Genomic DNA, 288358 nt, shown 5'->3' with positions numbered 1-288358 from the left:
CCGACCGGGTCCCGCCCGAGGCAGACATGCACGCTTCAGTGAATATCCCGCTCAAAAACACTTTAACCGTTATTGTATTTTTAAAACACTCCTGCCTCATATTAACTCTCAAGTATTATAGAAAATCCCATTTCCGAACACGCATGTAAGGTCTCGCTCACATAAATTTTTACTTTTAATCCAACTCGGCGCTATCGAATAGTCAAATAAAGAAAGGCCACAGATAATGAGATTTGGGGAGATGGTTTGCATAAATATGCCACCACATTTCAACCTCGGCACGGATAAGAGCTGTTAATTGGAACGAGAACCAGGCCATTATCATAATATACCTTCCATCCACTCCCAACGGTTCCCTTGGGGTCTGTTCCGGGGGAGGTCGGATGATATATTTAACCTGGTTGCTTGCTTCCAGGCCTGCTGTATTTACAGGTATGCCAGCTTCATGTTTTCTCACTCGCCGCATTATACAATCTGAGTAATCGAGATGTGGAGATGTGCATGCATGTTTGTTCTTGATAAATGTACAGGGACCTTTGGGAATGATTGCATGCACTTAGATGCCGGAGATATGAAAGAAAACACATATAGTAATGTCCAAAAGTTTTGGCAGCTACAGAACCGTGTCTCGAGCAGTGCAGAGCTTGCTCAGGAACGGCAGCAGGTCGGTGTGAGAGCATCTGCACACACAGTAAGGCCGAGACTTTTGAACAAAGACTTGGTGTCAAGCAAGGCAGCAAAGAAGATAATTATCTCCAAGAAAAACATCAAGGACAGAATGAAATATTGCAGGAAGTACAAGGATTGGACAGCAGAAGACTGGTGTAAAGTTATTTTCTCTGATGAAGGTCCCTTCCGACTGTTTGGGACATCTGGAAAATCGAATGTTCAGAGAAGAAAAGGTGAACGCTACCTTGAGTCCTGTGATGGGCCAACAGTGAAGTATCCTGAGACCATCCATGTGTGGGGTCGCTTTTCAACCAAGGATGTGGGTTCTCTCATAATTCTGCCCCAAAACACTGCCAGGAATAAAGAATAGTCCTGCATGAGCGACCTCTTCCAACGGTCCATGAGCAATTTGGTGATGATCCGTGTCTTTTCCAGCATTATGAAGCACAATGTCTCAAAGCAAGAGTGATAAAGAAGTAGCTTGAAGATCATTACAGTGAAATTTTGGATCGGTGGCCAGGCAACTCCCCAGATCTCAATCCAATAGAGATTGAAAAGGCGAGTTGACAAACAGAGGCCCACAAATTGTGATCAACTCCCAGAACTAATTAGGCATGAATGGATCTCCATCAGTCAGGATTTGGCCCAGAAGCTAATATCCAGCACACCATAGAGAATTGCAGAGGTTATAAAGAACAAAAGTCAACACTGTAAATATTGAGTCATTTTATATATATATATATATATATATATATATATATATATATATATATATATATATATACATTTTTGACAATAAGAGTTTTTAAAACTTATGCTTATATGCTTATCACTGTTTTTCAGTATACCATAGAAAAGTGGAAAAATAATCTACAAATACTAAAGCAGCAAACTTTGCAAACACAAAATTTATGGCACTGAGAAAACGACTGTAGCCTGGCCAAAATAAACTGCTCTGGATTTTATGGATGTAAAAAAAAAAAAAAAACAAACAAAAAAAAAAACATTCACAGATTAAAAGATGCATCAACATGAAGCTAAACAGAAAGAAATCAGCAATCAGATGTCAGAAGAAACGATTCCCTGATTAGAGATTAAGATTACAAACAGATTTACGCATTATTATGTGGAAATCTGTGCTGGGATGCATCAGAGTTTCATAAATGCAAGACCATGAATTTACATCCTAAATGCCTGTTTGATATAGATTCAGTTGATTTTCAGTCGCATGTTTGTTCATCATTTGATATTATAGCTCTCTTAACTCGTAACCTATTGTTATGCAGTTCACGATTTTCACCAATGTTTAATTCCTTGTGACTAAACAAAGGGCGCCAATGTGAGTGTGCACACCAACGAGTAAAATGTGAGGCGTCATTAAAAATGGCTGACCAATGAGATTGGCGCTTTGTGTTTACATGCCTGGTTCTGCTGAAGTTACAGTAAAACACTATTTGTTGGGGCTCAAGCACAAAACGGTCTGGCTGAGCACACATTGATAACTAATGACGAAGAGGAAGTAGGTAGACCAAGAAGATGCATCTAGGCAAAATGAATGTAGAGCTACTGGTTTCATTGGTGTCTGAACACAAAGGGCTTTATAACAAATGCGACAGCAACTACAAAAATCTCGACAAGAGGAAGTTGTTTTGGAGAGGAATTGCAGATCAAATAGGATTTGACGTGTACCTGGGTATTTCTGTTTTTAATTAAGCGCCATCTAATGTCAAGGAGTGAATTTGCACATTCACTCAGCTCATCAACATTGAAAATCGATTGAGAATGAATACGAAAGATGCTTCGAAAAATGTTTGCGATAAGCATGCACAATTATTGTCCCGATGCGTATGAGGCTTAATCAGGCGCTCTATGAAATAATTCGTTGACATTTTATTTAAATATCATTTAAATAAACTCCACCAAGTTTACTACCAACTTAAGCATGTCAATCCAATCAGTAATATTGTTTTGAACATATGAGCATTGAGCAATCATTCTGACTTGCTGCACCCGCGTGGCTTTTAAAGCACTGGCTTTCCATCACATAAATATAAACCGCAGGATTGGCGGGCCTTGCTTCTGTTTGCCCATAGAGGGCATCTTTGGTGTGATTGATCTCTTTTTCATAAATAGTCTCCCTTTCTTTTATTAATTTATTTTTGGTTCATGTTGTTATTATTTTCAAAATCCTGACAGATGTCCAGCTCAGGAAATGAATGAAATAATTTATCTAGAGAGACAGCTGGACCAGTCAGACATTGATTCCTCACAATAAACCATTCTAAACTATAAAACTGGAAGATAAAATAGAGAAATCACTAAATGTCTGTCATGGAACATTTGAACAGGTCCTCTAGAAAGTAACGTCATTTTCAACAGAAAACAATACAATCATCAATGTATAGAAGTCCATTTCTGCAATGAAAACAAATGTGTATATATATATGTATAAACAAACTGTGAAATATATAATTTTAATAAGAATTGAGGAGAAAAACAAAACAAAACAAAAATCTAAATTGCAAGAGGTAATCTCAGAACTATGTGGGGGCAAAGTCTGAATTCTGTGAAACATTTTCAACACAAAAATAAAATAAATTAAAAAAGGTAATTTTCCTTACAATACAAAATAGGTAGATTTTTGAGAAAGTGTCAGGAAAAAGTTATATTATTTTATTCCATGGCATGAATTGCATTCAGTAAGTACTAGGACTAAATTTCTCAAATTTTGTGATTTTTGTAATAGCTGCTTTGTCTTACTCAAAAACATTTTGTCATGTGAAGACATGGCGAAAATGTCAAAATTAACATTAAAAACAGCTAATCTCATTCCTGCATTGAGTAATTGCTAGATTTATCTCCGCTTACTTCCTGTTAATTTTATAATCAGATTATATTAGTTTGTACTTAATGCTTTCTGAAAGATTTGATCTGCTCCCTGTGGCTGGAAACAGCCATCTGACCAGACTATAACTACCAGCTTGGGAGCAAGAACTTGCTAGATTCATATACTGGCTGCAGTGAGCTGCATATGGTGAAGCGCCGACAGCTCAACACATTGCCCTCACAATGTCTTTTTGCAGTGTTTATCATTCAAATAAAACTATTCCTCCTCCATAGATGTTGAAAAAGGTTGGCGGAACTGTGAAATGATCAGTCTAGCTGCAAGACGCACATATTTAAATGCATTGTGGGATTGATGGCGTAAATGAGATGTTTCTAGAAGCCTAGCACACTGCTAGACAGATTTGCTGTTTGCAAACCATTTGTCTTCTATAATGAGACATAAAGTTCTGTCATGAAACTTTAGATGGCGCAGGCTGATAAGTTTAGCTCAATTCATTACAATTACATTATTGTTTACATGATTGTGCTGATTGTTTTATCAGCCAATGAGATTGCTATTCAACATTCAAATATTTAGCTAGTACTTGCTGAAGCAGTTGCACCATACTTCAGAAGCCCCCTACTTCCCCAGCTCCACCTGTATAGAGCTGTACGTTATATATGGGCGTTATTTTATATATGTTATATGTGCAGCAGCAATATTTGTTACATTTCCACAGTGGCATGTTTATGGATGTACACATTAACATTGTCATGTACATTGCCATGCTAAACTCTCTGAGAGTAAAATGTCATTTAAAATCTACGGAGAGTCTCTGACTTCAGCAACTTGATGACCTGTCTAGAAACAAGAAAATTGGGAAGAGCAATGGCGATTTCTTGTAATGTGGCCTAACAGTTACCATGCCATTAGAAGTGATTGAACTACTTGAACTACTAAACCTTAATAACATTAGTCCCATGGTGACTTCATCATTTACATCTTAAGTGTCTCGGCAGACACTTAAAGTGACTTACATGAAGTGCACTAATCAGCTGAATGTCAATTACCATGATAGACTATTGAGAGAATGTGACATGCTAAATGTGGGCCCCAAAAGCCTGTTTATTCATCTGAATGTTTCAAAAGTCAGCACAATTTGAGGAATCATTCATGTCAGTAACAAAAATGATACCTATGTGCAATAGTACTAGAGAACACTAATAACAGTTTCAGGTAGTTTCTAAGAGGGTCTATGTAGTAGCTGATTAACACTCAATGAACTTGGTAGTTTCATTTTGCTCTGCCAAACTTGTTCAGAGATCCACTTACATACTTGTAATAAAAATATGATGGAAAATGCTTTGAATACCATTTTAAATAAATATGAGAATAGGAGTGCAGTGCATAGCAGTGAAGAATTATTCCTCTGTTTCTCTGAGACCATGAGGGATTAGACTCACATATTAAAAATGTCACACCACTGTAAATCTTAACTTTATTGTACCTGGCTACATGATGTGTATATGAGTGTGCTTATGTTATTTATATTTTTTTTACTGCTTCAATGAGCTTTGCAAATACAGGGATACTAATCTACAGTGGCAACATAAAACAGACTAGTTTAGAGGACTCAAATTTGAGGACTCAACCATCAAGGTTACACTTTATTTTAGTGTTCAGTTTTAAACATTTTGCTAACTATAAGTAAATTTGCAACTACCGCTCAACGGAGTACTAGTAGACCGTTAGGTTAGGGTAATTTGACATGTACTTGCAAAATGACTTATAGTTGAATGTCCAAGGTAGAATATCAGAATATCAGTGAAGACTGGAATATGGATACAAGGCACATGGAATATGGACACATTGCAACTATGTAACCTCAGTTTAAAATTAGAGTCAAAGTAACAGTGGAAGCACCAAGGCCATGTTGTGTCTGACCAATTACAGTTTGAATCTGGCACATCTGTGGCTAGTTAGTTCATTTTTTCAAAGCAGATGGAATTAGTAACTCAGGTCCACCATATGGCACTATGTTACTCAGTTTCTAAAGCTTAAATAGATTATAAGCAATCCACACGTTTAGCAAAGGATGCACATCTTTTTCTTGTGTAATAAAGTGGACAGTGAACGTGTGCCATGCTTGTAACATTACAATGTCAGATGGTTGGCATGATTTCACATCTTTGCTGTGTGTGTAAAATTACGAGTGTGAAGAACATTTTTTGTCATTAATGCCAAGGCAAGTAACGCCTCTGCTTCCTTAAAACAGGAGATGAATATAATGTTTGATTCTCCCATCAAAGACAGACAGGCACTTCAAGAATTCAAGTAATTTCTACTAGAGGTTAACCCTATGGAAACCCAGATGCTTTGTCTCGATGTAAATTGAAATACCTAAAGATCCTATGTTCAATAAGATGGAAGAGTTCTGTGGTTCTTTTTACCAACCTGTGCGAGAAAGGTTTATCTACTCCCAGTGCAGCCAAACCAGCAGATCTGATATCAAGCCAGATGTTTGTAAGACTCTCTGACCTTGTCCATGGCATTGCACAGCCTTGCTTGGCTGAACAAGATCCAGATTCTTCCACTGAAATGCAAGGGTGCCCTAACCGTAGCTTTAAGTGGCACCTTCTACTCATTTCAAGGGGAAATCACTACTTATTTTAGGAACAATTCTTGGATAAATGGTATATTAAGATGGCCTGCAAGAAGAAATGGTTTATCTAAAGATCATTGCTCACAGTCCTCCCTAAAGATTTAAAGAGATGACCTTGTGAAAAATGTGTCCCTTCTTCACTATCAATGGTAAAGTAACAGCTTCCATTCATTTATCATCAACTTACTACTTTTAATAGTATATATAAAAAAAAATGGTAACAATGATTTTGATGCAATTGATGCCGTCTCCAGTTGAGATGAACACTAGTGACAGTAAAACAGCAACAATTTTACTACAGTTTTATTCCTATTCAGACAAAAAATCATTACAGGTGCAGATTATCGATTAATATTCTTGATTATTATATACAGTATACATATTTTTTTCACAACTCTTGTACAAACTGTGTTATGATCTCAAAACACATTTTGATGTTTGCATCACACTATAAGCTCATTATGAATGTAATTTCTAACGTGGTAAACTTGCTCGTTAGCACACCTGAGCCCCTTTCACACTGCCATTCCGGCAAATACAGGGGTAAAGTGTACCTGTAATTGTTCCCTGGTTGCTAGATTTGGCACTTTCACACTGCTAGTGTTGACCTGGTATATGTGCGTGCTTTCACACACAACCCTTGAAGATCCTGTAACGACACGTGACATCAGCGCGTGACGTGTAATGTACGAGTCGACAACGCTTGGCACGTTATACTTTCACTGAAGCAAGCAAACGATCTCGGCGTCAGCGCGGAAAGTGAGGAACTAACTGATCTCTGATTCATTACAGTTTGCACATATGTTTTCGCGTTAACGCGCGTCATCACTTCGATACGGAATTAGATCTGGCTTTTGTTCACACAGCGCTCGTTCCGGATCGATTACCGCAATGTTACTAGGTCCCTGACCCGGGTTCACTTCGGTAATCAATTCCGGGACGTGGTTGCTTTCACACAGAAGGCGACCAGGCAATGTTACGGGAATTTTGCCGGTCCGACGTGCAGTGTGAAAGGGGCTCTGGTAAGCCAATGCGAAATGTGCACGAAACAACGCAATATAATTTTTACATAACGCCACAGACATTTTTTTTTTCTTCGCTTTAAAATTTTGCTCTTAAGGCTTTTTTATTTTTATAGCACATTTCATACACAATGGAAGTTCAAAGCGCTTTACGTAAACTGTATTAAGATAATCAGAAAATCTTAAAATAATCTATTTATTTTTATTATTATTTAGAATACTTAAAGTACAATGCTGCAATGGCACTATTGGTTAAATAGGCTTTCAGTGGATTAGTCAAAATGCAACTTGGACTGAAGCAACAAAGCTTTATAAACTGGATGCATGTATATTCCTTTGTTACTGTACATAGCAGCTCTAACCACCAATTAATGCAGCTTCAAATTTAGTCTTAGCCTTAGTCTTTGGGTGTACACCATAACTAGCTGGGTTAGATCAGCAAAATTTGGTCTATAAATCCCTGTGCGGTGATCAATATTGCTTGTGATGTTTTCTCTTTATGCAGCAACACAAACACCAACACTGTCCCAGTCAATTAGTGCACTCTCTGCACAGATGGGTACCTTTATTGCACATTTAAAACTGTAACCATCAATGAGACATTTACAGTCAAAAGATACAATTTTCAATGTGATTACAACGGATTGTTTTCGACTTATCTTCATTTTACCTCCTCCCTAGTCCTCCGTTCGACCCCCAGAACAGCTGGATCAGTAAAAGGACCTCAGGGAAGCCTTCAGACCTTGGCATCGACATGGAATCTGAGATAAAACCTGCTTAAACAAAGACATCAAATGTACATTAAGATGGTCTTAATGGTAGTTCAAAGAAGTCTGCATCAATTAACGGTTGGACTGAAAACATGGCTGGTTTTTATTGTATGTGCTGGGGGTGATGTCAAGGTTTTATACTCTCGAACAGACGCCTCGTAGACCAGGCGGTGTCTCTTTGTATAGGGCTCTATGGACAAGCCAGATGGGTTATGCGGCACGCTGCTGCAGATACAGCCTTCCTGTTGATAGTAAAAGTCCTCAGTGGCATTGCTTGTAAAAGCACAGGGGGTGGAATTATTCCGACAGTTCATTCCTCAAAGGTTGATCACTGCTTGACTTATTATTCTCCAAAAGACATGAAAAACATGTTGGAGGAAAGTTTGCTTAAGGCTGCTGTATTTTTCAAGTTCCCTAATACCTGATAGACCACACAAAAGGTAGATGTCCTGAGAAATAACACTTGTGTCCGTGACAGTCCAAAAGCCTGTAAACTGCAGAAAAGAATATGTGCGTGGTCTGCATGTTAGCCAGTCAGACGGCTTGTGACTCCAATGGTGTGAGTTTGGGGTAGGGACTACCTATTTCCCATTTGAACAATCAAAAAAAAAAAAAATAATTATAATAATTATATTCTGTTAAAATAATGTTCTATATGGTATGAATGTGTGAAGTATGAACATAATATGGACGTGCTACATTCATTATGTTGTCATTGTCATGCGACCATATACCAATGTCATTTCACAGTCATTCGAGAATTCTCTTCTGTGGCCTCATGGGATAGTAACATTCTACGGGATGTGCATTTTCAGATCATTCAGTAAATAGTAAGTCATCCTTACACTTTTCGTCTACTGTCATATACATTGGTTTCACATACAGAATTTTTTTTTTTTATTAATTTTTTTGCCTATATAGTAGGGAATAATGTGATTTTGAAGGATCTGATTCAAGGTTTGCCAATTTGGCCACTTTCTGGTAGACAATGTAACTACACTGACTGCCATTCGAAAATAGCTATGCATTCAAACAAGATAAAACATGACCATTTTTTTCGCATGTTGCTTTTGCACTATGCAACCTACGATGAATGCAAAGATGTACAATTTAATTCGGAACAGAGAGTTTGGACCTTTAGTAAAAAAAAAAAAAAAAAAAAAACTTAAAGTAACTTTTAAAAAAACCATGCTGTCTCAGGAACTTAATTTTTTTCAATGATCCTGGGTTGAAATAAAGTTTAATGAAATGTCTTCAAAATATATCCTTTTGTCAGCAATTCATATTGGCCACTGATAATTACAGATTTGACAGAATAATATATTTTTATTATTTTTATACTGACTTACTAATGAATTTGTTTTATTTTTATTTTTTTCTAATCTACAAAAATCACCCCCAGAGGGACCAACATCTGGCTGGTTAATTATGGCATCATTAAACCATTATATTACGGTAAATGTTTTACCAGTGCCTAATTGTTTAGAGACTTGGGACTACTAACAAATGGGTTTCGCCATGTATATTACAACCCCTTGATTACAGGGGCTAATCCTACAGACTTTAAAGAAATTAATTTAAGTTTGGTAAAAGAACATTTAACACTGAAGGACTTCATTTCCATTTGATTAATTCTCTGTGAAGTCAGAATGCCAAAATGTCCATATGAAAGCTGAAGACCATTAGAACCACAGGACAGAACGTCCAATCATTTTCTTCCATTTTTAAAATTAGGCACATTCTCATTGCAGTTAAATACTTAAATGCTCCATTACACCACAATGATCTAAAATAATGGTCTTTCTGTAACAAAGCCCATCTTTTTAAATAGCTTGCCACAGGCACTGATAATTACAGAGGGTGCTATAGTGACTACTGTCACAATTACATTTGCTACTGAGATAACAGCAGATGCTGGAAACAATGCAAAAAAACAGCTGTGCACCAACTGACCCAAAACTGGGGGCTGACAACACAAAAATAGACATGTCGAGCAATTACAGGCATATGCATTATGCAGTAATATCAGCTTGGTTCATTGCAGTACAGCCAGCGTGATTTACTTGAAGTTCCTAACAGCTGTATTGTACTGAAATTGCTTATCATTCTCAAAAATGCTAAATGGATGAACAACTTAATATGGTGTCCAACTAAAGTCCTATAGGGGATACTTCGTAAGGATCCTGCTTTAAACACTCTACGACCAGTTATTAGTGACAGACTTTTCCATCAACCTGAGCAATTATTGGCTTAAAGCCTGTTTTTCTAGACAAAATGACTCTTTGTGTACCATAAATGTGTAGTGTGTAATTAATTTGATATTAGAATACTTTTTTCTCCACCTATAATCCAGAGAAAACTACAAGTAAGCCAATTTGTTGTTAAACATTGTGGTGTTTTCAAAATATTGCTCTGTTTTCTCTGGTGGGCCTCTTAATCTGCCTGACGACAGCAACACTGGCTCAACCAATGGCTTAAGTTGGGGGGTGTGGCTATGTGTTCATTTGACCAATGGTAGACAGGGAGTGTCTGAGGAAACCTGTTTGCAAACAGTGATTATGTTTGGTACTTACATCTGGTGCTGTTAAATCGATTTGGTCTTGTTGACAGCAAGCACAGCTAATTTTGTACATTTTGAAGTAAGTAAATGGGTTAATTTGGATGTTAATCTAGACTTTAACTTTTCACCTTAGTGTTTCATCTACTTTTACTCCTGTTTCATGCATCCTGTTTGCTGGACAGTTGTATACTGTGTTCCTTCCAACTGATTTGTTATTAATTGCTTTTTGAAGATGCCTTTTTCACCCTTTTTTCTTTCTAAAACCTCGGAGACACAATTTCACACTCTTCTAGCTAGGCGAAAGGGAATACAACTCCCCAAGGCTACTAAAGTTTGAACATATTTCACCACAGATAGGAAGAGTCCACACTTAGTGACACAGTTTCGGCTATAATGATGCTAGCTGCTCTGCGCGCCGCTAACTTTGATGAGAGAATAACAAATAGCTTGGGGAAAAGGCACTTTTCTTGGAAGTTCTTATTTTATAGATTTTAAGTTGTTTATTTGAGTTTCTATGGTTCAACTCGTAGTAAATGTCAGTGAAGTTTAAGATAAAACAAGTGTTGAGGCAACGTGTGCTAATGATTTTAGCATGTAAAATAGCTGTGGAGAACTCAAAGTAATGCACAGCTTTGAGTAGCTTATTATACAGTATGATGGTCAATTAATATTAACAAATTTGATAGTAACAATAGTAGCAAATTGCATTTTTTTTCTGTATTAGTCACTGAAGGGTTTTAAAAACAAGATGTGCTGTTAACATGGTAAATATTGCAATACGAAATGCTTTATTTTCAAACCAATAGAGAGTTGGATAAATTAATACTTTGACAGTCTTGATTAAATTGTATTTTTTAATTAAAGTCTGCTTCACTTATTTTCTTTCTGTCTGCTCTTTCAGATTTCACCGATTACCTCAAAAAAGGTTATTTAATTGGCTCTGTAGCCATGTCTCAACACGGTGCAATATGTTTGCAACATTTTTGGACACTGATTTTCCAGTCCTGTGCCCTGCTGTAATAGCAAAGAGAGCTCGGGTCACTGTGCTGTCAAGCGGACACTTCCAGTGGTGGACGGCAATCCAGGCACTTTGATCGCCTTCCTGTGGTTCTTGTGTCAAAGACGAGAGTGAAGTGGACCCTGAGAGGGGCAACTGATGATGGACGCCACTCGAGAAGTAAAGCAATTGTTGGTATAGCAATGCTTTGCTCTTTCTAGATGTGGACTTAAATGTCTGGTATTTGCTGCTTTCTCCTCCTCTCTTTAAGAAATAGTTCATTCCAAAATGAAAGTTGTGTCGTTATTTACTCACCATCATGTTGTTCCAAATCTGCTTATATATATATATATATATCTTCCTGTAATACATAAAATTAAAGGGTTTAGAGAATCTTTAAAAGATTTATACAAAAATAAATGATACATAAAGCCATACAATAAAAAAAAAGAAAAAAAGAAAAAAAAAACCTTCACTCACCCCCATGTTGCTCCAAAACTTTATTTATTTCCAAGTGGAACACACAGTTTACAATGCTTAGAGAATATGTTATTATTATTATTATTATTATTAATAATAATAAAAATGATAATATACTTTAGAGTGAACCTGTCTGTTAAGCAACAAAAAGAATGGAAAAATATTATAGCATCATGAACGTAATTAATAAAGTCTCTTTATTATCTTGTTTAAAATATAAAAATTGTTTAAAGATGAATATTATGTTTATCTGAATTTCAATATAATATAATATAATATAATATAATATAATATAATATAATATAATATCATATAATATGGATGGACAGAATTATTGTTTTCCAAAAGATGACTCATGACATGACTTTTTATTGCTTTTCTTTAAACTATATATATATATATATATATATATATATATATATATATATATATATATATATATATTTTTTTTTTTTTTTTTCTAAATTTTAAGAGTGCTGAAATTATTATATTATATTATATTATATTATATTATATTATATTATATTATATTATATTATATTATATTATATTATATTATATTATATTATATTATATTATATTATATTATATTATATTATATTATATTATATTATATTATATTGGGAGTATAATAATTATGGCAGCTTGCCAGTCATTTATTTAAGTCCCTTCCAGGATAACAAGTGGATGATTTTGTTAATTAAAAATAAATTTACTCAAGCAGGCTCTGCCACATTTCATGGCGATATAAACAAACATGTCGTTCTGATGACTTAAATGTTCCATAATCTAGTGAAGAATAAAAATATATTACAATAATAAAATCAGGTCGTGCCTAGCTCATGAACATCTGACATTTCATGCTTTGTTTCTCCTTGCTGTTTGGATGAATGTCATTGACATTAAAAGTTATAATCCTGAGACTCAGCAAGCCAGTGAAAGTATTCTTATTTTTATTTTTTATAATCCTCCTCTGATCGTCATTCTGTTGACTGTCTTTTTCTGAGAAAACACACACAAGGAGGTGGAAAGGCTCTCTGCCAGATGCTTTGTTAAATACATGTTACATTCCTATAGAGCTGAGGAGACACCAAGGGTATTTAGAAAGTCACTGGTTTTCGTTGAGGCCTGAAATTAAATTGAGAAACAAAAATGACGGAAGCCGATGGAGTAGAAGAAAAAAGTGTCCTAAATCTGGAGCATGGCATGCGTTCGGCTCAGTCTCTGGAGAAATGGAGTCCATCTGGAATCCAAAACCGCTACCTTAGGACTGTTTTACATTTCTAAGAACCACTTCTCTTTTACACTCCCCCCCAAAAAAACGTATAAACTTTGAATGACAAAGCATATGACCTACATACATCTTCCAGTTTCATATATGTAATTAGCACTCCATTATATTGAAGTTTTTTTTTTTCAGTTATATTATGTAAAACAGGATTTTTCTATTATTCAGTGTAAGCATACTCGAACTAGAACTTGCTAGTAAGGCTTAGTCGAATCTGAGAATGGGTGCAAATGCTTACGTGAAACTACCCGACTGCACGATATGATGAATAAAATCATATTGCTATTATATATATATATATATATATATATATATATATATATATATATATATATATATATATATATATATATATATATAACAGTTGTAAAAATGATAATTGAATTGTACAGTACAACAGGAAAAATTATTATACTTGTGTTTATTATTTTTTTATTTATTAATTTAGTTTTTTAAAAAAGAGCGTCAGATTTGTCCTGCTTGTTTTGTAGGACTGCCCTGTCTTTGACAAATAAATGATTCTAAATTAAAATATATTGTATACTAAAGTAAGCATTATATTTCTGTTATAAATACTATTATAAAATTTTAAATAATAATAATATAAAAAAATATATTATTATTATTATTAAAGCATTGAATAAATGTCTTTATTATTTTTAAATTTAAATAAATTGTAATTATACCATTTTAACAAAAAAACAACAACAATAATAATATTATTATTGTAAAAAATAATTAAATAAATTATTATTAAAACATTAAATTAATTGGTTTATTAATATAATAATAATATTTATTATAAAACAATAAATAAATGGTATTGTAATTATATTATTTTACTGAAAAACAACAACTAAAAATAAATAAGTAAATAAATAAATAAAAGTTCAGTACAACTGTAAAATTACTTTACTAATATGTATTTCTTAATTTTTTCATTTTCAAACATAAAATAATAACTTTTTTTTTGATGGAAAACCAACTTAATTATGTTCATTTATGCAAATGTTTATGGAATAATACATATTCAAATAAATAAATTTGAATAAATTTGAAATAAATGCTTATTTATTTGCCATTATTCCAAAATAATAATTTAATTTAATTTAATTTAATTTAATTTAATCTTTTTTTCCCTGCACATTGGAAGTTAGTGGAGTTCAATGTTGTTTGGTCCCCAGTGTTTTTCGAAAATAACATATTTTGCATATATTTTCCATAATGTCACACAGATTTAAAGTGATTTCAAGGTGATCTGCCCCTTTAATTTAGTACCACTGTTGCTTTTACTCAGTTACCTCCCAACATTTCTGTGCATTATCCCTTACTAATATATCACTTTAACCTGGTTATGGTGACACATCAAGAATGCTGAAACTGAACATTTCCTAATAGTGTTGAGGGGAGAGACCACCTCCCCAGCTCTCTGATGGATAGCCAGTGCTGCTTCAGCACAACTCAGCAAGGAGGCCATCATTTGATGCTTGAACATCAGCCCTAAAGTTCAATCTCTGGATCCTACGGCAGTAATAAAGAGACAGAGTCTTTTCATTTGTTTTTAAAGCAGAATAGTTCTGTGGGGGCTTCAGTGCCCCTCTCGACACAACCGGCACTAAAACTGAAATAATTATGCCCAAAGATAGCACCGTTGATTTGCATTAGTTACTACATTTTAGAGGGTTTTGTTTAGTTTATTAGTTTATATAATGTTTATTTTATACATTTTTATTTCTTCTTCTATTGGAAAAAATAAGTGCGAATGAAGATGCACCTCTAAACATAAATGTCACTGTTAGCGTAAGCAGATCGTACGGAAATGTAAAATGAGATTGTAGGAATTCATACAGATTAGATATCAAGAACAAGACAAGACCACTAGCAGTAGATTGTGTTATTTCATTTCAGTTGATTTTATTATTATTATTATTATTATTAATATTATAAAAAATATATATAAACTTCTAGGAAATACTTTTAGGATTGGATGACTCATCTAAATGTACACATACACAAAGAAATAAAAAAGAGAACTGCTCATATGGTGTAAACTAATGTGTAACAGTATATACGTTTATAATGCGTCTGTCAAGAACCCAAACCACATTAAGAAATCTGACACTGCACTTCAAACGGACTGTAACTTCTGTGGTTTCTCAGAAACAAAATTAAGCCTCATCCTTGAAAGTGAACCATTTTAAGAGAGCCACCATTGATCATAATGCATTAGTCTAAGATGAAACTAATTTGTGTCACTGACTTTCTCATATGTACAGAAAGTTTTGGAGCAGAAAGGAGGTTCATTTCAAGACTGTACGCATTCAGAATTTGCACTGAGGGGAATTTAATGAGAGATGCTGCGGTCACAAAAAAAGAAAAAAGAAAAGCCAATTAAACTCTCGCAGGGCCTTCGGGGAACTTCCAGTAGTTTTATTAATTTTTTTTTTAATTCGCTTTTTGCTGTAATCTCATGAACAGCTGGAGACGTCTGTGTTCACATTAAATTATATTCATGAGACTATTTTGTCAAATATATACTCTGAACATATGTCATATATATTCCTCATCAGTTGATGTCTTATGAAATGAAAAACTCTGCGTTTGTAAGGAACAAATCCATCAAGACGTTTCAGGTGAAAACCTATAAAGGTTGTACAGTATTTAGGCAAGAAACAACAGTTTAAAGTTAAAAACACAATGATGGATTTGATTCTTACAAACATGCAGCTTTTCTCTTTACAAGATGTTAATTACTGTAACTGATGGCGTCTCGTGAGTACAATTTCAGGAAATTTTTATTTATGGGAGAAGTATTCCTTTAAGACTCACATAAACAGTCTCTTTTACGATTGCCTAACCCAACTGCAAGTATTTATTTTAAAGGTATATGATGCAATTTAATTTTTTTCTTTCTCTTTCTCTACACAATGCAATACATAAAACGTATAAGTCATTTGAATCAGTAATTATGTCCCCACTGGATGCAACAAATGCTTTATTTCTAATGGGTTTTATTTGTTTTGTCACAACTGGCTCGATGTACATTATCCTGCTTATTACATGGATACTTTCCATATAAGTAAATAATTAGACAAGAAATACTGATTTGAGTTGAAATATTTGAAAGCAAAGCTTCCTTGAACACAGCAGTTGTGAGCAAGCGGCAAGTTCAAACTAGACGGACATTTAAGGGAGATGGTGGAGTCAAACGACTTATTACACAACATTTCACCACATAAATCATTAAGGCAATAAAAGATTTAAGACAAAAATGTTTTAAAATCTTACCAATTTGTTAGTTACCTTACAATCAATTACAGCGTACAAAACAACATTAGCAAAATGGCAGCAGCTGTGTTTGTATGAAACGAGAGAGTGAGTCCGCAATACCAGGATGACATAATTAAATAATTGTACACCATTTTGAATCAAGTTTTAATATTTTATTAGTTAAACAAATGTGAAACTTCCAACAAGAAAAACTGTTCCTCGTAAGAGTACAGCGCCGACTTCAGTTATCCAGATGAGTATGTGTTATTATCTTTTTCTGGTTGTTATTGAGTTATAACATACCTCGGAATGTTGAAATTGACCAATCAAAATCAAGAATTCCACAGAGCCGTGTAATAAAGAGGGATAACATACCTTGGAATGTCACGACTGACCAATCAGAATCAAGTATTCCACAGAGCCGTGTAATAACGAGGGATAACATACCTTGGAATGTTGCGACTGACCAATCAGAATCAAGTATTCCACAGAGCCATGTAATAACGAGGGATAACATACCTTGGAATGTCGCGACTGACCAATCAGAATCTAGTATTCCACAGAGCCGTGTGATAATGAGGGATAACAAACCTTGGAATGTCGCGACTGACCAATCACAATCAAGTATTCCACAGAGCCGTGTGATAACGAGGGATAACATAGCTTGAAATGTCTCGACTGACTAATCAGAATCTATTATTCCACAGAGCCGTGTAATAACGAGGGATAACAAACCTTGGAATGTCGCGACTGACCAATCAGAATCAAGTATTCCACAGAGCCGTGTGATAACGAGGGATAACATAGCTTGAAATGTCTCGACTGACTAATCAGAATCTATTATTCCACAGAGCCGTGTAATAACGAGGGATAACAAACCTTGGAATGTCGCAACTGACCAATCAGAATCAAGTATTCCACAGAGCCGTGTAATAACGAGGGATAACATAGCTTGGAATGTAGCGACTGACTAATGAGAACCAAGTATTCCACAGAGCCGTGTAATAACGAGGGATAACAAACCTTGGAATGTAGCGACTGACCAATCAGAATCAAGTATTCCACAGAGCCGTGTAATAACGAGGGATAACAAACCTTGGAATGTAGCGACTGACCAATCAGAATCAAGTATTCCACAGAGCCGTGTAATAACGAGGGATAACAAACCTTGGAATGTTGCGACTGACTAATCAGAATCAAGTATTCCACAAAGCCGTGTAATAACAAGGGATAACATAGCTTGGAATGTTGTGACTGACCAATCAGAAACAAATATTCCACTTAGCCGTGTAATAAATGGAAAATAATGTTTTTTTTTTTTTAACCTTAAAACACATAAATACATTTCAGTAAACCAAATACACAAAATAATGTTATTTTTAGCAACATCTTATGACCACTTTAAACATTAATATTACTTGAAAAGATCAGGGTTTTTTTTAATCTCTTTTTTTCATGGATGACCTACCCTTTAATGCTGATCAGTTAGTGCTTCCTTGCGAGTGATTTGCATCTTAAAGAATTGTGTCCTGCCATTTAGGGCAGATATGAGCACTAATCAGTTTGCTAATTAAGCGCATGTCTTGGTTTAATCACACGGGACTACCTTGAATTACCTTCAAGCACTCCTTTAAAAAATTGTCATGTTCAGATAAGGACTGATGGAGGACAAAAGAGAGAGAAAAAAGAGAATTTCTATAGAGAATAGAGAGAGTATTTCCAGTGTGTGGCAACAATACTAAAATATCAGTAACCTCATTTTTCAAATGAAACTTTGCTACAAGACTATAAACTACCTTTCAAAAGTTTGTTGTCTTTTTTATTTTATTTTGTCTTTTATATTCACCAAGGCTGAATTTATTTGATTATAAGTGCAGTAAAAACAACAATATTATGAAATATTATAACAATTTTAAATAACTGTTCTCTATTTTTTTTATTAATGTTTAATTATAATGTATTCCTGTGATGTAAAGCTGAATTTTCAGCCTCATTACTCCAGTCTTCAGTGTCACATGATCCTTTTGCCTGATGGGGATCTTAGCAGGTCATTACTAACTCTGTCATGTTTTACAAATGACTTTTCTCCTTTGACCCACAACAGAGACTTTCGAGGTAATCTATATGAATGAAGGTCTGGATATACAGGCATCACGGGGGACCCTGTTGCAGTTCGGTTGCTAACTCATTAGCAAAGCTACCCTTTTTGCTAGCACACCACCTGCAGGATTACTGTCAGTGATGAATGTTGTTATTGCTTTTTGCTGGGGAACTTGGGCTCTTCTGGTTTGCCTTGCTGAATATAAGTTTTGCCCTATAAACAGGCAGCTTGAGGAGGTGCATGGTTTGACACCGTTTTCATATTCAAGATAAATTGCTTGTTATGGCTCAAAACACTTGTCTCAACAGGATTGTCATGCATGCCTCAACAGGGTTTGTCTTTCTCATGTCATTATCAGCTGTTTAGACTCTCATGCAGGATGGCTTTGGGATGAGAAGTTTCAGTAAATTTAGATTTTTGTGAAAAAAATCTGTGACATATTCTGCTGTGGATCAAAAATGTAGATGTTCAGTTGAATGACAGAGCTTCTCTTTTCCATACAATGAAAACCAACAGAAGCTGTAAACACTAAAAGCACCAACAAACCTTTCCAAGTCTACGTTTAAACAAAACAACACCATTTGTTTCTGAAGTCATAAAATTATTATTATTATTATTATTATTATTACTATACTGTATCTTAAAAAACAATCCTTAATTAATTACTCCCTTTCAAGAAAAAAAACTAAAAGACTCTGGATTTCTCCTTTTTTATGCAAATGAGCTGTTGCTTTGGTTGGTGCTAATCACCCATAAGAGACTGGGTTCCAATTAGGCCTATTAACCAAAGGCCACATTCCCTCTGTGCTGTCCATGTGGACCCTGGGGTCCTGGACAGTGGCCCTGCATGTGTACGGCTGTATGCACTGGGCGTACCAATAGGATTCAGACTAACATGAGATTTGCCCCACAAAAGATTTCTATGTATATTTATCATGTCTGTGAGGTGATTCACTGAATTTGAGTGCATCATTGTAAAGCGCTGTTGCTCAAGACAGAGACGGCAGAAAGCGTCTGTTTTTCTTTATTTTATAAAAGCACAATGTTTTTGTTGAAATTGTGAGTACACAGAAATAAAAGTAGACCTTTTACAGTTTTGAATGATGTATTACTCTTGCCTTTATGAGCAAAAATGACTGCATATTTTAAGTTGTTTCCACTGGTAGAAAAAAAATCAAGTGATCATGCAGACATCTCCATGTCCTGCAGAGATTGCTTCCACTCTCCACACAAAGTTTTGGATACATTTCTGACAGCACACATTTATATAGGATAAGCATTTAAACTAACACAAGTGTTTTATATATCGATTTTATTTTAGGCTAGTCGTGATGATTTGAGAAGGCTAAATTGGCTCCCAAAGCCAGTGTACTGTCACACCAGTGGTGAGAAAGATTTCCACCATGACACTTTGCAACACCAAAAACTTTTCAACCTCCTGTTGATGTCTTTCCCAAAACTCAACTCCCACTGATCCCCCTCATCATTTCAGGTTCCATTCCCGCACTCATTTAATCATCTAACACTTTCTTCTGCCCGATTCACTTGACTTTTTCCCACCTCCTATTTCAAAAGCGAATCCAACTCCAACTCCTACTTCCGCCTGAAACCATCACAAATCCTTCTACCTCATCTCTTCCTCCTGTTCTATTCCAATGTTTGTCCTATTCCGAGAACCACTTGTCTTTTTCTCACCATCTCACAGATACTCGTCTCCCCCTTCCCCTACCATCCCAAAGAGGTTTTCAATACTGGTTTCAAACCTTCACTCTTTGATTCCTAAAACATGATTACTAACCTCTACTCTCCCTTTTAGAACTTCCTGTAATTCTTTTCCTATTCCTCAGGTTTAATTTCCAAACTCATTACATCTAAATATTGCCCCCTCAAACTCTTAATGATATCCGTCCCTCTCCATCCAAGCAACAAGATCACAGATGCTGGCTTTGAACCCAGGCTCTTCTGTTTCGATCCCATAATTACTCACCATTACTCCAGCATCTCTCTCATAGTCCCTCAGATGCAAAAGCCTCCAAGTACATCTGATGTTTTTCTTTAAAATTAGCATTTGTTTCTGGCATTTATGTATAGGTTTCTATGTAAATACTGGTACTTTTTAATGGGTTTAGGCTGGGATTTAGCACTTTCAAAGTGAAAGTACTTGATAAACATATACTATGTTAATTCTGCAACCTATGATAACAAATAAACTTCCATTAGTTATTATTATTATTATTATTATTATTGAGAAAAGAAACACCTTCCCCCAGACAGCCTCCCACAGCTATTCCAATTTGGCTTAGGGTTACTTGTATGTAATTATGCATAATTTATTGTTATTATTATAGTAAGTACATGTAACGTGTAACAAGGACACCTTCAAATACAGTTTTACCCCCTTTTTAATTATTTGTCTTTCTCTTAGTACTCAAATCTAGGGATCTGTGAATTAACAATATTGTATCTTAAATTTACTTGTAGTACAATTCACTGTTATAAAGACACTATAAAGTAGGGGAGTGAATCACCAGAGGCCTCACAATACAATATTGTCACAATACTTGTGGTACGATACAATATTATCGCGATTTTAAATATATTGCGTTATTCTGCGATATATTGCATTATTACAGTGCAACTTGAACTTGTACAAAAAAAGTTGTTCAGACCTTTCAGTAACTGGGGAATTTGAAAGTAAATTACTGTTAAAATTAAATTAAATTAAATTAAATTAATCATGTAGTCTTACATCTAGGGATGCACCAAAATGAAAATTCTGGGCTGAAACAGAAACAAAATTCTGGATGCACTTGGCTGAAAAGCGAAAATGCTGTGTAATAATTATTTATTATTTTATTGAATAATCCAAAGTTATTTTGTAAGACTTTTTAAATTGAACTCAGTTTTAATGATACTGAAAAAAAAGCCAATAAAATAACCACAAGTTTACTGAAAGTAACAATAAAACTGGAGAGAATTTATCAATATTTATTAACAATACACAATAAGGTTCATTAGTTAACATTAGTTAACCACTTTAGCTTATCAAAAGCAGGATGGTTTCACACTTTTGCTTCTAAAACAGTTTTTTCACACCATAACCTTATTATGCGGACTGAACCAAGGGACCATCTTCCATCTGCTTCCAATCCGTCCCCCTGGAAGATCAAAGCCTGGTCCGACTGTACTTTCCAACCCAACAGGACAATCAACAATCTCTGTCTCTTATCGCAGCCTTTGTTCTATTTTGTATAGGCGCCTGTGATGCTTTGCCGAATGTATCTGCCGCCTCCGAAACCTGGAGTCTGGGAGAGAAAAGAGGGGATTGTAGGGTAAGACCACAGTAAAGATTAAAAGCTGAAGCAAACAGCCATTGAAGCCAAAGACGGACAAAGAAGACGCTTGGCAGAGGCTGAAGAAAATCCAGTCTTTCATCAACAGCAATGATGAGGCCAAATGACATTTCTAATGATTGTGCACTTCAAAGTCTTTCCTCTGAGAACAGGGAGCATGACTGCAGAGGAAACTCAAGTAAAGTATATGTCAGACATCTCTATTTGAATTGGTTTCTTTTATATAAAGGATTGTGGGATTTCACCAAAGGAATCCAAACTTTTTCAATAGATTATTTGATGTAGCAAACCTCGCCTTTTATCACGATCAAGTTACGCTTTTAATTAGTAATTAAGAGAGGGGTAATGCTTATTAGCGGTGTTTGCTAAGGCAAGCTACTGATTATTACACATACTTAAGGTTAAAGTTGGCATGAAATTAAACTTTTAAATGCATGTTAGAGATCAGTGAAAATCAATTTTTGTCTGCAGAACTGCTACTCACTGGATATTTTCTATTTTTGGACCATTTTCTGTAAATCCTAGACATGGTTGAATGTGAAGATCCCAATAGATCAGCATTTTTTATATATACAGTATTGTTAAAAATAATAGAAGTACAATGTGACTAACCAGAATAATCAAGGTTTTTCGTATATTTTTTTATTGCTACGTGGCAAACAAGTTACCAGTAGGTTCAGTAGATTCTCAGAAAACAAATGAGACCCAGCATTTATGATATGCACGCTCTTAAGGCTGTGCAATTGGGCGATTAGTTGAATTAGTTGAAAGGGGTGTGTTAAAAAAAATAGCAGTGTGGCATTCAATCACTGAGGTCATCAATTTTGTGAAGAAACAGGTGTGAATCAGGTGGCCCCTATTTAAGGATGAAGCCAAGACTTGTTGAACATGCATTTGAAAGCTGAGGAAAATGGGTCGTTCAAGACATTGTTCAGAAGAACAGCGTACTTTGATTAAAAAGTTGATTAGAGAGGGGAAAACCTATAAAGAGGTGCAAAAAATGATAGGCTGTTCAGCTAAAATGATCTCCAATGCCTTAAAATGGAGAGCAAAACCAGAGAGACGTGGAAGAAAACGGAAGACAACCATCAAAATGGATAGAAGAATAACCAGAATGGCAAAGGCTCAGCCAATGATCACCTCCAGGATGATCAAAGACAGTCTGGAGTTACCTGTAAGTACTGTGACAGTTAGAAGACGTCTGTGTGAAGCTAATCTATTTTCAAGAATCCCCCGCAAAGTCCCTCTGTTAAAAAAAAGGCATGTGCAGAAGAGGTTACAATTTGCCAAAGAACACATCAACTGGCCTAAAGAGAAATGGAGGAACATTTTGTGGACTGATGAGAGTAAAATTGTTCTTTTTGGGTCCAAGGGCCACAGGCAGTTTGTGAGACGACCCCCAAACTCTGAATTCAAGCCACAGTACACAGTGAAGACAGTGAAGCATGGAGGTGCAAGCATCATGATATGGGCATGTTTCTCCTACTATGGTGTTGGGCCTATTTATCGCATACCAGGGATCATGGATCAGTTTGCATATGTTAAAATACTTGAAGAGGTCATGTTGCCCTATGCTGAAGAGGACATGCCCTTGAAATGGTTGTTTCAAGACAATGACCCAAAACACACTAGTAAACGGGCAAAGTCTTGGTTCCAAACCAACAAAATTAATGTTATGGAGTGGCCAGCCCAATCTCCAGACCTTAATCCAATTGAGAACTTGTGGGGTGATATCAAAAATGCTGTTTCTGAAGCAAAACCAAGAAATGTGAATGAATTGTGGAATGTTGTTAAAGAATCATGGAGTGGAATAACAGCTGAGAGGTGCCACAAGTTGGTTGACTCCATGCCACACAGATGTCAAGCAGTTTTAAAAAACTGTGGTCATACAACTAAATATTAGTTTAGTGATTCACAGGATTGCTAAATCCCAGAAAAAAAAAAATGTTTGTACAAAATAGTTTTGAGTTTGTACAGTCAAAGGTAGACACTGCTATTTTTTTGAACACACCCCTTTCAACTAATTGCCCAATTGCACAGCCTTAAGAGCGTGCATATCATGAATGCTGGGTCTTGTTTGTTTTCTGACAATCTACTGAACCTACTGGTAACTTGTTTGCCACGTAGCAATAAAAAATATACTAAAAACCTTGATTATTCTGGTTAGTCACATTGTACTGCTATTATTTTGAACAATACTGTATACTTAGACCAGCACATCTGGAACCAACAGCCACTCAATATTGAAGTCGCTTAAATCACATTCTTCCCTATTCTATTGCTTGGTTTCAACTTCAGCAGATTGTCTTGAACACATATTGCTGCCATGTGATTGGCGTATTAAATACTTGCATTAATAAGCATTTGAAAGGGTGTGTCTAATAAAAGTGGCCAGCAAATGTACAAATTCAAATTGCAAAAAAAAAAAAAAAAAAAAAAATCGAGCTTCCATAGAAATCAAACAAAGAGAAGTGTACATTAAGCTTAAGAATGGCATTAGAGAAAAAGCCAGCTCACTAGGTTTTGGAAAAGAGCCATCAAGTCCATTTAGGAAAAACTGAGAGCAGAATCAATTCGAAACTTCATTATTATCACAGAGAGGTGTGGGATTCTTGGTGTTTGACAGTTAGCGTGGGAACTGTGTTGTCAAAAAAGTCAAATGCGATACCAGCCAATTTAGAAAGAATGCCTCACTAATTATTTGGCAGATCTCAGAAATTATTCAAGACTATTTAAATCTGCATTCCCTCAAGGCTTTTGCAGACATAATTTGTTTCTCATGTTGTTGCTTTTCTGCACAACTTAGTAGTGCCACATGCTTTTAATCGTGGGGTTGGGATTTCAGAGCCTTTATGCTGTAATTGCATGTTTGTTTTTGTCATTTCAAATAGGTCTTTAAGAAAAAATCAGAGGGACAGGTCAGATGACAGAGTTTTTATCCCTGAATTAATTGCTTGTGGAGAGGGAGGATACGTTTAAACAATACAACACCATTTGTTACATAGGAAAGTGTTGAAATGCACTGTGGGATATTGTCTCCTGTGATGCCTGGGCTCAGAGTCAAGCTGAAAACTGGCAAAATGTCTTAGATGGCCATTGAGAAATATGCATCTGCTCATTGCGTTCCGATTGAGAAAGCGAGAATTCATTTATTTGAGTTTCTATTGGAACAACAATTGGCGATAGCGGTGCATCTGTTATGAGTGACCTGATTTGGGTGTTTGTGAGGGGCTGGATTTCATAAAACAAATTTAAAACAAGAAAGAAAGAAAATGTCACATGTATGGTGCTTACATGATCCATTAGGGCAAAATTTCTTTAAACAAGAATGTAGATGCTTTCTTATGCAAATAGTGTAAGCTTTGCAGCAAAGCTAAGGAATGCAACAAGTACTATTATTATTTTTCTGTATTACTATCTGACAGATTTTGGAAATGCAACAACAATAAGAATACATACTTCAAGTTTAACAGTATAAAAGTTCAACTACAGTCAATTTACTATGGAAGCTAGTTGGAAGCTGCCACTGAATAAAAAATGAAACAATCTCAAATGTTATATGTAAACAATTCCTACCTGGTCTCATGGCAAAAACATACATGGGGCACTTTTTTAGCAAGATCCAACATGCGTCCCAAATAGTAAATATCACTGCTGTTTCCAAAATAAATGAACACTAGACTTCAGACACTTTCAGACACTTTTTATTCCTTTTCACACAATTAATTGAAGAATATCATGTTATGACTTCAAAACAATATTAATATACTGAGAGATTTGAAAACTGATGCTTGTGAATGTTGGAATTGCACATTTCCAGCTTCATATCTATGGGTTTTCATAGACGTAGGTTTGTTCGGTAGCTCATGGAGAATGGAGGTGTACTTGATATGCAATAAGGTTTTAATCCTGTTTAACCACGGTTTGACAAAACAGTTTAAAACGGCATATAAGGAAACTGAAATGGCACAGTTGCATCAACAAATGCGTTTTTATATCAGTTTTGCATTTGTTAACACTGTCAGGTAGGTTTAGGGTTGGGTTTGATGTCTGGCATATTTCCAACACGATAGAGCATTAACTTTTAATGACAGTCCCCAGATTTTTGAATTCTGAACAGCCGCAGTACATACCTGAAGCAACATAATAAAAACACAGCAATATGTACCTATATCAACGTAATAAAAATGTGCCAGGGTTCACGTATTAAACCTGTGTTTTATCGCCACTCATTGGTCATTTTTATTTGAAACTGCGGCAAGACGTGCAGTAAGGTACGTAAAAACGGTGCTGCACAAAAAGTACACAGAGGTGAGTATTTCTAGGAGACTCTTGAGATTACATCTCAAAATAAAAAAAAGAGTTTTTCATTCAAATCTAACCCAGGGTTTAAATCTCACAGTTGTGTAAAATACAGCAACAAAAAGAAAACATTTAATCATTGCCTCAATTTTCTAGACTGCATGCACTGCCACTGTAGCATTTTGTTGTGGTACACTGCTAATTGTTGAAGAAAGTAGCTTACTTGGAAAAACTACATTGCTCAGAACAGCTGGACCACTGTCACACTACTGCAAAATGAGGTTAAGTTAGAGTTCCTACTTTTAGTTAGTTACTCCCCAAGACTCCTGGGGACTGGCATCCACAACACATTTGCTGTGTTTCAGCTGGGCAATGCTTACGAAGAATCGATCTGGAGAACAGTCACATCCAACGGTCACAAAAGATGCAGTGACTAAACCTAAAGGCGAGAGTCGGGGTCTTTCTCTTGCATCAGTGCTCATGTGGATCTTCCTCCTCTTCAGTCTGCCTCCACACTGCTGCCACACGACTCACACCTCGTCTTCCTTCCCAGCATCCCGTGGGCTTTCTTTCCTTCAGCTACTTTAATTGAGTGGGTGATATGTGTGACCAGCAGCCAACCAGCTAAAAATCCCCAGTGGGTTCTAGAACCATTACCCTTTCTTGTTTCGACTTGGATTCACTACTTTCCAAAAAATAAAAATCGGAATGCAAGATCCGCCTGTGTTCATTAATCCATCATTTTGGTGCATCTTTATATAGCCTTGATTTATCCACCGAGGAACGGTGGCCAAAAATACAAAGCCATTGTGCTAAAAAATGAAGCATGAAAAAATGTTGATTTTGAATACTGAATAAACACCACTCAGAAGTAGGAGATTGGAGAGTGGTTTGGGATGAAATTGGCTTTCCGTAAATGAAGTTGGACCATATTTGCATTTGGCCCTGTTGTCCGAAGCAGATATAGGATGGTAGAAAACCAGGCAGGGCTCTTGTGAGCATGACTGTTAGAGCAAGCGTCTGTTTAATGTGATTGCCGCCAGATGAGCAGATGGATCTACTGTCGGGAGATGATTCAGATGCCAGTTTTCCAAATACACACTGGTCGAGACCTCGAAAACTCAAATTGAAATATTGTAACAGTGGTTATTTTCAGTCAACATTGAAAAGCAATGTATTTGTCTTAAAGTCATGATTAAATGGAGGTATTGAAAGTCATTTTCTTGAAGGGTAGTGAATGTAGTAAAAAATAAAAATATGTTGTAAAAAATTATAAATGTATTCATGGATGAATTAAATAAGCAATATGATAACACGCATTTAGAAAAATAGCATAACTTTCATTTCATGATGACTGTAAGACTTCAGTGTTCAATTTATATTTTCTTCATTAAATTCACAAACTGACTTTTTAATTTTGATGTACAGCAAAAAACTTTGTCAAAGAGTCAAGTGCACTTAGAACTCCAAATCAACTCCATTGATATTTAAATTGATCCTCTGTTGAGTGCCTGATTAGAAATCCTTCAAAAACACTTTACTATGAATTCTGAATTGCAATTAAATTGAATTGTACTTTATATGACCAATATACCATATCATGCATTTAAACAGTTCTTTTTTTTTAATTACCTTCCACTTTGCAAACTAAATAATTAGTAATCTAGCTTATCATACCACTAGTGGACTGTTATTACATTTTGAATAGTTACATTTAATTGTAAATGACAATGATATTAATTGCGATTTTAAATTTTTAAATTCTCCTAGCATACTACTACCATAGCACAGTGAGCTGTTATTACAACCTTTATTAAGAACTGAATAAAGATTTCTCATTCTTTTTGTCTTTTTTCCCCCATTCATCTACAGTTTCTCACCTTAAGTTACTTCACATTTAGCAAACTAACTTATCAAATCGCTAGCATAGCAAACTGTTAGTATGACTTTAAAAATTTTAAAGTTACATTTTATGACCAAGATATTGATTGTGAGATTAAATATTGCTCATTAGTTTAGTTAACCACTTAGCAAAATAATTTAGCATACTACTTGCATATAGTGAACTGTAATTACAACCTTTTATGTAATTACATACACTTGTATATGGCCGCGATATTAATAGCGATATTACACTTTGCAAGCTTACCATTTAGCAAACTAGATAGCATAACATAGTTATTACATCCTTTTAAATAATTACATTTAATTGTATATGACCAAGATATTATTTGCGAAATTAAACATTTCTTACTCTTTTCTTTTATTTTTGTTAGCTTACATTTTGCATTCATTTAATAAAAAAGCTTAGCATACCACTGACATAACGTATCATGCTTGCTTAGACTATATCCAACCAAAGTTACTTATATATACCCTACACTTATGTGCCTTTCAAGTCATAAATATCATAATTTTGAGTTCTAGGCACATGAATGAAGGTCATATTTCTACAGCAAAATTCTGGTGATGTCTGAAGTTCATTTGCATTCAAAACTGTTTTGAGACTATGTACAGTATACATAAGCGATGACAATTAATGTTCAACATTTAAATTCAGATGTAGTTATTTGGGTTTATTGTTTTTTTCAGGATACTTATGTGTTATGTATCCAATTTGAATGTGTGATGTTGTAATAACGAATATGAGTTTCCCAGATGTACTTGAAGCTTTTGAATATCAATCCTTAAAGCTTTTGATCAAGCATTGCACAATTTCAATTCATCAGATGAACAGATTTATTCCAGAAAACTTTACTCCCCTGTTCCTCTCGTATCACAAGTCTAGTGTAAACCACTTTTATCCTGCTTGTTGGTGATCATTTGGCCTCTTTCACATTTTTTGCTAAATAACACACTACTGGAATAATCGGATCCAGCACAGTTGCGAACAGACAAAAATGTCTTGTTTCTGATGTCTAAAATTGTGTTGCATCTGAAGCAATTATGTTCCTGTAAGCTCACCTTCCTTGGTTTGTCTTGTCAAAGCTTTTATCTCTAAATTGCCTTCGATTTGTGCGGCTTCTTGCAGTCATTAGTTTTATTTCAGTCCTCCCCTGAGTGCCACAGCATGATGCAGCGTCGTTATAATGCACTTTCCTTTGCCACATTTAAATCAATGTCATGAAATCATTTTTGTTTTTAGGCATTCTGAAAGACAACTCGAAACTCGATAAAAAAAAAAAATCAAGCTGTAATTTTTTTATTTAGCATTCATTTTAGCTATTTAAATCCTGTTCATAATTTCGACTTCACATTTAAATTGTTTTCAAATCCTCAGCTGCTGTACATAATGCTATACAATGCTGCCTTCAAGTCATGTTGGAATTATTGTTTTTATGAGATGAGTGCATCGCCGTAATGCTATAATTATGTGGGAAACACTTTTAGCCTCAACTTTACTAGTTGTGGGCGTCTCAATTAACATTAATAAAGCTTTGATGGAGAATAGTGATAAAGCTGGCCAGAAACATTAATCACTTGGCCATTTTATAAGCTGTCAGGCTAATAAACACAAGATTTCCGAATGTTTATGTAGGAACTATGCTAGTACATCATTACAGATTTTTCTTTGCTAGTTCTATCAAGTGCTACAAACAACTTAACAATGCCTTATTATGTTAAAGAGTGGTGTCTACTATAATTACATGCTTATGAAATCCAGTGGTGTCTTTTAAAATAACAACTAACATTAATGAGACATGCTACAAAGCTCTCCGTTCTCCGTTACAGATCTTATTTTCAAGCTTGTGTCCTTTTCTAGCTGGTCCTAACTGGCTAATTTACTTGCTACATTTCTAGGCTAGTCGGCTAACTTACATTGCTATAAAACACAGCTTTACGCAACATAGATTAACTAAGCTTAAACATGCTTTACTGATTAGCCACCATGCTAACAACACACAGCTACCAGCTTTTACAGCAGAAGTGCCAAGATAGCAGCTGTTCATTAGCATAAGTGGCAAAATTAGCTTTGCCTATTGCAATCATAATAACATCTTATTGAATGTCATTGCAAATCACAACACGGCAAGAATTGTGTTGCTCCCAGGAAGCATACAATAAAGTGAACTCCACAGAGATCCACCTAAAGATGACGCATTGTTCCACCGCCTTAATTCTGAAACAACTCGCGGGTAGATGTTCATTACTCTTATTTCTCAGAATATCTTTCTTCAGCAGGAGGGGTGAATTATTAATCATATTTAATTAAGTCAGAGCCGTTTTAATATGGCCTGCTGAAAGCACTCGAAGATTTAATTAAGTGCTGTATTAGCTTAGAGAAGGCATATTGTCCTTCTCTGATGTTCAGATGTTGATTTGCAGAAGGATAAGCCAGAGGATTTAGATAATTAGTCATATTTGTCATGTTCATATTCAACTCACACTCGTCGCACTCATGTTTATCGCAAATTACAGGGTAAAAAGAGGGAAAATATGTAACCCCTGTACAATTCTGTCCCACGCTAAACATCATTTATCATCGTATTCAGATATTAAACACATTAATGACATATTTATTGTTGTATTATTCATCGATCCTATGTTGTTGTGGTTGTTAAAATCCCTGTGAGTCCCTCACAGTAAAAAGAAAATAAATTGCATTCGAAAATATAAAAAAGATGATAAATGTGAATCATTTTAAACACTTTACAATAATACTGTTCCACTGTTATAGTAATACTGTTTATCAAAAACTGTAAAATTGTGTACTTTATTTAGTTTTTTCTTCTTTTTTCTTCTGAACAGTAAAGCTTTCATAGTTTTTGACAAAAATCCTCCAGGTCTTGTTTATTTATTTATATATATTTTTTTCTAGCATCTGCACATTTTAGTTCATTCCCACAAGTACTATATGACATTCTTATCATCTTATTTCTAAGATTTTATCTAACTTTTTTTTTTGCTCTCTCACTGCTTTTGCAAAAGGCACATAAACTTATGCACTGTAAATATGCACATGCAGTAAATGTGCTTTACTGAATGTACAGCAGTGCTCACATCACTGTAAACCAGACTCTCCTAGTTCATTTACCTTGACAGCTCAATAGCTTAAAGAAATCACTCAACACAGAGAGAGGGAATTGTAGGATATGCCGTTGCCCCTTCATCTCGATGTCTTTTAGAATGTGCTACCTGGAAATCTGGCTCTCTCCCACGTACTCTCACACACAGACACCTTGCTGAGGTAAAGGGCATGCTTTTGTGTTTGCAATTTTTTGTTTCAGATCTCAGAGGCTTTTTATCCACCGAGACCTCATGGGCTACACTGAGTTGCCATGACAACCGCTGCTCTAACAGGGTGTTGTTTGCGGGGCTCGGCTCTCGTAACTGGATGTGTTCATGCACCGTAGACGGCACTTAAATCAAACAAACACTATGTGTGAGACCTGGAGGCCAGAGGGTTGTTCGGTATAAATTATAGACATTCCAGCATTGGCACCATGCTGCCGTTCACGCTGCTCTCTGGGTACGGCACATATACATCAGAGCGGAATGCTGTGACTCATATGGTTTGGAAGTGAACTGAATATATGATGTTTTCATAATGTTTGTCACCTGAAATGTGATGAAGGGCTGTCTGAGGCCAAAGTCCCCTGGGATTCAGATGATGTATCCCATAGACAAAATCTGTTTGCAATTGCAAAATGTCTGAGGTGGAAAAGTAATAGCTAGCTAGCTAGCTAGCTTTGTTGTATATCTATCTATCTATATAGCTAGCTAGCTAGATAGATCGATAGATATACGACAAAACACACCATTGTAGAAACACCTCACATCCACAGAATCAGTATTTGTGAACTGATATATTTGCGTCTACATTCTTATTCTCTTGTACTTGTCACACAGTTTTTGATCATCTGCTCCAGAGCAGCTGAGAGACACGCTGACAAGCTTCTAAGAGATGACGCAACTACTGTATAGCGCTCTGCGATTGTATAATGCTTAGCAGACAGGGTCGCTCTCGGTGATGTCTGTGAAGCATAAAATGCTGAAGTCTCGCTTTCATTGTCATCCCAGTATGTCTGCTGTCAAGGATCAAGTCACTATGACTAAAACGCAAAGCAGAACAAGACATTCCACACCACATGACAGCATTCCCGATCGCAATGGAGAAATAGAGTATGTGCGAGATCTCAGACTTTGTGTTGTTTTTTCCATAGCGCTCTTGATTGCGCTGTCAGTGGAGATGGTCATCAAGACTGTCACAACTCCAGTTCTCTGACTCCCTGTGGCGATAGAGACCTTGATCAATGATGTCACTGACTGATGGAGAGCTTGATAGCGGGAACACAAGCCCCGTCACGGGAATAATTGATTGAAGGTGTTTCGCTCTCCACTGTGAGGCAATTAACGAACAAGCTCACACATTAAAAAGAAGTGTGATGTTTGCTCAAAGTACACATTCATATTGAATGCAAGCTCGTGGCTTCACGGTGATGGTAAATGTAAGATCGCCATGGGCTTTACTTTGTTTTGAATAGTGGGCACAGTTGGGGGTGGGATTTGGTTGAGTGGTTATAATATCATGGAAAGGCTTTTGTGAATGCTAATCAGGTTAGCACAAATAATTTAAGATACTTTTTTATTGTTGTTTTGATAAGCCAAAAGTCTATGCAAGGGATTCACAAACTTCCTGATGTTCATGTCGATTAAGTCAGAAAATAAAAAGGTATTTGCATTCTACTTTAAAGATTAGTTTATATGGTGTGTGGGTGGTGTGTGTGGGCGGGGCATAATTAAACTACTGATTAGATAAATGTTTGTTTTTTTGCTTAATTTTTTAATATGTTTTATTTTTGTTATTATTCTGTCAATGGAGGGGAAAGACATACATGTAATATTATTATTAACATCACTGCATTGCACAATAAATATATATATATATATATATATATATATTTTTTTTTTTTTGAGTCAAAATCACAAAATCACCTATCCGGTGAAAACCTTAATAATAAACCCTCCATAGATTTTGACATCAGAAATGAGTCAGATACTACATCTTAGACATCGTATGTGTGATTGTAGCATCATAACCTTCACCAAGCTCCAGCAAAAGTTTCCAGTTTTATTTAATACATGCAATATCTCCAATTCAAAGGCTCTGTCACTGAAGCCAATTACTCCTCCAGAGTACAAACTTCTAAAAGAACTAGATTTGAACACTTTCCACAGAAAATATGAGTGGTGCTTGGCTGCATAGACCTTGCTGATGTGATGCGATCAGGTGTTGTAGGTGATTGCCAGAGGCATTGCTATGTGGTTGCCCGGGTGTTCTAGACTGTTGGGCTTTAGAAGACTTGAAATATAGTGTCCACAGAGGTTAAATAAGCTAGAAATGTCCTTGGTTATTCCTTGTCATTGCACAGGAAGGAGCTTTGTGACAATATGTCAACAATTCTCAGTTGAGAAAATAAGGCATGCAGGCATGATTGAAATAATATTGAATTAAAGTGAAATTCAGCCAAGTATGGTGACCCATACTCAGAATTCGTGCTCTGCATTTAACCCATCCGAAGTGCACACACCCAGAGCAGTGAACACACACATACTGTGAACACACACCTGGAGCAGTGGGCAGCCATTTATTCTGCGGCACCTGGGGAGCAGTTGGGGGTTTCGATGCCTTGCTCAAGGGCACCTAAGTCATGGTGGCCTAAGATTCGAACCCACAACCCTAGGATTAGGAGTCAAACTCTCTAACCACTAGGCCACGACTCCCCACATTAGTATGGTTTTGCTGAAGTTGGCCTTGAACCACAACCCTTAACCTAAACTGACAGGGACGGCTAGTGTAGAACACGGAACGGATGGTTTTGCTTGAGGACAGAATGTCTAACTGAGTCCTTGACATTTTAAGTTAATTCTACATGAAGAACGTCAGTGGTATTTTGAGGGTCCATAACTAAGAACTGTGCAAGAAAATTGTTGAACCAGTGTTGGTAAGTTTAAGCAATGTTCAGACACACTGACCTTTTCTAAAGCGGCAAGTATCTGAAGCGATAAGCTACTACTCTCTCAGGTATACTGTAATGAGGGTTGTGGTGGGAGAAGTCACTTTCCCATGAAGCTCTAGTCTTTATGTCACTGAAGCTGAAGTTGTTTTAAAGAGTCCACTGATTCAAGCTAGCGCTTACTATGTGCATTGTTCTGATTTATGAATATGAAATAAATGTATTCTCAATTCCATATACACTTTTGAAACACTTTTGAAATGTAAAAAAAAATAAAAAAAATAAAAATAAATAAAAGGAGGCATTGTTTCTGAAGGTTTCAAATTATAAAGCAACAAGTAATTGAACATTTTGTGTTTGTCAGATGTGACTACTTTGCTACCCCACCTGTGTGAACTTGGACGAACTTTAACTTCAATTCCTTACTATAAAGCCAAGAGTTCATGGAGGTGCAACATTTAACCTCCGTTCTTATGTTTATGTGTCCCTCCTGGATGTCTGGACATACCTGCAGAATATGGACGAGGTATGCAAAGAGATTTTTTTTCACTCATATTGCTTGAGAGAACATACTGGACATTGTGGTTGACAAAGGTTGAGCCTTTGTCGAGATAAAGTTGAGTATTCTATCTATGCCATGGATAGGCAACATTGCTTCTAGTGTGCCACTGTACTGCAGGATTTAGCTCCAACTCTAAACAAACAGACCTGAACAAGCTGATCTGTAAGCTTGTTAGAGATGCATCGGCACAGTGCAAACCGATCAGCGTATGACATCAAAGTACTGCGAGAGTGATTGGAGAGCAGACAACTCTTTATGCTTTTTAATTGCTGCTGCAGAACTGTGAAGTCATACGGCAGTTTGTCTGCATAGTGCCGGTGCAGCTTCAACATGCCTAATGTCTTCAAGATTACTAAGGCTACAGGCAGGTGAGTTTTTATTTTTTTTATTTTTTCACTGCAGGACAGTGGCACTCCATGACTGGCAATGCCAATCCCTGATCTATGCCAAACTGCATGTACAGGGGTGTCAAGCCCTACTCCTGGAGGACCACCTTCCAGCAGAGTTTAGATCCACCCCAATTAAACACACCTGAACCAGCTTATGAAGGTCTTCAGGCAGGTGCTTGGGGAAAGCTGGAACTAAACTTTCCAGTGCATTGGCCCTGGGGAGGACTGGACACCCCTGATTGAATATGTACTGTATAGACTCAAACCTGTCCTGGGGAGTGTACACCACTGAACAAAATTTATATGTTTTCCTCATCTAACACAACTCAACTCACCAGCTCATTGGTGGAGACTGTGAGACTTAAATTGGGTGTTTCAAATGAGGGAGACATACAAAATGTGCAGTGGTGGAAGTTTAAGGCCATGTCCACATGTACACAGGTTTTTTTTTTTTTTTTTTTAATCTCTGTCCGAATTAAAATGCAAATGAGTTTTTAAAATCTTCACTCTGGCAGGAGTTTTCAAAAAAGTTTGGTTTCAGTGACCTGGTGATTTGTTTGCGTGTGGACCAACAGCCAAACCACAAAGAAAAAGCAGTGGTTTTGAAAATGCCTGCATTCGTGTGGACAGGTCCTAAGTAGCACTGTTGTGTTTTTTACAGTCATGGTCCCTTAAAAAAAAGAAAAAAAAAAGGTTTCTTTTTTTTTTGTACTTCTCTCATCTTGAAATTAATTTTGCTCTCAGTAGGAATGCAATCAAGTAAAGGTTAACAAGTAGTACATTAAACCAAAGAAACCAAAAAAAAAAATGTTAATCATTCATAAGTGATCTTTATATATTGTTGTGTCAAAGATTTGCAAGAGGAGTCTGGATCTTATCCCTAAAACTGTAAAACATCACAAGGAGTGATTGAGCACTGAAGCTGCATACCAATGGCTTTTGTTGAGAAAAACGTTGCTGACAAAGTGAAAAAATTGGTGGTCTGTAAAAATGTCAAGTCAAAATGTTTAAGTAACAACTTCCGCAGTATTTTAAGTTAACTTGAACAGTTTTTGTTGTCTTTAGAATATAAGACAGTGGACATTGAAAAGATAGTGGAACAGCAGTATCAATTTCAGGACATTACCCAGGTTCGAAGGTTCGAATGCATGCATCCTGTTGTGCAGTGATTGTGTTGCAAAAGACTTAACCAACCACTTACATTACTTGAAAATACCATTTTAATTAAAGTTTTCATGTTTAATAAACTTAGGGGGAAGAGCGGGGCTATGCATCATGCGATTAGACCAAGCATGCTCAATAGCTTTCTCTGTTGCTTTCACAACCAAACTTAGCACTGGAAGTTTCTCTGCTGAAATGCTAAGTTGCTCAAACTAAACGGATTAAAGATGTTGACTACATTATTTTTTGTTTCTATATCAAATACTCAAGATTTTAAATGGAGTTTGTTATAGTTATTCATTTCATTCGTTTTACTGTATAATGGGGTCACACATTGGATGAGAAGTTTTTGTCGTGTTAACAGGTAAAATGTAGTTTTGCACTGTTTGTGTTCAAGATGAAGTTGATGAGGTCGAGCTTTAACTTTACATTCTCTTTTGTGATGGTAAAATGTAATGAACCATTAATTGATTAATTAATCATAAAAAGTAATTGATCATAAAGTTAACCAATTAATTGATCACATGATAATATTGTTCCTAAAAATAATGATTTTAGGTATAAATGTATTATTATTATCATTATTTGAGTGGTATTCATTGGTACGATGGCGTTTTTGTGCCACATGAAAAAAAAAATAGATTAAAGTCATAATATTAAGATAATAGTCAAAATTATGAGAATAAATGTGAAATATAAAGATAGTCAAGATAATTTAAGAATAAATTTGTAGCAATTACGAGATTAAATTTCTAATATTTTGAGAGTTGCCTATATTCTAGCCTTCTTGCGGATGCTAATGGCCCGGACTGGGAGCACCGGGATATATTCCAAAGTCTCAGCTTTCAAAATCTGTTAGTTTTATAGCACTGTTAGTTAGTTTTATAGCACAATACAAACAATTTGAATATTACAATAATGTGTTTTTCATGCCGAGCTTGAAAAACACATGACAGAGATATAATAATGACAGATTTTGAAAGCGGAAACTTTGTTTTATGTTAAAAGTACCAAAAGATCAAAGATTGCTATTGGGGGGCTGCCACACTACAAATAACAAATGCAATTGAAGACATGAAATATTATTTCCAAGTATACTGTCCACATGAATATGACACATGGTATGATTTCGTCTTATAATATATTTGTATTGTATTAAAAGGGGTTAAATGAGAGAGCTACGGCGCCCCCCAAAGGAATGTTGTTCCTGTTCAGTCAGACAGGAACAAGATTAAGCAATTCCAACGAAATATTTGTTATTACAAATCTTGTTTTTAATAGACATGCTTATAAATTAACAATTTAACTTTATATATGCAATTATCATATTCATTACATCATTAAGTCGTACTTACATTCACTCTCTGAACTGTTAGCTACAGTACATAAAGTAGTACTGCTTTTTTATACAACTAAATGCTCAATGAAGCAGTTCTCATGTACATATTTTCTGTTTCTGAAATACTTCTTCAAATGTAACCTAAATTCATTTAAACTTAATTGCAAACACCTTGAATTATAACTGTAATACACAGTTATACAACAGTTATTAATATCATGCAGCACAAACGTCTGTTTGTGTAACAAAATATGTGCATATTTACAGACGAACTACATTCATGTTCATATGCACAGATAGTCAACAGTGATAGGTTTTTGGAAACACTGTTTTCACAAGTCTGTTGCGGTTCGTTCAGTTGAATGTGCTGCTAACTCTGACGGTCAGGAAAAACTCGTGCTCGCTGGGCAAAACCGGTGACATTATTCTACTGAATGAAAGCTAAAAGGTTTATCCAAAATGTCGCTAGTTGCTATGTGCTTTGTCTTACGATAAATGTCATTAAAAACTGCAACAGTGGTTCTGTTGTGTGTGCCATGGAGGTCTGAGTGATAGGAGTGCACTTGAAATACAAGGTAGAGGTAGGTCCAGATCAAATTCCCTCCCAGTCTGAATCCGGACCGGAGTCAGGACTTTGAGAAGGGCTGATATAGGCTATACTCTCAAAATATTATAACTTCAATTTCTACTTTTAAAATTTTCGAAACATTTCAACATTATTCTTGTAATATTTTGACTTTATTCTCTTGATATTTCAACTTTATTCTTTTAGTATTTCGACAACTTCAATCGTATATATATATATATATTTTTTTTTTTTTTTTTTTTTTTTTTTTGTGGCACTAAAACCCCACCATACATTGGTTAATTCTGACCATCATACATTTTTTTTTTTTTTAAATCAGTGTTGTTGATGCTGATTGGCAGACATTTATTTTCTGTGTTTGTGATTAAAGGGCTTGTTGGTGTTTTATGTTCAGCTGGAGATATAGAAGAGCTTTTTGTCGTTGTGTTGTGTGTGAGTGGAGTTTGTGCTTAGGTCATGGACTGGTATGTGTAAAGATTGCGTCATATGAAGCTTAAGTGAGCAATACCTTTACTGATGGAGTGACTAATACGCAGCATTGCTAGATAGTAGCTAACTCAAAGAGATTCAATAAACAGAGAAACCCAATTAACACTATTGTTTTTGTGGAATTTCTTTAGGAATTATATAATGAAGAAATATTTCTGAGTGACTAATGCATTTACTATAACTCCTCATGTTGAAATGGTGCCTTCAGCAGACCAATTCATTTGAGCTGTAGTGTAGTATCAATATTGAGTAAGCAAAAAACTGACAATGCATTCTAATGTTTAAAACTTTTTTTTTGTTCGCTGCCTAATAAGAGACAGCTGTAAGTAAATGATTCATAAGCTGATTCCACTTGAAAAAGTAAATGTATTTCTTTCAAAAAGTTACTGCCTGTTTGAGCATTTAGACCAGCACAGCATAGCAACACTGGCTCAGCCAATGGTGTAAATTTGGGGTCATGGGTATCTGTTTCTCCAACTAATAGCAGATGGGTGGATGGCAATTATTATTTTTACAATTCCATTGTGCTGTTGACGCTAGTAGTGCGGAAATTGCATTCGATCTTAATTTGATTGGACATAATGAGACTAATAATTAATTCATTTGGTTTGCTGTTATTGTGAGATAAAACGGTACTTTATGAAATCCAATCAAGTATTAGGCTGTTTTATTCATTATCAGGTCACTCACAAATGTATTCAAATGTCCCTTTATTAAGTGTTGATTATAAATGTACACAGAAAGGTATTAGCATTAAACACTCTTTTTGAAAGCGGTAACATTACGGTATTAAAGTCAAGGGAGCCTTTTAACGAAACAGACCGAATCTACTATAGTATTGCCATTTGCACTGATAGCATGACTTTTTTCACCTTTGAAGCACAATGCCTTTTAAACTAGACCATTCACGTCAAGCTGATAAAACGTGCATAGTGCTTAATGGGGCTAAAATTTATTTTCCTCCCTGTAGATAAACCACATTGTAATAAAAGCTTTTTAATATTTATGATCTGCATTTGGCTGGAAGATCAAGTTGACAAACCACAGTATTGCTCTCACCAAAACCTTAAAACTGGGAAAATATACTGTTTACCCATGAATCATACAGGATTTCAGAGGTGATATGTACATTGAGTCAGACCTTAAAAAAAACTTACTTTGGTCACCTGGCAGCCTGTGTGAACAGTGTTGGTCTGTCGTCCTGCAACCCACTCACAATAACACACTTAGCAACAAATGACCCTTAAATATGCTTGCCGTAGGAGGGAAATGACAACACGACGTCACGAAAGTTACTTCAGCTAATGATACACTAAGATGCTAAGCAATGATTTGTAATCAATCTTAGATCTCCACCAGCTGAGGTTTTCACTCCCACGATAACTGAAAGGTAGAAACAAAGGGAATTTAAAGTAGCCGTAGCTCCTAAGTCAGTATTGTTCACAGTGAAACATCTTATTGTTTGCCATTGTTAACAAAGGAATTGTTCTGTGTTAACAATACAAGGCTTAGTTGGTATCAGAATTCCTGCGTGACTTGGATCCGGGAGGGATTACAGATTTCTCAAACGGTGATCTGAGGGAGCTCACATTACATCATTCCGAGTGTTTTTCAGAATGCTGTGGTGTCTCAGGTTGGCGGGTGCTAAATTGATGTTTAATGGCATTTTTGGATCTCCACCCCTACATTTTTTAACTTTGTGAAATTAAATCTGGACTTCTTTTCCCCCATATGTGCTAAGAGTAGATTAGGAAAATTGATTGGGACATCATGTGATATCGATTGTTGTTTATGCAGTTGCTGTCTGGCATCGATTTCTGGTTTTTTGCTTGGGGTGTAAACAAATTTTGAACCCATTTTCATGGGAATGGAGGAATTCGTCAGTACTTCAAAATGGGATCCTTTTAAGATAATCTCTTGTGTTTTATAAATGCTTGAGGTGATTTCCTTCCAAGTTCCCATGTTTTCCCGTCTACCCTCTAATGCTTTATTTGGTATTCCGAGTGTGTGTGCAAGAGCACAGAAGCCGCTCTGTGGAGGTGACAATTCGTGCATTTCTCAGTTAATTGCTATTTACTCACCCCAGGCTAGCTGGAGTAAACCACAAACTCCCAACACTGTTTCGTTTTCTTGCCTGGCCTTATGCCGTTTCCACGAATTGAATTGTGTTTTAAAATTATGCACTCTAAAATTCAATTACAACATGTTTATCTTTACTTGGGGTATGATGCTATAATCAATTTGAATCGTGAAGCTCCTCAAATGGATGTTGCCAATTGTATTATTGTTTGACAGGCCACACAGTCAGTCTTGGTGCGATATAATTAGGATTTAACAAGAAATTATTCACTTAATCTAAAATCGATTCATCTTTTGGGTGCCATCATGAGATTTCAAAAGACTTCAGATACTTTGATTTTATGTTAAAACGGCTTATAAACTTGAATTGATGTTAAAAATGACATTTCATGGCTCCAATAATCCTTTTTGTTTCTGCTTATGTTTAGCCTTCAGCCATCCAGGGTTTTTACTTCTGAACTAATCAAGAAGTTGGTGTAAGTGTAACAATACTCTACTGCACTTTACATTAGTAAATATTTAACTTAAAATGCTTATATTGTCTTAACTTACTCATCGTTACGTCCCAAATCCATATGACTTCCTTTCTTTTGTGGAAAGCAATGTCCTGGATTTCCATAATGGGGACTGATGATATATGGTGTAGACCATTTTCAGCAAATAACAAATAATATTTTGATCTGTTCGTTACTTGAAATAAACTTGGATTAATGGACATTTCACTATTGTTTTTGTACTTTCGACTACGAGAAAAAAAATATTTTTGAGTTTAAAATCCACTTGCGATAAAATAAGCAATAATATCTCTCACCCTTACATTAAAAAATGTACCGCTAATCCCGGTACCGGCTTTACTGACAAGATGCACATGATCATGTCATTCAATATATTCTCCAGCCCTAACTACATTTCTATTTTACATATTGCATTGTCATTTTTTCAAAATGAATTTTGGCACCCATATGCTTCCATAGTAAATTCCCAAAGGCAAGAGATTTTATTAATGTGCAATAAAAAGAAACTGAACTATCTTGAGACGAGCTCTTTACAAATAACTATACAAAATACACAACGCATTAAAAAACAGCTCCCCTTCAAACTGGTCCAGACAAAACTTACTTTTTATTGAACATTTCGAGAAACTAGCTTTGGGAGCTTCTTAGAATTTGTCTGAAGAAATTTCTCATCTTAAAAGCAACTGAATGCCAGCACAACTCAGAAGGCTTTTACCAACTGCACAGCAACAATACAGAAACACACTAGAAACTGTACAGCAATGCACTATAAACTACTTAAAACATCATATGAACCATAAGCAAAACACTTCTCAAAACACCTTGTGTTGCTGCTATAGGAATGCTATTAACCACTCTAAAGCCCATTACAACGATTTAGCAACCACTCTATAAATGACTAAAAACACATCGACGACATCTATAGCAACAGCAACAGGTGGTGAAACATTTTCATTAGGAAATGTAGATAAAATTTTAATGTACCCGATTCAGGCACATCTCATTTAAATTAGTATGAAGCTAAACTTTAAACAGAAGTCGAGCTGTAAACTTGAAGGCTGAATGTCTTTGCTGCGTCTGTAATAGAGGGGGGGAATCAACAATTCGAGTTATCAAGCTAGATGTGCACCTGGCGTTCGAGCCTGAAGACATTACTGAGTGCTATTCGTGCTAATCAGAGGCTGTACATTTTAGCAGAGACAGCACTGCCGGCCCCGTCTGGGTGAAAAGACAAAGCAAAGCCTTTATCGGAAACAGTGTGAGGGAACATTACTCAGGGAGCGTCGTCGTGGGCTTTCGAGACCAGCACCATCTGCTCCGGTGTCACCGCCGTAGGAAGGATAGGATGAGTCAACTCGCGGCGCAGGCGGGGACACCGCTCCTCAGTAAGAGCCCGCCGAAATGACAGGAGACGCGGGAAAGTGGAGGTGTGCGACGCGCGAAGACGCGCTGTGCTCTCGCGGCCGTGACTGCGGTCGGACTAATGAGGGTGTGCGTTTCTTTTCTCTATGTGAAAGTGACAGGGGTGTTAAAGTGAACCGTAACGTAGGCGTTAGCACACGACCGCCATTAATAATTGTTATGGTTGATACATGTGAAGATGTTGCATTATTCAGTAGTATGAAATAATATGTGGGGGGAAAATCATCGCTGGTTATTTTTTTTATTGCGAGCACTGGATAAATGAATGGCTTTGTCGTGACTTTGACTGTAAATATACATTTATGGATGATATGAACTGCAATTCCTGAAGCTGAAGTAGAAGTTTCTATTTCTCATGCTCAGGTTAAGATAGCAGCTATAGATGAGGTGTACTGTATACCAACTGATTTATAACTGTTGATTAAAGTATGTTGTCAATTATAAGTATATTTATTAGTATCGCTTACAGCATGAAGGTATAATAAATTACTAATAGTGTACTGTGAGTAAAATGCAGGTAAAGTAGAATGTATCCAAGTTTTAATATACTGCTGTAATGTAGTTTTTTTTTTTTTTTTTTTTTTTTTTTTTTACAAGCCAGATGATATATAAAACAAAAAGTTAAAAAAAATGTCATGTGGTGTCAACATCAAGTAAAAAGTGATGGGAGTCACGTGACATACTGCTAAGTACCCATACTCAGAATTCGTGCTCTGCTTTTAACCCATCCAAAGTGCACACACACGTTTGTTTTTTTGTGAAAAGTGGGGATGTCCCATAGGCGTAATGGTTTTTTTACTGTACAAACTGTATTTTCATATCGCCCTTCACCAACCCTACACCTAACCCTAACCCTCACAGGAAACTTTGTGCATTTTTACTTTCTCAAAAAAACTAATTCTGTATGATTTATAAGCGTTTTGAAAAATGGGGACATGTCATTATACAGAGTTGTGTCCTGATATGTCACAAAAACAAGAGCACCTACACACACACACACCATGAACACACAGGCCCCGACTTCCCCTGTAAACAATTGATTTGTAAAGTAAACAATTCATTTGAATAGTGTATCTGTAATCATTAAAAAAAAAAAAAAAAGTATATTTTTTAACGATATTTTAACAGCTATGAAGAATTTTTCATAATTTAACTATTTATTTTATTTATTTTTATTTATTTTATTTATTATATTCTGATGGAACCCATTTACTGCAGAGGATCTATTGGTGAACAAGTGAAGAAATGCTAAATTTCTCCATATCTGTTATGATGTAGATACTCTACAGGCTTCATTGTGGACTCTTGACATTAGCCAGTGGTAACTTACCCAACCACTAGAAACCAACCAGCAACAACCTTTGCAAATTTTGCAAGAGCAAACACACTTTCTGCAGAAACTATTATTTTAGTGTCACAGGTGGTTGTGCTTCAGCCACAGTGGAACATCTTATGAACCTGAGCTGTAATGTCAAAAGTAGATGTCAAATATTCCCTAATTTGACAATTCTATCAACTCCAAGGGCTCATCTCGCATGGCACACATGCATGTAACTGTCTGGGACCAGCATTGCCAAGTGCCCACCAGCCTTTTCTCTTAAAAGTGTGGGTGGAAGCAAACTCAGCTGGCATTGGTGCGTGACTTTGGTAGACTCAGAAACACTGTGATTGCTCATGGAAACAAGCCAGCGCTGTGCCACTATATATAACATGCATCACGATTCAAGACATTAACTATGTCCCATAAGAGTGCTTATTTGCTTTGACACGAGAATAAACCTATGTGTTTGGAAAATAAAAATAAAGAACATTTTGTGCAACTAGAGACTGAAAGGCTAAACGAAGCAGGCTGGCCCTTTGTGGGTGTCTTCCCTACTTTGATACAGTGCCCGGTAATTAGTTTAATTGATTTCCCATGCTCCGTTGTTAAATTTCACCTCTAATAGAGAAAATGAGCGAGAGTAAAGATGGCGCATCAGTCTTGTCTTGTTCCTCTTTGATGGGAATTGGTTTTCATCATTCATTAATTATCAGCCGACTCTTTCAGAGCTTAATTTATGGCTCATTCTCATTTGAAAATGACCTGATAATGACCCGGTTTTGAGTGTATCTCTGAAAGGCTATTCAGAAGTCAGAGGGACATTTTCTAATGTGCAGCCAAAACTAAATAATTAGAGTCAAAAATACATACCACATTGTCTTACTTGATATTTAGATATTATTAAACCAACTAAGTATTTAAAATAAAAAGGAGTAATTGTCTGTCAAATTATTGAAAATCTGATGAAAACCCGAGGTTGCAGTATGATCATGACATGAAGCAGAGAGTGTAGATTCACTTGATAATTCAAAGGGTAAGTGTCAGTTATTCATAATGCCATTGGGGTTACAGAATGCAAATGTATTGTATTTTTTAACGTTACAGTCCTTTTAGAGACTTCCAAAACTGTTGGAATGGAAATGGAAATAAAAATGTTAAATACATTATGTTTACATCTTCATTTCCACATTTTTGCACTTTTCTGTTCTAAAGAAGGGGGAGTCCCAATACTTGTCCATATAGATTATTACAATCATTGGTGTTTGGTGATGAGTTTCTGACTCAAGATCTGCATTTGAACCACCCTAGAGGTGCTCCGCTGGGATAAGGACTTCTTCCACACTTGTTTGTTAGTGACACGAGTACATTCTGTTTTAGAAATCTATACACTTAATGTCATCCGTATTATTTAGGTGATTCAGTTCTATAGGAAGTTAATGTATTAACGTTAAAGAAAATGTGTGATTAAAATACAAGTAACTGTTTTATCTAACTTAGAAGAAGTAATTGTCAGAATGCAATCGTGCTCAGAATTACTGGCCATCTTGGGAAATACATAAGCAAAGAAGGCTGTGAAAATAAATCTGCAATATTTATCCTTTAGATCTTTCATTTAAACTATTCATAATAATCTAACCTTTCATTGACGTAAAAAAAAAAGAAAAGAAAGAAAAAAAGAGGAGAAATCACATTATGAAATGAGTCTGAGTTTTCATGTGTAATGCGTGATGAGTTTGGAGAACACCTGACAAAATATCTGAGAACATTCCTTCTTACAGAATCTCTCCAGATCCTTCAGATTCCCAGCTGCATGTCGGTGCTTCTTCTCTTCATTTCACCCGACTTATTTTCCATAGAGTTCAGGACAGGGAACTAAGATTAACAAGGTGGAACCTTCGTTTTGTGCTCACTAAACTAATTTTGGATTGATTTGGATGTTTGCTTTGAAACATTGTCCTGTTAGAAGATACAGACTTGGCCCATTATGATGCCAGTCAGAGTATGATTTATTGTATTTTTAGTTTTAAAATTATTTTTGCTCTTGCTATTTGCTATCTGAAAAAGATGTTCAGGATCTACTGCAGAAAAATTATCCTCACAACATTAAAGATACAAAAGAATATTTAACCGTGGGAATGCTCCTGTGGATCACTTTAAACACATTCCAAAAAAAGCTATTATCTTACTTTCTTCTGACCTTTGAACCCAGTCCCGTTTGAGGTTCCAGTAGTGTCTGGCAACTGAATATGCTGGAGTGTGTTTTTGGAGAGGAGAGCGGTTCTTGAAACCTTCCTGAACAGCTTATGGAGACTGTTTGATTGATTCATACCCTTAAGACTCAACTATTTTCTGCAATTCTCCTGCTGTGATCCTTGGAGAGTCTTTGGCCACTCAGACTCTCCTCTTCACACAACATGTTTTCACTCCCAACTCATCACATACTGACTCTTGGTCAGGACCCCTTGGTGTCACTTTTTGACTTTGTGATAGCGTAATGTAAATAGCACTACATAGAAAAATAACACCCAGACCTACAGTATATGCAATAATGACAATATTCATGAACATAATCATGGCTCTAAAATTCCCAGTGCCTTTCGCGTCGGCATACTGACGACAGTGGTTTCTTATTTAAAGCAATGGAAGACCCTGCACATTGAAAAATGTTGCGTAAGATCCTGACCAAGCGTCAATATGTGATGAGATGGGAGTGAGAATGTGTTGCCTCACAATGCAATAGGACGATATAGACACACAATCCTCTTTCAGGCAGATTTGTAACATCCCTTGTTAATTTAAACTGCTGAATTGCTGACCTGATGGTGGAAATAGGAATTGTCAATGCTTTAGCTATTTTCTTACAGCTACTCCTTAATTGTAGCCAATGTGTTTTGTAGAAACATACATTCCATAATATGAAAGGGGCATTTTCCATTGTTTCACATTAATGAAAGGTTTGATATTTGGGAATATTCTGAATGAAAGATCAAAAGGATTAACAATGCATATTTTGTTTTTCACAAACTTCTTTGCTAATATTGACCAAGTAGGCCAATAATTATGACCATGACTGTACATTAAGTATTAATGTAATTTTTGCCTTTTTTTTTTACCATTTCGGTATTTGTAATTGCAATGATTTTCTGGAGTTTATGATTTTACTCACATACTTTTTTTTGGGGGGTGATAACTATGGTCTTTCTTAAATCTATACACTAGAAATGTCATCCATATTTAGGTTTATGTAAAGTTAATATTTTAACTTCTAAGAAAGAAGAGAATGAACTGCACTAATAGCAGTAATTATTTATAACTTTTTTGCAAGCAACATAAATGTATCTAAAATAGGGTTCATAACAGCATAGAGTAAACTTTGTGTTTGAATGAGTTTTAATATAATCAATGCCATTTTGAACAGTTTTTGTGTATATATATATATATATATATATATATATATATATATATATATATATATATATATATATATATATATATGGTTTACATAAAATTTGTGTGGATATACAATGACTGACACTTTTGCTAACAAAGCTTGAAGTGTACTTTTTGACTAGCGCATGCATATTTCTGCGTATATACACTGAGACATCCTCTACTGTCAGCTGTGATTTCTTGTACCACTTACTCGTCTATTGTTGCTGCAGGTTTTCTCATTTCCTGCCCTCTCTCTCTCTCTTAATTGAGGTATAAATAATTTCCTCATGTGAGTGATGGGACCCTTTACACGGCTGTAGTCCTAAAGCTAATGGAAAACGTGTCTTTGTTGATGCTGAGAGCTGGATGTTACCGTAGTCAACACGCCCTTTCTTGCTGAAAGAAAGGTAACGTTGTACATCAGAAGAAAAATGCTGCGGTGGTTCATCTCAGGGTTGTCCGTCATTAAGAGGAGAACAGGGAGTGCTGTAGTACATTTTTTCTGTTGCTATTACTTCTAAAAATTTAAAACTTTTCTAAGAACCAAGAACATTAAGATCTCCGAGCACTTAAGATTTTCCTCAGGGTCTCTTTACATTCCTCTCCTCATTAAATTTGATTTTACGTTTATATATTCATATGCTTTCGGTGTGAGGCATCTTCACAGCTAGTTCTTAAAAGAAATCTATGCATCAGTTAGTCACTCTCTGGAAGCTGTCATATGAACAGCTGAAAAGAGCTCTGAATGCCAAACATACAGATAAATCAATACCAGTCCTTCTAATAGCCTCCTCGCGGCCAACAGCATTGTTATGTGGCAGAACACGTTTCCCTGGTTCGATCTTTTGGGTCTTTCTTGGAATGAGTTTGATCCAAAAAGACTTTACTCGACATATACACAAGTTTAAGCCTGATGTGAGCAAGTACAACTCTGTGGTTTTATAGCTGGAGGTAACATTAGCAGAATTTCACAGATATATACAGTCCCAAGTCCATTGTCTATAGCAATTCACACAGAAAAAGCTTTCTGTTGGTCAATGTGGCAAATTTATGTGAACAAATTGAACCCTTAGTTGAATCTGTGTGGGGTTTCGTATAGATTTCCATTAGAATGACTGGATTTCACTTGCAACAATTTGCTGAACAATGCAGTGAATCCATGTGACCAAGTTTAGTCATTGCAAAACCTGCATGGAGCTGTAAATGCCCAATGGAATGACTCCATTTCATCCATGAAAATTTGCTGAACCTGGTAAATCTATAAGACCAATTTCAGATGTTGCAATAATGAGTTTCTACAAGGTTTTGTAGAATCCCATTTGCGAAACTTGCATGGAGATGTAGAATCCCATTGGAATGATTCCATGTGATGTGTTTCAATGCACATTAAGTCAATTATGCTTGATAAGCTGAAAACGCACTTGGTCATGTAAACGTGGTAACCCATTTTCTTTTATCTGAATAAGGTCATAAATGGCTTAAGCATAAATTGGTTGCAACAGGTAGATTTTTGCCTCTTACTCAGATTTCGCATGGCATGTAAACAAAAGATATTGAAGTGCACATGTGTGATACATGACAGAAACTCACCGTTAGTGCAGATTTAAGTGCATCTAGACTGAGCAGATGTCTTGCAGTAAAGAAAAAAGGAAATATATCACAAAAGCAGACTTTTCATGACTCATAAAATAACAAAAATGGTTCAGTCGCAATGGTACTTTTATGACTGCATGAGAGGATAATATACGAGTTGTAAGTTTCCCGACATGTTGCAAGTTTAATTTAACATCACAGCAGACAAACACATGGAATTATTGGAGTCAGATTCACAAATGATTATATTTTGACGTCACTACAGGGAAATGACCTGATTTATTAATGAAGTCATGTAAACGCAGCTTACTTTCGTTGTCAGATTATGTGATGGGCATGTAAACAAGTAAAACTGGTTATTTAAATAAGCTGATATTTGTGAGTTATTAGCTTACTGGTGTGTATGTAAACATGCTCAATATGGCAAATCCATATGACCACATTCAAATGTTGTAAAACCAGCATGTGGATTGTGTGAATTCCTATTGGAATTCCCAGTGGCAGAATCTGCATGAAGAGGGAATTACTTAATGGGTAACTTTTCCAGATATAAATTACATATACAAGCTACTTGTAAGTAGTGGTGTAGCATGACAACTTGCTAACGCAGTTGTTTCGTTGTGTTGCACACAATTCAATAACTAAAGGATCTCAATGTAGCATTAGCATGTAGCATTGCATCTTGTATGTATGCAAATAATTTTTCTAATGAATAAAATGATCAGAATGAAGTTTGAATCCCTCATTATACATCTGTATGTCCAATATATAAAAAAAATCTAACAATACAAGCCTGTTGCTCCCTCTGTTCTTTGCTCTGGTGAGGTCAGCTACTGACCGGCTTCCATCTGCACAGGGGTTAATACTCATTTATGAGAGGGAACAGGCATATGAGTGTCGGCTCAGGAAATCAATGAGCTAGCATGATTGCCATCAACAACGGTGGGCTGAGGGCATCGAGGGAAGATGCCCGCCCTGCTGTGAAGAAGTTATGGTCTGTCCAGTTCATCAGCTTCACTAGGTGAAGCCACAATTCCCTGAAAATGAGAAATTGCAATCTTAACATACAGGTTGTTACGCAAACTCAAAAAAAAGAAAAGAAAAAAACTAGTCCAGCAGACACTGTGATGAAGATGAAACCTGATATTACCACTTCCAAAAAGAGGAAAGGAATACTATCAAAACCTTTAAGTCAAACATGAAACACCTTTCATAGCCCATATTATTACCTCCTTTAATGTCATTTTCAAGAGAAACAAGATATTAAATAAGTAATAAAAACAATAGGGCACAGTATCAGTTTACCCATCAGGAATTGATTGTTTTAGTTACTTTTTATTTTCACTTAGCCTTTAGCTTAGCCAACTATCTTAGCATAATGGTAAATGGCTAAAAAATCATTTAATTACATATTCGCTTGTTAAGTCTGAAGTCACGTAGCAGACTCTATCACGCTCTATCAGTTACCACGAGAAAACAACAAAAGGTGCTAATGTAAACTCACAATGTGATAGAATACTAGCGAAAAAGTTATAATATTAACCTTTAACTCCATACCGAAGTCCCTGATAGCCAGACAATGAAAATATAAATATAAAAAATATATATAAAAATTATTTGTGTTTGGGACGCTGTGAGCACGGAGACTGTAGTCTATACCCTAAGTTTGAAAGCGTTTAACTTAAATTATTAATATGAATAAACAGTGCTCATAAACGGCTGCTGAGGTCATATTCTCAAGTGAAGCGAGTTGAGGCTTGGACACGGAAACAGCGCTTGTTAAGTCATCACTTAACAACCGAATATCAGGGTATTTTAAATTCTATGTTTTTGCTCACTTCTGAAGAGGCTTTAGCAGTCTAAAAGATATTTAGTTTTTTGGAAACATTAACCAATTTTGCATATGGAAGTCAGTTTCCACTAAATAACAATGAATGAATGAATATCTTAATTGTATTATTATTTTTTTTTTTCACAATTCAGATTTCAGGTCTCATAATTTGGTATTTTTCATGCAATTCAGAGGGCAAATGTTACAACTGCGTCTAGAATTTTCAATATATAAACAGAAATTTTAACCTTACAATTCAGTTTTTTTATATTGTTTTATTATTAGCCCCCCCACCCCCCAGAAGTTTATATTTCATAATTATATATTTTATAGTCTATAGTTTGTCATACAATTCTGGCTTTTTTCTCTCTGTAATTCTAAAGGGAAATTACAGAATCTAGAGATGTAAACTCAGAATTTCAAGACAAAAAGTCATAGTTTAACACATTTATTATTTTATCATTTGGTGAAAACAAGCTTCCTTAAGTCTTGGATGATGTAGACTGAAATGAAACTTTGTTTCAGATGTGAAGCAACTTTCATTTAAAGTTACATTATGTAGAAAGTTTACTCTTAATTTTTTTTATTATTATTTTAATGTATTTTTTTGGAATAGCACCACTAAGTTGACTGGAAAAGCTTCAGCACTGCAGAATTTGTTGCCAAGATACAAGAATTCACTAAATATTCATGAATATATGTTTTGGAAATTCAAGGTTATAAGTCAATCAAATAAACAGCTAAAACCCACTGATGCATTTAGTTAAAAAAAAATTAAATAAAAAATACACACACCTAACATCTCCTGAAACCTCTGACAAACATTAACATATGTACTGGCAAACATGACAATAGCTCAAGGAAAGTTGTTATTATCTCAGTGTCATTTGCACACCTGTTGACATTTCCTAGGTTTTACGCACATCATATTACATATTTTGGCCTTGACTGCACAGATACCACCAAACACTGTTCCCATAGAAACCAGGAAAAGGGGTTTTAGGAGGCATTTGCCACTGTAAGAGTTTTGAAATATAACGCTGTTGGGCTTAAGTGTAGTAATGCAAAAACTGGTGTCAAGGTTCATGGTAATCCAAAAACACACAGAAATGCATTTTAAATTAATCAATCTATGAACTCACGTCTGAACTGCAGTCCTGAAACTGCACACATTTGTGTTTGTATTTTCCCATAGCTTGAGTTCATAGTCATACTGCATTAGATATACAATTAGAAGCTAATGGCGTACACTCTGTATATTTGGTCATTTTTGGTAAGATCTTGGTAAATTTGGTCTGTTAATTAGTAGATTTTTATTTTTTTCATTGTAAATTACTTTATATGAGCCAGTTTGAAACTATGAAAGGATGACAACATGGACAAGTTCAGGTTAAGATCTATGAGACATATCCGATCCCCAAAGCTGTAAGTACTGTAAAGACTCAGTTGCTGATGGTTTGATAGAACTTGACATCAAAATTATAGGGTACCTTCACATCATCAAGCCATCAAAAATACACTATGATCTTGCTCAGAGTTACGCTGTGGTCTCACACACTTGGTGTTTCATGAAATATCTTGTTAGATTTGAAGCCCTAAAACCTGAAATAACACCACTGCAAGAGCCATTGATTGGCTTGCGTGATACTCTGGCTGAGCTGGGGAAGCTGCTTTTCCCTTGCCGCAGATGTTTGACTTGCTTTTAGTTTTACAACATATGTTAAGACTTGTAGCATATGTCCTGTTTGAACTGACAGTGAATTTATTGCTGGAGGTCGCCAGGTGCTGTGACTAGTAGGTGTTCTTACAGCTGGACGCGCCAATGTTGGTGCGCTGTGTAACTGACTAAAGCGTTTGAAAATGTTTCAGCAAAAAGTCATGTATTTGCTGAAGCAACCATGCAATTTTAGATAGCTACAGATCTTTGAGGTTTTTTTTTTTTTTATAATGACCCGTATTTCATAAGTACCTCGTACCTGAAATGTCTGAATCGCAAGTGCAAAGCTGTACCAGGTGCGCTAAAGAGCAAGTTTGCTATTTCACAAACTGAATCAATAATCTTTCTCTGTAACAAGATGTTATTTTAAAAGTTATTTTGAAAGGTGTTTTACTGCCACTATGGTTTATTTTGGCTAGAAACTGCTGTGGAATGTATGTAGGTATATTGCTGGAGTTGTATTTTTAGAGCTTATGTAGTAAATTTCTCATTCTTTGTATTTTAGTTAGCTTAATCTTGCAAGCTGACCAGTACCTACACAACCTACACTAACATTTGGTTAGTTTAAATCAGTGTGGGTATAATGCATTACTAAGTAATTAATAATTGTAATTTAATATCCTTTCCCTTAAAAGGTAAAGTAAAGGATACATTTATTTCTCTAATTAATTACACAACAGCATGAAATACTGTAATGACTATATAATTATATTTAAAACTATAGTTAATTTAACATCCAAATTTAGAAAGTAATTAGAAAGTAATTAGTAATAAGTAATGCAAATACTTTTTTTAGAGAACATTTGTATAATAATCTAATTACTCTGTGCAATATGTTTTTAGCTATTAATTAATTACTTATTTAGAGTTTATAACCCAGCATTGGTTGAAATGTGTGTATTTGATTAATCAGGTGTTAGTCTAAGGTGGACTAAACGTAATCAGTCTTCATTGCTCCTCCTGTTAAACTTTTCCTAACTTTCAGTAGCTATATACATTTATATTTAGTAATTTAGCACATTTAGTCATGTAGATTCTGTCACTAATTGTCGCTGTCAACTGACAATTCTCACTGAACCTTAATTAGTTCTGTTCACTTTGTTGCTGCTAGTGTAAAGGAGGCTTAATAAACATTCAAAAGGACATGTTGTGCAATCCCTCTCCAGTGCAACAGTATTGACTTCAGCTCTGGCACCGATCTCATTGTTTGCTTGTTCTTATCGATAGTTGACATTAGTGTTTAGCAGTATCACCTTGTTTTTTTCTTTAGGAACCCAAGACTGAATCCATGCTCCCTTCCTCTCTCCAGTTAATCAGAGAGGGTAGACGCAGTTCAAGCTGAACCACTGTTAAAGGTCAACCTCAGCCGTGGGACTGAGACACAGTTGATTTTGCTGTTTTAATCTGCTGCAGATCAAATGCCACAACATTTGTTAAACTAATAGCTCAGAACAAGATGAAGCACTGCATGGTATCATCAGGGTTTTGTTCAAAAAAGTATCTAACCAGCGTTGGGCATTCACAGAGTGTAACCATATTTAGTAGAAGCTTAGCTAGATAGCAAACTTTTTGAGTAGCTTATTAATTTTTTTGGGCTTGACAGTATGTCTACACCTACACATGTCATGGCAGTTTGTAGCTGTTGTCCATTTTGATGAATTTGTGGTTAATTTTTAAGAATATGTGTCTTAAGATTTGCTCACATTCATTTAATTTAGAGGTTTTTTTGCAAATGTTTTACATCAGTTTACAGCTGATAATTTTAATACTTAATTTTCAGTTAAATTACTAATACGTCAAACTACTGTGGCTACTTTCTTTGAATACATTTTTAACAGCTTACCTAAGCTAATATTTCAAGACATTCTCACTCCCATCTCGTCACATATTGACACTTGACACTTTAAATTATATATTGGGTAATAATATTGCCATTATTGCACATATGTTAGGGTGTGATTTTCAATGTAAACAGTCCCAAAAGTTTTATTTCCATTACATTATTCACACATTTATGAGCATGTAACACAACCATGCCCCTAAACCTACCATTTGTCAATAAAACACAAGATATAACACCCAGATACAAAACCTACCATTTGTCAATAAAACACAAGATATAACACCCAGATACAACTACTATTCCGAGGCAAAACAATTGATTTGTTAGTGGAATAAACGCGATCGCCATATCCATCCACTGTAAACCTGTGTGCACTCTGTGTGCAAATTCAAAAAATGCCGCTAGAAAAAGCCTTACGTCAGCTTTGGTTGTGTAATGCTATTTGGTTCTTGTGTGTCCTGTGAAGGATTGCTCCATGCTATGGGACGGGAGTCTCTTTTTGAATGAGAAGTGAGCATGTTAACTGAGGGCATCAATTTTTAGTGATTGAAACCTTATTTTTTTACTCCTTTCTTCTCATAAAGATATTGTATGGCTTCAGAAGACTCGGAGTGAGAATGTGTTGAATATTTGTAGTAGACTAGGCAAGTAGCTTAGTTAAACCTGCCTGAAAATGAATATAAAGTAGCTACTATAGGGTCACTTCCAAATTAAGCATCTTTATTTCAGTAGACACACTAAATCTTCATGTTTGAAGTTTAAACATTTAAATTTCAAGCAAAACTGTGCAAGGGAATGTTTTTCACTGCACATAATTCCACATTGTGCAGATTACTATTTGAATGTCTGCATTTATCCCACATATCATTTGATATATTATCACAAGGATTGCCTTTTTTTGGGGGGGGGGGGGGGTGTTGAGCTTGACAGTATCTGTACAAACACACTCTCATGGCAATTCATATCCATTTAACCTTTTGGAGAGTTGCTGGCTAATTTATAAGAATTTGTACATTGTCACTCATGTACTTTTAAAGATTTGCTCACATTAATTTGCTGTAGATGTTTTTCCAAATAAATTTGGTATCAAATTACAGCCTAGAGCTTTAATCAATCATTCATAATTAACTCTATGCAACTTTTGTAGATTTTGTAGATATATATATATATATCCAGGTGTGTTCACTTGTCACTGCTGTGTGTGTGCACTTGGATGGTTTAAATGAAGAACACCAATTCTGAGTATTGTTTACCATACTTGGCAAATGTCACAACTTTCTCTTTCACTTTCCAAATTAAGCGGCTTTATTTAGGAAATGTGGCAAATTTGCATGTTTGAAGTTGAACAAACTTAAATCCAATGGAAAATCCAAATGTTACGCCTCACACATCCCTCGCACATCCCTAGGCTCTTGCAATTACAAAATTTCACCCAAGAAACACTGAATATAGAGCACTATTGATTCTTTTTTAGGGGCCTTGAGAGTATCTCTTCCAACATGCTTAGTTTGTAATTTATTTACATGTTGGTTTTACAATTTCTTATGCCCCACTGACAGTGTCAGGTTTAAGTGTGGACTTTCATGTCTACAAAATTATAAATTACCATACAAATCACATTGCACATATTTATACCAAATTGTCACTTTGTAAAATACATTATACTATATCTACCAACATGCTCACATGGCAAAATGTAGCTATTTTTACATGTTGGCGATTTGGTGGTTAATACAGATTTTTGTATTCTTGTAAGATTTGTTTACACCCCAATGATGGTCAGATTTAAAGGCGGACCTTACGGTCTAAAAATTGAAAATTATCGTACAGATCGCAACATACAAAATTCTTACCAAATCACCAACTTGTCAAAATACATTTCCTCATGAAATTGGGTTATTGGTACCTATTCATTTTTTATTGGTTGGGTAAAAAATTTGTAAACATTCTTCATCTTTTTCATCATTTTAGGTTTGGAAAGGGTTTCTTGACGGTAAATAATGACAGTATTTACATTTTATATGTAGGTGTTTGTATCCTTTAATGGGTACGACTTTACCAAGAACAGTTTATGCCCTTTAAGATATTGCAAGTTGTTTATTTTTATTTTCAGAAATGACAGTCTTTGCTGTTAGCTTGTCTCAGATGTAATGCATCCACATCTTAATGCTGAATCCTCCGAGACATAACATGCACGTTAAGCAGTGCTTAGGACAGCAGCTCCATTATTACATTTAAAATACTGACATTTCAGCAGAAGGCCTTTATGTTTACAGTTCTGCTCTTGGCTGAAGCTGGGTTATTGTTCAGAACGCAACATAACCCCACTGCACTCTTCAAATGTCACCTGCAAATTGGTGAGTTCACATGTTAGCAGCCGCATAGCACCTTTCTATGACCTGTATATGTTATATGTGCATGTCTATATGTCGGTAAAGGTCGTAGAACAAGTGTTTGCTTACATTCAGATGAATTTTCAATCACTGAAACACAATAAAACCTGTTTTGCTGGCACAGGGTCTCTGTTGAGTAATAATTTGCAGTCTTTTATTATACCTATGTGGCAATTCGGAAGGAAGCAGATGCACTTATGAATGAACAAATGAATTGCAATTCAAACGAACATAATTGAATTCCAATGTAAAAGGAAAACCTTGCATATCTCAGCAGGTTTCTGTCTAAAAAGCCTTTTTTGTGTGTGTCAAAATGTCGTTTTCTCTCCCAAGAGGTATCTGAAGGGGTTTGTGCCAGCAATACTAAGTACAAATTATACATGCCATCTGTAGCTCACTAGACTGCTTAAATTTTTTTGCATGGCCGCAGACTAATTTGGTGTGTGTTTCTGTCTTGCGAATGTAAATTGTAATGTTTCTCCATTTCAAAGTTTCTGTGATGCAGATTTGGATGGTCTCTGACTCCTTGGATTTAATGACACAGGAAGAACTCAAACAATGGAGTATTTAACAGCAAACAAGGCTAGCTAGTGAGGAGGATATGAAAGTTTTATTATCGTTTCGACTGAAACCAATTTTATTATCCGAAACAGTTGTTCATATTAATGAACAGACTGTTTGTCTCTGTGGCTGGAGTGATGAACAAAATGTATGAATGTAAGAATCGGAAAAACGTCTAGTTTCCCTAAATGGATCTTTAAATCATTTCCAGCGACACATAATGTCCATAACCAACAATCAGTCAGTCCACCTGAATGCAGTGCTTAATTATCTACATTTATATTTATTAATTTAACAGACAATTAAGCAAACAAGCAAAGAGAGTAATCTGGGGAGAACAGCAGCACAATGTCCCAAATGTCAATGCATTTCTACAACGGAAGACTAAATATCATTAATTATTAATTTGCTAAATAAAAAAATAATAAACGCTATTATTACTGATGATGATACTACTTTTTTCTGTAGACTTTTTTTTTTTGTTCTTTTGTTTGTCTGTTTAATTATTTGTAGTTTGGCTGGTATGCGAGCCATTTTTATTTTATTTAAAAAGATATTTGCGCTGCTGTAGCGTCTGGACCAATCAGACACAGTTTTTTGTTATATCTAACAAATACTCCATAACACCCCTCACTCAACAAGCCAACTATGAGGGTCTATGGACCATTCCCCTGAAATGCGGCTAACGCCTCAAAAAGGCAGAGCAGGCCTCTGGTTCCATGGAGGACAAATTTAGGTAACACTGGTTTTATTGCGCTTAAGGAATGCGGGCAGAGCAACTCTCAATTCATTTACCCATAGAAAAGACACACAATTCACAGACAAACCCGTCTTTGACCTTCCTATCACATATCCTCAGGCTACTGTGTATATTATTACTGTTCTTGTATATTGTCTTTTATATTGTGTACTGTTTGATGCATGCTTATGACAGAACCACTCGTTCACCTAACCTTACCTATACCATGTTTGGTCTCTATGAATTTGTCTTCGGATGATTTAATTGAGAGTATAAATTATATGTTTATAACTATGCAAAATATTAGTTTTTTTCACAAGAATCTTTAGTAGTCTTTGCATCAACATCCAATCCAGTTACATATGCAACTGACTAGGTTTGGAGACAGAGAGTCATAAACTTTCACCATTGGTTCTTTGTCTTCCGAGAGCTGTGACCTCCACAGAACTTAAAATGGCCCTCACTTCAGTGGCCCGCCTCGCATTTAGTCTCCTCACTCACCCATCTCTCATCACCTTTCCATCTTCAGGTTGCTAGCTCACACACCTGGCAGGCCTCGACACAGCTCAGTCTGCAGTTCTTTTAGATCAGGAGAGGACGAGGATGCTGAGCTAGAACTCTTCTAAGGACACCCTAAGATTGTACCAGGCTGGGGCCTTGGATTTCAGCTCATGTCTCTCGAGCTCTGCGCTCTTCTCTCTTCAATTTCCACCTGGGAAGAAACTCCCAGTCACCACCGAGTCAGAAATATGTTGGAGTTCATCAAACTTCAAACCAGGAAGAATGTGATCGCATGTCCAAACCCTGAAACCATCAAGACTTTAATAAGAGACCGCATCTGGACACATTTATCAACGACCAAGGCAATGCAAGTATCGTACATTTAACTTGAAGAAACAGAGGTTTAGTCTATTATCTGTAGACCACATTGTAAAATGGCGCTGATGGTTTCACCATTAAAGGTTAATTGTTACTCTAATGGTTAATTTAGTCTTATTTGCCCTTCCCCCATGTGTAAGTGAGTGTACTGCATGTATTTTTGTTTAGATCAGTTATGTGTGTTAGCGTTTAGCTAATAAACTTTAGTGCATAGTTTCAGATTCTGTCACTCCTTCTGATCTAGCTACATGCCTTAATGCATTAATACTGAAGGCAATATATTTTCTGTGGACACTAAAAAATCCTTTCTTTGAGTTGGTATTAACTTACACTAAATGTTCGCGGAATGAACCGATTAGTAGCTGGAAATTGAATTTAGCTATAGTTACTATTGGCAGCTCATATACATAATTGTAATTAAATTTCCCTTTTGAGCTAATTTGCTACAATGCATATTATTGTTGTTATTTATTTTTATAGTAATACTACTAACAATACTAATAATAATAATAGTTATTATATTATTTTTGTTTTGATTATAGCATTGGTTTACAAAATATAATACATTCTGGTTTTTACGCTTTTATAACGCAACAAGGTCTGTGTGTGTTTATATATCTAAGGATTGAATGATTGGATTCATGATTAGATACGTACAATGAATACATTATCAACAAGCAAATAGTTTAATTAATGCAAGACACCAGAGATTAATCTAAGTTTGTCTAATGGTTAGCAGTATCACCAAACTTTCCGTTGTTGATTAATCACAGTGCATTCAGACAATTGTCTTGTATTACATATTATATTATTATATTATATGATTCATTCAATTTTTGCAGAACACGCCCAGTATTTTGTGTGTGTGTGTGTGTGTGTGTGTGTGAGAGAGAAAGAGAGAGAGAAAGAGAGTAACAGATACTTGAATTTATGATGAGATACAAGGAGTTGATATCTTGGTCCATGAGCGTCAGGGAATAAGAACCACTTGAAAGCTTGAGTGTGATTGTATGATATAAAAATGCTTGCTTCTGTTAAAGGACCTTGTGTTTTGCAAAGTGAGGCTCGACTTATCTCAGTAATTCTATCTTTTGCATTACAGATGCTATATAATACAGAAAACATCACAGTGCAGACACTGAAAGCATCTAGCCTCTGATAACCTGACTGAAGAGCAGGCCTTTATTGCTATAGGGGGCAGCATTAAGCCTTTTTCTGTTTGTATAGTTTTAGTCTGATTTATACATTGTTTTAAAGGTTCCATAGAATGCATTGATACAATATTTTAAATTGTTCTCAGATGTCCCCAGAGTGTGTATGCAAAGTTTTGGCTCAAAATACCCCACAGATAATCTTTTACTGCTTCTTGAATTTGCCACTTTTAGGGTATGAGTCAAAACGCACTGTTTATGTGTATGTCCCCTTTAAATGAAAATGAGCTGCTGCTCCTGCCTCCTTTCCAGTGTTGCCAAGTTCGCTGTTTTGCCAAGTAATTTGGCTACTTTAACACTGTTTTCGTGGGTTGCTTTTCATGTCCACGGGAGGGTTCTCAGAAAAGTGCAGAGCTTCAAAAGCCCATGCTCACGGGCGACCTTCGAAAATGAAATGTAACCACCGTGTCCTCAGTGGTCTACGGAGAATCCTATATTCGTTGGTGCATCCCAACACTTTTAATGGCTCTTTGGTGCTGACATTGTATCTCCAGCAGCTACAGTAAGAGAAGAGTAATGGCGGACCGCAGCTTCTCACTCAGGGCTGTGTATATATTAATAGGGCAGAGAGCATCAAAAATGGGCGGGACTTTTACAATCATGTTGTCATAGTCTGGAACTGCTTGTGTCGAGACACTGTTTACGATTTTTTGGTATTATAAAACAATGAGTGATTGGATTTTTACCATTATTGTCAGGGTTCTGTCACATCAGTCTAGTGGTATTCATGGTTTTGTGACAGAGCCCTGATACTCTCCTCATGTCATTGTTTTCATGTGGCTTGCGATTGGTTTGCTGGCCATGTGCTTGTTTTTGTGAGCACATGGCTTTTGTCTTTGTTCCTATGTGCCATGTGCTCTCGTCAATTGTCTTGACCCCACCCATCTTGTTACCTGATTATTGATGTAATTTTCCCCACATGTGTTCCCTCGTTACCCTCCTCATTAGCTCCCTATTTATTGTCCTTGTGTTTGCAGTCTGGTTGCTAGTTCGTCGTCTAATATTTGTCTGTGCACATCGTGTCTTGCCTTGCCTTGCCAGTCAAGTTTTGTCTGTTTTCCCCTACGGGGTAGTTTTTGTTTGTTTATTTTATTATTATTACTATTAAAGAGCCCTTCTCTCTGCATCATTGAGTCCTCGCCTCATCCCTCTACCCAAACCCCTGACAGAACGAACTAGCCAGTATGAGGACTCAGCGGAAGAAGGGATTGCACCGTCCACCAGCCTCCACTCTCTCCAGCCCCCACTACCAGCATATGCTCCAGTTTAAGACTTTGATCTCTCTTCATCAACAAGGGACTGGTGTGAGGGATTTTGCCCTGGAGTTCAGTGGTACTGCAGAGGGATTGGAGTTTAATGATGCGGCCCTCAAGGACCTCTTCAATTATGCCCTTGATGAGCCTCTCAGCTGGTGGAGAATGAGGGGGCTGGACCACCTGTCGTTTGGGGAATTTGTGGAGTTTGTGGCACGTTCCCCAGCTAAGGAGGCTGAAGTGCTGCCTGTGGTGCCCGACAAAGCTGCAGATCCACCTGTGGTGGATGAAGGAGCTGCAGTACCCCCTGAGGCGACTTGCGACACTGCAGAACCCCTAGAGGTGGCCGAAGAGACTGCAGCACCTCACTCTCATAGACGGAAGAGGGGTAAGAAGAGGAATGGCTCTACCCCGCCACTGCCAGAGGAGCCTGATGAGGCTGCAGCGCCCCCCTCTCGGAGACGGAGGAGGAGGAGAAGAAAGGCTTCCTCCATCCCACATGGCCTGGAGGCCATTCAGGAGCCCACTGCTGGCCTGGAGGCCATCCCAGTCATGCCCAAGCTCCTTGCCCTGCCGGCGCCGCCCAAGCTCCTTGCCCTGCCAGCGCCGCCCAAGCTCCCTGCCCTGATGCCGGCTCCGCCCAAGCTCCCTGCCCTGATGCCGGCTCTGCCCTTGATGAGTGCCATGCCAGCTCTGCCCTACCTATCTGTCGGGGTCCCTGTTTGGCTGGAGGCCTCCTGGTCTCTCCGTCTGGTTCCACCCTGCTGGTCTGCCGGGGTTCCTGTTAGGCTGAATCCTCGCTGGTCCATCCCTCCGGCTCCGCCCTGGTGGTCTGCCGGGGTTCCTGTTAGGCTGAATCCTCGCTGGTCCGTCCCTCCGGCTCCGCCCTGGTGGTCTGCCGGGGTTCCTGTTAGGCCAGATCCTCGCTGGTCTGTCCCTCCGGCTCCGCCCTGGTGGTCTGCCGGGGTTCCTGTTAGGCCGGAGCCTCGCTGGTCTGTCCCTCCGGCACCGCCCTGGTGGTCTGCCGGGGTTCCTGTTAGGCCAGATCCTCGCTGGCTCATCTCTCCGGCTCCACCCTGGCCCACTGCTGGGACTCCTGGACTGCCTGAGTCTCCTTGGTTCAACCCTCCCGCCCCACCCTGGTCTCTTTTAATAACTGCTTGGGTTTTCCTGTTGCTTGACTGGGCCCCCTTCCCTCCCTCCCCTATTTTGTCTGTATTTTGATTTCCATGTCGTGTGTTCTGTTGTGTACCGGGTTTGTGTTGCCATGCCTGTGCTGTCTTGTTCCCGTCTTGTTTTTTGGTTTTCCTCGTTAGGGACGCCAGGTGGCGTCCCTTTTGAGGGGGGCTAGTGTCAGGGTTCTGTCACTTCAGTCTAGTGGTATTCATGGTTTTGTGACAGAGCCCTGATACTCTCCTCATGTCATTGTTTTCATGTGGCTTGCGATTGGTTTGCTGGCCATGTGCTTGTTTTTGTGAGCACATGGCTTTTGTCTTTGTTCCTATGTGCCATGTGCTCTCGTCAATTGTCTTGACCCCACCCATCTTGTTACCTGATTATTGATGTAATTTTCCCCACATGTGTTCCCTCGTTACCCTCCTCATTAGCTCCCTATTTATTGTCCTTGTGTTTGCAGTCTGGTTGCTAGTTCGTCGTCTAATATTTGTCTGTGCACATCGTGTCTTGCCTTGCCTTGCCAGTCAAGTTTTGTCTGTTTTCCCCTACGGGGTAGTTTTTGTTTGTTTATTTTATTATTATTACTATTAAAGAGCCCTTCTCTCTGCATCATTGAGTCCTCGCCTCATCCCTCTACCCAAACCCCTGACAATTATAGGCTGTTTTTTTTTCACTCACTGCATACACACAACTGTGTTCAAACACCTTATAAATGTGATTTTTGCATTCTATGGCACCTTTAAGCTGTCAGGACCATGACCAGCGGTTTCCTGTAAGGAGCTTGCACAAATGTTTCCTTCAGCCAGCCAAATTATGCTTTGTCATGATCATTTCCCCCCCCCGGCCAAATAACATCAAGGCAAAACAGCTGGTTGTTGACCTTTCACTGATAGTCTAATTCATCATAAAGATTCTGCAGATTTAGGTTGCTTACCATATTGTGGGCAAATAGTTTGTTTTGGTTGTATAACAATATTCCTACCAATGAATTGGATTTTGGAGTTAATTTTAGAATTTGGGTTAACTGGTTGAGGCTAATGCTTAGACATTGTGAAGCACTAAGCCATGCTAACTACATAGAATATTGGTAAAAATATTATCACCTTCTACCAAAAAAAAAAAAAAAAATACTTCTGCAACATAAAAGTGTTAACATGTTTGCATAGTCTTAAAAACATTAGATTATATTAGATATTAGATTATATTAAAGGGGGGGGGGGGTGGAATGCTCGTTTTCACTCAATATCCTGTTAATCTTTAGTATAGAGTAGTACTGCATCCTTCATAACTCCAAAAAGTCTTTAGTTTTATTTTATTTATAAGAGAAAGATAGTCTGTACCGATTTTTCCCAGAAAAACACGAGCGCCTGGAGGCGTGACGTGTGGGCGGAGCTAAATGATCACGAGCGCGAGTAGGCTTTTGCGTTGAGAGCGTTTGGAAGCTGTGACATTACCGTGAGGAAAAAAAAACATCATCCAAAACAAACCATGGCTAACAGTCAGATTCAGCGTATATTTATGATCCAGAATCAGATCCAGAGGCTGAAATTTAACAAGCGCAGCATCAGCAACGATGTCTCTATGTGGTATGTATTGAAACTGTATATATTTGCTTAGCGGTTTTGGAAAATGTCTAAGTTCCACTTTGTCGTCTTTTTTTTTTTTTTAAGCTATACATGTGGAAAGTGCAGTTTGATGACAACATCGCATGTTGTTTACTTGATGTGCTTACGCGCCGATAGCTAATTTAACAACACAGAGATATTTGAAGCAGTTTTACTCACCGCCTGCGGTTCCAACACACGATCGTGACCCTTTTTCGTTGGGACTGCATTATCCTTAAGAAATAAACGATATGCAAATCCGGCGTCAAACTGGGCCTTGTTTGTAAAACAAGCATCTTCAAAATGCAGGGAACAAACACAAACACTTGCACAACTCCGTTGATGATCTGTAAAAATAAACTCCATCCACTGGTCCCTTAATGCTGTTTTTTCTTTGGTAATCTGTGCAGGGTTGTCTTGCCCTGGCAACCAAAAACACACTTCTTTTGTGACATTTCGCGACGCTCTTGCTTTGATCAGTGAATGTCTCTGCTCTCAGTGCTCTGCTATACGGGAGCGCGCTCTTCCGGGAGAAGTGCCCTCAGGACCCATATAATGAAATTCCGCTCCATCTAACGTCACACAGAGCCATACTCGAAAAAAACTTTCCGAAACTTGTGACAAACCGGAAGAGGTATTTTTGGAACAAAAATACTCCTTCAGACGTACAACTTAATTTTTGAAACTTTGTCCATGTTTAGCATGGGAATCCAACTCTTTAACAGTGTAAAAAACTCAGTATGCATGAAATAGCATTTCACCCCCCCCCCCCCCCCCCCCCTCAAGAATGTAGGTAAAACTGACACCTTAAAGATTTTTATCAGAGGTTTGTATCCAACAGATGCTTTCTAGATGAAGCACTCTTTAACAGGTGTTGCAGACATACTTGTTCTCTCTGGGCACAATATGCTATTCACGTTAGTATCATGTTATGTTAGCATAATGCTAATCTTGCTAAAAACATGTTAGTAACATGTTAAGTATAAACAGCATGCTAGCCATGTTAGCATCTTTATAAACACACTAATATCAAGCTAAAAATAAGATAACCATGTTCATCATGTTAGTATTGTTAAAGAGGTTATCAGAAGCTAAAAGTTTTACAAGTTGTTTGAACTAAAATGTGTGTTGACAGTGTGTGTACACAACAACCCTATTATGATAAAAATCCACCTAGTGTTAGTTGTATTTTTATTTTTTTACTATTAAAATCTTTACCCCTTTCTCAAATCGAGCTGATCCCAGATGCCTATCTTTGTGACGTCACACACAGGCCCCTCCCATGACAGTTTGATTGAAAGTAGCGTTTCAGCACAGACTGGACTGGCGTATTTCTTTAGACCTTCCCTGAGTGAACTGTCTTCAGTCCGTCTTTTATTCCACGTTGGAGCAGATGTAGACAAGAATGACTCCTAAGCAATTTAAATCTATGCTAGCAATGTGCTGATAATTAAGTTCATGTTAACAACATGATAATCAAGTCAGCATTTTCCTGTAAAAAAAATAAATAACAGATGAAATGTGGGAAAAAAGTATCTTCAAAAATATGAAGCAGCTATAATCTGATATGTTTCTTGAGCAAAAAATCAGCATTTTATGAATTCTGAAGGATCAAATGACACTCATTGATGATTTATAACAACATTTTAATTTTAAATTGTTGTAACAGCAAGACTTAGTCAAGCATTGTAGATCAAGTGTGAGCTTTTATTAAAACACATCGTGGTCAAAGCAGGCAAGGTCCATACACCAGCAAAGAGGAATATCCAAGGACATAACAGAATTGTAATCCAGAAACGTGCAATGGCCAGGGCAGGCAGCAAAATGCTCACAAAACACAAGGCAATGTTCAAGGTCAAAATCCAAATGGGCAATCCAAAGTAACAAAACAAGACAAAGAAAACAAGACAATGGCGATGGCAGGGAAAACGATTGGTAGAGTCCGCATCGGCAAAACAATCTTTCGCAAGCACAGGAAGTAACCATAGAGCAAGCATTGGTGCAGCATTGGTAAGCAAAATAGACTAATACAATTTTTTTTTATATCTAAGTTTAAATAATTTAATTTGTAAAGATTATTGTGTGAGATGTCCAAATGACAGGTTTAGAGAAAGAGGAAACTGTTTAAATTTTTAAAGGAATTTTGTTTGAGGACCAACACACAATGTTAATCCACCATATCCTATACTTGACAAAAACAATCCCCAACAGGTTTGTCATGACCGTGTCGACCAAGACCCGTTTGCTAGTGGTCTGTCCAATCTTAAATGCCCTGACATTCAGGTGTCCGTAGGGAAAGGGTAAATACCACAGAGCAAATATTTTATCCGAGGTTGAGCCGGCTGAACTGTACACAGCATTCTCCTGTAACTAGCAGATAGTGATCTCTCTTAGCCTCATGAGGGTTGGGCATCAGACCTTTCATCCCGCAACATTATGCTAAGGGTCACTGCCTCCATCGGCGGTGGGAACCCTGTGAAAGGTGCATTGGGGGTTCTCTAAAGGCTGATGGATGGGTTAGATATCCCACCTTTAAGAATACAATGAACAGAGGCCAGCGAGCTGGTAAAAATTATGCACCAGTGTGTTAGTGGGGACTGTATTGTGTGTGTGTGTGTGTGTGTAAATACATACAGCTGTGGTCAAAGGTTCACATACACACAATGCAAAATGTTACTTAGGGGAGAGCGGGGCACAATATAATACTTTTTGAATTTCACAATTGTCTATCAGATTTGTCTCATTTTAAATGGATACTAAAAACTGAGATGAAATATTTACTTAAGCCGGAAATGCATTTTTACTATGATAAAATATATGTTCATCGATATCATCAAAATACTTTCGAATTTTGTCATACACCCCCTATATAGTATTGATAGGACAACAAGTAAATGCTATATTTTTTTTTTTTTTTTTTTAAGCTAGCATGTGTGGAAATATTTAAACAACGTGTGTTACAACTAAAACTGCATTAGTTTGTGCCCCACACTCCAATGTCTTACAAACATAAGATGGGTCAAACAAAATACAAATTTGTTTATATTATTAGTCAGTGAGTCATTCCACGAAACCGGTACGATTTGGACTTAAACATTTTTAAATTTTTTACCTATATATATTACTTTTCTGAACACACCACAACATTAATAACATATTCAACTTCCAGAAAAACATATTTTCCCACCTCAGGCATCAAGTCCCTATTTATTATTGGTTACTATTTTAAGGTAAGGGCACTATTAATCTTCAACCCCATTATGGACACTATGGGAGATCTCTGAATATGATTATAAAATGTATTTGTAATGAAATCAACATTTTCCTCTTATTCAGATGTCCCTCACACTTAATTCAATAATTGAAAATATAAAAGTTAAATAAAATCTCACTTTTGCAATACTAAAGCCTGAAATTGTAACTTTTTGTGACAGCAACCTCATCATTTTTTACCAAAGTTGTGGTTTAACTTCAGAATTTGAACTAAAATCAGTATTCTTATTATTGCTCTGAATATTTCAGACTGAGTTCAACAAACATTAAATTACTTTTTCATAAACTTAAAAAATAATAATAAAAACTTAAGTGTAACAGGGTTGAGACAAGGGTAACGGTGTTGAAGATGGTAACGGGGTTGAAGAGACAAATACAGTTTAACTTATAAATAGTTGTTTTTTACTCAAATTCACTGTAAGATTTTCTATAAACACTGCATTTCAATATGTTACCAAGAAAGACAACAAATATAAATTACAAATGAACTGAGTTTTATTAACCCGACTGCAGGAAAAACAACAATTACAGCTACATTAGAACATTATAAACTTATTCTAAACTCAATCCGGTTACAACAGTTACAGCTCACCGGTGAAATGTATTAAATCATTCATGAGTTTTGAGTTTTACATTGAGTGAGAGAGAGAGAGAGTGTGTGAGTGTGTGTGTGTGTGTGTGTGCAGGGGTGTAGATTACGCAGGGGATGTGGCGTTCATTTTACAAGTATTTGTCCCTTTTTTCAGGATCAGCTTTTAGGCGTGCACGATACTGCCTATGTCTTCCGCCGCTGTTGTTGGTGGCATCACAGACTCATAGATGTCTGTGTAGATGTTTAAATTGATATCATTAAATAAAAAATTATTTCAGAGCAATTTACTTAACACTGGGGTGTGAAAATCTAGGCAGTAATGTATTAATTCATTTAAATTACTGGATAACGTCAGAACCAAAGAGTTAAAAACACAACCCCATCACAATCTCACAACCCCTTTATGATCAAATAAGTAACGGGGTTGTGATTTTTTTGCTCAAAATGTCCACTGCCCTACATTTAGTGAATGACAGGGGAGCACTTGGCATGCATGATTTTAAGAAATTGTGTATATTGTTGAAATAACAAAGATAATTTTCACAAGTAATAGTTTTCTATCTTTATTTGATGTAACAGGGTTGAGTCGTTACGCTTGACATTAACAATATCACAATATAAATAAGTTATAATTATAAAAGATGGTGGTAACTTGCGTGTGTCTGCTCACAATGTTGGTCAGAAGACTTCAATGATGTCACTTCCTGTTATTGATGCCACATAAGGATCAGTTCATTATTTTTATGGGGGGAGAATGATGTGCGTAACGGGGTTGCGGGGTTACTGAGGGACGGTACTAAATAATGTAATTTTAATGAATAATCATGAACTTACTAAGAAAAAATTCATTAACAGCAAATAAGCACAGATAGATATTTATGGGAAAGGCAAAATGTATGGACTTTTATTTTATTTTATTGTTCATATTCCAAGTACACTTTCATAGAAGGCCACGAGGGACATGACAAAATAGGTGGTGTCAACTGAAAAAAACAAGATAATTTCTAATATAAAGATAAAATGTATATCATGTTTTCAAACTTTATTAAAGGAGACATTTCAATTGATACAAAAAACTTTTACAAATAGATTTTGGTGACCCAATAGATAAAATACACTTGAAAAGGTCAGAGGGACTCCAATCGTACCGGTTTCGTGGAATGACTCCAGTACTGTCCTGAATACTATTAGATAAAATATGTTTATATAGTCCACAAGACAAAATAATATATATATTTTTTCAAATGCCCCATTAAAAAAGTTTACATACACTTGATTCTTAAAACTGAGTGTTGTTACCTAGATGATCCACATATTTGCAAATTGTGTGTTGAAAACTTTAGACCATAATTGTATATTCAGCGCTGCTAATATACAAAAAAAAAAACAATGCATTTTGCTTATACCCACCCTAGTGAAATATAATTATACTAAAATGTATTTGAAATCTGTTTATTGCATGCTAAGTAGTATACTACAAATACATTTACATATTTATGTACTTAATAACACTTTTGTATACTAAACTGGCATACTTAAAATCTGCTAAATTCTAACAACTAATTTCGCTCTTTGCATTTTAGTTATGTCGAAGTAGTGTTGAAGTCCAACTAAAGAAATACTCAAGTATATATGATTGTGCTGAAGTGAAACTATTGCAAGTATACTTTACTTTAAATACTGTATCTTGCATTTAAGGACCAATATTATTCAAAGGTCATACAGTCCTCATCAATAGTGACATTAAAACACATTTTAAAGTGTAATATTAAGAAATGTGCATTGAGCACAAGTGATGCTCCAAATAAAGTTTTATTATAATTTTATTAACATAATTACTGACATATCACTCAAGATCGATAATTGAAATTATAATAGATGTGAAATCGAGCGCAGCGTCAGTTCAGTCAGGCCACGGAGGCAAGGCTGTGAACAGCTGATGCGGTCAGCTGCCAATCGCTCCAATCACCACATCTCTCCTATTAGACACGGGACATATATATACGTGCCACTACTGCTCGGTAAGTATGCTCAACGACTCGCAACCCTCCCTCCCCATTATATGCATGAGCACATTACTGCGCACCTTCTGGCTGTTGTCTTGTTTGTTTCAGATCACTAAGGCTTCCAAAAATCTTAGCTGGCATGGACCTCATTGCGGAGAGACACCCATCTTTATAATCAGGCTACAGGATAGACGTACCACTGCCACATCTACATGATTATCACCGTTTGCTTTAAAGACTTTATTAAAAGTCTTAATTATTATGTATTTCTAAATTCATGGTTCCGGGGGGTTAATGTTAAAGCTCTTGTATGTTCAATTATTCTGGGAGCAAGAACCCCCATAAGGAACCATACCGCCAAAGATAAATTGTGTTCAATAAACTCAAGTAAACTTGCCAAAGTGGTTCCTGTCTGAACTATACTTAATCTGAAATAAAGATATTTTAAATATTAATTAAATATTTAAGCTCTATGTACGGTACTTAACTTTTCTTACGTAGTAAACGTGCTGGGTAGCGCACCCAGTACAGAATTTTTATTTCAATATTGAATGCACAATTTCATCAAACATGGCTCATGATAAAGCTAAAAGACTTAAACAAAGTTAAAATGAAATGATTAAATAGCTTTATCACGTTTGCTATGTTAACACTATCAGATTTTAATTGCAGAGTAGGTGGTATGTTAATTTCAAACACGACATTTCCGAACTGCCGCAATATGTACATTAGCCAGCGTAATAAAATGTCTCCATATTCAACTTAATCTGTTTTGAAGAAAAATGAGCGTGCTTTTAGCGCTACTCGCTGTATATATATATATATATATATATATATATATATATATATATATATATATATATATCTATATATATATATATATATATATATATATATATATATAGATATATATATATATGTATGTATGTGGGAAAAAAAAAAACATGAAATCATCTTTAAAAATTAGAAAGACTAAATATTATCATAAATTCTGCAAGTTTTTTTTTGCACCGAAATCTAAGCATTTTCCATACCCATTAACCTTGTTTCAGAACATTGTAATTTTTTAAACAATTAGCTACAATTATCATTGAGAGTGAGAGCTGAAATAAAGTGGAGTACTCTATACTTTATTCATAAAGTGAAATGGAGCATATTTTTCCATTTTACTTCATTTTAATCTGCATAATTTATTTTAAACCCATATTAATATTTGGAAATGCAACAGCCATTAACCTGTTTTTAAGGCAAGTTTTTTTTTTTTTTTTTTTTACCATAACCTATCATTTAGAGAGGTTTGTGAAACCCACCTCGCACAGACATAATGAATATAAATGAACCATAATGATCATGTAAAATATGCCTCATACAAATAACGGTGGCATATTGCAGTGCTTTAAGATCTCAGTGATTCTGCAATGTGCGAATTCTGGATGATATGTGACTGTCTGTATATACTGTAAAAGCACAAGAGCTATTGGATGTTGCAGTTTTTCAATGCATTTCAGCTCCTGGATGCACATCATTTATGATATTTAGGAACTGCAGGAGAATACATACAGTTAGACATAAAACACATGGTCTTGGTAAGCATATGCTCTGGTAGGAAATGAATAATGTAGATTTGCACACATACAGTCATGAATATTCCACATATTCGCACAGATATTGATGGTACATTGAATGTACGTCAGTTTTTACAGAGGAACAGATTTCATAATCAAGGCGGTCGCAGTCTCGGTGCATTCACTGTACAGCCACGTGAATCACTTGATCAAATCTGCGTCCCCAGTTCTTGACTCGATAATGGGATATCGAAGGTCTAATCCGATTGAGGGTGATCCATCAATGTCAGCGTCAGACACAGGACGCTGCACTTATTTGAATGGACGGCAGGTTTCCAAGCAAGCCTCGTAGGCCTCAATTTGGTTTGTGGATAAATAAATAAACACAACAGCGCTTGTCTGGAAAAGAACAGCTTGTCGAACAGCTGGTGCCAATGAGTAGAATCACAAAAGCATGTAACTGCTGCATAACGGAAAAAATGGTAAATACTCTTTGCTTTCCTAAAACCAACTCCCTCTTGTGCCAGTGTAGAAATTCACACCTAGCTTGGATAAAGCTTATTAGAAACCATGAAAAGTCATCAGTTTTGTCAATATGAGTTATGTCTTTTAGCTTTGAGGTCATAATGCTAACGTATTCTATTTTGATATGTATTAATATTTTGAGTTATCTTGTATTTTTAGGTATTAAATTGTAGTACTTTACACTAATTTATTTATTTTAAATATTTATATTTTACTTATCATAATTTATTTCATATTTATTTAATATATAAATTGTTTTAATCATTACTTCATATTACGTATTTCATATTAGTTAGATTTTTTTTTCCATGTAATGCATTTTATGTCAGCTTTACTTCAGTTAATTAAAATAAATATTCATAATATTTTACTTATATTTTAATATGAACTATATTAATACTGTAGTCAAAATGCATGTGGGTATGACTGTTCTGATATCATAATAAACAAAACAAAAGTGTCAAATACATTTTGAAGAATATTTTAAAGAGAAATTCCTTGAAGAAGAAACAAAGATAATTTGGTATCTTTCTTTCTTTTTATTTTTAGATAAGTCCAGATTTGATGGATTACTCAAAAAAAAAAAAATCTTTGCCAGCCAAATATATGTCATATGGTGCAACCAACACGCAGAAAAAAAGGATAATTTATCATAACGATTAGAATATCATAAGATAAACAAGGTAAATTTCAATATGTCTCATAAAATATCTGATACACGTATGTCACGCTTTTAATGACAAAGCAAGATTAGTTCAGGCTGTAAAATGTCATGTGGTGCGACCTGGCACAAATGCAATTTTTTTTTTTTTTTTTTTGTATTTTATGTATTACATTTAATATACATGCATTTGAAAATAATAATTAAAATGTGCATACCCACATGTGCAATACTCAATAATAACTGCTTTTTAGTAATACCAGATTACTTTCCTAAGTGGTATAAAACTTTTCCCAAAGAGTAGGTTTAAAAAAAAAAAATGTTATTATTTATCATTTCAAAAATGATTATCGACACCCCATGTTAATTCCAATATGCACGCCACTGATTGACGTCTGTATGTCATTATCCAGTCAGAGTAGATCATTGTTAAACCCGCCCCCACGAGAGGTCTTTGTCAAAACACCAAACGAAAAAAAATAAAAAATGAAAAACTGCGAAACGTAAGCGTAATCTGTGGCAATGCATTCAGAATCCACGATTAAAAAAAGTTACATTTAGCTTCATGAAGTTTAGTTCATTTTTATTGAAGCAAATGTAATTCCATAGTCTTTAAACATCAGCATTGGCTAAACCTCGCAAACCACTTATGAGTTTAACATTTCATGCAGGTTCACAAGCATTTTTTCCACACAAAGTAATGAAATGCATGTTGGAGTTCAAGGCCAGGCTATTTACCTGCTGCCCAGCGGTGGAATTGTGCTTAATTACTCTAACACTGATGAACAGCAGCTATTCTCGTATAGATGCTATCGTATTGTTCAATTACTCTCTGCTCGCATCCAAATGCATCACTCTGATGCCTGATTTTGCCAAAACCACCCACATAAACAACCTCACCGGCCCCTCTGGGAAGATTGCGGGGGGACTCAAAAGCTCATGCACGAGGAACACAGATTTGGGGATTTTCTTCATAGATACAGGCAAAGAAAAGAGTTGGCGATTGGTAACTAGATCACGCTTTTCAATCAGGGATGAGAAGGCAAGTGTTAGTGGTGTATTATGACAGTCCGGACAGATGAGATTACAGTGGCTCATAGGCGCCACTCGCCAAATCTCACTAGATAAGCACGGGCTGTTCACAGTTAATGGGAAAGGAATGGACAATTAAAGCACTATTAAAGCAGTACTTAAAGTGTGAATATGGAGTGATGAGCAACCCAACCCAACAGCAACCCAAATATATTTGTTTATGCTGGTATTTGCGATTTATTCATATTTATTTAGACTTTATGTATCTTTTCAACGTTAAGACGATGTAAAAGTTAGATTAGTGTGAGGGGAAAAAAGTAACGCACACGAATGGCAATATGGAAACGCTAAAAATTAAAACACAGATAACATAATACACAATTTTCGTAAGAGACATAAAAATCAGGTTCCAGGTATTTCATGGATGAAATTACAGGTGCCATCATGCATGTTGAATATCCTCACTTCATTCATTCTTGAGGTCTGTTACATCACATGCGGTTTAGTTGGATTTTAATGATGGTGTTTTTGAAAGGCTTTCTGCAGTCTGATCTGACATCTACTCTTTACTGTGAGTAACCTGCAACCATTAACCCCACTTTCTCCATCACACTTCCAGGAGAAAAGCTTTTGTTTGATGTGCTCATGAATGATTTATATCTCTAAAGTTCTTCCTTTTAACAAGATGATGTGGGCTGTTAGGCCGGCTTTATTTTCCAGCGACCAGATTTGCCGTTAAGCATCCTCCGGAGAACGTCAACCTCTTTTGAAATGGATTACTGAAATATTCAGCATTTTGCTCATGTGTCACTTGTTTCCAGCAGTTCTGAAATATTAATACACACTATTTTGTACAATAATATTGATAGGTAAAACAATGTGTTTTATCCCATCTTTTTATCTCTGACACAAATTATTAAGGATTTTACAGCATTTGAACAAATTGTTTATTTCTAAAACGATCTTTAAACAAAATAATAAGGTTATTTAGTATAGCCAACTTATAACATGCACCAGTCAGGGTTGCCAGGTTATCACAGCAAAACCTGCCCAATTGCCACTCAAAACTAGCCCAATAGCTTTTCAATGGGAATCACCTAGTAAAAATCTTGTTTCGGGGATAAATACACAGTTTTTGGCGGGGTTCCCCTTTTAAAAGTTGCATTCCGAGGGCTGAATATCACATTATTGGGGCTTCCACCCTGGGACATGAAAAACATCCCGTGCAAAGAGTGTTAAAAAGGAGCCCAATTCTGCGGGAAAACCGTAGACTTGACAACACCGACTCCAATGCGCTGACTTTTATTTTGAAGCGGTTCAAACGAACGATTCTCTAAATGAATCGGTCTTTGCGCTACTTAACACGGGACAAATCATTTAGGTGAGTGCGTTTTCATTATTACCTCAGTTCCCATCGCTGGACAGCTGTTCTCACACCTGTCATGAACACGAATAGAGCTGAATTATATGACGCACTTTATTTTTACTTTAAGAGTGGGCACAACTTCCAGTGTCTGCTGTTTCTATTTGTTTTAGCGGTACATTTGTTTGTTTTTTAAGTAGTTTTAATTTTAAAGTCATAGTTAAATGTACATCGATATTGCTTTTTTGTGACTAAAAGGCATCCGAAAGTAATCAGATTACACTACTTTCATATTGTGGTACTTGGATTACTTTATGTTACAGAATACTTTTTTGATGAAGTAATTTGTAACTGTAACAAAATACCTTTTAATTCGGTAAGTAACCCTCACGACCCTGAATGTGATATTAAAATAGTTACACTTCTTGCTGCTTTTGTAGTTATTTGCCTATGGACTGTGTCAGATTATAAATCTCAAAGTCCCGCAATTACACATGAAATAACTTGCTTCCACTTGGAAATTAAGGTGGATGTTTACATGATTTCAGGCTATTTAGCTTTTCAGCATTCAAAGTTAGATTCTGCTTTTGGGACTCTGTTTATAGCATGATGAGCCATGATTGAACGAAGGCCAAATGTTACACAAAGCTTATATAAAAGCCACTGATAATACTAATTGCTTTGATATTTTTATACTAGGATTTGAGGTGTGCAGCCAGAAATGTTATTATGAGCTTTAATAATTTAATTTCTTATATATATATCTTGTGAATTGGATTACTGAAATGCCTGTGGTGTAGTTTAATAAAGCCATGAAGCAGAATTGTGGCACTGAGAACCATATCCAAAGTTAACCCCAAATTAAAATGCAGTATTTTACTTAATTCATATTTAAACATCTTTTTTTCTGTAGATGTTTGAAGAATCTTAATGTAACGATGGCAGCTGTGGAATCAATACTTAAATACAGTAGATCATTATTTATTGTTTTACAGATCTCGCTCTCAACAGTCTATGAAACGTATTTCAGGCCCAAGAAGCCATGTTGCTTCCACAAAACGCCATTTGTGACGGTTTTTAAATCATTTTTACTGAATGTATGAAATAAACAATGAAGTCAATTCACGGCCATTCACTGCTTTATCTGCCACACGTGCAGGGGGCCTGCTAATGGACTGTGTTTGGCATAAAAGAGGGCTGTCCTTGTTTTGGGATTGGGTTTGTGGAGGGTTTCCCCAGGTCCTCATCAGCAGCAGCAGGACATGAATTGGTTACTTGCTGTTTCCTGTCAGTGGCTGAGCTGTGTTAAAGAGGTCTAAAGTGATGAATGATTCCACACTGGCCAGTAAAAGCAATCTTTCTCATCCAGTGCTTATTAAACTGGGAGGCCGGCATGTTTGTCTCGCGGGTGAAACTGTCTGTCCAGGAAAATGCAGTTCATTGAGACTCTGAGCATGTGCTGCCAGATGAACTGCAAGACTTCTGGCTCTCCTCGACTAATATTGATATGAGCAATTATTTGGGAATTTGAACACTTAATAGAGGTTTATCTTCTAATTAATTTGATAACATGGTTTGGTTTTGAATCAACTGAAAACCCTAATTAATTTAATGTCAGATTTTATTGGGGTAGTTTAAGCTTAATTGCTTTAACTGTCATGGGAGGAAAAACTGAGGCAAATTGAAACAAGAAGTTTTTCCTTTTCAAATTAGTTTCACATAATGTTGTATGGTAGAATTCAAGTACCTTTATCTGAATGAATTCATAAATATTTGTAATGATTTTTGATATATATATGTATTTATATATGTGTGTGTATGTGTGTTACTGCATTCAATAAAATACATTTAAATTTATTTAATGTAGTGACATTCGTCCTGTAAGTTTATTTATTTATTTAGAGACATAAATAATTAGGCGTTAAAAATGGATTAAAAAAAAAAAATCTAATTAATTACAAGATTTACAACCATTTAACTTGTCATATGTACATCTGAATTATGCATTTATGTGTTTTTCTATTAAATAAATAAATAAATAAATAATCATCATGTTCGTACTCTTAGTAAAGCTCTTTTAAACACATGAATAAATAAATACAGAAACTGTGGTTGTTTTATATATGCATTTTATAAATGATCAAATGGAATTAAAAAAAAAATGAAAGCAATGAGCACACTGGAAAAAAAATACAAAATTATTGTGTATTTAATTAATATTTAATTTACTTATTATAATTTATTATTTTATTATTTCTATGTATTTAATCTTTTGTTTTTGTTTGTTTGTTTGCTTGCTAATCACTTGGATCAAAATGACAATGCTCACTCAAACTTAAAAAAAAAAAAATAATAATAATAATTGTATATATTAATATGGGATGATTGGAACATAAAAATGTACCAGTATAAATTAAATTATTATTATTATTATTATTAAGAGCAATGACATTTGTTCATTAAACATGAGCAAAACAGGACAAATACTTGGGGTGCTTTTTTTCAGCTGCAGTTCGATTAAACTTCACAAAGCTCATCCGGTGCTTTTTTACTTGAACTCATTTGTCCAAAAAAAAAAAAAAAAACGCCCTGATGAACAGAATTGAGCTCAGGCTGCTCGAGGAAGACAGCGGTGCTTTGGCTCTCAATGTCCCCATTTCTCTCCTAAGACACTTTTGGCTCGCTCTGTGCTATCTAACAATACTCGAAGAACTAAATTATCCTGTTACAGTTGTGAGCAATGGGGTGCCGCTGGAGCGCCGCCAGCAAACGAACTAGCTAATAAATAGAGATGGGGCCTGGCAGAGTTGTGATGGGGACCTTAAAACAGGTTTTCTTGATTAATTATGCTAATACATTACGCTGTAGTTAACTGTCATGACGCTGATCAGACGTCTCCTCATTCACGTTGATAACTGTTTAATTAAATTAGCACTTGAGGAGAATCTCTAGTCCAAACAGCCTCTGGGTCACGGTTATGGATGTATTTTCTACCACAGTGATGATAAATGTTCGAGTTGGATACCGATACCTGCGGGAAGTGTCAATATGTAATTTTATCCAGGCGCATGTCATTTGTATTAGCATGCTAATCTTGAAGGATGGCGGTCGTTATTGTTTTCTACGGTTTTGCATAATTTCCAAACAGATGATCTTAAGGTGGCAGTAATATGACATCTGCGGCTATAGATCACGCTCTGCTATCATCGACGTGTGGAGCTTATTGATAATATAAGGTGAGGAATAATTCATTACGGCTTTATAAATGTCTGTGTATGTCACTGTACTATGAATAAATGAAATCCATATCTTACAGGGAGTTTGTGATTATAGGCTTTTTGGATTCAAGTCACATGCATTTTTAAGTCTTGTAAGTATTAAGGCAGCATGCTTTTGCTAGAAGTGTACACTATGATGTCTCTGTTGAAAGATAATGCAATGCATTATCCTTAAGGAGGAAGGAGTTGACTGCAAATTGTCCTTTTTATATTGTGTGGCCATTACGGAGAACTGTTTTCATCTGTTTATATGTTGTCACGTATGTAGAAGCAGTTAAATTATGGCCATTTACAGCTTTTGTATCTGATGTCGGTTTTCTTTATCTATTTTTCATTATTAGTTGGGTTTGCTAAAGCATCACTGTTGATGTTCTTCATACTTGGGTGTTAGTTCACCCAAAAATGAAATGCTGTCATCGTTTTCTCGTCCTCCTGTTGTTCCAACTCTGTAAGAATTTTTATCGTGTGCTCAACACAAAAGAAGATATTCTGAAGAATGTTATTATCCAAACAGTTGGTGGCCATTGACTTCCATTGGCGTTTTATTTATTTATTTATTTGTTTTTTTTCACTTATGGATGCTAATGTCTGCTGTCAACTGATTACTAACTCTCTTTAGATTATAAGGGTCAGCTGTGGCCAAATGGTTAGAGAGTTGGACTTGTAACCCAAAGGTCATAGGTTCGAATCCCAGTTGTAGGTCGGGGGAGTGAACATTGCTTTCTTCCACCCTTAAAACCCATGACTGAAGTGTCCTTGAGCAAGGCACTGAACCCTCAGTTGCTGGATATATAGTTGCCCACTGCTCTGGGTGTGTGTGTTCACTGCTGTGTGTGTGCACTTGGATGGGTTACATGCAGAGCACCAATTCCAAATATGGGCTACCATACTTGGCAAATGTCACAACTTTCTTTTTCATATCTTGTGAATATATATCTATTATGCTAGGGTTAAGCAATAAATTGATTATTTTTGGCATTAAACTTGAAATTATATATATATTATCTATTTTATTTTATATTTATATTGTATTTATTTTACTTTATAATATTATTCCTTCATTCATTCATTCATTTTTTTGCAAAACACACCATGTCTTAAGTTTTAAGTGAGTTTTTCAAAAGTGAGATTTACACATCATCTGAAAGCTGAATAAAGCTTTCCTTTGATGGTTTATTAGGATCGGAAAATATTTGACTGAAATGCAACTATTTGAAAAAAAAAAAAAAATCTAAATATTGAGAAAATCCCTTTTAAAGTTGTCCAAATGAAGTTCTTAGCAATGCATATTACTAATCAAAAATTAAGTTTTGGAATATTCACAGTAGGAAATTTACTAAATATCTTTTGCAAATAATTTTGTGTCAGTACTAGGAGTGTGCGATATTGACAAAATATATCTCAATATTTTCTGGGGTTTGTTTTTGGAGACTGCCATAGTTCTGGATTGAGACTGTCTCAGTTTGCTCAGTTTCTTCATGTTATTCCAGACAGACTGGATGATGATCAGATCAGATCTCTGTGTGGAGAACTGGCTGCTGTCAAACTCCTTGTGCAAACAAAAATCTCACTGGATTATTACATTTAATGGCAAAAATATTGTTTGGAAATGTAAACTGATATTTACTACTGACACACTACAGCAAAAAAAAAAAAAAAAAAATAGAAATCTGACTTAAAACCAAATTTTTTGTTGGTGAAAATACTAGTGGCCTAATACCTTTGCACAGTAATGTATATATACATACATTTATGATCACTGTAATATATATATATATATATATATATATATATATATAACCAATAAGTCATGGCAACATGTGTTCCATTATCTCATCAATTTAATTAAACCAATTTTAAATTGATTATGCAAATTATAAATGGTTCAGCTAATGTTTTAAAGGCAGTTTAATATAAAGTTGAAATTGACTTGTACAATCAAAACTATTTCCTTAAAGGGGTCATATGATGCTGCTAAAAATAACATTATTTTTTTGTATTTGGTGTAATGAAATGTTTATGCATTTTAAGGTTTATATAAAAAAAGCACTTTATTTTCCCACATACTGCACATTATTGTTTCTCCTCTATGCCCCGGCTTCTGAAATGTGTCGATTTTCACAAGGCTCATTTCACTGAAATGCAAGGTGTTCTGTGATTTGGCAGCTTTCCGGTGTGTTGTGATTGGCTGAATGTCCCAAGCGTGACACGGAAATATTACAACTCTTAACATATTGTGAACCCTTGTCCGACGAGTCAAAAACATAAAACCCATTATAAAGGTGATATAAACATGATTTCTAGTTGTGTTTTCTTTCAGAAGGCAAAAACAAAGTAGTTTTGCTTTCTCAACGAAACAGCATCACACACCATGGCCTTGAGTCAGAGGCCTAGAGTGAGCCGCGGTCGGCTTGAGTGAGCAGAGGCGGGCGGCTTGAGAACGGTGCAGCAGGCAGATTCTACGAAGGAGCGTACCTTGGTCTTGCAGCATCCACATGTGACGACCCCGGGCCGGACGCTGCCTCGTTCACGGTTAAAGCCGATTCAGCGATCCACAGTGCAAAGTTGATGTATTCCCTCAGTGACCAGCACGGATCAGCTCCAGTCATGACAAAGTGGATATCGTCCTCTTTTAGAAGGCCAAACAAAGTTGTTTGCTTTCACAGTGAACATTCTTTCTTTGCGTGAACATCTGGGCAGCGTTATGAAAATCTTCCCACGTACTAACGTAGATATGTCAGGGCATGTTAGAATGAGCCGTTTCAGGGGAGCGTGGATGAGTGTTAACTTTCATGAAGAATATCTCTTTGGATTTGAGACTTTATTCTTTGCAACTTCACAGATCTTCTTTATTCACCAAGAGCTTGTAACACTCCAAAGTGAAAGGAAAATTTGTAATTGCATCAAATGACCGCTTTAAATGTAAGTGTCACGTGTTGGTATGCAAAACAAATGCACAAAGGAGTATGCAATAATCAAAAGAGTTCTTTTAATAATACACAGGAGAGAATGGGCACAACCAACACAAATCCAAATGATAGCAGACAAAGGAATCAGGGGAGAACACAGGACTTATAAACAGTCAACGTAATCAAGAAGAACAGAAATAGGTGTGGATCTAATTAATGAAAAACCATGGAAACAAACAAGGCAGGAGAATGGAAACACAGAAAACTAAACCAAAACAGATCGTACATGTCACAGTTTCCCCTCTACCGGAACAGTGCGTCCTCGCTCTGACAAAAATAGTCCAAAAGAGGAGGAGGGGGGGGGGGGGGGGGGTAGATATTTTATCTCCAAATAGATGGAGAGTGGAGCCTGGAGTCTGGAGAAAGAGGCGCCTATTGGAGATCCAGAGGCCAGCCAGGATAGTGTCCCATGGTGGATGACGCCGGTGGATTAGGAGCCCAGGATGGAGCAGAGCAGCTGCAGAACCAGGATAACACAGAAGATCTGGAGGCCCAAGGTGGAGCAGAAGGCTCAGACGATCGAGGCGGCGGTGGGGCTCTGAAGCCAGACGGAAGGAGCAGCCTGATAGAGTCAGAGGGACGGAGTGATGAGGCAAAGCCAGAGAGGTGGAGTCTTGAGTCAGCGGATGGTCGATGACTGACCAAAGCAGAGCCAGAGGGATGAGGGAGCTTGGCGGAGGTGGTGGGATGACGGGGCCATGGTGGAGATGAGGGAGCTAGAAGCCAAGGCGGGGCCGATGGGTCAAAGGACCAAGGTGGAGTCCAGGACTCGAAGGCTGGAAGCGGAGACAGGGGATCCTCAAGCCAAGGTGGAGCGGAGCTGGAGACTAGGAAGTCCCGAAGTGGATCAGAGCACCCAGATGGTGCTGACTGAGGGTGAGCTGAGGGACTGACAGGCACCAGCGGAGATGGAGCTGAGAAACTGTCTGTTTTAAGAGGAGGTGGGAGAGAGAGGCTGGGGAGAACACACGAGGGCTTGAGCTGGGCGGAATTAGCGGAGACGCTGGAGAACTAGGAATTACCTCCCCAAATCAGTCTTTTAAATCCATTTAAAAAAATGTCCATTAGTTCCTCCATATGATTCCCAGAAACCAGATACACCTCACCCTCAGTCGCAGGGGTGTGGGCGGGGCTTTCCTCCAAATCCTCAATCTCCACTAGTGTTCCCACGGAGCACAGTGTTGCCAGCTCACACACCTGGTTAGTCGCTCACTCGAGTCCTAGCTCCGGGGCAATGATTGGCTCTGTCGCTTTAAATGGTGCTGGCTCTTTAATCATGGCAGACTCAAGCTCTGCGGCTGTGGTGGGCTCTGGTATTTGCTCCGTGCAGCGTGATGACGGCTGGCTGGTCTCTGGTTCTGGAGAAGGGCTGGAGATATCCTCCTCAGCGGTGTGCAAAACAGAGCACGACAAAGGAGTATAATCAAAAGAGTTCTTTTAATAATCCACAGGTGAGAATTGGCACAACCAACACAAATCCAAATGATAGCAGACAAAGGAATCAGGAGAACACAGGACTTATAAACAGTGAAAGTAATCAAGAAGAACAGAAACAGGTGTAGAGATAAATCAAAAACCATGGAAACAACAAGGCAGGAGAAAGGAAACACAGAAAACTAAACCAAAACAGATCATACATGTGACTAAGAAAGCAAATGAACTTTTTAAGTTGAAGTTGGTGAACATTTTACAGTATAGCCATTTGAACAAGACACAACACAACCTCTCAACCCCCCAGTCCCTCCCCATATTATATTGTACAAAATAAATATATTACTAGCCCTTTTCTAGGCTTTTATCATAATTTATTTACAAACGTCAAATCTATAGTTTTTGATCATATTAACATTTAAATGAAAGTGTTGAAAACTTAAGTGTTGAATTCTGAATACAGCCGTCTGAAAGACAGTGGTTATTAAAATAACAAAGACACCAGACATCAGGAAGGTTAAACAAACAGCAACAACTCATTAATTCTATTTATCATTAAGTCTAATAAATGTCACACAATCAATGAACTGCAGTGTTTTACTTGAAGTTTTGTTTCCAAGAGACTTGGTTTCAGACGATGTCTGTGAAATGTTTTTCTTCAAGCAAATTCATTACAATATTCATAACCTTCTAGAAGCAAAGCAATATATAATCATAGACAATAGGGAATGTAAGGTTAATGTGGGTGAATTCATGAACACTGAATCTATGTCTCTCACTAAAGTGAACTTGACTGCTTCACCGAACAAATCAATATGAATCTGAAGACTGTCTCATGTCTTTGACTGGCGAGACACAGTTGATCAACAACACTACTGAATTTCATAAAATAATCTGCATGAGTCATGTTTCTGCACGCTTGTCCCTTTTGGAAATAAACTTTTTGCCTCAGTCTCTGCCACACATTCACAGATCTACAAAATGAAGTTTGCGTTGACTGAACCTTGTCAAATTGTCTTTTGAGGACACACCGTCCCCAGAGGTGTGCTTAATATGACAAAACCATTCCTTGCTGATGTGCTCAAAGATGAAATGATACAACCCGATCTTATAGGAAAATGTAAGCGTTTAGCTGTTTAAGATAGCTGTTTCATATGAATTTGATTTGATTCATAAAAAAAGAAGAAAAGAAAAGAAAAGAAAAAAAGCATGAAGTTCCACCACAAATCCCACCCATAAATATAACCATCAGTGGAGCATATGATTGTTTGAAAACATATAAAGGAGATTAAATTTAGTTAGCCATTCTTTGTTAATCTTTTACGAATTGCCATGCCTATTTCCACCATGGAATAATTGGAGTTTATTTCGCAATTCAGAGTTTTTTTCTTATTTATTTATTTTTTACTATTTGTTGAGGGGGAGAAAAAATGAATTGTGAGATACTAACTTTCAATTCTGAGAGAAAAAAAAAAAAAAAAACAATTGTGATATTAATTCATATAAGTTTACATCCCTCATTTCTGAATTTATGTTTCCCTTTTCTGACCTTTTCCCTCTGAATTCTGTCAACATCTTGCAATTTTTTTAATTAATTTTTAGCAATAACAAAATAAATATAGACCAACCCAAAATGTAAGAGAGAGAGAGAGAGAGAGAGAGAGAGAGAGAGAGAGAGAGAGAGAGAGAGAGAATAACAGTATATGCTTTATTTAAGAACCATTTAAAACACTTTCTATAAGCCAGTTTTCACCATGGAATAAAATAAATAAATATTAATAATAGTAAGTGTGTCATTGTCACATTTCACAATTTTTTTCTTAGAATTGTGAATTTTATCTCACAATTCTGACATAAATCACAATGGGCAAAATGTGAGGATTAAGGTTTCGGGGTGGTCTGTAGTATTTCAGTTCTACATTTTAGTGTTGTTGTTCTCATCAATGGTAATTCTTAAAAAAAAAATGTATTTATCTTTTAAAGCATCCCAGGTAAATGTATAACGATTCCTCCATGATGAATGTATTTATACTATAAGCCTAATTCCAATAACGTGGGAACTATGTCTGGACCCGATGTCCTCAATAGGATAGTGAAACACCGAAATAATGTCTTAATGACAATGTAAAAAAGATAATACTTGTCTGAGGGTTTGGTTTAGGGAATAGAACATCACTTGCCTTAGCATAATTTCTCAATTTAAAACAGTATATATCAGTGGAACTTCCCCATCATAATAGAACAGCAAAAGTGTGTGCTAGAGAGAGAGAGAGAGAGAGAGAGAGCATCACTAATGTGGCGGTAAAATCATGAATTGATGTTGACAGAATTCATTTCCTGTCAGCCCCAGTCGCTGCATTCAACAGGAAAAACAATGCGAGTCTCTCGAGCTGGAACATATTCCATATTAACCCACATCAGTGAAATAATGTCGTGAAAACAGGTGTAAGAATGAAGAGTTGATCCAAATATGGTTAAATGTTTGAGAAGCCTTTCTTTCTCTGTTACAGAGAATGCTGTGGTGAAAATCTTCACCTTAAACCCGCATTCAACTGCGCTTTGGAACCGAGAAACTTAGTGAGACCTCCATTAATCGCTGAGTTTAATGACTATATCGCGTTATGATTCGCCTCACATGCAGGGACGTATTTTCTTTGAGGGCTGACCAGGATGAGTAACACGACATCGATCGTGCGTTGAGTCATTTGACAAATCCACATTTGATTCTGGGTGGAGAGAGAGGGAGAGAGAACGAGAGGAGGAGACACGCGGGCTTCCTTGTCTCTTGTGAGGATTTTCGCACCAAAAGACGTATCACCGCCTGAGCTTGCGTTCTTTCTCTCAGATGTAACAAGCACCTGCTCCGAGGAAGGAAGAAGAAGAAGAAGAAGGAGGGGAAAAAAGCCTCCTCCGAAGTCCGTGATGGGAGGATGTTACGGATATCTCACCTGACATCGATTCTCTGCAACATTTTTCTCTGACCGTTCCACGCGACGCGTCATTCTGAGGGAAAACTTTTTTGCCGCCTTAATTTTTTTAAATGTAAAATCCGTTAAAACTCAGCAGCGCTGGTTTCATAGTGGCGCTATGACATCAGCGTGGATCGGACGCGTTTTAGTCAAATATCGCTGCACTTTAATGCGTTTTGCGTGTGTTTGATTTAAGGACAAATCATAGAAAGGTACTGTACGCATTTGACTTTGTTCTTCTGTCTTTTTTCTTTGTTGTAAAAAAAATATATATAATAATGAGTTAAAAATTGCAGAATTTCTAAGCAACAAGCGGCGCCATACAATGCGCACTTCCCCAAGGAATAACGCATCATTATTGCGCGGTGTTTTTTGAGAAAACCTCAACGTATTCAACAGCAACCGTACTTTGAAAGGCTCTATGGTCGTTATTGAGGTCGCGTCTGTTTTTGTTTACCTATAAATACTGTGAAAAGTGCCTTTTTCTCTTCCCCGACGACAAGGAGACATGGCTTGCTTTCCATGGCGGGTATTTTGGATCATTCAAGCGCTAGTGGATGTGACACTTTCGCAGGAAATATATGCTCCCCATTCCATCAGAATTGAGGGGGATTTGACCCTGGGTGGCCTTTTCCCGGTCCATGCCCGCGGGGTCTCCGGGGAACCGTGTGGAGATATCAAAAAGGAGAACGGGATTCACAGGTTGGAGGCGATGCTTTATGCACTGGACCAAATCAACAGCGACGACGAGCTTTTGCCCAACATCACTTTAGGCGCTCGGGTTTTGGACACATGCTCGCGAGACACGTACGCGCTGGAGCAGTCGCTTACTTTTGTGCAGGCTCTCATACAGAAAGACACGTCGGATGTGAGGTGCACGAACGGAGAGCCCCCGGTGTTCGTCAAACCCGAGAAGGTGGTCGGAGTCATAGGGGCTTCGGCGAGTTCAGTGTCCATCATGGTCGCGAATATACTGCGACTGTTCCAGGTGAGTCTGAGCGCGAGACCCAACTGTAGCCTATCACATGTGCTGGAATGAGTCCCTGCGTCACGGTTTCGTGTCGTTTCACCCCGTATGATTACATGACAGCTGATTTATGAGAACAGATCATGCCTCGAGACGCCGCATAAAACAGCACCGCACAATGACGACTGTTTATGCATTGAAAAGTATGTTGTTTTTGCAATCAGTAGTGTAACCTAAACAGGTTGTTAGTCATAATCAATGAATCGATCAAGCATCGACTCCTCACACCTGCAGAGTGGCTTTTCAACAGGGTTTATTTCTTTGTCTCTCTATCTTTTAAAAATTTCAAAGTTCTTTATTGATATTGTTTGATGCATCTATTCTATTCTATAATAATAAATAATAGTACATGTTTTATATATATATATATATATATATATATATATATTTGCATCATAATAATATTACACATTAGATTTTTTTTCATGAATTCCATTAATGCCATATACTATAATAATAATAATTATATAACAAAATATAACGACACAAATATTATGAATTTCCTCTCTCTATTTCTCTGTGTTCTTCCCTCCTGCTGTTGCTCCGAACAGGCTTGATTTTAAAATGTTACAATGAAGTGAACAGGATTGCTCATTCAAATGAAATTGTGAATTAAGATTCAGCTTTCTAGAGGGAGATTAAACGGCTAGGCTCTGCATTGGGTTATCCACCCGGCTAGTTCATGTCTGCATTGCAATAAATAGTTAATTTTGTTTTCTCTGTTCCCACAACATTGGGAAATTACAGTCAGATTATCTCCAAAGCATGTGTTTTTCTCAGATACAACGTGAGCTGAGAGAACATGTAAAAGATCTGAAAACAAATGATTTGGAATGTAAAATTAATTGAGAGTATGCACAAACCCAAGTATAATTAATCAGAATCTATTCTTGTAGGGCGTACATTAACTATTTGCAGTAACCAAAAATGTAAGTGCATCCAAATTTGGCACATGAAGAGATAATTGTATCCTGACCCTTGGTTCTGAAGTGTGTGATTACTGATACAGCAATTAAAACGGTAACAGTCTATACAGTTGCCTGTAATGATGGGAGAGGATTATTCAGCCTTATCTATGTTCTGCATCAGAGATAAACAGGGCTAATGACATCCCACCGGTCTACTAGGATGATTCCAACCTCATTCTTCTCAAGAATTTTTATCATTTTTTTATTTTTTTTGCTCTATTAACCAAGGTTCTCCTTTGGTCTTACACGCAAGAGAAAAGGTAGTTTAAAATCTCTTAAACTTACATTTATTTGGTGAAACTTAATGGGGTCTTGTGACGTTGATAAAAAGAACATAATTTTTTTGTATTTGATGTAATTAATGCATTTATGTGGTTTAAGGTTTAAAAAGAAACACTTTATTTTATTATTATTTATTTATTTATTTTATTTATTTATTATTTTTCACATAATGTACATTATTTTTGCTCCTCTATGCCTCGCCTTTCTGAAATGCGCTGATTGTTACAAAGCTCATCGCTCTGAAAAGCAAGATGGGCTCTGATTGGCCAGCTATCCAGTGCATTGTTATTGGCCAAATACCTCAAGCGTGTGACAGAACTGTTACACCCCTTACCAAACTGTGATTCAGTGTCAAATCTTTGGAATTGAGACTTTAGTCTTTGCAACTTTACATATCTTCTTTAAGCAACCAATAAATTACAATCACAACATATGAGCTCTTTAAAGAAATGTTCCAGGTTCAGTTCAAGGTCTATTTGTGGACCATCATAAATTACTACAGAAGTAAGTGATAATCTTGCTTGTTGTAGGGCACTTACAATGGAAGTAAATGGGTCAACACTAAAGATGTTACATCTAATGCAATTCAATAATTAACTAAATATTAAACCATAAAGAATAGTAGTTCCACTACTACATACAAATAAATAAATACATTACTCAGAAATGGTCAGTAGATTCCATTAATTACAATGAAATGGCAAGAAAAACATTGAGTTAATCATGCTATTTTGAAATGAAAATACTAAAATAGTCTACTATAGTATAGTAATTTTGTTTAGAAAATCTTTTATTTACTGTACATAAGTTACTGTACTGTAAAATACAATTTATTTAACATTAATACAAGAAACAAGTGCACTTTCCAGCTGAATTCAATTGTAGCAACCAGATATGTTATAATAACTATGATTTTTTTTTTTCCTTTAGTAATTCTGCCAGAATTTTCCCAAATCAGTTACTGCTCAAATTGTACATTGGTGTCAGATGCTTTAACAATTTGTTTACCACCATTTATATATTAATCTATTTTGCATGATCTTTACTATAATTAAAAGCCTTAACTGTTTAATGAAATGGAAAATTGCGACATTATTCACATCAAACATCTGTTTAGCACTTTATTGTGAGTTTACATTAAATATTCACAACCATATTCAGTTTTGACAAAAGTTTCTCTGTGCACTACAATACATAGATTAAATGGCTGTGTTTTTGCATTAATAATTTTACAGTGATAGACATGAGCTGCAAGCACTCGCATGCGAAACTGCAATATTTATGTCACTTTTCTTCAGCTTTCTACCACACAGCTAATGGCTAGATCTCAAAGATCTCTTCTAAGAGCTTGACTTTTTGCCCTACATGGAGTATTTAGAAAATATTTATGAAAATACACCCGTACACATGGGATGTAATGCCAGCCAGCCTGTGTCACAGACCCTCGGTCGTGAGCATTAAGAAACAAATTTAAAGCCCATGTTATGGCCAGCTAGCCACCTGCATCCTTTCAGAAAACTGTTTGCTTATTTCCCTATGGCCTCGCACTTGCTCTGAATCTCTGACTATTTTTATGTGCTCCAGGGCTGGGATCTCACAAAGCATCCCAGATGGCCACAAGCTCTTTCCGAACGCGATGAGAGTTGATGTGAGGAGGGCAATGCTCTCTGACACAATTCATGAGGCATACAAGCAATTTTTACATTCTCCACCTCAACACATTTTGACTCAAAACACTTGCGAGGCCCCAAATTCCATTCGGTTGTGGCAGAGCTCGTGATATTTCATTACTTTAGCATTTCACTGTTTATTTTTTTAGTGGGGAAGTGAGGGGAAGTACAAAGCAGGGCATGGCTTGCAATTGTACCTCAAGTCAAAGGTGTCTGGGTTTGGAGTCAACGTAAAATTGATATAGAAACCATTTAATTTAAATTACTGGTCTTATTGTGGGAAAGCCTGGCACACCTCAGAGAGAGAGAGAAAAAAAAGTAATTGTGAGATAATATACAGTAATCTTCAGATTTTGAGTATGAAGCATTTTATGTAAAATTATAAGTTCAAAAGTTCCACTCTGATATTTAAACTTACATTGTAAAATATGAGATAAAAGTCAGATTTACTAGAAACAAAACTGGAATAGTGAGAGACACAATAATAGATGTAAAGTGAAATTGTGAGATATTAAGTTAAAACCTGTAATAGAATCGTTGAACTTTGAATCCTCTCTGACGTTTAAATTCAAATTTTGAGATATAAGGAGAAATGTTGTGATACTGGAAGTCACAAATTGTATAATGGCATCATCAGACTTCAAATGTGAGACATCTTCCATTAAATTAAGAGATACAAAGATTTGTGAGAATTGTGAGATATAAAGTTGTATTTATCAGAAACAAAACTCACATTGTGAAGTATAGATACATTTTGAGATAAAAAGTGAAAAATTGCACAATAGCATCTTCAAACTGGATTTACATCGAATTATGAGATTAAAAGTTCCACTGTGAAATTTAAACATTAATTGATATAAAGTTTAGTTTTGAAATATTAAGTCATATATCTTAGAAACACAACTACAATTGCAACTGATAAAGATATATTCTGAAATCAATTTGAAAATTGTGCAATTGAACATATAGAATTGGAAGCATCTTCCATCAAATTATGAGATTCAGGCTAACAGTTTTTTATCTAACATGTGTTCCCTGGGAATCAAACCCATAACCTTTTGCCATGCTAAGACAATGCTCTACCACTGAGCCACAGGAGCACTATATATTTAGGGATAAAGTTACATTGTGAGATATAGCTGTATTTCATGTTGACGTGAATATAATTATAGTCATATCTGAAATCCAAAGCAGTGCTATTTTGATTGGTCCAATTCAGTAACACCAGTGTTTTGCCATTAAAATGGGATGCTTCTTGTCGTAACTATTCTCCATAGTCTGTAATTGACTATTGATTTCTGATGTGTCGCTGGTTTTCTGGCCCAAAAGATTTGCTGCCTTGAGCTCTAGTAAATACAGTATATGTTTGCTATCACTCACTCATAGGCCACCAACATGAAAGTGACAACAGCCACAGTGACAGAAGTCTAAAAATATCAGATCTGTGGGACTCATTTCTCACAGAAGCCATAACCTACAAACCCAGGAATTCCTCAGTACAGATTTTTACTTTATATATATATATATATATATATATATATATTATCTAATCATGAGAAGCAGGCATAAAATCCTATGCTCTTCCTAACATTACTGTTATTATTAGTGGTTAACGGTGGGTAACACTGTCCATAACAACATGAAGGAATTTAAATACCTTGTACAGTATATCAATATGGTAGTCAAGTAGTACCATTTGATACCATCAAGGTATTTCCACAGTAACAAAAAGCTTGATATTTTTCCACAGAAAGAGCTTTTTATTGCTTTAGATCATCAACAGATACGAAACACTTTATGAAAACAGTATTTTGGAGTTTAGACCACCCACTAATCTTGTTGGGACAACAGTGCCAGAGGATGCAAGGCCGGGCATGGCGGTGCACGCTGATGGAAGATTCGGCGCACCTGGAGGTCATTCTGCTCTGATAACCTCTTCGCTCTCCTCTTTTTATCAGCCGTCTCCATCCTGTGGCTTCTGATTGGCTACTCCTCCCTTCAAGGTTGGCTTCTTTTCAGCGTGAGAAATCCCAGCCTACTTATCAATATTGGCAGCGTTTGTACTCCTGAGACTGCCAGAAACCTGACTGCAGCTTTTCCAAATCGCACATTTTTGTTATGTAACATGAAATTTGGTGTATTGGAAAATTGACTTCAAAAGAGTCATTTAATATTTTAGGAAATGAGTTTGATAAATGATACTGATAGTTAATATTACGTTGACTGAAGTTAGAAGGCGTTACCTGGAAATCTGTTTCCAAATGATCTTTTATTCTTAGTTGGGCTCATTTTAACACAAGAATAATTGATTTGATCATACATATAATCACATAAACATGGAGTATTATATATATATATATATATATATATATATATATATATTTATATATATATATATATATATATATATATATATATATATATATATATATGGACAAAATAAGTAAATAGTTAGTAAAATTTACAAGCTAAAACTAGAACTGCCCAAAAAACTAACATAATAATGAAACAAAGACAACAAAGAATGAAACCAAACGAACAAACAAAAACGGGGCAAAAAAAAAAAAAAAAAAAAAAACCTTCCAAAAGGGAAATCAATAACAACAATACAAAAACAATAGATTAAATAAATAAATAAACTTATCAAATCTAGTTTTTAGGTTTGTGTGTTTCTCTCTCCCACTCCCTATTTTTGTTGTTGTTGTTGTTGTTTGTTTTTTTAACTAGATTTTTAACTACACTCTCTACTGAGAAAAAAGTATTATAGTCACTAAATATGTCTTTGTTGTCCTCTAAAGCTGATTTAAATGTATTTTGGATCATTAGATATGACATGGTGCCTTGGAAGCAGGTCTAAAACCAGGTGTCTTCATACACAGATGTACCGATTCCATTCATGCTGGAAAATTGTGATACCATAGATTTCGTCAACATGTCCCACGAGGCAGGTGTATTTAAATGCGGCATCTCATCATCCATTCCGCTAATCTTAATTCCAAACTTCATAATCACATTAATTTGCTATATTGCCAGTTGAGGATGAGCTTTAAGTTACTTCCAGCGCCGTCTCTTATCTCCTGTTCAATGCCTGTCTGTGAAGTTGCTCAGCATGAAGCCTGAAAAAATCCTCAGTTGATGTCATAAAGCACGTCTGCCATTGGCTCGTCTCGGAGCTCGTTAAATGAGAGAGTCCCGCTGGGCGAGCTGCCATAAATCATTATGAGCATGGATCTTTTTTTCTCATTTAGAAAGCGTCAATGATATACATACTAGTAATTAATGAAATAATTTCTTCTCTCCAATCAATAGATACTTCAGCTCCCTGCAGACTTCGTTGACATTTATCACATTGAGTGCGACTGATTAATTTGTATTGCCATTACCTCAACATGAGAAGGAATAATTTGTTGGAATGATCTATCGCTCTCACATCAGAAGACGATAGAATGCTAACCAAAAGTACTCGAGTGATGGTTATTTAGTGGAGAGATCACTTGAGATTGTCGCAGGCAGGTTAGCTGTTGGTAATAAATTGTTCTTTGCTTCACCGTGAGGTTACTGTCGATTTTCAAGTGTCACATTAATGTAGGGGGTTTGCGCTCTGAGTGTGACATTGAACTCTTTTAGTAGTGTGAAGTAAGGATGTAGTGCTTTCACTATTGTGAGTAGATTTTCAGACTTGCTTTATTGTTGGAAAAAATATATATATAATTTTCATTTATAGACTTTATTTACAACTGTGTTTGAAAATGTATGGTCCAATGTTCAATCAAAGTTATGTAGGGCCTAAATAAGAAAAAAAAAAAAAAAAAAAAAAACTAAAAAAAAAAATCTTAAAAACATTTGACACAATGTGTCACAACTAATCTTGAATATGTCACTGTTGCAACACACAAATATTTTGGCCCCTTTGTTTTATTTTACCCATTTGTTATGGCTTTGTTTTGTATTGTTTTGACTTTTATTTTTATCATCTTGTTTTGACTTTTTTTTTTCATCCCTGTTCAAATTTGTTTAGGCTCATTTTGGTCTATTTTGTTTTATCAGTTTGTTTTGGCTAGTTTTTGTTTCATTTTATCCATTTGATGACTTTGTTTTGTGCCATTTTTTTGTTCCACAAAGAGATACAGCTGAAAGGAAATTTGTCGATAAACTTTTTCAATAAATCAGATTTATAGCACACAAAGCTATTGTGTGCTATATTCCATTACTTACGGAATACGTACAAGACTTACGGACTACTCTTCTGGTGCTATATGTGTCCTGGTAACAGTATGCTTTTTATGGAACAGGTGATCTTATGTAGTATTCTGCTGAAGCCATACAGTTTTGAAATGGGTGAGCAATTGGTTGAGTCAGTCTTTTTATTAGTAAATAGTTGTGTAGCCCCAATAGGGCCTTCATGTTCCAGCAAACAAGAATGGCAGGTCTCACAGCCTTATTTCATAGAGTGCATGGGGGATTTGCTGTAGTAGAGACCTTCAAAACATCAACTAACCATGTCTTTTCTCGTGTAAGTTCAGTTTGAATCAAAACATGTAGCAAAAACAATTCTGAGATAAAGGTTTTAAGACAAGCATAGGTGCAATGCAGACAGAGATAGTGTACTGTGCTGTACACTTTTATGATTTCAACATTCTCCAGTCTTAAAAAAACAAACAAACAAAAAAAACAAGTTATTTATTGACATCCATGGATCCATGAAGAACCTACAATATCCACACAACCATTCCATTCCACAAACATATTCTTTATAAGGGAAGAAGGTTCCTCAAGCTATGAAAAAAAATATATTTTAAGATTGGTTCACTAAAGGATTCTTTGAGGAACCAAAAAATGGTTCTTATATGACATTGGTACAAAAAAAAAATATATATTTTTTAGAGTGTATGAGGATTATTTATTCCATTCAAAACGATTATTTTGATGATGGTACTAATTACAGAAGAAGAACATGAGGTGTTCACTCAGCGGATCACTCGAGGGACTTTCTTGGATCAGCAAGTTTCATTCGACTTGCACACAACCTTGTCAGCTAGTGGAAGTAGGCCTCTTTGAGAGTTACCCGTCTGTGCAGCGGCAAAGATTCACTTCAAGGCACGCTTGGAGGAAATGTCTTGCATGGTTTCCCATAAGCTGTTTGCTCCCAATGTCTACTGACCAGAAACGATGAGAAAATATCTCAAACATACCCATTTTGTTTAGATGTAACAGCTTAGTTGGCTTTTACAATGTAGTGCAATCCAATGATTTGATTTGCGTTAATTCACTATCATTTTCCCTCAGAAATGTGCATTTAATGTTGACCACTGGTGCATTTCTAAAGCTTTCTCATGAGTTAAACCACTTTACTGTAAACATAACACCATACCTGCTGCTTCTTTTCTTCTAGTAAAGGAGCCCTCGACTCTCTGACAGATGAGCTGAAGTTTAATTACGGTGCAGGATGATCCGTTTTGGCAGAAGGGATGTGAGGGTTGGCTGCAGCTTTAAGAGGGTTCTAATTATGTCCCACATTCAGATCAAGCGGTAATTAATTTAGCCCTGTCAAAACCGAAAAGACAATTATAAACAAATGGATTACCCATCACAAAGACAGCTATGTGCAGAATAGCTAAAACATCTCAACTTTCTCATAAAAGAAGAAGCGTCGAGCCAAGGTTTTGAGAATGAGATATTTAATTTAGACGATTCATGGACAGCATCTCTCACCCCATGAAGATTTAATTATTTATTTGCCTTCACTATTGAAACCATACTGAGGGCGTACTCTCATAAATAACATCTTTGTTTACATACTAAATATTTAAATTTATTCATTTAATGTGAATGCATAGTATTCCCCTTGATATATATGTATTGTTTTACCCAGTCTCAATCCAAAGAAGCATAAAATGCAGATTATCCGGGGGCTCGTCCGGGATTTGAACTTGCTTATAACATGCTAAATGTCTTCAATGACAGTTAAATGTCTCAGGGTTGGTATTATAAATTAGACTAAAATAGTATCTTGTTTATGGGCATCGTCTGACAAATTCATCGGTTGTCGTCATTGAGGCTTCAATTTGACTGGATTTGCACAATGAGACTGATGTTATATGACTTGATGGCGCCTCGCTTCTCCAACATTGTCTTAAAGAATTACCCAAATGTCCTCTTTTATCTTTGAAACATTGTAAATAGGACAGCTCGCCATCTTATACCATGTCTGGAATGGGAAGGGGGTTGTGATTATTCATTTATTTTTGCATCTACCATCAATAAAACACAAGATATGGAATTTCCTTTGAAGGAAAATAGAATGAAGCGAGCATTTAGCTTTACTGAATAATCAGCTTATGGTTTGAGAAGCTCTTTGTGGCAATTTATATTCAACCCCAGTCAAATCTTTAAGGTTAACAACAGACTTGAGCGAAGGACTAATTCAGCTTTACAACCCCACAGGAAATATGTTGAAAAGTTTTCAGCTGGCACCATTCAAAGCAGGATGTTTAACTGGGCTTAAAGGGGATAATTTGATTTACATTCTTTATTTCTAACAGAGTGTAACATATTTCCTTTTGTATTATTGGATTTTTCAGAGTGCTCTTGGGTCTACTGTTCCGGAAGTACTGAGATTTATTTTTTCAACTTCTCATTGATCTCATTAACTTCAAGATTATAATATAGGTTCAGTATTTCATACTGTACTTTTAAAACCCACTTGAATTGATAATGGGATTTATTATATGGAAAAGTTTGTTGAAAGTGTTGATATATATATATATATATTTGGTAGTAATGGATACACTTTTCGATAATCCAACTTGGACATTCTACTAACTATAGATACTTTTGCAACTACATGTCAACTCTCATTCGAGTATTAGTATACTGTTAGGTTATGGTTTGGCTTTGTGTAGTTCGTTATAGAATTTGGTTTAGAAGAACAAGGTGACACATGCTTGCTCAGTTACTTATAGGTAGTAGAATGTGTGTTGGAGACTATCTAAATAATGTCATAGCATATATTTAGCAGAAAGTCTACCAATACTCATGAATGCTAGTTAACATTTAGTTGCAAAGTTACTTACAGTCAGCAAAATTATTTAAAGTGGACTATCAATTGTGTGTGTTCATAAAGAATAAAGCACTATCAGGTGTGTAGAACAAAAGGGAGAAATCTTTAGTCCAACAAGTCGCTGAATTTGTCCGCACAATTACAAATTGTTGAAAGCTGATCCTAATCATTGAGGGAAAATTTTCATGCCAGTATTTTCCCTTTAAAATGTAGGGGGCTTAAAAAAATAAAAATAAATAAAAAACAACAACATGCAAGATGAACAGGCCTGACAAACCACAATCACTCTGTATGATATGTCAATGATTATTGATGGCCTTTTTGATCTCTGGACTCAAGGGACTAAAATTAGATTTGAATATACAGGAAAACTTATTATTTTTGGAGGTTAAGTTGGCTTTTTTCTACTTAAAATCACTATATATGTTCTGGGCTTAAAAATCATCCTTGTTAGAACACACTGTGAAAAAGTCTCATAAACTGACTTACAGCAGACTAGGGCTGAAACGATTCCTCGAGTAACTCGAGTAAATCGATTACAAAAAATGATCGAGGCAAATTCCTCTGCCTCGAAGCCTCTTTTAATTTATTTTAAATCTCACGTCAGGTTCTTTCGCAATGATTGTTTTAATGTGACACAACGCGTTTACGTCACCCACAAAGCGGAAGGAGACACAAGCGCTGCGTCAGAGATCGCGTACTGCAAGGAGTCAGCAGTGTTTTGATTCGAGGGTGCGGGTAAACGTAAAGAGAACGTCGTGGTGTGTGTCCATTGCAAGTTAGAGCTGTCATACCACAACTAGGGCCCTATGATTTCCGCGATGCAGAAAATGCGGAGGGAATCGCGGAATCCAGTCATAAAAACGGAATTTACAGTTTAACGCGGAATGGCACGGAATTTGCCAAATTTTGAATGAATTAATAAAAAATACGTCATTGCACCTACATCAAATCACGATATGGAGTAATATCTGTAAATATTAAGCCGGAACAGTCTATTTAAATATGAATCCTGCATGTTCTGCGTGTCACTGTTAATGAATGGAGCAGAAGCGCGTCTTCATTCATTAAACACACTGAAGCGCGCGTGATGCTCCGGTGAATTCAGCGTTTTTCCTCTCACTAAATAAGGACGTGAACACATGAACAACATCTCCAGAACTGCTCTGACAGTCACTTCATGAGCATTTGACCGTTTGATTTGAGTAAAACTAATATCACATCACATACACAGAACTGTACGTTAAGGTACGTCAATCCGTCAAAATAAAAGTCCGGTTAAAGACTATTGTTCAGCAGAATGTACATGGCCTACTACTAAAAAAAAAAAAAATCAATTTTTTAAAGGTTTAATCACGCAACATTTCTTCCATGTTTTATGTTTTTATAGTGAATCCCCTTTGTTTACCAAAAGGTTAAGTTTGCTTAATTTTTAATAATTAAAAGATAAATTAAATTAATGTTGTATGTGTTTAATGTTTAATGAGCATCTCAGAAAATGCTTTATTTAAAACCCCAACTGAATGGCATGTAAATGCACTTAATTCATCTGTCAACTTTATTGTCATTGTTCACAGTTAAAGTACAGACAGAGAAACAATGGGTAATAATTAAATGTTTATTTTTGATGTATGCATTGCATTCTATGCATTTAAAATATAAAAATGTTTTTTTTTTCTAAAAAAGGAAACTTAGTTGTTCATTTTAAGAGACCCAGGAGTCTTATTTTCTCTTGCATAATTAATATTGCACTTTAATTAAGCAAAAACACATTTTATCCGATTACTCGATTAATCGATGTAATTTTTGGTAGAATACTCGATTACTAAAATATTCGATAGCTACAGCCCTACAGCAGACCACGTTTCAAGGACCTGGGATGAGCATAAAATGTACTATCAAAATAAAGTGTTACCATACTAAGTTGTATGACCTGAATAAAATGGACCTCTCAATAATAAAAATATAGAGTTTAGCATAAAATGTTTTTTTTTTTTTTTTGTGCAGAGCTACCAACTGCTGACATGAGGCTGTGGCAATATGTGTAATCTGTCTTTTCTTATATACTTGACTGATGGTTAGAGAGAGAGACAGAAGAAAAAGATTTTAGAGCTAAAAAGACATTGAAGAAAATGGGTGGAATCAAAGAACACATAATTTGTTTGTCACTCTTAATGTTATGCCGTAGAAGGTGCCACATTAGATTTATTGGAGAAATGCTAGATTAATCTTTTCTTGATATTTTGCATTTAAATGGAACAGAAAACAGACTTTGGTTTTGGTTCAAAATTTAGTGAGCTTTGTGCTGCCTACATGGCACAACCTAAATACAGAGTTCTGCCATAGATAGGTCTAACTCAATCTGATGTAATGACATCATCACATGGCACAGCTGATTGGTTCTCTCCTGTATTGGTAGCCAATAAGCTCACTGCTCAACATTCAAATATATGACTAGAGCCTGAGGTAGCAGTGCAGCTTGCTTTAGAAACCCTCCACCTTCCCCAGCACCACCTGTATAGATCTGCTATGAGGTGATTCATGTATGCTATGGGTTTATTTCATGTGTGTTATAATTACTGCAGCAATATTCTTACATATTCACAACAGCATGTTGTAGATGTATTGGCTGTAGCAAGTCTTGGTACTTTCTTTGCTGCAGCAGCAGCGTAGCAGATCTATTCTGCCAAGACCAAATACATTAACATTGTCATGTACCATGACAGAACTGAAATGAACTCTTATGAGTGGTCAGTATGTGTTCACACTACATAGAAATCAGCTCTTTGTGCCCTTACAAATAACAAATAGTGTTTGTCATGTGAAGATGACTTGGTTTGAATTTGATTTGAGTAGAATTTGGTGTTAACTTCTTGCTAAGCTAACAATATGATACTTTTTTTAAGCATATATACACACAATGTAATTAATTTATATTCATTATTAATTATATACAATTTTATTTTCTTAGAGAACATAACCTCAGAAATGATTGTACCTTTTGGAAGAAACTTTATGTCGGGAGTGTTCCTGTGATGCCTAAAATGCTGCCTACGTTGGAAGAGTGCTAGTATTTTACTACATCAGATGTTATTGTGCCCAAATAAAGGACAATTGTAAAGGGAAAAACGACTTCCTTTTTTCCAGTATGTGTTTAAAACTCCCCGTTCCCTGTTGAAAATATGCTTGGAAATGTTTTGAATAATAATAAAAAATGTGTTGCGTGACCCGTGAAAGAACTGTACTTAAAACTTTAAGTTTTTAGGATTTAGGATTACAGCGAACTGGAATAATGGGTATGGCATTTTCAGGTCACTTGCTAAATAACAGTCTCCCGCTTTTACCTCCGCAGCCCTGCGTCTATCCATCCCACCCGTCTTCCATCCATAGCCACAAACTATTACACAGTCTACAACCTAATCTGCAGCAGCACCTTGTCTGAAACAATCGACATTATTGTTTGCTCCTCACAGTTGGCTCGGTAGGTTGGTGTTATTCAGTCTCTAGCGTAGCCCAGGGTGGCAGTTTTGCTGGCGAAGAGTGAACGGTGCTCTTGTCTGACATATATGTCCAAAGGCGAAGAAGCCAAGTGGAAAGTTGGGATGTGAGAGGCCAATGCTGGTACCAGCAGACAAGAGCGGTGCTCTAGGTGTTCTTGGATTTGGGTTGTCCAGCAGAAATGTGTAATCTGAATGGGCACCTTACGTTGGCAGTGCAGAAGAGTTCTGGAGAACATTGTGGTCTGTCCAAACAGACCCTCGAGCATCAACATAGCATGTCTCTTGCATTTCACTTGTAATTTTTTACAGCATATTGTGACGCTCACTCCAACCAACCTTAGAGGAGAGATTTTGAAGGCAGTGAATGAACTAAAAAAAAAAACACATGCCAATACAAGTAAATGTGCCTTGAAGTCAATATGAAAAAGCCTTCAAAAGCTGTCACCATGGGAGTAATCTTTTAAAAGGTACATCTTTGCACTTTATTTACCATTAAAAGATAACTTTAGTGCATTAATTAGTATGTAAGTACTTTAAAACTAGCTAAATAATAGCTAGTAATATGCAATATTGGTACATATTAGTACCTTTTACATATAACGGGATTTCCAGGTAAAAAGGATGAAAATAGCACCATTTTATACACATATATTATTATTATTATTATTTGTCAGTTTAAAATATTTTAAAAGTAAATTAGGTTCAAGTAGATGTTTCATTAGGAATAATAATAATAATAAAAAAAAAAAAAACACTGTTTACTGTGATGGCAATGGTAACATGTAATGCTATTCAGATATTATAGACCTCCTGGGTGACTTCACCTAAAAATACTAAAGTTGTTTCAGAAATGGTGCAATGCGTTTGTTATAATGAGTACTGGGATATGTTTAAAGGAAGCAGTTAGTATTATTTTTCATTTCATGCTGAGTTTAAATATGTAATACAGTTTTGTTATATTACACCGACTCATTTGTGCAGAGCTTATCTGCATTATTTAAGGTAGACTGGTTCAAATAGCCACTTGTCGGTAGTTGTAACCATTAAGACTTGACGCTAGCGGGTGAAATTAAGACCTCATGGATTCAGTAACCCATGTAAAAAATGGGTCACTTTTTAAATACTATTCGAATTGAATTTTATTAGTGTCTGTAGAAGCTTATTAGCATCTGTTGCTATTATACCAGGTTCTTTGCACAAGGGTTGTGTATATCTACATCAAACTTTCAAAGTCCCGTTGACTGACACACTCAATCCTCTTGAACACTGCAGCTCTGGCGGTCATAAGGGGTAAGTGGCAAGTGATTGTCCCCAAGTACTTTTTGTTTATATGAATACAACAGTTGACTGAGCTGCCACGTTAGCCTTCTTGACCTGTGCTTGAGAAATGAAGCCTCTTTAAGAAGAGGCTACCATTTTCTCTCCTCAGCGTTTGCTGGGAGAACTGTTCTGGCCGCTCATCTTGACCCGGACTGATTGGGATGCTTGACCGGGCGTGTGATTGGTTGGGGTCTCGGGGAGTTCGTCGAGGGCTAATGATGAGGGTTCATGGAATCATCTACATTATGTCAGGGCATATCGCGGAGCTGCAGGCAGAGTCTAATGACCAGCGGTCCAGATAGGAACTGCAGTGATGGGAATCACTTGCTCAATTTGTAGCAAATTCTGGAGAGCGCTGAATCATGGATTATGTACAGCTACATGAACAGCCAGTGAAACCTTTGCATTTTGGAGGAAATCTGGCTGAGATTGGAAGTCATTCTTCACTAAGAATGAATTGTTTTAGCGCCTGATTCACAAACACGAATACAACAGACGCAACCCATGACGTTTCATGGTGAAACAGCTTGAGTCTGTCCACACTGAAAATGTTGAATGTGTTGACTTCAGATACAGTAAAATCACTGAATAACTACAGTATGTAACCAACTTTGCCAATGGAAATCAATTAGAGGGAATGAATTACCACAATTTAACCACAATTTTTTTCTAAAATGAGAGAACAACTTAGCAAAACATGGGCATGATTTAGTAAAAAAAGAGAATAATAATAAAAAAAAATGTAGCTATGATTTTCGTAAATTAGGGAGCAAATCAGTACAACATGGCTATGATTTACTAAAACGAAGGAAGAGATTAGAACAATGTGGTCACGATTTACTGAAGCAAGGAAACGAATAGTTCAACATGGCTATGATTTACTATAATTAGAGAATAAATTAATATAACGTGGCCATGATTTATGTAAATGAGGCAACAAAGTAGTACAACGTAGACATTGTTTACCAAAACTAGGTAACAAACTAGTACAACGTAGCAACTATTTGCTTCAGTGAAGTAATAAATGAGTACAAAGTGGCCACTATTTACTAAATCTAGTGAACACATTAGTACAACGCGGCCATGATTTAGTACAACTAGGGAAGAATTGAAACAACAGGGATGCGGGTTACGAAAATGAGGGAACAAATTAGTACAACATGGCTACAATTTACTATAACAAAGGAATTAATCAATACAACGTGGCCATGATTTACGTAAATGGGTGAATAAATTAGCACAACGTGGCCACAATTTACTAAAAGAAGGGAAGAAATTAGTAAGATGATTACTAAAACGATGAAACAATCACCACAATTTGCTAAAATGATGGAACATAAGTTGTACTTTTTGTATCCATGATAACTACACTAGTCAGCATTCGAAGTATATCAAAACTTTCATCAAAGTTGTCGCAAAACCAAAACAATACCTAATGTTGTCCTAGGATAACTTTGATAAACTTTTTTGATCCACTTTATTTGATCCAAATATTGACTACTATACAGTATATTTTGTCTCTATGTCATGTGCAGTGCTGTGCTACAACATCACAATCAGCTTTTACAATAATGCTCAAAACATATTTAAACAAATAAAAAATAAACTGATCACACGTGTAATATTTCTAAGTAAAACCTTTTTTATTTCAGCTAGATATGGATAATTAGGTGGCTGGAGTAGCTCTGTAGCATCAAGATTTTGAAGAATTTCTCCTTTTACGTTGAACTGAGAAAAATGGTACATGGAATTGGGAACAACATGGGGTAGAGTAAATAATGACAGAAACTTCTTTCTTTTTTGTCTTTTTTTTCGGGTGAACTATTCCTTTTAAAATCCATAATGTAATATGTTTGATGAAAAACACAATCTTCTCTCTTAATGAGACTACTCAGCGGAGTGAGGCATACATTTCTCATTTTCCAAAAGTAAAATACTTGACAACCTAGTTCTGTGCTCAGACATTTCAGCTGCGCTGTAAATCTGGTGCCCGAGTCTGAGGGTAATTGTGCCAGAACATGTTACCATGGTAATATTGTACCTAGGGAAGTGGATGACTCTGTGCAATGATTTGAAGTTGCGACAACATGGCACAGTTAATCGCAGTCAATGAGGGACATCGTTTATTTTAGATGTAAAGTGGATTTCAAACGCACACCTGGGTTTTCATTTGGCTGTGGTGTTGTTGCAAAACACCATGTTGCTTCATATTTGGGTGATTGCTTTTGACAATCCAGTGGTTGCTTTTACACTAATGCTTTATTTTTTCCCATACTTTTACTACCATGTTTTGCATTTGCAATGCATTTTGTGAAGATTTAACCCTTGTGTCATGCCTTCAGTGTGACTGTACAATTTTCATAGTCATGAAAATAAAGAAAACTCTTTGAAAGAGAAGGTGTGTCCAAACTTTTGGTCTGTCTGTAATTATATATATATATATATATATATATATATATATATATATATATATATATATATATATATATATATATATATATATATAAATTATGTTAATAATTCAAATAATTTATAAGTAACACACTAAACTGAATATGACATTTTGAAGTAGGAAGACTTATAGTATTTTAATAGAGTACATTTTATAGCTCCGAAAAAAAGAAGAAAAAGACATTTACATTGCTACCAAAACAACACACTCATTTTAAAAAGGACAAGAGATTTTCTTTAAAAATGGCAGTGGTGTTGTGTACAATTGATCTTTAGTTTTTTTTTTTATACTCCATGTTATAATTTATATAGACCTCACAGAAATAATCTCTAATTATATAATATATAATAGGAAATGTTCGAAAAATCCTCCTATTTTCTCCTTCATCTGCATTACATCTTTAGACAGGGTCTAGTCTGGATGAATATTGCTTTGACAAGAACATGGCATCCCACCCACTGATTCAAGAGTGTTGGGTTTCCTCCATTACCATGAGTGGATGGCATTACCATGAGTGGTTTTCCCTGCTGTAACTCCATCGATCACAGGAAGTCCATTTCAATTCAGAGGATAATGCGTTTGAGAGTCTAACCAGTCTATTGTGTTTCTGGTATGAAAGTAGGGCATCACGTAGATGTAAGAGTCTCTATTAAAGTATAAAGAGAATGAAAAATCTGCTTTGGGAATTGCAATATCTTTGAAATTCTGGATAAAATGCTGTACAGTAAGGTGCAAACGTCTGAAACCACTAGTGTTTTGCATTTTTTTTTTTTTTTTTACACATTTGAGTACATTTTTTTTTTGGAAAACTTAAGATAGCGTGAACTAAAACTGATGATACTCCGCATGCTTGAGAATGTTCCAATTTCTAAAAAAATTTCCTAAACATGTTTGTTGATTTCCCTTAAGCCCCCAGTGTGCACATTGGACCCGGAAAATTGTATATATATATTGGGATGAGCACTGTGTGAACAAAAGCCAGATCTGATGCCATGTCGTAGTGATGACGCACGTTATCGCGCAGCTCTTTTACCGGCTGTTTTGAAGGAAGATCAACGTTCGCGACAAAAAAATATGTTCAAACTGTAATGAAGCAGAGATCAGTTTGTTCCTCACTTTCCACACTGACGCGGAGATCATTCGCCTTCAGCTTCAGTGAAAGTAGTACGTGCCTAACGTTTCGACTCGTACATTAAACGTCATGCCCTGATGTCACGTGTCATTACGGGACCTTTATGGGTTGTGTTTGAAAGCACGCACATATCCCGGGACATCACTGGCAGTGTGAAAGTGCAAAATCTAGCGACCCCGGAACAACTGCTGAAACACTTTACCCGTGTATTTGCCGGAATCGCAGTGTGAAATAGGCTTTATTTAAACAGAATCCCAGATTTTCATTGTGTTCTCAAACATTTCAACCCCCCTGTATATTTGCGTCAGCTCTGTAGCAACTTTGTATGACCCAGTTGGAACAACATATACGAACTCACTGCCTGTTCTCTGTAGCGGATCTTAATAGCTTCTGGGACTAGTAGCCTTAGGCCATTCCGTCCCTTGTTGCCCAAAGTTCCTGGTCAGGGGGGTCAGCCAGTCAAGCAAAATTTCTCCTTGGCAAAGCTACTGATGTTCTACTTAGCATTTGCAATGACGCTGCAGTGCCAGTGAACCAAGAATTTGTACACCTCAGTGTAGGTAGGACACAATATACCTACAAAGTCTGAACAAAGTCATGTAAGTTGTCCACCTCCTAAAGATGCTCTTAATATTAAATGCCAGAGCCTCTTGAAGAGCAAACCCTGAATCCATTTTAGAGCTTTTAGCTAAAGCACACATTAAAACATTTTATTTATGTTTTTGCCATTTTAACTAGTTACTTGCCATGAAAATAGTCAAGGAAACCCACATGGTGGCAAAACAGCAACCAACAAACCAGTATCTTACATGATGGTTAAAGAAACATATTGTTTGAAGCAAATTGGGTATAAGAAGTTGTTAAAAAATGTCCTACAAATATCAATAAAACCATGGGTAACTCATAATGCTATTATTAGTGTTTTTATGATTGCGCATTACTGCCCTCTAGTTTACTGGAGCCTAAGTCTTTGCATCCTTGACTATTCACAAGTAAAGAAGGGTGTTGGTAAAAATGAAATATCCAATCTGCAGCTTTCTGTCACTTTCTAGTCACAGAATTGTAGTGTACACTAGATTTTGCACAGGGCCCTTCCCATCCTTCTGGAGTCCTATATAACATCCTCTCTTGCTGCAACTCAATTAATCTGCCACTCAGTTGGCTACAGTTTTTATTTCCTGTCTGCATTACAAGTTACAGACTTGTTAATATGTCACTGTAAATGTTTCGCATTGTGATAATTGATCTATGATCTTATTGCGACCCTTCTGAACAAGTGCCAGCCATTTCTCTGCTTTTTACAACCTTTGCCTCTTAATGTAAATAACACAAGCGATCGTGAGCCAGTGCTTTCCCCTTGCTGTTCATTTTTATTTTTCCTCTTGTCCTTGGATGGCTTTTTTGTTCAGATCCTGGTTTATAATTTGTGACATTGTAAAATTAGCATTTCTACAAACCCAACCCCTGCACTTTTCATCTCTCCATAAATTTTGAATATGAATTACCTGCCCTTTTGCCTTTTTATGCAGTAGTTACTTATTTGCACATCCTGGCATTATAAGAAAACATTTATTTTTATTAGTTCTCTGTTCTTTTGTCTTGTTTCACTACACAATTTCTTTCATGAATCAATTATGGATTAGTATCTGTTTCGTAAACTGTCAGACAGTCATAGTCTGGTCTGATTATTGTCACAAAGTCTCCTTTGAGGATTTTGAGTTATAAATTAGGCATAAATGAAGATCTAATATCTGAATATACACACAGAAAGTCAGACTGAGGTCAAGTATTCTCTACAGAGTTACTTGTTCAGAACATTCAAGTCCCAAGTCTTGTTCGTCTCTTTGGTCCCAAACTGCTGTCAGCATTCATAACTGTCTGCATTTACAATAGTGAACAAACATTTCTGGTAAGAAATCTCAATGTATTGAACTGTTTGTGTGTTATTCAGGTGCAGAGCTGTTATATGCTGTTTGAATACCAGTCAACACTGGAACACATGTATTTATGTATGAGGATTTATAGAGCGCTTTAATTTCACACAGAGATACAGCTCAACCAGGAGATAGACAAATTTGTGTTCGCATTGTGGAAAGTACACTGCACTTCATGGAAATTAGACCAAGAGAGGATTTTTCCCAAGTGATGCTTCATATATTTGTGATGCACAGCAAAATATATTATGCAGATTTCACTATCAAATTTGGAGGCCCTGTTCTGCCTAACATAGCACGATCCCCAAAGCATTCATGCATGTAAATGCTACTCAGAAGAGGCACTGAATTCTTTCCCAACTGCTAACAACCATCTATCCCTATGCTCAATTGGACATGGCTACTTGTCATTTGGCAAACATATTTATTTATGGCTTTTTTGGTCATTTTTGGTTACAATTTCATTTTTACAATTATATAATTAAGTTTAATAGAGTACAGTTTGATCATTCTGCTAAGTATCTTCTTTTGTGTTTCACTGGCAACTCAAATAACGTTGTAATGCTGTGTAAATTGACTTTTTCTTATTTATTTTTTAATGAACTGTTTCTTCTGTTTATTATTAGGAGACCACTCATCTCAAAATATCAAATTTTGTCACTGAAAAATTGCAAAATGATTTGACAACAGCCTTAGCAGACATGTAATTTTAAATATTATTATCAACAAAGACTGCAACAATCCCATGTCTAAACAGACTGCCAACGTAGCAATTTAGCCATGACAGGCTGTTTATTTACTCATATTGCCACGGTCTTCATTAATGGAAACCTGAAATTTGTGTCAAGAGCCTTTACATTTTCTTTAAGACTTCAATATCTTTTTTTGTGTAACTTTGTAATTGCTTGTCACTCATTGTCTTGCTTGCTTATTGGCATTGTGTGATTCAGAATTAAGAGAATGATGTTTTTTGTGCTTGTTAGTTTGCTCAGCAGTTAATTGGAGTGTCACATCTTGTGTTGTATTACAAGATGGGACTCTTGTGCCACTTTTCATTTAACCAATGGCTGACATCCATGCTGGTTGATGGCGAAAAGGTACTATTCTGTATTCACAACCTGTCTGTTTGTGTTAAAAGAGGAACAGTCGCCAGAGGTGGAAAAAGGGCATAAATGCGGAATCATTGACCTATTTGTGCTGCTCCTTTTGATCATGTAATTAATAGTTGTGTGAAATGGTGTTCACAACCCGTTATACCTCTGTAATGTGATGTATCAATGAGAAATTTGGATTGTAAAAATGGTTACCATTATGAAACCAAGTGGTTGAATGGAGTTGAAAAATAAGAGGAACTGGTCAAAAATTACATGTCATTTCTTCTGTATGACATGCATTGTTCATAAGACCAGGAACGAACACATAGAATATTTCATTTTGAAATACTCACTATTTTTTAATTAATATGTATTTTAAAGATTACATTGTTGCATGCAACTCTTTTTTTTTTAAATTTGATTTAAATTAGAATTTAAAATTAAACCATTTTGAAATGTTGGCTAAGCAACATTCCAACAAGTTGTTAGCTAAGCAACATGTTAAAATGCTTACTTAAATTGTGTGCTAGCTTAGTAAAGTGCTGACATGTTGTTAGCTTACTAGCATACTAACAAGTTATCTTGTCAGCATGCTTCTAACCTAACAATTTACAGTATCTTGCTGTTAAGATAATAAATTGTTTGCATGCTGCTAAGCTAACAACATCTTAGCACCATTGCATTGGAGAACCTCAAAAAAATTAAAGAAAAACTAGAAAATAAGAACATAACCAGAAAAAAAAAAAAATCTAATCAAGTTTAATAGTTTTTCCGTTTTTAAACCCTGGTTAGCATGTCGTTAAATTAAAACATGTTAGCACATTAACATAGTTTTAGCATGTTGCTAAGCTAAAACATGTTACCATATTTGAATTCCAATAATGAAAATATTCACATATTTACACATGTATAAGTTAAAAATAGATTTGTTAAACTATTGCTAAATAAGCAGTGTGGTAACTTAGCATAAGAACATGCTAACACATTGCTGTTGTTTACATGTGTTGACGTGATTAGCTTAAAAATTTGTTAACATGCTAATGTGTTGTTAGCTTATCAACATACTCACATGTTGTTTGTTTGTAATATACAAGCTAATATATTACAATACACTAATACATGGGTTCTAATGATTGTATTTAAACATTTATGAGGCAAGCACTTCCATGTGCTTCAGTTCTTCTTTAATAGAGAGCTGTGGTGGAACTACATTCCAACAAGATGCAAATGTGCGTTCAGCTAACCTCAAATTTCAACAAAGCCCTGAGATGTACCGTCAGTCGGGCAGGTTAATCCATCGTCAGCCTGAAGCAAAATGAAGTCTGATCATTCTCGTTTCTGATGATGTCAGCTGCACCAAACCCTTTGTGTCTTTCTACACCCCTAGCCTAAAAAAAAAAAAAAAAAACCTCACAGCTTTATTCTCTTATATAAAATATTAATGCTGAAATGTGCTCATCTTTGTCTTTCATATAGTGTGGTATGACTTTTTTCAAGGTCTCTATGACCTCCATGCAAATATAAATGGCTCTGGGGAATTATTGTATTGCATAGTTATTGTGTTCTTAATATTTTTGGTTTTATTTTCCCAGTAAAATATCTAGAAATTCTAAAACTCTCAATATCTGCTTGAGAATAAAAAAATAAGATAACTCTTTTTTTTTTCAGAGAATTTAAATTAATGAATCGCTTATTTTTATTATCCCACTGACACAATTTTTTTTTCTTCTGAATATACAAGAAGTTGTAACAACCCTAATTCCCAAGACTGAAACTTTCCATACTTCCCAGCACAAATTCACCAACTTCACCTCTGTCTCTTGACCCGGCATCAAGCATTAACCTAATTACACTCGAATCAATGGATGCATTACTGAGTGAATACGTAGCAATTACACCTCAATTACTGGAGAAGCCAGTTTCCATCTGCGTATAGTGATGGACAAATCTTTAATTAGTACAAATAGAGACATAATGTGGGGTGTGACCTGTAGCCACAACCTTTATCCATGACTTTTGCTGCAAGTATGCATGCAATGCTTTTCCCAACAGCGAGGAGTGATCAACAGCTTCAAAGATTTCCCAAAATACTTTGCAATTACACATAAGTCCCTAGAACTTTTAATCAAACTGCTATGTCACCGTTAATTGCGGTGTTTTTGCATCAGTATGTTTAATTCCCCGAGGCCAAGACAGAGTTTCACAACAAAACCTCTAATTTTAATGTAATAAATCTTCACATAATTTGGTCCTCAAGGTGGTGAGTTAATGTTTCATGTGTGTTAAGCTGAAGGGTGTATGTACAGAATCAAGGTATTAGAGTAAAACCAATGAAAGCAGTACTGATGAAGACGTACATTTCAACAACATTAAACTGGCAAGACAGCATAATCATTTTGTAAATTCATTATTTACATGCCACAATAACCACTTTGCTACTCTCCTGGCTCTCGGGGTGTCTGGTTTTCTTTCATTTACATTAACTTTTTTGCATTTGGAAGATGTTTTCTATAAAAAAGTGACTTTACATTCAAGGTATGCAAATATCAGCCACTTTTTTTTGTTTGTTTAACTCCTTTAAATGTTAACAGTTATCATGTAGCAATGTAATTCTGAATTTCACACAGTCTTATCTTACAGAAGATGGCTGTTTCATACAGTTGACCTTTTGAAAGATACGGTACCAAACTGTTTCAGATTGTATCGTAATGTAAAATGGGACTGGGTCAGCTCTTCATCGTTCACACACAATGGCATTTCGCTTCACACGCACTACAGCAAAGGGCCTTAAACCACATGCTATTCTAGAAGGAAAAACTATGCTTGTAGGCTGGGTCCATGACATTTTCAGAGAGTGTGTAATGAGCTCATTACAGCTCTGAGACTTGAAGGAACACAAGTACTGGAGTCTGGGACATCTGCGTAACATTGAAGTCCTCAAATGAGGTGAGCTGAGAAAGAAGCTGTCACAGCGCCCCAGTTTTCTAGTTGTGGTTCTGCCTCTTGGCGTCTGATATATTTCCCTACAAAGCCGATCTTGTATTTGGCCTTTAACTGAGTCATCTCTTTTCCTGACAAATTACAGGATGAAGGCTTCATCTGGCATTCATTAAGATGAAGTTCTGAAGCCAAACCAAAAAGAGGAGTACGAGAGGATTTGTGTTGTGGATGGGTTTCCTGTCAGCCGTCATTGTCGAGAAACACAGTCAGGTTTTAAAATTAGCACGGCGGCAGCTTGCGAGGTTCTCCTGCTGCCAAAAAAAGAAAGATGACTTGTTTTATTCGAGAAATACACTTGTAAGTGTTGAGGATTTTACCTCAGGAAAGATGTCACCGGGAGGTGAAGTCACACCAATTCCAAAGAAGCAGTGGAACTGTGAAAACTATAAGCGCTTGAAACAGCGGCTCCAAAACTTTCTGAAGATCCATCGAAATGTTGTTTACATTAACTAGGTTGTGCTACTTGCTCAGAAAGGCATCAGTATCATTATGGTTCATTGTTTGTCCACAATCCTAGCCCTAAGTATGAGCAGCAGTGATGCTTTTCTTAGCAAGCCCCGCTAATTAACCCAGATTTCATGAGCTTGCACATCGTAACAACAGCCTGAGTTATGCCTCGTCTGTTTTATCAGCAACACTGACTAATTGTGTCTGTGTACAAGGGTAGAAATCTCCTGATCTCTCCAGCCATGCTGGCGCTATCATTATCAGCTGATGTTCAAGTTCTAAAGCTCTGCTGTGGCCTGATAATGAGCAAGATATAAGAAGACACTATACAGTACATATCGCAAGGCGTTTCAGTGGAGCAGTTTACAAGGGAACCCAATCGATGGCCTCATTTTATCTTTGCAGGTTTTGCAGCGCGTAGGCCAGGATTAACCAACGGCATCACAGTGAGAATGCGAACGTTAGGAGATTTTACTTTTGAAGTGTGCTGTTGGGTAGATGCGGCAGTACTGTGCACTGATCCCTAAGCAGGAAACGTAGCGGTGGAGAAGGCCATTGAAATTCTGCCGGAGGGAGTTGAGCTCTGAAAACACGCAGCTCTTCTTATGCAAGGAAGGAGAAACCGAGGAGGAAAACAAACACTGGTGGTAATGGAGAAAAACAAAGAGAGGTTATATCTGTAATCCAAATAGATACTGGTGTGAAGCTTTTGGATCATTTATAAACATTTGAATATGTGTATTGATGCTTACATTTCAGGGGTGGAAGGTAAAGCCAAAAATATGTAATGTAGTACATCTCTACCATTGTACTCTATATGCCTCATCATATATACATTATTGATTTTAAAACTATGGATTTGTTTAAGAACAAAAGTAGTGTCTCTATTAGATGTGAATATACTGTAAAAGTAAAAAATAAGAGGGGTCAGCTTGTTTTTTGTAATCCTGTCTCATGAGAAATATTATTTTGTTGTTGCAATGGTTCAAACAGTGTCAGAGGGATATTTCATTGTTTATCAAAGCTTTTCTTTCCTATGTCAGGAGACTTTGTTTTAGACATTTCTTCTAAAATGAAAAGACACCAATCCATTCAAGTCAAATGATGTACAGTAATGATTTGAGGTATACAAATAATGTAGATTACATAGCTCAGATCATTTGGAAATTTGATATTTCTATTAATATTGAGATCTATGCATGCTAAAAGCAGATGCTGGTATATTGATAGATCTGAGTGCAGTTTTAAACTCTTCTGAAACTCTACAGCAGGAAAGTCTAATCCTGCCCCTGGAGGGCTAATGTCCTGCAGAGTTTAGCATCAACCTGCTCCAGACCCCTATTCCTGGATATTTATAGTGAGCTTGCGGAGCTTGATTAGCTGGGTCAGGTGTGCTTAATTGGAGTTGAAGATAAACTATGCAGGATTGGACACCCCTGTTCTACAGGAAGGGACAGGTTGAAAATATAGGTGAAAGAGGTCGCACTGAGTCAAACTTCCATTGAGGACCATTTAGTCAAGTCTGAAGGGGGAAAATGAGGAAATCTAGAGGCCAAAATATCATAGCTACTTTTTTGGACCAGTAAGAAATAATCTAGAGCAGTGGTTCTCAAACCTGTCCTGGAGGACCCATAGCCCTTCATCTGGGACAACCAAAAGTCATGTGGTTTACTTCAGGCCCTCTCCTAAATGGCACCCTAAACCTTTGCGGTCAAATAGCACCCAAAGCAAGTTTAGAAAATTCCAGTTAAGTACAGTATGTTCGAGTTGGTTGGAGTTGGAGTTTGGACTCATAAGAAAACAAAATGGTGTAGTGGTGTAGCAATGCCTAAAAGCTTAGGTTTAGCCCTAATTAAACACACCTGAAACAGCTAATTAAGGTTTTTCAGCAACACTAGAAACATTAAGGAAGGTTTTGTGGGGTTAAACTCTGCAGGAAACTAGTCCTCTAGGAGCAAGACTGGACAACCCTGGCATAAGCTCATTTAACACTAAATATTCAAACATGAGATCCAAACATGAGAGAAACTGCATGGTACGCAAGTCATCTGAACAGGCAGAAGTAGCTCTCGTCTGGTGAGTTGTGACATACGGTTAAGGGCAGCAGTGCTGAAACAAAGCGAAATTGTAATAATTAGTGCTGCACACAATATAATTACGTGTAGCACGGGTGCTCGGTCCTCTACTTAAATAACTACTTTCCTGTAGAGTTCAGTTCCAACTGTGCTTGAACACCTATTTTTAGAATAGCACGGTGTTGTCCAATCCTGTGGTCTTGAAGGTCCACTTTCCTGCAGAGTTTAGCTTCAACTCCAAATAAACTCTACTGAAACAGCTAATCAAGGTCTTCATGGTTACCAGACTTCCATGCTGATGCTTTGGAGCTAAACTAAACGTGTGTGTGTGTGTGTTTGTGTGTATGTGTTTATGTCATGGCCAGAAGTTTTGGCACTGACAGATTTTGTGTTTTTTTCTAAGATTGCTGCTGCAGTATTTTTTCTACATGTTTCTATGGTATACTGAAAAACATCATATGTTTTAAAGGCTTTCATTGGCTAACAAATGAATCAATATTTAGGGTTGACCCTTACTATAATATTACAAAAATAAAATGGCGCAAATATGACTAAAAACAAGTGACTTTTTGTAATACTTTCCAACAGCGACACCCGCAAGTAAAGTTATAGCAGAGGTATGCCTCCCTAAGATCCATTGACTTTCTACAGACACACCAAAGCGTGCCGTGACTTTCCTGGAGGCTCACTGAGATGAATGGGGAGAAATCACATTAGAGGAGGCAATGTCTCCATCGTGCTATAATTGGATATGATCGGCTATGGTTTGATGTGATTGGTTCGTGTGATCAATCTTGCATCTTGTTTTCATGCAAGCTCTTGGTCTGAATAAAGAAAATAATGGCGTTATTGACTATTTATGAACTAAGTAAACAACTCTCCGGTTTAGATGCCACTACTTCATGTCACATCAAAATATAACTTGAAATGGTCTGAACACATGATGACTTTGTCAGTTTTTAGTGAGCATTCAGCATGATGGAATGTCTTTGGCAGTGTTTACAGAGCTTTTATGACGATGACCTGAAATAAGTTGACTATTAAAAAGAAAAGCTAAACATACGTTCACTAATAATAATGATAGAAAAAAAAAATATTGGTAACATTTTGCAATAAGATGTCATTTAATGAGTTAATTAACATTTATTACAGTATTTATTAATCTTTGTTTACATTAGTTAATACATATACAGTAACTAAATACAGTTGTGCATTGTTAGTTCACAGTGCATAAACTGATGTTAACAAACACAACTTTTGATTTTAATAGTGCATTAGTCAATGTTGTAGAAGTAGGCTATTGTTTGTTTTTAGTTCATGTTAACTAAATTAAAATGTATGCATTTAGCAGACGCTTTTATCCAAAGCGACTTACAATGCATTCAGGCTATCAATTTTTACATATCATGTGTTCCCGGGGAAATCGAACCCCCAACCTTGCGCTTGCTTGCTAGCTACCACATAGAGACGTCCTGTTGTAGTCGTTGATGCTGCTGCTCTCATTCAGTTTCAGCCTCTGGATCTGATTCTGGATCATAAATATATGGCTGAATCTGACTGTTAGCCATGGTTTGTTTTGGATGATGTTTTTTTTTCCTCACGGTAATGTCACAGCTTCCAAATGCTCTCAACGCAAAAGCCTACTCGCGCTCGTGATTCTTTAGCTCCGCCCACACGTCACTATTTTTCTCTCATAAATATAATAAAACTAAAGACTTTTTGGAGATATGAAGGATGCAGTACTACTCTATAGGTACTCAAGATTAACAGGAGATTGAGTGAAAATTAACATTTCTTTAACATTAACAGTTTTTTTTTTAGCTGATGAAATTACTAGTGTTAATAATTTTGGCCACATATACTGTATCTTCTCAGATGACTGTAATCACCAGGTTTGAGGAGGTTAGTTGACGTTATCCTAACCTTTTTTTCAATATTACTGGCAGTGCTGGAATTCTACATCAATCCTACACAGGTCCCCCAGTCCCATGAAATGCCATTTCAGAGGCACATTTACATTCAGATGAGGCCCTACTTATTCGCCACATCAAGAGTCCAATATCCAGCCCTTGTGAAATTTATTGGCCGTCTTCTTGCTAGATCAAATGCATGTGGCGGCTCAGAGTGCCTGCTTTTCGTATTGCCAAACTTGGTGGCAAAAGCCAAATCAAAGAGACCTCACTGACCCCAAGGGGCCAAGAGTATCTTGCTCCACCTAATCATGCACTCTTGTAAGACATTAATACGACACTTCAGTCAGAATCCAAATCTTATCTTCTAACCGATGCTACTTAGTGGTAGTACAAACAAACTGGAACACTGTGATCATTGACAAATTGAATGTATAAGCACAAACTGTTTGATGTTACACACAAGAGGCGAACAAATGGATTGTTAATCACCACAAGCTTAAAAAAAAGTGAAGTAAACGTCACTTATCTTCTGCTTAGCATTTCTCTGTTACCTCTCTTGTTTGTGGAGCATGGTTCATTAGTTTAATGACGGTTACACAGATGGCGACTTCACCCCCTGGGGGTCAGAGCATGTTCTCTTCCCAGCCAGTGACCTGGCATCCAGGACCAAGCCCCCAGCAAACAGAATTACAGAGCGCTATTATTGGCAATGACTTATTCATACAGATTGATCGGTCACACAATAATCAATAATACACCATATGCTTTTTTTAATGATTCAAATGTGTTCCAGTTTGTTTGAGCATTGTTTTATTGCTCAAAATGTGTCAAATAAATGTGTAGTTTATAGTAAAGTATATAAATCATTTAAAAATATATATATATTTTATGTGTGTGTGTGTGTGTGTGTGTGTGTTTGAAATAATTTTTACATGTCTGGCATCTGATTGCAGATTTGGTATATTAGTACTTTGGCATTTTATTTGTTTATTTCTTTCTTTGCAAAGACAATAATACCACATAATAGGGTAACGTATTATGTCATAAAAGGTTGTGAGCTATATCAGAGCCCTTAATAATAATAATAATAATAATAATAATAATAATAATAATAATAATAATAATGCCTATTTTTTTAACAGATTTAATTAAACATATACAAACCACTCAAATAGCATTACTTGATCGACATTATAATAATACGAATTTTGGGGTAAACATTCCTAAATGTCATGGAAGTAATTTCACAGCACAGTGCATAGAAACTTAGTATTATGAATGTCAACATAGCATGTTCTACTATTAAGACTGCAGCAGTTCATTCGGAAATACACTTAATACAATTAGTTTACAGGAGACACATTAACCAGATGGTGTAAGGTGCAAAACTCAAAGATGAGGTTAAAAAGGTGGTTGGTTGAGTGTTTAACCTCGGAGAACTGCAATTGTGTGGGTCAAATGCTCCAAATTTGTGTAATACACCGTAATGACCCAAATGCTACAGTCCATTTGCTCAGTATGCACTGTAAAAAAAAAAAAAAAAAAACAATCTGTAAAATGTACAGTAGTGGTTGCCAGAATTTTACAATAAAAATATGCTAGCTACATTTTAGGTATAACGTTTTAACTTAAATTTACAGTTAAATACCATAATTTCATTAACTGATATAATGTTAATATACCAACCTATTGAAGTATTGAAATCTGTTTTTTATCCTTTGTAATGTACAAATAACCACCAAATGCAGTTAGTGATGAGTCACATGACGAATCAAAGCCTATCACAAGCAGCTTTTAAATATTAAAATATAAAAGGTGCAGTGTCATTCACACAAACACTAAACACCATCACGGTAACAGACATGAAACTGAAAAAAAAAAAAACAACATTAATTTAACCACATTACGTGCAATATACAATCCTAATGTAGAAAACTGAAAAGAAAAAACTAAGAAAAACATAGTAAAAAAAATAAAAGAATTTAAATGGGAATGTCAATTTACGGTTATTTACTGTAAATTCTATTTTACATGTAATGTCCATTACAGTATTTCACCATATACATTAAGGGATTTTACCATTTACTGTAGCATTTTATTTATATATTTATTTTTACTGAGTAATGCACTTTGCTGCAAAAAAAACAACACAAACACTTAAAGGCCCTCATTTATCAAGAGTGCTTAGAAAAGGATCTATATTTTGTTCTATGAATGAAATTTAGAATTTAAGTACAAAAATAAATCTTTATTTCTCAAACGTGTGCACACAGATCTTACGCACATGAGTAAGTATTCATTGTTGATAAATCCCACATGTTCATAAGCACCATGCTCATTCACGTTCATGGTCATTTGCAATCAGAAACGCCTCCAATGAACCATTTATGGTGACATCACCTCCCTTTGTTATCACGTGACTATATATGTCCTCACCGAAGTCATAGCAAAGAAATCGGCACCGACTGAGAAGCCATTACGTGCTCTCATTAACAGATTAGCGTGCTTTTTATTTGCCAAATCTTCCAGCAAAGTGAGATCAACCATGACCATATAGCAACATTTCAACTCGACTTCCCAACTGCTTTTCATAGCTTTTCACACTAATTGTACAAACGTTTAGCTTAAAGTGTGAAATTATGAGTATTTGCAATTAAAGGACAGGACACATGCAGCAGCACTTTATTTTTGTAGTATCGCAATTCAGCCACTATATTCTCTGTGTAAGCATGCTTACAGTACTTATATTTACACATTCCTACATAAGTACATAAGTTGGTAGATCTCACACTTTGCATGAAACTGTTCTTACACACACATCTGTGTGTAAGCACTGTTGATAAATGAGGGCCCAGGTTACTACATCGACTTTAAGGCTGAAGCTACAGGACAAGGTGGATAAACTGAACCCAGTGCTTTGGTAACTCGTACATCGCTATGCCTCATAGCACTAATGTTCCCCTCTGGGTCTGTAGGGAAGGGATTGTGTTTGTCTGTCTTATCTTTTTCCATGCTACGCCTTTTCAGGGGAGTGCAGGCAGTGATGATCTCCTAACTGCGGCGCTATTATGAAATCATATCATGTCATCAATAACGTGTCAGTCTTGCCAGGGTTGCTGCCATTCGTGCTTTCAGATGGAATCAACAGATGCAGATAATGTTCATACTGTGCATTATTCAGCTGTTTATTTATATTTTCAACCTCATTTTGTTTGCAGTACATTGGCAGGGAGGGTCAAAAACAATAAAACCAGCTGGAGGCCCGAATAAGCAGCACCTTTGGGTACAAACTGCAGAACTGGAATATGACACATATAATGCTAAGGATATCATTAAGGCTTTACGTTTATGCTTCATAATGCAATCATATCCTTAGGTAAAATGTGTGGTTTATAGGGCAATACAATTTCATGCTAACTGACTTCAAAATCAGAATCGCCAAAGGTGCATTCAGACTTCGGTAATACTGCTATATAACAATACTGATAGGAAGAATTGGCTCGTTTTGGATTCATGAATGTGGGTTTGTACAGAATTGGCCGTAGCCTACAGGATGCTGAATAAGAATGTGACTGACAGGAAGAGAGATTGACTAAATTGTGGTTCAAAGAAGTTTCATAAAACACATTTTATGAGGAAACAATTTTAATTATATATTTAATTCCTAATATTGTTTTTTAATGCTAATATTAAACATATGCTGGTGTTATACCACTGTGCCGATCTATTGTTGATTCCCCAACACTGCTTTATCGTTTATTCTATGTACAGGTGCACTCCATTTTGTTGATTATTTACTGATGAAACAGATTTTCATTTTGGAGTGTGATGGCGTGCCGTGTTTGTCTTAAAATACATCGCTATGACTACAGTTTGTTCTCGGTGGTCAGTCTTGACAGCATCCTGAGCTCCTCATGGTTCAGTGATGGCAGAAGAATTCCTGGCAGGAAGTCTGTCCTTCTCATTTCTCCCCATCTCAGAGTGCCACTCCTTTTCTCTGTATATTTCTCCATTATTGTATCACACATTTGAGAGTTTGGTTCCAGAATGTGTACCCACAGAAGGAAAAAAAGTGCTGTTTTGGAGGTTTTTGCATGGCTAGCTTGAGTTAGTAGTACGTGTCTGGTGAATACTGACGCAGGCAGGCATCTCTGCAGTCTCTGGCTAACAACCACTGAATGTGTCATGTGGCTGCTGGCAGGAGGTTCCGGAATTATCTGGCATTGGTTAGCCGAGCGTTATCATAGCGGAGTTGCTTTGGAAACAATACTGGGTTCTTTTATTAGAATAAGTAGATAAAGTTTAATCTCACAGAAAACCTGTCCAGGTCTGTATAACTTCATGCTGAGTGTTAAAAAACACTAGTATTAGTGCTAAGCAACTATACTGCTATTAGTAGTGCACTAATGCTAGTGCTAGAATACATACACTAGTGTTATACTAGTAGTAATGCTAGACATACCTAAAAGAATGTTTTGCTAATCAACTAGGCTAGTACTAGTACTACAAAAAATGCTAGTTTTAGAATAATATTCTGACACTAGCACTGCACTAGTATGAGTGCTAAACAACTATACTGGTAATAGTACTGTGCTAGTGCTAGAAACATGCTGATACTTATAAAATAAAAGAACTAGTATTAATACAAGACAGCTATACTGGTAATATACTACTGTGCTAATGTTTGAATAATATACAGATACTAATGCTGTAAAAATATACTTATACTACCACTGTTCTAGTATTAATGCTAGACAACTGTACTGGTACTAATAAAGCACTAATGCTGGTGATAATGTGAATAATATAATACAATGTAATATAATGTAGGATAATATAATTAGGGCTGGTTAGCTATACATTTATCTAATTAATTACATAATGTGGTGATTAATTAATCTAATTAATTGCATGTCAGATTTTGAGAAATTATTCTGAAAAGATCATTTAAAGTCATTGTTGTGCAAATCATTATTTATTCATAGTTTCATTTATTCATTCGTTTGGTTTGTTCAAATGGCGGATTCATTCAGGAGTGAAGTAAATGGTCGTTTATGAATGGTTCATTGAATCATTAGGCTTGTTTGACTTGAAGCGGGTCATCACCATCAGACTGACCGGTGTGTGACATCAAAGAACCGCAAGAGCTTAGAGAGCAGACAACTCCTTGTGCTTTTGAATAGCTCTCGCGGTACTTTGAGTTCAAACACCGATTGGTCTGTGCAGCTTAAAACCACTTAAAAGCCAACGCATATGCCAATGGTTCAACGCACAAAACGGTTCACCAAATTCATTCAAAAAATGGATGAAGAAATGAAATGCCACTGTGGGTTGCTCGGAGATGAACAGTTCTGATTTGTCTTTATATTTTGGTTGGCAAAATTGACAAAAACGGGCAACATTGTGTCTAAAATAACACAATATTAACTTCTTAATGTACACTCACCTAAAGGATTAGGAACACCATACTAATACTGTTTTTGACCCCCTTTTGCCTTCAGAACTGCCTTAATTCTACGTGGCATTGATTCAACAAGGTGCTGAAAGCATTCTTTAGAAATGTTGGCCCATATTGATAGGATTTCATCTTGCAGTTGATGGAGATCTGTGGGATGCACATCCATGGCAGTAGCCATCAGAGGATGGGTAAATGGTGGTCATAAAGGGATGGACATGGTCAGAAACAATGCTCAGGTAGGTCATGGCATTTAAACGATGCCCAATTGCCTGCACAGTGGTAACAAGGAACGATGGATCCATGCTCTCATTCTGTTCATGCCGAATTCTGACTCTACAATCTGAATGTCTCAACAGAAATCAAGACTCATCAGACCAGACAACATTTTTCCAGTCTTCAACGGTCCAATTTTGGTGAACTCATGCAAATTGTAGTATCTTTTTCCAATTTGTAGTGGAGATGAGTGGTACCCGGTGGGGTCTTCTGCTGTTGTAGCCCATCCGCCTCAAGGTTGTATGTGTTGTGGCTTCACAAGTGCTTTGCTGCATACCTCGGTTGTATCGAGTGGTTATTTCAGTCAAAGTTGCTCTTCTATCAGCTTGAATCAGTCGGCCCATTCTCCTCTGACCTCTAGCATCAACAGGACTGCCGCATACTGGATGTTTTTCCCTTTTCACACCATTCTTTGTAAACCCTAGAAATGGTTGTGCGTGAAAATCCCAGTAACTGAGCAGATTGTGAAATACTCAGACCGGCCCGTATGGCACCAACAACCATGCCACGCTCAAAATTGCTTAAATCACCTTTCTTTCCCATTCTGACATTCAGTTTAGAGTTCAGGAGATTGTCTTGACCAGGACCATGCCCCTAAATGTATTGAAGCAACTCTCATGTGATTGGTTGATTAGATAATTGCATTAATGATAAATTGAACAGGTGTTCCTAATAATCCTTTAGGTGAGTGTATAAGATGAGTATCACATTTGCCCTCATGTGATATTGCACTTAGTCTAATTCCCGTGTGATATTTCTTAACTATGTGATGTAAATATGAGAGAAAATTTCAATCTTGAATCTTAGAGACAATTTTTTAGGCTCCATCACTCATATCAGTCATCAATCAACTGTATTAAATGGCAGATGATCCACATAGGTCTGGTGCAGGGCAAGTGCGTTAAATGCGATAATAATTTGAACACATACATTTTCTCCATAATTAATCAATCTAATTAACGCATTAAGTTACCATCCCTAAATATGATATAAAAGACTAGTACTAGTGCTGAATCGTTGTAGTGATACTTCTACTATATTAATTCTGCTAAGGCAAAATACTACTGTAGATGCTATGTAACTACACCCATAAAACAGTAGTACTGTACTGATATTTGTGTTAAACCATTATAATGATAGTACTATTGTAGTACTAATATTGGTCCACCATATCAAAACTAGTACTTTACTAATATTAGAAAAAATACCTACTGATATTTGTACTGCACTAATACTACTGCAAGTGCTATACAACTATATCCACTGAACCAGTATTAGTGCTAGATAGGGCTGCACGATTAATCGAATGCTATTGTCATGCGCATTTTGTTAGTAAAGCTGGTTCCTGTAATCAGCAGTAAATCATCACCTGCTTTCAGATGGAGCAGCATTTACTACAAAGAGCCACAATTCACTGACAAGTTACGCAAAAAAAAATAGATTTTATTGCACGATTATGAAATCTTTCACGATAATGACAGCTGTTTGCATAGATTCTCAGTGAACTATGGCTCTAAGTAGTAAATGTTGTTCCATCTGAGAGCACGTGAAAATGACACATTTAATAATCTGTTTTTACACCAAATTCACTTCATAACATCAGTCGAGTGTTTAAAATAAATCTTTCTGATAGATGATGTGACTTCTTACACAGAATAAGACACGCAACATATTTCATAGTATTCTAAGCGGTGATAACGGCACTTTATTGTTATTATTTTATATTAAAATAAAGTATATTTACAAGAAGAACTCAGATAAACCATATATTGTTGTAGTGGTGTGTTTATTAGTCACGTTGAATCAATTCTGTTTTATTCAGTTGCAGTGATTTTCTTGGGTTTCTTCTACAGGGCATATTTGGATTTTCAGTGTGAGAATGCCCTCTGGCCTTCGGATTGACATTTACTGCTGATCACATAACCGTGCTTCTCTGAAAGATACGCATGAAAATCGCAGCTTCTGTTGATTCACAATGTCGATTGTATTTCAGTTAATCGTGCAGCCCTATTGCTAGTCAACTATGTTCTGCAGTAATATACTAATAGTAATATTAATACTGCTGCTGGATCACTATAATGACAATTCTATTATATAATAATAATAATATTAATACTAGTAAGGTAATAATACTAGTGCTATACTACTATACATATACTAGCACTACACTAATGCTAATGCAAGAATAGCATAGCTACTGATATTAGTATTGTACTAATGCAAGTGCTAGAACAGTGTAATAATACTAGTAGGGTGATAATACGTGTGGTATACTAATATACCAATTTTAACACTGCAGTAATGCTACTGCTAGAATATTATAGCTGGCTGGTATTCGTACTGTACTAGTTTGTACTAGTTACTAGTTTTCTAGTACTAATACAAGTGCTAGAACACTATAACAATACTTCTACTAAATTGGGGCAGGGATTATTTTTCTATACAACTATACTTATACAAACATTGCATCACAGGGCTCCTTTCACGAGCCATACTCGCAGCGCGATGCAACAATGCACACTGAAATTTGCTATTTAGGAAATTTGCTCTCGGTCTTGCTCTAAGCGCTGCATGGCCACAGGGAATCCTCGCTGCAGGGGCGTCTTCAACGGTGGTGAGCAGAGCTAGATCTTCTGATAGTGGTCTTTTACCACTGTACTGGTACTAAATTAGTACTAATACTAATGCTAGTCCACTACGCTCATACTAGAAATTCTAAAATTATGAAAGTCACTAATGACTTAATTTAGTTTATGCAATATATAATAGCCTTTATTTAATAATTTATTTTTTTGTTATTAAATATAGACATTTTCTTGATAGGCTTTGTGTGCCTTAAAACTATTTTACAATTTTCATCTTTATAATATCATCGTAATTAGCAGCAGGACTGTCTGTGAGACTTACTATTCACAATAGTGTAGAAATAAACTAGTTTACCCACTTCATGTGTATTTAAACTCACGAACAGAACATTAAATTGAAATAAAACTAAATGTCTTCTGCATCAATGTCATTCACAGTCCGATGAGAGCATGCAGGCTCAGTAATTAGCCTGAGCTGGAAAATATATTCCTCTCCGGAGTTTTACCACCTACTGCAGGATGGCCGGGCTCAGTGACAGGACCAGCTGTCTCTCTCTCCACTGGCAATAGAAATGTGTCCCTCTCAGAGAGAAACAGCCTGTCTGTTATCAAAGTTTTGCCCTCCATCAGATTCAGACTTTTAATTTAGCAGTGCTACTTTACAGTCACTCCACAGTACATCTTTACATGAATGTGAAGAAAATTGGAAACTGAGACTATAACTATGTGTCAATTGCATTTATGACAATGTTGTGGGTTCAACTGTATTCAGAAAGCCAAGAATTAAGACTCTCACTGGGCTTATTATAAAAAGTATTGTATTTTTAATACATAAAATAACTGTTACTTACCGTGTCCATAATTGGACTATAATTACCTTGAACCTAGTTACAATTGACCAAATGTAACATTTCATTCAAAAATTTTCAAAAAAAGAAGATAGACATTTGTTTCTAATGACATTTACACCAAGTAAATATTTTACTCATATTTATAAAATACAATTAATATTGAAAATACATGAAAACTAATTGCAAGATGATCACCATCAGGTTAAAATGACTAAATGTTCAAGCTAAAATTAATACTGAACACATACGAATAAAAACTAATTCTAAATATTAATAAATACTATATTTATTTTTGTTATTTCTGCAAGTGTATATTTTTGTACATAGCAATAATACTCTATTTAGTCTTGTCTGTAGAGAAGCATTAAAATAAGATTTAATTGGTACTTCGTACATGGTTCTAATGACAGTAACCAACTATGAGTGAATTTAGCACTGACAATAAAACTAATTGGAAAAATAAATACATTAATATAGTAATATATTATAAATTACTTAAATATTTAGGTAGTTACTTTTCCCGGCCTGATCTTGCAAGCTTTACACTCGTTTTGAAGAGGTGTCAACAGGTTTAATCTTACACACTGTCATACAGGGATCCTCAAATCTAGCCCAGAAGATCCACTTTCCCACAGTGTTTAGCTCTAACCCTAATCAAACACACCGGAGCATGCTAATCAATGTCTTCAGGATCGTTAGAAAATCACAGGTAGTTGAGTTTGATCAGGGTTGGAGCTAAACTCTGCAACGCATTGGCCCTCCAGGACAAGATTTGAGGGACCCTGCTGTAATATGACAGTAGAACTTACAACACTGTGATCCAATTACATAGTTGTCCTGTGGGTAAGAGGTTTAGCTTCATCGATGCTCGCCAGATGAGACTCAGGTATTGCACTCACTGGCCTCATGAGCTCAAAGGCATTTTTCTTTTCACTCGAAAGGGTAAAGACGGACACATCAGCCCTTACCCAATTCCACAGTCCCTCTACCCCAGGGAATGACGCTCCATTTCAATGGCACACTTCTCTGTCCCAAATTAATTACAACAAAATGTAGTTCGGTGGATATTGTGTGGCATCTACTATCAACCCACAACTGCAGCTTGAGGCTGATTTGTTTGCAGGCCTCTGCAGGGTATAGTTGCAGCACACACAAGATGAAAGAGTCAAGGATTCTGTTTGAAGCGAACGGCCTGCACTGCATTCAGATGCGATTTGGCTGCTGAAGCCAGTTTATGAGAAAGAAAACAGGAAATGTTTCATTTAGGACTTCCTGTAAGCGGGAAATCAAAGTATGTTTTTTTTTACAAATTGAGAAAATCTACGGAAATTGCATTCATAAGCTAGTTTATTTCCTTAAGTTGATGCATTTAGGTTTTTTTTATAAAAAAAGAACCCAGTAACTAATGGGTGCGTTTACTAAAATTTTATGGTATCAAGTTTGTGATATACTCATACTCTACAAAATGTAAGAGTTTCACAGATATAGTATCAGGATCCAAAAAATCCTTTAAACCTCTCTGCACAAACAACTGCAACATTCATGTTTGTGGGTCTGGTGCTTTGGGTTTTCAGGATCTTTGTAGTTGAAGCTTTGTCTGTGCATGAGTATGTATGTTAGGGATGGGATGGGCGATTTATTTTAAGCCACAATGCATTCCTGGTTCACAGATTGCAAAACAAGGAACAAAGCAAACTAACTAGAAATAGTCATTTGCATGGTCCTGGAATCCCCAGCTGATAAAATACAGAGTAAGCCATTCTTACCTGCTAAATGGAACAGGATCTCAATTTGAAAAAGTCGGCAAGAGATATTTTAAGCCGTATTCTCTTGTTTGTAACGGCGGTGCTGTTTTTAAAAGCTTTGGGATTTAGATGCTCTACTTGGTGCCAATTACTATTACTGTGCCTGGTTGCATACATTTGGTACAAAAAGACTATTACAACTCTAAATGTGGACACAACATAAAGCTTATTGCTTATTTAACAGTTCCCTACATAAATACTGTTAAATGGGCCACAGTATCCCGAAATTTCTACAATGGCTTAAGTTGTAGTTTTGTTTTTCATGGCCATTTCCCACTGTCTCTCTGATACTTGCTGTGCCTACACCAGAAGCAACAATTTTCCGCAGCGCTTGAGGCGGTTTCTACTGGAATTGTCAATGCTTAAAGTTTGAGGATTCAGCAGCAGAGCAGTGGGTGAAAACTTTTTTTATCTGACTAGATTTTTAACCGAAGTCCATGTGGTTATAAAAGAAAAAATAGGAAGTTGGACTTTGCCCTCAGACTGCAATTGAATGAATTAACTTGCCCTCTGACATTTTGTTTTGTTTTTTTAGAGGACAGACAAAACCATGTCATGTGCAACATAAAAGATTAAAAATGACTATGTCGCAATATAAAATAATAATAAAATAAAGACTATAATAAACATCGCTCACACAAATTCAATTGGTTAAAAAAAATGGATTCGAGACAGACATGAAAAGGTGGATTTGGACCCAACACTACCAAAATAATTGACTCTGGAATGAATGAATTGCCTAAATATCTATTGAATAAATGGTTATTAATCAGGCTACACATACAGGGATTTTCTAGTCTTACAGTTAGAAAATGTCTACAAAGTGCACCTGTACATCCAACACATTTTCAATGTTGTTGTGCCAAAAAAGATTTTAACATTTTCTACCAACCATGCCCAATTTATCCTCAGTTTTTCTGAAATGTCAATGAACTGTGACTAATCATGCTTCCTAATTGCAAAATAAATCCATAATTAATACCTGGATATACTGTGAAAATTGAATTAGCTCCCAGTAAACAAATGCTGTGAGCTAGTAAACAACGTTTTAGTGGGAAATGTACGTTTTCCTCATGCAGTAGGATCTGAGCGTGTTTGTGTAGGGCTCAGCAGTGGTATTAGGATATGGTGTATGGAGTTTGCTCAGTTTATGTGGTTTTGGTTTCTAGCAGTGGGAGTCTTTGATGTTTGAAAGTGAATGGTTGTTTGAGGTTTTATAGGCTAGTCTGGCTTGGAGGCTTTTCATGATCAAGTTGTCACAAAATTCAAGAACATGCTGCTGTAGTTAAGACTATCCAGTATATAACTACATAACCAGCATATTATTCTTACTGGAGCATTTAAGAGGAGTTTACATATTTATTATTGTTATTTTTATTAAGTAGTACGAGGACAACGTCCCTACTATCAGTACCTGACAGACAGTTGTTCTGAAAAACCACAACATTCCAGTGATAACCCTAAAACTCTATATGCAGCAAAAGTGAATCTGTTCTCTAGGCACTGTTGTTTAGCCAATCAGAGAAATTTGAGGCGTCAGTCATTTTGAGTGTTCGGGTTTTGCTGATAGTGGATTTTCCATGTCTTTAAAGGATTTTTTTGGAGAGGAAGTTAAGCCTGGCCAAGTTGTGTGAAAGTTAGCAAAACGGCTAACATATCTTATGGCACATTGCTTACTTGACAAAAACACACACAGTAGCACTGTTGTAGCTTGTTGTACTGTGGCCTTTAATTAGGGAAATATTCATACCTTTCTTTTAGACCTAATTGTTAATCTTTTTCCCCTGTGGCACCGTTCGATATCCACATCCACAATGGACTCTTTATTACAAGATGTAGGGGTTGAGACACTCTTTTAGTCTCTCTGTTGGTGAGACAAAGGATTATTCTTTAGGATGCTGTTAAACAATGACGGTTTTCTCCAAATTTACTTGCGGATCTCTTTGCTGGTTTCCCAAGACGTGTAGAACAGACAAATTAAACCACCTGATTAAACTGAAATAATCTACTCCACGACAGCACACTCATGTGATAAATCATGCCATTCGAGTGAGCTTTGTAGGATTAACTCCCTGTAAGAGAGTTAGTGCAACAACGTTAACCTTAGCAAAGGCCGGAAAATAAATTCTTTAGGTCTTCCAGAGGGTCGACTGAATGTCTACTCTAAGCATTCTTCAGCTAAATTATTTTCACTGTAGTGATTATTGACATTGTTTCGCTCCCCTCTATTTCACCCCAGGGAATGCCATGCGCCATTGTCCATGGCGAATAAAACGTGTCAAGGAATTGAAACCGCACTGCTATTCTTTCAGCCAACAATCAGCAGCAAGCGTGAAAGAATGAGCACTTGTAATGAAATCAGTGATTTGCTGCACCTCCATGCAGCGGGTCAGACTGATTAAAATCCGCCGCCAATAAGAACCAGGCAAATGAACTTCACATCAACGGCACTCACCGCATACTAATTTGATTTCCCCAGCTTGACTCTTTCGGGGTCCTTGTGTCACATTTTAGAACATTAGAGATGCCAGCATGTGGCATGTTACTTACGTTCGTTGTTTTAATCCAAGATTTGTTGACATACACATTTGTCAGAGACCTGAGTCACGAGGCACAGCTGCGGTACATGATGGTCAAGGCTGTTCTCTTCCCCCAGCCTTTAGAAGTCCAAGTGTTCCTCTGTGATTTATCTAGTCCTTCTAATTAAGGGTAAAGAGTTGAGCTGGCTTGGGATTGAAGCGATTAAAGTTCAGGCGTATGCAGGTAATCCCCGGCTTTCAGTGGGGTCTGTTTGTCGGCCTCAGGCCAGTTGGTACATTTCTTGTGTGAAATAGTGTTAATTTCGTCAGACGAGACAAGACAAAAATATGTTCGTAAAAAAAAAAAAAAAAGTGAATGTGTCTCCTAAATCAGAAATTGAAAACCAGACACGTTTAACATTTGCATTCAACAAAAATCAACAAATTTTGTCTGGAAATTTACTCAATCCCAAAAACATTTACACAACCTCAAGTCATTCCAACCAGTATAAATTATTCCACTGAATATAAAATGAGGAGTTCTGAAGAAGGTTCCTGCTACACTTTTTTCATACAATGAAAGTATATATCCTGTCAAGCTGTAAAAAATCACTGGAAAGACTAACGCGACCATTTGTCAAAATGACAAAGAACTGACCAATGTTCTTTCATACTCACCGGAAGAAAGTCACAAGTTTGGAACGAAATTGCATCTAATCCTCATCTCTGTAAAGTTACAAATTCATCCTTCTAATGGTGCTACTCCAAAAGTTCTCAACCTCCATAAAAGTTAATGTCACCAGCTCTGCTCATGTTGGGTGGAAAATGGAGTTGGAGAAAATGTCACTGGAAATGCCATTCACCATGTCACGCGTCCAATGCTGTAGACTAGGTCTGCAGTGATTCTCCATTTCACTCAGGTAGAAGCACTCCACCTCCGATCAATGCCGGGTCAGTCCATTGTCAAATACCTCGTCTGTTTCTTTTTATGAGCACTGTCAACAGACCTGACCTTTCGAGTGGATGCAAAAAATGACCCCCAGCGTTCATAAGGCAGATCTATTATCCTGAAACTCATCTGTCTTTGGCCCAGGCAGAGCATTCCAGGGTCATGACCACATTACGCACTGGCAGGTGGAAAAAAAAAACCCTTCAGGTTGTTTTGAACGCCAAATGTTGACTTATGAGGATGTGTGTTTGGATGTGTGACAACCCTGGAGAGGTGTTTACTAGCTCGCAAGGAAGCTATAGATAAAATTGATAGCAATACTAAATAAAAAAAGACAAAATTATGGTGTAAAGGGATGCTGCTCAGCTTCTGGTGGCTTGGTCCAGACATTTATTTGAAGAAGCTACTCTCAATATGGTTCTTCAAATACAGATAGCGCAGCACCTTTATTTATGGACTGAGTACTTTCAGAGGGGTTTGATCGTAATTCAAAAAGGAGAATCACACTAGAAGATAAGCACGGAGTGTGAGGCGCAAGATGGTATGAAGCTATTTAGGTGCGATAATAAGACTCAAGTGTCTTGAAAACAAAATGGATTTTGTAGACGCAAGCCTGCTTTGGCATAAATTGAGTAAACAGAATGTGCAATCTTGGCCCTGTCTTTTTTCCTCGTTTGGGAGGGACAATTGAAGCAAAATGCATCAGTTAAACATGCCTCCAAGTTTCTCAGTCCCAGAATTATCTTATCGTCACACTGGCAATCCAGCTTTAGGCACCAATTTTTACCGTGACACAAGTAATCACTTCAGAATGAGAAGGCCGCAAGATTCCACAAAATTCTCCGGGCTCTGTTTGTGTGGCTGAATAAAAGACACCTTCACCTGACGGATAGCCTGACAGGACACCTTATTCTTACACCTCCTGACTTGACACAAGACAGGCCCCTGGATTCTGTGGACACAGTATCCGCCACCTTCAGATCAGTCACACTGATAGACAAGATAATGGAGTCCGATAATGGGGCGCCATCCCTAAGCCGAACAATGTTCATCACAGCCCTTCCTGTCATCCACACAGACGCATAAATACACAGTTGACAGCTTACAAGGGCTAAGGCTACGATCCAGGGCCTTGATATTATTTGTGTGTCTGTGAGAGACAAGACTGTGAGAGAAAGATGGAGGACCTTGGAAGGGTTTTGCTTTCAAAAACTGTAGGCCTCACTTCAAGCTGGTTTTGAGATCGGTTCCTTCTGACTCCTCAAGGTACGGCTATAGACAAATCTTGCTGTAGGCGAAAGAAACCATCTGTGAGAGCCAATATAGTTGCATGCCAGGAGAAAGAATTAGCAAAGAAACTGACAGCTTGCAAAATAGTTTTTAGGGAAACCCATTGTTCAATACAGCACCGACCTTTCAATGCAATGATAAGGGATTCTGGTTTCAAAGTTGTTTTCATCTTATGTATCAATAAATACGCTGGTGTTTTTCTCTAAAAAGCGCACAGTTCTCACGTCCACCCCCATGTTTCTGTCCCTTATATGTTTTTCTACTTGCCAAATGATTTAATGGAAAAGCTTAGCACACCATTAAATCAAGCAAGATCAAAAGGCTAATTGAAAAAAACAGCGTTTGGCTAAAATTTGTTAGCTGTCGAGCAGGAAGCCCTCTTCAGAGGAGGGAATTAACTTTGAGAAGAATTAATCTGGCCCGACTTGGTCAAAGATCAAGTAATCCCAGACCTGTGTCAAATGGAGAAAAAGCATGAAGAAAATTGCAAAGAAAACCCTGAGCGCAAGTTAAGTCAAACTCATTTAGATGTTTTCAAAGGATATGTTCAGTTTCTTAGATGCCCACTGGAGCATTGACCTTTAGAATGGTGTTTGTGTCTACTAGTAGCTATATAGTGCTACTAGTAGCTGATTTAACTGAATATTAGCAAAGTCACCTTTTTAACAAAGTTCCTTGATCCATAATCATTATGAATCGCCAGTTCATTTTCTCAATCCACCCACCAGTTGCAAGTCTGTTTAGTTTTTGTTTCCCCTCTCCAAGTGTCCCATTGACTTTTCCATATAAAGTCTTTCGTATTGTTATGTTGTGTTTTTCCCCCAGATATGTATTTGAAAAATATAAGAAAATATAATGTTTTCTTTTTGTTCACTAGACTTTTGAGGGTCATTTCAAGGTTACTTTACTGTATTTACTGAGTAAACCGAGAAAAATGTCACATGAAGCCTGGGCACAACGTGCTTTTGCATGCCTTGATAATAAATAAACAGTGAATTGCTCAGAATTTGAGTGCAAGACGCAACAGAGATGTGACAAAGCATCTGTCAGAAAATAGAAAACATGCCTGGGCTTTGGTGGATAATACGGGATATTGTTAGCTTGCTACCGAGAGCTGCCACAGATTAGTTTATCTGAAATTGTGTGAAGACATTTACATATTCAGGTCCCCCTTAATACTAAAATTTGACTCAAAGCAAGTGTTATTGAACACGCTGGAAAATAGCCTGAATTTGTTGGCCGTCATTAATGATCATCTGGGGTCTGTTGCCTCAGCCAAGGACATTTTCATAACTTCATAACAAGCTTTGTTCCAAGATATAGTTCATCATTTTCGAGAGGTTGAATCATCAAATTTCAGAGTTGAAGTCATCCTTAACTGTACATTAGAAAGAGATGGGAGTATATGCGTTGTGATTTTATTCTAAACGATGTTAAGTGATCGTTTTAGTGTTTGTGTAAATTCTCAGCATGACCTCTTCTGAGGTGAATGACTTAAATGCGGCACTTGCGATTTCATTACGTAACTGAAAAAACGATGAGTATATTATGCAGCTTGTCCAAGATGATAAATGTGACGCTGTGGCTTGCACCGACAGCTGGTGGGTGATATGCAAGTATATTTCTGTTTGTTTCTGATATCTGCCGAACACCAAATTTGATTATGCTTTAGCAAAACTGAAGCAGATTGGTCTTTCTGCTTTACCATATAGTCAGGCACGATTAAAGTTGGGTGACATTACTAAAAATATAGATACTGTATTTTGATTGGATTTAATATGTTTCAGTATTAATGGAATTTCTGTTATTATTATTATTATTATTATTATTTATTTATTTATTTATTTTATTTTTTTTTTCAACTGGAAGAATCATCATTTTAATCTGTGTTGTCAATAAGATTTTACATTTGTGTAAACATGGAGATACAGGTCTAATTTTTGCATCAGCTTAAATGGGTTTAAATTTTATTTTATTTTACATTTGTATGTGAAAATAATTGTCATGTTTTGTTAAGTAAACATTTTGGTGACACACTAACCTTTACATATAATGCATTATAAATACAAATGCATCTATTTTGCTGTAATGCACATTCGCATGTTCTTCCTTTCTCTATATATATTATACTATTATTTATTATAATGTATTTATTCAGTGTTACACCTTTAGGAAGTATAATGCTTTAAAACATGTAACAAACGGCCAATTTCACGTCACAAGGAATCTGCAATTTTTTTAATTAATTTTTACTTTGTTTACAATACATTTTGAATGATATTCGAAGTAATATGTTAATAATGTTATGCATTATATCTTTCCATAAATAATTGTAACCATAATTTTCTTTAATATATGCATTATACATAAGGATTTCAAGTCAAATTGCTACCAACTTTTGTATTACCAAAAATTTCAATCCAGCTCAACATTGAACACACAAATTACAGTGACACTCAAAAACCTTACATTTAAGAAAAAATACATTGTGGTCAAGTTTTTAGGAAAAAAAAAAATCCATAGTGTTACTAGAATCACTTGTGCCAGTAGAGAGATCCAAAATCAGCAAAGCCTTGTCTCAATTTCCACTTGATTTAAGTTTCATTTCAAAAACCCACAGAAGTCCAGCATTCATATTTTGACTGTGTCAAAAAGACAGCCGGAAGATACAATTGCCTATGAAAGTTTGAGTAATTGACATTCAATACGGAATCACAGCAGGAAATACTCCATCATTTTCCATTATAAGAGCTGACGGAAATAAAAATTGGGCCAACTCAGTTTAGCAACCACAGCGACAGTGAATCTAACCGCCTTCTTTTCACCTGGTTTCAGATTCCGCAGATCAGCTACGCCTCCACCGCTCCAGAGCTGAGTGATGACCGTCGATACGATTTCTTCTCTCGTGTCGTACCTCCTGACTCCTTCCAGGCGCAAGCCATGGTGGACATAGTGAAACTGATGGGGTGGAACTACGTGTCTACAGTGGCCTCGGAGGGAAGCTACGGTGAGAAAGGAGTCGAGGCCTTCATGCAGATTTCCAGAGAAGCGGGTGAGTCAGACAAAACAATAAACAAGAAGTCTTTGAAGATAAAGTCCTGAAAAACTCAAAGAAGTCAGTGCATAAGTAAACAGAAATGTTGTTAAGACTTATTTTGGTTGTACTAATAACAACTCGTCAGTTTCGTCAGTGTTTACAGATTATATTTTTTAAAAACAAGTTTTATTCACTGAGAAATATTTGAAATGCTTAGCTCATTCATCTCTACAATACAAAGTTGATTGCTTGAGATGGCTTCAACCCATCAATTTGCAGTGTTTCCCCAAACAAGTAGCTCACCTCTCAAGTAAATGAATATGTAAATAACACAATTGTCTCTTAACGGTGGGGATGTTTTGTCTCTGAGACACTTTTCACACAAATGTCTTGCAAAACAATGTGTGATGTGCCCTAAGGAAAGAAGATTAATTCAAGATGTCTCCTTCATTATTGGGTGAAGCCAATTACTGAAACTAGGGCACCTTTTAAGGCACAAATTAGACGGTAAAGTGTAGCCTGACATGAAGAGTAATTGTAGTTACTTAATGGTATGTCAGCAAAATAACCTCATGATTGTTTCATGCTCCTTAAAAAAGTGTCAGAAGTTTGTAGGGACGGTCAATTTGTAAACAAACCATTATGTTGCATTTTTTTTTTTTTTATGAATCGATTGAATCTTTCCTCATGTTTGGCAGGATCTGTAATCAGTAGAATTGAAACAGACCAAGCAGTTTTCAACTCGCAGAATCATTGCACTGAGATTAAATTCCTAATGTTTGGTTACCTTAAAAACAACAAATCAAAAAACATTGAAGTGGTTCTTTAAAACAATTCAATCGACTTTTCAAAATGAGTTGTATTGAAGTCACCATGAAACGGAAATTGTGATTGTCTTTTCTTCTCTGCTGTGATGGCATCTGAAATGAGAGGCCATACTTGATTTCCTCCTTCGGGAATCGATTGGATTGTTGAAAGCTGGGGCATTGCTAACAAAAAGGAGGTAGATCTCAATACCAGTTTGCAGTTAGTTGTGGTGGATTTCTCTCCACTGGATTCACTGCCAACACCCAAGCATGAATAAATGTTTCATGACGATCAACGGCATAAAATATGCACGTACGAGAGAGAAAGAAAGAGAGAGAAATTGCGAGAGAGGAAGAGAGAGAGACCTGCCTGAATGACTGATATATAATTTATTTTTCTGCATGTCGTGTGGAGCGCCATACAATTCACATTGTGCAAAGTTATACAAAATCAACACCTCAATAAATACATTCATATTCCTGTGAGATTGAGCTGGAGGGAAGATTAAGCAAGTTGAAATGTTTTGGCTAAATCAATCCTGCAATTATTAAAAATAATTACAATAAAAAAAACAGCATTTTGAGTGTGAAGTGCCTCAGGTGCTAGAGGGAAAGACTTATGATATGTGCTAAGGCTTCCCAAAGAGACTTTGGCGCAGAGGTTCAGTATGTTGGCAAAAACAACAGTGCTCAGAGCTGTTTGGCAGCATCTTTCACTGTGGTTACTTTATGGCCATAAATTTAGGCGGATAATGAATGTTCTTTTACTGTACATATACTGATAGGGACACTGAGCATCATTCATGGAACACAACAGAAGAAACGGTGTTATAACCTGCTATGTCAAATAAGAATTTTGAATTCAAAATCCAAAATGTTATATAGAAATCTGCGAGTAGCTATCTTTATATTGTAGACGCTTGCATATGGATTCTCTCTGTATTTAAAGAGGCTTTTGAGTGCTCAGCGAATTCTGTTAATTGGGCTTACTGTCCAATTTAGCAGGGAGGTGGAATATATCTCTTCTGTCAGAGCGTTGGAGCTCAGATTAGCAACATTTCTCGCTTCATCACGAGTCTTTTATCACTTCTTCTCTTTTTTTTTGTGAGTATTTTTGCAGACTTTATTTTGAAATGAAACCAAACGAAACACCTACATCCACACCTACCTTCAGGTATTTGTCATCTTCTCTTCGCATGCCAGATTTGTCAACCACCCCGGCTTGTTCATTAATTTTTATTTATGAAGTGATTTACAGTCCACTCAGGATTTGAAAAGAGGAGACAGTTATTAATGATCCTAATTTGCGTATTTGATTATCCTGTATGAGTGGCAGCTCGCACTGTTTATCACTCTTGTTGCTTTGGCGCGCAAGTGGCACAGCGCTTATCCTGTGGGAGACGATGGAAATGCTTTTTCATATGGTTGAGAACCCAGCAGTGTGTGATGTTGAATGTCTTTGACTTCATTATCCTCAGCTACAGTATGTTTGTATGCATGTGCATAACTGCTGACATTAAGACTTTAACGTGCTACATTTAATTCAGATTAAACATGCTCACTGAACTTCTGTCCAGTAGAGGAGAAGATGCACCTGAGAGCATTTCCAAAAAAGATGCATGTTGAATGCCCTCGGGATGCTGTAATGAGGGTTGCAGTGGTCTGCATCCATTGCTGCAGTCTTCATGTAAGAAATTAACAGCTGTTTGAAAGACTAATCATGAATACAAATCAATGAAGATTAATGAAATTAAACACCACCCTTTGTCATTGTTGAAGATCATTTTAGTTTGGAAAATGGCACATTATGGATTTAAAATGGGTTGGAAATGCTTTTTCAAATTTGTATTTATTTATTTATTGCAGTTGCTATGTTGCTCTGAGTAGATGCTAGGGAGTTCTGGGTGATTGCTAAGGCGATGCTAGCTGCAGGGTGTTATTAGATTGAATTAGAAGATTATTAGAAGTTGTTTTGAGTTGCAGTTAACACATTGCACAGTTGCTAAAAGTGTGTGCATACCAAACGGAAACAGAATATTCGGTTTGCGTTATCGCTCTAGATTACTTGCGGGATGTTTTTGTTTGTCACTAAAAATATTACATCATGAAATGCTCTCTTCTATTTTCTGGTACAAATGGACAAGACAATAAGCTCTTCAATGATTGTGCTGACAACGTGTCATGCTAATTTTTCAACTGCACAGTAGACGCGATTGAAGCGTATATATTACCCAGTGTGAATTCACATCTATTCTTGTCTTTGCTTTGTGAGATTTATCAAATTGGTGTGGTAGTAAGTTATGTCTGGGCGGCTGCTAATGCATTTTTAGCTGCAAGAGTTTGTTACGAGATTAAGATTTTCTGAGTATTGCTAGAATATTACTTTAAAGTTGATAAGTTGTCGTGGTTGTCAACACTGAGACGTAGTTGCCAAGGTGGTCCTCTTTGAATGTCATTTTGGATTAAACTCTTACATTATGGAATTAAAATAGGTTGTGAATGCTTTTGTTGTTCTGAGTTGTTGCTGGGCGTTCTGGTGGTTGCTAAGGCACTGCTAGCTGCCGGGTGTTGTTATAAGTCTGCTAAGATGTTCTGAGTGGTTGTTGGGATCTATGTTGTTCTGAGTGCACTAATGTATGGTTGTTATGGTGTCATGACTGATTGTTAGCATTTTGCTATGTTGTTGCTAGGGTGTTGTGGGGGGTTACTAAGGCATTGCTACAAGCAGGGAGTGTTACAAGATTAAAATGTTCTGAGTGTTTCTTAAAGGCTTACTCCACCCATTCTTTTTTTAAATTTGTCATTAATCACTTACCCCCTTGTCATTCCAAACTTGTAAAAGCTTTGTTCGTCTTCGGAACACAATATAAGATAATTTGGATGAATACAGATAGCACACGCTCTGTGCTGTTTGCTTTCAAACCAAAGAGTTAATACAAGTAAAAATCGTGTCCTTGTGGCGCAGCTGATACACTAGCGTACGCCGCCTGCGTACAGCTCAGATGCTTCATAACGTTACGAAAAAATCACTGATGGCAGACTATTCTTACGATGCTTTTCATACTTTCCCCTTACCTTGACACTGTTATTTACTTGGCAGTCATTGGGACAAGCTTACCGGTTTTTATCCAAAATATCTTAAATTGTGATCCAAAGACGAACAAAGCTTTTACAGGTTTGGAATGACATCGGGGTAAGTAAATAATGACAAAATATTCATTGTGGGATGGAGTATCTCTTTAAGATCTTGCTTTGCAGTTGTTCTGAGTGGATGACAGTGCACTGATGTGCATTTGTTAGGGTGTTCTGTGTGATTGTTTTTTATATACATTTTGATATGGGGTTGCTAAGGAGTTGTGAGTAGTAGCTAAGGCAATGCAATCTGCATGGTGTTGCTACAAGATTGTTAGGTCTTCCGAGTGGTTGTTAGAATGTTGCTGTGCAGTTGCTAAAGTGTTCTGCTTGTTACATTTGTTTTCCAGGAAATTGTGGATTGTTGCTAGCAGCAGATTGTTGTTAAAAGATGGTTAAGATGTTATGAGCGCTTGCTAGGATGTTGCTCTGAAGTTGCTAAGGTGTTCCGTTTAATTTGTGGTTTCTAGGGTGTGGTTGGTGGTTGCTAAGGCATTTCTAGCTGCAGGGTGTTTTCATAAGATTGCTAAGATATTCTGAGTGTTGTTAGCACACCAATGTGCAGTTTCTAAGGAATTATGTTGCTAGGATATTCTGAGCGGTTGCTGGCATTTTGCTATTGGATTTGGGGTGTATGCCAAGGCATATGTTAATAACCTTAAGATTTTTTTAAGCTTATTAAATATTGTATGCAGATTAATTTATTAATTTTATAATTTTCTAGAATATTGTAATGACACTAATATAATTTTACCTTTTTATTTATTTTTTTCAAGATGAATTTTAGTCTTTTGTTATTTTAAATGTTCATGTTTGGAATGATATTGTACCGATATTTTCACAATAATTTCTAGAGTTTTTATTTATTTATTTAGCTTTTTCACAGCTGACATCGAGTGATCACGCATTTTCACATTTTGCACATCACCTTGTACTTAACGTTGTCTAGATTTTGTCCATAGATTTTGTGAGCATCCAATAAAATTCAGGACATCCCAAGGGCTAACCTGTCTTTAATCCTGCAGAGAAGTGACTTCAAGTGTTGTCTGATCCCTCATCAAAATTTCAACACATCCTGCCGAGGATGTGATTTGGTTTAGAGTAGTTAGAGTGTTCAGATGGTCTTACCCAAATAAACACACTCATGCCTGAGATGAGGGCAGCCAAGGAGAAAACGGATTGATTCATATTAAATGGGAGTTTGTTTGTCAAACGGCTTTTTGTGGTTTGGATGTAATCAAGCTCTCTGAGATTGTAGAGGTGTAACTGGAACTCTTCTACTATAAAAGTTTAATTTGGTCAGCTAAAACTCTTTGCATCTCTTGCTAATTTCATAGGTTCCAGAAATGGTTTTTAAAGATTAAAATAAGACTACTCAAAACTGAACGCTATGATGTTAGTGTTATGTACTTTTGAGTGGTTGATATTGTGGTTGATATTGTTTCAACATGCAGTTACTAGGTAGTTCTAGGTTGTTGCTATGACATTACTAGGTGCAGGTCATTGCTATTGTTGTCTAAATGGTTTTGGCTATATTGCTGTGGAGTTGCTAAAATATTTTGATAGATTGTTAGCATTTTGCTATGTGGGTTCTAGGTGATTGCGAAGGTTGATAAAGTCTTCTAAGCGGCTGAAAGGATGTTGGTATGCAGTTGTTAAGGTGCTTTGAGCATTTGTTTATATGATGCTTCTTTAGTTGGTTGTTAATACATTATTGTACAGTTTCTATGAAGTTCTTAGTAGTTACTAAGGTGTCACTGCTCTCAGTGTTTGCTAACACATTACTTTTCAGTTTTTAAGATGCTCTGATTCGTTGCTAGTGATTTCTGAGTGGTTGCTTAGGCAATTCACAATGCAGGTGTTGCTACAGTATGAGGTTGCTAAGGTGTTCTTAGTGGTGGTTAAGGCATTGCTGCGCAGTTGCTGAGTTTGTGAAGTTGTCAAGTTTGTACGATTTTCTGCGTTGATAGGGCATTGCTAGCTGTAGGATGTTGTTTTATGGTTAAGATGTTCTGAGTGGTTGTTAGGATGTTGCTCTGAAGTTACTAAGGTGTTCTGTTTGCTTTGGTTCCTAGGGTGGTGTTGGTGGTTGCTAAGGCATTTCTAGCTGCAGGGTGTTGTCATAAGATTGCTAAAATATTCTAAGTGTTGTTAGCACACCAATGTAGGGTGTTCTGAGCTGTTTTAGGATGTTGCTGTTCAATTTCTAACATGTAATGGGTTTTTTGCTAAGTGATTGTCAGGATGTTGCTATAAAGATGCTAATATGTTTTGAGTGGTTGTTAATATTTTACTGTGTGGTTGCTTGGGAGTTCTGGGTGGTTGCTAAGATCGCTAGCTGCAAGGGTGTTTCAGTGAGGTTGCTAAGATGTTCAGAGTGGTTGTCAACATTTTGCTATGAGGTTGTTGGAGGAGTTCTGGGTGGTTGCGAAGCCATTTTATAATTTTAGAAAGTACTAGTTGTACTGAATGATTTTTAGGATGTTGCTGTACAGTTGATAAGGTATTTTGACTTTTTTTGTAATGTGGCTGCTGGGGTGTTCTGGGTGGTTGCTTAGCCATTGCGTCGCTATGAGGTTACTAAGGTGTTCTAAGTAGTTATTATCATAATGTTGCTATGTGGCTGCTAGGATATTCTTTGTGGTTGATATGACATTGCTAGGTGCAGGATCTAGGTATGAGATAGCGTTTACAGCTAAGAGATGCACATAGAGAAATTCAGAGAGTGAGTGTGACTTTACCATTCACCTGTCTGCCCAAAGCATTATACAGGCAGTGAGAGGCTAACATGATTCCTACTTTCTTGCACATTATAGATCAGCTCAGGGAACAAAGGGAAAGAAATTGGGCTATTTGAATTGCTCTATCATCATCATCCATGTCTTGCAATTCCTTTGAAGGCTTAGCACGATAATATCCAAATTGCAGCTGTGAAAACAATCAGCTGTCCAGACTCAGTAGAATCGGGTCAGAACCTTTGATCCTTCAACTGTGGTGTCACAGACAATGTTTTCATCAGTATTACGGATTATAGGCAAAGTGAACATGCAGAAGCTCTGGAGATGATAAGATTCTGCTTGAAGTCACTTCTCAATCAGTGACTTCAAAAAGGCAGTATTTTTGTATCATTTCAGTGCTTTTGGGACATCCAGGATTGGGTCACTCTGAAAGAAACAAAGGTTATATGTTTTAAAACATTGTGTGCTAATACAGCTTAGCAACATGCTAATGACAAACTCTAGTGGAATCGATCTTGGTTACATTTATGCATTTGGAAGATGCTTTTATATGAAGCAACTTACATTTGCATTAACATTTGATCAGTTGATGCATTAGTTGGGAGTCAAACCCATTATCGTGTGTTTGCTGGCGCCATATATTCTGTTTGAGTTCCCAGAACAAATCTCCCATGCAAACATGTTGCTTATGGAGAGCATTCCAAATCTGTCACCTTACTAGGCAGCTGCCTATGTAGGCAGTGAAGCAGCTCTCTATGTTTTCGAACAGAGTAATTATCTCTGGCTGTATCAGTGTAAATATGCCATCCAGGAAGCACAGCATCTCATTTGGCAAGACCGCTGTCACATAATGACTACAATAGTGAAAGTGTTGACAGAAATTCAGACCGTGGACTAAACATTAATGAGGTGGGTGTACATTTAAGTGTTGGTGCTACACTGTCACTTCTGCTAGCATGAATTGTGGTATCGTATTCTTTTAGATGTGAATTAAACATCTGCGGGGTCCTTTGTAATGTTACGAGCGGCATTAAAATGATCCAAGATCGTTACAAGAATAACATTGCTTTCATTATTGGCTTATTTTAAAACAAATAAAACCGAATGCAAACTTGAAGTTGTTTACACCTCTGCAAGACCCAGATGAAAACATGAACCATACCTTCTCCCTGAAATATATCGTTATACCAAACCACTGTCAACGTAGGCAGCTCTGACATGTCTTCTATCCCTGGAGTATACTGGAGTAATATTTTGTGGATCTCAGATGTCAGAAAAAACATCCTAGTTTCTTAACTTTTTCTTCTCTGCAGCCGCAGGATCTTGGAAAACCTGAACACCTGGTGATAAATGCTTCTGGCCTCCAGTTCTTTGAATCTTAATTGTTGCTAAATGACAAGTTTTATTCTTTGCCTGCAGATATGTCTTCGTGAAATGTGATCTATATTTGTTGATATTTGGCTTAATAATTAACTTGGGAACTCATTAGTGTGGATGTCACTATCCTGGATTACATTTAAGAGATGGACTAAGTGGACCAAGATTGAAAAAGTTCCCTGCTTGGAATGAATCAATTCAACTATTAGTGTCAACCCCAGTGGAAGTGGTCGTCACTTTAATTTCACAGTTGTCTTGCCTTAAATTCTCCCTGGAAAGTGGTAGGTTTGGTTCCTCTCAATCTCCCACGAACCACCGAGAGTTGCAAACTAGGACATGAAAGTGCACTGCTGTGAATTAGACCCTGGAAAGACCTCGCTGTTCCTCAGTGCATCTATAGACAGTTGCCCTTCGTTTCTGGGTTGTAATCGCTTGGTTGATTTCAGGCTTAAGTCTCATAATAGCACTGGATCATAGGATAGTAGAGGCAGATGGCTATTAGCTAGTCAGTCACTTAGACTCGGCTTGGACTCAGGTAACAATTTAGTGCCCTGTAGTCTTGAGTTGAATGGGGAAAGCTGTTATTAAGATGTCTCTCCCCCTGTTCTTCTCAGGCAGTGAACACAGCGCCAACATATCAACGAGAGCTTTTCACACAGCGAAGCCTTTTGCCAATACATTATTCATCCCCCTTCCAGAACTCTACCCTTCACCATCAGCACCAGTGGCCCACAAATCGTACATGCAGGGAATTCTGTGCCACTATGCCCTATTTTGTGAGCCAGTGCACTGGAAGCTGAAATGGCGGAAAAAGAGAGAAGGATCCTCTGGGAACGAACTGATATTTTTTACCCCCATTCTATCTTTGAAAAAGAAAGCAGAGCCTCAAATAGTGATGGAGTAATGACATGCGACTCAACTTTTGCCGAAATTGTCACACGAGCACAGTGATCAATAGGTGTTCGGTTAAGGGCTTGTTTGATGGCTGCAAACTGAACGGTTGATTAATGAGTAACGTTGCATTACAATGCAATTGACCTGCAGACAAGACGCAGGTCAGAGTTTGTGCAGTGAGGTTTTTTGCCAATCGTAGCTTGTAAATTACCATCCTACTGTTCTTTCACATTAGTGAGCCATCACTATAGGGGTTTGCAATATGAGCAAAATCTTATATCGTGGTATGAGTCATTTTATATCATGGTAATGAGATCTATGCATCAAGATTTTTGGTGCAGAACATCTGCAGTTCTGTTCCAAAACCTACTAAGCTCTTTACGTAGGCAGCATGTTAGGATTGGCTCCCCTAAGATACTCAAAGGTAGATTTGCATGTGTATTGTGTAAAAAGGAAATACAATCATGAAAAAAATCTGTGAAAACAATTAAGTGCAGAAGTCAGGCTTTAGAAGTAAAAATCCCATTAATTTTCTCCACAGGGGAACTGATTATTTATTTAATTATTATTATTATTATTATTTAAAGAAGGCAGACCTACTGTGCACTACAATGTTGTTCGCTGATGGCATATGCTTCTGTTGAAGCCCTCAGCCAACATTATTCCAAATTATTTTTAACAAGCATGTTTAACAGTGGAATTCCTGGTGGAAAAAATACTTTACCCATGATTCTGCTAATAAATATCCACCAATCAGTGAGTAGCAGCTCCCTTTGCTCTCAAACTGATTAAAGATTTATATACATGCATATTTTGCAATAAAAGCAGAATATATAAAACATCCCATAGCCAGCTGGTTTTGTATTTTATAAATGTCTAAAAAAATACTATTGCGAAAAGACGTTGTTTCAATTAACTGAAGTTATGTGACTAAAACTGGCATGTTTCCATTGGGCATATTTTCAATTGGTTTAATCTGAAAGGTAATGGAAACACAGTTATACTCCACATTTATTCCATGAATTGTCAATGTGTTAATCATCAACTCATGACTTTATTATGCAACATAGTTTGTTTACGATAAATCTTCATGACAGCAAAACAGCTGCAATCCACTTCCATCCCTTTGAACATTAAACTACGAGCCGTACATCGAAAACAAGCCACCCGGCATGGGTTTAAAGAGGCGTAACTCATTTTACTCAGGTGCTTTTCATTGAAGTTGCAAATGTATTCAGGAACACTGCACAGCATACTGGAATACCTGTGGCCTGGGGAAGTGCTTTAAATGACAGGTTACACAGTACAGCCCAGGCTGATCTCCACGACTTTAAAACCCAGATACACTGCTGGAACAGAGAAACCGCAAATCCTACATTAACACCACAAGCTGAGTCCCGAAGTCAAGCTTCAGTCTCGCTGGCTTCCTCAAACTGAATTTTTAAAATATGAGCAATGTGCCACGGGAGTTTCCCCAGTATCCAGTTGCCTTTTTTTCCCTCCACAGTCTGCTTTTAATCCACAGATACATTAGTTGATGAGAGTTCAATTATAAGCAGTTTATATTTTCTTCTTGTATACAGACCTTTTATTTTTGTCAAGAGCCAGTCTTTTGAAATCCAATTTGAGCCTAAAACTCTTATATTTTTATAAGTATTTTTAAAACATGTTTTTCTTTGCTTCCATGACTAAAGAGCATTGGTGTTACAAAATTGTTACTCAGCGTTCAGTGTTGAAAATCATTTTGACCGAAGTCTTTTCCATTCTAAAATCCTCTGTCTGCTTTCTGACTTGGGAAAACCAAGTGATTTAGCTCCATTTGAAGCTTTTTACTGAAAGCATGTTGTTTCAGTTGAGTATTAATAGCGTTGTAGAGTAATGGCGCAGTCCAAAACAGATTAGCTCTGAATAATTCAGAAGCAGCAAAAGAGACCACATTTCCTTTTAGCATTCTATGCTAGCTTACAAGGCAACAATCCCATGAGATCAAGCCTTCCCCAAGTTTAGCGAGTCGAGATGTTGTGCGCAATGTTAATGCAACGCATTAATGCAATGCATGTTTTATTGTAGATTTTTATTTTATTTTTTTAAATGGCTGTTCTTGTTTTTCAAATACAAATTGTTAAAAACAGATGCAAAGTTGTTTGTTCCATCACTAATGCAATATCATTGGTTCATGTGTATTTTTTATTTTTTTGGATTGTGAAATGAAAAAAATGTCAGGAAACGAAACGCTCTTTCACTGCACTGCGCTTATGTTCATTGACAGTTCATACAAAATTGATGGGATTTGTGTAAACAGCATGCAAATATCATGTAGTGCATACAGTATGCAAATAATTATACCACTTATTAGAACACAGTATATACTTAAAAATAAAGAACACACTTCTATAATGTGATATAGTCAAACTTGTATGGTAGTATATAGGGTGAAACATGAATGTATTCATCAGTAATTTATTGAATTATTAAAGGGGTAGTTCACTCAAAACTACAAATTTAATAAATAATACAAAATGTTAATTTTTATAAATTATTCACACAAAGACAAATCAGGGCTTTACGGTGTGAGTGATTCATTTGCATATATAATAGTTATTTGAATATTTTTTGCCCTATATTCACATTATATGATACAGTTTGTACAGTTCAACGCAGAATTGTTTAAAAATGTCATGCAATAAATAAAACCATTTTGCTTCTAAATGTCTCATTTAGTTACTTTATTAGGGTAAAACACATTGATTTATTAGCATTTTTCCCCTACAATTTTTATTACTTATTAAAAATAATAATAATAAATAAAAATAAAAATAGCATTGGAGCACATGCTCCTTGGGGGAAAAACAAGCACCAAGCCATGACAGAGCATTAGCATTATGAAATTAAATATGATTTATTTTTAATTTGTGTCATTTTAAATTCAAGCTCAAATGCATTCTTAAATTCTTTACTGTAACTGTCTTCATAGTTGTAAAGTGATGCAAGTGTTGATAGATGGTTGATCTGAATATGTATAAATTGACCCTCTGTCTCTAGGACATCAACAGCCAATCACTTCAATTTATGGATGTACTCCAACAGGAAACCAGCCCCCTCCATCCATTAGAGAGCAGTTCTCACTTTTCTCTCAGTCCATTACTGGGTAATGGATGGCCGAAGTGCCTCTCTTACTTGCAATGCTCTTGTCTCTAAACTTTCACTTCATCAAGCAATGTGGATTCCTCAGTTGGATTCCCTTCGAAAAGACCTGTAAAAGAGGCTGTAAAATAGATTAGCCTGTCAGACGTTCTTAAGGACAGATCTATGAGCTCCTAATGGCACTGATGTCAGGGTGCATGCTGGGAGACGGGAAGAAACAGTGCCTTTCAAGGCGATATTTATTGCTCTAAAGCCGTAATCGTAATGGCATATTAAAAGTAACAAAAGTGCTGCTAAAATGCAAGGCTTGAAAGGGTTGTGCATTGCAAAAAATGCTTTCTCCTAATCCCCATTTTCCCATTACAAATTATCTAAATGGCTTTAAAACAATATTAAGTGTAGTTCTGTTCAAATGCACTGCACTGTTAATTGTTGACATACTGTAAACTTAATTCAAAATATATTATTTGATGTTTATACTGGAAAATGGCACAAAATTCTGATTAAAAAGATTTTTGCAGTGTTTAGGGTTTAGGTTTGCTCTAAAAACAAGCTCTTTTTATGCATGGATTGGTAGAGGGTTATTTTTTTTTTCGGTTTTTAAGCTGCAGTATCAACAATGGAATATATATTTGCTATTATTAGTTCTTAGCAGTCTAGTAGACTTTTTTTTTTTTTTTTCATTGTGAAGTGTTCACTGCTGCTTCTCACGTATGGGATTTGACCTTTCCAGCTCTCCCCGGAGTCCCTCAAGCTGTGTGGGTAGTCAGAGATTTTGTGCCCTAACAAATGGAAATATGGCCGGTAGAATATTAATTTAAAGTGCTCGAGGGTGGGTGAGCTGCTTGAAAGACTGCTTGAGGTCTTGCCTCACAAAGGCAAGATTAAGCAGGCTAAGAACATATGTCCAGCTTTTACTTTCCTGAGGTTTGTTGTGTTCAGACAAGCCTTTGGTTTAGCAGGAATGGGGTGTTTGGATGTTTATTGACTTCGCTTTCGGTTAAAACTTGGAAGAAAAATGACACATGTAGCACTTTGAGATCAACATTTAAATGGATCAAATTTACTTTAATGCGGGTTCCTGTTATTGTAAACAGTTCACTAGTGAAGATTTTTCAACTTACTCTATCTCTAGAGCCCTACCTTTCAATCATCTGCCCATTTTTTTACAATTACAACCAATTCCTGATTGATATATCAGGGCCTACCATACCTGTTTTCTGTTAAAATCCAATTTTATTTGGAAATATGTCACTTTGGGGAAGTAAGTTGGTCTGCAAAATGCAAAATGTTGTAGAAAAAATTCCCCTGTTTGTTTTGAGACCCTATTCCAGATTGATACCATTTTTATATACATCAGTATGGTTTGTTGCTTGGATTGCAAGAAAAATGTCACCAAACGGCTCTATGGGAGAAGTACGAAAGGTCAGAAGTTTGACCCACAGCTGTCTTTTGGTTTGGTGCTGACGGGATGGTTGGGAACCGTGTGTGTCAGATGTGCTGATGGTCTTTTCTTCATACGTTCATTGATGGATGAGATTTCGAAGAAGTTTTTTGGCATCTGTCAGCGGTTGCAAAGTTACTGACAGTTTCTATATTTCCAGCTTTGATTTCTGCAGAAATGCCCAGTACAGCAGGCCAGGGGTCCTCAAAGATTGAAATAGCAAAGACTTAAATTTTTCAGTGTTACAGTTTTAATAAAAAAAATAAAAGATATATGGTGCTAGAGGTATTTCTTGAACTTCAAATATTTTTTTTATACAAATCTACCCTGCTAAATTAAAAATCCCCCCCAAAAATCCAAAGCTAAACATGACTTTGCACGTGCACTTGTGTGTACTTTGAACCTAAAAAGGTGTTTTTAAAAATAGTATTTTAGATAATGTAAAATTTATCAATTATAGAAATGAAATAAAAAAGACACTTATAAAATGTTTATATTACAAAGTGCAATTTGTAATATAGGCAAACTAAATCTATTACTTAAAGTACATTTTAAATATTTTTAATAATATTTTCTTATAATTTAATGAAGTACACATATTTCGATGTGTCGACTAACATACTAAAGCACATGTACTGCAAAGCATTTGATTAACATGTTAACTCATATATATATATATATATATATATATATATATATATATATATATATATATATATATATATATATATATATATATACGTGTATTATTTGATATTTCATTTAAAGTTAATATATTTTACACATACATAGTGTGTTATGTAATAAATACTCTTAAGTATTTTAAAGTGTGCTACTTTTTTATAAAGGTGCGTTGGTGTACATAATTTTTTTTTTAAAGGGAAGAATGGAGGAGACCCATTTTAAACCTTATCAGCTGGTCTCATGAATATTAATTGAGTGCTATAACATACTGTACGCCCATCTCATCTGCTGCAAGGGAAGAAGTAGGAGTAGGATTAGGCCTTACCTTTTTGGCCATTCATTTCACTGCTGATGCAACCGGTTGGCCTTTTGCTTGCTCTTAAATTCCCTGCTCATTTTTGCAGCACAAGCAAACAAAACAGAACTTATGCCGCGTCTCCACCGGAATTACTCAGAACATTTGTACCAGGGACTTTTTCCCCAGGAACTTTTTTTTCCCCCCCAGACCTGTTGCTTTCTGCATTTCCACCGCGGTCTAAAGTACAGTGAAGATTAGGCAAATAGACTGGTGACGTAGATCTGCTCACGTTTCTCAAAACAAAAGTACGCTGATTTTGGACTTGCATCCTCAGTAGTCCGGTAAATCTGCAAACAGCAGTGTACTTGATAACATCAGTCAGCTCGCCTTGGCTACTTTTCCTCACTGTATATTTACATTAAACAAAATAGGATATCAAATACCACTGCCTCTTTTTGTTTTTCATTTAAAAATAATAACAACAGCAGAAATGTAAATAGTTCAGTGTCAAGTTACTTCATGGATTTCATACATCAGCTTTGCCTCTAACTTGACAAGGGGCTTAGTCAACCACGGACACAGGAATCATCTCAAAAATGGCTTTTACTTTCAATAAAGTTGTTACAATCTTGATTTGCAATCTGTTGATTTCATTCATATCATGACAGATGAATTTTGTTTGCAGTTAGATTAGTCTTGAAACAATCATTCCTTTAGCAGAAAGCTCTAGTTTTCAAATTAGGTTGATAACCTTTAAAGAAGAAGAAAGAAAAATAATACAATTCCTAATTACAACCAACCATTAACACAATATGCACCTTTAACAGACTTTTAAATTCATATATGAATCGTACACACTCTAATGCAGCCTTTTTTTTCTAATTTTAACATATAGATAAATTGAATACAGATCAAAGATTAGCTGTTAGATTTACCCAAAACTAACTTTATCTTATGTTTAACCACTAAAGAGACATCAGAGCCAGCAGCACACATCAGAAGGTCTAGCCGATGTGAGGCTGCTCTCGGCAGATACATGAGGACTGAGCTCCCGCTGATCGCGTGGAGCTCACCGTCTCGGAGATCGGCAAAACACATTTTTAAATAGGAGCTGTCTTTATAAATAAACCCCAGATTTGAGTTTTAAACAACTACATTCTCGCCTGAAATACTTTTACAATTACATTTCATGACACAATAACATTAATAAAATGGTGGTTGAACTCAACCAATGCTGCGTGAACTCAACCAATCAGGATGTTTTAGCGCCCAAGTCCTGCCCCCGAAAGTTCCGCCTCGCCAGCAGGGACTTTCTGAGGGGCATTTTTTTTAACCGGAACTTTATTTTCGATCCTGGTTCCTGTGATGGAAACACCAGTACCAGGCCAAAGTCCCTAGTTCCTGGGTAAAGTTCCTGCGGTGGAAATGCAGCATTAGCCTCTAAATCTTTTGCATCACAGTTCTGGTTATGGATATGCTTTACCACATTCCCAGTCTTCCTTTGTTGGTTGTGTGTTTTTGTCATCTGCATTTTTTGACACAATGGGCATTTCAATTATGCATCCTGTGTGAACAGGCAGTTGCATCACTCTTGAGGAGAAACACCTATAGCATTAAAAATTGAAAGTGAAGGCAAAAGTTGGGGAGTGAACCCAGCGTAAACAAAGTAAATAAGCCACCAAGCTCCTGAGGGAGCAAACGTGTGAGGTAGGTTCAAAGAGGGGTTCCTTCTCAACTTAAAAGCCATATTTCTACTCCACTTCAAAGCTGTGCTTTGTCCCGGTGAAAGCCGTGTTTAGTCTATGCCTTTTTGTTTTATTGTGCTGAAGCAACAAGAGTGACAAAACACAAAATAAAACATTAAGCAGATCAATCCAGAGAGACCCAAACACAGTCACTCACGCTTTTGAAAAGCACTGAGCCATGTCAGATAGCTTAACACAGATGTCTGAAAACATGCACGGGAATGTTTTTGTGTGAATTTCAAAGAGATTGCCAAATGAAATGTAATTGGGTAATTCAAACGGGATGGGGCGGAGCACACATTGCAGAAAAACTGTCACTGTGGGCTGAAAATGAATGAGATATCAGTGACTCATTCTGAGATTTGGAGCATGAAATTGAAGGTGCGCATAGGCTGTGTAGCAATTTGATTTAAAAACAGTACAGTATATCTGGTAATCTTGTATCAATAAAATTAATTATATCTTAGCAAGTAACATAATTAATGGTACTTGCTAAGATATTATTGCTCATACTTAGGATTGTTCATATTAGTATCAGCTGTCAGTCTATAACTCCATTAAGTTACTGATCTTGTATGAATTATTACAACATTTGATCAGACCAGACTGACGTTAATGTGTTGTAAGGACATGAATTATTCCTTGTGATGGTTCACAAAATTTCACAAATATTATGAGTTTTAATTTCAACAATAACAACAAAACAATGGAAGAACTGAATATAGTAACCAAAAAAACAATTTCTTGTTAACAGTTTGTTACTTAATGTTTCTTATTATTATTATCATGCTATTTTCTAGAACTTTCTGATTAAAAACATTTTTTTTTTCGCTCTCTCAGTGCAGCATGTTCTATGCAGCATATCAATTTTTTTACAAATAAAGAAATAAATGAATAAAAAAGTGCTGTAGAAAATTCGCTCCGGGCTTATAAGCAATGCAAATTATAAATATAAATTATCATTTATGTCTAAAGAAACTAGTCATTACCGAATAAATTCTCTAAGCATTTTTATTTTAACATTCATTTAATATTCCTTTTCGACACTACACCGTCCGGTTGATTCTTGAAACTGGAAATTATCAGGTTTGGATGTATCCTCTGACGAATGTTCTTGATTATTTTTGTGATCGTCCCAGGAAGCCCATGACCCGAGATTATGATGCGTGCTGTTCTCTAGACCAGCTGTATTGTTAAGAGAGATTTACAGCAGCAGCCGGCCGACCTTGGAGATGGTGTCTGAGTCACAGGTCCTGAGGACGGAGCAGAGAATAAAACTGGAGTGCTTCCAGTAGCTCAGCGTCAGGGGAGAATGGCATGAAAGGGATGCAGAGGTGAATGTCAGCTGCTGCTCAGTGCCAGGATGTGCTTGGAATGTTGCCCTTGATGAGATCACTGCAAAAAAATCATTTTCTAATCAGCATTTTTGTCTTGTTTCCCAGTAAAATATCGAAACACTTTTAAACTGGTAAATTTGGAAATAAGATTTATTATCAAAGAGCATCTTGAGTAAAATAAAGTTAAAAGTAGATTTTTCCAGCACTACACATTTATTTTATTTATATATTTATTTATTTTTGCTTAACCTATAAAAATAATTTATCCCGCTATTTGTCAAGGAGACATGATGAAATAATTTTACATAGTATATTTTGTTCTAACAGGCTTAATATTTTATACAATTAAAAATTACATTTCAGCATAACCGTGATTTTAAACATGTAATTGAGGTAAAGTTCCCTTTAACTGTGAAAAAATCACTATAATTCAAAATTGTCCAGTGATTTTTATATACATTATTCATGTTTCTTTTTTACATTTTATTTGATTTATTTATTTATATAGCTTTTCTCCCAATAAATGGCACATTTGAAGTAACACTTTTATTTTAATAATCTAAGTAACTTTTTTATTTATTTTATTTTTTTTATTATATATACTATTTTGTTGGATGAAGAATAAAAAAATCCCTGGATGTTCTTCATGGAATTTCTGACCTTGACTTTTAAGATTATCACTTTTTAGCATCTTAATTTGAGCATTTGAAATTAAATATATCTTTCCAAAACGCATAAAGCATAATGTGTGTATGATCCAATGCTCACTTTATTACAACCCAGATATAATTCACGTTCAGCTAGCAGCAATATGAAAATGTAATTAAAGCCATATTTCATGATTAGTACTTTTGCACATCCATTTTATTGCGCTTAAAGTAAGTAACACCAGTTGGGAGGAGTGGATGGATCCCTCCATTTTCGGTCAGTTTGTCAAACTGTAAGTTTGAAAATGACTTACTTAACCCAAATTGGCAGCAATGGTCCCTACAATCTACTTAGACTTTAAAAAGCCAAGGCCTGTACACTGTCAGAGATGAATTACAAAAAATGGCAAATGTTTGAGGCAGTGAGGGTCATGTTGGGACTGATTAGTAGTTACAATCTTACCGCGACTGAGCCGGAGGGGTTCAGAAACCAACTGCAAACTGATCGAAGAAGTGCACAGTGGGAGAATGACACAAATCACTGCCTACGTCAGTTCATCCAGTCTTCAGACTTGCAATCCAGAGCACTGTCCAACCCCTTCCCCGTCACTCAGAGCTCAAATAACAAACATGTCAGTCGAAAGGGCACAAACGGCGTAGCCTGGCATGACAGAATAATAACTAGAGCACAGTTGGCTTTCATCTGCACCAACAAAACACTTCCTTCCTTACGGCTCTCTTTTTGATCTTCTATACACGAGGCTGCGTTGACACTGGTGATTAGTCAATGAAATTCGTTTAGGTAAAAAAATCATAAGCAGCATGTAACATGCAAACACGATTGTTGTTATATCTGCCGATGTCTTTCAACACTCTACAAAAATAAAGGGTATTGTTTTCACAGGATTGTCATAAAAGAACCATTTTGGTTTCCCCAACTAACCTTTCAGTGAACAGTTCTTAAAGGTGCCATCTGTAATGTTTGGCAAAAAAAATCAAGTCATACTCCACATTCCATACCAGATGGGGGCAGTATGCCTCAATAAAGTGAATTGGTCTACTCTAGAGTAACAAACGAGAAACGGCATAGTCTCTATGCTCCGCCCCTACTTTCACAACAACACTACAGCCATAGCTGAAGCCTAACTGTGCGTTCACACCGCCGGCGTCTAGAGCGTCAAAAATCGCTCTTGCCGCTCTGCTCACGACGCTGCAGAAAGATTTGTGAGCGCTCAGATGCTCTAACGTAGATCGAATGCTTATTTTGTATTTAAAGCGGCCGCAAAGCAAACAAGCTTGTTGATCTCGTGCAGACTAACCACAAGGAGTTATAACCTCATTAAATATTGTTGTGGACGAAATATTAGGATCCTTTACTTAAAATGAACAATCTCAGACACCTTGGTCCACGTATCACTTTTAATTTATTTTTTTATGTCCCTGTAGGCAAACAGGGACACATCATAGATTAATACAAACGCTAAACAGCAATAATCAACCTGTCCTTTATTCTGCTTGGGAACTAATGTGCCAACTCTCAAGCATTCACCGTGAGACAAACGCAGTTGACTCTTTTCACACGCTTTCACGCCACACATCAATTTTTTCACGCACAGAAAAACCACGAAGCAAAGAGGACACGGAGACCAACAGACTAGACAGAGCAGGTTAGTTATGATACATAGGGCTGTGCAAAAAATCGAATGCGATTTTCATGCACCTCTCATCAGTAAAGACGCTCCTGTAATTAGAAGTATATTTCCAGCATGTGCATTCAGATCAGGGTTGCCAGGTTTTCACAACAAACCCTGCCCAGTTGCTTCTTAAAACTAGTCCAAAACTAGCCCAATCGCGTTTCCGGGAGGTTTCCCGATAAAAATTGCTTCCCGGGGTTAAAATATAAATTTTTGGGAAGGGTTTCCCTGGTAAAATTAGCATTTTAGGGGCTAAATATCACGTTATTGGTATGGGGATTGCTTCAAACCGCGGACATGAAAAACAACCGCAGACTTGGCAACACTGCTTCAGGTGGAGCGGCAGTAACTGCACAGAGCCTTAGTCTACCGACAACTAACACAAAATCGCTTTCAAAATCGACAAAGAATCGCCTGCGATTTTAACATCGATGTTGTGTAGATTGTCAGTGAATTACGGCTCCTTGTAGTAAATGCCAACCAGTGTTGCCAAGTCTGTGGTGGTTGTTTTTCATGTCCGCTGGTCACAACGACCCCAATACAAATAACGTGATATTTAGCCCCTAAAATGCGAATTATACCAAGGCAACCCTGCTAAAAAAACTATATTTTAAACCCGGGAAGCAATGTTTTATCGGGGAACCTTCTGGAAGCGAGATTGGGCTAGTTTTGAGAAGCAACTGGGCAGAATTTGTTGTGAAAACCTGGCAATCCTGATCTGAACACACGTACTGGAGATATACTCCTAATTACAGGAGCATCTTTACTGATGAAATGTACATGAGTAAAGACATGCACAGCCCTATATAATAAAATGGGTAACGTTAAGTTATAGCTAGCTAATTATCAAACGCAGCTACGGTTAGCCATCGCTAACATTAGCACGTTTATCGAACAGCCTTCGATACATTTCTATGTTATAACTTCCCGAAAACAAATACACAAACATATAAAACAAACTTCTAGCGAAATACTAACAGCATCTAATTGCAAGTTCGGAGTCAAACCTCATTTCTTTCAGGTCCATCAGTTGTCTCCAGCGATTAAAAGCAGTGCAGATGTTTACTCTGGTATTCTTATCGGATTTGATTTGTGATTCAGAGCGCGGTTGTTTCCCTGTAGCGGGTGTTGGTCTTTTGCCAAGGGCTTCAGCGATCATTCCGCTCTCTTCTCTGAACTGAAAGTAGTGGGCTGTACTTTCCACACGATTGACATCAGGTTCAGGTACGCCCTGCGAGTTATTCGTGTATTCGTTGCAGGTTGGCTGGTGGTTATGTTGTCCGCATACCGCCTCCCACGGCCGAAACTGGTATTACAACACCTGCCGGGCCGGGGCTAGTAATGCTAATGCTAATTAAGGTTGATATCTCTGCAGCACTATAACTTGACATTTTTTTAATGACATCATCGCCTTTATTTCTTCTCATTCTTTTGATGCGTGTAGGTCATGTTATGGATATTTTTACCTCAATTTCTGCATATGGCACCTTTAAAGGAACCATTTTTTTCTTGGTATGGAGAACATTTTTGGAATCGGATGCAAATTTTCTTTAAAAAATCTTTTGGGGAAATGGAAAGGTTACAGACTCTTATAGACCAATATTCTTTGTTTATATTGATGGTTCCGTTAACTCTTTCCCCGCAAAACATGGAATTTTCTGTTATTCATGTGACAATGCTTCCCAATCAAACATGGATTTTTTTCTGGATTTCAATTTTTTGACTGTTATATGATTGTTGGTGCTATTATGCCTCTGCTGAGTTTAGAATCACTCGATCAAAAGCACAGGCGAGGACGACCAAGAAACTAGCAATCTTTCATAGCAATATGAATATGATCCAAATGTAATATTTGATTAAAAAATATTATCATCTTTTTGTTAAAAATATGTATATATTTTATTATTATTATTATTATTAAACTTACCTACATTCAAATGTTGATTAAAAAAAAAAGCTTGAAGCTAGAATAAAACAATTTTTGTTTTTGTTGTTGTTTAAAAGTAGAGGGTATGTTCTTTATTTTGACGTATTGCATGTTCAGATATTCATCCCAAAAAATATTCTGAGGGCCGTGACATTTTAGTATAAAAAAATCACCAAAAACGCTGGCGGTGGCTGGCAACATTTTCTAAAACGCTGGTGGGGAAAGAGTTAAGAATCTTTAATGATGCTGTAGAATAACCTTTAATGATGCTATAGAAGAACCATTTTTGGTTACCAAAATAATCTTTCTGTGAACAGCTTTCCCCTTTTTTTTTCCCCTCAGTGTAAATAATATTTAATTAAATCTAAATAACCTTTTTGACTATACAGACCCTGGATGTTAAAGGATTAGTTCACTTCCAGAATAAATATTTCCTGGTCATTTATGAGGGCTGTCCTTTTACTAAAGATTGTTCTGGTCAGCTAGTATTTGTTCATTATAAGCAGTAGTCAACTAATCGCATGTTTATTAATAAACCATTTAAATCATATACAGAGCCTTTAATTGCCTTCATAGCCTAATATGCACACCTTATAAGTTTGCCACGGCACATCGGCAGAAGTAATGATTATGAATGTGTCAGGGGAAAACAGTAAGGTTACATTTAACATTTTAATAATTAATTGATAAACTAGTGCATTTTTGTTTTAAGAGATGAAGTTGGCGACACTAATTCATCATTTCTGCAGTAGTGATGTGCCTATGAGCATGTTAAGGATTATAGAATCTGACAATATTTGTTTCCTATTTGAATTGGTTCATTTCAAAGAAGACATTTTGATCTCTATATATTCTCTCTCTCTCTCTCTCTCTCTCTCTCTCTCTCTCTCTCTCTCTCTCTCTATATATATATATATATATATATATATATATATATATATATATATATATATATAAAATTGTATTTTTATTTATTATTTTTTTTTTCTGTGACTGTAATGCAAATATATACACAGAGTTTTGTGGTCAAGTTCACAGAGACCGAGACGGCTGAAGGTGCATCCTTTTTGCTTTCATTATTTTACAAAAACACAATTTTTTGTTGTTATTGTGAGTATTGTGAGTCTTTACAGATTCAAAAGATGAATTATATGTATTTTAAGAGCAAGTGAGCACATTGGCACCTCCACGCTACTGTTTATTTATTTTTATTTTTTGCTCCTAATGAAGTCCACTATACTGAGAAAAATCCAGCAATATTTTCATATAAAACACTTTTTGCCTGGAGAACCTATGGTTTCATATCGTCATGTGACCACGATAATATTGAGACATTTTTGCTATTGCGATATCACGATATCGATCCCTAGTAGCAAGACATTGAAGAAACCTTTTGAGAATGAAACATAGATTAAAGCTTTAGAAACGTAGAGGACAGTTTAGAGTGGATTCCATTTAACAACATTGAGAACTGCCAGTGAAAAGAGCTGCATTTATGTCGGAGGAGAATATGAGAGTGTCCTAAAATGCCTAAGAAACCAAAGACAAAAGCAATGTGAAGTGGACATATGATATAAACATGCTTTTATTGAGGGATTGCAGCAGCAGCAAAGTGAGCCTTGTTGATTCGCTGACTGAAAGCTTGCTCACGGATGGGATCCAGGGAGATTTTACAACTGTCACCGGAGGAATTTCAGGGATGCAGGTGAAATATTAATGCGCGTTTCCCTCGCTATCTGCTAAACAAACAGTGGCTCTCTGAGGGATGCTTTATCAGAGAGCCAAATCCAAAATACTGATTAGAATTGGTTTGGTTCTAAATGTTAGTTTTTATGTGACTTTCAATTGTAATATTTATAGCACTTATGTGGCATTTTTAAAATATACCATCAACTTAGTATCAAAGTACGTGTATTTTTGATTTCCCTAGAATATAATAGGCTCTAGTAATTGACATTTTTGTCAGGTGAGATTCCCAGAAGTGAGACTTTTTATTATTTTTCCACTGGCTTAAGATGCAAGACAGAAAGAGTGCAATTTAAGATAATGGTTTCTTGCAATGACATGCCTGCCATTCTTATAAGCGAGCTTTAGAAATTTTGACGAACTTGGGTGACGGGGTGTGCAGTCTTGTTATCTGTCTTTCCTAGAGGCAAAATTAGCTCTTGTTTTATCAAACAAATATGGCTTTTTGTTACAGTTCATTATCTGTTCTGACTCCCAGTTGAATAGCTGAGATAGTATTGGGTGTTTGTCACATAACTCATGGAGAATGTAGAAAATGTCATGGATTTTGGAAATCGGAATGATATACAAAGCTTTTCCACCATAAAGACATCCATCCATTTGCCAGCTACATAAGAGAAACAGGCTACATCAAATTTGTGTGTGCAAATTGGACATTTCATCATCTTTTCAGTGGTCTCCTCTACATTGTTGATCTTTCAAAGTAACACAGACACTTCTGAATAACAGGAGTAAATAGCAACGCTTGCATTGTTACTCATTTGATTGATCTTGATTTCTGCTAAATTTGTTGCATTGCCAAAAGCCATGATAATTTATAACATTAGAAATTGCAGACTCTTGTTTAAGTTGAATGACTTTTGTTTATTTATTTGCATGGTGTTTGTATATTCATTTGGCTCCTGTAAACTTGGTAATGGCAAAAACAACATAAAGATAAGTATATTAGTCAGTACATCAGGACTGTAAGGATAAAATTCAATTCAATGTCTGTTTTCCTTTAAAGAGCCACACAGATGGGAAATCAAAAATTACCTGTATTACAGTGTATGATGTAGCTGTCCATCAGTGTAAACAATGTGCAAAGTAATTAAACCAAAAAGTACACGATTTATAAAGTTATTGGCTTCTAAAGTAAGGAGTCGACTCTGAATCGCTGAAACGATTCGTTATAGATTTCAAATCTTTTGCCCATCTCTATGTACGTCACTAGGAACACTTTGCATAATAATCTCCGCCTACCGTCTTGAGAGAAACGGAACTCTGACCTGCCCCACCCCCCCACACAGACGCTCTGGTTGGTGTGATAGCATCATGTCGAGGAGACCGTGTGTTTTTAATTGTAAAGGCAAGTTTGTTTTATTTCACTGCCAAAGAATGAAGATCAGAAGAAACAATGGCTAAAATTCATTTTTACCACAATGACAGAGCAGTTCAACAAATCCCTTTTGTTGTGTTCACAACATTTCACTGATGACTGCTTTTCTAATCTCGGTAAGTACAAGGTGGGATTTTCAAAGCGTTTGGCCATAAAAGAGGGTTCATTACCAACTTTATTTAGACCAAAATGCATCTCCGAATCACAACGCGAAGTATGATTATGAAGTTATGTGTCTGTTTTCTCCCGAGCGTCTTATCAGTATGTGTGCTGTCTGCAGCCTTTCTCTGCACTGATCTTCATTTACAAACACATCATTAAAATGAAGTGTAACAAGTGCTGCTAACAGATATTCTGTGATAAAGTAATCAATATGAAAACAAGGCGATGTCTGTTTTTCACGTCTCCCTTCGTTATATCTAATGTGACCACGCCCCCGTGCTGAACGCGCTATTCATATTCAAACTGAAGCGCGCGGCTTGAATATGCTCACACAGAAGAAAAAGCAGCGAGACTGTTCAAGTTTTTTATTTTACTGTTTGCTTCACGATGAGAGGAATAAGACATAATTCACCCCAAAAAGATGCTAACGCATTGTTTACTATGACGTTGTGTGCGGAACAACCAATCAAAACTATGTCTGTTGACCAATCAGAACACAGTATGCTACCGAAAGGTGGGGTTTAAGGAAACTGAATCTTTTGAACAGCTTCGCGCAAACCATTTGGGGATCTCTGAGAATTGAGTTAATTTTAAAATGATATTTTGACAAAATGACAATGTTTTTTTTACATTTAAACCTATTGTACAGGACTTATAAACAGTGATAGGAAGCTTAGAATTTTCATCTTACTGGCTCTTTAACGATAGCATGACTATAATTGTGAATAATGGAGTCCAAACAGCTGATGAAAACATCACAGTAATCCACTCCAGTCCACCAGTTAACATTAGGGGTGTAACGGTATGCAAAAATCATGGTTCGATACGTACCTCGGTTTTAAAGTCACAGTTCGGTTCATTTTCGGTACAGTAAGGGAAAGAAACGCAAACATTAAACTGCAGGTTGTTTATAACTATACACTTTTTTTTTACAATTTGTTTACACTTTTTTATACTTTTTAATAAAATAACCAAACTCAATAACTCAAACCAATATCATATAATAAAATATAATGAAAAATATAAATAAATAACTAGGATTACAGTGCAGCATTACCAATCCCAGCTTGTAGGCCTGCTCATATTTAAAAAATATAACTTTTCCAAAGTGTAAAGTGCAGCATCAACAGTTTCAGTTTTTAGATCTGTTCAGATTTCGTTGTAGTGTTGGCCCGATCGGAATTAAGAGCAAAGGTCTGTTTAGATGCCAACGGGAGCTGCGTTTGAATTACAATCGTTTTTTTTTTTTTTTTTTTCTAGTTGTAGTGATTTTCACACTCGCGTGATGCCTTTTGAAAACCTTGGTTGGTGACACACTGGCATATTGCACCTGTCAAACATAGTCTATTTTGCCGTTGATACTGTTGACGGTGTCCTTTATCAGTAGGCTTTATATTTATGCTAAACATAAAGTATAGATATTGTTGTCATGAAGACAAGATCCTGGTCTGTTGGCGGCCTAACTCTATGTCACCTACAGCTGCAGCAGCGCACCAACGCCGCGTCAGGCACGATTCTGGTGTGTAAGACACAGAAAACGTAAAGCAACTGACACGCAGCAGTACACCACGCATCCAGTGTGTCAACGGCCTTCGAATCAGCTGCAGGGTGGGATTTGCGCTGAACGCGGAGACTTCCGCCACTTAATATGTTCGTTTGGAAACAGGAAAATGTACCTATTGTTCCACATACCAAATATTGCATTCGGTCATTCGGTACACATGTGCACCATACCGAAAGCCCTGTACCGAAAGAATTCGGTACGAATACACGTACCGTTACACCCCTGGTTAACCGCTTGTGAAGTTAAAAGCTTTTTTTGAATGTTTGTATGCAACAAATTCACAGTTCCAGTGAAATAGTTGTCTTGTCTGAATAAGGGGAGAGATATGCACAGATCAAGTACCTTAGACAAGCAAAAACAGTCCGAAAGTGTTTTAAACAAAATATGTCAGTGGATTTTGATGTGTGATAACAGAAAAAGATGTACTTATTGTGATAAGAATTACTGCATTATGTTATTGCAATTATATTTTGATCAGAAATTATTTTAAAATGTCTTAAAAACATGCAGATTTTCCCTTCACAAGATGTTAATTGATGGACTAGTGCTTGATCTGTGCATATTTCTCACCTTAATCAGACAAGGCAACTTTTTCACTGGAAAAAGTCTTAATAATTGATTTGTTTCATACAAACATGCAGCTTTTCACTTCACAAGACATTAACTGATGGACTGGTGTGCATTATTGTGGTGTTTTTACCAGCTGTTTGGATTCTCATTCTGATGGCACCCATTCCCTGCAGAGGATTGGTGAGCAAGTAATGTAATGATACATTTCTCCAAATCTGATGAAGAACCAAACTCATCTACATATTGGACAACCTGAGGCTGTGTAAAGTTTTTAAAAAATGTTCATTTTTGTCTGAACTATCCCTTTAATGGTCTTAACTCATTAGTGTTCTTAAAAATCAATGTTAAGAAAAGACCAAACTTCGCAAAAATCACTTTTACTTTCATTTCAAAGATATATAATTTCCCCCTTTTGTGCAAACTACCACTACTCTGCGTTTCTATCAAATAACCCCATGCACCTTGATGCGAGCTGCCTCAACGAAGATAGATTGGCCTGATGATCATGTCTGACATTGTTCCAGTGTGTAAATATATGTAGTTTGCAAAGTCTACAGACTATGTCGTAACAAATTGCCTTTGTTGAGGCACAGTTTGCTCACAACTGTTTTCTAGGTCAGCACGGTGAATGGAAAGTCTAGACCGTGTATTACCGAACAAAGCCAGAGCATCACAAAGTTTTGAGAGAAGAACTGAAGAGGATAATTTGCGCCGGTAGTGATGAAGATACCAGAGCCGCAACCTCTTAAGATGCAAGACAAGAGCATGATGAAAGATCTTGGTTTCTCTGCCCGCAGCCTCACAATGATTCGTCTTTGTTACATATTCAATAGAGATTAATTGCTGGCCCATGCAAACAACTTTCCCCCAAAGCCACAAATCAACATAACACACTACTCAAGGCCATCTAAGATGATGTGATATCTTGATTGGTTACGCCATCTTACCAATATACACAAATGAGAAACAGTAGGGCCGTCTTATTGGATTCGTGCCAGCTCATACCGCGGATACTGAGTTTTTTGTAAGCCTGTATGATGGAGAGCGTTGAGCGGCACACAGAATTGCCCTGCAATTTTAATTACAACCTTGAAGTTGCGAGTTAGCTACCGTGGCCGGATCACTCAAGCTTGCCAGAGTTTAGCCTGTATCTCAAGGCTGACCTTGTAAGTTCTGACAGTCTGTATGTAATTTTTAGATATAGCAGGCCTGGGATGAAGTCGTATTTCAGGCCATTGCTCTGGCCGGGGAATAGACACGAATTAACTTAAAAATGATTACCTAGATCAATATTTTGTCTTTCATAATACTGATAGATTTTAGCCGTTCATCCTTGGAGTGCCGTCAGCAGGGTAAGGTGCCAAGATGGGCAATAACTAGAGTTCTTTATGAGAACGGTGTCTAATACCCTCAAAGCGCACACATTCCTTTATGTATAACCTCGCGCAAACAGCTGCCGGTGGTCTTTTAATTGATGAAGCACAGCTCAATTCACAAGTGTTTTCAGTAAGAAAATAGAATTAGAGTTACATTATAACTATGATTAAGAAGATGATTTGGAGCTATGCGTATTTATCATATGAGATTCATACAAATCATACAGATTTGGAAAAAGTGTTGGATTAAGAATGTTAGTTATTAGGTGGCCTTTAAGTATGTTTACTACACTACGAGTTACCAACAAAAAGGTCTCAGGTTACACATGTAACCATGGTTCCCTGAGCAGGGAACGAGACACTGCGTCCTCTAGGGGGCGCTATGGGGGACACCTTGTAGTGACCCGTGTCTGAAGCATACTTTGAAAAAACATTAACTTGTTGGCCGGCGAAAGGCCAGAATCATGGCAAACACTAAGTACCAACTCTACCATTTCCATGGGAGTTGCCCCCTCCATGAAATTATCCCTTACGGCCAAAGTACTAAGCTATAAACCCAATTTTTATTTGTTAGGGCCTCGAGCCCCGGGGTAGAGAAAGAAAAGAGACAGATGAGAGCGGAGCTCACCCCCTCAAGGACACCTCGCGCGTGCTCTTCACCGAAACAAGACAAGCAAAGACTGTGTGTGGTGTGTGCTGTCATCAGGTGTCAAATAAGGCAGACATGGATGTACACTCTGTCTAAACGCCTTGCTAGTGGATGCTATGATGAACAGAAAAACAATTGCTTAACGTGGTCGTTTTCTCAGATGTACGCTTAAAACAAAACAGTCAGTGAAGACGAAGAAGAGGATGATGTGTTCTCTTGGCGCTGATTTATAGTCATGCCGGTAATGACGTCAGAGGCTGTCGCCGGCCAACAAGTTGGTGTTTTTTCAAAGTATGCTTCAGACACGGGTCATGACGAGTGGTTCCCCATAGCACCCCCTAAAGGACGCAGTTCGAAGTTCCCTTGAAAGGGAACTAGCTACTTACAAAAAGATAGGAGCAAAGTCTTACCAATATATAATTATGCAATTGTTTATTTATTCAGAGCCTTATTTTTCTGGCTCCAAACAAAGGGTGGGTTGAAAGATAATGGTAAGTTGCCCATATGGTACACTTTAACATACTTTTAAATATGGAAATAACGTACTTTAAAAGTATGTAAAAGTTCTTAATTGTAAACTGAAAGTATTTTTTTATTAATTGTTTGTTAACTGAAAATAAATAACAATATATTGTATTTACGTATTTATAATGCAATTAATTATAAATGATTAGTTATCATCATCTAATCATTTGTAAATGATTTATAACTTAATTTATAAAACAGACACAAAAAAAATTAATATTAGTGATATTAATATATCACTTACTAATCATTTAGGAATGCATAGTCATGCTTTGTAAATGATTAGTTCATCATTAACTAATTACTTATTAATAACTTACAACTGAACATTATTATAAAGTGTTTTTAATCTCATTTTATAATTGTAATCTAATACTTTACATGTGCTTCATTATGTTAGCACATCAAAACAAATGTACTTCTTTAAAGGGTGAAAAAAAATTTACTTTGAAAACCTGACATTATTACGAAGTGCAGTTTTTAAAGATGCATTTAAGTGAATTAAGAAATATGGCCTTCTGTTCCAACAATATTATATTATTTGCAGTCGTATTTATTTATTTATTTATTTAAATTAAGCATAATTATTTTTCACAAGGTATCATTTGGCCATTATAAAATTTATTTTTATTTTTAATTTAATAAATTTCTCTGTTTTCATTTTTTTTGTGAGAAATGTTTAGATTGTGACCTAACTCAGTAACACAATTATTAATTGTATTAAAGTAAACAAATCTGCCTTAAAAAAATCATTAAGGTATTTATTTGATTAATTTGTATCAATTTGCATAGAATTTGGTCGGATGCAGATAATTTGACATCAACGACAAAAATGCTTCTACTGTTTATTTATTTACTAAAATCACTGTGCAAGATTGTATGATTAGTTGCATATTTATTAGCATTAAGCATTGTTTTCCAATGCTTTATGTAATCACATACTGCAGCCAGGCCCGTCGTCAAGGGCAGTGCCCCCCCAAATGACTTTTTTTGCCCCTCTAAACGTAACGCACAGAACAATTAACCAAACTTGCATTACTGTGCATTCACACCGCCTGCGTCGATAGCGTCAAAGTGAACGGAAGTCGTTCATTTTCAATGTAAACCAGCGGCGAGGAGCGGCGCGGCGCGACTTGGCCTTTGAGAGCGTCGAGCAGAGTTTAAATCAAGGCAACTTTATGGTAATGAGCTATGACGTGGTTGGGCAGCAACTAATCGGAACGTAGAAGTCAACCGCTTGAGAGGATTCCAGAGGACGCAGCTCCGATCACATTAGTTCCCAAGCAAAATAGAGGACAGGTTGATTACTGCTGTTTCGCGTTTGCAGTAGTCTATGATGTGTCCCTGTTTGCGTACAGGGACATAAAAAAATAATTAAAAGTGATACGTGGACCAAGGTGTCTGAGATCGTTCATTTTAAGTAAAGGATCTTAAAGGAGGGGTGAAATGCTCTTTTTCACTCAATATCCTGTTAATCTTGAGTACATATAGAGTAGTACTGCATCCTTCATAAATCCAGAAAGTCTTTAGTTTTATTATATTCATAAGAGAAAGATAGTCTGTACCGATTTTTGCCGGAAAAACACGACCGACTGGAGGCGTGACGTGTGGGCGGAGCTAAAGAATCACGAGCGCGAATAGGCTTTTGCGTTGAGAGCATGTGGAAGCTGTGACATTACCGTGAGGGAAAACCCATCATCCAAAACAAACCATGGCTTACAGTCAGATTCAGCCGTTTATTTATGATCCAGAATCAGATCCAGAGGCTGAAACTGAACGAAAGCAGCAGCAGCAACGACTCGCTCCGAGCGGGGCTCGAACCCGGGTCTCCGGCATGGGAGGGGACGCACTAACAAGGAGGCAGAGATATTTGAAGCAGTTTTACTCACCGCCTCCGGTTCCAACACACGATCGTGACCCTTTTTCCTGTAAAAATAAACTCCATCCACTGGTCCCTTAATGCTGTTTTTTTTTTTTTTTTTGGTAATCTGTGCAGGGTTGTCTTGCCCTGGCAACCAAAAACACACTTCTTTTGTGACTTTTCGTGACGCTCTCGCTCTGATCAGTGAAATGTCTGTGCTGCTCAGCCTCGCTATACGGGAGCGCGCGCTTTTCCGGCAGAAGTGCGTCAGGACCCATATAAGGAAATTCCGCTCCATCTAACGTCACACAGAGCCATACGCGAAAAAAACTTTCCGAAACTTGTGACAAACCGGAAGGAGTATTTTGGGAACAAAAATACTCCTTCAAATGTACAACTTAATTTTTTAAACTTTGTCCATGTTTAGCATGGGAATCCAACTCTTTAACAGTGTAAAAAACTCAGTATGCATGAAATAGCATTTCACCCCCCTTTAATATTTCTTCCACAACAACATTTAATGAGATCAACTTATAACGTTACCCTCCTTGTGGTTAGTCTGCAGAAGACCAACAAGTCTGTTTTTTAATACAAAATAAGCATTCGGTCTACGTCAGAGCGTCTGAGCACTCACGAATCTTTCTGCAGCGTCGTGAGCAGAACGGTAAAAGCGATTTTTGACGCTCCCGACGCCGCCGGTGTGAGCGCGCAGTTAGACGATTGATATTGAATGTTATTGATTTAGATAATTGCAATAATAATATTGTTTCAGCAGAACTTGGCTCACAGGAACAGTAATCACTACAACGGTAACACTAGAAATGCATGACACATTACCTTCAGAAATGATTCAGACGATTCATTATTCAACGCATTATTACACAGAACATTATTTTAAATTTAATTATATTCATAAATGACTGTTAAAACATCCCAAAACAGCAACCAAACCTTGCAAAGACCTACCTCATTAATTATTCAAATACAACAGCCAATGGCAAGTCTCCAGCAGCAGACTTTTCAATATGTTATTTTTGTGTTAGTAGTTTTATTAATTCAAATTACAATATGCAGTTTGTGTGTAAGTAGTATATGTATATGTATATATAAATCATGCAATTCATTTAGTTAAGCATACAGTATTGTATTGTTTATTCGCAATTCCTTTGCGCAGCTGAGCTGCGCGTTGCATGCGATCTCAGAATAAATTTTTGGCGGTTTTGGAAATGTTAAGAGACAATAAACAGAGACGTTGAGATCAAACGGTGAAGTATTTTATTTGAATAATTCAACAAAACAAGACTATTGTGGTCTATTTTAGTTATAGCCTAATATGGGTTTATGTTATGGTCTGTCTCAGATCATTAAAAAAAGTGTGCCCCCCTATGAAAATTAAATGCCCCCCCATTTGGTTTGTTCTGGCGACGGCCCTGACTGCAGCCTCCATCATCTCAATGCTTTTTAAAGAGAGAAAGAGAGAGAGAGAGATCATTTGTTTTCTTTTTTCTGTAGGTTCATGTCCATGCAATTTTACAATTTCTCATGACTTTAAATGTCAGCCGATAGCATTAAGCATTGTTTAAGTGTTTCTGAGTGGAAACTGGCCATAGCTGAGATTAATTGGATCAAGGCACACCGTAACACAACCACGAAGAGCCTGAAATAAGAGAAATGTCAGTGCGGACCGGACCGCAGCGATACGATCAGTGGGAAATGGGCTTTTTGAGGGATTAGAGTGAGATCAATGTGTGTAAGTGAAATCCAGTTGCTCGCTCTCCAGCCTCATTCATGAAGCAGATTAGCTCTCATTTTTGAGGCTTAATCTCCTCAATTTACTACTATCACACAGATATGCTTATTAACTCTGTCAGTCGTCCATCTCACACTATATAGCATTTATATGCTGGATTATGTTGCTCACAGATTAATTAAAAAAACACTTTCTCCTTGATCCATTGGAAGAACATTAAGTGGATAGTTCACCCCAAATTTTCACCTTTTACTCACATTGATGTTGTTTTCAGCTTGTATGACAATTTTCATTCATTCATTCATTCATTCATTAATGTGTTGTTTAGTTTGTTTATTAAAGTCAACAGGGACTATAAAATGCACTGAAAATAAATAAATAAAACATTTTTTACAAGAACAAATGTGGAAACATTCTTAAATAATTTAAATTTAATTTAATTTAATTTAATTTAATCTAATTTTGATATTAAGTCTGATTTACCTAAAATGTGTATCAGAATTGAGTTAATGCAGTGTGACCTGAAAGAGTCTTAATTCAAAGGAAAATGTATTATTTTTCATACTTCATTAGCAGATTTTTCCCCTTGCATTAATTCAAAGCTCATTTCATTTTCATTCAAGATACTTGTCTTCTTTACTGCAAAAATGTATCAAAATGCATTAAGCATAATTTAGATTTTTTTTTTTTTTTTACCCCATTAGCATTTTTATTATTGCTGCTGTTTGAGCAAAAACTCATTAATTCTGTAAAATGCATCAGAATTATGTCGTAAGAAAAATGTAAATAATCTGCCAATGTGGTCATAAAAAAATAAACTAATTGTCAAGTGTTGGTTTCCGTTTAGTTGCTGCTGTTTAGTTAATCTTCAATCATTTAGATCACCTGTTCCTGGTTTTTAGTTATCCTCATGACCTGTATGCCCTATTTGAGTTTGAGCCCATTCTGTTCTCCCTTGTCCTTGATTTGTTTATTTGAATGGTCTACGTGTGTTTGTTTATTAAAGATTATGTTATCTCCACTACTTCATGTGCTTTTTTTCTAAAACCATGACTGCCTGATGGAATCCAGGACATAAATACAGACAATGATGATGGCTGAGGACAAGCTGTGGGGTTTACGGCAGGCTGGTTGGAGGTTGGAGCAGTATGTGTAGGATTTCCTTGAGCTTGTTTACCAGCTGGCACGCCGCCGTCCTTGGTGTGTGCTTTCAGCTGGGACTGGACGATGAGACGATCCGCTGCGATCTTCCAGTACGAAATTATCCCTGATCGAGCTGGTTAATCTCATCCTATTCTTAACTGGTTCTGATTTCTAAGTGAAGGAATTTTTTCAGTCTCGTCATCCAGCCCCCACATACCGCACCAACGGCTCCAATCCTCACCCCAGAATCCGCTCTGGAAAGCTGTCCTTCTTCTCTGCTCGTCCTGTCCAGCCATTCTTCATCTCCAGAGCGACTCCTTGTAAGCACATTCCAGAGCACCCTCCAGTGCTTGAACCTCCGGAGCTACCTCCAGTGCCCGCTCTTTCAAAGTGCCCTCAAGAGCCCGCTCCTCCTGAGTGGCCCCCCAGATTTCCTAGTTGTCCTCATTACATATTTTATTGGGGTAGACAGATTCCAGAGGCCAAGCTGGCTAAGGCCACGGAAGACCACCCGAGTCTCCTGATCCACCATGGCCTCCCGAGTCTCCTGATCCACCATGGCCTCCTGAGTCTCCTGATCCACCATGGCCTCTCGAGTCTCCTGAACCACAATGGATTCCCAAGTCTCCTGATCCGCCGTGGCCTCCCTAGTCTCCTGATCCATGATGACTTCCCAAGTCTCCTGATCCACCCTTGGCTTCCCGAGTCTCCTGATCCACAGTGACCTCCTGAGTCTCTTGATCCGCCATGGCTTCCTGAGTCTCTTGATCCGCCTTGGCTTCCTTAGTCTCCTGATCCACAATGGCTTCCCCTAGTCTCCTGATCCACCATAGCCTCCCTAGTCTCCTGATCCACAATGGCTTCCCCTAGTCTCCTGATCCACCATAGCCTCCCTAGTCTCCTGATCCACAATGGCTTCCCCTAGTCTCCTGATCCACAATGGCTTCCCCTAGTCTCCTGATCCACCAAAGCCTCCCTAGTCTCCTGATCCACAATGGCTTCCCCTAGTCTCCTGATCCACCATGGCTTCCCGAGTCTCCTGATCCACAGTGACCTCCTGAGTCTCTTGATCCGCCATGGCTTCCTGAGTCTCCTGATCCACCATGGCCTCCCTAGTCTCCTGATCCACGATGACTTCCCAAGTCTCCTGATCCACCATGGCTTCCCGAGTCTCCTGATCCACAGTGACCTCCCGAGTCTCTTGATCTGCCGTTACCTCCCGAGTCTCTTTATCCGCCTTGGCTTCCTTAGTCTCCTGATCCACAATGGCTTCCCCTAGTCTCCTGATCCACCATAGCCTCCCTAGTCTCCTGATCCACGATGACTTCCCAAGTCTCCTGATCCACCATGGCTTCCCGAGTCTCCTGATCCACAGTGACCTCCCGAGTCTCTTGATCTGCCGTTACCTCCCGAGTCTCTTTATCCGCCTTGGCTTCCTTAGTCTCCTGATCCACAATGGTTTCCCCTAGTCTCCTGATCCATCATGGCTTCTTGAGTCTCCTGATCCACCATGGCCTCCCGAGTCTCCTGATCCACAATGGCTTTCCGAGTATCCTAATCTGCCATGGCCTCTTGAGTCTCCTGATCTGCGATGACAACCCAAACTGCCTGTTCCACCCCTGAAGGCTCTCCACCCTGTTCCTGTCCTGCAACAGCCGTCAGGGTGCCTGCCCCCAGGGGGCGATATCAGCCAAGTAATTGTTTCCCATTTAGTTCAAGTTTGCACCTGTTTAGTTAATCTTCGTTCACTTAGATCACCTGTTCCTGGTTTTTAGTTTTCCACATCACCTGTCTGCCCCTTAGTATCTGCGCTATTTGAGTTTGAGCTCATTCTGTTAACCCTTTTCTTTGATAAATTTTTATTTGAATGGTCTAGGTGTGTTTGTTTATTAAAATATTACATGATCTCCACTCCTTGTTAGTGCGCCTTTTTCTAAAACAACGACCGTCTGACACTAATTCATATCCTTTTGATGATAAGATTATTTTTCTTACACTTATAGATATTTTCTCTTAATTCAGGCCAAAAACTCAATAAATTGTGATAAGTTAAAGTATGATTATGCTTAACATTTCAAAAGGAAAATGCAATTATAATTTTTTTTCTTATCCCTTTTATAATTTTTTTCAACTTGTTTTCTAAAAAATATATCAAAATTAAATACGTTTAAGTTCAAAACAAGAGCAAATATCTGCCCACATGGTCATAAAAACAAAAGAAGGAAAAAATGCAAAGTCTTGTTTTATGATTAAGTTAATGTAATTTTATATAACAGTGTTTAGTTATTTGAACTAGAAAACAAAAAAAAACAAAAAAAATTCCTGAGTACGGTGCTCATCATCTCAGCGGTGAAACCACCTGCTTCCGAGCGTCTGATTGCATGTTGATGCCAGTTGTGGTTTTGCTGTTTGATTTAAACAGTGCTCTCCACATTCATGTAGCATAAATTACCCCTTAATGACGGGAAGTGTCTCGAATCTCAAAAATGTATTTTTCTGAGTGTCTCTGATGGCTGTTGAAGCACCGTGATGAAAAGACGAGGCATCAACAATCTCCAAAGAACCAATTACCAGAAACTCTTCATCAAAACGCTGTTCTCAGAGCGTCGACATGCGTGATTTAGGCTTTAGTGTGGCGGTTTGGAACGAATCTGGAAATATGTTGATGTAAACTCATTTGTCTTACATTTTATGTGAGGAAAGAACAGAAAACAGCACTGGAAAGTTGTAAATCAAGCATTTGTAGGTCACTCCAATTTGCCATGTTGGGAGAAATAAAGCACCATCGCATTTTGCGATGTAGGCCAAGAAAAAGCTGATATAAACAAGCCACAACCACCGAACGCATATATAGTAGATAAATGATTCACAATTACAAGTGTTTCCATTTTTAATAGGTTGAGAATGGGGTTGAAGTTGTCATGGTTTTACTCCAGTAATTATTTCTCAGAGTACATTTTTTTTTTTTTGGGAGAAGAATAAAAACTCCAAAAAAGTCCAATATGATATAACAATAATTTATGAAACCGCTAAAAAATTTAATAGGCAACATGCAGAAATATTGTTTTGGACTGCATTAAAACTAAAAACTTAAAAAAGTAAATGTAAGTAGATTTAATCTACATAAGTTGTATTATTATATTTATGTATTTTTAATTACATTTTTATTTTAAATTAACTTTTTTATTGTCCTATTCAAATAAAAATATTAGTTTTAATGTATTATTATTATTATTATTATTATTTCTACTACTACTACTACAATGATTTAATATGTTTTAATATTAATAAGATCTTATTTGATATTTGTAATTTATTTTAACATTTTAATTTACAAATGTATTTCATATTTAAATGATAATTTCCCAATCAAGATATTTTTCTTGGAGATTTGTGTAGTTAGTATATGATCTCTACGTTTGTTTTTGTTTCACTTTTCAATTTGTTAAATGTAAAATACTTTGAGTAAACATGGATGAAAGCAAGAGTTCTTTGAGAAAGTGATTATGTCTCGTGGTTTGTCCTGGATAGCGCTGGTCATTTCAGATGATGCAATTTGAGGAACCAGATCCAGGTCAGGTCACTGCAGTCTGTTAGTGATTGTCTCCAGCAGCGAAGAGTGACATCCGGCTTTATGGACACGAATAGTACTGGCCTTGAGAAATGTCAGAGTCCTGCTACTAAAACTGGTTTTACTTGATCAGATCTCTTCACTTTTATCTCTTTGAGCGTGTCCTGTCAGCAGCACTTAAATTTAAGGTGAGCTCTGAGCTGAAAGCATGCAGTGTTTAAAAACGAATATTAGTCCTGTAACCCAATGCAGCTGTACTGGTTTATTCAGTAATGTTAGACAGTTAACCATTACAGATGTTAAATATGTAAAATTATTATTATTATTTAGAAATGTCTCGAAGTTCTTAACCGTTAAAAATATATTAAAATAAAAAAATAAAACAGCAATACACAAGATAACACCGTTCAATACATGATTAATAGTATGAACTACTACTACTACTACTACTACTACTACTACTAATAAATTAATTATTATTATTAATAACAATGATTTATCATTACTATTATGTTATACAATAATAATAATAATAATAATAATAATAATAATTATTATTATTATTATTATTGTTGTTGTTACAATAGCATTTTTTGCATATTTTTGTTTAGTTTTCATGTATTATGTGTTTTGTTTTTTTGTTATTTTAGTACTTCAGCTTTCACTTATTTCAGTTAATTGGCGAAGCAACATTTTTAAGTTTAACATTAATAATAATAATAATAATAATAATAATAATAATAATAATAATAATAATAATAATAATAATAATAATAATATATTCTTCTTCCAACTAGGGCTGTGTTTCACACATTTTACCATGTTTATAACATTTCAAAGTATTCTACAGTTTTCCCCCTCAGCATCAGCTCAGAAACGCACAGCTTTTGAAAAGCCAGGGTTACGTGATCAAATGTAGAGCTTGAATGAACTGTACTGTACATCACTTTAAATTCAAGCATCTGCCACATGTACATACGAATAAAGGCATTTGAAATCAGGTCTCAATAGAGTTTATGTTATGGTAACAGGAATTTGAGTTAAGAAACTGTCCATAGGTATATTTTAAGACTGAAATTAGTGACGGAGATCTGCAGTGGTTTAACAATGATACATACCAACACACTTCAAAGTATCTGGACTCAGAAGAAAGCAAGCATTGGTGAACAGTGTTTTACAAAAGACAAAGAGCACCGTAAACAATGGCTGGATTACATTTCAAAGATTTCATGGCGTGCTGTATAGGGAAAATACAGTCTGTATCCGCTTTGGTGAATCATGCCGCATACATTGTCAGCATGTATTGTGTATTTTTTTCGAGGCGTGTTGGGATTGAATCCCATGGCTAAGAGGGATTTAATTATAATTGGTGTCTGCAGGGCCTGTCCATGTCAATTTACAGTGACTCCTGCCATTTGGTGACATGCTTCTGGAAGATCCTAATTGGTCAGTTAACATTAGTTGACAGATCAATTAAATCGCATTAACTCAACTCGAAAGGCCGGAAAGATTCCGATTTTGGACTTCCTTTCATGGTGTAGCCGTTTAATCTGATGGTACAGTACAGCAGGAAATGACAAGTTATCAAAATCTAACTGACTTTAGTGCAGTATAACTCATTTCTATACTGTTTTCATCTGAATTTGGTTTTCCAGATTGAATTTGTTACACGTGTCAAATTGCTGAATTTGTAAAATGGTCAATTGTTCTAATGAATCAGTCACTGAATCTGTCAGCTTCACTGTTCTTTCTAATGATTCACATAAACTGATTTGCAAAAACAAAGATTAAGAAATATTTTAGCTGAGTTAAATGTTATAAATTGATTGATGTAATCTAATGAGTTAAAAATGCATAAAAATTGTAAAGAAACATACCAAAAGACCACTAAAGTCTGATTCATGTATGATTCATATGAACTTCTGGTCAAAAAGAATCCTGTCATCCCAAGTTACTTTGTTCGAATGATTCCAATGAATCTGTTAGTGTCATTATCCTTACTCATGTTTCTTATAAACTGATTTGCAAAACGAATATAGATAAATCATATTTTAAAATAGAAGAATCTCAATTATAATTTCCAGTCTGGATTAACGCAAAGTTATAAATTATAAAGGTAGGAAAATAGTAAACAAAGAGCTGATTGAAAAGAATCATACCCCAAAATGAGAAAAGTCCAACACTACCAATTCTTACGTGTTTTACGAGGTGGCTAATTAGTCTAAATTTATATGACCTCAAACATACGATTTTGTACGTTTGGTCTAGACCCCCGTGACTGGTAGGTTTAGGGGTGGTGTTAGGAGTAGGTTTCAAATGAATTGCGTAACTCATAAAATATGAACAATTTATTGAAAATCGTATGAATTTGTATGATTGAGGTCACACAAATTTTGTATGAATTAGTCACCTCTTAAAATATGTATGAATTGCCATCTGATTGGGCTGAAAATTCTGATTCATGAACAAATGACTCATGTGAGGAGGTCAAAAAGAATAATATACTCCTTACATGATTCTACAAACTCTACTTTGAATCATCCTGATGAATCACTCAATGAATCTATCAGTGACAATATGATTATTTTTTTAAGGTTCACACAACCTGATGTGCAAAACAGAAAAAATAAATCCTACTTTGTAATAAAGAAATCTTTTTTACCTGACTTTACCTGAAGTAAATGTAAAGTAATAAGTTAAAAAGGCGGGAAAATGCTGAATGAAAAGAAACATACTGCAAGACTGTTTCAATGACTCCATTATATTTGCTTCTGCTTTTTCATATACTCTTGAGTTAGCCTGTTCGAATCAAACCAACGAATCAGCCACTGATGTTGTTTCGTGATTTTCATGAACTGATCTACAAAGCGTTTGGAATACAAAAGTGAATTTAGTGAGCAAAACTGTACAGTGCATTGGAAACCTAGATAGTGTTAGCATTTGAGCATGTGTTTTCACATTTGTGTGTCAAAGCGCATTTGAATCGCAATGAACAACCCCTATTCTGACATTCATTCTGCTCTGTGGGATTTGTCTATCTCAGAATGGCAGCACAGTATGAGCTTCCCCAGTGAACATTCCCAATAATGGGGAAAATTCCCATGGCTAAGTACAATGTGCAGTGAACGGGAACACAAGAGTGCGGCTGTGGGATTTCAGTGAGACAAACAGGGAGTAATGCCAAGTTCAGCGCCTCTCTTTCCAGAGCAGCCAGCATAGTGAAGCAACAGCCATGGGTTTATGTCGTATGTCTGTCCTTTTTTATCACATTTCCGATCTTCTGATGCCACGCTCAGAAAAGCGACTCTCCAGAGTAGCGGGCATTGACTCAGATATCGACGCTGGTCGTCTAATAAATCAACAGAGAGATTTGGAGTCTTCATCAACCTGCAAACTATAAAAAGATGAAGTTGTATTTCACTTTCGTTAACATCTTTACTAAACAGCGTGCAATTGTGACGTTCCTAAGCAGAGCGATCCTGTCTATCATGTTGACTATTCATATTTAAACGGTGAATGTCTTGAAAATGGTTGGTAAGAAAGAGTGACATATTCCATTTCTGTCTGATTCAAAACCTGCAGAACTGTTGATGGATTTTGACAAATCCTAACACTTTTTCTTGGCAGGGCTGTTCCTATGTGATATTCATCATATTTGTGGGAAATAAATTCCTCTAGGTCAGGGGTCTTAAATAGACATTGGCCCAATTCTTGTGTCATTCTGGAAAGGTTGGTTTATGGTTATAAAAATAGTATGTAATAACCAATAGAGGATGTTCTGTGTAGGTTATATTTAGGCTGTCAAAAAAAAATTACTCCTTTCAATGTTCTATGAAGGTTACTTTAGAATTATAGAAATACAACCTAAAAATCAACATCAGAGAGTTTTAAGTTGTCAATAAACAATAAAAAATAAAATTTATACATTCTGGAAAGGTTAGTGTCTGATTAGATAGATAATAGGTTCTCTTTAGGTAAAAAAAAAAAAAACACCTTAAGCAACACTTTTTATACATCATCTGTAGGTTTTCACAAAAACCTCCCAACAATATTCTGGAAAGATTAGTTTTTATTTCCAAAAACAACTGAATGGGAACTGTATGGCAACCTTAGAGAAAAGTTCTTTGTTTTTGTTTTTTCACCGGCTTCACTCATGGGTCTCTTTCTGTTCTTTCTGTAGGTGGAATCTGCATCGCTCAGTCCCTGAAGATCCCTCACGACCACAAGCCGGCTGATTTTGACAAGATTATCCGACAGCTCCTGGAGACCCATCTTGCCCGGGCGGTCATTATTTTTGCTTACGACGACGACATTCGGTAAGCTGTTGACAGGAGAGAAAGAGGAAACGGAAATCGCAAGACAGAGCTAGAGAAAATTTAATTTTCAATCAATTAATTGCTCCCTTTCGAGCTCCAAAAATAACAACATAGAAAGTTCTCGATGACAACAAGTCAATACTCTACTGGCCTGAAAGCTATTACTTAGATAAAACTCAAGGGTGCACTTCATGGCTTTATATCTTGTTTGCTGGATAAGCTCAGCCGCTTGGGGTATTGATTAATGTCATCAACATGTCATCATTCAAGCAGACCCATTGAAAATTGCTTTTTTTGTATTTCATACACTATAACGATTCAATCTGGATGCTATTACAATCGCGAGCCCACATCTCCAGTGCTGTTAAAGAGTCACAAAGGGCTTCGAAGTCACAGTAATGGTTTTCTGTGTGGGAATGTTCGCAGGGGGATCCTTAACGCCAGCAAAAGAGCCGATCAAGTGGGTCATTTCCTGTGGATCGGGTCTGATAGCTGGGGAGCCAAGAACAGCCCTATTCAAGGCCTCGAGGACGCCGCCATCGGTGCCGTCACCATCCTGCCAAAAAGAGACTCTATTGAGGGTAAGATTGATCGGTTTTGGAAATGTTTATGCTGATGATTTTTAGGGAACATCAAGTGTTTTGTGACTTTAACTGGCTTCATGCGGGTTCAGTGATTCAGATGATGGGGTGCTAAGACTTATTCTTCAAGCGTCAAATTTATTGACGCTCTTTTAAGAAGCTGTGCTGTACATTTAGAGATGTTTCATCAACAACAGGCTCTTTGTGTTGATTTTAATTATTATTTTTACTTCCGTTTTTGCTATAAACTACCATTTTTTTTGAAGAAGTACTGAGTAAATTACAGAGTGAAATTGATGTATATACACCACTGGATATTTTAGATCAAAACAAACAAACTGTGTAAGTGTGTGTTCATTCCATAGCTTTTTGCTTCGCACAAGCAAAGTTCGTTTGCCGCTTGCAGTGTATTCCTGTTCAGAGTTGAATGGATGGAAGGAATGTTGCTCTAATAATAGAAAACCATCTCACTGGTGTCTTCGAAACTGTGTCACGTTTGATAGTGATGGCGCCTGGTGCGCATGGAGACCGAACCTAGCACAACGGTGTCCGAAGGCTTCTGAGCCGATTCGTTTTGTTCACTGGAGATTGTGAACCCAGCCAGAGGCCTGGACACAGACTGACCCAGCTGGCACGCTTCTCCATCCAGCCCTGCCATGGGCTTCATCCAAGTGCCAGATTAATAAATGAAAGGCCCTGTGGTGTTATATTTTGTAGCGGACATAAACTAATGATATAAAGAGCCCTGTGGATGAAGGGGGCATGTATGGTGCAAAAAGAGAGATGGATTCTCTGTGGAGAGAAGGCCTTGAGGTCTTACACTCTCCATGACAAGGAAGCTTCCTGTTGTTGTCGCATTAAAGGACTTATTCAGCCATAAATGAAAGCTCTGTTATCTGTTTTAATGTTTCAAAATATCTGTTTCTTTTGTGGCATTAGTTCAAATTCACTGGTGTCATATTTTATTTTAGCACAACTGTGAATAATTTGTGAGGTTATTGGCAAATAATAGGTTCACGTCATGTCACTTCAGTGTTGCTTTGTATAATGGTATACTGTAAAAACATTTTTTTTTTTTTCAATGAAATAAAAAAAAATGGAAATGTTTTGCAATATAATAATAATAATAATAATAATAATATAGCAGTAAAACTTGAACTAAGGGTAAAATAAAAGCTAATAAAAGCTAAAACTAAATTCTATTTTAGTACTGATGATTATTTTTATGAGATTTCATATAAGCTAAAGTTTAAAAATTCAAGTTATTGTATTTTTTATGTTTTTCTTTACTTTTAGTTTTTATTTCCAGTGATTTACTGTATTTTAGTACTTTAATCTAAACTAAACTAAACGTTGCCTTATCAGATAGCTGAAGTAACTTTTATTATTAACAAAATTTTATTATTTTATTTTATTGTTTTATTAATCTTTTAATATATTTAATTATATAATTACAGTTAATGTTACTTTTATTTCAAGTAAAGTTTTATTTTTTATTTTCCTGTGTAGTTATATCTAACAACAATAACCCTTTTCAAAATATTAACAATAGTATATAAATAATACACAAATAACCCTGGTATCATTTGGTCTTTTTGATGTGTATTTTGCCTTTATATGAGGAGCATGCATATCCTATATTTTTATTTTTATTTTTATTTATTTTTCATGACCTGACCAAATGATGACAGAATGTACATTCTGAGTGAAATATTTCACATACATGCATAAAAACCCTAAAGCAGAGTTTGAATGGGAGACCAGATATGTTTGAACATAATTGCTTAAATAATTTTTTTTTCTGCAAATAAAAAAATAATAATACAAAAAAATCAACAATTTCCACCTTCCTGTGTGTCTAAACAACTGGTTTTTCATTCCAGAAAATGTTATCCTCGATAATTTCATATTTACATCTTCACTCCTCCCACCAGTTAATCTGTGCGATGCAACGCTGCAAATCTAAATCGTGTCACACAGTGCAATGCATTTTCCAGGTATCCACGGGGTTATGATAGCATCTCTCAGCTTGCGCTTGCTTGCACTGTTTGCCATTTGCTGATAAGTGCGTCGAGCAGTGCTTTGCCGGGTCGAGCAATTGCCCCTGCATTTCACAGCACTGATGGAACAATTTGAAAGGCACTCGTCAGGGAAAGCATCACACTTACAGTTTTATTGTGCTTTTTGAAAAAGACCTATGAAAACAATTGAATGTAGTATCGCCATGAGCTGCAGTCATATAGGGATGTTGTCTTTCCACAGGCACCTCGCGAGAAACTCCCTTTTCGTTTAACTTTCCCTTTTTGAAGTCAAACGATGTTGCCTTTCTGGATCGACATGAAGCTGGAAGCAATTCAGATGGGTGTCTTTGATCTAATGTGTGTGAGTGTTGGTGTACAGATACACAACCTGATGATCTGAAGTGTCTTGTTTTTATTTATGGACTCAGTAGACTAAACATGCCACCCTGACAAAACAATCTGTGATTTAACTAGACCTACTTCTAAAATGTATATTTTGGCAGTTGCTTTTAACTTTGCCATGTTCTGACAACAAAAAAATAGCTAGGTTTGTAATACAAAGACTTCAAGACCAAGAAGAAGCTTCTGCCAACCGGTTGCATCAGCAGTGGATTGAACGAATGTACAAATGATAAGCGGTAATCCTCCTATAGCTAACACCCACTTAACTGCCTTTCAGCAAATCACTACTGGGCGAAAGTTACATCATCTGTTTAATATTCATGAGCCAAGCTGGTTTAAAATGTGTCCCCACTTTTTTTGAGTTTGGGAAAATGAATGTATATCATTTATTCAGTTCATATATAAACAAAAAATATATGTAAAATATGTAAATATAACTTTTTTTTTTTTTTTTTTTTTGTTAATCGAAATAAAGGTAATAAATAGTAGAATAAAATATTAGATGATGATAACTTCAACTTTAAAAACTTCAGTTAAAACTTAAAATTGAAATAAAATAAGTATGTTACTTAAGTACAAAAATTACTAGAACAACATGTTAAAATGTGACCAATCACGGAAAGTAGGGACACAAGTCGGTTCTGGGGCATTTTGAGTTATTCACAGATTCTGAAAGTGTAGTCTCCAAGCTTTCCAATGATGTGTAACACATGGAAATCTGATAATATTTGGAGAAGCTGTGGCCATTTGAAGGTAGGTACTCAAAAAAGCTGACGTATAGCAACGATAGACACAACGGGAAAAATCGGACCGCATACTATTAATAATAAAGGAGAATGTGCATTGTAAATATCAGTAATTTATCTTTTTTTACTTTTATAAAAATGATTTAGAGGCTGAAATATGTGAGTTTTATCTTTTTATAAAAAATCTTTAATCTTTCAAATGTAGCCATCATTTTTAATGTTATTATTTTAATGTTTATGTAAACAAAAAGTACATATTGATGCTAATTTTATTTGTTATTTGCTGGTTTTCTACATAAAACTTGGTGAATTGATTTCATTGTGTAGCATTAGGACTTTTTTAACAGAATTCTGTGACAACTGATGAGCTATGAGCTAGCTAATAAAAATAGGTAGATATGGGAAGGTCTAAACATGGACTAAACATGAGATAATGTGTACGTGTTCTTAGAATGAACACAAAATGACAAACTTTGATGTTTATGGAAACTCACCCCATACGAAACAAAAGTATTCTCGCAGATCTACAGCCGGCCAGAGCGCTGCATATTAAGTAGCCACGCGTCCCTCGGAGGGCGGGGGCAATAACAAAAGAAACAAAAGCCGGCTTATCCAGAATGGAAATACAGACAGACAATGAAATGCCCCTACTGCGTGCTAGAATCTCCGACAAACAACCTGATTTCAACCTCAAAATGTACACTTTTAAATATACCAATACTGCTATCTCAAACACGGAGAGGCTTCTTTGTGGTATCAACTAACAGATTCTGCAAAAAAACGAAAATCACCAATTTTGAAAAAAAACCCCGCTTCTTTCTCATTTTGCTCGAAAGTTGTGCTGCCGACTTGTGTCACTGGTTTCCGTGACGGGTCACAAATGAAAACAGAACACAAGTAAAGCGGTTTAAAAAAAAAATAATGATACAATAAGTTACAATAAATTAATAATTAGTATTAATATTTATAATAAATCCCCAATAGACTGTTACTGAAGCTTCTCCTCCTAGCTGACAAATTTAAGAAAGGCTTTTTGGGTCAATTTGTGTTCTGTCATAGAGAAATATGATCGAATTACTGTATGGATAAATTATTATAAATATGCCATTGCTAAAGTATTCGAATATTTTAAAGTCATTTGCTATTTAGTTTCTACAATGATATTACGGACATTATTCAAAAGGAATTGCTAATTGTTTTTGGAATTGCATTTTCAAGTTGTGGACGCATAAAATGTGACATAATCCAAATGCAAATTGCGCATTACCATTTGCATTTTCGTTTAAGAGAACGCACAGTGTCTGCCAAATTTAAAATGGAAATGCAAAGTCCCTTTGCAGTTGTGTTTCCCATATCTTACGAGTTATGAAGACATAAATACTGATGATGCTGTTCGTCAAGGCCACAAACTCATTTAACCTGTCCAAAACCAAATGGCTTAAAAGGAAATCTGTAACGTATGAACTGTCGTCAACTTGCTGCGCGAGTGTCAAAATGTCCTCCACAATTTCACCAATTACTTCCATTTTTCAAAACATTCCTCAAAATCGTCTATTAATAATTGTTTATTACTGTCGACTGTGAGTGACTTCACTTCCCAATGCAAACACGCCCAATAAAATGGCCCCACCCCTGTCACTTGATTGACAGGTTTCCGTGTAGATGTTGGAAATTCAAATACAAAAGGAATTGCGATTCCATTTGAGATTTGGCAGTTTACATGCACAGTGCAGAGAAAGTGAAAAGGCAAATGTGGTAATTAATTTTGCTATTTGAATATAACCGACTCATATTCTAGCTTGTAAGATATGGGAAACACAATTGCAAACGGACTTTGCATTTCCATTTTTAATTTGGCAGACACTGTGCGTTCGTTTAAACAAAAATGCAAATGGTAATGAACGATTTGCATTTGTGTTTGGATTATGTCACATTTAATGCATTCACAAATTGAAAATGCAATTGCAAATACAATAGTGGGGTTGGGGGGGTCAGAAAGTACTAAACGTTTTACAAACGATAACAAAGAAACATCAAGTAACGCACTTAACATTAAATTTTGAAGTAGAAAAACTGAAATAGTATTTTCTTGCAACTTTGAAATATCTTTTATTACAGTGTAGGGTGTAAGTAGCTGGATGCCCAAATCATTACCCCCAAGTAGTAATAATGATTCTTGCCTGTAAGGAAACACTACCAATATTTCACACCCTTTGGTCCTCAGATAGAAGCAAACTATTATGAACCTTGAAACCTTGTTTTTAATCCATCCTCACAAAATTAAGAAAAGTCAAACACCTTGAGGCCTTTCAAACCCCAAACAAAACTTGAGGGTGAAATTAATTTCTCATCTTTACTTGAATTATTAGGAAACCATCCCGGGCTAAAAGAGCCCATAGCTGTGTGGTGCAATAGCTACTCGTTCACCAGTCAGGTAACCCGTGCTGAAATCTAGCTGGCAGACTGTCAGGAAAGATATCTCTTCAGGAACAGCCCAAGCGCTCCAATGTGATGAGCACTTAGGGAATGGCCTAGAGATGCTAGAGTGTGATGCAAGGATAATCATAGGAATGTCAGTCCTGCCGTATAGCTACTAGACTATAAAATACTTTTAAAGATGAGTTTTTTCATTTGCAACAGCTGAAGCGTGCTGTTAAACCAATGGTTCTTAACTGGGGTTTTGCGTCAGAACCCAAAATTACCTAGTGAACCTACACATTGGAAATCTGTAACCTGTATTTAATGTAGTCTGGTGTCGTATTTTCTTTTTCCATGCAAGGCTTTATCCACAGTTTTTCACACAACCTTCAACATCTTGCTACTTTTGCTAGCTTCTACCAAATGAACGAGAAAATGAATGGATTAAATAGCTTGGAGTTTGAGAGGAACCTTTGACATTTATAAGACATCTGAAATGTTTGCTTCTTACTTTATAAGTGTGCATGGAAAAAATACATATAACCACAAATTAAGAATTTGCTTCCACAACTTAATTATTTGTGGCCATGTGTTATGGCTGTATTAACTTGTTTGCTCATTTTGCTTAAATCATGGTAAGTTGCACTAATTCATTGCCTTGTTGTGGCCACATTGTATTAGTTCCACTGTTTTAGTTAAATCATGACAATGCTGTACTAATCTGTTCATTGTTTTATTAAATCATGGTCAAATAGCATAAATTGGTTTCATTATCTAAAGACGGGCGTACATGGTGCAAATTCGGATGGTGGGAAGATCTTGTTCTTTAATTTTAGTAAATCATGGTTACGTTTCATGAATTTGTTCCATTGTTTTAGTAAATTTGTTGTCGGGTTTCAATAATTTGTTGCTTTGTTAGAGTAAATTGTGGCTACATTTCACTATTTTGTTTAATAATTTCAGTAAATTCAATCCCTCATTTTAATAAATTGTGGTTGCACTAATTTGTTGCCTTTTTTAGTAAATTATGATAACGTTGCACTAATTTGTTCCATCATTTTAGTAAAAAGTTGTCATGTTTCTTTAATTCAATCCGTAGTTATAATAAATTGTGGTCACTTTACACTAATTCGTTTCTTCACTTTAGTAAATTGTGGCCATGTTTCACTAATTTGTTAACCTGTTTTAGTAAATTGTGGCCATGTTTCACTAATTTGTTTACCTGTTTTAGTAAATTGTGGTCATGTTTCACTAATTTCATTACTTTTTTTCAGTAAATTGTAGCTAAGTTTCACTAAATGGTTCCCTTGTTTTACTAAACACGGCAATGTTTCACTCATTTGGTTCTTTGTTATAAATAATGGTTACGTTTCACTGATTTGTTCCATTGTTTTAGTAAATCATCACAATTAACCAATTTGTTACCTTGTTTTAATACATTTGTGATCACGTTTATCTATTTTATTCCCTTATTTTATCTTAGCTTATTTTATCTTTATCTTAGCTTATCTTGGCCATGTTTCACTAATTTGTTATGTCATAGTAAATCATGGAAATGTTGTTCATTTGAGGAAATGTTGTAGTTAAATGGGCCATTATTTTTCAATACAACTAAAGAACTAAGTAAATTGTCTCCACATTGGAGTAATTAGTCACGGAAACAATTTCTGAATAAGATTGTCAGGTTAGCATGTGTATTTATTAGAGCAAACTTGTAAAGAGTCATTGAATCGTGACTCACCAATCTAAAATCACCTGAAACAAAACTAACTTCTCCAAACTTCAAACGTTCTCCACCTGCTGTTACTCGGACGTTAGCATATGAGCTAGCAGGAATCTGACATTCTTGGCCCAGTCTGTAATTGGATCAAACTGTGCACAAAGCGGTTCCTCTCTGCCTTATCATGTGGCATTTCAGTCTCTTGGTTTAGTTTTAATTTGGCCATTAGGCTCACAGCTGGTGGCCAGGCCTCTGCTGTGACCTCCGACTGGGTTTGTTTGTTTGGGTGCTTATTGTGTTATGTAGTAGATGGCTCTCTAACAGTAAGGGGCCTGGAATTGTCTCTCCAGGATTTCTGATTATGACCCTAAACTCACATTGACAACCCTTTCACCATCACCACCATTACAAGAGCGAGATTGAAAGGATTGGGTCCATTGGCGATTATGCTTGCTTTGATGGGAACACTTAACTCATATTGACTAATGGTGTGGATTTTGTGATTCTTGTGTTGTAAAATTACATATTGAAGCAGGAATTTTGGGTGGGATTTATTGATTGGCTCCTCTCCTTTTTTGAATAGCCAATAGCATTTAGTTTACATCACAGCTGTGAACTTTAATTTGCTATGCCATTCTAAAACTCAACGTTTCTCATCAAATCTCATTACATTCAGTTAGGAATAACATGATTCATATTTTCAACCCAAAGTGGCCATAAACTGTATTTCAGGAAGAAATAAAGTTGAGTAGTATATAGATGTGATAGTAATTATTTTTTTTTAAATAACTTTTTTTTTTAATCTTTCTGAATAAAAGTAAATCTTACACAGTTGATTTCAGTGTATCTGCTAAATAATAACATTGTCAACTTTTAGAACAACACTTGCATAACAACTAAAAATGGCATGGATCGAAAAGCCACAGGATTCAAACTGATTTTTTATGGGGTCTTTAGCCACAAGAGGTCAACAACAGTTATGGCACAATGAGAGATATGGGACTGTGTTATTTTCTGACCCAGTTATATTGTATTATATAAGTTAAATCTACTGCAGGGCTGTTAAGTGTTACATCTCAGGGTGATGTATTTTATATATTTTCAGCTGAAACTGAATAATTAAGAGCGTTGAGGTTTCAATAATTCATGTCGAAAACCAGTTTTGCTCTAAAGCAAATGAGCAGTGATAAACAAGTATTTGCTATGAAGATAAATAAACATACAAATAAAGTTTTGTTTTTGACATCAATTCAACACAAGCTTTTTTTTTTTTTTATGTATCACGTACAACAAAATCACAATTAAGCATGCAAAAATATTTGTTTTAATATGCTTGTATTATTTTTATTATTATTATTATTATTATTATTATTATTATTATTATTATTATTAACAATGCAAAAGTAACACTTTGTACCAATTTCACGCATCCTTGCTAAAAAAACAAACAAAAACAAATTAATAATAAATCATAAATATATTTTTTAGTAAATATATAATGTAAATTAATTAATTAATAATAAAAAACACTGACCCAACATTTTTTAATCATTGTATATTTAGTATATTCAAGTTTTATTTTTTTATTTTAATTTTATTTTATTTTATTTTATTAGCAGGCTGCAAAAAAAAAAAAAAAAAAAAGTTTAAATGGATTCTCCAAGTTAAGTGATTTAGGATTTCATTACAGAAGTTTAATACTTAGAACAAACCTTAATCAAAATGTGTGAGGAGCATCAATATCCCAGTTCTTTCCAAGCACTAATAAAAAAGTGATAAAACAAAGTAGAAATGTAGATTGCAGCATTGACATGTTTGGTTTAATGGCCTGTTTCTGAATATAACAATAAAATAATGGAAGCATTCAACATTTCCTTCACAGCTGGATGAATCAGTGCTGAACAGAACATTTTAGCCTTTAAAGAAAAGTCAGTCTTTCATACTTGTTTTCAGATTAACTACGTATATTAATATAAACTTATTATTATTATATATATTTTTTTTCTTTTGTGAATGACACCATTCAAATGATTTGGTAAGCAAGCAGTTTTCCAAGAAAACAGAAGCTTATTTCCTTATTTTTCTCATTTGTCTGACAAAAACTGCCACTGAAATTATGCAGGCATGATGCTCATCTAAATTATTATCTGTTTTCTCACCACCTCCCCCAAAGACTTGTTTTAGCAGAATCGATCTGAAGTTGTCAACCCCCATCTGTCTGGAGCTCAATACAGAGATGGAGACAAATTGCGAGTGCGTTAGCCGCTTGCGCTCCGCAACAACGTTATATCAGCCGCTCGGAGACACTCGAAGCAGAGTGACAGCTTGGAGTGTGATGCTTGTTGATTTGGAGATCAGTTCGGTTTGCCTTTTCCCCCAACAGGCTCTGAGCAACGTTTAACCTCAGCCGTCCATAAAATCAGAGCAAGAGGCGAAGATCCAGCGTGGCACTCGAGACGCGGGCACTTTATTTGACGCATCGTCAGCACTAGCGATTGTCACCTGAGGTTTCTTGCATGGCTCGATGCCACAAGTTAGGATCTCTGGCTGGAACGGGTTTTCTTGAGGCCTTGGGATGTCTAAAAACTTGTGTGTAATGTTTTATAAAGCGGTTGAGGATGGGTGAGGGAAAGCTTCTCATTTGCTTGCAGGGTTCCCATGACAATGGATTGGCCGTGGGTTGTGAAGTCAGGAGGAAACGGCGTAGGCCTGCCTGAATTAATCTTCTGTGGCGATGCCTGTTGAAAAGCTGGAAAGACACATGCGACTGCCTACATGCGCTTTAAAGGAACGCATGCTGGTCTTCAGTCTTTTCGGTTTAAATGTGTGGCCTCGGGAGGAATATATATATATATATTCATAATTTTTTCAGATATGTATAGTTCCTACATAGATGTGCTAGTTTGTGTCACGATTGATCTACGGTCTCTCTTTCCATAAATGATCTATTTCCAGAAACGTAACATTTTGATCACCTTATTGTGGCTTATTTATGTATAAACAAAAACTAATTTCTGCAATTAACATACTAGTTTTTATGTTTTGCATTGTTCTTTAACAGATAAGGCCTATTAAATGTTTACAATTATGCCGCAGATTTTACGGTAATATTCAATGGCTATATATTCGCAAAGATTAATGTAAAAATCTCGCCTTTATTCAGAGAATTTAGGAAGATACATAATGAATGTGATGCTACACTTTAATGGAAGATTGCAAACTGTTTCCCCATCATTTTTTCGTGTCTAGTGTTTTATTGAATGACTTCATGTCAAATCTAATCCTGCCTATGGCTTTTGCCTAATATACATTATAGTGCGTTCAAAAGTCTTATTTGAGATGTATTGTTAATATTCATAAAACGGTGACATAATTGGATTTCAAGGTCAGTTCCTGAATCGCACCACGGAGGAGGTTCACGGACTGCCTGCTAATTCCTCCGCAAACAGTGCAGCTGCCGAAGGCTTTAAACAAAAGGTGAAGCTCTGAGCTTTGTCCTCCAGACACGGAGAAAATGACACCGACAGGCCTTTGGGAGTTTTCTTTGTGTACAAGGCTTGTGTACAAATAAGCTGCAATTAGCAGAATTTATGAGCGAGCATGCAAACCTGCTGAGGATCCGTTTCTGAGTTGACTACGCCCGTGGAGTGATGTGTAGAGCACATTTGGTCGAGGTCATCTGACAAATAAACCGAAAACATGCATCAATCAGCCTAAGGAATCATTTAGATGTTAAGGCTACAGAACATAAACTGCAAAGTTTTTGAGCTCAGGCCAGTATGTTGTAGTGATTAAGAAAGCTGTGGTTTATTCATAAAACATGAGCAGAACAAATCTAATTGTAATTTGTCCATAAAATCATTTACGATGCAAAGTGTTATGTTAGAATGGTTTTATGAACTACTTGCAATTCGATCTGCTTGGCTTCCTGATCATGTTCCACCTGACTCTTTCAGCATTATATGTCCTTTGTAAACAAAACAAATGTCTGATAAATGTTTACATTGTTTACATGTAACCATTTTACATGGTTAACAAGATAAACAAGTTTTACAACCTATTTCCTATTCACAAACACAGAAATCCATTCCTTTCATTGCTTTTTTTCATGTGGTCGATACAAACTATTCTTGCATCCGTTGTAGTGTAGCTGTCGTTCTTAGGCTACTTGTGGCACTCATGCGGGAATTGTGGGTTCGAATCTGGCTTGCAACAGTCCACTGTTGTATTCTGTCTTCTCATTCTTCTTTTCCTCTTTCAAAAGAATTAATTTGTGTAATTATCATTAGTGTGAACTTTATTGCATTCATTAGCATTAAATGTATTAAATAGCCACACAAATCATTCATAAAGGCTTGTTTGCTATATAAGAAAGAATTCATGCTATATAATATACACCGAGGCGTTTGTTTTGCTAATGTTTCATGAGAAAAGCTCACTATGTGCGAAGAGAGAGGAGCCACAGTCTAGCAGTTACTGCACACTAGTGATGCTCATATGGGAAAAGTGAGTTCGAATCTGGCTCGCAACTGATTTCCAGATAAAGAACATTCCCATTCTCTCTTTGCATACTCTGTCCTTGATGAACTGAAGAAATAACTAGATCATTTATTTGTAGCTTTGTAGAGCATTGCTTTAAATTGGCTCACTAATCATTCATAATATCGTTCTTATTTCTGTTGTTTGCACAAGAATTCATGCAATAAATGCAGACATTTGTTTAGCTCATGTGTCGTGAAAGAGGCTCACTGTGTGTACTGAGTTAGTACACGACCTAGCAGTTGCTGCATGTTCTTGGTGCTCGATTGGGAAAAGTGGGCTGGAATCGGAGTTCTGAGTTCTTGTCTACTGAAAGTTGAATGTGGAAAGATATTTCATCAGCTAAACAATCGATATGTTGTTAAACAACAGCACAATCCACTGAACACCCTGTACTTCTGTCCTTCACAGCTTCGTTATCATTCCTGTAAAAAATTAGAAATGGCGCTACCCTGACTGAAGTCAATAGGTGCTTCAAAAAAGTTTTGTGGTGTACAGTAAGTGACTTGCTTGCTCTAGCAGCCTTTTGAGTATATTGGACAAATCTCGATTCACCAGATCACAGGAGAAGTGACTGACTTCACCACCAGACTCCAGCCCTCAACATGCCGACTCAGGGCATGCATCTTGGGAGCCGCAGATAGACTGAATGCTTACTCCGACTCGAGAGTATGCAATGCCCAAGAGTGCATTAAACACTTCGGCTGCATTTGTTGACTGGCTTAGGGCAGCTCTGCTGTAGCAGCTTAATGATAACACCTTATCTCTTTCTTAACACTTATTTTCTAGTGGGCAAGACGGACCCGGACTCACTTCGTTTGCAGTCTGCCTAGTGGAAGAAAACAAAGTTTAAATGAGCTATGTCTATGTAAGGTTCGCCGATGCCTGTGGCAAAATTAAATGTTCTGCTGACCTTTGTCCTTGTAGCTACACAGTGGATGAAAGCCTCATTACGCCACAAACCTATTTAGATGAGGCATGTTATTAGCCTTGATGGCAAACAACAAGGACAGACTCAAAAGACTCTTCAGGATCCGGATTGATAAATGTTATTGTTTGTCTGCTGATGGCAAACTGTCTGATTAAATGCTAAGCTGCCTCGTGCTGAGAATGTCAAGTAAGGATGCTAATGATTTTCTAAGGGATGCAGAACTTTTGCCACACAAAAGTTTGGACCAAGACCGATCAGGCAACAATAGTAACTTCTCTAAACAAAAATGTTCATATGCTATACCTGAGATTTCATTGCGCATAGAATCTGGTTAAACTAGTTACTAGTTAAACTTGCATACTAGCGTCACGTTAGAAAGAAGAGGAAGAAAGTGAATCAAGCTAACAAGCAACATTCTCAGCACAATTTCTAACATTGTCAAAGTTCTCTCAAAGTTATGGACAAATGTTATTTTCAGCGATGAAAAAATACCAGATGTTCTTTCAATGATGTTAGTAGAATGTTTGTTCAAAGTTATGTGATCTTTTATTATGTTCTCAAAACATTAGCACAAAGACATCAGTGCTGGTAAATGTTGGTAATTGAGCAGGCCCTGGTAGTCACTGACCTTCACAATACTTTTTTCATACAATGGAATTCAATTGCTACCGGCAACTATTTAGTTACCAACATTCTTTAACCTATCTTCTTTTGTGTTTTATTGTGTGAAATGCACAAATGAGATTGTACAAATTCATAGAACTTCACCACCAATTAATTAAAACATGAAATGGTTATTAATTGCCATTCAAATATGTTGGAAATGCCAACAAACTTGGCAAATGTTTGTCCATTATCATTACATATTGTGTTTATGGGTATATTTACATTTATGCATTTGGAAGATGCTTTTTACCAGTATGTGTGTTACCTGGGAAGCGAACCCACAACCTTTTGCGCTGCTAATGGAATGCTCTACCACTAAGCCACAGGATCTGGCTAGATGTATCTGGGTAGATGTACAGTAGTCTACATCTACTGGGTAGTACTGGGTAGATGTAGCTTGTTTTATTTTATTTTTTGGTAGCGTATCAATAGTCAAGACAATGGAACGTTGCTTTTCAGGTAATGTTACAGATTATCTGATGCTATCTCTAATGAAGGTATGTTTTTCTTTTCAGGTTTCGACACCTACTTCATTTCACGCACGCTGGAGAACAACAGGAGAAACGTCTGGTTCGCCGAGTTCTGGGAGGAGAACTTCAATTGCAAGCTCATGAGTTCCTCCAAGAAAGAAGACACTAGCAGAAAGTGCACAGGTAAAGTGTAACAGCTAAATTTTATATAATGTTATGACATTTTTTTTATTTTATTTTTATATTTTACTGGGAGTTGATGATATATGCCACCTTTACTGAAAACCTAGCTGAAAAAGCTGGTAACCGTACAGTCCTTTGATACTTGGTAACTGCTCTAAGTTGATCTTTAGCACAATAAGCAACAATAAGCCAACTAATAGCTGGTCATACAGTACTTGTTTAAGGTGGTCAAACTGGTTCACGGTAACTGGTTGTCTACCTAATGGCCAGCTTGGACCAGTTAATAACCAGCTTAAACCAGCTAGCAACCAAATATAGTGTTCATAAATGAAGAAACCAGCTTTAGCTGGGTTTTTCAGCAGGGAATTATAAACATGCCAGTCTATGGCAGACACTTGCTGCAGTTATTGAAAAAAATATGAAAGTTATCACAGGTTCCCTAGGTTTTTTTTTCTTTTTTTGGCTAAACCTGAAGAACCGTCAGGCTCATTGACTCCAGCTTATTAGCCCTGTGTTTCTGAATACAAAGCACATTCTCTACTGTAACAGAGCTCTCAATTACATTAGCTTCCCTCAGCTCATCATGGCTAGTTCAGGCTGACAGGTTCCCAATTCCCAGTCAGCTACAAGACAGAGTACACGTGCATCAACAAAAATTTGGGAATATTCATAACCGAATACCATAAGCATCCATTCAAGGTTGTTTTCCTCTCTTATCTTTAATATTTTCGGTGAAGCTTTGGAAACAATAATCCAGGATTGAGTAGAACATTATAGTTTTAAGCAATGATATGCATAATTACTGAAGTACTATTTCTAAGTCATGAAATTATTTTGAAATTTTGTATGCTCGTATTTTGCCTTGTAGCCTGTGGTGAAGTCAATAAAAGCACAAGGGGTAAACACTCTAGAGTATCGAGAGTAATTAATGTGGGAATCAATACTATTGACTACGTGCTAACAAAATAAAAAGCAAGACCAAGAAATTGTTACCCAGAATTGTTCCGTACTGTATAATCTGTCCGTTCACATTTCTCTGATGAATATGATGCTTGTCCAGAGATATTTATTGATATTTGAACCAAATGGTGACTACCCAGTTATTTGACTAATGACATCCACAACTTTCACTTAGGAAAACAGAGGACTGCGTACAGCAGCTAGTTTTGCTTCAGGATAGATTTTACAGCGATGACCCCAATGCTCTACCAAAACTCTTTATTGCACAAAATTGAATTTAACTTATTTGATGCTCTCGGCAGCTAATAATTCACTACATAAAACACCAAAGAGCAAGGTGGTCTAGCAGCTCTAAAAAGCTTAGCCATAATAGTCTACCAAGTCAAAATGAGGTCCACTAGATGGTACTTGATGTTTTCAGCTATTTAAACCACAACGGACCAACATACATCAGGTAGAAACTATGTGACTGCCGCCTACACCTTATATCAAGTTGGTAGTAACATAGCACCAGGCTCAGACGGACTGCCGGCTCGCCCACAGATCGCCCACAGTCTGTTCGCAAACCGTCTGATGCACATCGCACAAAGATGGCAAGAACGGACTGAAAAACTCTAGCCTAGTCTTGTTTTTTAGTGTGCAGGTTAAAGTCATTTGGTGATTTCGATGGAGGGGAAAACAACCAAAAAAATTTGTGTGTATATATATATATATATATATATATATATATATATATATATATATATATATATATATATATATATATATATATATATATATATATTTATATAAACAATTTTTTTTTCATCAACTAAACAGCATATAAAAACATAATTATTTTTATTTTTTTCTGTCTCAACCTTTCTTTGCTGAGTGGTCAGTGTTTGCCTGAAATAAGTTGAACTACAAGAAGCAACTTACCCATCTTTTCGCATTTCAAATAAAATCTGCCCAATGACGGATCTTAAAAAAAAATCAAATTTCTTGCATGTTTCATTGGCATTCACACAGCAGCAAAATACAGTTGATATTCCTATTTTTTTTTACTATAAACATGTTTGTACATTCATTCCCTAATGCAACCATGAACCACACATTTGTCTTGTTTTTTTAATAAAACAAAAACATCTTTAAAACAAGATTTTTACTTTAAAGTGTCATGTTTATAACTAGCATTTATAACTAAAATGCTAAAGATATAGTTTTTAAAATTGTCCACATCACAACTATTTCAATATCGGTACACATAGCGGAACAATATCCTTGGAATCATTTTCAGTGCACACTTATAATAGTTGTGTGGATGAAGCATCACTAAATGTTATTTATTTATTTATTTTTTTTCATTTGTGATTCTGATAATGCACCCAGATAGAGATACAAGCAGTAGTCATTCGAAAGTCGTAGATCCAGACACTGTTTTTTACCAGTTCTCTGTGAGACGTGTCCATTGAGAAATCTCATTTATTGAGTTCCCTGTCTTCTCCGTGAGACTCTGGACAACGAGGTGAGACTCAAGAACTGGAGGTGGCGGCAGTTTCTGTCAGCGACAGCTGGCAACGACAGACTACATCGCCCGGAGACGGCGTCGGTGTGAGGGCCAATTTACAGACATCAAGGGCCCGAGTATGTGATGAGAGCGAAAGCACATGGTGTCGTCTCTGGAACAACAGTGTGCGCTGGGGGGCAAAGGAGAGTCAGGTCTGATGGATGACATGGGAGAGGCGAGAGAGGAGTTGGCTGTTGTCCAGGATCAAGATTGTCCAGGAGAAGATGCAATTAAAGAGGGCTGGATTGCAAAGTCACTGTGAATTTGTAATCAATTTTGGGTTTCTCTGACGTGCTCCTGCACACAGGTCATTGCGTGTGTGGCACGATCGCCACCATTAAAAAGAAGTAATGAGATTGTTAGTAGCTATAGTCTTAACTGTCAGTTTTCGGTGTCTTGTGCCAAAATGCAGCAAGACACCAAATGCACAGTATTTTTAATCTAAATTCAAACTAAATGCCTTTTAAAACAAGATATTTTAAAACTGAAAACCAACATTTAGAATTGTTTTCTGGAGAAGATTATTTATACTCTAATGTGATGCTATCGTGTGAGCCTGTCCTCCAACAAAAAACGACTATATAGGTCGTTTGTGCAAGCATTTATTACAACCTATATTTACGTTTTAAAGTTAAGCACCCTCTAGCAGGTGTAAAAATAATGACAGTATCGCGTAGCGTCTGTCGTCATGAATTGACGTAAAACATCATTACCAATCAAAACGCATGTTTATTTAAATGCAATGTGTGGGCGTTTTACACCGATCTCACAGTATTTCCTACATATTTTACTACTGTAGGTGGCTTATTCGTTCGAATGACCACACCTAACCCCACCCCTAAACCTAACCCTCACAGAAATCATGCTAAATTATGATTTATTGAGCATATACATTTTCGTGCACGTCTGTTCCCTGGGATCGAACCCATGATAGCATGATTACATATCAAGGTATAACGCAATAATCTACTAACTGAGCTTCACGAAATGCAAACCAGAGTGCAAATAAAAGAATACAAAACATTAATATGAAAACGACCTTTTGCCGATAGGGGCGCAATTGTAGTATATGCTCTGATGGGTCGTATTTCAGGGATTTGGACAAACGACCTATACAAGTGTATTGGTTGGAGGACAGATCGTTATTACATAAAAATCAGTCATCGATTAACAATTTCTGCAAACAAAAGTGTTGCATAATAGGGTCTTGACATGAATATGATTATATTTAGCTGGTCATGTTATCACAGCATTGCAGACTAGATCAGGATACCTGTGCTGTAAAAATAACATCTTTTAATAAAATATGTCATTGGGCCACTGATATGACTTCAAAATTCACTTTAACATACATTCTTTTGAAACATATTTAAAGTTACTTTTTATTACTATTTTAGTGAATATACATGGACCTCAATAAATTCAGCTAGAAAACAAATACAAACAATTCTTAATATATTATTAATATCTGCAGTTTTGCTTCTTGTGTAAATGTCTTATGTTTAAATACTTTTTTCTGCAATACCCTTTAAGAAAATCATTGCTGTGCAGTTTTTCCTCATTCCTCTCTCTTTCGGGATGACATCGGGAATATGTTTAAAGCCCTTTTTCGGAGCGAAGAGCCAGAGTTCAGTGTCCTCTGGGCACTGAAGGGTTTGAATTTATTCTCACAGTGGCACTTCATGAAAATGACAGCTTCTCAGTCCCCTCACAAAAGAAAACATAAACGGAAAATTGCCTGCGGAATTGCTGTTATTATAGGAATTTTCAATAGAAATGTTCAGAGAGAGTGATACGCTTGTGTTTTTGCAGCTTTTTACTAAATTATCCTTATGTGCCCTCGTACAGCTCTGGATTCTGCGTGTGAACCAGTGTTATGTTAGTGTCATTGATATAGATTGTGTTCATATTTTGAATTGGGTCTTGTTTTTATATTTTTATAAGTCGTTTTCATAATTCGGTTTCATTTTAGCCATTTTTATTAGTTCATTATAGTTTGTTAGTCTGTCTATATCGCTAAAAGAAATCAAATAAAATTTGTCATCCAATCAGATGGAGTGATTGTAATAGTTTTGTCCTTGTTCTTTGTGCGAGTCTCAGTTTATTGTATCGGTAACAAAAAAGCGCTTCTTGTGTAGGATGCTCTGCTCTGAGGAAACAGGGACACCCTGATTCGTTCCTTTCCATTTTTGACCTCTTTCAGCAGGCGCCAATCAGCCCACAGACATCTATTCACCATAATTACATGCTGTGTTTATCTATGTAGCACATGCTCCAGGATCACTTCCATTTTCAGTGGCTGGTTTTGCAGAATTATAGCTTGATAATAATGAGAGTGACAGCCATTGCCTAGCACATCAGACACAAGAAAACGCCCATACATCCATCGATCCATCCATTTATATCAGGCTTTATTGTTCTGGCTTGACAAGATCAAAGCAGAATGATCAAGCCTTCACATGTTTGCTGGTTTATTATTTACACCTGCAAGCACTGGGACTTTGAAAGCTCTGCAATGATGTTCTGGTTCAGTTCAGTCCACCAGTAGTGTCACGATTTCTTGTTTAGGGAGGGACGCAGTACCTTTTAAAACTTTTATCCCCTACTTAAGCAGAATCAAGCTGGCTAATTATCTCTGAAATGCCTAATAGGTATTTTGGAGATCAAACAGAATCTTTGTGCGAGGAGTGGTGGATGGCGAGGCGCTCTGTTTGCGCTCATGAATGGCTGTATCGGTTTGTTTTAGAATAAAGGATTGTGGGTAGAGTTGCCTCAGGCTGGCGCCACAGTGGGTCCACATCTCTCAATTATCTCTCACACGGAGAACTAAAAATGGCCGCTTTCTTTTTGCAGTTTGCAGACGCAGACTCGGGGGGCAAACACACGGGATGCATCTTTGCATTCCAAAACAGCTTGAATGCAACAGAATCCCAGCTAGCAGGAACATTCTCAGAACTCCGGCTTCAAAGAACATTCAAAAGTAATGTTCCCACAATATTTGAAAAATGATCAAATTGAATTTGCTCCCCAAGGAGTACACACACAAAAATGAACATCTATGAAAATTTACTCACCCTAAGGTAATTCAAGATGTAGATTAGTTTATTCATCAGAACATTTTGAAAATAAATAAATTATATATATATATATATATATATATATATATATATATATATATATATATATATATATATATATATATATATATATATATATATATATATATATATATATATCATTAACTAACTTAATGCTACTGTGATATGTTTGGACTTTCATTCTGATGGCACCCATCCACTGGTGAGCAAGTAATGTAAAGCTAAATTTTGAAATTTATACCTAAATATATTTTAATGGGAACCTTATAAAAAAAAAAAAGAATAATTATATATTTTTTTAAAAATTCTTAGGACAGTTTTGTTAGCACAAATATTCCTTTTAACTACTTTTAGCATTGCACTCTGTATTAAAATAACACGTTCAGGACATGAATCTTATGAATAAATAAAAATAAAATAAATAAAACATTGTTCACATTTTATGGTTAATTTGTAAACATATATTTCAGTTTTTACATGTATGTTAAAATGTGATTCTTATGGCGTGAAAGGCTGAATGTTTAACTGTTTGCATATGCAAGCTTTTGCACCAAAACTAAGAATATTTTGGGCTTTAATAAAGGCAAATTATGAATGTTCTTATGAAATGACATGACATGAAATGTGACATTTACAAGTTCATGATACTTTAGAGCTTAGGTTCATAAGGTTTGTTAGTATGAGGTTTGTTTTATTCTGCATTAACACCTGGCCTGTTTTCATCAAAAAAAAGAAAAAAAAAGAAAGAAAGAGACAGACAGACACAGATAATAAATTTGCAGTTCAAATAACATATGGCTGATACGGATTAGGTGAAACCCGTGCACACAAGTTGGAAACCGGCACTTCAATTATCACAAACATCTGGCAAGATCTATGTTCCACGATAGAGTTTGTTCTTATCACTTAGACAAGAGAATCACATACATTAAAATGGCTTTTTGTGTTTGTTGTTGTTGTTTTTTAAGAAAGATCCATCAGAGAAAATATCTAAAAGAGTACAGTATATATATATTTTTTAATGTAACCCTAGGTGAAAATTTTCTGAAAATTAACTCACCTTCAGGATATCCAACATGTACAGTGTTGGTGGCTATTTTTCGTCTTTGGAACAGATTTGGAGAAATTTAGCATTACGTCACTTGCTCACCGATGGATCCTCTGCAGTGAATGGGTGCCGTCAAAATGTGAGACCAAATAGCTGATAAAAACATCACAATAATCCACAAGTAATCCACATCACTTCAGTCCAGCAATTAACATCACGTGAAGTGAAAAACTGCATATTTATAAGCAACAAATCCATCATTAAGGGATTTCTACTTTAATCTGTCACTTCAAGGCGAACTCCATCAAGCTTCACAGGATGTTAACTGATGGACTGGAGTGGTGTGGATTACTTGTGAATTATTGTGAGGTTTTTATCAGCTATTCGATCTCACATTTTGACGGCACCCATTCACTGCAGTGGATCCATTGGTGAGCAAGTGATGCTACATTTCTCCAAATCCGTTCCAGTGAATAAACAAACTCATCCATTGAAGGCAAGCACATTTTGAGCTATTTTTTTTTCATTTATGGGTGTACTGTTACATTCAAACTTTTGCAGTCAATTTTTTCTTAAGCATCTTTTACATGTTAATTTTTACCTAGCTGTAATGGTAAACCGTTTCCTGTGATAATCACAGCATTTTATGGCAATTCAGGACTGGTCAATACAAAGCAGAGGATTGCTGATGAAAAATCAGGGATATACTAGAGACAGACAATTTTCTAAAAAGCTTCTGCGCTCGGTACGGTTTTCAGTCAATAATGGCGGCTAGGTGTAATTGTGAAACATTGTTCAGCAAGATATCGGTCACCGTAATAGCAGCTTATTATTTTCTAATGGTCACTGTGACCTTCTGCGTGTCCGGACCTCTGGCAGAATGGGGTTTTTGTCACTGCCTGAGATCATTGAGGTCTATTGATCTGAATCCCTCAATGCTTTCGGCTGACCCTGACAAGATGACAGACATAACTCTTTAATTTGATGCCATCGGGATGTTGAGAAAGTGTAGAACCTCTTTAACAAGCAAATCCATCTTGACACAGGGGTTAGGGCACATGTTTGCAATCTCATTTATAAGGGAATCCCAGGTTTGGTTTGGTTTCCATTTATACCATGGAGGTCTAGTTAGCCGTTAGCATCGCAACACCTCAGTGAATAACTATTTAAAGTCAAAGGCAGCTGAAATGAAAAAAAAGTTATTTTTTCCAAGCTAGTTTTTCTGTTTTGTCAGGCACTCCGTTCCTTCCTCATAGGACTAGGGTCATTTATGATTAAGCTGTCTCCAAAATACACATATTTGAGTTAGCCATGGTTGATGGGACAGGAAAGGCAACTAAGCCAGCTGTAGTATATTTAATGAAAGCCGTTATAGAGGGAAGACAGACTATAAGAGCGTCCCTGAGGAACCAGGACTGGCATCTAAGGGTGGGTGTCAGATCTGGACGACAGCAGAGCTAATTGGAGAGAAATTGCTAAGAATATTGCATTGACTCCATTGCCGTCCCATGAGATCCTCCACCGCTGGATCGAGTAATAGCGGGTCATAATAAAACTGCCACGGCTTTTCCTCACAGTTTAAGATGAGGCTAAAGTCTGACCACTGTCATTATTAAGACATTTTTAACTAAAGGTACACTTAGCCCTCAGTCAGCTCGGATGATTTTGTGTGTGTGTGTGTGGAATAAATTTTCCATCAACACCTAACAAATGATCATGACTCAGTGACATTTCTGAAGAGAAAAGGCATTTAGTCGAAAATTTCCTATGGATTTGTCACTACAATGACTCTATTAATCTATGTCTGTTAGCGCTGGGGCTAATCTACGTGATAATGTATTCCTAACCATCGACATATTTCACTTTTAGAAGATGTATTCTTTTAAAAATGACCCTTCTGGGAAAACAAAGCATAAATATTGACGACTCTTCTAGCGGGAGACAATTTGTTTGTCCAATTAAATGCGAATGTGGCTAGCAGTCGGCCATCGTGTCGTTGGCCAGGCGTTATTCAGCCTTGCATCTGTTTTAGAAAAAGAAAACTAATCATACACTATGCCTCATCCAACTTCCTGTTTCAGAAGGAAATGTGTCAACACTTAAATGGTAGCTTTTAGTCTAATAGCTAATTGCAAAAAAAGTAGTTAGCTATACCACAAGCTACGAACAAAACTAGCTTAAATCGCTACAGCATGGCTGTTTAAAAGATTAAATAACAATGTAACTTCATTAATTTTTATTAATTTATTTGTAATAATCTGCCTGTGAGCCAAAACTGCGAATGAATCTCTTTAAACCGCTGAAGTTGAAGATAGCAAAACTGTGACATCAGAGACCGAGGTAAGATAAGCACCTAGAGTTTCAGGCATTACTCTTCACAGCGTTAAAGATAGCGCCCAAAACCTGCCAAGATTTGACAAATGAAAGATTGTTCCTAAAGTGTGCGATGGCTTCAAATGTTTTTGTTGTTTTGTTGCTCTATCTCACATATTTCTTCAAAAGCTTCCAGATTTGAGGATGTTTCTTTGTGTTTATGCTCTCCTACGAGAGCATTTAGGCACATGTCTCGCTACAAAGTCTTTGCTCTGTTTTGACTTGTTCTTGTGTTTCTTGCGTCTTCCAGGGCAAGAGCGAATCGGAACAGACTCCAAATACGAACAGGAAGGGAAGGTGCAGTTTGTGATAGACGCGGTGTATGCCATGGCTCACGCCCTGCACAACATGCAGAAGGACCTTTGTCCCGACCAGTCCGGGATTTGTGGGGAGATGGAGCACGCTGGTGGCAAGAAGCTTCTCAAGTACATCCGATCAGTCAGCTTCAACGGTGAGTCCACCGAAGCTCACAACATCAGATAAATGCCATATTGATTTATATTAATTTGGAAACAATTAATTTAAAGGTGATGTTATTACAGTGTAATTACGCAAAAACTACTGAGTAATAGTAATTAACTACAACTACTTACTATTTAGGATTTGGGTTTGGTTTAGGGTTAGATGGTTGTGATTATGCATAATTTATCGTTATAAGTATAGCAAGTTCATGTAATTATGTAATATTCAAATAAATAAATTCAAAAATAATGTTCCTGTGGCTCAGTGGTAGAGCACTACATTAGCAATGCAAAAGGTTGTTGGTTCAATTCCCAGGGAACACGCGTACTGAAAAAATAATAATAATAAAGCGAATGCGTAAATGTAAAAAAATATATATACAAATAAAATTCCTAGATACAGTGACTGAGTACAGAGTTAAGCATGTTTTATTTTTTTTCAATAAGAAGGTAAAAAAGAATAATAATAAAAAAAATGTTTGAAAAATTTTGAATTAATTGCTTTTTGATATTTGAAAAGCTTTTGTCTGCCAAATTACTTGTGGTGCGACCTTAAAATAAATAAATGAATGAATGAATAAATAAATAAGTGATGTCATAGAGAGGACACTTGTATACCTTCATAATAAAATATGAATAATTGTACCTTTTATGGCATAAAATGGTTTTACAATGTCATGTGGTGCGATTTATACATGCTACTATTCTGTAATATGTTATTTACCCATTTAATTTAATACCTTGAAAAAAAAAAAAAAAAAAAAAAAAAAAAAAATATATATATATATATATATATATATATATATATATATATATATATATATATATATATATATATATATATATATAATGATAAATTATAAAAAAATATTTATAAGAAATAATTAAGATTTGTGTGAATATGAATGTGTGTGTTTTCTAATATATATAATTTTCCCTCTATACCGAAAAACAATGGTGATTACATAATTTCACTCAGAAATTGCTAGTAAATTTCACAAATAATTGGCAAGAAAATGAAATGGCAAGTAACACGTAGAATTAAGCATGAAATTTCAAAGCAGATTTTATTTTGTTTTTTTTATAGTGTATTTTGACAGACTTTACAGACTGGTTTGGACAATACTGAGTAGGTTTCTTCTGTTCCAGTGGACACACACAGCATACATTCATTCCTCTTTGAAGCATCCTTTGTTGCTGATCCTTGCGTGGGACTCCAACTTTCTAAATACTTTATATATCACATATCCCAAACCTGCCTTTGTGTTGGACCTTTGAAATGGGAATCTTCCAAGAAGAAAGGAAATCTCTCATTAATGCATCCTAATGAAGTGAAACTTGTGTAGTCCTGCACCAGGGCACTGTTAGATCAAAGTGCAACTGCACCTTTGATGTCTGTGTGATTATGAGAAAATACTATTTGGGGTAAATATATGATCTAACTTAAGGCGTAGTGAATGATACTCCAAACAGAATCTGCAAAATACTTGGTTTTAATTACTAGTATACAAAGACAGGTGGCTAAATGCTAATGAAGAAATCTGCAAGAATTGTATGCCACCAAACAACATTAATTATATATTTATTTATTTTAAGAATAACACTAAAATGAAAAATTTAAAAAAACAAAACAAAAAAAAAAACAATTACTTTTAAGTTAATATTAACATTAAGTTATTTTTATTATAATAAAATGTTTTACAAGTTGTATCGTTTCACTATTCTAGGAACTGTAAGCAATTCATTTTATTAACAATTTGTGCAACTTTGAAGTTTGTTTGTTTAAAAAGTTTGTTTTATGAACCTATAGAATTATATGAATTTATAGTTTTTTTATTTTTATTTTGTAAGGATATGCTTACATTTTCATGAAGCATGTACCTAATATTACACAGATCACTCTGCACAGAAATGCCAAACAACAGCATATTATCTTTTGTAGATAATAACAAGCTTTTGATCTAATGTTTACCATTGCTGAAAAGTCTTTAATGATGAGCACCCAATTCAATCCATGGCATAAAAACAAAAAAGAACATGGAAACATCTTGAAATAATATTATTTCTGCTGTCGCTAATTTGTTTTCTGTAGTGTTCTTATAAAGTTAAAAGCCACGTTTAAACATCATATGCCAGTTTATGGAAATGCATTGAAGCTAGTTAATAACAAGAAGAACCGGGAACACATGATAGGTAAAAATTGATAGCCTGAATGCACTGTAAGTCGCTTTGGATAAAAGCGTCTGCTAAATGCATAAATTAAAATGTAATAAATTTAAGAAGAAAAAATGAGTTGCTGTGCTTCAGGGCTGTAAAAAAAAAAAAAAAAAAAAAAAAAAAAAAAAAAAAAAAAGATTGTTTTTTTTCTTTTATCTGATGATCAGTATTAAATAATTTATTGCTAATTGCGAGTAAGGGAACTAATTAAATATTTACTTTGAAATTATATATCAATTTATTTAGCATAAACCTGTACATTTGGTTTATAAATAAATTGATTTATACAGTATCATAAATATAAATATGTAAATGTAAATATGCATCTTAAGATTAATAATAATGATAATAATAATGTAAGAAATTCTATATATTCGCCTTTTCAGACAAAATTTGGTCACACTTTATTTTAAAGGTGTTTGTCACAAGTTACATGTTCTTATTATTATAATAACAATAAATTATGCATAACTACATGCAAGTAAACCTAAGGCAAACCCTAATTGTAATCCAAATCCTAATTATATAATAAGTATGCATAGTTAATTAATATTACTCAGTACTTAAATGTATAACTACTCTCTAACCAGGACGCCTTAAAATAAAGTGTAACCCAAAAATTTCATCTTGATAATGTGATTTTAAATAAAACATTTTATTTATTTAGTTTAAGCTAAATGAAAGCATTTTGATCTTTGCTGCCCATTTGATATTGTTTCCTGTAGCACACTAATACTTGTAGGGCATTTATAATTTATGAGCATTGCATACACTATAAGAAAACCTTCCCTCTGGCATGCATATATAATTCATATTCATATTCTGAATGTATATGCATGCATGACGTAGTTTATTTTGAAATCCAGTGTTCAACTGTTGACTTGACAGTTAGAGCATTTATGTATGCATGTTTTGCATATATAAGCATTTAGACATATACATTGATTTGAATCAATCTAAATGTTTAGATTCCCAGTATAAAGTAAAGTTGAGTTTAAGGTTTTATAAACTCTACATTAATTAAAATCGTACATGATTAGAAGTTCCTAAAATCTACTTACTTAAAATTTCTTTTTTTTTTATTTCTTTTTTTTTTTAAGTGAAAGATACTGAAATACTGATCTTATTCAAACAATAAGAGCTATTAATATAATAGCCAGTTTAACCAAGCTGGCATATAAAATGTTCAAAATTAGTCTTTCATAATAAAGAAAATAATTGTAAAAGTTTTCAGTTCTTGAAACTTAATAAATATATAGTTGGAATTATATTTTTGCAGGCTAATACTGTGAAAAAAATACATTTCATTAAATTAAAGTAGATACTGCTGGAAGTGAATGTCATACATCGAACCTGTTTATCTAGAGCTGCACTTATTAATGAAATAGTGCAGTCCTGTTTTTGTCTGCTGGTTATTTGTGCTTGTTATCCCTTGTGATGAAAGGATGTTTCACAGACACAGGGAAGGGTGGGATACTGCTTGAAGTTGGGCGACGGAGGTTTCTGACGTTTTTTCAAAGAGTTGAAAAACTGTTTCCTCCAGCAAGAACATGAGAAGAAAAAAAAAATCTTTGCATACTAATAATTAATATACTTAAGAAGGTCATGTCCAAATCTAATAACTACAATTACTGTAGATAACTGTAGATAATAAATAACAATTACTGTATAATATTGAGATTGGAAATCTCTGTCTACTAGCTTAGAAGTTGAACAGGTGAATTGACTGTTGTGATGTGACGTAACTGGAACATTTTGCCACAGGGTTTTTAGAGACATGTATGAGGTTGTTAAAATGAAAGCCCATTTCCATCACGGAATGAATGGATAGATGAATCGATGAATCAATCAATCAATCCTTACATAGATAGGTAGGTAAATGTGACCTTTTATCTCACAATTCTGACTTTTTTTCTTGCAATCCTAAATGTATATTGCAAATATATATATATATATATATATATATATATATATATATATATATATATATATATATAATAGTGTGAGATTATAAGAATATTGTGAGTTAAACTTGAGAGATATAAACGTGGAATTCTGAAAGAGAGAGAAAAAATACAGAACTGTAAAAAACAAACACACACAAAAAAAAGAGATAAAAAAAAAAAAAACTTCTGAATTCCGTATGTAAACTTGGAATTCAGAGAAATTCAGAGATGTAAACTCAAAATGTAAAAAAAAAAAAAAAAAGTTATAATTGCAAACTTGGAATTCAGGGAGAAAATCCAAATTGTGAGATCTAGGGCCCTATTTTAACGATGTAAGCGTGTGGTCTAAAGCTCAAGGCGCAGGTGAACTTAGGGAGTGTCCAAATCCACTTTTGCTAGTTTATCGACGGGAAAAATGGTCAGCACGCCCGGCGCATGGTCTAAAAGGGTTGTCCCTATTCTTTTAATGAGCATGGGTATGTTTTGGACTTAAAGTGTAACAAACCAATCATAATCTCATCTTCCATTACCTTTAAGAGCCAGCTGGGCTCACGCTATGGCAGATTCACTATTTAAATGGTGGAATTTGCAAGAGCAAGGACTGATCGCATCTCCAGAGAGGAAACAGAGCTGCTCATTTGTGAGCCAATAGTTAGCCTAATTCTGATGCATGCAATGACTATCCATTATAACATGTAGGCAGTTTTATATTTATGCAGCCTACACAATAATAATCCTTTATATATATGAACAAACCTCATTGTCGGACCAGCATGCTCATGGGCACACAAATTGGTGCTAATGCATTTGCTATTTAAACAATGTGGTGGCAGACGTGAAAAAAATAACTGCGTCATACTGAAACTAGCAAAAAATATTGTGCCTGCATTGTGCCTGATGCCGCTTTGCACCAGGTTTATGAAAGGGCCACTAAAACAATAAAAAGAGATTTAAAAAAGAGAGAGTCAGAATTCCAAGACGCAAACTTGAAATTAAAAAAAAAATTAAAAATTCTGAATTCTTAGATGTAAACTCATAATTCAGATTTTTTTTTTTTTTTACAAAAATCTGAGGAAAAAGTTTACATTTTATCTCACAATTCAGATTATTTTAAATATGTGGTGGAAATGGGCTTCCATAGCAAAATGAAATAAATATGATAAAACACAACACCTGGTATACATAAAAGCATTTATAGTAGGACTGGTAAGCGATTACATTTTTTAAAATCTAATTAATTACATGATGTGGTGATTAATTAATTAATTGCACGTCAAATTTGCAGAAATTATTCTGAAAAGATCATTTAAAGTCATTGTTGTGCAAAGCATCAAACCGAGATTACAAAAAGTAGGTTAAGCAAGAAATATTTTGTTTGATAAAATGTATTACAAACACTCCTTTGGACCATGTGAGTAAATTAGGACAGAATTGTGATTTTTGGTTGAGTGAGCTATAATCATTTATTTTCTTAATTTTATTATCATGACTATGGAAATATTAAATTATTTATTTAATGAAATAATGCTCTAAATAATAAACTAAAACTGGCAGTAGGTGGTGGTCTTAAAGATTAAGTCATCGAGTCATTTATTCATTCGTTTAATTCGTTCAAATTATTCATTCAGGAGTGAAGTAAATGGTTGTTTATGAATGGTTCATTGAATCATTAAGTTTGTTCAACTTGAAGCGGGTCATCACCATCAGACCAATCAGTGTGTGACATTAAAGAACTGCTTTAGAGAGCAGACGACTCCTTGTGCTTTTCAATCACTCTCGCAGTACTTAAAAAATTAAAAATTTAAAACCGGTGTTTTGCCCCATATCTTGAATCTTAGAGACATATTCTAGGCTCCATCACTCAGTAATTTGTTGCTCTGCCTCATATTAGTTATCAATCGACTGTGTGAAATGACAGATGATACACAGAGGTCTGGGGCGGGGCAAGTGCGTTAAATGCGTTAATAATTTTAACACGTTATATTCACGCTATTTTTCTCCATAATTAATTAATCGAAATGTCGCGTTAAATGACCAGCCCTAATTTATAGTAAAAACAACAGCAAAAACCTTTTTTAATGTTTTTCCAGCAGCGCAGTGTCCCGGAAGACTCTTGTTAATTCAGTGTGAAGTAGAAGGCTGTTATTTGTGATATTCAGCAGGTTTTCCAGGCCCTCATCTGCGCTTTAAATGTTTCTAGCGTGCCATTGTTCTTTATCTCTGCAGGTCTCCTGTAGCTTCCAGTGTCTTCATTCTCCCCACAGTCTATTAGTAGAATAAGAGATTTCTCTCTTTTTCCCATGATGCCCTCTTAACTAAACATGGACAAACCAAATAAGCCTGAACAGGCAGCGGGTGACACCAATGTGACTGAATAATGAAGGGACTAAGAAACACTCAAGCGGGTTTTTGTCCACCCATGTTGCTCAAAGTAACGCAACCGTCAATCTTTTGTATTTGTGCTGAATCTCTCCTTAATTACTTTCACTGCCACTTTCTTCCCTTCTTTCTTCAAGCCTGAGGTAGTTTTAAAAGAAACTACTTTGGATGTGGATTACATTCAGAAGGATGCAGTATTTGGATGTGTAGATAGATCGGAGGGTTTTAAGGGTCGCTGATGTTCAGCTTTATGTACGGATGTGCAAATGTATTATTGAATACACAAACACTAAACATTTTTGTGTTCACATTATTTTGATGTATAAAGTCAAAAGTGTCAGATTGGTTCAACTGATATATTGCAATGCTAATCAAAAGTATCAATTTCTTGAAAACAACTCAACAGTTTGGCAACTGTTATGAAAAAAACTAAAACAATATGCCAAGATGAACTGCTGTCATCCAATCACATAGTTGGGCCATGATTGCAAAACGATTCTTGATGAATGTCAATTTACACTCTGCCTGATGCTTGATTTATATGATTTGTCAAGTTTATGCATTCTATACAGAATGACTCATAATTGGACTTTCCAATTATACATTTTTGATTTGATTCAGGAAACAACTCTTCCGTGGTTGAGATCTCAAAAACAGGAATAATAATAATAAGATGATTTAATAAGATGATTTTAATGATTTATATAAAACCGGCTGCACAACAGCGACGATCTTCCCTTTCAAGGGAACGTTTCTCATATCAAAAGAAGCACTACTGATAGCTACCCTGCTCAAGCCATGAGTCCCAGTGTAATAAGTGTGATGAGGACGTGTCAGCGGTCCACAGCGAGCGGCTGGCGTTTCATCTGTGCTCCAGAAAGCCACACTGTTGATTGTGTTTTGTCAGATTTGTGATCGTGAGTGCCAGGCCCTGCAGGTAAAGCTCTTCAAACAATCGGATGGCGCTGAATGTCAGTCTCCGCTGTTGGCCTGAGGGGCACACGTTGTTTGTATTTCTGTCACAACCAAACTAACTTTTGTCTCCGCGCGGAGTGGAAATGCAAACAATGGGGTCTTGTTGTCTGCAAGGCATGTCAGGGCGTTTTGTTTCATGATGTATGATTGATACACAGTGTGTTCGTCTGACAGTGTTTCTAAGTCTGAGCCTGTCTTTCGTAGGGAGCGCCAAGACGTCCGTCACATTCAACCGGAACGGCGACGCACCGGGACGGTACGCTCTTTTCCAGTACCAGATGAACAACAACAACACTCCCGCGTATAAAGTTATAGGACAGTGGACAGAAACTCTCCAACTCAATGTGAGTACATGTTGTCTGCAAAAGTGTCCTCATCAGATAATGGGGTTCAGATTAATTCATCAAACTTTGGCTGTGATTTTGGCGAATTTCAGAAAAGTAAGTTAATAAGATATTCATTCATTCATTCAGTCACTTCACAAACATTTTACACCATATATATATATATATATATATATATATATATATATATATATATATATATTTTTTTTTTTTTTTTTTAATCTAGTTTAATTTTTTTAGGCTATTCATGCATGCATTTATTTAATATTAATTGATTTACTTTCCTTAAATTAAATAGGTTTTGTATTATTTGTTTCCATTCATTTATATTCCTTAAATGTAATACAATATATATAATTTATAATTTTAAGAAAGATAAGTTTCATTCATTCATTCATATTTCTTAAATTTTATATAATTGATATAATTGATATTTTTAAGAAAGATAAGTTTCATTCTTTCATTCATTGTTCCACACAAATGTTTTTTTGTCTCCATATTTTATCTAGTTTTTTTTCTTTCATTCATTCATTAATTAATTCCTTCATTCATTCATTCGCTTTCCTTATTTTTTTTTTCTTTTGTTTCAGAAAAATAAGTGATTGATTATTAATTATTATTCATTGTTAATGAATTATTCATTGTTCACTTTAAAAATAAATTTTTTCACACACACACACACACACACACACACACAAATACATACACTCTCTCTCTCTCTCTCTCTCTCTCTCTCTCACACACACACACACACACTCTCTCTCACAGACACACACACACACACACACACTCATCCCATAGGCGTAATGGTTTTTATACTGTACAAACTGTATTTTCTATTGCCCTACACCAACCCTACCCCTAACCCTCACAGTAAACTTTGTGCATTTTTACTTTCTCAAAAAAACTAATTCTGTATGATTTATAAGCGTTTTGAAAAATGGGGACATGGGTTATTTCTTTTTCTGCATTATTTATGTATTATTTCTTCATCCCTTATTACTGTGCATATTATAATTCTTACTTACTCTACATAATATACAGTATATGTGTATGGTTTCGTTTTAGTTATTTTAATTCTGATGGTTCGGCAAGCTCTCTCTACACCCAGCAGTTGGGCACAGCCAAGCATGGCAGTTAAACATAATATAATTTAGTCCAGATAATTGCTAGGGACATTTAAAAGATTCATCTTAATAGCCAGAGCTTCATAAGACCATAACCTCTGATTGAACCATAGATTATATGTTAACGTATATGAGAAACCCTTCCCCCGGGGAGTACAGGTTATTAGATGTTCATTAATAATATCAGCAATCTGCTCATGTCTGTGCATGCTGGGATTATTGAGCATGCACACAGCAGCAGTAATAAACAAAGTTCAATTCAAATATAACAACATCAAGTTCTTCTCATATGCAGTCTGATTATTAAGTCTCACTGTCAGTATTACTGTAAATCTATCTTGCACTCTGTGAGTTTGGGAGCCCTTACATCTGTTACAAGTCAGGTAACTTGCTATAACTTAAGGCCCGCTCTCACCAAGAACGATAACTATAAAGATAACGATATTAGCGTCCACACTAGCGAACGATATTGTCTGTTTATTATAAGTGCACGTGCGTCTGTCGCTTTAAATTCTTGAGCTCGTTACAGCAGCATGGATTCTGATTGGCTGTCAGTGTTTGTATCGTTCAGCTGGAGAAAAATCGTTTTGAAAATAATTCCAACGATAGCGTTTCTCTGTGCCTTTATCATTATAGTTGTAGTGTGGACTTGTTAGCGTTATCATTATGTATCGTTATCTTTATTTTTATCTTTATAGTTATCGTGCTTGGTGTGAACAGGCCTTTAGGATGGAAAAATAAAGCTAGAAAGACTAGCAGAGAACAACATGGCCGTTCTGTTCATCAGAAACAATAAGATAAGGGATCACCACCGTTGCTCCTGGAGAGCTACTGTCATGTAGGCTTCAGTTCAACCTGCTCCTCCACAGCTGCCTGTCATTATCAGTCAACCCGTGCAGGGTCCAGACCTTTATGAGCTGGTTCAGGTGTGTTTGATTGGGGTTTGAGATGTAATCTGCAGGACAGAGTTGGAGACCACTGAACTAGACCACTATAGTATTTTGTTTGTGTGTCAGTGTGTAGACTAGTATTCTGTGTGATGTGGTTGTATATGAATTATCAATAGGGAGAGCCTTTACACTGGTCTATATATATATATATATATATATATATATATATATATATATATATATATATATATATATATATATATATATATATTATTTTGTAAGGTACTCAACATGGCTAGATAATTTTTTTGTGTGAGTGTGTGTGTGTGTGTTTGGTTGCTCGGTTTTGTTTTTTGTTATTATTATTTATGTTGCTTTGTTTTTGTTGGTTTTTGTGTTTGATGTTGTGTTTTGTATTTTATTTTATTTTTTAACTCTTTGCCCGCCAAAGACAAGTTTTTACAGCGTTTTGTGTTTTCACTGTTATACACTCAGGGGCGCTGTTACACATCTTCTGAATGAGTAAAAAACCTCAAGAATAAAAAAAAAATAAAATAAAAACACACATGAACAGGATGGAGAAATGAGCAAGCTCTTATATAAACAGATGCATATGAAGAATAATGCATTCAACAGGAATAGACAGCATATAAATGAAAACGGCATTATGTTACGGAGTAAAATGTTGATCCAGGAAGTGGTACATGTCTGTGCAAGCTTTCGAGGTATTGATGGAAGTTATTTACTGGATTTATGCTTTGATAGTTGTACTGAATATTATCCAGATGTAGGTTTTGATAAACTTTTTAACTTGTTGCTCAAAATTCTTCCTATATTCAAATGTTGATTTAAAAAAAAAAAAAAAAAAAAAAACTTTAAGCTGAAATACAAGTTTTGTTGTTGTTGTTTAAAAGTCGAGGCTCTGATCTTTATTTTGGTGTATTTCATATTCAAATATTCATACAGCAAAATATACTTGAGGTCATCAAATTTGAGTGCAGATCATTAGAATTGCTGGAAGTGGTGGCAACTAAAAAAAAAAAAAAAATGCTGGCGGGTAAAGTGTTAATTTGTGTTTGGTTGTTTTATTTCGTTTTATTGTTAGGAATTATTTTGTGTTTGATATTTAGTATTTTGTGTGTGTATGTTTCTTGTGTTTGGTTGTTTTATCTTTATTACTATTATTATTATTTTTTTTATTATTATTATTATTTTTTTTTTGTGTTGCTTTGCTTTAAGTTTGTGTGGCTTGTTTTTGTGTGTGTATGTGTACCATGAGTGTGTGATTTTGGTTGTCTCCTTGCTGTCGCTGTTGAAGTGAGCATACAATTAATTTAGCTTGTGAAAGGTTTATTTCATCCAAAAATGAAAATGTTGTCATTAATGACTCACCCTCATGTCGTTCCAAACCCGTGAGACCTCCGTTTATCTTCAGAACACAGTTTAAGATATTTTAGATTGAGTCCGAGAGCTCTCAGTCCCTCCATTGAAGCTGTGTGTATGGTATACTGTCCATGTCCAGAAAGGTAAGAAAAACATCATCAAAGTAGTCCATGTGACATCAGAGGGTCGGTTAGAATTTGGTGAAACATTGAAAATACATTTTGGTCCAAAAATAGCAAAATATACGACTTTATTCAGCATTGTCTTCTCTTCCGTGTCTGTTGTGAGTGCGTTCACAGCACTGCAGTCTAGTGATGTCTGGTTCACGAACGAATAATTAGATTTAACCGGTTCTTCTTGAACCAGTTCGCTTCCCCGCTGTTATATATATCTCGACGCCGCCTGCAAGCACTTCTGCCCGAACGGGTGGAGTGTGTAGCCTCGGGTGTTCTGGAAATCCCAGGGATGAGTTGAAGATTGGTGATAAAACTGTTGGAAAAGTGTTTATTTTAATTAGATCTACCGGACCTATCCATATAAAAAAACGACTGTAAAGACTAGATACCTTTGCAATATGTAATCTTAAATAACATTTAAATAAATTGCCTTTTTTTAATGCAGATTATTCACCGGATTGTCACTTAGTTGGACATGTGTGGCCTTGAATGCCATAGCTAGCCTGTTCAATCATTCGCAATTAAATCCATATCCTACTTTTTCTTGTAACCCGATAAAATCAATCTTTGGTGATGAACGTCATCGGAGAGGATTAATCCACAACCATTCTGACCATTATTCCTGCTTGCTGGCGTTCAAATCAATCCATAAGTCGTTCTTTTAGGTTAGGCTATATTTAATATAAGTCAATATAAAAGCAATTATGCTATGTCTAGCATTATTTTACGTTACAAAGCATAGTAAATAAATTGGTATCCATGGCATCCACTAGCATTTTATTACTTCTAGTCTGCTTGATACGATCAAAAAAAAAAAAAAAAAAAAAAAAAAATATATATATATATATATATATATATATATATATATATATATATATATATATATATATATATATATAAATGCAATGCACAATGCAAGGGCAGAACACATTAACTTCAAAATAGGGGTAAAAATTAAGTTTAAGCTCACAATATTTTAATGTAGATCATTTTTATTACTAAAACATCTCATTTTAAAATTTCTGGTCTCCTATCTATAATTAATTTGGCTGGACAAGTAAAAAAAAGTAAAGTTTTTTCTTAGTTTTACACTCTAGTGAGCTAATTAAGATATTTTGCCTTTGTGGGGCAGATCAGTGTTATTGACTTTGTTCACATGGTCTTTACACATTTATTTTATAGCTATTTTAAATAGTTGTGTTTGATATTTCATTTTTTACATTGATTTACATGAGAATTAAAGCATTTAGTATTGCCATGTCTGCTCTTGTTGTAGGTAAACAATCATTTGTCATGATCATAATCATTTGAGAGTTTCATTATTAATTATTCTAATAATGCTAGGAAAGGAATTTTCTCATTCACAACAGCACAATGTAATTCCCTGACATCTGGTTGTAATTCATCCAAAAGTTTGATCGCTCTTTTATTACCATGAAGGCAAAGAATAATTGTATTTGTTGTGGAAAGTATGCATCTCATCATATGTACTTAATATTTGTCAGGCTGTGTTTTCGATTGGCCTCAATAACGTTGTAAATGGATTTGTCTTGCATTGTGGGAATCCTTTTTATGCTCAGCCTGCGAGAAGTGGTATTATTAGAGGAGAGAAGAAGGGAGAAAGTGAGTATGAGAATGCTGTCCACTTGTGATTCACATCTTCCAGCCTGTGTTGAGTCACAGATGAGGAGTCTGACTGAGCCGTCTCCAAAGATCGCCTACGGCTCCTGCGGCAAATGTCATTTACGCCTCAACCCCCGTCCTCGGCCTTTCACAGAGGGGAAATCGAGGAAACAGTGAGAGAGTGCCGCAAACCATCCTACAGGGATTTCTTGTCTTTTTTTCATCACTGCTTCCCATAATTCCTCGAAAAAACTGCTGATCGTACAAGAATTGTGGAATATATGTAGATTAGTTTCAGCAAAACGACCTAAAATATTCTTCAAATCAGAACAAGTCACAGTACAACCAAAAATAAAACATTTCGAAGCATAAATTTGCAAAACAAACATTTTTAGGTCACGTTCTTTTCCCTTTATTTTTGTCAACATTTTGTCACAGCTTTTGACCAGATGAAATCTTTAGAATCGGTTGGAATTTATCAGATTGGTTAAAAATCACACAATTTATCGTCATGCTTTGTTTCCATCCTGTAAATATAGTGACGCCTGCTATTTTTAAGGTGGCAAGAACTACTGTGCCTCTTTTAGTCATTCGTTCGACTATTTTATTTTGTACTTTCTTGCATTAGCATGTGTTAGCTTTTAGTGTGGTATACTTTGGGAAATGTTTCTGAAATCAAGACAAGATAGCATATATATATATATATATATATATATATATATATATATATATATATGTATGTATGTATATATATATATATATATGTATGTATATGTGTGTGTCAATTTGTGAAGGCATGGAAATTTAAAGACAATTGCATTCTTAACATTACAACAAAGAATGCTATCGTGGCTGTTAGCATAAACTGTTTCTACGGTCAGTTTCCTCTATTTATCATGGTGAAGGGCAACAGTGTGAAGATGATATGCTAAACAAGTGTGTATTTCTACATTTAGATTTGGTTTAATGACATTTGAAGGTAACTCTATCACCCTCTAGAGTACTGAGGCTTAACAATGACACAATAACAATAATCACAAATAAGGATTGGTCTCTATTGGATTGTGGGTATTTTAAATGTGAAAGGAACATTTAGGCTTATTTTAGGTGTATTTGATATTCTCTTTATGCTCATTATGCTCACAAAAGCATCTCAGATTGGCACATTTTAGCCATTAGCATGCTATACTGTGAGGATGTTTCCAAAATTGAGAATAAACAATATGAATTTTCCATAAATGTTTAAAAATTGGCTTAAGTGTGGACATTTTGAGTTGTAAGCTGCATTCTTAGCATTTCCACAAGGAATGACCGTTGCATAAACCATTAGCATAAACCGTCTGCTTCTGTGGTAAATTGCCTCTGCTGTCATGGTGGATGGCAACATATTCCTGTATCTTTGGTGTGTATTCTGTATTTCTGTAGTGGTTTAATGACATTTGACGGTAACTATCGCCCCTAGAGTACTGAGGCTTGTTAGATGTCACAGTAACTCCACTGAATCACAGGTTACAATACTTTTCCAAAGATCATGGGTATTTTAAATCCGACCATAACTTCTGTGGCTCTTTTAGTCTTACAAAGTATTGCATCGCTCCTTCTCATTTTATCATGCCGAAAAAAAACGAACAAAAAAAAACAAACCTTAAGACAGCAGCATGCTTTAGCTATTAGCATGATGTAAAGTGGGACTGTTTAAAATATAAATTCTACTTGTTAAAGTGACAGAAAACATTCTGAATTATCCATAAATGTTTTTTCACGTTTGGTAAAGGGTGGGAATTTTGCAATAGTTGCAATTTTTTTGCGTTGTCGCAAGGAATACGATAAGAGCCTTTAGCATAAACCGTCTGCTTTTGTCATAGCAGATAGAAATAGTGTTGTTGTTTTTTTTGTTCATTTGTTTGTTTTTCACACATTCTGTGTATTTCTACACATTTACATTTAATTGAACAATATTCAAAGGCAACTTTATCGCCCCCTTGAGTACTGAAGCTTGTTAGCGCCACAATAGCTCCTCTGAGTCACAGACGAGAATCCGTCTCTCCAAGGATCGCCTACGTCTTCCAAAGCAAATGTCATTTATGCCTCATCCTCAGCTCTCCCCACAGAGAGCATTGAAGAAACAAAGAGAAAGTCCCTCTAACGGTCCTGCAGGGCCGGAGCTGCAGGGAATCAGCGGCTCTCCTCACTGTTGTCTCGCAGCAAAGGCGTCCTTGCTTTTGGCATCATTTCGGAAAGTGTCAAGTGATGTTTTTTCCTCACTTTCTGGGCACTTTCAGATGGCCATGAAAGGTCATGTTGCAATGAGCTGTACTGGGAACGCTGATACTGAATGCACACCTACTGACTCTTATCGGATGCTAGCAGGAGACAACAGCAGGTTGTTGGGTTTATCCTTCTTCCTTAGTGGGCCTGCGATAAAAGCCCAAGTTGAATCCATTCCCAGAATCACACTGCAGTTGGTTATTATTGAATTCATAAGGATGTGCTGTGGAAAAGAGCTCTAATGTGTTTTTCTTTTTTTTGCTTGCTGCAGAGGAATTAATATTTAATGACATTATGCAATCTTGATTTGCCTAGGATTTACATTTTCGTAAAAAGCTCTGAATTTTAAAACAGGATGCTGGCTTGCTTCTGCAAACAGCTTTGGTGCATCACAGTTTTTACGTCAAGGAACTTTCTACCTGCGGATTGGCACACAGCTTATTCTTTTCGGTTCTCAAGATTTCTTGACGTAACGAGTCAGTGAGGGCAGAAATAAGCTACAAATGAGCAGATCCCATTCCTATACCTTCGTGTGACATGTTTCCACCAACTTGTCTGCTGCGTGACATGAAATACTCACAGCTGCTTGGAGGATGTTGGGTCATGAGCCAAATGTTGGACCAATGAGATTTGACTGTGGGCGGGGCTTGACTGTTGATCTTGCTAAGTGTGGCACTGATGAGTCAGATGAAAGGCGTCGTGAAAAGTCACACAGACGCTTCCAGAGATGTTGACCTTTGGGAGCTGGTCGCACATCCTTCAATTAATAAAATGTCTTTTTTTAGGTTTTATAGACATTTTCATGTGCAGAACCAGCTAAATTCACGTCTTTCAGTATTTCAGCAAAAAACAAACAAACAAATAAAAAAAGTTTGTGTTAATTTAAGCTAGCATCTTGGCCCCACTTCATATTAGGTGTCTTTAATTAATATGTACTATCAAAATAATGAATTGCTAGGTACAGTGTATCTGTTGTGTTGATGATGAATTGATGCTATTGAGGTGGGATAGGTTAAGGTTAGGGACAGATATGGTGATTTGTTTAGGGGTTTAGGTGCGAGTTAATCCTAACCGAAATCATTAACTACATGCAAGTATTTTTTTTATCTTTTTTTCATATTAATGCAAAACATGCATGCATGCAATAAGTGCATTATATCTATTGATTAGTTTAGATGTAAGTATATGGTATTTGAAGACAGATAATATAAAGTAGGTCCAATATTTCTATAAATGGTTATTCTGGAATTTTACTTCTGTCTTCTTCTACTAAAGTCAGTCATTTAACTGTGATAGATCTTTTGAGAAATCTTTGATATTGGTTTCTGATTGAGCGTCTTTGATATGATTCATGCAATTTTATCAAGCAGGACTTTTTTTTTTTTTTTTAAAGTGAGATAAAATATCGCAGAATTTTCATTTTTACTTCATAATACTTTTTGATGTGTTTGTTCAAGGAACTTTTCTTATTTATATACACTACTGTTAAGAAGTGCAGGGTTTGTTAGTTTAGCTTTTTTTTAAGAAAAAATAAAGAATGAAAATAATACTTTTGTTGAGCAAAGGTGACAGCAAATATGTTTAACGTTTCAAAATATTTCAATTATAAGACTGATTTCTGATTTTGAAGACTGGAGTAATGATGTTGAAAATTCAGCTTTTTTTATCAGAAAATATTTTATATATTAAAGTATGTTGCAATACAAAACAGTTATTTCAAATTGTAATAACATTTCACAATATTGCTGCTTTTACTGTAATTTTCATCAAATAAATGCAGCCTACTTTTAAAAACATAAAAAAAATCTTACAGACATCAATGTTTTGAATGCTATTGTATATTATAATACTTTAATGGAAAGAACAAAACAAAAAACGTAGACTTATGTTAAACAATAAATATAGACATGGTAAGACATGGCAAGATCATGGTCACTTGTAATAATGTTATAGAAGAAAACTAATAACATTTAAAGTTGAATATTTTATGTAGTATGGAGACACTGCTGGGTATATATTTAAACTTGCTAACGCCAAGCTAGCCACGATGAAATGTCTGCTACATCCCCACAACTCTTCGTCGAGTTGATTGTGTGCCAGAATAGCGGATTGATGCATTCACTGCCAAACCTTCGTCACAATAGACTGAATAAGGGCCGGCAATCCAAGATGAAAACATGGGAAACAAAGGCTTGGTAGACTTCATTCAGTTCACACTAAATTAATGGACGGTATTTACACAAATTGAACATCAAGCGTGACATATAAAGGAGCATTGTTTGAAAACAAAACCGCTCACCCATTCTTCATTTTTAATTAGCTTATCATTGGATACTTTCCCTAATACCAACAGGGTATAATTATGCACTTCCCCGGAGTTTCAAACTTTGATTAGTCTGGGAGAATTGAGCCTATAGCCGATGAGCTAATTATGTCTGTCTCGGGGACAGAGCAAGTGCGTCTTCTGTCACTTGAGGGATTACGCTTGCACTTTATTGGGCCGTGAGTCACCCTGAATATCTTTTGCCATCACATTTTTTTTCCCCCATTGTCTTCTAATAGTTATGTCGTCTAAATCAGTCGGTCATCATTGCAAATTAAACCTGGCAGGGTGAAAGCTAAAAGCATTGCATTACTCTGTCTGCACTTTATGCTGCTCATTATATGGCTGCTTAGAATTTTTTATACGTGTATGCCTAGGCCAATTATACAATTTTAATTTTACCTAAGATATATCTGACTTTAATATTCCAGTTATTTAGGTCTGGCTCATTTAAAGGCTAAAATTATGTAGTCAAGTAGTCTATATATGTTATAAATATTTCAAAAACACTTTTGTCATGTGGTGCAAAAACAAACATATGAAAATAAATTGTATCATAGGGAGAACCCGTGTGGACACTCATAACCATCCATGATGTAAGTTTGTCTTATGACTTGATGGTTACACCACAGGACATTTTGAATTAATAAATTAAAAAGTTTGATGGACACTTTTATATATATATATATATATATATATATATATATATATATATATATATATATATATATATATATATATTTTATTTTTATTTTTATTTTTATTTTTTTTTACGTTTATTTTTAGTTTTTAACATTCATAACATTTGTTTATAAAAGTTTACCTTTTACCCTTTTTCACAGTATTATGATAGGCTATTCTTAATTTACAAAAGGAAAAATAAAAACACTGTATGTAACGACATCTTTTTTAATGGTTACACCATATGATATATATAGTTTTTTTAGTTTTTTTTTTTTACTTTTTTGCATAATTTTTTATTTACTGTTTTTGTTTTGTTATGGTTACTTCACATGACATTGAATGAAGACTTTTCATTAAATTTTATAAACTTTTTTTTTTTAAAACCTCATTCATATTTTTCTTTAAAAATAAATAATAATAATATAACCATAATAATATTAATATTTAATGAATACTGATTTGGTTGTACCACATGGCATTTTAAAACTCTAATAAACGTATTTTTGTAATTACTTTTGTAAAAATATGATACAATATGCTTTATATGGTTAAAACTATAGTTTTACTATAGATTATAGATATAGAACTATCAATATACCTTTATCTTGCTGTTGTTAACACCACAGATGTTCTTGTCAAAACTTTTGGTTGAATAAAATATCAGTTTGTTAAATTAGCTTTAGCCCTCAGTGTCTAACAACAACTGCAGCCTCCTAGCAAAAAGCAGATGAGCGTCTGTGCATTTAAAATGTTGCCTCCAGCGTTCAAAACCCAAACCAGCATGAGCCGAGAAAGAATGAAAGATGCTAATTCTTGTTTCATAACTGGATCCATTAAGCTTGTACTCATTAAGCAAAAGAACAGAGATTCATGGAGAAACTATCATAAGGCATTTTCATAGTCACACCCCTTCAATCATGCCATGTTGCGCTAATATGCTCTGCATATTTATTCAGTTGCACCCGCGTGTCGAGGGACCTGCTAAAAGAGGGGTCTTCCTCCACGGTAGTTAATTATCGTAGCAAGCACTTGAACGAGGACGCTCTGGAGCGTATGCGAGGTGTCAGATCAAATGTGCAATGCGAACTGACAAGAAGGCAGTGTTGAGAAAGCACCGTGTGACAAGCCAGAGACAATTACCGCAGCTGACTTTTTTAGCGCACTCATAACAACGCCAACTATCGCCACGCCTCTCATTAGCACAACCAGAGTAATTAGCATTGTCACAATGCTCCCCAAACGAATATGCTTCCTGTTTATCACAGAGTGTGTTGAGGAAGAGGAGGTGTGCTGAAGAAGAACTGAAGAAACCAACCACAATGAACGATAAATGAAAATACATGAAATATCAATTATCCATAGAAACGGGACAATTAATCTCTGGTTACACCACATGACATTTTTGAGTAAATACACTAAAACGTTTAATTAAAATTGTTTTATATATAAATATATATAAATTTAAAATGTTAAAATTTCATTACATTTCATTAAAACATACTGTACATTATCAGTGTTTTATTTACTGTGTTTTATACTTTTTATTTATTGTTTGATTGATTGATTGATTTTTGTGTTTTTGAGTGATTGCTCATTACTACTTCGTTAAACTGCATGACATCTTTTATCTATAGACCCATTAAATTAATATAAATTAAAATGCTAAAAAATATGCTTTTCAAAACATCCTTGATGAACCATCTTTAATTATGTTTGATTACTTGATGGTTATACCACATTAAATTTCGAGACATTCAATTAAAATTGATTAAAACGTTTAAACGTTTTTACACATCCATGATGTTTTGTTGAAAAACATCATTTATAACTTTACCATTTAAAATATTTATGAATGTAATAAATAGGGCCGGGACTTTAACGCGTTAATTGAGATTAATTAATTACACAAAAAATTACGCGTTAACTAAGATTAATTAATTACAGAAAAAAAAAATTCCCGCATTTTTAATAACGTATTTTTGCACCGCGGAACATTTCTCACTGGATTTGTTCCGGCGGACCGATTGTACTGAAGCACCAACTAGCGTTCGCTCCACATATCACCGCAGCAGCACATCGAGCCTCAAGTATCACCTCAACGCAAAACATATAGCAGCTAGCATGGACTTTACACTTTATGTTGAACTATATATTATTTTGTTGGTGCAACAGTTTATGTTGAACTCTTTACTGTTTTGGCCAAGGTTATTGAGAGTTGGACTTAGTATGTTATGGCCTCTGAAGCAACAGAGAGATGTTTTCTAATAGTCAGGGTTTCCAATGTTCTGAATGTAATTGACAGTATTGTGTTTTACTTAAAAAAACTCTTTACAGAAGGTTCCAGCACCTATAAGCTTCCTGAATTTCTGAAATGTACTATTTCTAAATTGTTTCTAAATATGCTATTGATACACTTCATGGCAAAAATTGCACTGGTCTGCTAGACTTGGTTGAACAAAAATAAACAATATATTTTTGCTTAAGCTTAAGTATTCAGTCATTAATCAATGGTATACTATAAATCCATGTGAAAAAAAATTACTTCTCACTGTTCTCGGGTCAAATATTTATCTGCGATTAAAATGCGATTAATTTCGATTAATTAATTACAAAGCCTCTAATTAATTAGATTATTTTTTTTAATCGAGTCCCGGCCCTAGTAATAAACAATTTAAATATTTAATAACTATTTCTTATTATTTGATGGTCACACCACATGGCATTTATAGAGTCATTAAATATATGAAAAAAAAAAAAATCCATAATGTCTGTTTGTAAAACACTATTTTACAATGTATATTTAATAAATTATTTATTGATCAATGATTATTTGCACCTTTATCTGTAAAGTCATCAACTGTGAACTTTGATTAAAATTTTCTAAAACACAAATAAAATAACAATTATATATATATATATATATATATATATATATATATATATATATATATATATATATATATATAATTTTTATGTTTATTTATTTATTTTTGTCTATGATTACACAGTAAAATAAAATAAAATAAGAATAAAAAATAAATAAGTTTTTCAACACATCCACTTTGTATGTATAGACAAGAAGGAAGTTTTGCGAAACTGCGGACAGTTTTGAGTATTCATAATGACACCAAGTATGGCCATGCCTCTCATTAGCACAACTGGGCTAACGTAATTAGCTTTGTCACACCGCTTCCCACTCTCAAACGAATCTGCATCACATTTATCGCTGAGTGTGTTGAAGAGGAGGTGAGCTGATGAACAACTGAAGAAACCAACCATACCGAAGGCTAAAGAGTTACATCTCGTTCGGTATCCATAGCAACAGGGCTGTTAAATTCATTAGGATTTGCCACACTGCGCTTAATTACGAGCAATAGGAGAGAGTACAGCCCCCAAAGTCCATGAAGGCAGGTCGGAAAATTGCTTTGGGTGGGGAGCAGATATCAAGCTAATTACTCTCGCCCCTTCCACCCCAGATGTGCGAACATTAGCGCAACGCTAACATCGCTAGTTCACCACGTGGAATAAATAGATGAGCCCCATTTGTTTCCAGAATCGACGGCTGTCTGAATCGCACAGAGTCAAAGTTGCAAACCTTGACCACAAATGTGCCGCAGTGGACGCGTTTATGCATGCAGTGTATGAGTGGAGGAAAGAGAAAGAAAGCAAGCCAGAGAGCTTTAATTCTTGGTTTCTAAGCAACTAGAGAGACTGCTTGGCACCTTGCGGAAAACACTCTGAAACCTCTATTGTGTGTGTGTTACTTCACACAATATCTCAATGGCTGGAGAGGAGACGGTTTGTTTGGAGCTGCAATTGTTGACTTTTTAAAAGATTTTTTGACTGTGAGATTGCAGTGGTATTTTAAAGAGGAAAAGGATTTGGTGATCCACAATACAAATAGTTGTAATTTATACTTCTGTTATGGTTTAATAAACCTTCCTAGTTGACAGTTTCATCCGTAACTGACAGTATGTAACATGGTACAATGATACCTCTGATCATTCAGCCCAAATATTCCCACAGAGTTGCAATCAAGCATGTGAGCCACATCTAGAGATTGGAATGCATTAGAAAGCACATACTGTAGCAACACAATGCAAACTACTGTAAACACCTTGAAAAATGCAGTGCATTGTTGTAGCAATTGTTGAGGTTGCCTTTGCAATGTGGTGGTGAGTATTGCATGGGCAAGTTTTGTTATTCTTTTCCTTCTTATTCACCTGGCCCAAACTTTGCCACATTTATTTATTTTGAATGCCAAATAGGCGCATATTACTAATGTACTCTTTAAATAACAAAACAGTATATATTAAGCCATTGACTTAAGGCCATGTCTTTGTTGGTCAGTGATGAAATCTATTTCAGTTGCCTCAAAATACCAATGCCTCAACAATGCACATGAGCACGCCTCGTCAGACCAGCACGCCCATGGGTGCACAAATGGGCGCAAATGCATTTGCTATTTAAAAAACATGGCGCAGGATGTAAAAAGTGGCTGTGTCGGGCTGAAACTAGCAAAAAACACATGCTTTGCACCGGGTGTATGATAGGGCCCTTAGGGATATTTATCAAATAGTAAATCACCACATTTGTAGAAAATACTTTTTACTATGAACATGTCCTCTCACATGCATTTAGGGTGTAAGGAAAATGCTATTTGTTACTTGATGGTTAAATCAGTCCATTGAAGAAAGGCTGTTTATGGGCAAAAACCACTGTTTTCTTTAGCAAATGTTCAGATTTTGTTAATGTAATGCCAAATCATTCTGTCTTACTGTGTGCACTCGGCAAGTGTATTAGATGTCAAGGTTGCATGATTTTTCCCCCCACTTCAGCAGTGAATGCACCCAGTTATTGCATGTCATTCACATATTTATTTTATATTATTATTTACCTGTCTGTTTTGCGGGATGTTCTCTGCCGGGCAAACATTAAATCTGCCTTTCACCCTCAGGCTAATGTTATTTAAGTTGTCACCCCACCTATGACGCCGGCCTGCCCACCGACATGATTTATTGACAAGTGTGCTTGACACACAATTTAAATGCAGGGAAGGAAAGCAAAGGCCTGGTTGGGCCCGATAAGAGAAGGAGGCTCTGGGAATAATGAGGGTCCTTCTTCACCTCCTCGCTGCATGGCTAAATACACTCCGGACCAGCTTTCCATTCGGCCACGGCACTCCTGGCACAGTGGGACATGAACCGAGATATTCGGCCAAGCATGAAAAGGACGAGAATTTGAGAACAGAACAACAGCCATGGGACAAAACACTGCAGTTCTAAAGGTCACACACAACCTGATACCTCAATGGAAGTGTGTTTAACTGCAGATGTGCTGAACACAGTGTGTTTAGATTGTGCATTTATTATGGTGCTAATGATTTTTGATGTGAAGGTCATTTAGGATGTGTTTGTCAGTGCAGATATACTGTAGTTCAGTAATTAATTTACTCACCTACAAGTCGTTCCAATCCCAAACAACTATTCCTATTGTCATATTATTGTTGTATTATTGTTATCGTAGTTAATCACATTGTTATGCAGAAAAAAAATTAATAAAATCAAAAGTAGCATATTGTGCACTTTATTGTTCATTTAAAATTAGGCCTTCTGCTATTTAAAAAAAAAAAAGTGTAATAACATTTTGGTTTTCAAACATTTTAACCCTCTGGAGTCGATTAACGTGTATAAGCGTTATGAGTCATTTTCTCCTGATAACCTCGAAAAGAACTTAAATTACACTTGCAGTTTTGATCGTACAGATAAGAGCAATACATCAATCGAATCTGTAAAGGTTTTTTTTTTTTTTTTTTTTTTTTTACTTTGTGCACTTATAAAATAAAGATAACAAACAAGGTGCGCTGTCTGCAGCCTTTTTCTGCGCTGATCTTCATTTACAAACACGTCATTAAAATGAACTGTAACTCCGTGAATACTCAACGAAGAGACATGAGAATCTATAGAAAATAGATCTATAGAAAGCTTGACATGTCTACTTTTAAACTAAAGAAGTGCCGCCGAAAACAGATATTCTGTAAAAAAAGTAATTCATATGAAAACAGCGGGATGTCCGTCTCCCTTCATTATCTTCTAATGTGACCACGCTCCCGCGCTGAACGCTCTATTCAGATTCTAATGTTTCAAACTGAAGCATGCGGCTTGAATACGCCCACACAACAGAAGACAACGCAGAGAGACTGTTCTTCAGGTTCTTTTTATTTTACTGTTTGCATCGCGATGAGAGGAATAAGACATAATTCACCCCAAAAAGATGTAATTTGGATTTCCTCAGAAAAAAAGAGCGCTTTATTCAGCAGAGATCATAAACATGAGTAAGTCTCTTTATTTATATATATATATATATATATATCGGATGTAATAAGCGATGTACAAAGAACAGACCCTGACCAGAGTAGCAACAGTGGATCAACCAATAGCATACGTTTTGGGCGTGGCTATTTGTATGCCTGACCAATGAAAGATGGGGAAGTGTTTACAAACAGGAAACCAGTTTATAAACAATCATTCTTTATCTCCGTTTGGTGGCACACGCTTCAGATCTGCTGAAATGTGTCTTTGTTAACTCAAATTCTATGGTAGTCAACAAATGCTCAGCTAAATTGGTTCAGGGACAAAAACGCTGAGTGTCTGTCCCTGCTAGATTGAAGCCTGGCAGGTTTTTTCCTCATCTTGTACCTTCTAAGTAGTTTACATTTAAAATGTGTGGTGAGACAGCTAATCAGTAAAATCTGGGAACCTCGTGTTGTTTGCGCTTCGAAAAAGCAGAGGCAATCTGTCGCTGAGGGACAAGTAATTGACTTCTGTTGTACCAGTGTCAGGACTGCTGTAGTTAGTTTGAGTTTCTCAATCTCTCAGCCGACAATTTCCCAATGACCCTAAATGGCCTTCCTTCATGACTGCTTGCTAGCCACTAATCCCCAATGCTCGCTGTACTGTGGGCTATGATAGCAGAAGATACTAGATCTGATTCGCCCAGAGGTAGAGTTGCTCTTTAAAGTGAACTGTAGCTCGAAAAATTAAGTGTGGGGATTTGGCTTGTTCACTCGTAACTTTGTTTTGGACCTTTCTTGAACAAGAAAGGAGGCCTAGATTAAAGAACTCAAGCTAGCGGAAAAATTAATTACCAGTTGTCAGAATAAGTTGGAAGCTGAGGTTTAAAAAGTGCTTCAAACTCGGGTTGAGGGTTGTAATGTATTCCTAGTTCTGCTTTGAGTCAGGTTGTTTGACTGGAAAACAGCTTTAATGATAATGCTACATCTTTTGGCAAAAAATAAAAATAAAAGATAAAAAAAACATCTCCTCTCTGCTAGACTGCTAGCTTGATGGCTCAAAGTTTTTCAGCTGTGAACTTATTTATTGTTGCACTTTCCGATTAGTTTTATTTTTGAACACTACTTTTGAATTTACATTTCAGTTTACTTCCAGAGGGTCTTTACACAACACCATTTTCAACTAAATCCAGAAAACACTTTTGACCATTTATTTACATGACAACGGCATTTTCTTTAGATTAAGAAAATTTGTTTTAATTATTGTTATTCTTTTTTTGTTGTTGTTATTATTTAGTTCAGAAGTTATTTAGTTATTCATTTTAGCTCTAAGTTAAAGTGTTTGTTCACCCAAAAAGGAATATTCTGTCATTAATTACGCTGTTCCAAACCCTTTGTTTATCTTCGAAACACAGATTAAGATATTTTAATGAAATCGGAGAGCTTTCTGACCCTGCATGGACAGCAAAACAATGTTTTATGGCCCAGTTAGGTTATGATACTGTTGTAAATGGGAGTCAAAGCCTGACCTGGAAGAGAATAAATCATTGAATGAAAAGTTATTTTAGTTTAGTTTGTTTCCCATAGGCGTAATGGTTTTTATACTGTACAAACTGTATATTCTATGGCCCTCATTCTGTATGATTTAAGCGTTTTGAAAAATGGGAACATGGGTTATGTCCTCAAAAGTCACCCTCTCCTTGTAACACCTGTGTCATACCCATGTCATTATACAGAGTTGTGTCCTGATATGTCACAAAAACAAGACCACACACACATACACACACACGCAAACTTAAAGGGTTAGTTCACCCAAAAATGAAAATTAGGCTGTTTCACTCACCCCCGAGTCATCCTAGGTGTGTATGACTTTCGTCTTTCAGATGAATCCGTCAGAGTTATATAAAAAAAACTGTCTTTGTTCTTTCAAGCTCTATCATTACATTCAGAGGGTGTTGCAGTGCTTCAGTCCAAAAGAAGTTAAATAAAAAGTGACCATCTATTAAGCAAGATTAAGGTGATAATTATGTTTTAAATATGGATACGTTTCTTACAAAAATGCATCGATTCTCTACAGGAGGCCTTTGTTCACCCACCGGAGCCATGTGAGACACTTTTCTTTTCATGGATGGTCAATTTTTATTTCACTTCTTTTGGACTGAAGCAATGCAACACCCGCTGACTACAAGGTAGCACTTGGAAGAGGCAGAAATGTTTAATATAACTCCGACTGGATTCATCTGAAAGAAGAAAGACATATACACTTAGGATGCCTCTGGATTAGAAAACACAGTCTAATTTGAACTAACACTTTAAGTATTCACAGCCTTTGCTCAACTTTGTGAAGCACCTTTGGCACCAATTACATCCTCAATTTTTTTTTTTTTTACGATGCGACAAGCTTTGATCTTACTCATTTGGCAAGTATCTGCCATTCTTCTCCTCATCTCTTCACCTCTCAAGCTCTGCCAGGTTGGATGGGGGCAGATGCACACTTTCAGGTTTCTCCAGAAATATTTGATTGGGTTCAAGCCCAGGCTGTGGCTGGGCCACTAAAGGACATTCACAGAGTTATCTATAAGCCACTCTTGCTGTGTGATTAAGTTCAATGAGCATTACTTCTAATCTGACGAGTCCCTCAGTTCCTGCCACTGAAAAACAGCCCCATGGCATTAGGCTGTTCCCAGCACACTTTACTTTTGGGATGGTACTCTGCAGGTGCAACGTGATGCTTAGAATTGAGGTTAGGATCAGTTATAGGCACGGTTTTGACCAATGTTCAAAGCATCCCTCAAACCATAACAGTTATCGAAACAGTATTTTTGAAATCATATGACTTGGCCTGATGATATGCACTTCAAAGCATGATTCAAAACCGTTTGCTTTGATTAGCTAGCTTCATCACTAGCTTCAGTTTGCATTTCAAAACATATCTGTAGCTTTGTGTTTTAGTTTGCTTTCCATTAACTCTGATTTGTTTCACCATCTGTTTTCATGTAAGTTTTAGTTTATATGAAAACCGTGTCTCGGAGGAGTGTGTGGTATCGTCCTGTAGACGACACGGCTGAGGGAGTAATTCTCAGGTTCTTTTCTCAAATGTGACATCATCTGAGCGAACGCGCTTCAATAATTTAAAGCAGCACTGCTGTCTCTGTTCCATCAGAGAGATATTTGGTGTTCTGGGTAAATAATTGATTCTGCTCCGACTGTTGCTCCTGGCAAGCCGATCCCATGAGGACGTGGATGTGTGCGTTTCTCATCTTTGCATGGATTATGCTTTAGCATCTGATATCATGCTAGCTTGATTAATGGAGCTAATGAAAATGAGCAGAGGTTTAAGACTTGTTAAAGCGTGGATATTTGTGCATATTCATTGCACACATGTCCATGTATGTGCCAGAAAGCCTTGGAAATAAATTTGAATTGCAGTAAAAAAAAGAATTATTGAATTATAGATTAAATTGTTCGTTTTTATTAAGATTCAGTATGAATTACCCATAAACACCGTAAGCTTACTAGGTTTTGAAATGTAGCAAAAAAGGCAGCATCCTTATAGTCATGTAAGTCATGTAAGATTTAATACGTTGCTAAGTGTGACATTCTAAGACCGTCCCAAATTGAACCCTAAACCCTTGTGGTTTTCCTCTGTATCCACACTTTTCATGATGTAATGCTGCTTTGACTGTTGGGTGGAAGTCTGCCGTGGAGCTCGCTGAAGTGTGTATCAAGAATGCATAGCAGCCGCAAAGTGGGCACCCACGAGCACCCTTCAGAAAGCTCACATGAATAAATGGAACACCATATATGGTCTTGTGGACTTGACTGACACACTGAAAGACTAATATTACATTAGTACAACTCAAATATGCCATTTGGAACATGGCCTAAAATGTGTAAAAAAAATAAAAAAAATAATACAAATAAAAAAGAAAACATAAGGCATACACAGTTATTGGGTAAACTAGTTTGTAATCACACCTAACTATTGTGTAAACATTTCAATTATACACTTTTTTGTGTGTGTATGCTTTCATTTTTAGTTTTGTTTGTAGTTTAGCTTTGTTGTTTTTCAACCTTTTTTTTCTTTTTGTTTTGTGTTTGGTGTGTTTTGTTTTTGCGTTTTTGTTTAGTTTTTCTAATTGTGTCTTTTTTATCATTATTTTTGCCTTTTTTGTCTTTTATCTTTTATTTTAGTTTTCATGGATATGTTTTTTTTTTTTTTTTTTTTGCTATTTGCTTTCCATGCTGGAAGAACATTTCTTAGTCATTTTTGTTTCTCATTTTGTAGATAAAAATGGAGCCATTTCTTAAAATTAATAAAGGAGGGAGGATCACTACATAGCTGCACGAGAGAGTTGGATAGCAAACGATAACAAGAAAGGAGATAAGATGGTACAAGGAATTTCAAATAAGATTCAGAGACCATGAACAAGAAAAAAAGTCCTCTCATTCTTTCATGTGCCTTTCCACCGCGACCCCCAGATGGGATTCAGTCGCTAAATTAACTGTGCTGTCTTTCTGCCTTTGTTTGGGAGGCAGAATGCTGGCCGTGTTCAATCAGCCGGCCTCCAGAGTGCGTCACCTGGATTGATGTGGCTTTTCATTGTGGCATCTCCAGGTGTCAGTCCAGCATTCACAGTGTTGCCACGGAAATAGCGAAATGCTCTGCGGTCCTGAAAGCAAACACGACCCAATAATAGCCAGGTGTAATAGAATGATTCCCCGGCATTAATTGTCTCTAGCTGTCCTCTGAAGAAGCCATCGATACCCAGGTTTTTGGAGATAGCTTTTGTTTTTGGTCGAACTATCCCTGATTTTTTTGCAGGGATTTATTTTGCATTGCATAAACATTTAGATCAGTGGTTCCCAAACCTGGTCCTGGAGGCACTGCATGTTTTGTATGTCTCCTTAATCAAACACACCTGATTCAGGTCATCAGCTCATTAGTAGAGACTCCAAGACCTGAAACTGGCATGTCAGAGACAGGAGACATGCAAAATGTGCAGTGTTGGGGTGCCTCTAGGACCAGGGTTGGGAACCACTGATTTAGATCACATTGCTTCCTCAAAGGGCTGGTCCATCCAAAAAGGCTTTACTTTTACATTTTGCAGATATTTTTTATCCAAAGTGACTTACAATTGGGGAATATGGTAGGTAGACAACCAAAATGCCTATAACCGTGAGGGTTAATTTAAAAACATTGTAGGCTGCAGTAAAATGCATCAAAAAAAAAAAAAAAAAAAAAAATTAAAAATAAAAAAATTCTGTATGTTGTATTGAGGGGTTTTCATTACAACCTACAGGCTAAAGTTTTTTAACTAAAAATCCTTACCTTTCTCTGACTCACACCATAAAAAGAAATAAAATGAAAACTTGATGAATCAAGATTAATAGGCTAAAACTGCAACATGAAAAATGGCTAAAAAACATAGCATATTGACTTGAATTCCATTATCCTGTGAAAAATAAAATGATTGAACAGGTGTTTTATTGTTGAGTGTTATAGACAAGGCCTAGTTCTAACACATATTTTGTCACTACAGTCACGTTAATGTCACAAATGAAAGGGTTGAAACTTAGATTTAATAAAATTTGCTGGTGTACTAGAATTCAGAAAGTCACATATACTTATTCGTTATCTGGCCCTTTTTAACACATTTATTCACTATATACAGAGCCCATGGCATGCCAAATATTATGTCCATTAATTAAGAAATGTATCACTTTTTATTGTTCCTCTTTATTACTTAAATGTTTTAAAATAATAATTTAATAGTTTTTAATACAACAATACAACTTAAAACAATAAAACAGCCCCTGATTCACAGCATTCATTTCCAGACACAGAAATCAGGTAGAGCCCTGCACGGTCCTCAATCCTAAGCCCTATAGCTGACCCTTGGCCAACAGCAGTACCTTCAGCCTGAGTCCGACCGGAGCCTGTCTTTTTTCTCCCTTTCTCTCGCTTCCTAATTACACAGCTACAGTTGATCATGTAAATCACGGAACTGTAAATGGTCTACCATACTTTTTTGTTGTGCACTCACGGTGTCAAGTAAGCATTGTGCTTTTGTAAAATATAGAAAACTAAACGGATGTGCTTTTTGCCATCTGTGTCTCCATGAACAGGGACCAATGGAGCTTGGGCTGAAATACTGGGCTATAAAATCAGGTGCAGTTTAGCTTTGCAGTATCTGAATGTGATGGTTTACTGTATAGTCACAGTTAGCTACAGAATACATGCAAGATTGAACCCATGAAGGGCTTATAATGACAGAAAGATGTAAGACCGTAAGATGTTAAACTGTCCTGAGACTTCATGTAGGCCTAATCATTTTTACTTTCATTATTGGGCAATTCCAGCATTACAGAATGATATTCGCTGTCAAAACTTGAAATATAAATTCCCACAGAATGTATTAATTACCAATATATTGAACTATAACTTTATATTTTTCTAAATCCCTGAAAATAGAGTCCAGACCTCAGAAAAGTATCTATGAACGTGTTTTAGATTTTATAAATGACAAAAAAATAAACCAGTTTTTGTGAGACAACATATTTATAGACTTTCTGTGATTTACAATGGACAAACCAGAATCAACAATATCTGCAGAATGGAGAAGGGTTGACCATTCCCAAAACATAAAATATACATTTTATTTCAGTTTTCGTTTTTTGTGTTTTAGAGGAAAAAACTATGTTTAGGATGTGCCATCTCTCCGTTATGGACTGTTCTGAAAACAAAATGTGTGCAAACGCGTATAAAATGCTTTAAAAACTTTATCAAAGAAGTTTTGAGAGGGTATTTAATAGGACTGCCCCCTACTTAAGATATTTCTAGTTACTAGAACTTGTTCATTTAATTCATTATTCAACCAATTGCATGTTTATATTAAATAAACATTTATAATCTATAATGAGCCTTTTCACGGTGCTGACTCTCATCTCCACAGTACTGGACGCGCCTTTAGAGAAATACGGTCTTCATACAGATTACATAATCAGGGAGTATTTGCTTTTGTTTGGAATTGGTTCATTTAAAAGTAGACATTTTAAGCTTTCTGTATATTTCTCATGTATGTTAGGTACCCAAATTCAGGAAAAAAAAATTAAGTGATCATGCGGGCGCCTCCCTGTAATGCATGCACATTAAAACATTTTCTGCACAAATGCTTGAATATGCATAGTAATAGAGCACATTTATTTTAGCTTAACACTGCAGTATGGTATCTGCAATAAAATAAATCTTCACAAGTCTACATCAGACAGATGCTGTTATAACCTTCTAAATTGAAGCTTATTAAAGGTTTTAAAATGATCTAACGAGCGACACCACTCCAATTCGATGATCATCAGTGTTCATGATCAAGATTAAACAGATGAGGCAGTCATAAACTTGTTTTAATGACTCTCATAAACTTGTTTTAATAAATCACTTATGCATTAAGTAATAAAGACAAAAATCAAATTAAGTAAATATTTTTGTACAAATAATTAGCCTATAAAATGCTGATAGCATAAGATAAATAGGATTAAGATTGCAGTTTAAATTTTGCATATGCATAACAAAGTAAATATTTTTATCAACCCCACATTACATCTCTTGAGCGTTGCACTCCAACAACCAAATCTTGCACTGCATGAATAGCGCAGATAGCGACACAATTAAGCTATGTGAAACACATAAAAGGTTTAAAAAATATAATTCTGATGATGAACATTATGACATTTAAAAGAGCTTTGATGGTGTGTCCTTCATTACACCTGTGCATTTCTGAGCCGCACAGCACATGCAGACTTGAGCAATTTCTAAAATATTATGAAATGGAAAACCTAAAACAGATCACAGCAGTATAGAGAAAATTGTTGACAGGTTTAATTTATGAGCTTCTTGTTTTAGTTAGGCCTAAATAATGGGACGAACTCATCTTTTTCCCACCTAGTTCTCTGTCAAAATAAAGGAATTAAGATATAAATTCAAAATGTATTTATGACAAATATTAAGTAATGTGAGAATACTGACATTTAGCATATACATTTATGTATAGGCTACCACTTTTAATGTTCTGATGCCAAAGTAAACAACCATTTCTGTAAGGTAATATAACACATTTCATATTATATAAATAGTGCTGTGCTCCTGTTAAATGTTTATGGCTCGTTGATTTATCCTGTTTGGATTTGTTCTAAATGAGAATAGACATGACTTTATAAGTACTACATTTCATCTGTGAATATAAAATATTTGAACTATAGTGTTTTTCTTTTATTTTCTGCCGACTGTTGCCATCAAATGTGACACAACGGAGAGGCAAAGCTGACGGTTATTTGTTAAAATGCATTTTGAAGCATTTACTTGATAACTTGTGGTTAAAGTGCCATTCAGCATTCAAAATCTGCAAAATGCACACTCTGGTTGTCCACCTACTTTATATAAAGTGATTCTTCTTAAAGAGGGAAATAGATACAGAAAGTGCTCGTAATAGCAAGTTTAAGGCATTTGTTCAAATCTTTTATTATTATTATTATTATTTGGAATGATCGTCAAAAGAGATGAGTTTTCAGCTATTGCTGGAAAATTGTCAGTTAGTCAGCATCGCTCACTAGTGGATCTCAGATTTCGGGAGGGGATGAAGTTTCATAATAGTGAGTGGAAGCAGGGAAGTGCTGAGCCTATCACTATCTTGAACTTGATGCGAGCTACAACCAGTAGCCAGTGCCAGGAGATAAAAAGAGGTGTAAAATGGGCTCTTTTGTGCTGCTGCATTCTGAATCATTTGTAGAGGTTTGATTGTGCTTGATGGAAGTCCAACCAGAAGATCATTGCAGTAGTCTAGTCTAGAACTGACAAGAGGCTGGGCATGAAGTTGTTAAGCATGCTCTGTTAGAAAGGGCCTGATCTTTCTGATGTTGTGCATTGCAAACCTGCATGGGGTAATTGTAGAAGAACCAAGCTGGATGGTGAAATCATACAGTAGAGCTGGAATGGCAGGGAAAACAAGAAGCTCAGTCCTTGCCAGGTTGAGCTTTAGGTGATGTTCTTTCATCCATTGCAAGATGTCCGCCAGGCAGCCTGAGATCCTTGCAGCTACCATTGGATCTGGTTTAAAAGGAGAGATAGAACTGTGTGTCATCAGCATAGCAATTGTAGGAGAAGCCGTGTGCCTGTATGATGGGACACAGTGATCTAGTGTATATAGAGAAAAGGAGGGGTCCAAGAACTGATCCCTGTGGAACCCCAGTGACCAGTTGATGTGCTTTTGATACCCCCAGTCCTCTGTGAAAGACCTACCAGTGAGTTAGGATTCAAACCAGTGAAGTGGAATCGCTGTGATGCCCAGGGATGAAAGGGCGGACAGGAGAATCTGATGATTGACAGTGTCAAAAAGCAGCAGACAGATCCAGCAGAATTAGAACTGAAGATTTAGAATCATCTTTTGCAATCTGCACGCTTTCCGTGACTGACAGTAAATCGGTCTCAGTTGAATGGCCACCTGACTGGCTAGCATCCAGTTTGTTGTTCCATGAAAGAAGCAATGATACTTGGTTGAAAACAACTTGTTTGAGGGTTTTCGCTATGAATGGAAGGAGAGAGACAGGTCCATAGCTATCTGTACATGAAGTGTTTAATGTAGGTTTTTTGAGCAGTGGGGTTACCCGAGCATGCTTGAATGCAGTGGGGAAAGTGCCTGTGAGGAGAGATGTGTTGATGATGTGTTTAAGTGCTGGTAAAAGTGTATGAGAGATTGCCTGGAGGAGGTGTGAGGGGATTAGGTCTAGAGGGCATGTTGTAGGATAGCTGGAGAGGAGTTCTGATACTTGTGCCTCAGTGAGGGGCCAGAAGAAGAAGAAGATGGGAGCTTTAGCAGTGGGTTTGGTTGGTTTGAAGTGCTGTTTGTATGGGGCTGAGAATTGACTACTGATTGTTCTGGTTTTGTCTGTGAAGAATGTGGTAAAATGATCAGCTGCTATAGAAGTGGTGGGAGGTGGTTGGGGGGACAGAGGACTGAATTGAATGTTTTGAAGAGATTACGTTTGTCTGGAGCGCTGTTGATCTTGTAGTAGAAGTATTAAGATTTGGCAGTATAAACTTCAGCAGAGAAAGATGAAAGCAATGACTGATTCATACTCAGGTCAGACTTTGTGAAAGCAAATGCTGATTTATTTCTCCACTAAATCCAAACCTGCAATCATTGTGAAGTTTTAAGAGATTAAAACTTGTTGTTCTTCAGTGCTCTTTTATTATGTGATGTGATTTATTCACGCATTCCAAAAAGTGGCATTTCCCACATTTCTCTCACCACCTTCTTATTGCCTGTTTTCAATGAAATGTGGCGTCTCCATGGTGATTGTTGCCAAGAAGGGCTAAAAGAAATCATTGGTAATCACGCTGCAATCAGCAATGTTTGAATGAAAGGCATGAAATTCAAAGTGCATATTAACGGAGGTATAAGGGAGTGGACGGATAGCAATAAGCAGGCTCAAAATAATGAAATTATATTTTCTTCCCTATGATCACACTTAAAAGCATTTACGCCCTTTCATGGGTCCACATAATTAACTTGGTAATGTAAAAAACAGCGGCATGTTGGTTGTGTTGCTCTTAAACTATTTCTTTTAAAATTGCAATATAGATTCTTGAATACTTCAAAGCTTTACATGCCTTTGAAATACACAACCAGTCAAATATATTTTAAAAGACTAAGTGACATTGACACACAGTCATGAGAGCCTGCAAAGATCCTCTCTGATGTAATTTCCTGTTTTATTTGTTTGTGTGTGTGTGTGTGTGTGTGAGAGAGAGAGAGGGGGGGGGAGTTATGTGTATGTGTTCTTGTTTTGTGTTCTTTGCTTTTATAGTGCTGTTTTGGTTTGCGTGTTGTATTTTTGTTCTGTTGCTCTGTTGTATTTTTTTGTTTTGCAGTGCTTTGTTTGTTGTTGTGGGTATTTGTTTTATTTTGTTGTCATGTTTTGTTTTGTGTTCTATTTTGTTGTTTTTAGTGTGTTTTTGTTTTATTTTGTTGTTTACTTGTTTTGTATTTGTTGTTGTTGTTTTTTATTTTGTTTTGGGTTGTTTTTGTTTCGGTTTGATTTAGTTTTTTTGTATTGTTTTGTTGTTAGATGTGTTTTGTGTTGTTTTTGTTATATTTTATTGTTTTGTGATGATTTGTTTATTGTTTTGTTATTATATGATTGTTGTATATTATACTTTTTTGTGTCATGTTGTTTTTTTGGCTTTTCGTTCTTTGTATTGTATAATTGTATAAGTTTCTAGTATTTTGATTTAGTTGGTTTTGTGTTCCTTGTGTGTTTCTTAATGTTGGTCAAATGAGATGAAATAATGACATTATATTAGCTGTGAAGCAGTTTATATATATATATATATATATATATATATATATATATATATATATATATATATATATATATATATATATATATATATATATATATTTTTTTTTTTTTTTTTTTTTTTTAAGATTTATTTTCATTCATTTAACTGCCAATTATTTTTCCCTTTACCCACCAAAAAAAAAAAAAAAAAACACATAAAAAACTTCAAATTCAATTTAAATTCAGAAATGTCAAATCAATGAATTTCATTTATGTATTTTTGTAAAAATATATCAGAGTGAAAAAATGTCATTGTCATCAACCTAAATGCTTATTTGTGTCCATTTCTTTGTAGATCGATGAGATGCAGTGGCCCAACGGTGAGATGGAAATTCCCAGCTCGGTCTGCAGTCTGCCCTGTAAGACGGGTGAACGCAAGAAGATGGTGAAAGGCATGCCGTGCTGCTGGCACTGTGAGCCCTGCGACGGCTACCAGTACCAGTATGACGAGACGTCCTGCAAACTCTGTACTTACAATATGCGTCCCAACGGCAACCGGACAGGATGCCAGCCCATCCCGATCGTCAAGTTGGAGTGGCATTCACCCTGGGCTGTCATTCCAGTCTTCTTGGCTATGCTCGGCATCATTGCCACCATCTTTGTTATGGCAACATTCATCCGCTACAACGACACCCCAATCGTACGAGCATCTGGGAGGGAGCTCAGCTATGTTCTGCTGACAGGGATATTCCTGTGTTATATCATCACGTTTGTAATGATCGCCACTCCGGACATTGCCGTTTGCTCCTTCAGGCGAATCTTCCTTGGGTTAGGAATGTGTATTAGCTACGCAGCGCTCCTCACGAAGACCAATCGAATTTACCGCATCTTCGAGGAAGGGAAGAAGTCAGTAAGTCCGCCGAAACTGATCAGCCCGACGTCTCAGTTAGCCATCACGTCCAGCCTCATCTCCGTCCAGCTCTTAGGGGTCCTCATATGGTTCGGAGTGGATCCTCCAAACACCATAATCGATTACGACGAGCAGAAGACCATAAACCCCGACAAGGCCCGAGGGGTTCTCAAGTGTGACATTACGGACCTTCAGATCATTTGCTCTCTAGGATACAGCATCTTGCTGATGGTAACATGTACGGTTTACGCCATCAAGACACGAGGCGTTCCAGAAAACTTCAACGAAGCCAAACCCATCGGCTTCACCATGTACACCACCTGCATTGTGTGGCTTGCTTTCATTCCCATTTTCTTTGGGACGGCACAATCTGCGGAAAAGGTAATGTTAGTCTTATTACTTTATACAGACAGACATTTTGAAAAATGTTGCAGCTTTTCCAAACAATGACAATGAAATGGCTCTGAAATGGTTGCCTCCCAAACTGTAATGTAATAAATTAGTGGTGTTAAGTAGTGTAGCCGTAACATGGCACAGTGATATCATGCAGGCCCTGAAAATAGTTCGGAGATTGGCTGAATCAACTTTAAAAAATGGTAAAAGTCAATTTATTAACTCTGAGGGAGTTGGAGAATGAGCCTATTTACAAAAAAATGTAGAGTGTTCCTTTAAGTGCAGGTTACTTGAATGCATTTAGTTTAATAACTTTCTCTGCTTAATCATTGAGATAATTTGTTTAAACTTAGTAAGGTTCACAAACGTATTTAAAACAAGCTAATTTCACTTAATTTTATTAGTAAGATCATCAGTTATGTTTTACAGTACATTTGTGATAGTTATTTTGAGCAAATTCTTTTATTTTAAGTGTACATTCCAGTTGATCCAGTTCGCAAATCAGATATGTTTACTAATATTATTTTGTATATGTAATATTTTATTTTATTTTATTGATTGATTTTTACTTAACTGTTCGTTGCTGAGGTAGCATTTCCTTTTTTGAGCTTGTTACCTAAATAAATCATTAATTAAAACACAGTATTTGCTAAACCCAAATTTGACAGAGATGTTGTAGGATCTGTTATCAGACATCAAATAAAATTACACTTTATTTATTTTTGTTTAGTTGCGTTTTGTTTTGTATTGACATTTAGTTTAAAATTGTTGTTTTTGTTTTGAGTATGTTGTGTTTTTTGTTGTTGTTGTTTGTACATTTTTTTTATTTTTTTTTTTTTATCTTCAGTCTTAGTTTTTGTTGCTTGCATGTTTCTGAATGTTGGTTGACCCAGGTTACAAAGTTAATTTGTTTTTACTTTAATTTAATTTCATTATTATTTTTTACATACAATGAAGCAGTTTAGTTAAAATTTTTAATATTTAATATATATTTATACACACACAACTCCCATCTGTCAGCCAGTGGAATCACTTTCTGAGTGGGATTAAATCTTGCAAGTGAAGGAAAAATGAACTCTTTTATTTGTAGGCACCTTTTTCTTCATGAAAACCTGATTTGTGTCTTTTTAGTCTAGGCAATTGAAAGCGTATTGGTCTAAGTATCACCCTTTCTTTTCATTTACTTTTGCCCTTTTTTGGGGTGTGAATATTTTACCCTCTATAATTCCCTTCAAGGCAGCTAAGAGTCTAACCCTCCGCATGCATGGTTTTCCACTCAATTTCAAATCCATTTGCAGGCTGATGTTGCCGTAATGGCTCTATTTTGTAATACCTGTTTGCAAGCTGCAGGCAATCTAGACTCCAGCTTTTGTACCTCTAAGATCATCCATTTTTCATCCCTTCCTGAAGAAATGAAAAATTATATTTCATCACAGGGAGAGGGTTGCCATCTCAAGGAACGGAAGGGCAAATAGGTATTAATAGCACGGTTAAGGATCAGAATCAATGTCCCACAACAATCTTTTAAAAGACATTTCATTAGCATAAGGACATCTGCTCATTATCTGCATACGAGACGAATGGCTCAGCTTTTTTCTGCTCAGTGCCGGTACTGAAAAGCAATTATCTAAATAATAGAGCAAGCTGATTTGAGCATGTACCATCGCCAGATACCATGATGGGTTCTGACACCAAAACATTTATATTTATTAGGAACTTTTAATTAAGTTTCTAAGAAAACAGTGGATGTTGTTTTATGCCTTGGTAAAAATGCTATGGAGCACAACAGTCAGCTTTTGGAAGTCCCATTCATTCGTTCCAGGGAAACTTGTTAGCAGTTACGTTCAAGCCTTTAAATACAGAAGTGCCTTCAGCTACCACAGATTGTGTGCTTCTGTAGGAGCCCCAAGTCATTGTGATTTAATTTGTTTTACAAAAATAAAATAAAAAAATTAATTGTGCAATTGATAATTCCCCAATGAGGAAATATATTGCCTACTATCCCTAAAGAAAATTCACCAATCAGCAGTGTTGTTTTAGTAGTATTAATATAGAGTTATGTTTAATAGTATTATATAAACAATATTTTTTTTTTTTTTTTTTTTTTTCAGTTTCAGCAATTGTGTGTGCATTTGTCAATTTTATTATTTTGAAATATTTCCATTCAGTTTCTTATTTCCGCTTCAGTAATTTCAGTACTTTAAGGCCTTCTCCAAACTGAGACGGCGTTTATAGTCAAGGAAATTGAGCTTTTTGAAAACGCTTTTCAAAGGGGATCAATTTGAAAATGCCGTTTTCGTGTTGTAGTTAGGACTGTGAAAACGGAGGCTTTTGAAAACGATGATGCATTTTATGTCATGTGACGCGTATTATACCAATAGATATCGTGTTTATAATGGTTTTGTGCATCTTATGTGCTATGCACTTTCACACTATTGCTACAGATGAGTAACTTTGAACACTCTTCATATCACAGTCCTGCAAAGCTGAAAGCAAATTTCCTCACAATTTATATCTGCGGTAAAAAATGGGGGCAGTTGAGGTTTTAGATCAGACGTACAATCTGTGTGTGCGACCTTGAAGTGTCAGTAAATGTTGGGTTTTCGTAAATAAAATAATCGTGCCAGAAGAAATGCATAAAAACGTCTCATTTCTGTTCTGTGTGTACCATCTGCAATAAGCTTTTTTTAGGCTTTGTGCATGCGCAGAAGCAAATTTAACGTTTTCTGATGTTCCAATGTGGATGAGACAAAGTTTGCAAAATGCTTGTAAATGCTAGTGTGGACGGAGATCATTTTAAATTTACATTGTTGCATCTGGATTAATGTAGACGTAGCCTAACTTAGACCTATTCAGTAAAGCAACTTTTCTAGTTTACATCATGCTCATTTTTATTTCAAGTTTTTTCAAGTTTTTCTTCTAATATTTCTATTTCGTTATGCTTCATCTTCATTCCTGTTAATGAAAACCATTTTAAATAGTTTGCAGTTTAACAATGACAGCAATTAAATCAAATAAGTCAAGTTATCAAGGAAATTGTAAAACTAATTCATTGTAAATTCATAATAACATTCAGTATAAATAATATTTTATTTATTATTTTATACTCAAAATTAAAAGGATCATATGACGATGCTAAAAAATTACATTATTATGTTTATTTGGTGTAATGCAATGTTTTTACGCGGTTTAAGGTTACCATACCATACATTAGTGTTGGTCATCGTTTTAAAAAGCTAGGTGTGCTTGGATTGGACAGCTATCCAATGCATTGTGATTGGCTGAGTACCTCATGTGTGTGACAGAAATATTACGCCCCTTAACATATTTGGAAACACTCAACATCTCTGCAACATGGCGGCCGCGGCAACAGTTAAAACTTGCATCTTCTTTCTTTTAATAAACGTTTGGGCGATGCTTTTCAAGTCTTCCAACACAGTGATGTAGATATGTATATGTAGATAGGTAGTTATATTATGTTTTAACATTTATTTTAGAATAGTACCCTTTATTATTACTTTTAAAGTTGTAACGTTATTTGTAATGCTTTTTTGAGTTAAATAGTTTGTAAAATGTAAACATTTTAAAAGTCTAGTTTTTTCTAATAAATCATCTCTGAGTTAGTTAGTTTGGCTTTTTATTATTTATTTTTGTATAAGCAGAAAATGTATAAAAATAAAATAAAATACTGGCGGAGCCAAGGCCATGCTCACTGCAGCTGCATTAGATTCTCCCTGTCACCAAAACAATGAACCATTTCATTACATTTTTCCTCATCTTTCTATTCACGACTCTCATTATGTTTAACCCCATGCGAGGATGCTGCTTTTCAAATGCAAATGAAAGCAGGAAATGGTGTGCCGGAATCCGTACGTGTTATGGAAAGAAGAGATTCCCGTAACTGTTACCTGAACCCGGCCGGAGGACACCGGAGATGATGGACAGTCCTGAGAGGCAAACAGCAGCTCATTAGAGGGAAGAAGCGGCCTCATCTGCGCCAGAGCCTACAGGCTTATGAAAGCCCGATGTCAGCTGAGAGGAACTGTGACGCGCTGGCCTTTGCTGCTTGCCATTACTTACCTGGCGAGAGTCGCGTGGAATACAAATGAAGCTTCCGCTCTGACAGAGATGCTGTGAACTGTGGTTTTATGCGCACATGTGTGAGCGCGGGAAAGTGGCGCGAAAGACTTGCAAGTACAAAGCGAAGTGAGTTTTTACAGAAGGGAGTCTTTCAGATCTCAGCTAAATGAAAATAATGGCTTGTTCAGCTGCTTGAGCATACAGGTGCTGTGTTCGCGACTGTAGTGGAAATAAGGCACTTAGGATTGTTTGCAAGCCGGTCTACATCTTAACAATGACAGGACGGATCTGTGTGATGCTCAAATGCAAGAAGAGGTAGTATAGCATTATATCATATATATATATTTTAGTCCATGTTTAGATCAATTGACCCCCCCCCCCCCCCACACCACCACCACCACCACCACCACCAGCATCAACTTCTCTCTAAAATGGCATCAGTGTGTTTCTCCGCTCTGAGTGATAGTTTGCTTTCTGCACACAATGCAAAAAAAAAGAAAAAAAGAAAATGGTCTCTGCTCAAGGCTTTTCTAATAGCCTACATATGACGAATTCACACCACAGTAATCTTTAAAAAATATCTAGCGTGGACAAAATGATCTTATTGAGCAGCGTGGAAGCGCAGCTGAACTGCTCACATCAACTTTACTGTGCTTTTATGGTATATTATGGCACTTTTTTTGTGCAGACATCAGATTGGATTCTTATAATTCTGTCTGTATAGCATGGCGATACAAAAAGCATGGTGAATCACATGGAGGACTTTGAAAAGAGAAATTTAGAATAAGAAATTTGAATTAATTTACAAAACGAGGCCTGTGACTGTTCAAATTTTAATAAATATTATTGTAATACAGTGAAGAAAATCCAGGTTTTTTTTTTTTTTTTTTTGTACAGCAAATACCACCATAATTAGCATTTTACATTTTATTTTACTAAATAACTATACATAAATTTAAATATATTAAAATGTAATTTAATTTAAAAAAAAATAACTGGAGGAAATTTACAAAACTTAGTTGGTGTACTAATATCACAATGTAAAATAAATAAATAAATAAATATGTTTATAAATATATAAAAACATTGTTATTATATTATTTTTATATATATATATATATATATATATATATATATATATATATATATATATATATATATATATATATATATATATATATTATTATTATTATTATTATTATTATTATTATTATTATTGATATCAATAGAAGTAAAAATTTGTAGTTGTTGGATACGATTTTAACATTTTACAGGCATTTGAATTATTTAATTGAAAATATAATCAGTGTTTAAATTGGCTTAATTGTCGTAATATGAAAAAAAAAAATGTTGCATATTAAAAAATTTAAAACATTTATTTATTTTTGTTATATGAATGACATTACTGTAAGTTAAAATTGGATATAGACCACTGCATAAGTCACTTTATGCCCACCACTATATCTCAGTAACATAATCCTCTGAAGCAAACTCATCCAAGTCTTCTTCAAACAAACCCGGACTTTCTTCCATTGAAAATTCTCCCTTCAAGTCACACAGACTGTGGCAGTTTTGAAGCCGGCCAGCTTTTTCTGCAGTCTGTTGATTTTATGCTAACATCTGTACTGCTGGAGGCCTTTCCAGGTTGGATACAAGGTCTGAAAAGCGATATGTATCTGCTCCATTTTTTGTGAAGAAAAACTACTGACAACAAAAGGGATATCTGCTTCCATCGATGGTAGACTAAAATGAAATGATTTTAAATCAAAATTACTATTGATAAAAAAAAAAAAAAACATACTAGTAATGCGTTTGGATGATGAAAAATGAATAAAGAATTGATCCTAAATCACATTTAGCAACAAAGGTCAGTTAAGAAGCATGAATTGATTACTTTTCCATAATCTAGTGATGTGGAATAAACTGCTGGTGTTGAGTGTAGCACAAAGGCCTTGATTCAATCCATAATTACCATATACAGGTATCTGCTTATGTAAGATTCAGTTGCATATTGGATTACTGAGGTGAAGTCTTGGTCATTTGTAGTGGACTCGAGTACCATATGGATGAATATTCAATGATGAGGAGAGCTATCTCATGAATATTCAATAAGGTTGCGTTTTTGCTCCAGTGAAATATCTGTGGGCATTGTGATTTGCTATAGACAGCATCGGTTCATGCTGATGGGGACTGACACTGGGTGTTTCCTGATCATTTGCTGCAGTATGCAAAGTAAGGAGTCAAGGTCTGGAAGGGCAAATCAAAAGCCAAGCTCAAAATCCAAATTGGCCGGCACGTCCACAAAAACACATCCCCTTCCCTCTCTCTTGATGAAGAGATATGATGTTTTCAATGCTAATGGCCAAGGATGTAAATAGTCAACATTTCTTTCCTTGCAAACACTTACTGTGAATACGGCGAGAGATGCAAATCAACAAAGAACAGACTTCACATTAAGAAAATGTGAATCTTGTAGGGTCAAACTGTGAGCTGTCTTATTTTCTGTTCATTTTATATAAAGGTTCCTTTTCTGCACCACAATTTGGGTCTAAACACGGTTTTTAATCCTGTATTTAATTTTGTGTTGATTGTAAGCACAATACTTTCTTTTTATTGCCAATTTCTGTTAGAAAACTGTAATTGGACTATAATGAGACTGAATTGAACACCTCTCAGCTCCTCAAATTATCCAGACAGGGTAATTACAAAGTAATCATACTCATTCTGGTAAACCGGATACCAAGGAGTCCAAAAAAAAACAAACAAACAGAAAAAACCTTGTACCGTTTCCCAGTTTTTCCAAGTTTGCCTAGTTTTTAATCATGATTATTATTATTATTTATTTTTTCGCCTGATTTTTTTTTACAATTAAATATTAATAGAAAAAAAAACATAGATAGAAAAACTGATAGAAAAAGAAAAATAGACTAAACATTAAATTAAATGCAAAATTTTGAAGTAGAAAAATTTAATATGTATTCTCTTGTAAAACGTACTCCAAAAATGGAATGCCTAATTTACTTCTTCATTTTTTCTTCTTCTTTTTCTTATAAATAATAAAAAAACGACATAAGCTTTTTCATGAGCTTTTCACGAGTTCCCAGTAATTCTAAAGATTTTTCTTAATTTCAGAAGCTGTGCGAAGGCAAGGTTGGTGTTATATAGATCTTCCTGCCTTGATATGTCATTCTCTGTTGTTGTATAACAGCCAATGAGCTTCAGTCAATCCGGAGCACATGTGAATCCAAATAGCACACAGATTTACCGTTAAAAACGTGACCTGCTGGTCAAATTACAGCCGTGTTCTGCCTGATGTAGCATTACTGTTTATTAACCCTCTTGCTTTCTCTTTCCGCCCTTGTTTTCTCCATGACACCTTGAGCCCAGATGCTTTTTTTTTTACATGAGACTAATAGGCTGGCTATATTTGACCATGCCATTAATCATAGCAGTGGCCAGGGATCCTGTCAGTGGGTCCCAGGCTCTAAATGGTAAATTATCTTATCTCTCTGCAGGCTAACCAAACAGAAGGGATATTTATAGATTCTCTCCTGGACAGGTATGATGTTTTACATAACCCAATAAAACGGGCTGTCTGTGATAGATATTAAAAGTTAAATATATAAATATAAAAGCTAGAGCAGCGTGACGTACATTTATAAGATGGGGATTGCATAAATGTTGCAAAGCACCCACATGTCGAAAGCTGATTAGTATTCAACATAGACTGTGGCTGTTTGCAAGTAAATATGAATGTACCACACATATATTTGAAATAATGTGTGCCTACAACCTCTACAAATAGTTGTTGCCATTGAATTTAAATGAAATGCTCAATGTTTCAACAATATATATATATATATATATATATATATATATATATATATATATATATATATATATATATATATATATTTTTTTTTTTTTTTTTTTAAATAAAACAGTTTCATGATTTTGCTGCATGACAATGCAATTACGAAGAATGATGGAAACGTTTTACAATTTTTGTTTTTGTTGGAATATTTCAATATTAGTTTTATTATTATTGGTTTTGTTGGAATATTTTAACATGCTGCTAAGAAAAAAAAATGTTTTCAGAGTTTTTGTTTTCATTGGAACATTTCAGTGGGATTACGAAATCTTTTCTTTTTTCTTTGAAAGTCTTTTGTAATTTTAGTTTTTGTTCGAATATTTCAACACATTTTTGTTTGTTTTAGAAAACAGTTTGCGCAGATTAAAAATATATTTTCAGATCCAGTCTCAGTTACTCATGGCATTCCACAGGGGTCAGTGCTGGGTCCACTTTTATTCATCATTTATATTCTACCTCTTGGTCGTATTTTTTGTTCCTATGTCCTTACGCTAATGACACACAAGTGTACATTTCTACAAGACCTAATGTTTCTCATACCCCTCCTTATTTTACTAAATGTCTCCAGGATATTAGTATTTGGATGACTAATATATATTTTTTTAATTAAATACCAATAAGACAGAAGCCCTCCTTGTTGGTTCTAGGTCTGTCATATATAAAACTCAATCCTTTACTTTTTTTATTGATAATTGTTCAGTTAATTTTTCTGCCCAGGTGAAAAGTCTTGGAGTTATACTGAATGGTTTGCTTTCGTTTGGTTCCCATATCAGTAATATTTCACATTCTGCATTCTGCATTCATTTAGATCTTCTGCATCTGTATACTCCTTTGTGCTCTTTGAGATCATCATCTGCACATTTATTGTCTGTCCCAAACTTCTAGATGAGTTTCTTTGGTGGTATGGCTCTTAGTTGTGCAGCGCCGAAGCTATGGAACTCTTTACCTTAGCACATTCGCCAGCTGGATTCTATTTCTCATTTTAAAGTTCAGATAAAAATGTATTTGTTTAGAATTGCTTTTAATGATTTTATATATATATATGTTATAATGATTGCATTTTCTGTTTAGTTTTATTGTACGGTGTCTTTGAGTGTCTTGAAAGGCACCTATAAATAAAATGTATTATTATTATTATTATTATTATTATTAATCTTGATTTTTGCTTTTTTGAAGGTCAAGTTGTGTCTTCCAATATTAAGAAAAAAAAAAAAAAAAAAAAAAAAAAAAAAAAAAAAAAAATATATATATATATATATATATATATATATATATATATATATTGGATCATGTACTGTAAACTGGTGAACCAGGAACATGGATAAGTCTCTTAAATTTTGTGTCGATTTTATACATAATAGTTTTAGTTTATTGCCAGTTTAAGTTAGAAAACTGTAATTGGACTATAATGAGAATGAATTAAACACCTCAAATCAAATTATCCAGACATGGTAATTAGAAAGTAATCCTAGTGAACCGGCATCAAAAACACACTCATTGCTGTACTATTGCTGAGGTTGTGGTTTCCCTCTTGGGGCCAGTGGAATGAATCGGTCTGGGTGCAATATGATGACTCAAGAAAAACAAATTCCATCTGTGGCTACTTTTGGAACAAGAACAAAAATTTAGGATGTTATGTAGCTCTCGCCAGAGACAGAATGCAATGAATATGCTGTAAACAGTCTGTTAAGGACTAAGTGTTGGCTTAAATGACAGTTTTGTCAGAGAGTGTCAGCTGTGCTTGAGGTTGCCAGTGGCACAAGTATATTGTGCTTTGCGGAGAGTTGTCTGAAATGGCACATTTGCATTTATATGCATAAAAACAGAGCGTCCATGGCATGCAACAGTGTCTCTTTTGTCATACCAGAGATTTTTCAATCAGTGCTACAGAGACACTTATTTGTAGATGACAATTAGAGTCAATTTGATGTTGAGTGTCATTTGAATCATAGTTGCAATTAACCAACAAGTTCAGTTGTTTACAAAGTGTGTTGCAAAAAAATTAAAACCTATTTAGTCTAGTTTAATGGACCACCCTGTATGGGTTTAGATTTGGTACTCATCATGTTTCAATATCTACTGTCACATTTTATGCTATTTTTATATTCAGACATTTGTTTGTTTGTTTGCTTTCTTGCTTACTTTTATTCTTATGTTCTTCAACTTCAGACAGTTTTTGTCCTACTATTTATTTCTATTTTTTTGTTTGTTTCCTTCAACTTCTGGCACTTTTAAGTCCCGTTGGTTTGTTTGTTTATCATGCAAACAGATCCTTTTATATTGCAGTGGCCGGATTGTTTGTTTGTTTGTCATGTTATATTCTTCAAATTCAGACACTATATTGTTCCATTGGTTGGACTGATGTTTGTTTTATTATTAAAATTTGACATCCAAGTTGTTTATTTATTTATGTACTATTTGTTTGTTTGTTTGCTTTGTTGCTTATACTGCTTTGTGCACTTGGAGACAAAAATGCAATTGAAGAGCTTGAGATAACATAAGCCATGAAGTGTATGAAGAAAACTAAATCTAAAGTTTAAAGGATAGATATTACTGTTAAATAACATTTTTACTGTGTGTTATTTAATATCATGCTAAAATTACCAAATTAAAAACAAAATGTAAAAAATGTTATGTAAGTGTTTATTTGGCTACACACAATGCTATAATGAAATTTGTCTCATAGATACAGTCAGTCATTCATTTTAATTAAAAAATAAAATAAAAATTCAGCAGTTGAGGTGTGGTAGAATTGAAAGTGCACTGCAAACTTTCATTACTTTAAGGAAAAAAACGAATAATAAAGGGCCTTGAAACGTGTCCTTTTGCGTCACAAAGCGGCTGTTAAAACCTTTTCCTTGCATTTCATAAAATGCATTGTTACCCCTGCTTTGCACAAGGAACATCTGAAATGTAAACAATCTGTGTTATTTGCGCGCCGGCGTCTTCAGGCAAGCGGTGAAGCTAAGCAGCTAAGTTTAATGGGGCGTCCCCCAGGGCTCTGTGTCTGTCACTTTCCGTTGAGCATGCGGTAATGGGAGTCTCATGCTTTCCCTTACTAAAAATGACTAAAACCTTGCCGGTATCACACCTGTGAATTGCATACTGTGTATTGCTGGTCTGTTCTTAAGGGTTTGCCGTGCAGGTACAACACTCTGTGACACTGCAGTAGAAGAGAGATCGTTCATGCTTGTCAATCTGGCTATTTCATATGAGCGTCTCTATGGCAACAGCGCCACTGGGGGAGGATGAAGGGAAATTTATGAATGTTTGATATTTACTGGAGGTTTGATGGTGGGCAGATAAGTATTACATGAAACTGAGGAGCAGTTCAATTGAAATGAGTCTGAGTTGTTTACTTACCATCATAGAGCTCTTTGAATAGATGGATGTGATTCACCACCCCAAAAATGTATGTTTTTCATGGCACGCCGTCTCTGCATGTTCCCATGTATTTTCGGTTTTTAAAAACAGAGCTCGGTCTTTGACTCTGTGAAATTCTGAGAGGGCCTTAGAGAGTGTCTCTGCTGGAGCGTGACCCAAATTCATTAGCTGCATGTTGCCTCCATCAGCTTCCTCGCTCGCGAGCGTGTTTAAAGCAAAAGCGGTTAAAACCTGACTTTAAAGGAATCTGCCTGTATGTACAGTGCTTGAAGAAACCTCATACAGTATCAGCTTTTATTTTATGCAAATAAATGCACAGATTAGTCTTTTTTTTTTTACCCCTTAGTTCTTTTGTTTTGAACCCTTGTAGTTCCTGTAGCTCGACTGTTAACCCTCTGGAGTCTAAGGGTATTTTTGGGGCCTTGAGAAGTTTTGTCATGCCCTGACATTTGTGTTTTTTTCAGTTTCTTATAAATATCTAAATGGGTAAAGTCTAATATCACTGTAATCAGCACAAACTGGGCTATAATAATATGTGAAATGCATGCATGTACATGATTGTATTTTTGAGAAAAAAAATGTTATGCATGGTTAGTGAAAAACTAAAAATGTTAAATCACTTGAATAAGGCAATAAAACACATACATAAAATTGGTTGCCGGAAAAGTTGAGAACTGGAGCTTGTAGCCTAGAATTTTTCTTTCTGAATGATGTGAAAATCATCTTGTTTACTCATTCACAGAAAACAATATATTGATTTAAATTTTCTAAAACACTTTTTGTTGGTAAAAGTCATATGCGAGTAGGCATCAACTATCATGAATATCATTGTGATTTACACCTGAGAAGACAAAGGCCTGCATAATGAGCTGCATAATGAGCCTCTCATTCAACTGTGCCACTCTGAGGGAGGACTTACAAGAAAGAATGTGAGAACAAAATAAAAGTATATAATTTTATGTTTGTAGTTTATTAAGAATATATTTAATTATCCCACAACATAATTTAATATCCACTTGGGGGAGCAGTTAAACAGTTTATTAGGGACAATCAAAGCTGACTTTCAAATTTTTTGGCATCCTTTCTCTAGTCACACAATCCTTCAGAAATCCTTTTAACAATCTTATTTTCTACCAAATAAACCCCATTTATTATCATCATCATTATTATTATTATTATTATTATTAATGTTGAAAAGAGCTGATAATATTTTCAGGTTTTTTTAGGGGGAATAAATCGAAAGAACTGCATTGTTTTTACATTTGTTAGAGTTATCTCTATTTGTCACATTTATATTATATACATCAAGCTTTTGAATGGTATAGTATTGTATATTGTTATTGAAACTTCATAATGTTTCACTTGATTATACATTTAGTCAGGAATTATAGTTTGGAAAAAGTATTTGGAAAAAGTCTAACTAGTAAAATGTTTACACGTTATGTGAAAACTAGTACAAATAAATAAAAAGAGACTTACTCATGTTCATGATCTCTGCTGAATAAAGTGCTTCATTCATTTTTCTGAGGAAATCCATTTCTCAAATCCTCAACCACATCACATCTTTTTGGGGTGAATTATGTCTTAGTCCTCTCATCGCGAAGCAAACAGTAAAATAAAATAAAAACTTGAAGAATAGTCTGGCTGCTTTTTCTTCTGTGTGGGCGTATTCAAGCCGCGCGCTTCAGTTTGAATCTGAATAGCGCGTTAAGCGCGGGGGCGTGGTCACATTAGATATAATGAGCGGAGATATGAAAAACAGACATTGCGTTGTTTTCATATGGATTACTTTATCTCAGAATATTTGTTTTCGGCAGCACTTGTTTAGTTTAAAAGTAGACATTCCAGGCTTTCTATAGATATCTCTCTCATGTCTCTTCGTTGAGTATTCATGGAGTTACAGTTCATTTTAATGAAATGTTTGTACATGACGATCAGCGGAGACAAAGACTGTAGACAGCGCACCTTGTTTGTTATCTTTATTTTATAAGTGCACAAAGGTTTTTTGTTATTATGTCTGTATCCAAAAAAAACTAGACCCTTTACAGATTCGATTGATGTATTGCTCTTATCTGTACGATTAAAACTGAGAGTGTAATTTAAGTTCTTTTCGGGGTTATCAGGTGAAAATGACTCAAAACGCATATATGCGTTAATCGACTCGAAAGGGTTAAAGCTATTATGTTAGCAGTAGCAATTCCCAAGGAACTTGTGTAGCGACAAAACTTTAAAAGCCAATGTGTAAAGCAAATGTCACTGGTTGAGGAGTAAATAACTAAAAGTTATTTACTAATGTAACCTACAGTGGCTTAGATGTTTTTAAAATTGCATAGCTTTTCCAGTAACTGCTTTTCTGACAAACTAGTGCTGTAGCGCAACACAATCAATTATTATTTTTTTCTGAATACATTCACTCAGTACTGGCCTTTCCATTAGGGACACCTTGCTTTTACCGGGTTGGCTTCAAAACTGTCTAAATCTTCACGTCATTGATTCAACAAGCTTCTGGAAACATTCTTCAGAGATTTTGGTCCATATTGACATAACAGCATCACGGAGTTGCAGATTTGTTGGCTGCACATCCATGATGAATTCACAACCTTCATATCTTCTTAAAGTTAGGATAGCCTTGAAATAAGTAAGAATTTATTGGGTTACAACATAAGCCACATTTAATAAATAGTATTTAAATGGCGTGTATGAGTTTTCTTAAGTGACAGCGATGACTGATAATGTCTAATGTCAAAATTTAGTAACGACTCTACAGAAACGAGTCAAATAGGGCACTCGTTTTTATTGCCCAATTCCAATTTGGTTACTATATCCAATTTTTTGATGACCAGTTTACATCATCTGTTAAATGCGAACCATATCCGGTTATATGCATGTTGACTATACACCCAATGTAGATGCACTCACCCAGAAACAGGGATGCCAGGTCTGCGAAACAAAACTATTCTAATCGCTAATCAAAAACTAGCGCAGTTATGCTTTTCCTTCTTCCAAATCACATTCCGGAGAACCCACCCACATACTAAAGAACAACCCACAACAACAGTATAAAAGTCGCCCAATTCCTTGGGAAAACAGTGGCAACAGTGCTGGGAGCATCCACCGGAGTCGACATCCTCAAATTTGCCATCTTTTTTTTTTTTCAGTATCACGGCAGTCGAATTGGTTCATTTCACGGTTTTGACGGGAATATCTAATCTGTCTGCTTACATGGTAGACTCACATGCACGTATACGATTCCTATCAGATTTATTTCCACATACAGTTTGAATGAGCCTTTAAAGATGTTCATGGGTCATATCAGATATGTGCCACGTGGGAGAAAAATAAAATTGGAATTGGGTCACTTGAACCATGTAATGTAAATGCGGCCACACTCACATAAAATCATATTTGTTAGTAGCTTTTAGTATTTATTTTTTCAAAAGGGTGGCTCACCTAACGACAAGCTTGCAGTTTTGTAAAGCTAGTTTCAAAGCAGCACTGGACTAAACATCAATGTGCAGTGCCTTTTTAAGATCATGCGACACAGTTGCAAGCGTACCCTGTGCTCATAAAACACAGAACCGCTGCTCGCTCCCAAGAAAACATCAAGGGGGAATGGAGCAAAGCGAGAGGAGCTCGGATTTCAGGTTGATCTCTCTTCCTTTGTGTCTGCCTTTCTTTTGTCCTCTTGAAGTGGCCTAGTTCCCCAACCTGCCCCAGTGAAACACGGCACTGTGCAGGGAAACACAGCAACTGAAGGGTTCAGACACCGAGTCTTTAGCTCAAGGAGGCCTTGGGGGTGTTTTTCATCAGATGCTGTGAAGCAGGACACCAGCGCACAGATTAGACATATCGCTGATGGACTCTTGTGTGGGATTTCACTGATGAAGGGTGAGACTGTGGCGTTTGGGTTCAGTAAAGCTCTTGCGGGATGATGCCGCATGCAAGGCGAGTGATGACAGGCCACATTCCAGTCTGATTCTTGTACTTGGAAGCAGTTGGAAACAACAGCACAAGATGGATATTGTGTTTAAAGTTGGCAAGACCACAGTTTGTCTTAGTGGTGCTCGCTTGGGTTAGGGATGTAAAAATAGGCAAACAAACATTGAGGTTACTTCAACAATTATTATTAACAGTAATAATATGTTCTATAAATATTATTTAATACATGCCCATAATATATTATTAGTAGTATAAAAAATAAATATATAACTGTCTGTCTGTCTGTCTATCTGCTTGTATGTGTTTTTTTTATATAATAATAATAATAATAATAATAATAATAATAATAATAATAATAATCCCAGCTATTTTTTTTAAATCTAATAATATTTTGCTAGTGTTCTGAAAACATTATTTCTTGTTTGGTTTTTAAATAGATTAATAATAATAATAATAATAATAATAATAATAATAATAATAATAATAACAGCTTGAAAAATATTCTAAGAATGTTTTGCTAATGTTATGAAAACATTATTTCTAAATGTTCTCAGTACAATCAAAACATACTTTTATAAATGTTTTTTTTTTCATCAACATTAGAGAAAACATTACACAAGCATCATTTTACAAACATTGTGGGACTAAAACTTTGAGGGGAAAATACATTTGAATGTTTATTGAAACTTATGAAATAAATATTAGTTATTATGTAAAAAAAAAACAAAAAAAAACACAGTAGACAAACTAAAATGTTTCAGAAAAATGTTCAATAAATTATGTATAAATAAATAATACATGGTATTTGTTCTAACTTTTTGATAACGTTATTAAAGACCAAATAACTTTGAATGACCATTCTGTGAACATTATATTTATATGATATTAAAGAATGTTTGTTCTTTGCCAGAACCTTGCCAGAATGTTCCATGTTTGCTGGGATACTACTATTAGTATTTATATTATAGGTAGCACTTTAATATAGGAACAATTCTCACTAGTTGCTTATTAGTATGCATTTTTACTAGCATACTGGCTGTTTGGTAGTACTTATAAAGAACATATTCTACATCCCTAATCAATAGCTAAACTTGCTACCTTACCTTAATAACTATTAATAAGCAGTAATTAGGAGTGAGAGGCAAGAATTGTAGTTAATAGTGAGAACATGACTTTAAAATATAGTGTAAACATATTAAAATGTACAGATATGTTTCATTCAGTTATTAGCTGGAACTCAAAAAAAGTGTGGATTAGTAATGAAAGTTTGTTGGTCAAAAAGTGTGGGATCCATAACTTTATAGCTGCATTGTGATCACGCCACCTTCGAAATGGCAAGCATCGCTCACATTTTCTGAAGAGACTGCAAAAATGTAGTTTTAATGAGAGTAGCTTTATGTGATATAAGACGCAAGACTGTTATAAGTACTCTTGTCTCAAAATATACAAGGAAATGATGCGGCTGGCTTTCAGCGGCTGTCTGGTGCTTTCAACGTTTTTCAGAAAGTCCAGTGTTTTATTGTGTCTTTGGTCTGAAGTGGGTGACGTGCCGTGAAATGTACCACTCCGGCAACTCTCAAGGCTGGAGTGGATGAAATCACCCCGGACTCATTCATTCCTTTCCAGCTTGTAGTTGTTTTATGGCTGTGTAGGTGTATGAATTACAGGTCCCATTTGCTTTGCCACAGGGAAAGTTAATGTACAGTCTTGCGCAATCAAATGTCTGCTGCTTTTCACATCTCCGTACATGTCTGAACTGGCTGAATGAAGAAAAGCTTTGATTGCTAATGGATCTTTCAGTCAATAAGACAAACTCTCAAGATACTGGTTTCAATCATCTTAACAAATCATTCAATTAATATAATAATAATAATAATAATAATAATAATAATAATAATAATAATAATAATAATAATAATAATAATAATATATGTTAATGATTATGATAATTATAAATAAATTATATTTATTTTGTTACTTGGTTGCTTTTTAGCATTATTTATTTCTGGGTTATTATTACTATAATTATTATATTGTTGTTGTTGAAACAATTGTTAATAAATTAATGTTGTCAATAATAATGGTAATAAGTATTATTATTATTATTATTATTATTATTATTATTATTATATAGAAACAATTATTATTTACTTTTATTCTTTTTTGTTTTAAATGTATTATTATTAGTAGTAGTAGTAGTAGTAGTAGTAGTAGTATTATTATTAGTATTATTATTAGTATTATTATTATTATCACCATTTACTGATTTTAAATGATCATTAAATTATTATTACTGGCTATTTTTTAAGTTAATAAATTTTTTCCCCAATCTTAATTATTGGTGTAAGCAAAATCAATTATTGTGGAAATACCACACTGGCATTAAAGAAGATGTCACATGTGAAAAGCGCTCCATAATCGGTCTGAAGCCATTCTATGCGTAGTCACTAATCCAGGCTGACATTTGAGCAAGCATAACTATTTAAAAACCAAAAACAGTCATCAGGTGGCCAATCATAACACGTTTGTTCAGTCACAGCCTCTCATTTTTTTCTGCTGGATATGCTTTCAAAAAAGCTTGGTTAGTGTTTGCGTCCTTGCGTACTGATTCCAACATAATCGCCAATCATACCACTACCAGTGGCGGGATGTTGCAATAAATCTCATTATGTGTCTTTTATGCATTCATTTGCATAATCCCAGCCTACATTTGCTTTCTGTCTGGAACATCCGTAATTATAAATGCACAAGGATTAACCTACACCAGTTTCCACTTCATCATTGATTTAAGGAGAACCATTGAGGGACATGCACACTGAATAGTCGGCTCACATCCACTTGTATCTGTGGTCAGCATGTAGGCCACCTGGACTGATGAGTCACGTAAATTGCACATGTAGAGCAGGCGTGGAAATGACAAAGGTTGATAAAGGGACAAAGAGGTTGCTAGACCTGCAGGTGTCCAACTCCTGCTGTTGTCAGGTCTGAATTAACTTGCATAAACAGACCCACAGATGTCTGTGTTCTGACCAGGTGCGACAAGTAGCTGAAAGTCAACATTTTTTGGGAAGTTACAAAATTGCAGCCAAACAAAATATGTTTGTGAGCAGAACTACCCAAATCTGGTCTTTTTATTTGGTGCACATTTTTCACATCCAAACAAAAAGATATACATTTCATAGAAAGACATATAGTTGCAATAATGACTTGTTGTAATTGCAATTTTTATCTCTAAACTTTGTTCCACAGAATTTTTTAATAAAAAATGTGACTTTTTTTTAAAGAAACAAAGTCAGAATGGCGAGGTATAAAGTCACATTGAGAGATACAATGTCAAAATTACTTGAAACCAAGTGGCTATTTTGAAAAACAATGTAAAAACTGTGAAATATAAAGGCCCAATAACAAGAAAAAATTACCAAATTACCAAAAGTTTAGTTGTAATTATGAGATTTAGTCAAATTGTGAAATATAAAGAGACAATTACTAGAAACTAAATGATAATTGTAAGAAACAATTCTGCAACTGAGAGACGAAATGAAACAAAAAAATCACCCAATTACAAGAAAAAGTTGAAATGACCATAAATGGAGTTGTAATTATGAGATTAAAATTATACGATATAAATAAACATTAGATGGATACAAAGTCAGTTACCAGAATATAAATTAAAATTATGAAAAACAATGTCATAATTTAAAATCTAAAGTCGCACTTGTGGGATAAAAAAACAGCCAATTACAAGAAAATGTTTAAATGACTTGAAACATAGCTGTAATTACGAATTATTGTCAAATTGTCACTTTAAGAGATACAAAGTCACAGTTACTAGAAAGTAAATGGTAATTGCGAAAAACAATTTCACAGTTTTAAGAGACGAAGTCTTATTTGCTTGATATAAAGGCCCAATTACAAGAAAAAGTTGAAACGACCAGAAATTTAGTTGTAATTATGGGTTATTGTCGAATTGTAAGACACAAAGTCTCAAAAGAAACAAAGTTGGAATAGCAAGATATAAAGTGTAAATTATAGAGAAGCTAAAATGTGCAATCACCAGAAATAACATCACAATTGCAAGATATAACGTCCATCAAAATATGTGAAGTTGAAAATACAACAATCGCAGTTGCAGGTGCGAGATATGAAGTCATGTTGAAAGATATTAAGTCACGGTTGCGAGAATCATTACCAATTGCAACTGTAAGAGGCAAATTTACAATTTTGAGAAACAAAGTCACAATTGCGAGATGTAAAGTCAATCAAAATATGTTTGTGGGCGGAGCTATCAAGTGTAAAATATTGGTGATTAAATAATTGCCATTAGGTCATGAAATACTATGTTACACTGCAGAGTATACTATACACCTCTTACTATATTAAAATTAATTAAACACTTTAGAATGTTCAATTAGTTAATGTTAAAATACAGTTATTCATTGTTAGTTCATGCTAATTCACAGTGCATTAACTGATGTTAACAAGCACAACTTTTGAATAATTTAGTAGTAAATGTTGAAATTAACATTATCTAAGATTAATAAATGCTGTAGAAGGATTGTTCTTGCTTAGATCATGTTAACTAAAGTAGTTAACTAACATTAACTAATCGAACCTTATTCTAAAGTGTTACCACAAAATGTATACACTTTAAGTTAAATGACATATCTATATTTGGAAAATATTTCAGACTTGAAATTTGACAGTGTACTGATGCGCTACAACATAGCAGGTGCTTTTTTGAAATGAATATGCAGTTTCAGTGAAAACGCATGCATTGCTGAGTTTAAGATACTGTGCATACAGGAGTGTTGACCCATGTTTAATGCGGGGGCTGTTTTATTTATGCCATCTGTGGTCTTCCCATGTGGATTTAGGTCAGTGAACACAGGTGCCTCAGATTTTTAAGGATAAGGCATGCTGTCTGTCCATTTACACAGACAGTGTGCATGTACTGTACTCTACGGGATTTATGTGTATACGCTTGAAAGCACATGATCACACATATACATGCATGTCATACAGAAAGGGAAGGGATGTTTTTATGTTTTGATACCACCAACAATCCTTCTTTTTTTTTTGGAAGTCTGGATTGCAAGCAAGCTCATTTGCAGTATATACAATAGTTATTTTTAGGATTAGTTATGCCAGTCAAGCATGCTACACACTTGTCTGCTTGTCCACGGATATGTAATGCTCCAAGCTACTTAAATGTAAATGCGACGTGAAATATAATGCATTCCAACTATATACACCCATCACCATTGACTCTGAATGAAGCAAATTACTTTCCTGAAATATGCAATGTTGCTATTGGCCTTTTTTTTGGATCAGACAATATTAACTTTTTGTTGTTGTTGTTTGTACAAATGGTCTTATTCTTTGGTTTACTTTATTTCAAACAAAAAGATACATTTTGTCAGTTTTAAAGTCACAATTGCCAGTGCCAAAATAGCAGTTAGGAGAGTCAAAGTAAATTTTTTCTAATTGAAATCACAGTTGCAAGATGTAAAGTCACAATATAGCAGCTTCATTCCTTGTAAATATAAATTAGCAATTACAAAATCAAAGTAATTATTGGGAGGTATAAAGTATAAAAAATAAAAATAAAGGAGAGTCTGATACAAAAGTGTGACTATACTAAACAATTTTCATAATTGAGAGATATAAATTGCAAGAAAAACTTGAAATGATGAGAAACATCGTCACAAATTTGAAATATTAAGTCAAACTGAGAAAACAAGTTTCGAAAAAATACTTAATTATGAAAATTGTAATTTTACTGAGAAATATGAAGTTGCAATTATGAAATAAAATGTCAAATGGAAATATAAAATCATAATAACAGTGTAAGAAAAAGTTGGAAATTCAAGTATAGTCACTATTTTAAAAGATGTGAAATTTCGAGAAAGTCATAATTTCAAAATATAAATTTAAAAAGGAGATATAAAGTCAGAATTATGAGAAATAAAGTTGGAATTGCACTTTACAGTCAAATTTTGAGATAAATAATGGTGAAATTACAATAAAGAGGTAATTTCAAAATATAACATCAAATTTAGATCATGATTACGAGAGAAAACGTTTCAATTGAGAGAACTTTACACAGTAAAGTCACAATTATTGAAATTCACAATAAATAATGGCACAATTGTGAGAAAAAGTTGCCGTCTAAGATAGAAAGTCACAGTTATGAGATTCAAAGTCATAATCTTTTTATTTTTTATATATATATATTAAAATTCTGTCTTTGAGAACAAGTTTAATGAGCTCAATGTGTTTTTGTGGAGCTGCCTTTACAGGTTTCAAGCCAAATTACCTACTGTCACCAAAAAAAAAAAAAAAAAAAGAATCTTAAGGAGGAAGAAAAGGATTTTTAGATAACAAAATACTTTGTCCTTTTGTGCGTAAAGAGAAAATGTAAAAACGTTCCTCTTTTCCGCCTGCAGTACAGTATGTCTCCAGATTGCATTTCTCAGTGGTATCGAATGTGTCACCTTCATCCAGAGTGACTGTAACCGACATCACAGCACACTTTGAGTCGACTTCCTCTAACACTACATGTCTGCCACTTTATATAATAAGTCTCTTCCTATCTGAAGCCGCCTGATGGTCGTGTGGCATTCGGGGAGCCTCTCATGTGGCACGCGTAGGATGTTTTGCTTCCTCTATAGGTGTGACTCTCTGAAGACATAAAAAAAAAACATCGTTTTAAGGATTGGTTTTCAAAGACGTTGCTTATAATAAGGTTCAGCCTTGTGTTGAGTATAGAGACTCGAGGCTGAAAAGCATCTTTAGTGTCTATTCCAGCATCCCAGATCTTCGTGTCCTTGTTTGACGGTGCAAGAACAACAGAAAGGAACAGACTGCAGGAATAAAGAAATGAAGACTGGGAATCTGGCTGATAGATTGCCAGGATTAGCATATGATCACGACAGGAGTCGGCACGCCAATTGCATTCTTATCTGTTGAAATTGCATGTTGTCATAAGGCAGTGGATTGTGGATTTGTCTGTCACTGGTGTTAATGAGGTTTTCATAAAAGATGTGTTGAGGTCATTTGAGACTTTCGGAAACTTCGGTTTAATCATTAGGGATGTGTTTTAGCATGGGGCAATGTTGGTTTAAAGGTTTACGCCACCCCAAAATTAAAATGTTGTCATTTATCACATACCCCCCATGTAGTTCCAAACATGTAAAAGCTTTGTTCGTCTTCAGAACACAATTTAAGATATTTCGGATGAAAACCGGGAGGCTTGTGACTGTCCCATTGACTGCCTAGTAAATTACATTGTCAAGGTCCAGAAAATATGAAAGACAACGCAGGAATAGTCCATCTGCCATCAGTCGTTCAATCTGAATATATTCATTTATTCATTTTTAACGAATAGCCTTCTTTCTTTAATATTATAGAACAGATTCTCACTCTAAATGTTAATTGAATAAGCCTCATGTGACAAGCTCTTCCTCATGCCCTCATATAAATCTGTACCGCTCGACACAATTCTTCGGTTTCATAGCATATGTATTGTCATACAGCCCAGATGTACTTCTGTGCTCTATAGCGTCTTGGTTCGATTTCCAGTCTCTTTGTGATGTTTTATGAGCTCTTCTCTGCAGAAGCGGTGTTCCTCATCTATCGAGCTGTTTATTTGCGAGCTGCTCCAGTTCTGACTGATCCATTATTAGCCCAAATCACATCCATAAAACTCCCCCTCTTCACCATACCATCCCTCACATCCGAACATCTCAGATCAGAGCTGGTGTTAAGACTGAATGCTCAGTAATTAACGCTGAGCAGAAGCCAGAGGGGGAGTGTGTGTGTGTGTGTGTTTGTGTGTTTGTGTTACACAAGGAGATTTGCTGTGCGCATCACAAAACCCATTCAATAAGTGATTAATATTTAGAAAATTATTCATGCAATTGAGCATCCTGATACTGCAGTTTATGATCAGATTGCCACACAGATTTTTATTGTTTATTTTTTTACGTCACGTTTGGTATCAGCCATGCTTGAATCACCAGCTGTTATCTTTCATAGAAGATGTGGTGTTGGTGGTGAATAAGGGTTCGATCAAGTCAAGCATGCTGGGTTTCTCTCATCTATTGCAGTGTCAGCATCACACGTTTCTCCGGCCAATGAAAAGCTGAAGAATCAGGTGTCGATCTCTCAGCTCCAGTTAGTTCACTGCATTTGCACTTTGGACTGGCAGATTAATGTGACACCCCTGGAGGTTTTCCACACTTTTTTCCTTCAGAATTTTTTTTAAGGTTGTGTGATTCGAGAGCCCGTGGGAATTCAGTTATCCGGCTGTTGGAGTTGTGAACGTTACTCCCATAATGGGCTAAAAATGGAAGAGGTACAAGTCAAATATGGGCCATGCGATGCTGATCAGATTCTACACACATTTTTGGTGTTTTTTTCCAGTGGTCTATTTTTTGGTATGATCGATTTCATATTTAAAAAATAAATAAATAAATAAAATAAACTAAGAAAAGAAAATGGACTTATACGGACAACTCAAAGTCTCTTGCTCTTTGAGGAGGCAGATCTTGGCCTGAATAAATGACAAAGCGGTCCAGACCAGTGTTGTAGTGGAGACCAGCTCATTCGAGTGCGAGTCCAGATCGAGTCCAGACAGGGTTGAGTCCGAGTCAAGACCGAGTTCAGAAAGGGTCGAGTCCGAGTCAAGACCGAGTTCAGAAAGGGTCGAGTCCGAGTCAAGACCGAGTTCAGAAAGGGTCGAGTCCGAGTCAAGACCGAGTTCAGAAAGGGTCGAGTCCGAGTCAAGACCGAGTTCAGAAAGGATCGAGTCTGAGTCAAGACCGAGACCAGAGAGACTGGGTCTGAGACAAGACCTAAAGAAATCTTCAATGTCAAATGTTTGGGGGAAACAATAAAGGGTAAAAGGGCCACATAGTATGTGGTGTAAAGGTAATTTTATTAGAATTATGAATTGTTACTTGTCAGTATTAAGTGCTCGTTTTCACATAACACGGCCCGCTCTACACACTTTAGGCTTCAAAAACACACTTCAGGAGTCTATGGGTGACGTCACGGACACTACGTCCATGTTTTTATACAGTCTATGGTCTCACATCACAAGAAAATCACCAGTCATTGGATGTGTCAATCATACATCAATTTAAAGAAACATTAACCCTCTGGAGTCTAAGGCTATTTTTGGGGCCTGGAGAAGTTTTGTCATGCCCTGACATTTGTGCTTTTTTCAGTTTCTTATAAATATCTAATTGGCTAAATTCTAATCTCACTGTAATCAGCACAAACTGGGCTATAATAATATGTGAAATGCATGTATGTACATGATTGTATTTTTGAGAAAAAGAAATATTATGCGTGCTTAGTGAACTAAAAATGTTAAATCACTTGAATAAGGCAAAAAAAAAAACACATACATAACATTGGTTCCCGGGACTGTTGAGAACTGGAGCTTGTAGCCTAGAATTATTCTTTCTAAATTATGTGAAAATCATCTTGTTTACTCACTCACAGAAAACAATATATTTATTTACATTTTCTAAGACACTTTTTGTTGGTAAAAGTCATATGCGAGTAGGCATCAACTATCATGAATATCATTGTGATTTACACCTGAAAAGACAAAGGCCCACATAATGAGCTGCATAATGAGCTGCATAATGAGCCGTTCAGTCAGCTTGTGTCACTGAAAGGGAGGAGTTACAAGAAAGAATGTGAGGACAAAATAAATCTATATAATTTTATGTTTGTAGTTTATTTAGAATATATTTAATTATCTCACAACATAATTTAATATCCACTTGGGGGAGCAGTTAAACAGTTTATTAGGGAAAATCAAAGCTGACTTTCAAACTATTTTTTGCATCATTACTCCAGTCACACAATCCTTAAGAAATTATTTTAAAAATCATATATTTTCTACAAAAAACATTCATTATTATTATTATCATTATTATCATTATTATTATTATTAATGTTGAAAAGAGCTGAGAATAATTTTTCGGGTTTTTTAGGGGGGATAAATTGAAAGAACAGCATTGTGTTACATTTGTTACAGTTACATTTATTTGTTACATTTATATTATTTACATCAAGCTTTTGAATGGTATAGTATTGTGTATTGTTATTGAAACTTCATACTATTTCACTTGATTATACATTTAGTCAGGAATTTTGTTTGGAAAAAGTATTTGGAAAAAGTCTAACTAGTAAAACGTTTACACGTTATGTGAAAACTAGTACAAATAAATAAAAAGAGACTTACTCATGTTTATGATCTCTGCTGAATAAAGTGCTTCATTCTTTTTTTTCGGAGGAAATCCAAATCTCAAATCCTCAACCACATCACATCTTTTCGGGGTGAATTATGTCTTATTCCTCTCATCGCGAAGCAAACAGTAAAATAAAAGAACATTAAGAACAGTCTCTGCTTTTTCTTCTGTGTGGGCGTATTCAAGCCGCGCGCTTCAGTTTGAATCTGACTAGCGCGTTCAGCGCGGGGGCGTGGTCACATTAGATATAATGGGTTGTGAAGGGAGACGTGAAAAACAGACATCGCGTTGTTTTCATATGGATTACTTTATCACAGAATACTTGTTTTCGGTGGCACTTTTTAGTTTAAAAGCAGACATGTCAAGCTTTCTATAGATATCTCTCTCATGTCTTTTCGTTGAGTATTCACTGAGTTACAGTTCATTTTAATGACGTGTTTGTAAATGAAGAAGTGCACAAAGTTTTGTTGTTATTATGTCTGTATCCAAAAAAAAGACCCTTTACAGATACGATTGATGTATTGCTCTTATCTGTACGATTAAAACTGAAAGTGTAATTTAAGTTCTTTTCGGGGTTATCAGGAGAAAATGACTCATAACGCGTATCCTGGGTTAAACGACTCCAGAGGGTTTTAACATACAGTAGCCTAATAATCATGAAATATTTTGATTGGGACTCGAGTGGACTCGGGCATAAGTCCGATTCCTAATATGTTCGAGTCCGAGTCAATACCGAGTCAAAATGCACACGAGTCCATGACAAGACCGAGACCATTAAAATACGGTCTCGAGACCGAGTCCAAGACCGAGTCCGAGTCTCGAGTACTCAACACTGGTCCAGACCTTAAGTTTTACTGGAGTAGTTGTTTTATTGGCAGCACAATCTTTTTTGTATAGGCAGTAAAACATTGTGCATCATTCATGAAACCCGAGCAGAACACATTTCAGCGACGATTTGTGGTTTTTGAAAGATTTTTACAATTCATTCCACTGGCGTTTCATGAACGAGGGCCGTCACTTTATCGAAACGCACCCGTGACCTTCCTAACAGGCTTTGAACTCGCACTACATTAAAGATTAAACACACTGAGGATATTGGTAATTACATACTTGCCAGAGTGCCGTTAACAGCCACATGAAATGAATCTTTGCCGTAGTACTAATGCGATACGGCCGCGGCATGAAAGCCTTCATTATGATACTTTGACAAGCTCCTTTTTTCATACAAGAAAAGTACATCCAGGCAAGAGCTGTACTCTCAGGCGATGACAGTAGCTCGAGTTTTAAAGAATGATTATCATCCGTTTGGCTTTGAATTCTCCCACCAGGACGTCAATACTGAGAGCCTTTGAAATGGACCTGTTCAGATTTTATTTTATTTTTCATTATGTCTCGAATCCCATCCTGGAGTTCAAAGAATAATTCATGAAAAACCATCTAGAGCTAGGTTAAAAAATATGTTCTTGATTTTAATTGATACTCTGATATCGGTGAATAGGTCACCCCAAAAATTGTTTATATATATATATATATATATATATATATATATATATATATATATATATATATATATATATATATATATATATATATATATATATATATACTGTTAATTTAATGAACTGGTCCAATCACAAATTAGTTTACGTAAGCACGCAATGAAGTAATATTAAATTATTAGTGTGTATTAAATTCGGTGTTAAAGTATTTTATATAATGATGTGAAAAGATTTACATATTTGGGTGAACTAGGCTTTAAATGAATGCCGATTACAGTTGATACATGAACAAAATAAACGTAAGTCTCAGATTTTAAATTCTTTCGATTTTATTATGTAGATATTCTGTCGATTTTATGAATGAACAATAAATGCCATATTGCTGCTGTTTTACAAAGTTTGAAAGACCGATGTAGTCATGTCAGTTCAACATTGATCAATCACCTCGGTTGACAGATTTTCACATTAAAACCAGCCCAGTTGCTACTCAAAAGTAGCCCAAAACTAGCCCAATTGCGTAGCCCATTCGAAATTGTGTCACGGGGATTAAAATGCACGTTTTATTGGTGTGGTTCCCTGGGAAACTTTGTATTGCAGGGGATAATTATCACGTTATTGGGGTAGCTTCAACTCGCAGACATAAAAAACAATCCACCAACAGAAACAGTGATAAAGTAGCCCAACTCCAAGGGAAAACCGCAGACTTGGCAACACTGCTCTTATATTCATGAATGAACATCTGAATTATGTTTAAAGAAAAATAAAATCTTAACGGAAAGTATCATGTCTCAAGTATCAGTGTTTCCACCGCGGAAAGACGTCATTGAAAGTTTCTAAACAATATGTCACTTAAACGTCACATTTACCTCAGAAAAGCCATTCAGTGACTTTAAACTATGTAGAACAATTTTCTCGACAAAGGAGCATTTGGGTGAATTGCAAGCTTGTATATCAAAAATAAATTACATTTTGTCTCAATATCCAGTTTCACATCTCTTTTTCATGTCTTAATGAAACTGTTTTTTTATTATTATTCATTTATTTTTCATTTTCCCTTGCCGTAATACAGTTTTCTCCTTGTTTCCCCCCAAAGCTCTACATCCAGACCACCACGCTGACCATCTCCATGAATCTGAGCGCGTCCGTGGCTCTGGGAATGCTCTACATGCCCAAGGTTTACGTCATCATCTTCCACCCAGAGCTCAACGTGCAGAAACGCAAGCGCAGCTTCAAGGCTGTGGTGACGGCGGCCACCATGTCCTCACGTCTGTCACACAAGCCCAGTGACCGGCCGAACGGCGAGGCCAAAACCGAACTGTGTGAAAATGTGGATCCTAACAGTAAGTTACAAAAGTGTCTCTTCAGAGTTATTGGTGGAACTTGATACTGTATGTTTGCTCATGATGAATTGAGATGTCTTTGTAGTAAATCTGGTGAACACTGAGCGACTGATGTGGTTAGGATTCGCCTTCACATTCATAAAAATAATGTGATATCATTTTTATTATTATTATTATTATTGATTTATTTAATTTTTTGGAGATCACATGAGCGAATGTAAGTTATCAAAAGAAGATAATGTGACTTAATATTTCACATTATTATGCATGTTTTCTGGCTTTTTGCACCTATCATTGCCCTTTTTTATAATTAGCAGAGATCAATACAAATCTTACAAAAAAAATCTAAATGTAATTATTATTATTATGAATTGATAGTTTATTTATAACTATAGTCTATAATAAAGCATATCATTGCACCTTTCAGTAGGAATGTACCGATAGCAACTATTGGCGATTCTGATACCGATATCGGTCAATTACATAAAGCAGAGCTTAAAAAGAAAAAAAAAAAAATATATGAATCATTTTTTAACATTTCTGTTTCTTCATTCCTTTCTATTATTACCATTATAAACCATAAGTATCAGCCATTTTCATGCTATTTCCAATATGGTGATAACTTTCAAATAATAAAAAATCGGCCAATAAATATCGGCAGCTGATACATCGGTGCATCCCTACTTTGTAGTTTTTTTATTTGTAGGTTTTTTTTACATAATAATATATGTATTTAATATTTATTATAAAGGTAGCAAACCATCATTATTTGAAAGAAAAAAAAGAAAAAAAATATATATATATATATAGAAACACCACAAATTTGAATTTACTAACAAAAAATATATTTACAGTTTATATTTTTTTTATAATGTTTGTTTTGTATTATATTGCTTATTGTTTTTATATTATTTAAAGGATGAATTTTGAGATTTTAAGCTTTCAAAATTTTCTAAAATGTGATAGAGAAAAAAGCAACGAAGAAGTCTTCTTTTTTAAAACAAAGGTCAGAACTCCAGTTATAATTTTGATTTTTGAGGGTGCACTCTTGTCATAAATTAAGCTATTACTTTTACTACATAATTTTTTAACAAAAAACATTGGTAAAATATATATTTGGGAGTCTTAGACCTTTCCAACAATATATAGTTTGTCAAGATTAGATTAACTTTAATTGTAATATTGTGAAGTAACCGTAGGAGTCCCGTATACGGGACGGGGTGACAGTTAATTAAATTGCTTATAATGTTTAGTTTTTTCCATAATAATAAAAAAATGGTAATACTCATTTATAATGACTTTAATTAGTTTAAGCCTTTCAAATTCTTAGGATAAGTATTAATTAATTAATTATTATAATTAATTATCCGGCTAGATATGCAAACCTGGTATGTAAATTCTAATAAATCCAGAGTTATCAGAGTGCTTATGTCATGAGTGCTAATATCAAATTCACTTAACCATTATCTTAGTTTTGACCCTTAAAGTTGCTTTTCCTGCAGCCGGCAGGTGTAAAAGCGAGCTCATGTCCCAGAGTGCAGTGCTTGCAAGATTCATTGCAGAATGGCACCATGAGCTGAAATTCTGTTGCTTTGGCCTGTTGCTTGTTGCAGCATGAGCTGGTGTCAGATATAATGGAATGAAGTCATCTGCTGAGAATGACCACATTTCCTCTAATGAACACGAGATGGTGGGCCGCACACCGCAGAGAGAGGGAGAAAGTAATAGTGCAGGACTGGTTTTTGCCCAGAGGATTAGCATGTCGTCACTGTCAAAGGAAAGCCACGGTTCTTAGAAAAGGAAATGAAATTTCGGGAGATGAAAAGTACTTTTGGTGTTGTTTATGCGGCTTTGACTGAAAAAAAATGCAGCCTTTTGCAACGTTTCAGCTACTTTGGGGTTTTTCAAATAGATAAGGCACATAAAGAAGACAATATTGGGAAATTAATTTTGAAATATGATACCGTCAAGGCTTTTATTTTATTTATTTATTTTTGACAGTGGCAATGCTTTCCCACATTATTAGATATGCCATTATTAGATGGGGCAAATGGCATAGAAGTCGCAGATCAATGCTAAAATTCACCCACCTTCAAACCCAGCTTGAATTTGAATTTCATGGCTGTTTGGACCAATCCGAATCTCTGCTTTGCTTCTTCTGGACCAATCAGAAACAGCTCACCAAGTACTGTTTTTCTCCCAACAGGCTAATTCTCATAATTTATCAGGTAAGACCAAATTAATCTTCTACCTTTTGGTTATGACCTTGTCACTTTCGAACGCTGGGGGAAAGGATGAGGTGGAAATGCTAATTGGTCTTTTGTGGCCATTCATCAAAACTCCATGATGATCCTACAGTGACACTCAATAGCGCTAAGGAATGAAAACCATCTCAATCTTTGGGAAAACTGTACATTGTTGGGATACGTTTTGTGAGAAAATGATTTCAGTCTTCATACGAAATTATTTCCATACTTCATACTGAACATACTCAATTCAGTGCATTATTTTGTAAGTTGCTCTTCCTGAATTATTTGTGAACTCTGACTAATTTGTACACTATTGACCCTGAAAGCAAATTGGCACATTTGGCAAATGCACATCATGTAGTGCAACATTTTTGTTCAGCTTTATGTGAATCTATTAATCACTTTTTTATATAATTTTACAATGACAAAACAGAATATTAACAAAATTCTAATTTTCTAATTCTAAGTTTGAGAGATGTCAATATTGTTGTGGGTGACTTTAAAGAAAAACATTGCTAATTGAAATTGTTACAGTAAAATTGTTTATATATATATATATATATATATATATATATATATATATATATATATATATATATATATATAATATTATCCCTGTTTTATTCCTGTTGTTTATCATTTATTGTTAGCAGTTAACATTTGTTTTTGCTATAAGCATTTAAAATAGTTTTTTTATCCCTGCTGGTTAGCATTCTATTGTTAGCATTTAGCATTGCTTTCATTGACTACGTTTACATGCAGCCAATAACCTGTTCAAAACCGGGATATTAGCAATAACCCGGTCGCGCACGGCCATGTAAACACCGGCAAAAACCCGGATATGCTCATATCCCGGTTTTTAAAAACCGGGATATTATACCTGGGGTACCCCTTTTCTAACCCGAATATTTGATCTTGTAAACGCGTTTCGAAGAATCGGAAATGACGCATATTGCGTCTTACGTCCAGACGCTAACCGTGCGTCGCCATTTACATCGGGATATTGGCGACTGATTACACATTCCATGTATACAGGAGTAACTCTCTCTGCTCACGCATGTAAACGGGTTATCCCGAATGTTACAGAAACCCGAATAGTGACCCGAATACAATTTTAACAGCTTGTAAACGTAGTCACTATTTCATAACATTATTTTTATCCCTGTTTCATTCCTGTTGGTTAGCATTTCTTATTAGCATTCATCATTGTTTTTTTTTTTCTAATTAGCATTTCTAATTGTTTTTAATCCCTGTTTTAGCTCTGCTGGTTAACATTTTATTATTAGCATTTATTTTTGTCTTTAATCCCTATTTCACCCCTGTTGTTTGAAATGTTTTACATTATTATCATTCAACTTTACTTTTTATTAGCTAATTACATTGTTTTTATTCCTGTTTCATTCCTTCTGGCTAGCATTAATTATTAGCATTTAACATTATTATTATCATTATCATTATTATTATTATTATTATTATTATTAGCAATTATAATTATTTTAAAACACTAGAAACCTCTCAAAACACCATAGCAACCACTCAGGCACCCAATTAAATTACGAATTGTTTTAATCCCTAATTTACCCCTGTTGGTTAGCATTTTATTATTAGCGTTTAGCATTGCTTTTTATTAACTTGCAATGTTTTTGTTGTTGTTGTTTTTAATCCGTTTCATTCCTGCGAGGTAGCATGTATTATTAGCATTTAGCATAGTTTTTACCCTTCAGTTTTGAACCACTGAACTACGATAACTTACCTCAAATTGAGAAACTGGCTCCTTTAGATTGTCGCTAAAGGCCTTTTGCCGTTTGACAACATGTTACATCACTTTTGAATACAAGTGGCGCAAAAAATATTTGGGATTTGAAATAATGGTTCCATGTAACTGTTTTGAGGCTCACAAGAAAATAATGTCATTAAAGTCGACATGAAATGAAGATTAAGGAAATCTAGGAAATCAATGGTTGGAAAAATCTGGGAAAAACTATTGAGATTTTGAGAGAAGATATGCAAAACCAGATTTGGCCTCATCTACATGCAGCAAGTATTTTGCATAATTAATGGTTCCAAGAATCCAAAGAGTGTCTGAGCAATTGCTGAACACAGTTATGAAACGGTGAACTCAACTGTCAGTGGTAATCAGATGACACGTGGAAGATCCCAAGCTTCAAACGCAAGTCCCACTGCTCAATTCCCTGTGCGCCACTGTTATGGCATGGCAGACTCCACCGCAACTCCCTAAAGAGCTGTGAACCATCTGTGTCAGCCTTCCCTGTGCACTCTATGTTCTTTCTCTCTCCCTCTTCCTCTATATAACACACTCTGACTCTCTAAATTATTTTTATGGATAAGTATGTATATGAATGTCCTGAACCCTGAAGTATCTGACACCCGGGGGAACAGGCTCTAAACCTACTGAGCCGAGATGCCAATGCCAAGAGCTGAAACCATAATCATTACCCTCATTCCCAGCGATTTTGGTGGGACATGCAAATTCGAGTCTATTTGATGTGCGAGGCTGAATGGTGATAGACTTTAAATAAGATTTGACGTCAAATAGAACGGCTGAATTTTACTGTCAACAGTTTGCATCACAACCGATTGATGCAAATATAGATTTGCTCTGACAGCAGTGATGATTCATTACTCCTATATTGTTTATTAATTTATACATTGACGCCAAAACACAACAGTGCTCGTGAGCTTTCAACATCGTATTCAAAATCTTAATGATCCTTACCGTCACAAAAATAGAGTGTGCAGTATTACAGATGTTAATGACCCATATTATAATCTCATCCTAATAAAATATTATAAATGAACCCTATAAAATTTTTCTTCCATTGAAAAGATTAGCCTGTGCAAAGAGGCTCTTCTCTTCTGATAGACACTGATTTCTCTTTAAATGAAGCATTCACAGTGATCAATAGCATTAAAGTGACCCGAATTCAGTTTCATTTATGAAGCAAAGGCAGTTTTGAAATATTTGTGTAAAACGTTTGTGTAAAACATTTGTGTTAAATGTTCGTAAACCGTTCTTATGGAATTACAGTACGTGTCATAATGTTAATGTTATTGTTTGTAAAAACGCTCTTTTACACAATTTCCATTCTTTTTTTCGTGTCATTCATGTCGTTTTTGAATTTAAAGGAGAGTTCACCCAAAAGTGAAATGTCGGTCATTAATCATTATTAGGTCATTACCCTCAAGTCGTTCCAAACCCGTAAGACCTTTGTTCATCTTCGGAAGACAAATTAAGATGTTTTTGATGCATTCTGAGAGCTCTTTGACCCTCCCATAGACAGCACAGGTACTACCACGATCAAGGTTCAGAAATGTAATAAGGATATTAGTAAAATAGTCCATGTGACATCAGTAGTTTAAGCATAATTTTACAAAGCTACAAGAATATATTTTGTGCCCAAATAAAACAGAAATAACAACTTTGTTCAACAATTATTCTCCATCCATTCTGCTGTGGATTTCCTCCATTTTGGGGAGTATCATGATGCATGCGCGCTCTTCCGCTTCATGTAAACAACGCATGTGCGTGCTGACGCATGTCCGCGCTACGCATGCGTTGTTTACATGAAGCAGAAAAAAATGATTTACATTTATTCTGTTGTGTTTAATGAGTAGAACCTAGTGAGAGTTGTTTATTTAAAGCAACAGAAGAAACTGCAATCATTGCGATGCAGTGTTGGGATTTACGACAAAGTTGAATAAAAGTAGTATGCAAATGAGCGGAATCCTTGTTTAGATGAAAGAGGAATCCAAAAACTCTCGTCATGCCTCTGTTTTACCCGACGTTCTGTTGTCAGACCTGCATTTCTAACACTCTTCCCATCCCATGAGTACTATAGATGTGAGACCAGACCCATTAAGATGTTTATAGTGTGCCGCGCAGTAAAGATCTACTGCAGTAGGTCAGGGAAATCATAATGGCTTGTGGCTGAACTTTGACTATGTGAAAGAATGTGAAATGTTGTAATACTATATACTGGGAAAAAACAAGATCTTTAAAAGGGGTCACATCACCTTTATTTTACAGGAGAACACAGTAACCTTCAGTAAACTTGGTCCCATCTTCTGTATTCCTCCCTAATCATTTTCCATCATTCTCAGATGTAATTGTCAAATGTAAGGAAATAGTAAAAAAAAATGGTATTTATCCGGTGTAATACAGGTGTGTGTGTGTATAGACTAGATCACCCATACATCTAGCCATCTTGTAAAGCACCCTAGCAACCACACAGAACACCCTGGCAACCACCCAGAACAAGTAGCAACTATTCAGAGCACCCTAGCAACTTTCGGTCAACCTTGTCAAAAAAATAGAAACCTCTCAAAACACCATAGCAACCACTCAGGCTCCCAATTAAAACTTAGCAATATCATAAAACACCCTAGAAACCACTCTGAACACCCATGAACCCTGTCAAGACAGCTCAGGAATGACCTAGAATAATCTCCCACATTGAAGATAATAGAAACCATTCAGAGCACTCTAGCGACCACCCAGAACATCCTAGTAACCACAAGGAACACCCTAGTAACCTTCTGTCAACACCCTAGTAACCTTCTGTCAACCTCTCTAAACACTAGCAACCACTTAGAAATCCTAGCAACCTCTCAAAATATCTTGGCAACCACCCAACTAGAACCTGGCAACACATAAAACACCTTAGCAACCATTCCGAACACCCTAGAAACCTGTCAAGACACATCAGGAATGACCCAGAACAAACTCACACATTGAACAACATAGAAACCATTCCGAACACTCTAGCAACCACCCAGAACATCCTAGTAACCCCAGGAACACCCTAGCAACCTTCTATTAACTTCTCAAAACACGAGCAACCTCTAGTTATTCCTTCTGACTCCTATTATTTGTATTATAATGTATTTATGTTTGTTTTTGCATATTGAGAGCACTTTCCTCCGTCCACATTCGTCAAGGCCACATTTCTGAATAGATGGCTGTCAGGGTGACATTTAACTCAAATACTAAAGGGGCTTCTGACACTTAAAGGCCACAATGATCTCTCTACTTGGTAACCTTTACTTTTAAATATTTAGAAGTTCATTTACATGCAAAAGAGCACAAGAAGCAACCGTGAATAAGCACTGTAATTTGAGACTGGAGTCATTTAGTTCCACAGAGTCTCTGCAAACACATCAGCGGCAGCGATTGAAGGTCACGCTGTTATGACTGTAGACATTTGAGGGTTTCTTACATAACACTTATGCCATATTCATCTGTTTGATTTTGTGTTGCTCTTTCATAAAATAATAAATACAGTTATTTATATTTATGTGAGTTTAACTTGCTCAGACTTGAGTTAGGGATTTTTCAGTTTCCACTGTACTGTTGATATTAAAGTATTAAGAACTGCATGTAACTACATAGCGCAAAGCCCTAGAAACCACCCAAAACACTCTCTAAACCATCTAGAGCACTCTAGCAAATGATCAGGAAACAGTAAAAAATGCCCAGATCACCCTAGCAACTGCTCAGAGCAACCTAGAAACCACCCAGAACAAGCACAAGAACAAGCATCACGCTCAGAACATCCCAGCAACCACCTAGCAATCTCTCAAAACATCCTAGCAACCAACTAGAACACCCTGGCAACCACCTAACAACTTTTCACTCTAGCTAACACTCAGAACACACAACAAAACTCTCAAGATACCCCAGAAATTCATCCAGAACAAGCACCCACATAGAACATCATAGTAACCATCCAGAACACCCTAACAACCATTTGTAGAAATCAACCAGAACACAGTAGTAATCTTTTCTCAGTCTCTCAAAACCTTGGTAACTACACCATAGTAACCACCTAGAACACCCTAGCAACCATCTATAAGCCCCTCAAAGCATCCAAGCAACCACTCTGAATAACCTTTCAACCACCTAGCAACCTCTCAAAACATTCTAGTAACTACACAGGCACCCTGGAAACCCGTGAGAGACTGGTGTTCCAGTTGATGACATAGGACTTAATCATAATGTAAGCTCTGGTGAAAATACAAGTCTTGTGGGAACCAAGTTTTGTTTACAGCAAAGGAAATCCAGTGTCCTCTTGACTTATTTCGAAATCCTCTGTAATTCTTCCTTACAAATCTGCATTTTATACTTCTAATTCAGTGGTGACTGGTGTTTTGTTTTGCTCTCTCCACTGTGCTTCCACATACAACATATTTCACAGGAGCTAACACTACACCTACGTCATACATCATCTGCTGGAACTAGTGCTTCCTTTGACTAAAGATTGTTATTAATAAACCATTTAAATCTTTATAATGAGCCTTTGATTGCCTACGTAGCAAATAAGCGCTCAAGCACATGCTTAAAAGTTCTGTATGTAAGATTTTGACTTCACTAAAGCATAAAAATGCCATAATATGTTTGCAGATATTTAAGAAGGATGCTAAGTTAACATACTTGTTTATCTAAAAAAAAAAATGCTACAGTCAGTTATTGTCCCTTGAAAATGTGCATTCAGGGCTGCAATGTTGATCTTTGTGGTGTTGTTTTCATTTCTGTAAGGTGGAGATACACAGAGTTCCTGAGTTTTGCACTCAAGTTCACAGAGACCGAGATGGCAGAAAACACATTTTGCTTTCATTATTTTACAAAAGCACAACATTTTGCTGTTATTGTGAGTGCACACAAATAAACAAAGAGACTTAACAGATTCAATAGATGAATAATAAGTATTTTAGCTCCTCTATCTGTAATGCAGTGAGTGTGCTATAGTTCTGCTTCCTCTCCTCGCATTGACAATTCAATAGCGCACATTTCTAGGTAAACATCAGAGGGAGTGACCTTGTAATGTTGTCTTATTTGAGGTTGATTTAAGATTTTCATCGAGAGTTTGGATATCTTGCCCGATGTACTGTATTACCACATAGACCAGCCGTTAGGTAGCTGTCCATTACGGACTGCATGACTTCGCCTGTGGATTAAAAAAAAATATATATATATAATTCTGCACCTAATAGAATTTTGGTCAACCATGCTTCCTCTATTAGGGGGCAGCCCAAGCTTAAACATCACTTTCTCATGAACGTGCATACGACTTTTAGCGGAATCTAGAGATAAAGGTTTATAAAGTTTTAAATATGGGAATAATTCTTACACAAATGCATCAATTCACATCAGGAGGCTTTATTACCTCCCCGGGGCTGTGTGAAGCACTTTAAATGATGGATTGAGGCACTTTTTGGCCTTCAAAATCTCGACCCCAATTCACTGCCATTATAAAGCTTGGAATTTTTGGACATTTTTTTTATATAACTCTGATTGTATTCTGAAACAAGTAAGTCATAAACACCTATGGCTTGAGGGTGAGTAAATCATGGAGTAATTTACTTTTTAGGTGAACTTTCCTTTTAATAGTCAATTCGTGGACATTTTGTCTTCTATGCTGATAAACCTAATGTCCTAAAAAGTGTCCCCGTCAGACCTCCTGACAGGAATCAATAAATTCCTTTCATATTTAGCGAGAAAAAAGGAAGATGTCAAATGAAAAACAATCTTTCATCTTTCTCTCTTCGCAGGTCCGGCTGCTAAGAAGAAATACGTGAACTACAATGACCTTGTGATCTGAGGGCCTCCATCACAGGAGGAAGGTGATCGATGGCACTTCCTGGTTTCTCTCAGCTCTTTGGAACAAAAGTAAAGCAGGAAAAAGCTTTTGGTGTCCTTCTGTTTTCATCCTTATTTCGTCCAAGGGCCAGGACAGCAATTGGGCCCTCAGCTAAACCAACGAAAGAGGATATCAGTTGATTTTCAACACATTAAAGACACACAAAACTGCAAAACCACCCTCAAAAAATAAATAAAAACCCTGACATCTACAAAAAATTAACAGGAATTACAAGCAGAGGAAATCAATTTAGTTGTATTTTTTGTTTTTTGTTTTGCTGATGGAGGAAGCTGATGGGGTGTAACAGCGGCACAAAACGACTGATTGCCTGTCAGTCAAACGATTGAGGTTGCACTTGGCGTGATAGACCTTTGACAAGGCATTTCTTTTGACACTCCATCACAGACTTTCTTCAGGGCACGGATGAATTGACATAGCTTTGGAATGCTGGGCCTTAAGGTCCTCCTCATCTTTACATGTACTTCCAATCTGCAAGTTTTTTGGGATTTTTCGTGCAAATTTGTGTGGTTCTTTCAGCATTTTGGTTTCGTTTTGCTGTTTTTACGTTTCGGTTGAGCGTTTCTTTTTTGGTTTTCCTTGCCTTTTCTGGATGCACATTGTATTAAAGCCATATTCTTCTCTTTGAGATCCCATTCCTGGAAATATTGATTCTTTATTTTGCGGATCTGTGTTGGTTTTCGCCCTTTAACATGATAAACGTTTCACATTTTTCGACTTTCCCACCATGTTTGTAAGGGTTCGTAGACCATCGACTGTGTTTATAGTGACTTTGAGAGATGTTGCATTGGTTTTACAGTGACTAAACCCCGGTGATCGATGGTGTTTCAGAATTCTTTTTAAAGAAAGTGTTCGCGTAGCAGTTGTCAATGCATGCTTGATATGTTTGATGTTGAAGTAAATGAAACTTTCACCACAGTTCTCTCACAATGGCCTGTTTATGGATGATTTTACAAGCCTTTATTGATTTCTCTCTTTTTACCTTAATGGATTTCTCAGACATTCACTCACTCAAGGCAGAATATGGCTTTAATTTGTCTTGGAATTTTTAACTGCCCCGGAACTTATGGAGAAATTGTGCAAAAGATATGGATATATATTTAAAAAAATATGAAAAAAACAACAACAACAAATAAAATAAAATAAAAAGCATGTATGTTTTATACTGTTTGTACTAAGTATATTCATGTTGCCCTTGCTGCTTATGTGCTGATATTGTGGAAGACTTTTATGTTTGGCCACTCATGCAACTATACTGTGGTGTTGTCCAAGAATGTACCAACATGAAATAAAACCATTTGGTTATTTTTTATTACTTTTATTATTATTATGATTAGCGTTGAATTTGCTTGCTTGAATTTATTATTAACCTTGAATTTGCTTGTTAATGTAAGACAGTTTTTAAGTTAATTCAAAATATGAATATATGGCTCTTTGGAGCCACATATACCATAAAAGGAAATGTATATATTATATTATATTATATTATATTATATTATATTATATTATATTATATTATATTATATTATATTATATTATATTATGTATAACGCACTAGAATCACACAAATCTAATTTAGAATTGGTGTCAATGGAGAAATGCCTTTTCCCCCCAGAATGGTGTAGTTGCAGCATCAACCAATAGGTGCATGATTTCAACACCCAGCAAGATTGGCTCCACCAATGGCTTGAGTTGGGGGTGGGGATTTTTGTGGCTGATGAATGGCGAATAGATAGACTATTGGGAAAGAGAGTTATTTATTTATTTTTAACTCTGCAAGTACTACTGTCTTACTGTTTTGACTTCAGCTTGAATGCACTCTTGTAATATCAAGATATCTTCCCAATTCACTTACTGAATGGTTGTCTCACGTTGTAGTTACAGCATCTGCCAGCAGGGGCTAAAGGCGCTATGCTACCCAAAAAGTCTTTCATTCAGATTCAGTTCAGACTATGACTTACATAAGCTTTGTCCCACATGGGAAGGTGATGGAAACACTTCGGTTTAAGTTCTACTGTTGAAAAGCATCTTCTGAATGATAAAATGGGATCAAAGCTGCGTTTGATTTGCGGAGTGTTAGCGAACGGGCGTGTGAGCTATTGACAAGCCCTGCACTGTCAGCAGAAGACGTTGTGTGCTGAAGCTCAGGCCTGTCAGATGATGACAGAGAAATGTCTTTCAATCACAGCTGGAGAGAGAAAGTCTAAAGTGTCTTTAATTCAGGAGGAAGGAAATCTGTGTGGCTTGCAAAACACATTTGCTAAAGCACTGTCACGGCTCAGCTGTGTGTTAACGTGTCTTTGACTTGTTTACGCCACAGCAAATGTCACGGCTCAGCATGTACTGAGGACGTTGATGCATTTGGGGGTCATTACTTGAGAAATATCATGTTTTAGTTTGAATCAGAATTCTTGAATTTCACTGTCTGTATAATCAATACTATATTCTTGTCAGTTTTGGTACCTGTGGTAGTTTTATTAGCAGGTTAATTGGCTAATGTAAATTTTACACTGTTATCAGCTAGTGAGTGTTATGCTAGCAGGCTAATTGGTTAGCTATATGCTAAGCTAACATACTAATTAGCTGTATTCTAATATAGAAAGCTAATTTACTGGCTGTATGCAAAGCTTATTGGCTAATTAGTTAGCTCACAAGTTGATGCACTTACTTATCTTGTAAAATAACTGATAAAACAGGACATCAAGTGTTGGCATTTGACATATATAGCGAACATTACATAATATGCAATTCATACTGGGGTTAGATGACTTAAAGTTCGAAGAAGACTTACCCCCTGTTTCACAGACAAGGCTTAAGCTAGTCCTAGAATAAAATGCATGTTTGAGCTGTCCAACTGAAAATATCTTGCTCCAACATATCTTAAAATATGTCAGTGCCATTATTCTATGTCAAGATCCACACATGTAGTGTTTTCTTCTAAGGCAGAAGTTGCTAAAATATCTTAATTTAACTAAGGCTTAGTCCTGGCTTAAGCTAAGCCCTGTTTGTGAAACCGGGCCTTAAAGACTTAAACTTTGTTACTGGCTGACTAGTAAGATTGTGTGTTTAAAACAACCAATCAGACTAGGAAGTTTGTTATAACAATCTGCATGAATTTGAATCTGAATATTGTTTTGGTCTTCTATATGATCCAAATGGTGTTTTTGTTAATTGTTTCTGGGATCTATGTTAGCGGTCAAAATGTATGCTAATCTAACTTTCTATTCTGTTAGCACTGTGCTAAGTTAACAGGCAAATTAGTTAACTGAATGTTTAAGAAAACAACTAGTTAGCTTTCAAATTGCACTTGCTTAACTTAGAAACAAGCTGATAAAACAGGACAGTGTGTGTTACATTGGACCATTCTTCTATGTAATCAATATTGCATTTTTTTTTTTTTTTTTTTTTTTTTTTTTGTTGATACCATAGTTAATCAACTAATGCAATATTAAACTAGCAGTCTAATTATCTAGCCATGTGATAAGCAAAAATGCCAACGAGTTAACTAGATAGCTATAAAAGGCATCCTCTGAATGTATATGCAAGGCTAGTTGTTAGTTAGGTTGGTGAGCTAACAAGTTAGCTTACAAGTTGATGCATGTGCTTACAATCTAACAGACAAAACAGAACAACAAACACATTTTGATAAAATTTCATCATTTATAAGTATTAGTTATTTCTTTTGGTGGTATATTGGCCGGCTACTCAGCTAACGGTATGTAAAAGAGCAGTCTAATCAGCTAACAATTTGTTAAGCTAGCAAGCTATGCTTTAGTTACACATTATGTTAACAGGCTAATCAGTTAATGTATGCTAAGCTATAAAGCTAATTTATATTTAACTTACAAACTACTGATAAAACAGAACAACAAAAATTAAATGTTAACATTATAGTTTGCATTATACACTATGTGACATATAACCATGCTAAAAGGCATTGTTACCAGGCAGATTAGTCTGATCCTGTGAATAAACCAGCCAATCATAACAGAGATGCTGATTTTGTTTTATTTATTTATTTATTTATTTGGCAATCTTTCATGTGTGTAATGTGCTTGAGAAGATACTGTGGGAGGTCTTTGGGCCTGCTGTCTGTGGCGGAGACTATTGACATTCAGTTTGTTGACATGAGCGAGCTTGCAAACAATACCCATAACCACCTTCTGAAGGAACTGAACATGAACATGATCGAAAGGATTATTCTCACAAAGGTATGGAAGTACAAACCGATACAGCTCTTCATTTCCACCTGGCGTGGGGGCTTAAACTAAACAAAATTGAGACCTAAAAACACAGATTGGCCACAAATAGACATATCTTCAATCTGATGAGGTCTTTCCCTCTATCAAGAAAGGAATAGCAGGTGTCAATAGCACACAATTTATACGATCCACGGGAATGAAAGTTATTAACCCGCTTGCCAGGGAATGCGTATTTGAGTCTTGGCCTTTCCATTTGGTAGTGGGGAGAACTCAGGATATTGAGAGACGACTCAGGACACATTGATCTATTTCAGCTGCATCTTAAGTAAGTATTTGACATTTCATCTCAGGCATTTCTGGCTGCCATGCAACATGTTTAACTCCTTTCTTCCCGGATTATATGTTCCACATTATGTTTATGAGTGCGATCCACAATGCGGGGAGAAATGTCACGACAGCCCTTCGGCATGAATGTTTATGACTGTACTAATGGATAAAAGATTATATTTTCATCTGTAATTGCCTCTTCCCATTTTAACCACAGAGATATCCTGCAAAAAAAATAAAAATAAATAAATAAATAAATAATAAAAAAAATGAATTATTAGGACAATAGGAATTAATTTGCCCTGTCAGTTAATGTACAATATTTATCATTTTATTCACAGCACTGACAATGATGGCCATTTTTCTGCTGCAGCTGTTGTCACTTGCAGGAAATTCACAATTTTTCACAATGCCTGAAATCTTAACTCTAGTTTAAGGGTCTTTATTAACAGTATTTCATTCAGACAGCTGCATATTAACCATTCATCAACAATGTTGGCTCACTACGATGATAAAAACACACAGCACACAGCCTGTATCGAACCATGAATGTGACAGCCTTGTAATTTAGTTATGAACCAATTTAAAATCAGACAAGAGCAAGCAGCAGGATAGGAAGATGTGCAATATTCAGTAATATTACACTAGCTGTGGTTGTTAAACAATCAAGATTTCTGGAAAGGTTATTAACATGGTGCTTATTTATTATTTAACATGCTCTTATAAACCCCATACCAGCAAAGCATGGTAATTGAAGGAATCATCAATAAAATAGGTTGCAATGACATTAGGGAAGTAAATTAGGATAATATAATATTTTGAGTGATCTATCCCTTGCTAGTATCAATGCTGATAACCTTCTTTAGGATTTAAAAACTTGTACATTTAGCCAAGAGTAATTACTGTTGAATTCTTGTTATTTCAACAATCTCCTGTCATTTTAACTCATACTGCAGAGAAAGCAATAAATGGACAGACTTATACAAGAGGAAATTAGTCATGAACATACTCCAAAGTAGTTACACAATTACCTTGCTATACGTTGACTAGCCATACAGCTTGGCGTTTTGAATGATGGGCAAATGCAAATTTTTTCACTCATAAAAGGTGTCACATCCTAATTTACATGCCATGCATCAGATGGAAATTGCATGGGTCATTACGCTCATTTGGATCCCCAGTGGACTGCGCGATCCGGTATTAATTCACACGACTGGTTTGGAAAATCTCTCTTGCAAATAACACTCCTGATTGAATCGTGTAGCATACAATTATGGCATGGAAAATATCACATAAGAATAGGCCTACATGTGTGTGTTTAAGCATCTGTTTAAATGAAGGTATAAGCTTGCATTTGAACACAAGTTTGTTAAATTATCAAAATTTGTTATATACATTTGTTTTATTATGAGGCTTTGAAATCATTAAAATATAGGCTAAATAAATACAAATATTGAAATAGCATTTTTACTTGTCCTTTTGTAGTGGTAATAACTTTTAGCATGCTAACTGGCTGTTAGTATGCTAAGCTGTTAGGCTAGCTGAAATCAAAATTAGTAAAATTAGTTTATCAGTTTTAGTTAGCTATTCCTATGCTTTTACAATTTAAACAAGCAAATTAGCTTTGTTAATCTAGCAAGTTTTTCAGCTAGCATCATGCTAAACTGTCATGCTACATGTAAGGTAATCAAAATAGCCTTTTTGTTATCCTTTAGCAGTGGTACCCATTTTAGCAGACATATTAGTTATTGTTGTTCTAATCTAACTAGTTTGTCAGTTAGCAGGATGTTAAGTAATCAAAGTATTTAAAGTAGGCCTAATCAAAATAGCTTTTCATGCTTTTGTGGCAATGGTAGCTATTCTAACAACAGGGTTGCCAACTAACACGCATCTGGCCTGACACTGACGCTTGGACTTCAGCGTGAGATTGATGCTGAAAGCGTGAGTGTCACGCCAGATGCGTGAGAGTTGGCAACCCTGCTAACAATCAGTTATTGGTTTTACAGATTTATCAACTAGTAGTATGTTCAGCTATAAGGTATGACAACAGGGTAATCAGTTAACCGATGCTAAACTAGCAGTATAATTAGGTCAGCAGCATCCAATTGACTAACTTGCTTACAAAGTAACTGTTAAAACTGAATGTTAAATGTTTGTTAAATAATACTTGACATTATTAGTACATAATACATAATTATTAGTACTTCCAGAAAAGTACACTTTACAGACTAACAAATAGTATAAAATGATATTTTAACAGGCTATGATCAGCTATTTATATGCCAAATATAGACAGATTTGTCAGTTAGCAGCATGCTTAGCTGTCCGGCTAGCTATAAGGAAGTCAAAACATTATTCTAGTTATTCCTTTTTTTGTTTCTTTTTTATAGCTATTTTAAACAAGCAGCTATGGGAAATATTACTAGTATGCTAAGCTGTCAGGCTAGCTGTAAGATAGGATTCCAGGCTAATGGAAAAGCAGGACAATTAGCTAGTGGTATTCAAAACTGCCTAGTTTGGCTTGCAATCTGACTCCAGTTAGCAATATGCTAAGTGACTAACTGAAAGGAAACAAAATAGCCTTTCTGGTTATCCATTTGTAGCTATAGTATCTTTTAGCAGGCTAATCAGTCACATGCTAATTTGACAGATTTAACAGTTGGCACATTAAAGGGTTACTCCACCCCAATTTGTCATTACTCACTTGCCATATAAAATGATCAGCAATATTAATTTCAGATTCCTTTTTACTGTAATCCTGAAATTAGAGTGAATTCAGATTTACAAGAGTAAAGATTTTCTCATGGTTGATCACATGGTCTCACTTTCCCAAAAGCTTTGCATTGTGTCTTTATATCCTTGAAATCAACATATTTGTGGCATTCTCTCATGTGTAGGTGCCCTAAATCAACTACTGCCAAGGAAGTGGTTGCAAAAGTCAGGTTGTTATCATATGGTCTCACTGGACCGATGATGGCAGTCATGTTTTAAGATACAATGACAGTAAAGTTAGTGGTTTAATTGTCTGAACAAGCAGTCGTGGGAAGGTGCTCACAGGAATAATGATGAGTGCATGATAAATGCCGAAGTGTGATATTTGCAGAAGTTTAAATAGGACTCAGACAGAAATCTCCCTTTAGGATTGCTTTTAATCTTCATCAGCACCGGCGATGCTTGAGCCTACTGCAGGTTAAACTTAACGGCAGCAAGGGAAGAGGCAGAAAATCCATAGGTACAGTATGTATCACTTTTCTTCAGCTTTTTCACTTTCCTTGTTTAAAGATTAGAAATCCTCTTTGCTCTACGAAGCACAACCTGTGTGAGTTATTGGCCTGACTTTAACAAATGAAATGAGGGGGGAAAAAACGCCCCAATGCTTGAAAATTCCATTAGAGGCTCATGTCAGAGACGCTTACCGCTTGAAACGAGAATCTCAGTCGCCTAAAGTTTAGAGGACAGAGAGTTTTAGTTTTTTTGTGTTCTGTTCCTACCGGTGAAAGCAGTGTTCATCTGTCCTGGGGCAGAGGGGGCAGTCGTTCACCTTTTTGTCTTATCTGGGGTTGATACTTTGGGCTATAATTACCAGCACTATTTAGAGAACTGCCAGCATTTGTCATTGCACACCGAGGCAATAAAGCGCAGTTACAGAAGCATAACCAGATATGTTTGGTTTAATGAAGGTTTTGTGGCAATTTGGAAAGTTTTATTATCTTTATTTATTTATGTTTCTAAAGGCAAAGCAAGAATATTTATCTCAGCCTAATTGCTTAAAGCATGATAAAGATTTTTTAATCTAGGTTGCTGTTTGTATTTACAGCCTTGGTTAGCAGTGAATTTTCTTTATTTTTACGTGACCGGTGTAACCTTGAACTGTCTGGATCAGTCATGCTGCTTTCTTTACAATATCGATTTAATGCTAGCTTAAACAAAGCTGAAAAAAAAAGAATATCTATCCATCCATTTCCCACCAATCATCCAGGAATGGGTTGCAGTGGCAATGGCCAAAGTAAAGACACCCATACTCCTTTTTTATGGCCACTTCCTCTAGCTCAGGCATACTCAAATCTGCTTTCCTGCCGAGTTTAGCTCCAACCTAGAGGTTGGAAAACTAGAGGTGTGGAAACGTCGCCAAAATAGACTCTTGGACATATTTTAAAGACTCTATTTTGACATATTTCACATACTTTTGAAAATCCAGCATTTAGCTGATCCTGATAAGTGCTAATCACAGTTGTAAACAAGATGGCTTTCTGCCTCCACAAGGAGGTTTGGTGTCATGGACTCTTTGTTTCCAAGCAGAACATTAAAGAACATGACACAAACATCTCTTGGAAATCTTGTAGAATTTAACCAATCCAATGATGACTTCGAAACTCCTGAAGCTTTTCCAATATTGTGTTTGATATGCATCAGATATTCATCCAATGGTCCATGGGCGTGATTCTTTTAATGCAGAGGAGCAGCGGCTCTGCACCAAGTCTCTCTCGGATGTCCGAGCTTCACGCATTGTCCATCAGGGTCAACTGAGACACCCTGCGGAGAGAACTCATTTTGGATGCTTTTATCCGGAATCTCATTCTTTTGGTCATTACTCAGAATTTATGACCATAGGTGAGGGTTGGGACATATATTGCCTGGTAAATGTAGAGCTTCGCCTTCAGGCTTAGTTCTTTCTTTATCATGATGGCCCAGTAGAATGACCGCATTAGTGCCTCCACTGCACCAATCTACCTGCCAATCAACCTGTCCTTACTCTTTAACAAGACCCAAAGTTGCTTGAACTAATGTAATTTTGGAAGCAGCCCACTTTCTACCCAAAGTAGACAATCCATCCTTTTTCCAGCTGGGAACTACAGCCTCAGATTTGGAGACCTTGACCCCCATTCCTACTCCTTTACACAAAATAAAGCAGAGATTCCATGCTATCACCCCTGAACTACTGTAGAGTCCAGCACTAACTGCGAACAAGGTTGACTTACTGCCGGATAAATGAACATAGCTTTCAAAGTGGTTGCATAGCATGCATTAGTGCTTGTCGCATTTATTTTTTTTAAGTTCATTTCAACAGCTAACCAATACAATAGATTCATTTACATTTAAATTGTTGCATTTGGCAGGTACTTTAAACCAAGGCAACTTCAAATGCATTTAGGTATATTTCATATAAGATATTAGAGGCCATGTTTTATTTTACTGTATTTTATTTACCCCTCAATTGAATTGTCAGAGGCCGCGTGTCATAAAATAGGACAGCGGTGGCATTTCAACGCCACAGACTGGAATTGAAGAGAGAGCGTCTTTCTTTTAGCGCCTGTGTGTGCAGCTGCAGTGGCAGGACTGGAGAGGATGCGAGCGCTGTCTCTGTCCTGGGCTCTGGGGATACAGTGATGGATGAGGTTTGTTTCAGGGAATGGCTTTCATCATGGCACAAACCAACTTCCCACGACAAGCTCTTGAATGCACTCACCCAGCGTGCCACGAACCCTCTCTAGACTTCTCTTTGCTCATCATCTTTGCTTTTGTGTGTCCTTTTGAGCAACGATGATGCATGTAGAACATTATGAAGAAGCAGAAATAGAGTGTGAATTAGTGTTATAAAGCATTGGATGTATAACCCCACTTTATTTGGCTACCAGTAGACATGCTGTAGATTAACCATTATTTAACATGAAATTACCTTGCATTTTATCTACCAATAAAAAGAGAGAATATACCGCAGAATGTAATTTACATATCATGGAATTAGCTGTTAACAAATCATTAGGTCAAAATAAATATGTGATATGAAACTGAGCCATCCTTTAACCTAAGAACTACCTCTAAACAAGCTGAGGTTAATTGTCCTGCTCAAGGACACAGTGCTCATGCACATGGATCATCTGGAACTTTTCGGATACTAACCCAGATCTTTAACCACTCCATCTTTCCGTTTACTTCCCTTCAGCCATCTCCCCACATAAAGACAGCATAACCAGCCGGCTGCACTAAAAGGGTTCCTCAGCTTACCTCTGTTTCTGGGTCACTATGTATTTGACCTTGTAAAGATGAAGTGATACGAATCCTACTTGTCGGACCCATTAACCTCAGTCTATAAGAGCAAGTTCTGTAGGACAGCATCGTTTCTCCAGCAGCACACCACAGAAGCAAGTGCTGGAGATAGATCAGTGTGTCTGCGGCACTGAAAGCCTTTATCAATCTTGCTAGACAAGCCCCCTTAGGTTTAGAGTCGAGAAGAACCATCTGAGACAGTTGCCCTCTGGTCCTGAAGAAGGGGGCTGCCAAAACCACTACTTTAGAAGACCGTGAAGACAAAATCAAGAAAATGCATTCAAGCATACAAGATTTGAAGGGAGGATTCCCAGTGTTGGGGATACTGCTTGGAAACCAATCCCAATTTAAAGTACTGTAGATATAGTCAAGCTACTGTAATGTTTTGAAAAAACGTAGATACACTTAAGCTACCGGTGAACAATAGCTGTATGTTGGAGTTATTTAAGAGCTATGGTTTTATTTGTTGACAAAAATATTTACGCTTTATGATTTACTTAGAGACGTATTTTTGCTGCCATGAGACAATAAGTGGTTTTGAAAGAATGGTGTTCGACACATCAAAACTTGATCAGGGAAACTTGCATACTGAAATAGTTACAACAAAAATATAGTTATGAGAAAAAAAAAAAATAAAAAAGTGGTTATGGACGAAATTAATTAAATGTTTCACTCGCGCTCGCAGAAAGCGCTTGAGAAAAAGTGTATTTAACGCAGCTTTGCACACTTTCAACTAATTTTTATATTCACATTATGCGATTTTACTAATTTGTATGTAAAAAGGGGAAAAAGTGCACCGTATTAAAATAAATTATCATTCATGTTTTCATAACCGCTGGGCAAATTCGAAAATAAAGGTAAAATTAAATCATCTTTGAGAGCAAGTGGCCCCCTGGTGTTTGGGA

At 36.0% G+C, this 288358-nt stretch overlaps 1 protein-coding gene across 2 annotated transcripts; it reads left to right on the top strand.

Moving 5' to 3' along the window:
• The first annotated feature begins 85751 nt into the window (after positions 1-85751).
• Positions 85752-278191, top strand: LOC127988290 (metabotropic glutamate receptor 7). 2 transcript variants are annotated; one of them, XM_052590951.1, is made up of 11 exons: positions 85752-87006; positions 134458-134674; positions 177002-177137; positions 177564-177718; positions 191677-191814; positions 201093-201293; positions 209025-209164; positions 237623-238558; positions 266705-266951; positions 269158-269179; positions 276770-278191. In XM_052590951.1, exons 1-10 carry the CDS (start codon positions 86527-86529, stop codon positions 269160-269162), a joined length of 2655 nt encoding a protein of 884 aa, XP_052446911.1. In that variant the 5' UTR covers positions 85752-86526; the 3' UTR covers positions 269163-269179; positions 276770-278191. The 2 variants fall into 2 exon arrangements, with proteins under 2 accessions (XP_052446911.1, XP_052446910.1); XM_052590950.1 differs by lacking the exon at positions 269158-269179 and having other exon boundaries at positions 85753-87006.
• Positions 278192-288358: the final 10167 nt, after the last annotated feature.

This window comes from Carassius gibelio, chromosome B22, assembly GCF_023724105.1.
Source record: "Carassius gibelio isolate Cgi1373 ecotype wild population from Czech Republic chromosome B22, carGib1.2-hapl.c, whole genome shotgun sequence".
In the NCBI taxonomy this organism is placed as follows: domain Eukaryota; kingdom Metazoa; phylum Chordata; class Actinopteri; order Cypriniformes; family Cyprinidae; genus Carassius; species Carassius gibelio.
The sequence above is the reverse complement of the archived record's forward strand: the minus strand, read 5'-3'. Positions and strand labels throughout refer to the sequence as shown.

Excerpts from the sequence above, each read along its gene's own strand:
- LOC127988290 (XM_052590950.1), top strand. The coding sequence starts at position 86,527 with ATGGCTTGCTTTCCATGGCGGGTATTTTGGATCATTCAAGCGCTAGTG. Across the intron at positions 87,007-134,457 it reads ATATACTGCGACTGTTCCAG|ATTCCGCAGATCAGCTACGC; the intron begins GTGAGTCTGAGC and ends ACCTGGTTTCAG. Across the intron at positions 134,675-177,001 it reads GCAGATTTCCAGAGAAGCGG|GTGGAATCTGCATCGCTCAG; the intron begins GTGAGTCAGACA and ends TTCTTTCTGTAG.